This window comes from Neofelis nebulosa, chromosome 17 (genome assembly GCF_028018385.1).
Source record: "Neofelis nebulosa isolate mNeoNeb1 chromosome 17, mNeoNeb1.pri, whole genome shotgun sequence".
In the NCBI taxonomy this organism is placed as follows: Eukaryota; Metazoa; Chordata; class Mammalia; order Carnivora; family Felidae; genus Neofelis; species Neofelis nebulosa.
In genome coordinates, this window is record NC_080798.1 from 47,807,118 (window position 1) to 48,095,475 (window position 288,358).

A 288,358-nucleotide genomic window follows, 5' to 3' on the forward strand; every position below is an offset into this window, starting at 1 on the left:
AAAAAAAAAAAAAGTAATCTCTACACCCAACATGGAACTAGAACTTAAGAGTCCCATACTCTATCAACTGAGCCAGCCACACACTCCATTCTGCATATCTTTTCCTGTCAATACATATAGATCCATCTTTAACAATGGAAGCAGGTACACCATTATTTAGCCAATCATCTCTTATTGATACTTAGGCTGATTCCAGTAATGTTCTGTAATGTACTATAATGAATATTGTTCTAAATATATATATGAATACTTTCAGACTATTTTTCCTCAGACTATTTATTCAAGACAGATTCCCATAAGTGGTAATGCTAGGTCAAAGGGTATGCATATTTAAATTTTTGATGCCCACGTTATGGGCTGAACTGTGTCCCCACCCCCCTCCAAATTCGTATGTTGAGATACTAACCCCCAGTATCTCAGAATGTGACCTTACTTGGAGACTGGGTCTTTACAGAGGTAGTCAAATTAAAATGAGGTCCTTAGAGACAGCCCTACTCCAATATGACTTGTGTCCCATAAAAAGGTGAAATTTGGAGATAGACACACATGCAGGAAGAACACCAAGTGAAGATGAAGGCAAAAGCAAAGCATCTACAAACTGAGAAACACCAAAGATTGCCAACAAACCACCAGAAGCTTTCAGGAGAGGCCTGGAACCAATTCTTCCTAATAGCTCTCAGAAGGAACTAACCCTATTAATACCTTGATGTAGAACTTCTAGCCTCCAGAATCATGAGACAATAAATTCCTGTTGTTTAAGCCACCCAGTTTGTGGGACTTTGTTAAAGCAGCCCTAGCAAACTAGTACAACCTGTTACCAGACAGTTCTCCCAGAAGGTTCTATAATTTTATCCTCCTAGTAATAGTATATGTGCATGCCCATTTCCTCATACTCCCCAACTGTGGGCATTGTCAATCTTTCTAATCTTTTTGAAACTAATAAATTATTTTAATTTGCATATCTTTGAACATTAGTAAGATTGACTAGCTTGTAAATAGTGTGCTCATTATAGGTTTTGCCCATTTTCCTAATGGTGCAAATAAACTTTTAAAATAAATTTTTTTACGGTAATGCATAAACAGCAATACACACACACACACACACACACACACACACACACACACACACACACACAGCTGAAAAAGATTTACAGTAAACACTAAGTCTCCGTCCTTTGCCCCTTAGTCTTTTAGTCCCTCACTCTAGAAATAGAAGAACTGGGGCGCCTGGGTGGCGCAGTCGGTTAAGCGTCCGACTTCAGCCAGGTCACGATCTCGCGGTCCATGAGTTCGAGCCCCGCGTCAGGCTCTGGGCTGATGGCTCGGAGCCTGGAGCCTGTTTCCGATCCTGTGTCTCCCTTTCTCTCTGCCCCTCCCCGGTTCATGCTTTGTCTCTCTCTGTCCCAAAAATAAATAAAAAAAAAAAAAAAAAAAAAAAAAAAAACGTTTAGAAATAGAAGAACTGTTGTTACCAGATTCTGGTGGCTTAGAGCAAGTTACTTAATCTCTCTGTGCCTCAGTTTCCTCATCTGTAAAATGGGAATACCACCACCTACCTTAATAAAATTGTTTTAAATGTGCTAATTACAAAAAGCCCTTAGAACGGTGTATTAAACAGATAATGTTTAATGCTTTCAAAATCCTTCCAGTGATATGGGCACATAAAACTATATAAATATATATGCCTTTCTTCTACACATGTACTACTAGCATACTATTTATGGTAACCTATAACTTGTACTGCAACATACATTAAGATATACATCTTGGAGGCACACCTGGGTGGCTCAGTCAGTTAAGCGTTTGACTTCAGCTCAGGTCATGATCTTGAGGTTTGTGAGTTAGAGCCCTGCATCGGGCTCTGTGCTGACAGCTCGGAGCCTGGAGCCTGCTTCCAATTCTGTGTCTCCCTCTCTCTCTGTGCCCCTCTCCACCTACACTCTGTCTCTCTCTCTCTCTCTCTCTCTCTCTCTCAAAAATAAATAAAAATAAAGAGAAATTTTAAGATCTATATCTTGGAGATTGTTCCATATCAGCAGTTTTCAATAATTCTCATTCTTTTAAAGGGCTGAATAATATTCCAATATATACGTATACTATAATTTTTTAACACTGTTCTATTGATGTGAATTTAGATTATTTCCAATATTTTGCCTCTGTAAACAATGCTGCAATGACTAGATATTGGCCTGCATGGATTGTATTTATTAGGTAAATTCCCGGAAGCAGAACTGGATCAAGGGTAGGTATATTTTTAATGTTAATAGATATTGCCAAATCACCCTTGAAAGAGGTAGTTCAATTTACATTGCCACCAATGTATGAGAGTTTCTATTTCCCCATGCCCTCAGTAGCATAGCGTGTTTGGAAAACTTTCGGAATAGTTGACATTATTGCAACTTTGTTCAAAACATGAAAGTAAAGATCTGTGGAAAGTGTCATTGAGCCCATGTCTTGCTAAAACCTTCTCCAAATGGTCAATAATAAGCATGTATAAGAAGGTGGTCAACATCTTTAGCCATCAGGGAAAGGTAAATCAAAACCACAATGAGATATTACTTCATACCCCTACAATGGCTATAGTGAAAAAGAAAAATAGTAACAAGTATAGTCTAGGATGTGGATAAATTGGAACCCACCTACATTGCTGGTAGGAATATAAAATGATGCAGGCACTTTGGGAAACAATTTGGCAGCTCCTCAAAAAAGTTAAACATAGAGTTACCATATGACCCCGCAATTTCACTCCTAGGTATATACCTAAGAGAATTGAAAACGTATGTTCATACAAAAATTATACACAAATGTTCACAGCAACATTTTTAAAAATAGCCTGAAAGTGGAAACAACACAAATATCCATCAACTGGTAAATGAAAATAAAATGTACTATATCCATACACTGTCATATTATTTGGCCATAAAAAGAAATAAAGTATTGGGGCATCTGGCTGGCTCAGTTTGTAGAGCATGTGACCCTTGATCATGGTTATGAGTTAGACCCCAAATGTCATGAGTTAGAACCCATATTAGGGGTAGAATTTACTCAAAAAATTTTTAAAAAATAAAAAAAGGAATGAAGTACTGACACATACTATAACATGAATGAACCTTGAAAACATTCTGCTAAGGGAAAGGAACAGACACAAAAGGCCCCATATTGTATGATTCCATTTATGTGAAACATCCAGAATAGGCAAATCCACAGAGACAGAAAGTAGATGAGTGGTTGCCAAGGGATATGGGGGAGGGGCGGAGGAAAAGTGGGAATGACTACTAATGAGTATGGAGTTTCTTTTTGGGGCAATGAAAATGTTTTGGAATTAGATAATGGTGATGTTGCACAACCTTGTGAATATACTAAAAACCAGTGAAATACACACTCTAAACGTGTGCAGTTCAGGGAGTCCTGCCTGCCTCAGCTGGTAGAGCAGACTTTTTGATCTCAGGGTTGTAAGTTTGAGCCCCATGTTGGGTGAGGGATTACTTAAAAATAAAATCTTTACTCCCTCTCAAAGAGTGTGAATTTCATGGTATGTGAATTATATCTTAGTAAAATTTTCCATCTTAATAAGTTTTTAAATGAATTTTTAAAATTATCTTACCAACACAGTTGTAATGTAAAGCCCTAACAAGGTCATTGTAGAAGCCCGTAAATATAAAACAGATTAGGAAGCTATTTCAAGGAAAAGTTTATAGGGTTGAAATGGCAAAAGAATAGCACAGCTCTGTGAGTTGATTGGGAAAGTAGAAATAAAAAATGAAGCCGAAAATGATCAATGAAAAAGTCTTCTAGATACACAAATTTAGGTGAGAACAGAGGAAAAAGAAACTAATTCCTTATTTAGTAATTTTTCCCTTATTTGATTGTAACCCTGAGTCACACCACATCGGAGACACAGGGGGTTATAAGAATAGCATTATGATCCTATTTTATTTGCAGCTCAAGGAATCAGAACAAGCGCCCAGCTTCACATACTAACTTAATGATGAGGCCAAGAAATTTCACTGGAGACTTTCTCCTAATGTTTTATCTCCTTGCTTTTTTCATGTTGAAAACATCATCTACGTTGTGGCACCTGGGTGGCTCAGTGGGTTAAGCTTCCGACTCTTGATTTCAGCTCAGGTCATGAGCTCACATCCATGGGATTGACCCCTGCATTGAGGAGCTATCAGCATAGAGCCTGCTTGGGATTCTCTCTCTCTATGCCCCTCCCTGCTCTCTCTCTCTCACTTTCACTCAAAATAAATATTTTTAAAGTTTATTATATTTATTTTGAGAGAGAGCGAGAGAGAGAGAGCACAAGTCAGGGAGGAGCGGAGAGAAAGAGGGACAGAGAAGGAGAATCACAAGCAGACTTTGCATTGTCAGTGTGGAGCCCCATGTAGGGGGCTCAAACTCACAACTGCAAGGTCATGACCTGAAGCAAAGTCAGGTGCTTAACCAACTGAGCCACCCAGGTACCCCAATAAGCATTTTATTAAAAACCATTTTTTAATAAACATTTTTTAAAAGAAAATATCATCTATGTCAACTTTAGAGTGACATAATAAAGCTATATTTGCATCTCTCAGTCTCAGCTCATTAGGAATTACTGTTAAGTATAAAAGCCAGTGTATATTCCAGCTTGCATTCTTTTTTCCTCAAGTTTTTATTTAAATTCTAATTAGTGCACATGTTAGTTTCAGGTGTAGAATTTAGTGCTTCAACACTTACATACAACATCTGGTGCTCATCACAAGTGCCCTCCTTAATACCCATCACCTATTTCACCTATCCCTTCACCCACCTCTCCTCCAGTAACCATCAGTTTCTTCTCTACATAGTTAAGAGTCTGTTTTATGCTTTGTCTCTCTCCTCCCCATGTTTATTTGTTTTGTTTCTTAAATTCTACATGAGAATGAAATCATATGGTATTTGTCTTTCTCTGACTTATTTCACTTACCCTAATACTCTCTAGCTCCATCAATGTCATTGCAAATGGCAAGATTTCATTATTTTTTGATGGCTGAGTAATATTCCATTGTGTGTGTGTGTGTGTGTGTGTGTGTGTATATATATATATATATATATATATATATATATATATATACACTATATCTTCTTTATCCATTCATTAGTCAATGGTCATTTGGGCTCTTTCCATAGTTTGGCCATTGTTGATAATGCTCCTAAAAACATTGGGATGCATATATTTCTTTGAATTAATATTTTTGTAACCCTTGGGTAAATACCTAGTAGTGCAATTTATTCCAGTTTGCACTTTTTTTTTTTTTTTTTTGAGAGAGAGAGAAGGAGGGGAGGGGCAAAGAGAGAATCTCAAGCAGGTTCTGTGCTGTCAGCTCAGAGTCCAATGCAGGGCTTGAACTCATGAACGGTGAGATCATGACCTGAGCTGAAATTAGGAGTCAGATGCTTGACCAACTGAGCCACCCAGGCATTCCTTCAGCTTGCATTCTGATATGAAACTGTCTAAAAACCTTCTAGTTAGATGAGAATATTCCATTTTCTGGCTACTTAGGAATTAAAATGTCTCCTTAAATGAAATTAAAGAATAATTTCTACTTAAATATCCCAGCCACAATAAATGAATGAATGAAACTATTTACTACACACTTGTGAAGTACGAAGTTCTTTCAATACAGCCATTCTCTCACATTAAACACAAGATGCAGACAATGATATCATCTCACTGGAGATTTATGGGAAGAACATTTTGCAAGAGTCCTTTATGCAAATACCAGGCCTTGTTGCTTTAAAAACATTAGCTCTGCTGCCTTCCTGGGGCCAGGAAGCACAAGAACTACTTACACAATACTTTCATATCTTCATTTTACTTAATCCTATGATTACAACAACCCTATGAGAATAGAGGTTAGGAATTATTACCTTATTATCCATTTTACATTTCAGGAAGCAGAGGTTCAGAATAGGGACTTGTCCAAAGCCACCAGGCTGGTCAGTGGCAGAGCTGGGACTCCAGGCTAGATCTGCTCTTACCAGATCCCATATGCTTTTCACCGCATTCCCTACTTCAAGTAAGCTCTGTCAGAGGCAAGCTTAGGCGTTCTACAAGAAGACAGAATAAGAGGAAGGAAACAAAGTAGTGAAGAAGCAGGGATGATGACAAGGGAAGGAGGTGTCTTATTAGGAAGTGAATCTAACCACTTTCTATTGCCTCAAATGCCCCTTAAGTGGTAACAGTGCCAAAGTTACTCTATTCTATATCCTGTGCTATTCTATATCCTATGCCCCTAGGTCTACAGCTACTGTTATTTTACTAGTTAAGAAGCATGTTGGAGACTTAAATGCCTAAAATAAATCTAAAGATTTTCCTGAAGTCTAAAGATTTTTCTCCTCTGAAGTTCGGACAGCAGAACGTGGCCCCCCCCTACAAAGGCCTGTGGCCCCTAGGTCTGGGTACACATTAAATGTCTAGGCGGACGAAGAAACCGTGAAGCGTCGGGGAAAGCAAGAGAAGAGGGTTTGGGTTGGGGGAGAGACTAAGGTTGGGCTAAGCAGAGGGGGAGCCTGCGGTGGAGCTGTGGTTGGGGGATGTGGGTTTTGTGGCTGAACTCAAAGGTGAGGTAAGAAACCAGGATCGGAGCTGACTGTCAGGGTGGAGTTCACGGGTCCAGGAAAGGTTAGGTTGCTGGGGGGTGCTGACGGGGCTGAAGAAAGACCAAAGAGGGGGCGAGGCTGGGTGGTCTCCGGGGCGCGAGGATGGAGGCGAGGCCCCCCTCCAAAGTCTGTGATTGGATGCTCCTTTAGTCCCGCCTCTCCAGACCCCCCCCTCTCCTCAAGCCCCGCCCACACCGCCGGGCGCGCGCCTGGGGAGCGGGGAGGGGGACCAAGCCGGAGAAGGGGGGAGGGAGAGAGGAGAGGCTCGTGCACGCGCCCCACTCACTGCGGGTGCGCGAGCAGCGCGCTCCCGCCGCCCGCGTCGCCATCTTTTCCCCCTCCGTCTGTCTGTCTGCCGTTGGCTTTGTCCGTCTGCAGCGCCACCCCTCCGCTCCACGCCACCGGCTCGGCCCGAAACCACCCTCCGCCTGCCGGGGCTCAGTCCCGGAGAGCCCCGGCCCGGCCGGCCCGAGCTGCGGCCCGGGGCCCATTGTCCGGCGGTCCGTCTGTCCGGAGGCGGGGCCCAGGGACGCGGCGCGCCGCGGTGCGCCGAGGCTCCGGGTAAAAAGACCCCCGTCTCCTTTCCTCCGGGGCTAGGCTGAGGATGCAGGGGCTCCCCGCTCTCTCCCTTGTTCGCCCGCTGTCGGTCCTTTTGTCTGTGTCTGGGGAGGGGGCTCGTGCTCGCTCTGGCCGGAGGGCGGGGGTAGCCCAGGCTCCGACGGTCCCCCTGCGCCGGGTTCCCCAGACGAGGCCGGACCCGGCTGGCTCCCCACGGGCCGTTCCTCTTTCAGTCCCTCTGGCGGTCTCGGGCGCGGGAGGGGCGTCCGCGCCGCCGCCCTCCCGCGGTGGGCCCAGGTCGGGCTGGGCAGGGCACTACCGGGGCGGCCCCGGCGTCTGACAGGCTGGGGTGGAGCCGGGGGAGGAGGAGGATGGGCGTGGGAGTGCAGACCCGGGTGTCAGTCCCGCGTCGCGGTCTCGCAGAACGGCTTCTAAATTTAGATTTCTGAGAAGACTGTGTCGTCTGAGGGTTTGTCTGAGCCGCCTCGGAAGACCTCTGGCTTTTGTCGGTAATTCCTGGGTATCTACCTGTGCTCAGAAGATCGAAGCCAGAGGGACCATCTCGGCTGATTGTACACCTTCTCCAGACCAAAGAAAGTGGGAACAGGGTGAACAGTGAGGCAGCTACGTGACCAGCTTTCTCGTCCTCTCCTTTTTGGCAGATACAAATCACTGGGATTCGGGCGAGTTTACTTTGCTCCGTGGGAACTGCACCAGAGCTGGAGGTGGGAGTGCACCCTCTTTTCTTAAAGCTTGGATTTCACCTGCTCTTTTTGTTTTGTTCCCCCATGCTAAAGTCTGTGGTGTGTCCTGAAAGCTGCAACCTAACACCTGTGGGAGAGCAGGGACAGTGTTAAGGGGCGATGTTGGCCTCCCTCCAAAGGACTCTTAACCTCGTTGTAAAGGCAAAGCTTCCTTCCTTTTTACGTAGAATCCCTTGTAAACCTGAATCTCACCGTTTACTTTCTTCCCATTCCGTTTTTTCTTCCAGATGGTGGTGATGTTCAGGCGGCTCTCCATTTACATTGTTGTGTTAGTTTCAGATTCAGTCTTGGGAACTGAGGCAGTGTTAAAAGAAGAACTGAATGCATGATCTTTAGGGCAACGCGTCTATGAATTTTATTACCTTTTATGGCCCATAAAACGGTCGTCTAACCTCTGAGATCTTGCTATGTAGTCAAGAATGCACTTATATTGCCATTTATGTATGTATGTATCTATGTATGTATGTATGTCTTTTCTTATTTATTTCCTTATTGAGTCCACGACCCACTGACTTTTTTTTTTTTTGAGGTAGAGGAGGGTATTTGCTTATCCCCCCCCCCCCCCCCCCCACGTAATCCCTCAGGTGTGAAGTCCCATTGGGTACCATCTGGTCAGTTCCCCATTTGGCCGCTAGGAGGATTGTGAGATGCAGTGGATACTGCCTATTTCAATATGCAGATGCTCATCTCTGTTTCTGACTTGTAGCTTCAGTATTGAACTGTTGCCTCACCAAGATGATCTGAATTGAGCATGTCTCAAGTTATTTGGCCTTCCCTCAGAAGGATCTTCATTACCTTTATCACACAGTTTCAATTTCTGATCTTGATTAGGAGAAAATTTAAAGATTAGTTAATATTTCATTTTTCTTTATATAATAGAGAGGTGTAGCTCTACAGATGTTGGGAGAAAATGATAATGTGCATTTCATTCAACTTTCCATTTTATGATTCCACAGGAAAAGACCCAAAGTGAATATTCCTTCACTGCTTATGCTAATAACTACTTGATTGGAAAGAAATGATCTATGCAAACAAAACTTAGAACAGAGAATACATACCATTAGCATTAGCTCACAGAAAGTGCCCTCTAACTAGTTAAAATTGATTTTACTGTATACATTTGAAGCTGGTTTTTTTTTGTTGTTGTTGTTGTTTTAATTAAAGGTCTGAAAAAGAACTGTGTTTGATATGCAGATATGATAGAAGACTGCCTGAAAGCTGCTTCCTTTGCCACTTCCTGTGGAGGCCTGTCTTTGCCATTTGCGGTTTCTTTCTTTTGGTAAGGGGAGGCAGGATCTGATTACAGGTCTGAGATCCTTTCTAGCTACATGGAGGAGTTAGTTGGCATAACAGGAGATGAGTCTTCACTAACTGGAGTGCAGAGTATAGCTAGTAGTAGCCTCTCAGAATGCCTCTTAAGGCATTAAACTACTTGCTTATTCAGTATAAGTACAATTTGAAAGGGCAGGAAGTGAAAGAAAACTTAGAGGGTGACCAAATCCATATTCTTGTCCTTGGTAGGGAAGAGAATCTCTTTTTTTAATCTGTTTATTCACTGTGCCTTTCTTTTTATTTTTATTTTTTTATTTTATTTTTTTTCAATATATGAAATTTATTGTCAAATTGGTTTCCATACAACTTCACTGTGCCTTTCATAGAAAATTTCAGTTTTCACTACTAATCCATTTCAGACTCTTTAACAACACTTACTGCTGGGAAAGTCTTTCTTAGAAACTAACCAGGAACCTCCAACCTTATGTATCTGTTCCCTCCAGTTTCAGGGAAGCAGATGCAGGTCTCTGCAGCACGTTTCCTTTGGGGAGCTTTTCTCTTTGTTCTCTTTGGGGAGCTGATCTCTTTGCTACACAGAGGCCGGATTAAAAAGAGGCACTAAAGTTATTAACTTTGCCACTCCAGAGCATGTGAGTAGGGCCAGGTTGATATTCCACACTGGAATGTTGAATTAATACTCAACAGTGTGGATAGCATCTGGCTCTTCTGGTGAGAGCTCATCTTCAACATTGGAAGCCTGATTTGATTCAGTGCCCTGTCATCCACAGTGCCTAGTACTGTGCCTACCTCGCTAGGTAGAGGCTCTATTTCCTGTTCTGATTTCATTTATAGATGCCTAAAAGTTTTGAGATGTTTCCTGTCTCGCAGGGATGTGGTGCTTTGTCACATCCAGGCAAGATAACTTCTTGAAAAAACATCTGGAGGTTCCCATTTGTGCAGATTGCAGGGCTTGACTTCCAGTGGGCGTGTAACATGTGAGCTGCCACCCTCTTTAGCTTCCATCTGCTTCCTTTTACATTCATAGGGGTTATCCATTTGAGCCTGCAGTGCTTCTAAAACTGTTACCTAAGTGTTTTGCTTCCTTTTCTATCTGGTGATCTTGATCATGATCACATAACAGTGTTCTGGATTCCACAGATAGATTTAGAGTAGAATTCTCTAAATCCTTTGAAGGAGTCCCTTCCTAAACTTCTTGGGACCTGGATGTTGTGCTAGAAATTTCCTTCTTTCTTTCTCTTTCTTTCTTTCTTTCTTTCTTTCTTTCTTTCTTTCTTTCTTTCTTTCTTTCTTCTTTCAGTTTATTTATTTATTTTGAGTGAGAGAAAAAGCACGAGTGGGGAAGGGGTAGAGAGAGAGGGAGAAAGGAAGAATCCCAAGCAGGCTCCGCATTGTCAGCACACAACCAAATGCGGGGCTTGAACTCACTAACTGTGAGATAATGACTTGAGCCCAAGTTGGATGCTTAACCAACTAAGCCACCCACGTGCCCCCATTTCTTTCTTTCTTTAAGTAGTTCAATTATTTATAACTGGTGAGTTTTATATGCTCAATAACTTTTTTAAAAGTCTTTTTATCTTTAATTTTGTCTAATTTCTGGGAAAAATGGCACGTAGTAACAATATGTTTTTTATTGTAGGTCAGCACCCTGCAAGGAAGTAGTAACATATCCAGTTGTGAAACTGGGAAAGGCCAGAACTTTTGGATCAGGAAAACATGTCCCGTCGGAAACAGACAAATCCAAATAAAGTTCACTGTGAGTATTGGGTTTTGTCTTCTGGAACCTGGGAACATTGAGGGTTGAAATGAAAGAGTAATCTCAATTTAGGTGAGATGCTTACACTAATTTGTGTAGGAAAAAAGGGTTAAAGAGGTTGAACGTGATGGGTTTAAAGTGTGTCTGGTTGCTGGAGGAAGTATTAGAAACCTGTCTTAGGAGTAAGTGCACTTGATTCATCCTTAGTATTCACATTAACAGACATTCATAGGATATCTGTGCAAAGCCTTGTGCTAGATGTCAGGACTGTAAAACAGCATAAGGATATATAAGACTATAGTGGAGCCACAGATACATAAAATAATATCTAAAAACACAAGATAGTATATGCTGAGTGCCATATAGGGATGCTAAGACTGTGTGTACTACAGAACAGGAAGGAGTTCCATAGACTGAAGTAGCAAGGGAATGCTTCATGGAAAAGGCCCTAGACTGTGACCTTAAACTGGGCCTTAGAAGGTAGGAAGTGGATTTTTAAAAAAGGAAGAAGGAAGAGGTAAAATCAGGTAGGGAAAATTATGTGAGCAAAGATAAAAGAAGGAAAGCACATGTTCAGGGGATAAGGAGACTTTGTATGAAGCAGACGTTTTATTTATCCAGATATTCTAGGACATGAATTTGGAGATGTTAAACTCAGGCCAAGTTCATACTTCATACTGTGGACTATAAGGAGCTACTAAGGGTTTTCAGGCAGAGAAGGGGAGGGGCATTTAGAATGCAGTGTGTCAGGACTACTAAGCAGTTTGTGTGATGGATCACATGAGAGAAAGACTAGTAACAGGAAAACTAGGTATGCATTATTGCCTTGCATTGTTTCTCAGCGGTTTTGTATGTATGTATGTTTTATTTCAGTAATTAGACTGTAAAATTCTAGAGGGCAGAGACTATGTCCCATTTGTATTTCCTGCTATTCCTCTTTACTTCTAGCACTGCTTATAAAGGATGTTCAAAGTGCCTTTTAAATTAACATTTAATATGTCTATCTATGCAGATTTTATATAATTGACCTTTTTCCTATGTTCTGGGAAGATAAGCATCCTCACCCAAATGTTTAAAAAAGAGTCACATAGCACCTTTTATTATTGAGGACTGACCAAATAAAGTACAGCAGCATCCGAAGAGAATTCAGTGAAATAATACATAACGGTTATTTTGAAGGAAAACACTCTTCTACATATGAGGGTAGATTTGTCAAAGAGTTAAGATAAGAGGACTAAAGTTCATTAAAAATATCCTGCATACCAGGCACTCTGTACCTTATCTTATTGGGTAATTTCAAGAGTGAGAGAAGAAATAGTAGGAACAGAGGAATTAGGGGGACTTGAATATTTTATAAGTTAATGAGATTAGGGTGGCACACCTTCATTTACAATTAATTCTTCAACTTAACTCCTGGAAAAGTTGTAGAAGAGAACAAGTTGGATGCTTCTAGGAGTATGTTCTGGAATAGGTGGATGTGGAAGTCTGCTTAATATAAAGGTGAGTGAGTGGTTTAGGAAGGGTTTAGAAATTGATGCTACAACAATAAAATGTAGTGGGCCTGAATGTGAAGATTGTCAAGAGAGACATCTCTTGATCCAACACAGAGGTTTAGTAGGGTTGTCTTCTCTTCTCTGATTGAAAACAAATATCAGTAAAAGACATAGATGTGACCCCAAGAAGGCAGGGAAGGAAAGGTATTCTTAGTAGATGGGTTCACAAATAAGGCGGTCATAGGAGTTGGGTGTTTACTTAAAAAAGCCGTCTGTCCAGGGCACCTGGGTGGCTCAGTCAGTTGAGCGTCCGACTTTGTCTCAGGTCATGATCTCACCGTTTGTGGGCTTGAGCACCATGTCGGGCTCTGTGCTGACAGCTCAGAGCCTGGAGCCTGCTTCACATTCTGGGTCTCCCTCACTCTCTGCCCCTCCCCTGCTCATGCTCTGTCTCTCTCTCTCTCTCTCTCTCTCTCTCTCTCTCTTAAAAATAAACATTAAAAAAAAAATTTTTTTTTAAGCCATCTGTCCAAAGAGACTTGGTTAGATTTAAGGAGAGTAGGTGGCAGGGAATGATGGCCTGATTGTGATAAGGCCAAGGGAAGCTAGGCTTGTATGGCCTTGTATGTATGGCTTGTATGGCCTTGTATGTACAAGCTAGGCTTGTATGTATCCATCAGCTGAATCTCCTCCCACCATAGTTGAACCCAGGGTGAGTTGGTATTGGGTCAGAAAACAGATGGACAAACAGGCCATGGAGAAGATAAGAGAGTATTACACATCCACAGCTGCAGAAATGCAGTTTCCAGAGCCGAGTCAATATCATATTGTGGTGGAATGGGTGGGGCTGTGCAGGCTCTGAGGAAGTGACCATTATGAGGGCCATGAACAGAAATGTTCAGCTGCAACTAAAAAGCAGACCCCCAGGGAGGGACTGTTTTCAGAGATGTATTTGGATGGGGAACCATGAAGGCTTCTCAGGTAATAGACTAAGCTTGACTAAAGAAGAAAAGACACTGAGATTTGCTGGTGTCTCAGGACTTTGTGCTTATTTACTGTTTGGGGACTGAAGCGTCTTTTTTTTTTTTTTTTTTTTTTTTTTTTACAACAGCATTTTCTCCTTGCCCATGACAAAAGTGGCAGGCAGAAATAGGTAGTTTCAGTCTTCTGACCGCTTGAGTCTCCTGTTCCCTTGCAGTGAAATGGAACCAATCAAATGTATTGAATTTAATGCTGCTTATCTATTTAAAATAAGTGGAATGGATTCAAGGTCTGGGAGGCAAGAATGTCTGCAGAAGCTTTGCTGAAATGTTAAAGCCAGTCGGCACTTGAGTAATGGCTGAGCTCCATTACATCTGCCTTCTGGGAAGAAGATTGTGTCATGAAACTCAGAGCCCACCTAAAAGAGTATATTAAGAATCCCACTGCTGTAGGGGTGCCTGGGTGGCTCAGTCCGTTAAGCTTTCGACTCTAGATTTCAGTTCAGTTCATGATCTCATGGTTTGTGGGTTCAAGCCCCATGTCAGGCTCTGCAGTGACTTTGTGGACCCTGCTTGGGATTCTCTCTCTCCCTCTCTCTCTGCCCCCCACACCCCAAATAAATAAATAAACGTAAAAAAGGAAGGAAGGAAGGAAGGAAGGAAGGAAGGAAGGAAGGAAGGAAGGAAGGATCCCACTGCTGTAGCCTGGCAGCATTTATCAGATCCACTTGAGAAGTGGCTTTCCTCAGGACTGTCTCTGTATCTGAATTACCATCATGATCTCTCCTTTCCCCAGAAACATCCACATGTACTCTTGTAGTTTGCTCAGTTCATTAATAGATTTGATACAGAGCTTTTGGAATAAAAGCCCAGAATTATTGGTTTCAGAGAAACTGCTGAGGGGTATTAGACCTTCTTCTGCCCCTCCTTCCTCATCTCACCTCCTTCTGAGTACAAGTTTCTGTCAGCTGTTTTCTAGAGAGGTTGAAAATAGAGTCCCTTGTACACTCTCATTTGATGTGTTTATGCCAAGCAAACCACTAAGAAAAGGAGAACTCTTTCTTCAGAGACTTTTGTTTTCAGATTGAAAAGTACATACAAGACTAAAAACTTTGAATTTCAATAAAAGCTTCTCAGCTTTTACAGAGAAGTAGGAAAAAAAGCCTTTAAAGTGCCTTCTCTTCCAAAAAACGCAACTTGTTTTGTCCTCGTTCATTCTGTCAACATCCTTGTGAAGTAAATGGCTATGTTCCCGGCCTGTGGTAGCACCTTGGGTCACAGAGACTGTCAGCTGGAATGGAATCCTAAGCCCCTCACTCCCAAGACTAGCTCATTTTTTCTGCATTTGACTTCTGCTCTGTTGGAATATTTTTCAGCTGCTTTGCTTTCTTTAATTTCAGTCAGCCAGAAATTGCATGTGTTTAATTGCACCAATGACTCAAGAAAGAGAATTGTAAAATCTTTGCCTTTCTAGTAACTTTTATCCCAGGCTTCTCCTCTGTTCTACAGACTTGCTTGGATGGCCTTGTTCTTGTCTAGTCTGGAACACCTTAGCCAAATCAGACAAACAGTATCTTGATTTCATACCAAAAAAAAAAGAAGAGGTAGCACCTTGTTTTTTACTGTAGAGCTTAGATTACTTGTTCTTAACTATTAATAGACAAATAAATACCCATGTTAAATAAGATGGTTGCCCTACATTAATATCTAGAGAACTGAGTGTTTTTTTAACCTATTCCAATAGTTTCAAGATAGAAGGAAATAATAATTCTACATTAGAAAAGCAGACAAATTTCCAATTCTGTGTCTCCCTCTCTCTCTGTCCCTCCCCCACTCATGCTGTATCTCTCAAAAATGAATAAATGTTAAAAAAAAATTTAATAAAAAAAAGAAAAGCAGGCTGTTGTATAACATTTCTCAAGTGCCAGTATTTCTATGGATCACATTATATTTGAGTTACTATGACATACTTTTAGCAGATATCACTACCTTTTTATGAAAGGATAATTCTGGGCAGTCAGATTTACAGCTTAGGTATATAGGGCCTACTGGAAGATCATGATATGCCCAAATCGCTTTTTTAATGGTTTTTATATATTTTGCTTTCTGTCAATGTTTAAGATAAGAATGGCCCTAAGGAATAAAGTTTACCTTAGCCCTTTCCAGGAGTCAGGAATAGAACCAAACTGCCAAAAGGGAATGACAATTAATGTATTCTAACTATCCTAAGTGAGATTGCCAGCAAAAGTCCTAGATAAAGACGTTGTATGGAATTAACTCTTCTCTGTTCCGTGAAGGCCCAAATATTTAGACAATATCAATAGACAAAAACTTTCAGCTCAAGTTGGTGGGTCTAAACTGAATCACTGGTAGATCTTGAGAGGTATTTATCCTTTTAGATGCCCTTCTACTAATGCAATGCAATTACCTATTAAGGGGGGAAAAAGTGTATTCTTCATATGTTATAAACCTAGTTTTTTTCTGGGTAGGTTTCTTTAGAGATGCGAAGTATCACTGATGAGAGTGGTCTACCCTTTGATAATCATATGTTGGTACATGACGTGTTCCTCAGTGCCATTTCTGCCCACGGTTTCCAGGTCCAAAAGCATGCATCTACCCAGAAGAATTCAGTAACTAATCCAGTTGGCCATGGTCTTGTGGTTACAGTGGAACCACCATGAAGAAAAATATTTTACTTCTGCAAAGAAGGATGAGAAGGTGCTATAACACAGAATTTTTTTTTGTTCTTCCTTGCAGTAATTTATGTCCAGTTTATGATCTTGATATTTTGGAAATGGACTTAAGGCAGCTTATTTTTCTTTTACTTGAGTGCTCTGGGGCTAGAAGTTCACTTGAACCCTTGCCACCTCTACTCCCATTCCCAGTAGCAATCAGAGTAGCCACAGTACTAGTTACTCTGGCCCCGGCATGGTAACTCCCCATAGGGTATCAGAACCATCGAAATGATGGGTCCCTTTGTCATTTACTGGCCCTAAGAACATTATTTTGATCTTTGAGGTGTAGCATCAGTTTCTTGTGGTTCGAAGGTAACATTATCACTAGGATCAGAGCCATTCTTCTCACACAGAGACAAGTGTTTGTTTTCAGCAGCACAACTCTGGTGAACTATCTAAACTGCTTACATCAGGGGTGCCTGGGTGGCTCCAGTCGTTTAAGCGGCCGACTTCGGCTCAGGTTATGATCTCGCGGTCAGTGAGTTCAAGCCCCGTGTCGGGCTCTGTGCTGACAGCTCAGAGCCTGGAGCCTGTTTCAGATTCTGTGTCTCCCTCTCTCTGACCCTCCCCTGTTCATGCTGTGTCTGTCTCTGTCTCAAAAATAAATAAACGTTAAAAAAAAAAAAAATTTAAACTGCTTACATCACTGCTAAAAAGCAGTTTCAAAATATGGATATTAAAATTGTACACACCTGGGTTTGAATACTTTGTTCTATAGACTTGAGTTTTCTCTTAAGTAAAATGTGTGTAGGAATACCTACCACATAGAGTTTTGCAGAGAATTCAGATAAAAACTATAAAGCACTGGGTCACCTGGATGGCTCAGTCGGTTAAGTGTCCGACTTCGGCTCAGTTCATGATCTCATTGTTCATGGGTTCGAGCCCCTCATCGGGCTCTCTGCTCTCAGCAAAGAACCTGCTTCAGATCCTCTGTCCCCCTCTCTCTCTGCCCCTCCCCTGCTTATTCTCTCTCTCTCTCTCTCTCTCTCTCTCTCTCTCTCAAAATAAATAAATAAACTTAAAAACAACAACAACTATAAAGCACTTAGCTTAGAGCCTGGAACCAGGATATGCCAAATAGTAGTTATTAGTGTTCAGCACTTAGCATCTAGGTGCTCACTGAATTTCTGCTGAACAAATGCGAAAGTGAATCACATGAAGCCTCCTTTACATCAGCTCTTTCATCGTCCAAGGACTGATAGCACAGGTCAACTGACCATTTCTCCTGCCCCATTGTATCCTGTCTTGGAACCTGAACCTGTTTATGTTCCTTTTTTCTTTTCAGTAAGAAAGTGCCTGGCCTGTTGTCAGACATTTCACTAGGGCTTTTTATTCTCTCTTGGTGGCTGGGAGTGGGAACTGTAGTTTCCACTCTGACTGAGATAATGGAAACCTCAAGAAACCCAATTCTCTTTTCTCCTAATGCCTGGCCTCTTGGAAATAAAAGAGCACTTAAATATTAACTCTTCAATAACCACAAAGATCCTAGGCAGAGTTCATTGCAAATGAATGCATAATCAAGGACGGTCCTGGGCTTTGGATACCCCATATGAAAAAAGAAAAAGGAAAAAATACCTCATTGACCGGGGAGACTAGATAAAATACTATTTCTTGCAAATTAGTTGGTATGTTTCAGGAAGTTTGTTCCTCAGCAAAAATGAGTTCATATATTATCTGTTCTCCATTTAGTCTGTTATTCAACCAGTTGTTGATTTGCTTGTGGCTAATTCTGGTAGACAAAGAAAATCAAGGCAGAACTTCCAAAGTATCTCTCGAAAGGGGAGTGGATGAAAGATGAGATTAGAGAGCTTGTTTTTGGAAGGATTATTTGAAGCACTTGTTTATAGTCAGAGATGAACTCTGAGTCAGGGCCGTAATGTTAGTATGCTAAGATTCAGAGATTGTGCCCACATTTGTTGCTCTATCTGTATTATCCCATCACTTTGCCTCTTCTGCCTCTGTCTCCCCAATCCTGATGGTAAGTTATCCGTGGAATTGATATTCTGACGTTAAATTTGTTAAGTAGCAATTGATTACCTTTTGAAAGGAGTCAGGATTGGGAGGATTTAAGCAAGTGATGCTTTCTAGAGCATCTGGCTCACTGCCCAGGAAGAGTAGCCATGCCGAGAAACTCCAGGAGGCAGCAAGCTAAGAGATGGATGACCCCACAATAGGGTACCTGCCTGTCTCCCAACTTTGAATGGTCTGACTTTCCACCCAGCTTGCCTGGAATATGCTGTCTAGCTGGTGGCCTGACTGTTTTTCCTTGTGACCACCAGGGGATCAAGTATTTGCTGGGCTAGAAGAGCAAGCCCGCCAGGCGATGATGAAAACTGATTTTCCTGGAGACCTTGGCAGTCAGCGACAAGCTATCCAACAACTAAGAGATCAGGACTCCAGTAGCAGTGAGTTCTGCACCTTCTGGTAATGACTCAGGGCAATGGGAGAAGAATTATCAGAGTGTGTGTGCTCTGGGGATTGTGCATGGGGGTTGGGAGGAAGACATGAAGAAAGAGATTTGTGGATCCTCAGTGTTCCCAAAGGTGTTCCAAAGTGTATGAGCATATGCTTATCCAGAGAGAGGACAGGTTTGGCATTATATTTTTTTTTAACTCATGGACTGCAGTACTTGACACAGTGCCATACACAGATAGGTTTGTGATGACTGTGATAGACGGGTATAGAGATCATTTGTACAGGAGCAGTCCCTGGGTTAGGTGAAATGAAAATAATCCCTGTCTCCTAGAATCTATTTACTTAAAGTTAACAAAATACAAGAGTGGCATTAATGAAATTTTTGCTTGAGGACCCAGTTTGAATGTCACACAAGAGGATTTGCTTACTAATGAGATTATGCATCGTATAAAATGCTGAAGTCTGGGTACCTGGGTGGCTCACTCTGCAGGGCATGTGAGTCTTGATCTCAGTCCGAGCCCCACAGTGGGCATAGAGACTACTTTTAAAAGAATAAGTTATTTTTTTTAGAAAAGCAATAAAGTGCTAAAGGCAATGTCTTTCTACACCAAGTCCTAAGTAGATCCCTGGAAGGAGATGGAAAAGACAGTGATGGGTAACTAACTGAGCCTGATGGATCATCTGTTCCATGACCTGCCTGAACAAATACATTTTGAGATATATTTGTTGAAATACAAATTTCCTAGGATGATTTCCATACTTTACTAATCACATCCATCTGATATTGGATATTATTACTGTCAATTCAGAGTGACATTTTTAATTTTTTTCTACATTTGGGATTAAAGAATAACAAAGAGGGAAAGAATTCAGGGGCCTTCTAGGAACTAGTTTTCACTCAAATTAATAATTTAGCAAAAAAAAAAAAAAATTAGCATCTAGTTGCTCAGATACAGAAAAACCCAAAGATTTTTAGAAAACCTATGGGAGCCACCAGTTTGAATAACAGGATAGGAATGGCAACATCTATAAAAGTTTAATAGGTTTCCATTCTGGAAAAGCTGCATCATCCCTCTAGATGGCATACTTATTTTTTTTTAAATCTTTGGAATTCTGTATTTGGATTTTTGATCAGTCACATAGTGTGTTTGATACAGTAGTGTCTTAGACTAAGTTTACAAGTACTCTGGATAAACTGGTGAGAAAATATGGTATGATTTAATCTATTCAAATCCTGCATCGTTGAGATAAATTCCCACAAAAGCTTTGGGCTAGGGAATAAGGCATACATATGATATAGATCTTTCCAGGGCCCAAATCCAGTCCACCAACCAAGCAGAGTATCTAACAGAGACCCACATAACTACTAGCAGATGATTTGGTTAGATTTTCTTATGAAGACAAAGAATGTAACCAGTTTTGCCAGATACTGGTGGATTTAAAAATTACACGAGGGGTGGTAGAGAGAAGACAAGAAGCACTGTAACTAGGAAAGCTGAGTCTCACAGGTGACAGTCTACCCTGTATTTCTCTTGCTCACAGTCAGGCCCAGGAATCCAGAATCTAAGGGTGGTTGGGATAGGGTTGGAGTCTGACAGCTTCCCTAGGCTTGGCTTCCTCTTGTGATCTTCAAGGTACTCGTACTTTTTTTCCCTTTCAGAACAAACTCCCTATTATTATCGTGGTTTTAAAAAAATCTTTTTCTTTTCTATGTATTTTATAATGAGGGAACAAAAATCAACCCACAAAAATTTTGCAGACCCCTAAGCCACAAGTAGACCTCCCCACAGCCACATCCTACCCCCTAAATGAAAATAAACTCAATTCTTACTTTAGTTATAAGAAATTGTATTTCATCCTAAAGAATGTCCTGTTCCCTCCACTTAATTCAGTCAGTTATCTGTCAGATAATCCAAAGGACCAATGTAAACAATGGATTTATTTAGCCTGGAATCCTGAGTTACTAGCAGAGTAAGAACCCACTGAGTCAGGTACCACAACAAATGGCCTGAGGTTGGTTGCTGTGCTGTTTTTTCCACTGGACTGAACAAACTTTTCCCTATAAAGTAGACATTATTTTCAACTAATTGACTACTATCTCCTTTATTGATTAAGAGGAAGGAAAAACTTCCTTGTTTCTCTGTGTGCCTTGGGGTTTTTTGGGAGAGAAGAGATTAGTGGGACACAGAATAGAATAGTGTATGTGATACCATGGAAAAATCATGCAGGGGGTTATGGAGAAAAGTAAGTAATAAAATCAGTGAGAAGTGTGGGTAGGTCAGAGGTGATGTGTTGTGGGAATGAATGAGCATGGTGTGAGGTGCATAGGAGGTATGATTTGAAGTATGAGGTATTTGGGAATCATGTAAGAAGAATTATTTTTATGATAACATACAGGGCCCAATAACCATTGTCTAATGGTTTTGCCTGAGATTTTCTCTTTAGTGTGCAAATGGCATTATAAATAAGAGCTAGCAGCTCTTTCACTTAACATGATTTGTATCCACTATCCAACTAAATAGACTATTCATTGATATAAACTCTGTTGTGGAAGATCTGAAAATGTTTTCAGTATAGCTACAAACTCTAAGGTGGAAAGCAACTCAAGGCCTATTTATGCAAAAATCAGAACTAGTGACCAATTTGTGTGTTCTAGGTGACAGTGAGGGTGATGAAGAGGAGACCACACAAGATGAAGTCTCTTCCCACACATCAGAGGAAGATGGAGGGGTGGTCAAAGTGGAAAAAGAGTTAGAAAATGTGGAGCAGCCTGTTGGTGGGAGTGAAGTGGTAGAGCATGAGGCAAGTGACAAATGGTTCCTGAGTCCAGGAACCCCCCCGACCCTTCTGCTCAGCCCTGATGCCTGATGGTCTCCTGGACCTTCATGTGAAGCCCATCTTCCTCCACAGCTCCATTTACCCAAACCTCAGACACAACTCTCATCACACCAGCTTTCCTGTCCACCCACATGTCACTAACTGAGGTACAGCTCCCCCACTTCTTTCCAGATGGAATATCCACTTTTGCAAGACTGTCGGCTGACTTCCTGAAGTGTACTCTCGAACATGCTTGCAAATTTAAGTCAGAGTGTTACCTGAGGTGCCATCTTCTCACTAAATTGTTTCCTGAGGATTCCTGCAAGAAGGACAGCCGGAAGGAAGCTAATCCGAGAGAGTTAACCTTAGGGGAAAAAACAGAGAAGCTGTCCCTGGGGCAGCCTATGTCCTCATGGCAGGAAGCCTTGGAGGAAATAAAGATAGGAGCAAATTTTATTCCCTTGCCCTATTACTTTTTCTTTCAGTCCATAGTGGAAACCTAAGAATAACATGTGATACCAGGTTGTGTTCTTTTTAACAGGATACCCTGTTAAAAGAAGTAGGGTCAGGGAAAAGAGTGGTAAACAGTCTTAATGAATTGCCTACTTGTTGAATTGCAGGTCACGGGGAACTTGAATTCTGACCCCTTACTTGGACTCTGCCAGTGTCCCCTCTGCCAGCTAGACTGTGGGAGCCGCGAGCAGCTGATTGCTCATGTGTACCAGGTATGGGCTGGGGAGCCACTTGCTCCGGAACACGAGCGTCAGCAGCTTGTTTATTGGTTAGCCTTTGCCTCCAGCTCCCAGAGGAACCTTGGGCTGGTGCTTCCAATAAGAGTCCACTCCAGGCCCCAGAACATTTTAGAGACTAAGTGGGATATGTTGGGTAAAACCGTTGTCGGTTCCCAGGCAGACACCCTATGAAAACTTAAGTATAATTTTTTTTCCCAAATTACTTAATGCATATTTAAATAGTTAAATCGAAACTAAGATCCATTAATAATGAGGGCTTTGTTTTAAAGAGGAAAAAAATGAGTTCACATAAATGTTTCTGTTATACTAGAGAAAGTGTAAATGAAGGGATCGGAAGAACACAAGCTTTTGTGCTCTTTTTTCCATGATCCAATCACAGAGCACCTTTGCCTTGTGATCTATATTAGAAAGGCATCAGCACACATGGCAGCCTGAGCTTTACCATAAAGGTAGTTGGTTAACAAACAGACACATTTCTTTAGAAGATTGTTTTGAAAAGATTGAAGAAAAGGCAGGACAAAATCTCTTTTGGATACCAGTCTTTCTAGCTAGTTTCTACACTTGGCCTTCATTGCCTCCTTACCGTGCATTTGTGTCTGCACAGTGTGAGGCAAGCAGATAGAAATTATCCCAAGCATGAGTTCTTTGCAGGTTTTGAAGAGGGCTCTTGCTCTGGAGCCCTGTTGTTCATCAGGCCAGCTGCACGTTCCAGAACATAGTCAAAACTCAAGCTAATGAAATCTGAACAATAATCGGCATGGCCTGGCCCTTCTAAAGGCCTGTTAACACAAGACTCTTACTTTTCCAGGTGCTTAATGGAGAGAATTGTTGCAAATCCCTTGTTCTTAGACTAAGGAAAGGGGACATTTTTTAGAAAGCAGCTTCTAAGTGGGTATGACTTATCTTAAAGGTTGCATGAGTTGACAGATTAAGGCTCTGTTTTGCAGCACACTGCAGCAGTGGTGAGCGCCAAGAGCTATATGTGTCCTGTCTGTGGCCGGGCCCTAAGTTCCCCAGGGTCCTTGGGTCGTCACCTCCTAATCCACTCGGAGGACCAGAGGTCTAACTGTGCTGTGTGTGGAGCCCGTTTTACCAGCCATGCCACGTTTAACAGGTTAGCTGGCCACCTAAACCTCTCGGTCCGGGAACAAATTACTGGGTGTGGGTTCTGCTTTCCCAAATCAAAACAAAGGCTAGAGATAGGTAATGCAAAGGCAACTGACCCTTGACTCCTTGGAAATAAAAGTAATGAACCTAGTAAATATGCCCATTCCATTAGATATCCCCAAAGAGAAATGAATTCCCATTTCTTTCCTCTATCAGGATAATATTTTCATAAGAGATAGGGGTGGGGGAGCAGTCCAAGAACATTCATAATAAAGTTCACTGGAATAAGTGCTAAGAGGTCCCTGATATGAGGACACAGTCTCCACTGTGTCCGAGGAAGACTGGAACTATGTGAATTGTGTCCTAGTTCCATTTGCCAAGGGTACAATGCAGAGTCGTCCAAGGCAGGAGGGGCTGAGCCAGTGGACTCCCCTAAAGGCAGCTTCTACTTCAAGGACTGCTGCTTCCACAGGAGCACTACCCTGCCTGGCTCTTAGGAACACCACCAGCCAGCTGGAATGAAAACTGCATATTTGTGGGGGTCCAGCTGACACCTGGCCATTGGCTTTGTGTCCAACTCCAGGTGGGCTTTATAACTTGATAGACCCCCTAGCCCAGAGAAGTTGGGGAGTCGGAGAGCTAGAAGAGGTCTCCCAAGTACTCAAACTGACTCCTAGTTGTGAACTTGGAGCAACTGGTCTAGTAGGACAAGAGTAAGTCAGAGCTAGATACCTGAGCTAGACTAGAAGGAGACACTAACGATCCAAAATTTTTGTATTCCAGTGAGAAACTTCCTGAAGTACTTAATATGGAATCCCTACCCCCAGCCCATAGTGAGGGCCCCTCCAGTGCTGAGGGGAAGGACATTGCCTTCAGTCCTCCAGTGTACCCTGCTGGAATTCTGCTTGTGTGCAACAATTGTGCTGCCTACCGTAAGCTCCTGGAAGCACAGACCCCCAGTGTTCGCAAGTGGGCCCTACGTCGACAGAATGAGCCTCTGGAAGTAAGGCTGCAGCGGCTGGAACGAGAGCGCACGGCCAAGAAAAGCCGGCGGGACAATGAGACCCCGGAGGAGCGGGAAGTAAGGCGCATGAGGGACCGTGAAGCCAAGCGCCTGCAGCGCATGCAGGAGACTGATGAGCAGCGGGCACGCAGGCTGCAGCGGGATAGGGAAGCCATGAGGCTGAAGCGGGCCAATGAAACCCCAGAGAAGAGGCAGGCCAGGCTCATCCGGGAGCGGGAAGCCAAGCGGCTCAAGAGGAGGCTGGAGAAAATGGACATGATGTTGCGAGCTCAGTTTGGCCAGGACCCTTCTGCCATGGCAGCCTTAGCAGCCGAAATGAACTTCTTCCAGCTACCTGTGAGTGGGGTGGAGTTGGACAGCCAGCTCCTGGGCAAGATGGCCTTTGAAGAGCAGAACAGCAGCTCTCTGCACTGAACCCCTCCTGCCCTCTCACTCACCCAGGTCCCCAGGGATCAATGTGGTAGCCACCCAAAGGGCCCTGTCCTTACTGCCAGAGACAGGCCTGGGTTGGCTGCAGGTGGACCTGCGTACCTTTGCATGTGGGAGCGGGATGCTGGGATCAGCCAGAAGCCGACTTAACACGGCTCCGGACAAGGGAGTAGGCAGGCACTCCAGAGAACTGGACTCCCCAGCCCACTGCTGCAGGGCATGCTTCTAGGACTGCAGGGCCTGGTGCGGCCCACAGAAATGTGAGGGCAAATAAATTAATTTTATCTTTACTGGCCTTTTTCTGCTTTTCTCTCCATTTCATTCTAGCAAATGAAGTGATGTAGGAGAGACCTGGGTGGAAGTTTTCGGCAGGGACTTCTGGCAGATTGTCTTCTGAAGGGAGGGCGCTCCTCAATTTAGGTGGCCCAGAGATCCCTTGTTTGGGCCTTTACAAGCTGATAAGGCATACCTATGACAAGAAAGAACCATTGCTGACTTTGTGAGAGTCCATTCCCAACAGCCTAACAAAGATCTTCTATAGTCCCAAAGGCCATTTAAACCTAGCTTACTTTTTCCAAACTCAGAAGTAGACACCTTTCCTCATAACTGGCATTTTCTAAAGAGATGCAGTATATATTTAGGCTATGGGCTGGCTACTTTTCCCAGCAGAATTCAATTTGTCAAACTTTAAAAATCCTATCCTAGCGGCACCTGGGTGACTCAGTCGGTTAAACGTCCAACTCTTGGTTTTGGCTCAGGTCATGACCTCACATTTCAAGGGATTGAGCCCAGTGTCAGGCTCTGCACAGGCTAGTGCAGAGCCTGTTTGGGATTCTAGGTCTCCCTCTCTGCCTCTCCTCCACTCACGCTGTCTCTCTCTCTCTCTCTCAAACTTAAAAAAGATTTAAAAAAAATTTTTTAATGTTTATTTATTTTTGAGAGAGAGAAAGAGCATGAGCAGGGGAGGGGCAGAGAGAGAGGGAGACAAAGAATCTGAAGCAGGCACCAGGCCCTGAGCTGTCAGCAGAGCCCAACATGGGGCTTGAACTCACAAATCAGATCATGACCTGAGCCAAAGTCGGGCGCTTAACCAACTGAGCCACCCAGGTGCCCCATAAACTTAAAAAAAAATTTTAATCCTATCCTAGACAGCAGTCAGCTTCATTGAGGAATATGTTCACAGAAGTAGCTCTAATATTGGAGCAACTGAATGGCTCATTTGGTTAAGCATCCAACTCTATTTGTAATTAAAAAAAATTTTTTTTTTAGTTTATTTATTTTGAGAGACCACGAGCTGGGGAGAAGGGCAGAGAAAGCGAGAGAGAGAGAGAGAGAGAGAGAGAGAGAGAGAGAGAATTCCAGCAGGCTCCGTGCTGCCAGTATTGCGCCCAATGTGGGTCTCGATCTTACAAACCATGAAATCATGATCTGAGCCCAAGTCAAGAGTCGCTCAACCAACTGAGCCACCCAGGAGCCCCCAGTGTCCAACTCTTGATTTCAGCTCAGGTCATGATCTCACTGTTTGTGAGATCCACCCCCCATGTTGGGCTCTTGTGCTGACAATGTGGAGCCTGCTTGGGATTCTCTCTCTCGGCCCCTCCCCTGCTCGTGCAAGCACTCTCTGTCTCTCTCACTCTCAAAATAAATATTTAAGAAAATCTAAAATTTCAAAAAAATTAAATAGCTCCAATATTAAGATCTATAGTACCAAGGAACTCTTGTTTGAGAGAAGTGATCCATCTTCTTATTTATTCCCCAGAGCCAAGGTAGGAGAATAAAACCCATTGAGAAAAATCCAGAATTAAAGTGAGAAGAGAGTTGAAGTTGACAGTGGTCAAAGCCCAAGCAAAATGACCATTTTGTAGGTCTGCCAAGCCGAGGAGACCAGAGCTGAGGTCATTTCTTAAAAGTGTCTGTGATGGTACAGAACAAGTACAGAACTTTCCTCAGCCTGCACCAAAGGTTGTGTACACTTTAGATAATTATAGATCTTGAGGTCCAGAAGGAAGTGCCCTAGTTAAGTTGTAGCCAGAAAAATAACTATGCCAGGAATGTGGACCTCTTCCAATATCATAACAAGGAAACTTGGACTCCTCTCTGACCTCCATAGGTTTAAGACTATTAGTGTTAACTGACAGCCCCCGCCCCCCCCCAACCACCACCACCAAACAGGTTAATTCCTACCAGACAGGCTGAGATAGTTCTGTTCGGGGAACACAAAAATTTTAATAAACTTATTTCAAAGTACTGGACTTTTAAAAGAAAATACTTAATGAGCCAAGTGCCTGTCTCACAAAGATCCATATTGAACTTTTACTTGGGATGCTTCAAAATGGTTGAGTAGTCACTCTGTGTCAAAGATTATTCTGAGCATTTTATACAGATTATCTCTGCTAAGTATCACAACAAACTAGTGGTTAATACAAACTCAGGAATCTCATGCCTGGATTTAAAATTCTGCACTGCCCTTTAAAATCTAACTTTTGGGGTGCCTGGGTGGCTCAGTCAGTTAAGCGTCCAACTTTGGCTCAGGTCATGATTTTGCAGTTCATGAGTTCAAGCCCCACATTGGGCTCTGTGCTGATAGCTCAGAGCCTGGAGCCTGCTTCAGATTCTGTCTTCCTCCCTCTCTGCCCCTCTCCCACTGGCCTCTCTCAAAAATAAACATTAAAAAATTAAAAACTATAACTTTTATTAAGACAAACTATAACTTTGGGGGGAAGTTACTTAACTTTAGTCTTCGTTTCCCCAAACACAAAATAAAAATACTAGCAACAAGTGACTATTAATAAATAGCTAATATATATTACTATAATAAATGTAACTTAGGATAGTTTGTGGCACCTAGTAAGTGCTCAATAAACTGATCTGAGTCACAATCATGTGTGTTTCACCTCCTACTACTGGCAAGCTTTCTAATTTAGAAGTAGTAGTTATGATTGCTGCTGATGTATTCCAGCAATTTCTGGCAATATTCCCGAGGAAAGGAAAGAATTGGAGAAAAGGCCAGCAGTGAGGATATCTACAAGTCCTTGTGATTGATCATGCTAACATCTAAGTGTATAGGTAGACTTCTGGATCATTGAAATACATACCAAAAGAACGTGCAGCCATGCTTCAGGACTAGCTTGCACAATCTGCCCAGAGTCCACCACATAAAGATGGGAACAATTTGGTATATTACAAGCTCTCCCACAAGCTATCCCCCACCCAGCAGCCACCATCTACGGCTGGGATAAGAAGAAGGCGCAAACACCAGAAGGAAAAGCTAGTAGTTTATATAGATAGATATATAGATATATAGATATTGATATATATTGTGTTTACATAGTCCACAAGTTAAATGCAGGTATCCATAAGAAGAGCATTAACAATAAAAATACAATCTGTGTGTAGCCAAGTACAGAGACTTAAAATGGTAAAACAGCAAAAAGGATCTCACAAAAGTACAAATATACAGTACAAATTGATTTATTTAAAACAGTTACAAAAAAGCACAACAAAATAGAGATTATCCTTAGAATTATTAATGCTTTGTTAAAGATCAGGTAGGATTAGAGGGTAAGAAATGGTACTGGGTGGGGGGAGCACCTGACTAGTTCTAAGGCTTTAGATACAATGCAGTTGATTACATATTAATTCAGCCATTACATACTGGGGATAGTAGTTGGGGGATCAGTAATTTATCTACAGGGAACTCCTACACAAATCAGATCCATCCAGACCTCCCCAGTGCCATCCTTCTTTACTCCTCAGGACCCTAAAGCCACCTGGATGACAACATTCCTGCTTTCCTATCTCCACCCCATTCCCTATCCATATATTCTTCCCTCCCCTAAGGTGCTGTGCAAGCTGAGAGCAGTCTGCTCTCTGCAGCTGGAACATATACTGTTTTGGCTACAGGGATCCTGTGTGTGACTAGGAAGGTTGTAGGGGACAGCCTTATTTTAATACTTCAAGTTTGCCACGAGTACAGTCAGTCTCTTCCCAACACAATCTATATTCTCTTGAGTGTATCAAGCAAATGAGGGATGCACCCTGCCTTCAGCAATACTAGCAATGCACTAACCACTCACAGCTCACAACCACGTGCAAACTCCCTGTCTAGGGAGTGGGTGTAAAACCACTGTGTCACCAGCTCCCTCTCTCTGAAGAACCTCAGTCCCCGTGACAGTCATAAAAACAGAAATAAATGCTTGCAAGTTTGACAATAGGTAAAGGCACATGGGCTGCTGCCATACACACTGCAGACAGGAACCCAATTTGAGGCCATCTTCACTGCTGGGCATCTGCAGTAGAATGGCTTTGGGATCACACAGACTGAGTTTGCAATCTACCAGGGGAGGATCTAGGCTTAACAGGAGAACTAATAAAGAAACCTTAGTGTGAAAAGTGCATTTATTACTACTGTTCCTGCTGGGGAGGCTCAGCAGGGCAAACCGCACCAGCTCTCCTCCTTCCACCCCAGGCACTGTGCATAGTCTGCAGGTAAGGAGAGAGTGCAGTCAACTCTAGCATCGAGGGCTGGTGTCATCCCAGGCCCAGACCAGGTTTCTGGCCCAAAGATGGACCCTAGAGTTGAAAGAGCAACTGATAGCTGCAAAGACCCAGATGCTTATTTTATTATTGCATAATGTGGGAGGCCTTCCCTAGCCCAGGGAAGCTGGATGGTGAAGGCTTCCCAGCAAAGGGCTAATAGGTTCCTGGTCAACATCCACCTTACACGGTCCAGCTCTTCAACTGTAGTGTACACTTTTTCTCATCTGGAAAGTATTGTAACTTCGGTGTGGTTTATTAAACTTAGCCCTAGGAGGCCAGGAAGTCTCCCTAAAACTTGACCTCTACCCTTTGCTCTTATGACTGTGACCTAATCTCCATGGCCAGTTCAGTTAATCAGGTATCTTTACTCCAGTGGACCCAGGCCCTTTCCCAGTCAACCCACATCCACCCTTCATCTCCAGTGTGATCATTCACCTCTCCAATGTGCCTGCTTGTTGCAGGTCTAAATCATATCACCACCCTGTTTATCTCCTATGATGTCCACTAGTAAAAATAAAACTAAACCCACAGAGGGGCTATGTCAGTCAAAGTTTAAATGCTCTCCAGTCCCAGAATCCACTTAACTGGAGCCAGATGAACCTCCCTAGGATGCTGACACAGGCCCTAACCTGGTTCCTCATCATTTATTTTAAAAACAGGATACAAGATACCACAAAGGAAAGCGATTAATACATAGAAAACACCCACTAATAAGACCTGCTTGCTTCTCCCTCAAGACAGTCAGATTTTGGAGCCAAAGGGCTCCCAGCAAGCACTGAAGCCATATCCCTTTGGATTCACCAGCCCACCAGCAGCATTTCATACTATCCCTATTCAATAGGACTTTGCTATAAAGTAACACTTGCACAGGTAAGAGTGGACAGGATGCCTGGATTTCCCCTCTATGCTCAGACATGGAAGGACAGGGAGCTATAAAGGGTAGCAGGCAGGACAGTGAGCAGACAGCAGCAGTGGCAAAGCAGCACAGACCAAAGCCCTTGGTGTTACAACTGACTGGGACCAAAAATGTAGAAGGGTCAGTCCAGATCTGCTAGGGGCCCTCCCCTTGGGTACAAGCATTCAGCTCTGAATTCCCTTCCCCCACACCACCACCCTCCATGCCCCCCACCCCTCCCCACGTACACTAATCTTGATAGGAATGATGATCCAAGACTTGGGCATATTACTCATCCTTTACCTAGTCACTCTACTCCCAAATCAGTACAAAGCCACTCCTGTTCAGTGCCAGAGTTAGCAGGCCTCCTTTCTACTCCTTGACTGTGGGAATCTCCTACTACTGACAAGGGAGTGGCTCTGGCCTGCTTCAACTGCCCATTTCCCAAAAAGCTGACAGCTTCCACTAAAATGCTCACTATCCCCAAACTGCTCTTAGGTCTCTTACAGACGTATGAAATTCCTTTAAGGAAGAACAGAAACACCACAGGCTCCTTTTATTTCTCATGCCTGGAAGAAAAGACTGAACCAGAAGGAAAAGGCAAGCAGAATGCCACAGCTCTGACCAAGATTTAGAGCACAGAGCCTCTGATCCTGGGAGCCCATACTTGACAAAACACACCTCCGCAGCTTTGCAAAACCGAGTATTAATAAATTACATACACATGGCATGGTACTAGAAGAGCTGCTGATATTCCTTCACCAGCAAGAGACAGAAGAGAACAGCAGCAGAAAGGTCAGGGCCCAACTTGTGCACAAGATTTTCTCTTTCCAGGATTCAGTGGAAATTACCAGGCTGGGAAGTGGAGCGTTACTCGATTTAAACTACTGTATCTGGTTGGACATAGGTTTGCTCCCACAAGAGGAAGCTCAATTGGTGTCCTCGGGGAACACTTCTTGAGTGTCTACTGTGTGAATGCCACTGTATTCAGTTGGTGAGCCTTCCTATGAGGAAGGATGTTTCTGAGAAACCCGTGCAAACAATAATCCCTAGGAATGAGTTGACCACGGAACAGTCAGAGATGAGGCCTTCTCCTGGGGCTGTCATCCGAGAGGATTCCTCAAGACTTATTCCCACAGGCCTCCTCTGTAGGAAACAAGCCAGAGAAAGCAGCATTCAGAGAAAATGGGGGACAGAGAAGGGAAAGGCGATGATCCCACATGCATACAAGGTTGAGTGTTTACCACACACAGTTGGTGTTTGGTTCTGAGGTGACCTGGAGACTTAAGTACTCACAGTCAGGTCAGCAGCTTCCTTTGGATGGGCCCCTAAAACCTGACCAGGTAATTGCTCTCTAGGAATGAAACAGTGGCATGTAGGGCTTGGAGCAAACAAGCCGGTCTCAGTCACTTAGTTCCCCCCGGAGAACAACCTTTAGCACCAGAACACTAAGAATGACTCCATTCTCAGAACTCCCCCTCCCCCCAGGAGGTAGGTAAGATTATTAATCCCCATTTGGCAGCTGGGGAGGAAGTGAAAGAGCGAGAGGTCACAAGACTTGCCTGAAGTCCTTGACAGAGCAGAGATCAGACCTCAGAGGTTTGGGACTCCTGATGGCAGGCAAGGCCTCGGCCAGTCCAAGTACATTTCTAAAGAAAATGCCAGGATCATATTATGGGAGAAGCCTCACCAGAGAGCTGGGTGGACAATACCCTGAGTTGCTTCAAGAGTCTGAAGACCCCTGAAAAACAAACAAAAAACCCACCCACCCACCTGAAAGCTGGTGGGGGAGCCTAATTCTCAATACCCAGTGGAAACCCACAGTCCAAGCTGATGCTAAAAGTTGTGAAGAAAACATGGGCTTAAGACACAAGGGGACAAATGCAACTAAGATTAAGAATGCTCTTTGCAGAGGAATTCTCCACCACGAAATGAAATCTAGAAGACTTCAGGTACTGGAAACTTATCAAGACCCTTATCCCAGAACCTCAGAGCTGGCTGTGGGAGGGGATGGCTCGGAGAAGCCTGATTGCTGACAGGAAGTGGAATAAGATGGGAGGGGCTATGTAAAAACGCCAGGATGGGCACTGCCCAGCCAGGTGTATTTGCCCTGACCCAGGGCACAGTTCCCTTCTTGTTTCTCTACCAAGCTGTTCAGCTGCAGAAGAGGAGGGGACATGATTCTTTATGAGTTTTTAAAAATAGGAAATATAACTAAAAAGGAAATCAAAGAGACCCCTACACACCAAAAACAAGAGGTCTTGGTCAGAGGAGACAAAAACAATTGTGCAGAAGGGGAAAGGCAGTGCAGCTACAAATCAGGCCCAGGTCAAGACACCATGCAGAGGTTAGGGCAGCAGAAGGGTGGGGACAGCGCAGGCACTTAGGCACAACATAGACAGAGGAGAGTAGGGGACTGGGTAAAAAGGTCCACTGGTTCTTTCAAAAGTCACCATTACCAACTAGAAATTCAGTACAATTTCGAAGTAGGTCTGGCATGCTGGGTAGGAGGAGCTTTGTTACATCAGCTACCTTTCCAGAAGCCCTGCCTAGAACCCGGTCAACTGGCCATCAGGTCTTTCTCCTTAAGTCCCCTGACTGGGTCCCTGCCAAAGCAGTACTTCACTCTGAACCCTGGAGGGGTTTCTCTCTCTCCTGGTGCTAGAAGCCTTGTGGGAGGAATGGTGGGGAGATGGGAAAGGGCTGAAGCACAGAATCAAGCAGAGTCCTGTAGATGAGTGCTCCTCCCCCACAAACCCACAGACATCTGTAACAAAATCACCCTTTAAAGTGCACAGCTCTCAAAAGAAGAGTTCTGGGTGGGAACCCTCTTAATCCCAATCATGGGGCTTCCTGCCCTCCCACCACAAAAAAGAAAGGAAAAAAACTTCAGACAGTTGAACTGCTACTATAAGCTGTGGATCATCATTTTTGGCTCTTTCTTTGCTCCCTCCCTCTGCCACCTGCCCCCAAAGCCCAACTTTCCCCTTGCAGGAGCTAGGGATGGGGAGGAAAGAACAGGGAGGCCCTGATATTTGGAATGTTTCTTATCTTGTGTGCACCCCCATCCTTCCTTGGCTCAAGCCTGCTGCTCTCCATCGCAGCACCCTCTGGGGCTGTCCTGAAAGGCTGCCATGGGGTAATGAGCAACAGACCCTGCCTTGGGAGGCTGCCTTCATGCCTCCTCTTTCCCCCCAATCTCACTGCCAAGAGAGCCATTCCCTGCTCGGCATGTGCAAATCCTCTGCCTGCTCACGGTGAGGCCCAGCTCTGGGGTGAAGCCCCAGTCCTGGTCTGGGAGAGAGGTTCATTTTCCTGCATTGGAACGCCCTTCGATGGACAGCTTTACCTCCTGTGAAATGAAAGAGGGACGGAGCAGTGCAGCCCGTGCCTCCTCCCCTTGCATGCTGTATCTTTGGAAGCTTGGGGCTGGCCAGCAGGCCTGAGCACCAGGCTCCGGCTGCGAGGGCTCTACCATTTGGGAGCCCTCGCCTGGCGGCTGGCTCTTCCCCTCACTGTCACATTGCTCTCTGGGTCCCAAGACTGTCCTCTCAGGCCTTTCTCGGGGGGGACCCAGCTGGCCTGGGGGAGCACAGCTAGCCTGAGAAACTGAGTTACTGTTCAAGCTCTGTAAACTGATAGAGATGCAGACATCTCCCACCTGCAGCCGATGGCAGGGCAAAGAGAAGAGCTGTGCAGTCCTCCCGGGGCTGCAGGAGGACCAGCCCTGGCCATATACAAAGAAGGGGTGCTCAGGGGGCACCTCGATGCTCACTTTGCTCTGCTGCTCACCAACCACGAAATGCAGCATGACAAATCCAGGCCACTGGCTCTCCTGAATGTCCACGACCGTGCTAGAGTCAATCTTCAGCCCCCCGCTCACTTCGGCACTGCGCACAAAGTCCTGGGTCTGGAGGTCCTCCACCCGCTTCAGCTCCCCTGTAGCCAGCTGGATGATGGCGCCTTTCATGAAATGAGAGGGCACGTGGGAGGAGGTAATGGGGGGTGGCGTTGGCTCCTTATCTGGGAAGGTGGCTCTGGCCTGCATGTCCAAACTTGATGCCACCAGGATCTCTGAGCCCATGGGCAGCAGACCTGGGTCAGTTCCAGTGGGGACCAGGTTGCCATTGGCTACAACCATTGCTTTGGGTAAAGGTCTGTGTTTCACCGGTTCCTGATGGGATTGAGGGTAGAACCCTCGGGCCTGATTTTTCTCGGCCATCTCTGCTGGGTTCCTGGCTGACCCTCGCCCCTCACCCTGATGGTCGGGTGTATGATGGGACAGGTTGAGAGGGCTGGGCTCATCCTTCCTCTGAGCTGTCACCACACGATAGTCCTGAGAAGCTAAAGCGCCAACCACCCGCTGGACCTCAAGGTCGGTGTCTGGGGTCCCTCGGTGTGCTGGCACTGCCACCTCCACCCGTGCAGTCTGAGAACCTGAAAACAACTGTCCATCCACCACACATTCTACCACTGGCACCAGTGCCTGGCCTTCACTCTTGCTGTTGGGGGAGTCGAGGGCTTCGCTTTCCCGTCTTACTAAGTTTCGTTCTCGCTGTCTCTGTCCATTGGCAGCGGCTGCTTCCAGAGCAGACTGGCCCTCCTGAGGGGTAAGAACTGGGCTGGCACCTGCTGGAGGGGTTTCATGCAAAGTGTACCCAGCAGGTAGCCTGGACATCTGATAATAAATGGGCATCCGGCCTGGAGCAAGGTCCAGCGGCTGAGTACTCGAGTGATGTGGCAACTGCCCAGGTGGGGAGGTGGCAGAAGGGACTTTGTTGAATGAGTGGGCTGGGGAGGAAGCCTGGGGGGGAGGAGTGGCTCCTTCTGCCAGGAGTGAGGCATATGGCACAAAGTGAGGAAGGTGAGAGGTGGCGAGGTTGGCAGAAGGAGAAAGGAGGGGACTTGGTAGGAAATTAGGTGGCACAGCATAGGGAAGGCTATAAGGAGACCCGATAAACTGCAGAGAGGTGGACGGGAGTTGAGCATAGTGGATTGGGGGATAGTGGATTCCTGGATGTTGAATCAGTGAAGACGCTACATTAAATGTGGGGGGCAAGGGGCTCATGTTCACCACAGATGGGAGGCCAGTTGGGGAGAAGGTAGCAGGTGGCACAGCCACCTTATACAGCATACCATACTGGTCCACTGTCAGACCAGTGATGGCCTCAGCTCCATCACCCCCCAGGCTGACTCTGGCTCCTGCCTGGCTCTGCCCGGCCACCACAACCCCTCGGGACCATTCAGAGGCATCACTGGAGGGTGTGTGGTTAGTTGAGCAGCTGGTAGTTCTCCCCATATCCTCGCTGGTCACGGGGAGGTCTCGTTTCTTTGGTGGAAGGCATTCCTGACTCCTCTCATGAACAGGTTTCATATTGCTTTGTGGTGTTCCTTGAGCCTGGAAGGGGTCGGCTTGCTCCTTGGGGCATCAGAAGGGGCTTCTCTGTGGCTCCCCTGCACCCCTCTCTGCTGCTGGCTGGGGCGCCCACATCTGCTAGGGAACAAATCAGAAGCAAAGAAAAGTAACCTAGGGGTGAACCAAGTCAAAGGAAGTAGCAGAAACCATGCCTATGGAGGAAGATGTTATAAAGGGTGCTGCCAGGGGAATAATGTATGAGAAAGAGGCAAACAAGGATGCCACTCCCCTATCCATCCAGCCCAGGATATGAAAGAAATAGGGAAACCACAGACAGCTACAAGAATAAACACTCAATGATACGTAAATAACCTGTGGGCTCTACAACCCCAGAGAGACCGCCATCTTCCTGATTAGTTGTGCCTTGACAGGGACCTTGACTCTTCCCAGCCTTCTTCCCTAAGAGAAGATTTGACCACATGGTCTTTGCTGCTGGTTCTTTTTCCTAAGCTTCTCCTTTTGTCACCAAAGACTACTGTGCTATCTTCTTTCCTGAACATATGACCTCATCCTTGCTTCCTTTCCCCAGCCTAATTTGGGTTATGATCTCACCTTTTCCCATCCCCCCACCCCCACCCCCACCCCAGACCTGGTTATACTCTCATCCTCCTTTGCCTCATATCACCACTATCTCAAAGACCCAGGTGCCAATGAAAAATAGTATCTTCATTGCCCCATGAAATACTACATTCAAATTTGGGCCCTTTGGGGAGAATGATTGTACTAGTGTGTTCCATAATTTATCTGTTTCTCCTCCTCCCTAAAGAGCAACAAAACTCTTCTGACCTCAAATAGACTTTTTATCCCTAGTCTGGAAAGACTTCTTTTCTTCTCATTGGCCATCTTCAATGTACTTTCTTCATTCGTTCTCTTTCTATTGTCCTGTGTATTTTCTTTTGCCAATGGCTCCTTTTCCATTGTAGGTCTGCTCTAGGAACAACTTCCTAAAATTCTGGCTCCATTCCTTCAAACTGCTTATTACTATCATAGGCCTATATGATTCATAAGAAAGTTCTCTCTCCCCTTTTTGTCACCTTTCATACCTGCTTTTGTCCATTGTCATAAAGTATCCTTTTGTTCTGAACATTTCAATGCATATAAACTTTGTCACCTATTTCTTCCAATCAAGGCTCCAGTTCTTTAGATCTGCGTATCACACTGTGTTCTGTTTTTCCACTCTTGAATCCCAGATGCTTTTTCTGCAAGAAGGTGTCCAAAGCTCCTGTTATTACCTGAGCTTCCAGTGGTGCCTCTGAGCAGCTGTAGTAAGAAGCAGTGTCCTCCCCACTGCCTTGGGAGCCTAGAAAAAGAAATAGGGATAAAGTAAGCAGGAGCCTAGACTCTCACTTTCCCCTGAGTCATCCAGAAAGGTAATTCTAAAGCCACAAAAACATTAAAGTCCATGAGTCCCTGCCTCATCCTCTGCTCCTGAGGTAACAGTACATTTATCCAGAGTGTGTAGGCATTTGAATAGAGAAAAGTCTATGTCTTAAGCTCTAATTTGTAGAAAGACATCCCTGAAGAAAAATTTTCAAGCTTCGTTGTTTTCCTTAATGTCACATTCTTCATTCTCTACCTGTATCCATTCCCAAAGGTTAAATTTACTTCCAATCCCAATTTCAGGTAAATGCACAACCAAAAATGGAAGACTCAACATTTATTCCCATGTGACCAATGGGAAGCTGGAAAAATCAACTGTATTGATTTCACCTTTATTCAGGGATGATGAAAACAGATGTGGAGGTTATTTAAATGACAAAAGTGGCACTAGAGAAAAAGAACAATTATTTATGTTTCTGGGGCAGAAAAAGAGGTCAAGGGGGAGTCACTCAAGGGGAAGCCTTATTAACGGATTTTCAGGGTAAAAAAAAAAAAAAAGGATCCTTTGTGTGTGTCTGGGTAAAATGTTCTGAATGACAGCTTCGTACCAAGTGCTGAATCAGGTGTGACAGAAAATGAAAACACTGCCTTGGTCCTCATGTAGCTAACAATGGGGAAACAAAACCCACATTAAACTATCAATATCTTAATCTACACATGCCATTAACATCAAGCACTCAAGAAAGGAACCTTAATCTCTCAAAACAGCTAAAGTAATATTGACCAGTACTCCGAGAAACTACCCACTGTCCTGTCGAAGTCCTACAGAACTGCAAGCCTCTAATCAAACTGAAGGCAACATTTATCTCTTTAATCGAGTGGCAAGGTGTGTATGTACAGGAAAAGGTGATGAGATAGGAAAACCTGGGGGAAAGAAAAATTCTCAGTTTCATAAATACAAATTACACGGTGGGCACAAGTCCTGCGTCCCTTCTTTGGCAGCTTCAGTTCCAGCTGAAAAGCAATTAGCTTTCTCCCTCACTGGCAACAGAAATTGGGGTCACATCTCCAATCCCTGAACGATCTTTGCTTCCTGCAACTAAAACCTTAAGGAAAACCTGCCTCTGGGTTAGCCAAACACAGCCTAATAAAAGAATTAAAAGAGGCAAAAGGTGAGGGAATGACAACAAAGAGTCAAGCCTGTGCATCAGGTTCCCACAACGGAAAACACATTTCTGAATCCGAAACCTCGGCTTCAGGAGGGGCTCAAAGAGGACTTCTCAGGGTGTAGACGCGGCTTGTGACCCTGACCGAGCTAACGGGGATGGGGGTCCGTCCTGGAGAGCTGCCAACGTTGCCAGAGTCCAGAATCAAGAGATTGAGCCCAAAATTCGGTGAGGTGCGCCCGCCAGAAAAGAGTGGAGCTTGGAAGAGACTACGTGTTATGGCTTCTCGTGATCCTTCAATCCTTGCTTCCACAAGGGTAGGGCCCGAAATTAGAAATTCAACGTTTAGGGGTGGGGGGGGTCGACCCTTCAAACAGAGGGGCAGAGGCAAGGCCCTGCAGACGATGCTTCCTTGTTCGGGGGCCCCTTCCCGCACCAAAGACTGGGACACCCCGGCCCTCGGGGACACAGCCGCGGGGGCTCCAGGGCCTGAGGCCGCCTTCTGGGCCAGGCCGGAGAAAAGCGCGCGGGACTCTAGGCGCGGCCTCTTTCGCTCCCCGGGTTCGCGGTTCTTGGGCCCCGGTCCGGCGGGGCAATGGGTTCCAGGAGGCCACTTCCTCCAGAGCTTAGAGCCCAGGCCTGCGTGACCTCAGTGAGGCAGGCCCAACGGCCCGCACTGCCGGCGACACTCACCGGCCCATCTCACGGCGCTCCTCGGGCTCCTCCCGCTCGTCCCGGAGCCACCGCGACCGCGGCCGCCGCCATCCCCGGCCCCGGAGCCGCCCCACACCCAGCGCCCCCCCCCAAGCCGGGCGCCCGGAGATGGCGTCAAGTGCGTTCCGCCCCCGTCGCAGGCAGATGGCGTCAGGGCCCGAGCCCAGGAGCAACGCCCAGGAGTACCCGTGAAGGGAGGGAGCCGGCCCCTGTCGCCCCTCACCCCTCGCCCCCAGCGCCCCCTCTGGTGGGAAAAACGAACTCCTCCCCTGGGGAAACAGGGTCACGTGAAGAAGGCTGGGCCGGCCCTCTCACCCTGACCCCACCATGACCCCTGCAGTCTCTGTACTCCTGTAAATTCTGGGGGTTCCCAAACAGAGCCTGGGGCGTGGCCAATAGCGACTCTCACGTCCTGGATCTCCCAGGCCTAACTCGTGAAGCCTCTTCTTGGGAACCTCGGGGAACTCCGAGGAGACCCCTGCCCTGGAGAGTAGTAAGGTGATCTCCCTGGAGACCCAGGGTAGAGATGGGAGCTCTTTGAGTTGAGAAATGGCTTTCAGGGGCATGAGAATGGACCGGACCTAGGATTTAGGGGAAGATGAAACAGTGGTGAGAATTTGCGGGATGAGAGGAAGGGGGTTGGTTCATACAGTGGAAAGGAGCTTGATTTAGTAGGAAGAGGTTTTGACTACTTGATTATATATTAAGTCACCATTCATTGCCAATTAACTAGCCATCTTCATAGTAACATAAACATCTGATTAACAAAAAGTGAAAGCCAGTCGAATTTGTACTCTGATTACAACTGTGTAAAAAAGTAGTTCTGTATACAAAACAAACCAGAGGGAAAAAATAAGTTTAACTATTGGAGAGACTGGATTCTGAGTGGATTTTCCCCCTTTCAGTTTCTGCAAACTCTTTTCACCAAATAACGAATGATTTCTGTTTGATTTTAAAAGTACTGGCTGGGCTCTGGTCCCTACTCTGTAGCTATCTGACCTTAGGAGAAAGTCATTTTACTACTTTAGGCTTAGGTTTCCACTTCTGGAAAATGAGGAGCTTAAATTAGATGAAAGGGTGGTAGTAAAATGTAGATAAAAGAGCTCTCTATAAACATTGTAAGTGAAAATGTAAGCAAATATGTACAATGTGATATCCTGCATTTAATGTGAAACATAACATATATAAAGTCATCTTTATGTATTTATACAGAAAAGGAATGGAAGGATATGTAACAACTAGTTAACATTGGTTATCTTGGGAGAGAAAAGTGGCACTGGGTGGTAATCAAAAGATACAAAAGGGACTTATTTGGATTTTTTATGAGAATGTTATCTTAGAAATATTAAGATGAGTAAGTTAAAATACAAATAGAGTATATGGTCTCTTCTAAGATTCTTTCTAGGGAATCAGTAGACCTCAGTTTTGGTATTTTCTGACCTGGAAAGTCACAAAGGATTATCAAAATCATTGAATCCCGCCCCACCACTGCACACACATACCTTGCACCAGCGGGTGAAACACTGAAGCTACTCATCTGTAGCCATCTAAATCAGCAGAGGGCTGTGCTTCGAGGATATTAGTATTATTCATGACAGTTGTCTTCTCTCTCAATTTGGCCAAGAAGGAAGTCCTGTGGTCACTCAGTGACTCCGTTTTAGCACTAACTGGCATTCTGGTTTCTAGTTCATTGCTTAGCTCACTAAATTGGCATTAAAACTGCCAAGATAAACAAATAAATAAGCCTATACTCTTTTTTACATGAAAATGATACACGTACTGCTGTCTTTGCCATTTTTTTCCATATCAATAAATTCAAATCAGTATTTTAAAAAATAGGCCAAGATAGAGACCCTTGGATCATCCAGGTGTATTCAAGGATAGCCATTTTCTCCCAGATCAAGACACATTCTCAGAGAGCCAGTGTTTCAGACAAAATTGAAAGAGCAGACACAGGTAGATGCAAGCAAAAAGAATTTTTTGGCTACCAGCCATTAACATGATTACATAGTACAAAGGCGAGTCTAGTTTTTAAAAAAACACAGCATGTTCTGATCGGTGAGACACAGGTGATTTCCTGGTTTGATGCTGCAGTCCCAAAAGAGTGGGTCATATCTCTGCTGTATCCTCTTCTAGAACTCCAAGCAATCTTCATTTCTCTGGTTGTACATATTGACGGTAGGAAGCTCCATAGAGACAGTTTTACAGGAATGTTAGTGATAAGTAAACTAACATAGTTTTTGGATTTAAGACACTAAAATAACCAAAAGTTACCTCATTTCTCCAGAAATCTGTATTATTGTCTGGAATCTGTATCATTCTCTATGTAAGTTATTTATAGTAAGTAAACCCAGGGTCTTATTCACTGTAGCTGGCTCAAAAAATAATTCTTGAATGAAATTTCAAAAAGATATCTCGAGGGGCGCCTGGGTGGCGCAGTCGGTTAAGCGTCCGACTTCAGCCAGGTCACGATCTCGCGGTCCGTGAGTTCGAGCCCCGCGTCAGGCTCTGGGCTGATGGCTCGGAGCCTGGAGCCTATTTCCGATTCTGTGTCTCCCTCTCTCTCTGCCCCTCCCCCGTTCGTGCTCTGTCTCTCTCTGTCCCAAAAATAAATAAAAAACGTTGAAAAAAAAAATTAAAAAAAAAAAAAAAAAAAAAGATATCTCGAACTGGGAGACTCTCCTTGCTAATATTTTTGCTCTCAATTCCTCATTTCTACTCCAGTTTTACCTATTTATTACCTGTTTTCAGTCTCTCTCATCTGAAAGTCCTTCATTTTCTTTTACCAAGTTTGTTTGTTTAATTTCCATGGGGTTTTAAGAAGTGATGAAGTGAAAGGATTTTTTTTTTCATTAAAAAAATTTCTTTCCTGCCCCATGAAAGGAAAAATTTTAAAGTAGTTGAGACATTTGGGAACTGAAAAGTTATACTTCAGTCTGTTTTGTCTACCTCTTCTCTTTCCTTGGATTCCCATTGAATTTATTTGATGGGTGTAGATTGAATTTGTGTGATGGGAGAGTTTGAGCTACTCTTTGGAAGGAAAACAAGTGACCACAAAACCCTGCTAAGCTAGTTATTCTTCTCCCTAAGCAGGCAGGAGTTTCAAACCAGCTCTGTCTGTGTTGCTTAGTTCCTCATTGTTGATTTTTCTAGACCTATAGTATGGCGGGGGAAGTTTAGACAACTATCCCAACTCTTTTTTTACATTAAGGGATCAAACCAGAGAGAAGTGCTGGCAGTTGAGGAGACCGCGTGTGTCATCACAAGAAAAATAGATGGTTTTCATACTGTCCTTTTTGCTTGTATGGCTCAGCATGCAAGGGTGCCATTTTGGGAAAGAACTTTATCTTTGGATGCCAATGGCAGAAACAACAATTCATCTCAAGTATATGTTGAAATTATAGAAATACTTAGCAGATTTAGCTTTCCCTAGAAATGTGTTGGTGCCTGGTATTATATTATTTTTCAAAAGTTTTCTAGATGTCCAAATGTAGAAATGTGCAGTTTTCAAGGTTCCGTTTTATCTATTTCTCTGAACAATTCTGTGTCCTTATTTCTACATGCTTTTATTTTTATTTCTTTTTAATTTTTTTAATGTTTATTTATTTTTGAGAGAGAAACAGACAGCACGAGCAGGGACAGGGCAGAGACAGAGGGAGACACAGAATCCGAAGCAGGCTCCAGGCTCTGAGGTGTCAGCACGGAGTCTGACACTGGGCTTGACAAACCCACAAACCGTGAGATCATGACCTGAACTGAAGTCGGACACTTAACTGACTGGGCCACCCAGGCGCCCCTCCATATGATTTTCATGTTATGTGCTCTCTCCTGATTCCAATGGGGGATCCCCCTTTCATATTCATTAATATTTTATTTTCAAGGAGGTCTTGGAATTTCTCCATAAGTGACTAATATATCCTTTGGGGAGGGGAATCTTGATCTGTTGTCTACTTCCTCAGACACTTGCCAAAGGCTTTCCTTTTTGTCAGAAACTTCCTGAAGAACTCTGAAAAGTTGCAGTCAGAACATAGATTGGAATAAACTGAAGGAAACCTAACTAACCCTTACTTGAATTGCAAGAATCGTATCTGGGGAATTGGACCACAGAGAAGCAAGTACATTTAGGCCACTGCCAAACAGCCAGAAATTCCTTACAGGGGCCTATTGAATGCATAAAGTAAATGTGGAAAAACTAATGCCCCCATGACATTGATAACTCTTTCTCTGCAAAACTGGCTCAGCAAGGTGATTTGCGAGCTGCCTGCAGTGCCTCCTGGTGAAATCATGTTCATCTCTGCCTTCAAAGCTGATCGCCTTCAGGTCAACTTGCAACTGGTTGTCAATTGCCTAAAACTCCTGGAAAAAAAGAAAGGTGAGTAAATACTCTAGACAGCACAGTAAGCGGCCTGTCATCACTGAGCACTACCTTCCCACACCCCATATATCTCCTAAGACATTACTTAGCAATTTTAGAATTCAAAGGAATGTTTCTGACTTGTGGAAATGATTATTATAGTGCTCAAATCATTTAAAAGTTTGGGGCACCTAGATGGCCCAGTTGGTTAAGTGTCCTGACTCTTGGTTTTGGCTCAGGTCATGATCTCTCTCTCAAGCCCCACATCAGGCTCTGCGCTAATGGCACTGAACCTGCTTGAGATTCTCTCCTTCTCTCTCTGCCCCTCCCCCACTCATGCTCCCATTCTTTCTCTCAAAATAAATAAACTTTAAAAAAATCACTTAAGGGGTGCCTGGGTGGCTCAGTTGGTTAAGCGACCAACTTCAGCTCAGGTCATGATCTCAATCTGAGTTAGAGCTCTATGTCGGGCTCTGTGCTGACAGCTCCGAGTCTGGAGCCTGCTTGGAATTCTGTGTCTCCCTCTCTCTCTGCCCCTCCCCTGCTCATGCTCTGTCTCTCTCTCTCTCAAAAATAAACACTTAAAAAAATTTAAATCATGTAAAAGTTTCCAAAGACTATTCTGTATCTTGATTGTATCAATATCAGTATCTTGGGGGGTGCCTGCATGGCTCAGTTGGTTAAGGGACCAACTTCAGTTCAGGTCATGATCTCACAGTCTGTGGGTTCAAGCCCCACGTCGGGCTCTGTGCCGACCGCGCAGAGCCTGGAGCCTGCTTCAGATTCTGTGTCTCCCTCTCTATCTGCCCCTCCCCAGCTCGTGCTCTATAATAATAATAAATAATAAATGAATAATAAATGAACATTAAAAAAAATTTTTTTTAAATATCAGTATTTTGGTTGTGCAAAATGTTATCACCACCAGAAACAGAGTAAAAATTACTCTGGATCTCTCTGTATTGCTTCTTACAAACTGCATATGAATCTACAATTATCCCAAAATAAGAAGTATAATTTAAAAAGAAGTTTCCAAAGATTTAAAATGTAAAACAATGTCCAGATTACTGGACTTTTCTTCACCATAGCAGAGAACTTTATCTAGTCAAGCCTCTTCAAATGTGCAATAGCTATTAAGTCTGAGCTGCTGGACACATTTTTCTGGAAGGGCTTCCTTACCTTTTTTTAAACACACCGAAAAGAAAAGAAAAGAAAAGAAAAGAAAAGAAAAGAAAAGAAAAGAAAAGAAAAGAGAAAAGAAAAGAAAAGAAAAGAAAAGAAAAGAAAAGAAAAGAAAAGAAAAGAGCTATTTCTTCTGTCAGGTGACGACTCAAGTAGAATTACACCCATGAGTGGAGGTAGTAGCTGACAAGTTTTGTCTTCTTTCTTTTTTTTTTTTTTTTTTGTCTTTTTTTTTTTTGTCTTCTTTCTTTAAATCCAACTTTTCTGTTGCCTTTTGCTCTTTCCTCATTTCAGTGAGTCACATGAGCCATTAACCCCTCAATAAACTGAAAAACCAATGATCTCTGATTATGAGGGGGATTCAGGTAAATAAGTATTGTGTGTGCATACAGTTTTCTGAGTGCTCCATAAATAGCACTACTTACTCGAATTACTATAATCTATTGGTGGAGAGGCAGCTGTTACTCAAACTTCCAGATAGATTTTTGGGCATTCATTAGATAACAGGGGCCTAAGAAAAATGCACAAATGAAATTTAGGCAAACTCAATGGTACCCATCATTTTTACCATGAAAATGACGATGATTGATGGTTTACACAGAACTTGTGAATTTTATTTATTTTTTTAAATGTTTTTTTTAATTTTTAAATTTATTTATTTATTTTGAGGGAGAGAGAGAGAGAAAGAGGGAAAGAGAAACCCAAGCAGGTTCTGTATTGTCAGCCCAGAACCCAATGTGGGGCTCAGTCCCAGGAACCATCATATCATGACCTGAGCTGAAATCAAGAGTCACATACTTAGCTGGCTGAGCCACTCAGGCACCCCATGTAATTACACTTTCTTTTTAATTTTTATTTATTTTTAAAATTTACATTCAAGGTAGTTAGCATTTAGTGCAACAGTGATTTCAGGAGTAGATTCCTTAATGCCCTTACCCATTTAGCCCACTCCCCCTCCCACATCTGCTCTAGTAACCCTCTGTTTGTTCTCCATATTTAAGAGTCTCTTATGTTTTGTCCCCCTCCCTGTTATATTATTTTTGCTTCCCTTCCCTTATGTTCATCTGTTCTGTGTCTTAAAGTCCTCGTATGATATTTGTCTTTCTCTAATTTTGCTTCGCATAATGCCCTCTAGTTCCATCCATGTAGTTGCAAATGGCAAGATTTCATTATTTTTGATTATCGAGTAATACTCCATTGTATATTATAGCACATCTTCTTTATCCATTCATCCATCAACGGACATTTGGGCTGTTTCCATACTTTGGCTATCGTTGATAGCGCTGCTATAAACATTGGGGTGCATGTGCCCCTTCAAAACAGCATACCTGTATCCCTTGGATAAATACCTAGTAGTGCAATTGCTGGGTCATAGGGTAGTTTTATTTTTAATTTTTTTGAGGAACCTCCATACTGTTTTCCAGAGTGGCTGCACCAGCTTGCATTCCCACCAGCAATGCAAAAGAGATCCTCTCTCTCTGCATCCTCGCCAACATCTGTGGTTGCCTGAGTTGTTAACGTTAGCCATTCTGACAGGTGTGAGGTGGTATCTCGTGGTGGTTTTGATTTGTATTTCCCTGATGATGAGAGATGTTGAGCATTGATTCATGTGTCGGTTGGCCATCTGGATGTCTTCTTTGGAGAAGTGTCTGTTCATGTCTTTTGCCCATTTCTTCACTGGATTATTTGTTTTAGGTGTTGAGTTTGGTAAGTTCTTTATAGATTTTGGATACTAACCCTGGCCATCTGGATGTTTTCTTTAGAGAAGTGTCTATTCATGTATTTTGCCCATTTATTCACTGGATTATTTGTTTTTTTAGGTGTTGAGTTTGGTAAGTTCTTTATAGATTTTGGATCTTTATGTGATAAGTCATTTGCAAATATCTTCTCCCATTCTGTTGGTTGCCTTTTAGTTTTGCTGATTGTTTCCTTTGCTGTGCAGAAGATTTTATTTTGATGAGGTCCCAATAGTTCATTTTTACTTTTGTCTCCCTTGCCTCGGGAAACATGTTGAGTAAGAAGTTGCTGTGGCCAAGGTCAAAGAGGTTTTTGCCTGCCTTCTCCTCGAGGATTTTGATGGCTTCCTGTCTTACATTTAGGTTTTTCATCCATTTTGAATTTATTTTTTGTGTATGGTGTAAGAAAGTGGTCCAGGTTCAATTTTCTGCATGTCACTGTCAAGTTTTCCCAGCACTACTTGCTGAAGAGACTGTCTTTATTCCATTGAATATTGTTTCCTGCTTTGTCAAAGATTAGTTGGGCATATGTTTGTGGGTCCATTTCTGGGTTCTCTATTCTGTTCCATCTATCTGAGTGTCTGTTCTTGTGCCACCACCATACTGTCTTGATGATTACAGCTTTGTAATACAGCTTGAAGTTTGTATTTTTAAAAATTTGTTCTTATGTTTATTTATTTTTGAGAAAGAGACAGAGCACAAGTGGAGGAGGGCCACAGAGAGACAGACACACAGAATCCGAAGCAGGATCCAGGCTCTGAGCTGTCAGCACAGAGCCCACTGTGGGGTTTGAACTCATGAACTTTAAGATCATGACCTGAGCCAAAGTCAGATGCTCAACCGACTGAGCCATCCAGGCACCCTGAGCTTGTGAATTTTAAACTGCATGCTCACATGTCCTTTTATTAGATCCTGGCAATCCAGTGACACATATTATTATCCAGATAAATTATATCTTCTTTTAACAAATTTAATTTAAACTTGGAGTGCCTGAGTGATTTGAGGTATATAAAGCAAATTAGCCCTCCTTAACTAAACTTATTCCTCTTTAAAGGGAGATAATGATCTTGGTTTTCTATCATTCCAGGGATCTATTTGTAACACAAACTATAACCTGGGCACACAATAAATGTTTGCTAATATTAGTAATGGTGTAACAGCAGTTCAGTATTTATCTGAAACAAGTCCAATTCCACTATAACTTCTTTTCCCTGTGATGTCTAGAACAGAGAACATTTTCCTCCTTTGTACTTGGCTAAGCAACCTTTCAAGCACTGAGATTTGTGTTTATTTCAGATTTAAATGTAGTCTCATGTCAAGATTTGCTTGCAGAGAATAACTCTGTCTTTTCGTGATTAGGAGGTGAGTATAACTCAGTGAACAGACAGGTTACATAATTTAGGGGCTCAGGTTTTCCTGACTTGTGAAAAGTCTGTTTCCCCAGGCTCAGTCATCAGTTGATAATACAAAGTGGTAAGACTTACCTTGGTGGATTGGTCTGGGACAGGCTACATTTGTTACGTCCCCAGCATTACTCTACTTGTTCATTTTATTGGCATAATATGGTGAGAAAGCATAGGAGCTTACAGTCTGAAGATTTGGCCATGTTCTAATTCAACCAGTTACTCTTAATCGTGTGACCATGGGCAAGCCATTTAACCTCTTAGAATCTCAATTTTCTCAACTGTAAAATGCAAATAACACCTCACACAGGTGTTATAGGATAAAATGAAACACCCACACCCACAGGTGGTGGGGGGGAGGGAGAGAGACAGAGAGAGGGAGGAAGAATATTAAGCAGGCTTCATGCCCAGTATGAAGCCTGACATGGCACTTGATCTCACAACCTTGAGATCACAACCTGAGCCAAGAATCTGACGCTTAACCAACTGAGCCACCCAGGCACCCCTGAGAACAGTTTTTGTCTTAATATTTTATTTATTTTGGAGAGAAAGAGAGTCAGCAGGAGAGGGGCGGAGAGGGGGACGGAGGATCCCAAGCAGGCTGGGATCCTCTGTCAGTGCAGAGTCCAATGCACGGCTCAAACTCCCAAACTGTGAGATCATGACCTAAGCCAAAATCATGAGTCCATTGCTTAACCGACTGAACCACCCAGACGCCTCAAGAACAGTTTTCTAAATGTAGAGCACTTCATGCATTCTTCTTTATTTTCTTATTTTTATTTTTTAAGCTTATTTATTTTGAGGGGGAGGAGGGGTAGAAAGAGGGGGAGCAAGAGAATCTCAAGCAGGCTTTGTGCTGTCAGTGTCAGGCTACAGGGCTCCATCCCACGAACCGTGAGATCATGACCTGGGCCAAATCAACAGTCAGATGCTCAACTGGCTGAGCTACCCAGGATCCCCTATTCTTCTTTTTTAAATAATATTTTTATTACAAATATAAGAAATGTTCACTATGGGACATTTTAGAAAAGCAAGGTTAGCTGAAAGGATAAAACAAAGAGCACCTGACAGAACACCCCCTAGAGCAATTCTTAACCTTCAACAGGTGTCAAAATTGGAGGGCTTGTTCAAACACAGATTTTTGGGTTCACTTTCAGAGTTTCTGATTCAGTGGGCTCCAAGAATCTGCATTTCTAACAGAATCTCAGGTGATACTGGCGTTGCTGATCTGGGGATGACACTTTGAGAACCACAGCTTAGTGCAAAACATTGATAACTTCATATGTGCACATATGGTACATATTTTTTATTGTTTTTATATACACTTTATTTTTTTTTTTTAATTTTTTCAACGTTTTTTTTATTTTTTTATTTTTTTTATTTTTGGGACAGAGAGAGACAGAGCATGAACGGGGGAGGGGCAGAGAGAGAGGGAGACACAGAATCGGAAACAGGCTCCAGGCTCCGAGCCATCAGCCCAGAGCCTGACGCGGGGCTCGAACTCACGGACCGCGAGATCTTGACCTGGCTGAAGTCGGACGCTTAACCGACTGCGCCACCCAGGCGCCCCTTTTATTGTTTTTATAAAAACAGTTTCACACTATCATGTCACCTGCCTTTTTTATTCAATAAACTCCTCTTTGTACATGCACTTTTCTTTTTTTAATTTTCTTTTTTTTTAATTTTTGTCAATGTTTTATTTTTTTGAGAGAGACAGAGCACGAGCAGGGGAGGGGTAGAGAGAGAGAGAGGGAGACACAGAAGCCAAAGCAGGCTCCAGGCTTTGAGCTGTCAGCACACAGTCTGACGCAGGGCTCAAACCCAAGAACCGGGACATCGCAGTCTGAGCTGAAGCCGGAGGCTCAACTAACTGAGCCATCCAGAAGCCCCCGTACATGCACTTTCCTATACGTGTGCTTTGTGCTGAAGCTGAGCAGGCCCAGAGAGCCAGGAAAGAGATTGCTGACTGTCTGGCTAATGGGAAAGATGAACGAGCTCGGATCCAAGTGGAACATGTTATCTGAGAAGACTACCACAGAGGATCCATGGAGATCCTGGAGCTGTATTGTGACCTTTTGCTGGCTTGGTTCAGCTTGATCCAGGCCACAAAGAAGACCTACTGAACCTGCACATTTTTCAGGCTCAAAGGAGTGAGAAGGCATCCCCGCACTTAGTGAGGGGGGAGAGTGCACTCTAACTTGCTGGTACTATGCCAAAGAACTTTGTCTCTAATTTTTATAGGAGGAAGTAGGGCTGTTTGAAGAGAATATGTTAGTCCAAGGAGCCATGTTTAGAACCATATGGTTGTTGGGGAACCTAGCAGGCTCAGTGGGAACAGCATACAACTCTTGAGCTTGGGGTCTTAAATTTGTTAGGTGTAGAGATGCCTTAAATAAATAAAGTTGTTCTTAAAAAAGAACCATATAGTTATCTTTTTTCTGAGTTTGTAGAGGAGTGGTGAAATACAGACAAAAAAAGAATCCATAATCACCAAATCTAGAGCGAAGAATTTTGGTACATTTCTTTCAGTCTATATATGTATTTATTTATCTGTGTATAAACACATACGTGTGTGTGGGTATATATATAGTTATATATACCTATGTGTATATACTGTAATTGTATATATTGGTATATATTGTAATTTCACTTAAAAAAATTATTTAACATTAGCGGTGCCTGGGTGGCTCAGTCGGTTGAGCATCTGACTCTTGATTTTGGCTCAGATCATAATCTTGGAGTTTGTGGAATTGAGCCCCATGTCAGCCTCCATGCTGACGGTGAGGAGCCTGCTTGGGATTCTCTCTCTCTCCCTCTCTCCCTGCCCCTCCCCTATTTGCGCTTTGTCTCTCTCAAAATAAATCAACTTAAAAAAAGAATTATTTGATAATATATTTCGAATATTGTCAATGGACTATCTTTGAAGTAGGGAAAAGATGGAAACATAAAGCTCTGTGTTGCATAACTTTGTGTTCTTCTTAGGGAACTGGATTCTGGTCTGACCTAATCTGTATCTACACTAATCTGGGCAGCTCCTCGCCTCCAGTCAGAGGTGCCTGAGTTGAAGATAGTAAGTTTGATAAGTTTTCACTGCCTGTGCCATAACTGTAGGTGAGAGTATCACTCTTGCTACTTGTTTAGAATTGTAGGATTACTTAGAGGAATCCTTTTTTCTCTTAAAGGACAACCATAGAAGTATTTTCTGCTGTTAGTGTGTAAGTGAAAAAATACTTTTTAAAAAAATGGCGGGGCGCCTGGGTGGCTCAGTCGGTTAAGCGTCCGACTTCGCTCAGGTCATGATCTCACGGTCCGTGAGTTCGAGCCACGCGTCGGGCTCTGTGCTGACAGCTCAGAGCCTGGAGCCTGTTTCAGATTCTGTGTCTCCCTCTCTGTCTGACCCTCCCCCGTTCATGCTCTGTCTCTCTCTGTCTCAAAAATAAATAAACATTAAAACAAAATTTAAAAAAAATGGCAATGGTAGAGGGGCACCTGGGTAGCTCAGCTGGTTAAGTGTCCAACTTTAGCTAAGGTCATGATCTCACAGTTCGTGGGTTCAAGCCCCACGTCAGGGTCTGTGCTGACAGCTCAGAGCCTGGAGTCTGCTTCAGATTCTGTGTCTTCCTCTCTCTCTGACCCTCCCCTGCTCACATTCTGTCTCTCAAAAATAAATGAACATTAAAAAAAATTTTTTTTAAATGGCAATGATAGAAAAAAAATAATAAACCTTACCTAAAAAAATAAAGCAAAATTTGACAGTGGATTTCTTTCGTGCGGAGACAGGAGTCATAATTTATAAGGTATTTAGAATTAGAAGTTTTAAGTTTCACATTTATCAGATACTTAAGAACAAAACACTTGTTCTGTTGCTATTGCTGTTGTTTTGATGCTAATAGAATGTAATTCCAATGAGATAAGATGAAAGTGATTTTTGCTCTTTTCGTAGTTCTTCATCTTCAAATTTGTCATAACTTGATGGATTTCACCTTTATTTTTTTCTTGGTGATGGTTTGCTTCAGGTATCTAATCAGCTGTGTGCAAAGTACAGCCAAGAATATGGTCAACTGTGTCGAACCAATGAGATCGGAACTGTCACCTCTCAGGTAGACACATTTCCAGAGACACACATTTTTCTAAGCCAAGAAATAGAGGAAAAGCAAATATAAACAAACTCAGAATGCATAATTTTGTGCAGACTGAAAGATGTTTAGAAATAAGTCTTGGGGCACCTGGGAGGCTTAGTCAGTTAAGCGTCCAACTCTTGGTTTCAGCTCAGGTGATGATCTCACAGTTTCCTGGGGTTGAGCCCTGTGTCAGGCTCTGAGCTGGCAGCGCAGAGCCTGTTTGGGATTCTCTCTCTCTCTCTCTCTCTCTCTCTCTCTCTGTCTCTCTCTCTGTCTGTCTCTCTCTCTCCTCTGCCCCTCCCCCACTTGCACTGTCTCTGTGTCTCTAAAAAATAAACATTAAAACTTTTAAAAAATGTTTATTTATTTTTGAGAGAGAGAGACAGAGAGGGAGAGAGAACAAGCAGGGGAGGGTCAGAGAGAGAGGGAAAAAGAGAATCCCACACTGACAGTGTGGAGCCTAATGTGGGGCTCAAACCCACAAACCATGAGATCATAACCCAAGCTGAAACCAAAAGTCAGACACTTAACCAACTGAGCCACCCAAACACGTTGGAGGCAGAATAACCTGTTTAAAGATTTTGGACTAGGGAACTCAGAACTTTATAAAAAAGCTAGTGTCAAGCAATCTGAGATTATTTCTTTACAAAGAAAGCATACATTTTCCTAAATGTAACTGGCCTAGTAATATGAAGGAAGTTTATAAATTTAGAAGCTTCAAGTTTTGAACATCTTACATCATGACCACACAGTATAATTCAGGACTGACATTCAGCTGAGACACAGAGATCTAGCCGCAGTGTTGTTTCAGGCTGGTGGTGTTTCAGAGTTGTTTCAGGGTGTCCATTCTGACTGGATGGTGCCTTGCTGTACTGTAGGTTGCTGAGTGTGTTGAATATCGCCTTTGACATAATTCAAATACTTCCAAAATCAGAACTTTCAATTTAAAGTTTTTTTTCTTAGGTTTATTTTCTTCCTCTTATTTTCAGAGATTGAGATTCTTTCTCCCCAGGATTGGGCTATCTTTATGATATAAGCAGGGCACCTCCTAAATTTAAAAAAAAGTTTTTAATTGTACTTTTACAGAACAGATACTAGAAAAATAAAGGACAGTGATTTAGAGGTGAAAGACCACCTCAACTTTTTTTGTTTCTGAGTTTGTGGATATGTGTGTGACCAAATTCTGTTATGTTCTTTATCTTGCAGCTAATCTGTAAAATTAAATGTGACTACTCTACCCCAGGTTGTAGTAGAATAGTACCTGACAGAAATTGCTAAGAACTATAATGTGCTATATAAATCCACGGCAACCATTACAGTGAATACTTTCAAGAACAAAGAATGGACTTAAAGCTGAGATTTTTATTGTGCACCAGAAGATCTGTTTTCTACTTAGGAATGTGGCTTCCAGAGTAGCTCTGCCAGGATTGTAAAGCAGGTGACATTTGCACCTTTTCTCCACCCACATACTTTTCCTAACAGAGCTTGACTTCTGCTGCCACATGACCCTTATAAGTTGGTAACAATAGGGTAGAAAACAAGGATGAAGATACCTTAAGTATTATACTTACAAGTGTGTTAAAAACAAACACCCATGGCACAAAAACAGACACACAGACCAATGGAATAGAATAGAAACCCCAGAACTAGACCCACAAACGTATGGCCAACTAATCTTTGACAAAGCAGGAAAGAACATCCAGTGGAAAAAAGACAGTCTCTTTAACAAATGGTGCTGGGAGAACTGGACAGCAACATGCAGAAGGTTGAAACTAGACCACTTTCTCACACCATTCACAAAAATAAACTCAAAATGGATAAAGGACCTGAATGTGAGACAGGAAACCATTAAAAACCTAGAGGAGAAAGCAGGAAAAGACCTCTCTGACCTCAGCCATAGCAATTTCTTACTTGATACATCCCCAAAGGCAAGGGAATTAAAAGCAAAAATGAACTACTGAGACCTTATGAAGATAAAAAGCTTCTGCACAGCAAAGGAAACAACCAACAAAACTAAAAGACAACCAACAGAATGGGAAAAGATATTTGCAAGTGACATATCGGACAAAGGGCTAGTATCCAAAATCTATAAAGAGCTCACCAAACTCCACACCCGAAAAACAAATAACCCAGTGAAGAAATGGGCAGAAAACATGAATAGACACTTCTCTAAAGAAGACATCCAGATGGCCAACAGGCACATGAAAAGATGCTCAACGTCGCTCCTCATCAGGGAAATACAAATCAAAACCACACTCAGATATCACCTCACGCCAGTCAGAGTGGCCAAAGTGAACAAATCAGGAGACTATAGATGCTGGAGAGGATATGGAGAAATGGGAACCCTCTTGCACTGTTGGTGGGAATGCAAATTGGTGCAGCCACTCTGGAAAACAGTGTGGAGGTTCCTCAGAAAATTAAAAATAGACCTACCCTATGACCCAGCAATAGCACTGCTAGGAATTTACCCAAGGGATACAGGAGTACTGATGGATAGGGGCACTTGTACCCCAATGTTTACAGCAGCACTCTCAACAATAGCCAAATTATGGAAAGAGCCTAAATGTCCATCAACTGATGAATGGATAAAGAAATTGTGGTTTATATACACAATGGAGTACTACGTGGCAATGAGAAAGAATGAAATATGGCCTTTCGTAGCAACGTGGATGGAACTGGAGAGTGTGATGCTAAGTGAAATAAGCCATATGGAGAAAGACAGATACCATATGTTTTCATTCTTATGTGGATCCTGAGAAACTTAACAGAAACCCATGGGGGAGGGGAAGGAAAAAAAAAAAAAAGAGGTTATAGTGGGAGACAGCCAAAGCATAAGAGACTCTTAAAACCTGAGAACAAACTGAGGGTTGATGGGGGGGTGGGAGGGCGGGGAGGGTGGGTGATGGGTATTGAGGAAGGCACCTTTTGGGATGAGCACTGGCTGTTGTATGGAAACCAATTTGACAATAAATTTCATATATTGGAAAAAAAAAACACCCAAACACATGTGCGCACGCACATACACACGGAAGTGTGTAAAGCTTTTTTACTTCTTAAGATCTCAATTTTATAGTGTAGTATAAGGCACTATATTTTGGTGTTAAGAGTATGAGTTCAGTAGTGAAATGACCCATATTCACATCCTAGATTCACCATTTATTAACCATGAGACCTCAGGCAAGTGACTCACCCTTTCAAAGACTCAGTTGTCTGGACTTTAAGAAGGGGGATAATAAGAGTTAATCGTTATTACCAAATCTCATAATTTGTTGAGATGATTAAACATGCTAATATGAATAAAGAAGTTAAATGCAATGCCTGGCACTTAGCCAATGTAATCAAGTTTTGCTTTCTATCACCATCATCATCATCATCATCATCAACATCACTCAAGGTGGTCTAAGCTTCTAAAAGGTGGTCATGGAGGGTTTTAGGACAAGAGGGATTTCCCCCTAATGCCTTTGAATTGCTGAAGAGGCATGCACCAAGTTGGGTAGTGTTAAGGGGCACACTTTTCTGAGGTTTTGCTGATTGTTTCCTGCTAGAACTTATACTCCTTTTTTTTCCCCTCTTCCAAAGAGTTACATGGTTTGTTGAAAAAGGACACATTGTAAAAACTTAGACAATACAGAAAGGAACTTTGAAGAAGTAAAAGCCACATGAAATACCACTAGAGATGTGCCCAAGGGCTCAGTCTCTAGACTTTTTCCCTTTCTTCTCTATTCTTTAGGTGATTTCATCCTACGTCATGGTTTTCAATCCCATGTTTATGGTGAAGACTTCCATATCTCCATCACTAGCTAAGAGCTCTAGGTTGATACGAACTCGACTGATATATCCATCCGCTTTCTTGACATCTTCACGTGGATGTTTCAGAGGCATCTCAAACTTACCATGTCCAAAAGTGCTCTCATCCCTTTCATGGACCTACTCCTTCTTACAGTTCATGGCAATTCTATGCTAGGGCAAAATCTTGATATCTTCCTTGACTCTACCCCTTCTCTCAACCCCTACCTAGCCCCCAACCAATTTTCAGCAAATCTTGGTCACTCTACCTTCTAAATATATCCAGAATTCTGCCACTTCTCACCACCTCCATTGACGGTACTTTGATCTAACCTAATCTCTTGCCTGAATGACTGCAATAGCCTCTTAACTGGTTTTCCTGCTTCTACTCCTCTTCCCCATTAATTGATCCAATATAACAGTCAGAGATCTGGTTAATACCTAAGTCAGATCATGTTACTCCTCTTCTTTTAAACCCTTACAATGTCTTTTTAATTCACTTATGAGTAACAGGCAGCAACTTTCCTGTGATGAAGGAGGAAATGCACTCTCACCTCTTCTGTCTGGCCTCATTGTCTCTACTTTTCCCCTTATTTACTCTGCCTCAGCCACACTGGCCTCTTTGTGCTTCTTCAAATACACATGCTGGTTCCCACCTCAGAACCTTTGTACTTCCAGTACTCTGTGTTCTTTAGCTATCTTCCCCGTCCTTCCCTCACTTCCTTCAGGTCTGTACTTGTGTGTTCTCTGTGAGTCACTTCTCAGCTATTGTCTCCAAAATGTCAACCTCTTCCCTCTTCTCTGCTTTATGTTTTTTCTCTATTGCTCTTAACTCTAACATACAATATAGTTCACTTAGTGATTTTGTTTATTATCTATTTCTTCCACTGGAATATCAGTTGTATGAGGACAGGGACTTTTATCTGTTTCGTCCACTGTAGCATCCCTAGCACTGTCAATAGATTTTTGTCAAATAAATGAATAAATTCAGAGTTTACCACTGCTCAAGTTTGATAAACGTTCTTGTAGACCTACCTATGCATGTTTATGTGCAGTTCTTAATCATTGATGTACTACAATGTCTGACCGCATAGGCCCTCAAAATATAGTCTTTGAAAGAGAGAGAAAAAAGGTGGTATGGGCCAGAAGCTTGAAGGTTGCTTTATCTGTCATTGACTTAACTTACATTAAAGTATGAACTTCATGAGGGCAGGAACCATGTCTCCTTGCTCACCGTTTCCTCCCCTGTGCTTCTAAGAATGTTTGGCATCTAGTAGGTACGTGATAAACAAATGTGTGATAAGTTGAGAACACAATGTGACTCTTACCCTCTTGCCTTAGGTGGAAGCCCTGGCAGACCTGGTCAGTATTGGATTTACTGAGGATGTTAAGAAAGGTGCTGTTGACAGAGCAGGTGGAACTTTAGCAGGAACTGGTGATCCACTTGAGGCATCACCAATATCTGCACTGGGACCCTTTCCTGTGAGACCTCCAGCCTCTTGTTTTTTATCCCTTCCTCCTGAAAGACAGGTCAGTACAGAGAGGAAACTGATTCTGGGATGGGACTACCAGTAGTGTTAAAATATATTTCTACATGGGCCTTTTGAATGGTAGAATAATCTTAGTGATGTTTTTTTTAATTTTTTTTTTCAACGTTTTTTATTTATTTTTGGGACAGAGAGAGACAGAGCATGAACGGGGGAGGGGCAGAGAGAGAGGGAGACACAGAATCGGAAACAGGCTCCAGGCTCCGAGCCATCAGCCCAGAGCCCGACGCGGGGCTCGAACTCACGGACCGCGAGATCGTGACCTGGCTGAAGTCGGACGCTTAACCGACTGCGCCACCCAGGCGCCCCTAGTGATGTTTTTTAAGGCTAGGGAGCATATTTGCAGTCATTTAGCGGACATTTGATTTTTTTTTTTTTTTTTTTTACATTTTTTATTTATTTTTGGGACAGAGAGAGACAGAGCATGAACGGGGGAGGGGCAGAGAGAGAGGGAGACACAGAATCGGAAACAGGCTCCAGGCTCCGAGCCATCAGCCCAGAGCCTGACGCGGGGCTCGAACTCACGGACCGCGAGATCGTGACCTGGCTGAAGTCGGACGCTTAACCGACTGCGCCACCCAGGCGCCCCGCGGACATTTGATTTTTAATGTTTATTTACTTTTGAGAGAGAGAGAGAGAGAGACCGAGCATGAGCAGGGGGGGGGCAGAGAGAGAGAGTGAGACACAGAATCTGAAGCAGGCTCCAGGCTCTGAGCTGTGAGCACACAGCCCAATGTAGGGCTCAAACTCACGAATTATGAGATCATGACCTCAGCCAAAGTCGGACGCTTAAGAGGTTTAAGAGACTGAGCCACGCAGGCTCCCCATTTGATGTGTTTTTATGCTGAACTCATGAGAAAATAGGCCTGTAGTCTTTTGTCAATCTCTTGACAATACCACAATATGGACTGCAAGGAACATTTTTATGAGCTGGACAAATTGGAAAGTCTTTCATGTACAGTGATTTAGACATATATTTCAATATTTAATTTATATGTAGGGGAAACAGTTGTCTTCTCTTGTTGAAAATAGTATAAAGATCTCAAAACTTTGTAGACATAAATCTAGAGAAGTCAAATAAGTAAAAGCTAAAGAGCCATAGACATTAATTCTCTTTACTCTGTTCCTTCAGTATGAATAAAGAGAAATGGTCTTATTCTTTTAAACTTGCAAGGTATTTCTGACCCCATGAAACTCTTTTTAAAATTTTTAATGTTTATTTATTTTTGAGAGAGAGAGAGAGAGAGAGAGAGAGAGAGAGTGTGTGTGTGTACAAGTGGGGGAGGGGCAGAGAGAGAGAGAAAGAGACAGAATCCAAAGCAGGCTCCAGGTTCTGAGCTGTCAGCGCAGAGCCCGAAGCGGGGCTCGAACCCACAAGCTGTGAGATCATGACCTGAGCTGAAGTTGGACACTCAATCAACTGAGCCACCCAGGTGCCCCTATGAAACTCTTTTTAAATTTTTTTTTTCAACGTTTTTTATTTATTTTTGGGACAGAGAGAGACAGAGCATGAACGGGGGAGGGGCAGAGAGAGAGGGAGACACAGAATCGGAAACAGGCTCCAGGCTCCGAGCCATCAGCCCAGAGCCTGACGCGGGGCTCGAACTCACGGACCGCGAGATCGTGACCTGGCTGAAGTCGGACGCTCAATCGACTGCGCCACCCAGGCGCCCCTGAAACTCTTTTTTTAAGATTTTATATTTCAGACATAATTTAACTCTGATTTTCTTTGTTGAAATTATTTATCTGAATGACACCTTGTGAATTGCTCAGCTTCCAGTCTTGGAATGCAAGTCCTCTGATTTAAAATAAGAAAGAATTGAGGTGCCTGGGTGGCCCACTCAGTTAAGCATCTCACTCTTGATTTTAGCTCAGGTCATGATCCCAAGGTTTGTGGGATTGAGACGCATGTCGGGCTCCACATTGACAGCACAAAGCCTACTTGGGATTCTTTTTCTCCCTATCTTTCTCTGTCCCACCCCTGCTCGTGCGCATGTACTCTTAAATAAATAAACTTAAAAAAAAGAAAAAAAGAAGGAAACAGACTCTTAAATATAGAGAAAAAAACTGATGGTTACCAGAGGGGAGGGAGGTGCGGTATGGGTTAAATAGATGATGGGGGTTAAGGAGTGCACTTGTCGTGATGAGTATCTGGTGATATATGGACTTGATGAATCACTACATTGTACACCTGAAACTAATATATCACTGTATATTAACTGGAATTAAAATAAAAACTTAAAAAAATAAAACAAAGAAAACTTTATTATGGAAACTTTAAACATATAGAAAATTAGAGGTAATAATATAATGAACTTCCATGTACCCATCACATGGTTTTAACAGTTATCAACTTTCTGCTTCTCTTCTTTTCTCTCTTCCTGACACTTTTATTTGGCGGGGGAGAAGGAATTTATCTTTTATTTTTATTTTTTAAAAGTTTATTTATTTATTTTGAGAGAGACAAAGAGAGCACAAGTGGAGAAGGGGCAGAGAGAGGGAGAGACAGAGAATCCCAAGCAGGCTCCACACTGATAGCACGGAGCCCTGGAGCCCCCGACTAAGGGCTAAGGGCTTGAACTCACAAAACCATGAGATCATGACCTGAGCTGAAACCAAGAGTCAGACGCTTAACCAATTGTGCCACCCAGGCACCCCTGTGGGGAAAGAGGAATTTAGAGCAAATCTCAGACATCATATAATTTCACCTGTAAATATTTCTGTAAATATCTCTAACACATACCTTTTGTTTTTATAATATAAAAAAATGCCATGCCATTATGATGCTCAATACAATGAAAAATAATTTCTTACTATAATATAATACTCAATCCACATTAGATTTTGCTAATTGCTAGGGTGCCTGAGCGGCTCAGTCGGTTAAATGTCCAACTTTGGCTCAGGTCATAATCTCACGTTCTTGAGTTCAGGCCCCACATTGGGCTCTCTGCTGTCAGCACAGAGCCTGCTTCCAATCCTCTGTCCTCCCTCTCTCTCTCTGCCCCTCCCCCACTGGTTGTCTCTCTAAATAAATAAACTTTGAAAAATTTTGCTGATTATCTCAAAAATGCATTTTATAGTTATTTTATTGAAATCAGGACCAAAGATCTACACATTGTATTTGGTTGATATATCTCCTAAACCTTCTCATCTCTAACACTTCCTTCTTCCTGCCTGTTGTTTTCTCCTTGCCATTTATTTCTTGAAGAGTCCTCAGACTTTATTAAACTGAATCATCTTTCACAAGTAGCATCTCCAGGCTTTAAGATAAAAGATTTCCTGTTTCTTGTATGTGACCACAGGTGACAAAAGCAGCAAAACTCATAGTTGCTCCTAAGGCTAATTTCCAGAAGGCATAAATAGAAACTTCACCTTCACAAGAAGGAAGCTGGACTATGAGAAGTTAATTTTATGAAATATTTATTGAAGGCTTACTGTGAACAAAATATGTGTTTGGCGCTCAGACCAATCACAACCCAGCGGTCTTTTTTCTTTCAGAATGACTCCTATAAGAAGAGCGATTTGTGTCCTTCACTGTTTCCTAGTAAGTATAGGGAATGCTGGTAGAAGCTGGAACTGCTTACTAATCACTGAAGATTTTTCAATTCTTCAAAATTTTTTTTTACATTTTATTTATTTTTGATAGAGAGAGACAGAGCACAAGTGGGGATGGGACAGAGAGAGATGGAGACACAGAATCCGAAGCAGGCTCCGGGCTCTGAGCTGTCAGCACAGAGCCCGACGCGGGGCTCGAACTCACGAACCGCAAGATCATGACCTGAGCCGAAGTCAGACGCTTAACCAACTGAGCCACCCAGGCACCCCAAGATTTTTCAATTCTTATAAGACTATTCCTCCATAGGTGACAGAAGGTTATTAGTGACTTACCAGGAGTACAGTGGGTTCCTTTATAGTAGCTAACAGTTTTCAAAGTGGATATAGATCTCAGAGAGATCTTTAACACAGAAAAAGTTTTGAAACAACCATCACACTAGATAACTATGGCACATAGTTTGAAAAACTGTGCCTTTTTTAGAAATCCAGATTGCCTTTGAAGCAAGGGCCAACAAAATGTCACCACTACCACCATTTGCATGATGGGGGAGTTGTCTAGTTTTCCAGCCAGATTATATGCTGCCCTTTCAAAAGTAATAATAGTCTACTGCCTTTGAGGCTGGGATTTCTTTCTGGAAGGCTGTATTATTGTGACTTTTAATTATATTTATTGAAATGAACAGGTACAGGATTCAACCTCCCAACTTCTCCAAAGCCAGAATCAAGATCCAAGATGGGTTTTGATAACTTTATGCCTCCTGATTTGCCTGATGTAAAACCTCAAGTAAGCCTATCCATTGACCCTTGTGGTTCTGAGGAAGTTGATTTTGAAGATCTTAACCGGAGACTTGAAATTCTCAAGAAAACCACAAAATTCCTTGGTCTTGGATTGAGTAATTAATTGCCTGGGAATCAGGGCTCTTCAGCACAAATGTTAATGTGGCTACTTGTGTGTGAGTCTGAAGTGTTCTCATTTACAACCTCTTCCATCCCTTAAAGTCTCTGGTTCTCTGTCTGTAATAATGTATATGTGTGTCCATGCATACACATATAATTATTCCTGTCTCTGAAACTTCTATAATTCTTAGATGAAGATTCCTGACCTAAATAATTTTATTAATTATAGTCAATAAACTCTTGTTTTCTCTTGGATCCTTACTTCTCTCATAATGATCACTTTTTCTAGGGAGACAGAATGGTGTGTATTTAAATCCTATCCACTTACTAGCTATAAGACTTTTGGTAAATGGTACCTTCTGTCAGATGTGCATGAAAGTGCAAAGAAACTAGAGGAATATGTGTCTTTTTAAAAATGAGTATTTTAGGAGCACCTGGGTGGGTCAGTTGGTTAAATGTCCTATTCTTTTTTTTTTTAAGTTTATTTATTTATTTTGAGAGAGAGAGAGAGACAAAGCACAAGTGGGGGAAGGGCAAAGAGAGAGGGAGAGAGAGAGACTCCCACACAGGCTCCATGCAATCAGCACAGAGCCCAACACAGGGATTGAACCCATGAATCACGAGATCATGACCTAAGCCAAAATCCAGAGTCTCAATCAACTGAGCTGCACAGGAGCCCATGAGTATTTTACTCTTGATCTCAGCTCAGGTCTTGATCTCAGGGTCATGGGTTCAAGCCCTATTTTGGACTTCATGCTGGGCATGAAGCCTACTTTTTAAAAAAAGAGTATTTTAAAGAATTGGGTGCCTGTATGGCTCAGTTGGTTAAGTGTTCAACTTCGGCTCAGGTCATGATGTTGTGGTTCATAAGTTTGAGCCCCACATTGGGTTCTGTGCTGACAGCTCAGAGCCTGAAGCCTGTTTTGCATTCTGTGTCTCCCTCTCTCTCTGCCCCTCCCCTGCTTGCTCTTTCTCAAAAATAAATAAACATTAAAAAATAAAATAAAAAAAGTATTTTAAAGAAAGAATGCAACACAGAGTGAAGAAAAGGCATTGTTAGGAAATCAGTGGAATCCTGTATGTCTGAGTTCTGCCACTTACTAGCTGTGAGCCTCCTTTTTCTCCTCTATAAAATGGGGACAATAATGAAAATTAAAAGAATTTATTTAAAGCCCTTTAGCACTTATTAGGTGCTCAATAAATATTAGTTTCCTTTTCAGTTTCTATTTGCTGAGTTCTAGTGGACTAAATATTAGTGATTCTATGGGATAAAGGAGAGGCCGAGAAAACAAGATGGTCAGATTATTGTTTCTTGTACAACTGGCATTTTGTTTGTTTTTCTTTTTAATAACCTTTATGTTTTAGAGCAGTTTTTGGTTCACAGCAAAATGTCAAATTAATTTTAATTACTTTTTAACTATATATGTGTGTGTGTGTGTGTGTTCGTATATTTATTTTTTTTAATTTTTTTTAACGTTTATTTATTTTTGAGACAGAGAGAGACAGAGCATGAATGGGGGAGGGTCAGAGAGAGGGAGACACAGAACCCCAAACAGGCTCCAGGCTCTGAGCTGTCAGCCCAGAGCCCGACACGGGGCTTGAACTCACAGACCGCGAGATCATGACCCGAGCCGAAGTCGGTCGCTTAACCGACTGAGCCACCCAGGCGCCCCTCGTATATTTATTTTTGAGAGAGAGAGAGCACAAGCACGGAGGGACACAGAGAGAGGAGACACAGAACCCGAAGCGGGCTCTAGGCTCTGAGCTGTCAGCACACAGCCTGATGTGGGGCTCGAACTAATGAACTATGAGATCATGACCTGAGCTGAAGAAGGACTGACTGAGCCACCCAGGTGCCCCAAGGCTAACTTTAAAGCAAACTGCAGAACTGCCTGATTTTAGAGGAGTAAGGATGGGGCTAGGCACATAAAACAAAACCTTGTTTGTTCAAACAAAACCTTCCTTACCATGGAAACTTCTAGGCAAATGATGGTGCTTGTATAAAGGAAATAGAATTACTTGAGTAGGAAATGAGCCAGAAGCCCTGCTGACTTTCTGGATGCTGCATCCTTCTCTGGTGGCCACAGTTTTGTCTTCCCTAGACTAGAGAATGGCACCACTTCCTCAAGTTGGGGTTTGAGTTGGTTGCAACCTCATATCTGGTAAGAGTTTTTACTCTAAAAGTGCCAACATAATATAGAATGATTTACAAAACAAGGATGACATAAAACATCTCCATTGGCAAACTCTGGACTGCCTTTTTTCCCCCTTTCAATTTGTATTTATTTATTTTAGGAGAGAGAGAGAAAAAGTGCAAGTGGGGAAGGGGCAGAGAGAGAGGACAGAATGAGAATCCCAAGCAGGCTCTGAGCTGCCAGCACAGAGCCCAACGTGGGGCTTGAACTCACAAACCCTAAGATCATGACCTGAGTCAAAGTCAGACGTTTAACCCACTGAGCCACCCAGGCACCCAGGACTGCCTCTTTAAAACAAATTTTTTTTTAATATTTATTTTTGAGAGAGAGAGAGAGAGAGTGAGTGTAAGTGGGGGATGGGCACAGAGAGAGAGAGAGAGAGAGAGAGAGAGAGAGGGAACACAGAATCTGAAGCAGGCTCCAGGCTCTGAGCAATCAGCATAGAGCCAGGTGTGGGGCTTGAACCCACAAACCATTAGATCATGACCTGAGCTGAATTCGGACACCTAACCAACTGAGCCACGCAGATACCCCAGGACTGCCTCTTTTAAATCTCTAAATCAAAGAAGGAGCTGGGCTGAACCTTGTATCCTATGTGCTTTGATCTTTAGTTTCAAGGGGCATATAGATTTCCTAATGGTCTTGGTACGAGGCCAAAGGGTGTATGGAGTTGGCTATTAGAATTTCAATTTTACATCACTTCTAGCTCTTTTGCCACAACTGAAAGATTAATTCCTAAACTTTTCTCAAGCCAGGATAAATTGTGATTAGGCACCATGCCTAAAAGAACTGTAAAAATGCTTTTTGTGAAAACATTACATAAACAACAGAGGGACTAATTTCTTTCTGACTCTCAGGCTTATTTATAGACTCAGGTGATTCAAACAAGTGGAGCCACCTCCTTGACACATGTCACTGTTTCCGACAGGGTTGGATCTCCTTCACTCTCCTTTCTCAGCTGAGATCTCTGGCATGTGGAGAAGCAGGAAGAATTCCTTGTGAAAGACACTGACCACATTTCTGTAGGGAGAGTTTTCCCTATCTGCTGTAAAGGTCTTATGGCTTCAGCTGCTGATACTGTCATTTAAGAACCCCACTGCAACTAAGCCTCCAAAAGAGGGTTCCCTCTGATACCACGATTCCAGTTGATATGCCATGTCTTCCAAAAGACTTCTTTCTCAGCTCTGGCGCCCAATGACCTCTCATTTTTCTGCTTCTTTTGGAACTATCATTTATCTCCTGAGTGGTAATATTGATATTTTTATGTATTGGAGGATTTTTTAAAAATCTAGTTTTCCTTAATGAAATAAAGAGGGTAGGGCAGTCTCTATTGAAATGACAATAACAAGGGTGCCTGGGTGGCTCTGTCAGTTAAACTTCTGACTTCAGCTCAGGTCATGATCTCGTGGTCTGTGAGTTCAAGCCACAAGTCAGGCTCTGTGGTGACAGCTTAGAGCCTGGAGCCTGCTTCGGATTCTTTGTCTCCCTCTCTCTCTGCTGCTCCCCTGATCATGTTCTGTCTGTCTCTCTCTCTGGAAAATAAATAAACATGAAAAAAAAAAGAAACGTCTATAACAGATTCTGTGCACCCAGGACAGTGTGGTGTAGTAGACTCAGGCAATACATTTATTAAATGACTATTATATAGGCTAAAAGATATATAGTTACCCCTCACTTTTCAAAAGTTCACATTAGGCCACTTCGATTTTATGAATGACCTACATTAGTACCCGTTTTGGCCAACCAAAGGGAATTTGAAAAAAATGTTCACTTCTACCAAAAAAAAAAAAAAAAAAAAGTAGAGGTGCGTGGGTGGCTCAGTCAGTTAAGTGTCCGACTTCAGCTCAGGTCATGATCTTACAAGTTCGTGAGTTTGAGCCCTGCGTTGGGCTCTGTGCTGACAGCTCAGAGCCTGGAGTCTGCTTCAGATTCTATATCTCCCTCTCTCTCTGCCCCTCCCCAGCTTGTATGCTTTCTCTTTGTCTCTTTGTCTCTCTCTCTCTCTCAAAAAATAAATAAACACTAAAAAAAATAAATAAATAAGGGGCACCTGGGTGGCTCAGTCGGTTAAGCGTCCGACTTCGGCTCGGGTCATGATCTCACAGTTCGTGGGTTTGAGCCCCATATTAGGGTCTGTGCTAAGAGCACAGAGCCTGGAGCCTGCTTCGGATTCTGTCTCCGTCTCTCTCTGCCCCTCCCCCATTTGTGCTCTGTCTCTATCAAAAATTAAATGAACATTTAAAAAAATTTTAAAAATTAAACACACACAAACACACACAAAAGTAAAAAGTGAAAAAAGCATTCAGCACTTGTTCTGCAGTAAGCTTTTACAGAGGCAGTATGCACACAGAGCAGTGATAGTGGCCAAGTTTCTTACCTGGAAACTATGCTAAAAGTAAGATAATATTTATCCTAAAGACATCTCCTATTTATTGAGCCCTTACCACGTGCCTGCCACTGTTCTAAGTACTTTAAGTGTATCGGCTCATTTGATTATTATACCAGCCTTAAGGTGCCAATGCTACTACTATCATTAACTCCATTTTATAGACAGGCACACTGAGGTTCAGAAATCCCCAGAGATGTTTACTAATTTTCTACAGGTCATACAATAAAGGAAGAGCAGTATTTAAAAATTTTTTAAAAACTTGATTTATTTTAAGAGAGAGAGAGCGAGCACATTCGAGCGGGGGGGGGGGGGGGCAGAGAGAGATGGAGGGAGAGAGACAGAATCTCAAGTAAGCTCTGAGCTATCAGCACAGAGCCTGATGCAGGGCTCAATTTCAGGCACCAGAAGACCAGGCTTGAGCCAAAATCAAGTTGGACATTCAACTGACTAAGCCACCCAGGCACCCAAGGAAGAGCAGCATTTTATTTTTATTTTTTTTTTTCAACGTTTTTAATTTATTTTTGGGACAGAGAGAGACAGAGCATGAACGGGGGAGGGTCAGAGAGAGAGGGAGACACAGAATCGGAAGCAGGCTCCAGGCTCCGAGCCATCGGCCCAGAGCCTGACGCGGGGCTCGAACTCACGGACCGCGAGATCGTGACCTGGCTGAAGTCGGACGCTTAAACGACTGCGCCACCCAGGCGCTCCGGAAGAGCAGCATTTTAAAAATTTTTTTTTTTTTTTCAACTTTTTTTTATTTATTTATTTTTGGGACAGGGAGACAGAGCATGAACGGGGGAGGGGCAGAGAGAGAGGGAGACACAGAATCGGAAACAGGCTCCAGGCTCCGAGCCATCAGCCCAGAGCCCGACGCGGGGCTCGAACTCACGGACCGCGAGATCGTGACCTGGCTGAAGTCGGACGCTTAACCGACTGCGCCACCCAGGCGCCAAGAGCAGCATTTTAAACCCAGGCAGTCTGGGGGCGCCTGGGTGGCTCAGTCGGTTGAGCGCCGACTTCGGCTCAGGTCACGATCTTGCGGTCCGTGAGTTCGAGCCCCGCATCGGGCCCCTGTGCTGACAGCTCAGAGCCCGGAGCCTGTTTCAATTCTGTGTCTCCCTCTCTCTGACCCTCCCCATTCATGCTCTGTCTCTCTCTGTCTCAAAAATAAATAAACGTTAAAAAAAAAAAAAAAATTTAAACCCAGGCAGTCTAGCACAAAAAACCAACACTTTTAACTATTATGCTATAATGCCTGCATGGTTTACAAGCTCATGACAGGTGAGGAGCAAATGAATAACTGTATATAAAAACACTTTTGTAAATTGTAAGACACAATGCACTACTGTTACTAGGTAGTGGACAATCAAGAAATGGTTGAGATGAATTGTATGGTGGCATAAAAACTGTTTTATACTTATGTTTGCAAAATCCTTCATAGTTTTCAAAGTGTTTTCACACATTTGATCCCTCTGGATATTAAGCCACTGTAAATCCATTTTGGAATAAGTCTAGTCATAAAGAAAGCATTCATGGGGGCGCCTGGGTGGCGCAGTCGGTTGAGCGTCCGACTTCAGCCAGGTCACGATCTCGCGATCCGTGAGTTCGAGCCCCGCGTCAGGCTCCGGGCTGATGGCTCAGAGCCTGGAACCTGCTTCCGATTCTGTGTCTCCCTCTCTCTCTGCCCCTCCCCCGTTCATGCTCTGTCTCTCTCTGTCCCAAAAATAAAAAAATTAAAAAAAAAAAAAAAAAGAAAGAAAGCATTCATAATATTTATATATTAAATAATGTATGTTAATATTTATAAAGTATTTATTCTCAAATAAATACTTCAGGGCCAGCTGAAGTAACAGGCCCAGAGATGTTAAATACCCTGATTACAGCACAAAGTTAGTAACCCAGCCAGGACTGGCATCCGAATGTCTGACTCCTGGCTGATGCATCTTTAGTTTTGTTTTTTGTTGTTGTTATTATTTGTGAAATTGAAGCATATGAGTTTTTCAATAATAAACAAAACTATAAAAATAATGATCTTTTCTCCCAGCCATTCTCTCTTCCTAAAAGTTTAGTTAATTTTTGGGATGTTGCCGTTTTAAAAACAAAAATCTCCTGGGGTGCTTGGCTGGTTCAGTCAGAAGACGAGCATGTAACTCTTGATCTCAGGGTCATGAGTTTGAGCCCCACACTGAGTGTAGAGTTTACCAAAACTATAAATAAACGTTAAAATAAAGAAATAAAAACAAAGATCTCCTTTAACATTTGGATCTATAAAACTGCATTATTTTGTAAAAACTTTTTTTTCAAAGTGTAAGTCTTTTTTTCCCAAAATGTACATTATGCTCATTGCAAAAACAAAACATCATAACATACAAACCCTATATAATCCCACCATCCAAAAATAACCATTTTCGCATTTTAGTTTTATCCTTCAACTTTTTTCTATGTATATATACGCTTTTTTTGCAATATTATTATAAAACCATTTTGTAATGTTCAAAAACACCTGTCATACCATGATAATAAAGATAGAGCTATAGCTTCATTTTTATTAGCAGCATAGTACTCCATTTTATTGATGTGCTGTAACCTACCTGAAACTAGAGATTATGCTTGATTAGATAGGAAGTAAGTCTTCCCAAACTTTTTTTTTCAAAAAATTTTTTAACACTTATTCATTTTTGAAAGGCAGAGAGAGACAGAGCATGAATGGGGGAGGGGCAGAAAGAGAGGGAGACACAGAAACAGACTCCAGGCTCTGAGCTGTCAGGACAGAGCCCGACGCGGAGCTCGAACTCACGGACTGCAAGATCACGACCTGAGCTGAAGTCGGCCGCTTAACTGACTGAGCCACCCAGGCGCCCCAGTCTTCTTAACCTTTAAATGCTAACCACGGAAACCAAGCCACTTAGGATAATGATGTCCACACTATATATTAAGTCAATTGCTTTTATTGAATTAAAAATTTTTTTTTAAATGTTTATTTATTTTTGAGACAGAGACAGAATGTGAGTGGGTTAGGGGCAGAGAGAGAGGGAGACACAGAATCCGAAGCAGGCTCCAGGCTCTGATCTGTCAGCACAGAGCCCGATGCAGGGCTCAAACTCAAACTGTGAAATCATGACCTGAGCTGAAGTCGGACGCTTAACCAACTGAGCCACCCAGGCGCCCCTATTTTTTAGTTTCATTGGAGGAGGAGTTTGGTAATTATAAAGGTAATAAAAGTAAAAAAGAAACATAGAGGGGGTTTACATCTCATAGTGTCTGCCGTATTCTCTTTAATGCTCTGCCATTTGGCATGGTACTAAAAAAGTTCCTTCCTCTTTCTTAAGAATAGTTTAATTTTTCTTTTGTGGTTTGCAGCAGTATAAACACTTAAATTCAACCTCTAAACAAATATTTGTGATGTTGCAAACAAAATACTTTAATTGCTTTGTGACCTGCAAATTCCTTACTTTTAAGGGAGTCCAAAACTGTTCTTTAGCATGTGTTCATGTCTAGCTATACTTCAGAGGAATATGCCTTGCAACATCATTATGTTCTAGTTTTATGCTACTACCTACAAGCTGTGTGATCCAAGGTTGCACTGCACAGTAGTGCATTGAGGGGGAGATGAGGCAACTGAATTCCATGAGGTTTCTGCTCCCCAGACCATTTGGGTTGATTCCACCCTGAGTGTGGGAGTCGGTGTGTGTGTGTGTATACTCTTTTCTAATTCAGGAAGTGGCACCATATAGCTGAATCAGAGTGGGGGAGGGGGGAGGGAGGGTTTCTATATTAATAGTTTCTCTGAGCCTCAGTCTCCTTATTTGTAAAACTAAGTTACTTATCCTTGACTAATCTGATTTAGGAGGTTGGTAGGAGGGTCACACTGGGTTACACATAGGAAGATGCTTTTATAAACAATGTGATATCAATGTTTAATAATAGTAAATGATAATTACTTTATCATGCCCCCTGGCCTTTGTCACTTGTTAAACCCGAATAGTTCAAGAGCAAAATTGTGCTCCTGAATTCAATTTTTGTAAAATGTTTTGAAATCTCTGCAAAAAAGTGGCTGTCTGAGGAAAAAAGAGCAACCTCCTATGACAGGTCCTAAACTTAAGATTTGGTTAGTTCAGTTCTGTTTGGCATCCAGCCAGGTGCTGTGCTTTATTCACTTTCAGGACTTCTTTGCCGCCAATCTACGTGAAGGATTTTAGTTTAGGTGGGTCACCTTTCCTTTAAATGAGCCAAAATATCACGCCTCTTTTCACCGTTCACGTGGAAAATATTTGTGTCAGGTGTTCATAATTATTTATCAAGCCAGGTAATGTCTGGGTAGACTGTCTTTGGCTCAGGTTATTGGTTATGGAGACACAGCCCACTCTTTAAAGAGTTTTAGCGTTCACTAGTCCAAATCCTTTGTTTTTACATACGAGGAAACTGAGGCCCTGAGAGTTTAAATGATTATCCAAAGCAGGACGTTGAGCGGTTGTACTGCGTTTGAAATATATTCTTCTGTATCATCCTCTAACTCTAAAAAACACCTTGCAAAGATACCATAAAACTGTAGACTCCAAGACCGCTTGGAGCATGTTCCTGAAGTTAGCCTAGAGAAAGCTAAAGTTTCAAACACGACTGGAAACAGCTCGAGATTTTTCTGTATTAATTCCCAGCCCCCACCTGCCTCGCCTCACCCACTTCTTTCTATACCTTGATAGCTCGGCTCTCTTCAGGTGGCCCCGCGGTTTCCTGGTAGCTCAGCCTCCTCCTCCCCCGCAAGCGGAACCAAAGTTCGTAGGCTTCCAGGGTCGGCCGGCTCTTTCTCTCTCAGACTCTTCGCAGCGGTGACTCGGCAGCAGCGTCTCGCGTCATCAGTGACCGCCCCGTACCTTGCTACGCTGTGCGTCGCTCTGCTAGGGGCAGTCACCTCCTCCTTGGCAAATAGTCCTCGGTGGGGTCCGAGTTTTCGGGTAGTAGGAGAGCGGAGGCACAAAAAGTTACGTCTAGGGAAGACGGCATCGACTAGGAGAGGGAGATAGAGGCCAAAGTTTTTGAGATAGTATTTGAAGTTAGTTAAAAACTCCCTCCTTCCTAAAAGGATCCTTCCGCCTGCAGTAGCGGTGGTGAGGCCGAGGGAGCCGCCATTTTGGATGTTCGGTTCCTGCTGCCACTGCTGCCGCCGCCCCCGGAGCTGCTGGTTTCATTCGAGGTTTCGGGCCGGTGAGTGTCACTCGCGGCGCTAAGGACATATTGCTCCTTTTGCCCCGCGCCTGCCGGGAGCGCTCGGCCGGAAGCTTCCTGTCAATCTCATGAGTCCGGTTCTAGGCTTTTGGGGGTGAGAAGAGAGGACAGAGGCTGGCCCAGGAGGGGCCCGGAGCCCCAGGGGCTGCTCCGACTTTCTTGAGGGCCGACCCGAGGCCTCAGACCAGGAGGCTCTGCACGCTTCTGCGTTCTGTGCTGTGGCGTTGCCCGGCCGGTGCGGGCCTCCTTTGGACCCATTGACTTTCTCGGGCTTCGATTCTCTTTTGAGGGTTCATTCAGGGAGCAGGGTTAGCGGGGCGGGCCCCACCCCCGCGTGTCGTCTTTGAGCGGTATATCAGCGTTCTTGTATCTTGTACTCGGGTCAGGTCTTTCGTAGAACTCTCTTTAGCTCTTCTAAATGCTTAATTAATCGTTGTCTGCCCTGCAGTGGCGTCCTCTCCGAACCGGACATCGGCCTTGCCTCTCTCTAACCTTCCGACCAACTTCGTTTCCGATTTTCAGGGTTTCCTCCCTCCCCCCCCCCCCCCCCAACTCACCTGCGAGTACACTGCTTACCTTTCTCTCAAACTCCTGATCCTGCGGACGTCAGTTTCTAATAATTCTCCGAATCATCTTGACTGTCTGAAAGAGTCCGGACGATTGGTTATGTTTCCTAGTTAGGGTTTGGTGAAGGAGACCCATCGAACCACTCGCTCAGAGTATACTTCAGCAGTAAATGTTTGTGAAGCTAATGAAATGGCTTTTTGGGGGGAGGGTACGGAGGAAGGTGTCATGTTTTTTCATTGGTGAATTCCTTTCGTGTGCTGAACACTTAGTTATTTGGTGCTTATTGACAACTTATGTATTTGTATTGGTGATATTTAACCCTGGGCATGGAAATTGCCTGAGAAGGATCTTAATTTGACGTAGGTAGAAAGGGAAGTAACTTTTTTGGCGACTGAAAGGATTAGTTAACAGAAGAGAGGAGCGAGTGAAGGAGTTAGTGATCTTAACTTGCAGGTGTTTTGAACGGTAATGATACTTGTTACCTGATTCTAAAAAATACGGAGATTGACTTCATGTGTTAGAATTTTCTGGGGTAGTTGAATTTTAAATATTCATTTCCACCGTTCCTGTAATACTTGTCAGACTATACACGTTAACTTTTGGTTTAAAAATAGAGATTTTCCAGGTATCCATAATCTCATTACCTTCATGCTGTTATTAAAGTATGTTTGCAAAATAGCATGTTTTAATAAAAAGCATTTCACAGAAATTTACTGATTACTTCCCACATTTCAGGTTAGGCGAGTGTGATTGAATCGCCTCTGTTTCATCTCAGCCTGGATTTTTTAATCTGCGAAAGAAATAATTTGTGATTACAGTTTAGTGACTGCTGAAATTTAAATTTGTAACTTGATGGACTCATTGCAGAGGGACGAAGAGAAAAGTGAAATAAAATTGTAACTTGAACTTGGATCAAATCTTTTAATACTTCTAATCCGTGTCTAAGTGCATTATTCTTATCAGGTAGATAAATTCCTGTACTGGTCATATGATGTCTCCATAGAAGATTGACTGTTTTCATTGTAAATAGTGTTCTTGTTATTTATTTTAAGGAGACTTAAAAAATGTTAGTATTTGTGTATTTACTGTCAAGATAGGGAGTTTCTCTTTTGGTTTAAAGGAACTGTCAACCCCCTGAAATCTAGGGAATGCTTTTTCATTTACTAAGTACTCCTTTGTAGTTACTGAAATATTCCATTTCTGACTTACCTTTTTAAAACAAAGTTATTAGAAGAGCTATCAAATAGGTGTTACTTAACTCCGTTCATTTTGCGGTATGATGTATTGGTAGTCAAACGTCATTCATTCTTGGGTGGTTTGCATTCAATTGGAGTGTCTTTTTGCCTTACAAATTCTAAGCAAAGTGCTGTTTAATGCACTATTGATTGGTCACATACTGGAATGTCTACTTGGTCTAAGGTTGTGGGATCATACTTGAAATTAACATTATTGTTTAGGGAACTTCAATTTATTTTCTTTTGGGTACAGTTGCTTGTTCTTTGATCTGTTTCACTCTTATCAGTTCTAGATTTGAGACAATTTTATTTATTCATTTTTTAGTACACTCTACACCCAAGTTGGAACTTAAACAAACTCATGACCTTGCCATCAAGAGTTGAATGTTCTATTGACTTAGCCAGCCAGGCACCCCTTGAGAGTAAATTTTAGAGTGAAACTGTAACGTACAAAAATTGTCAGAAATATCTTGGTGATATTTCACCCCCTCTTTATTTTAAAAGTAGTCTTGAAATCAGTGATGTACAAAAACAAAAGTGCAATTTTTTTGTGTGATTTATAAAAACTTTATACATATTGAAAAAGTTGAATGAGTATTTTCCAAAAGATTATTTTTAATTAAAAAAAATCGAATTAGAAAACTAAATACCAAAACAGATTTTCAAAATGCTTAATCTCTTTATTTGCATTTGATGAGGATTAAAAAGTTTTATGTATAAAGCAGGACTTTAATTGATAGCAAAAGTTTAAAACTTTTACTTAGATTTAGTTTCAGAGAATCTAAAACTATTACCTTTTCTGTAAACTGCAACAACTTGTTTAGCTATTTTTGTTGCTTAAAATTCATTCATTTTCAGCTTTATTAATTGTTTTTAGTTCTTAATTTTGGCATTCTTTCATCCCTTTGTTTTATCCAATTTCTTTCATGCAGGATAAGATTTAAAGTAACAATTAATTTTAAAATTAAGAGAACATATGGGTATGTCTAAGCTCTTATGTATCTTGGTTTACAGGTTTTGAAAATTGTATCTTTGTCAAAAAGCATCAGGATTTTTTCATTTGCTTTTTTGTGTAGAAACTTTTATATCAGTGAAGGCACTCATTTCTACCTTGAAAATACATGAAAGGTGGTTTTTTTTTTTTCTTCTTTGAAGGAGCAACACAAAACAGTTAATTTGGCATGTATTTTGGTTGCTAGAAAAACAATCTCTTGTCAAAGTTTGAAGGGTCCGGAAGTAAACAACAACAACACAACCTTGCTCTTGGCTAAACTTGTTGAGTCAGCATTAACTAACAGTTTTGTATAAGAGCAAGATTTAAGATAATATAATGGAAATGAGAAGTGCTTTTTCATTAGGTACTTGGAGGTTTTGCATTTTTTGTTTACTTAGATAATTGGAGAAAATTGACGTTATAAATGTTGTCAGTGTAAAATAGTCTTCAAAGCAAAAAAAAAACGTATTTTAAAAGAGGAAGAAAACATGTGACCTTTGTACTTTATAAATAATGAAAGACATCTTAAAGGCAAGTAGTTTTTACCCCCTTTCTCTGTTACACTGCAATAAGTCACAGTGTAACCTTGATAGGCAGGTGCTTTGCTCACTGTAGCTTTCTTGTAGCTGATTGTAATGTGTTTTACTGAGCATTGTAGGCTTTTCAGCTTGTTTGATTTTGAGATTAACGTTAATGATTTTTGTGAAGAGCAAATATGAGAAAGACATGAACTTAGATCCTTGGAAGTGTAAAATATTTGCACTCCTCTCCTTACAAAACTTTGGGTTAAAAATGAGACTGATCTAGAATAGATGATGTACACTATTGGGTTAAAGGATCTAACTTTAGTAAATGATCATATAGTGGTACAACTCAAAAGAGTTCCATTAGTGTTTTTACAGCTCAGTTTAGTGAAGCTCATTACTCATCCTCACGATTGGGAAATTATTCCGTTTTAAGCTGAAGAAAAGGAAGGGAAGTTAATTTTTTTTTAATCCCTTTTTAAAGTGTGCACAGAAGATTTGGTTTTCTTCCCACTTTTTGAAATTTTTGAAAACTTTTAAAATACGGTGAAAATACTGGTGTCAGGTGAATGGGGAAACTAACTGAAAATACTTAGGTAGCCTGTATCTTGGTAGGTACAAGATTTTGGGTATGATTTATTGACAGTAAGCTGTTGTGAGAAGAGTTTCTTTTTCTTTTTTCTTTTTTTTTTTAAATTTCTGTTGCCTAGTATTTTTCTTTTTCTTTGTATTTTTTTACATTATTTTTGAGAAACAGAGTGAGACAAAGTGTGAGCGGGGGAGGGACAGAGAGAGAAGGAGACACAGAATCTGAAGCAGGCTCCAAGCTCTGAACAAGCAGTCAGCACAGAGACTGATGCGGGGCTCGAACCCACAAACTGTGAGATCATGACTGGAGCCAAAGTCGGACGCTCAACCGACTGAGCCACCCAGGCGCCCCAAGAATGTCTTTTTCTGATAGTACTCAATATGTGTGATGTGTGATGTTTTTTAAATGTGTGTTTGTCTCTACTAGTGAAAGTTGGGCTTTATATTTTCTTTAGAAACATTCCATGATGAAAGCTTCATAAATCGTGTTGATTATTTAGGAAAGTAGAATGAGGAAGCATTTACTAGCATTTGGTTGTGTTATTTTATTTACACACATTGGACTTTATTTAAAATTTTTTAAAAAGTAAACTTTACATGCAGTGTGAGGCTTGATTGAACTCAGTGACCCCAAGATCAAGAGTTGTGTGTTCTATGGACTGAGCTGGCCAGGCACCCCTACACACACTGAACTTTTTACTGTTTCTTCAATACTCAGGTTCGTTCATTTTCATTCTCTTTGTACTTGTTATGCCTATACCTGGAATGTTTTTTTTTCCCTTCCACCTAGTAAACCTGTTCTTTCCTCTCAGCCCCCTGGCAAAGGGGTATAGTATAGTGTTTTCTTTAAAGTACTTGAATTGTCTACCTGTTCTTGAGCTTTCACAGGACAATAACTATATAATTTATGACATCCATAGTACATAGCACAGTGCCTGGCACTTAGTAGCTACTTTGTGGAATAGATGCTATGGATGAAAATAATATGGAAAAATTGTTTGGGTACTCAAATATATGGTGATTGGTTAATGCCAGAGCCAAAAACAGAGCCCTGAGTTATGAGAAGCTACTACAGGTCATTTACTTGTGACTTACAGAATTGATACCAGTGAAGTTTCTTTCAGGTTTAGAAAACAGGGATGCCTGGGTGGCTCAAAAGGTTGAGTGTAGGGCTCTTGTAGGACTACTCTTGTAGGACTCTTTCAGCTCAGGTCATGATCCCAGGGTTGTGGGGTTGAGCCCTGAGCCCGGCTCTGCACTGAGCATGGAACCTGCTTAATTAAGATTCTCTCTCCCTCTGCCCCTTCCCTGCTCACGCGCTCACTCTCTCTCTAAAAGAAAAACAAACAAAAAAGCAAAAACCTGTATAAAACCTTGTGTCTGTACCCTGGAAAATAGCGTTTACATGTTTTAATTCTGAAGTTGACCTTGCTCTTTTCTCTTTGTGATTTAGTCTGATTCTTTTTTGAGAGAGAGCATAGCGCTAGTTGGGTAGAGGCAGAGTGAGAGTCTTAAGCAGGCTCCAAGCCCAGCATGGAGCCAACCTGAGGCTTGATCTCATGACCTGAGATCTTGTGTTTGTTTTTTAAAATTTTTAATGTTTATTTTTGAGAGAGAAAGAGAGAGCATGAGCGGGGGAAGGGGCAGAGAGAGAGTGAGACACAGAATCCGAAGCAGGCATCAGGCTCTGAGTCGTCAGCACAGAGCCGGACACAGGGCTTGAACCCACAAACTGTGAGATCATGACCTGAGCTGAAGTCGAATGCTTAACCAACTGAGCCACCCAGGCACCCCATGACCTGAGATCTTGATCTGACTTAAAATTGAGAGTCAGATGTTTAATGGACAGAGGCATCCAGGAGCTTGCTTCTGCAAAAGTTTCAAGTGGCAGCAAATAAATCTACACTTCCCGCCATCTTCTTTCTTTTGAGTTCTTAATATGGTAACGCATTATACTGAAGAAACTAATTGTAAGTTGAGCATTTCAGGCTTTACTCCCCAAATGGAAATGTGTTGATACAGTTCAGTGATTTGTTGTCTTTCCCCTCTTGTTTGGATAATATACTTTTATAACGCTAAGGTTTTTTTTTTTTTTTTTTTTTTTTTTTTAAATTTATTTTTTGGGACAGAGAGAGACAGAGCATGAACGGGGGAGGGGCAGAGAGAGAGGGAGACACAGAATCGGAAACAGGCTCCAGGCTCTGAGCCATCAGCCCAGAGCCTGACGCGGGGCTCGAACTCACGGACCGCGAGATCGTGACCTGGCTGAAGTCGGACGCTTAACCGACTGCGCCACCCAGGCGCCCCATGGTTTTTTTTTTTTTTAATCTTTTTAATTTATAAAATAATAGGTGTCCATTATGATGAAAAAAATCTAAAAACATATTTAAAGTTATCATTTCATTCGTTCTCTTCAGTGTTTGTCCCCAGCCATTTAACCAGGTTATGGGTATACTTCATTATTTCCCTCCATGCTTGGTCAAGTGCAGTGTATACTAACATAAATGTGCACTTCTATATGGATTCTTTGTATTTATAAAAGGGAGATCATATTTTATATCACTCTGTAACAAACTTTTCTTAATACATCCTGGTCAGTAAATATAATTTGATCTTGTTTTTTTTAAATGTCCCTATTGGGGCGCCTGGGTGGCGCAGTCGGTTAAGCGTCCAACTTCAGTCAGGTCACGATCTCGCGGTCTGTGAGTTCGAGTCCCGCGTCAGGCTCTGGGCTGATGGCTCGGAGCCTGGAGCCTGTTTCCGATTCTGTGTCTCCCTCTCTCTCTGCCCCTCCCCCGTTCATGCTCTGTCTCTCTCTGTCCCAAAAATAAATAAAAAACGTTGAAAAAAAAATTTTTTTAAAAAATTAAATAAATGTCCCTATTATGTCTCATAGTATGAATGTGTACCATACATAACTTATTTGGCTATTTTCTTATGGATATTTAAGTTGTTTCTAGATTTTGTTAATACAAACAGTGATACAATAAAATCCTTGTACATGTCACCTTATTTATTGCCACTTTTAGTTCTACAGACTAGAGTCTTCGAGGTAGGATTTCTGGGTTAAAGGAAATATACTTTAAATGTTTTTATTGCCAGATTATTTTCTAAGTAGGTTGTCATAAGTTCTACCTCCACTAGCCGTGGGCTTTCTATGTCATCACATCATTAGATGTAAATAGTTTTTACTGGTCTGCCAGATGATGACTACTCTCTCTGTTTGTCTTAATTTTAATTTTCCTGGCCATAATTCGAGCTAGCCTCTGCTTTTTTTTTTTTCTATCTGGATTTCCTTTATTTAGAATTTTCATGTCTGGTTCCTTTTTCGCTTTTCTGTGCATTTTCTTGGTTTACTTTTGTTTTTCCTCATCTTCTAGGAACACCTTATGGTATATTAATTCTTTGTTGTATAATACATGTATTTATTCATCTGGAATTAACGTTTATATGAAGCAGGGAGTCTTATATGGTTTTCCTTTATATAGAGAGACAACTACATGAGGACTAAATAAACCATCCTTTCCCCAATGAATTAAATGCTATCTTATAAGTTTCCATGTATGTTTGCTCCACTTTTGGTTCTTTTTTTCTCTTTTCTTTTTATTTTACTTTTTTGAGTATAATATATTTGTAAAAAGTTACACTGTTAAGAAAAGCTCCTCTCTAGGGGTGCCTGAGTGGCTCAGTCGGTTGAGCGTCCAACTTCGGCTCAGGTCATGATCTCACGGTCTGTGAGTTTGAGCCCCATGTCAGGCTCTGTGCTGACAGCTCAGAGCCTGGAGCCTGCTTCGGATTCTGTGTCTCCCTCTCTCTCTGCCTCTTCCCTGCTCATGCTCTGTCTCTCTGACAAAAATAAATACACATTTAAAAAAATTAAAAAAACAAAAGCCCCTCTCTGGGATTCCTGGGTGACTCAGTCAGTTAAGCATCTGACTCTTGGTGTCGGCTCAAGTCATGATCTCACAGTTGGTGAGTTTGAGCCCTGTGTCGGGCTCTGTGCTGACAGTGTGGATCCTGCTTGGGATTCTCTCTCTCTCTACTCCTCCGCTTGCGTGCCTGTGTTCACTTTTTCTTTTTCAAAATAAATAAACTTTTTTTTTTTCAACGTTTTTTTTTTTTTTTTTTTAATTTTTGGGACAGAGAGAGACAGAGCATGAACGGGGGAGGGGCAGAGAGAGAGGGAGACACAGAATCGGAAACAGGCTCCAGGCTCCGAGCCATCAGGCCAGAGCCTGACGCGGGGCTCGAACTCACGGACCGTGAGATCGTGACCTGGCTGAAGTCGGACGCTTAACCGACTGCACCACCCAGGCGCCCCATAAATAAACTTTTTTTTAAAGAAAAGCATTTATCACTGTACTTTTTTATTTTCTTGATTATTCTTGAACATTTATTCTTATCTATTGATTAAAAATAATTCTTTGGGTTCACAAAACCTCAAAAAAGTCTACTGTTCAGAATCGCATTATTCATATATTAATTTTGAGAGGCCTGACATTTTTAATTATGATAATTTTTCCTTGTGACTTTCCATTTGTTTAGATCCTGTTTCAGTTTTAGGTCCTTCAGTAAAGGTTTCATAGATTTAATAGTCTTCTTCATGTAGTTCTTATGCCTTTCTTGCTAAATTTTTTCCTAGATATTTTATAGTTTTTGACACTATCGTCAATGGGACTTTCCCCCTCTATTTCTAATGTCAGCAACATTGGTTAAAAATGGACCTTTAATTTCCTGTGGACCAGATCCCTATCCCCCCCTTTCTTGGTATCCAGAATGAACAGAACTTTGAATTTATGAAGAATATACTAGGGAAGCTTTGTTATCTTAGCGTGAAATCATTTTCTAGTAATTTTCTAGTAAACTTTCTAATGTCATCCTGCAGAAAAGACCTTTAGATAAATGTGACTTTGTCTTTTCAGGATGGATGTTATCTTGTTATTTTGAAAGTTTATAGTTTTGCTTTACTAATCCATCATGATTTTTAGTACTTTGATTTTTCAAAGCACAATTGATTGCTCAAGTAATATATGTTCATTTAAAATACAGCAGAAAATGTACAGAAGTTAAAAAGGCATGTATATTTCTACATGGCACAGAAAAATCTACCTTCCTTAACATACATTATATCCTTTGGGGCATATCTTTTATTATTATTATTATTTTTTTTAAGTTTATTTATTTTGAGAGAGAGCGCGTGCATGTGAGCAAGGGAAGGGACAGAGAGAGAGAATCCCAAGTAGGCTCAGCACTGTCACCATGGAACCCAACATGGGGCTCAATCCCACAAAGATTGTGACCTGAGCCATAGTCAGAGGCTTAACTGTGACTGAGCCACCCAGGTGCCCTGGGGCATATCTTTTAAAAAAAACAAAATTTTTGTTCTGAGAATTTTGTGACAATTTTTGATAAGTGTGGGCTCCTTGGGACACTTTTGCTAATAGTAGGTTGAGAGAGTAAAATTTGCTTTTTATTTTATCAGTGTCAAATTAGATATTGCTTGTGTTTATTGTTTATTTGGCCTTTATTTTCATGCATCTTAATGCAATTGAATTGTTCATTAGGCATATTTGCATTTATATACATCTGTTTTTAAATTCTCATTTTCAGTGAATTTTGGTTATGGATAATTAAAGGGGATGGCTGTAATTATTGTGGCGTTTTAGGGAGAATAGAACTTAAGACTTAGAGGAATGCCAGCTGGCTGCCTAGACAGGGTGTGGTGGTATCTTGATGTGGTCACACATTTCACAGCATTCCCTTAGCCTGGAAGATCGAGAAAGTCCATTTTAGTATTTCATCTAGGGATGATTTAGCCTAATCAAACTCAGTGATGTGTGAATTAGAATAACAATATTGGGGGCGCCTGGGTGGCTCCGTCGGTTAAGCGTCCGACTTCGGCTCAGGTCATGATCTCACAGTTCGTGAGTTCGAGCCCCACGTCGGGCTCTGTGCTGACAGCTCAGAGCCTGGAGCCTGCTTCACATTCTGTGTCTCCCTGTCTCTCTGCCCCTTCCCTGCTCATGCTCTGTCTCAAAAATAAATAAACAATAAAAAAATTTTTAAAAAAAGAATAACAATGTTGTAATTCACAAGGGGCTGTGCTTTCTTCTGGATTTTGTGTCTACTTTCCAGGGCACAAGGAATTTGGGAGACAAGATACTTGAAAAGATTAAGAATCACAAAGTTGCATTATGAGCCTGAAGCCAGAGTGTATAAAGTTGAATGGTCTTGAACGTTTCATCATTCTAGGCCATGGTGAAACCTGATGAAAGAACTATCCCTGTCCCACAATGGTGTTTACATCTGTAGTGACCAAAATACTTACTCCCAGATTTAATCTCCCTTATTCAAACAGTGATGTACTAACACTTCTCTTCCCTTTTCTTCACACTGTAGAACATTTCCCTTCTATGAGCACATTTCTTCATACTTTGGAAATAGACTTGCACTGCCTCCCCTTCCCTGTCGCCTAATACGCAAAAGAAAGAAAACCACAAAAACACAAAGATGGTGAAAACCTAGTTAAGTCAGATGAATGACAGCTGGTATCTGTAAGATATATCGGAAAGTAAAAGCGTGATCAAAGATTAATACTGTTGATCAATTTGGTGAAAGCTTTCTTACTACTTTGGTCATAGTGTTTTGCAAGTTGTAAATGCATTAAAGCAATTCAGATATTCATATGCAATAAAAATCTGAAATAGGGCTTCTGTGTGGAGCATATAAAAATATAAAAATATAGGCCATATGGAGAATGCAGGACAGAAAGCACAGTAACTTCTTTTGGAGGGTTTTGCCTTGTATTAACTTAAGTCCCTGGAGTGTTCTTAGCCATACTTAAGAACTCAGAAAGCGGATGTTACAGGGTAATCACTGGCAAAGTTAATTGAAATCTAATTTCTTGTATCTTATTGTTTAGCAAGAAAGACTTCAAGTACAGTTTTTGTGTTGGATAGAAAAGGAGGTAATTTTAATATTGAACAATTGCTTTTAATTTAAGATTTCTTTTTAGGTTAGAGCTCACATAGGTTCAGGTTTAGGGAAAGAAGGACAATGTAGCAGCAGTAACCCCAGCTTTTTGGTTATATATTCTTAACTGTTGGCTGGTGGTGATTCAGAGTTCACAGCTAGGTAGTGGGAGTTCAGAAACAGTGGGAGTTCAGCTTAGTTAACTCAGCTGGGTAGAATAGAGGACTGGGTTGAGTCCTGGTGCCTATCCCATTGCTGTTGGTAAGTAGCTGGTGCACATTCTTTACTTTGTGTGCTTTGGAAAGGACAAATGCATTTTCTTTATCTAAGATGCTTCTAGCATTTAGAATTTAGTTAAATGCAGTATTTATCAAGTTCCTACTCTTAGGTAATGGGAATACAAGGATAAATAATATCAACAAGATCTGGTCTTTAGGAGCTTATATTTGACTGGGAAAAATAGGCTTTTCAAAGAAAAAAAGGTAATCATGGCCTGGAGTTGGTATTGCAGTAGGATGAAAATCTTTATCAACTAAAGAGGTTTGTGGAGATTTTGGAAAATAACCATTTTCTCCATTTTGGTATAAATTTTAGGAGAATTGGAACATATGCAGTCATTGTTTTATCTTTTCTGTTTCTTTCCTATAGTAAGCATTAATAATTTTGGTTGCTCTTTGGGTATATAAAGTAATTAATTTAAGCTCCAAAACCTCACTTTGTTTACATTATGGGTAGAAACTTAAAAAATGAATTTCACACTTACTTTTTGTTATTTTTCAACATTATGTATTAAAAAACCATTAATGAAATACATTTATCTACAATCTGTTTATCTTAACAAGTCAGACTTTTAATTTTTCTGTGTCCTTTTTCCATCCTTGTCCTAATGAGTATTTGAGAACAAAAGGGACATCTTATTTTTATAAAATGTACAAGCCATGCAAATGTCAAACATATGGACACTTAGGCATTGAATAAAACCATTGAAATACTAAATGTAAATAATATAAAAGGAGAAATGGATATAAACACAATTATAGTGGTAGACTTTGACATATCTTTCTCAGCTTTTTAAGGGTCAAGTAGTTAAATTAATAGGAGCACATAGTATCTGAACTCTATATTTTAGAAATTGTTACTCCTCAGGTACAGTTTTATTATTTTATTCACTCAATTGTCACCTTAGTCTTAAAACACAACTTTATAGGACGCCTGGGTGGCTCATTCAGTTGAGTGACTCTTGGTTTTGGCTCAGGTCATGATCTCTTGGTTGGTGAACTTGAGCCCTGTTTTGGGCTTTGCGCTGGTAGTGCAAAGCCCGCTTGGGATTCGCTCTTTCTCTCTCTCTCTCTGCCCCTCCCCTGCTCATGCACTCTCTCAAAAATAAATAAACTTAAAAAAAAAAAAAAAAAAAAAAACCTTTATATTTCCTACAACCACTCTAAGAAAAAGGAAAAAAAATGACTTTATTGAGGTATACACAATATTTAAAGTCTATAATGGGATTATAAATGTATTATGGATTGGATTATGAATTATATGTAATGTATATAAAAGTCCTAATGCACATATTTACTGTATAGAATTAGATGTTAGGATACAATTTTATATCCAGGTTTTTCCACCTCTGCATTAAATGTTAAATGTTATGTTATTGAACCATTTATTGATAAATCAGGGTCTTGTAAAATAATTATGGTACTCTTTGTAATTTAATACTTTTAAGACTTTAGGGGAGAGTTTAATCCTTTTTGCTAGTACACTAAATAGGCTCAGATTACTGTGCTTTGTGTGTGTGTGTGTGTGTGTGTGTGTGTGTGTGTGTGTATTTAAGATAAGTATTTTAGGGGCGCCTCTGTGGCTCAGTCGGTTAAGCATCTAACGTTGGCTTGGTTCATGATCTCATGGTTCGTGAGTTCAAGCCCCACGTCTGGCTCTGTGCTGACAGCCTGGAGTTTGGTTTGAATTCTGTGTCTCCTTCTCTCTCTGCCCCTCCCCCACTCGTACTCTGCACGTCTCTTTCTCTCTCTCTCAAAAATAAATAAACATTAAATAAACTATGTTAAGGTAAGTATTTTAATTTTGGATTTGTAAAAAATTATAAATTAAGGTAATTACTATGGAACTCAAAGGCAGAGATTTACCAGCGATTTGATCTGTTCCTATTCATTTATTTATTTTTAATGTTTATTTATTTTTGAGAGAGAGAGTGAGACAGAGCATGAGCGGGGGAGGGCTAGAGAGAGGGAGACACAGAATCCGAAACAGTCTCTAGGCTCTGAGCTGTCAGCCCAGAGCCCGACGTGGGGCTTGAACCACTAACTGTGAGAACATGACCTGAGCCTAAGTCAGACGCCTAACCGACTGAGCCACCCGGGCACTCCTGATCTGTTTCTTTTTGATTAATCACTTAAAATTTTTTACAGGGTAAGAATCTGATGTAGGGGCGCCTGGTTGGCTCAGCTGGTTAAGTGTCTGACTTCCCCTCATGTTCTGATCTCAGGGTTCATGAGTTTGAGCCCTGTGTCTGGCTCTGCACTGACAGTGCTGGAACCTGCTTGGAATGCTCACTCTTGGCCCCCCCACCCCTTGCTGTCACTGTCTCTCAAAATGAATGAATAAGCTTAAAAAAAAAAAAAACTTTAAAAAATCCTTTATGTAAAGGGCACAAACTTTTTAGAATTGTGGAAAGAGTACAAGCAGATCTGTCTTGAAATTTTCAGTTGCACAATACAGTATTGTTAACTGTAGGCACAATGTTATATAGCAAATCTGTAGAATTTATTAATCTTGTTACTATGCTGTTTGGATACTTGTTTCTGCTCTATATAGGTTTTATTTTTTTGCTTTGCTGCTGCTGCTGTTTCTTCCCTTACTGTAAGATGACATTTTGTTGACTGTCCATCTTCTTCCCTAAAACAGCTTCTGTCCCCTGGTCTCCAGCCTCCTCTGTTTCCCTTTCAGTTTTCTAATTTGTAAATCAGAACCTACAAATAAAGTGGATGTTTTCGTATGTTGATGTGATGCTGTCTATATTGCTGCATGACGTTATAAAAATAGGTTTCAGATTCTCAGCTATGTTTAGCTAAGTCATCACTATAATCATATTCATACTTTATTTTTTAAAAAAGGATAATTTGTTATTGTTAGCAATAATAGATGCTTAAGTTACTGTATTTTAAGGAATCTTGTGGTTTTCGAGTATTTTGAAAGGCAAGTAAAAACTCTTAAAATAAGGAAATCCTCAACCTTGTAATAAGAGCAAGTAGGTTGTGTTTTCCAGGTTATATATTCTACAGCATTCGCTACATGGATTAGATATATTTGAATTTAGTTTTTTTTTTTTTAAATTTTTTTTTTTCAACGTTTTTTATTTATTTTTGGGACAGAGAGAGACAGAGCATGAACGGGGGAGGGGCAGAGAGAGAGGGAGACACAGAATCGGAAACAGGCTCCAGGCTCCGAGCCATCAGCCCAGAGCCTGACGCGGGGCTCGAACTCACGGACCGCGAGATCGTGACCTGGCTGAAGTCGGACGCTTAACCGACTGCGCCACCCAGGTGCCCCTGAATTTAGTTTTTAATATGAAACATTTCAGACATAAAATATATGAAGAAGAATAATAAGTACTCAATTATCCACTACCTAGTCTCAGAAATAAAGCATCACCAGTATAGCTGAAGCCTTCTGTGTGTTACTCTGTTCCTCATCATATTCCCCTCCCTCCCAGATGTACCACAGTGTTGATCTTTATGCATGTTTCACATGTTCATTTCATGCATATTCTTACTCTCTTACTGCATTTTTGTATCTCTAAAGAATAGGTTCTTTTACACATTTTAAACCTTTATGAATATTAGTACTGTGTTATTCTGCAACTTATTTTTGCTCAAAATTAATTTATTATGGATAGTTTATGTAGGCAACCATTATGGCCAACATTTATTTATTGGATACAATGTGTGTGGCACTGCGCAAGAAGTTTACATGTATTCTCTTTTAATTCTTGTAGCAATCCTTGGAGGTAGGTACTCTTCCTGTCTTACAGATGAGGAAATTGAAGCTCTGGGATGTTGTCATTTGCTCACGGACACATAGCTGATAAGTGGTAGACCTGAGATTCAAATTCAGGTAATTTTACTTCAGGGTCATCATTTTTATTTTATTTTTTTAACGTTTTATTTATTTTTGAGACAGGGAGAGACAGCATGAACAGGGGAGGGTCAGAGAGAGGGAGACACAGAATCTGAAACAGGCTCCAGGCTCTGAGCTGTCAGCACAGAGCCCAATGCGGGGCTCAAACTCACGGACTGTGAGATCATGACCTGAGCTGAAGTCGGCCGCTTAACCGACTGAGCCACCCAGGCGCCCCAGGGTCACCATTTTTAACAGTGCTTAGGGTCATTGGATAAGGGTAAGGCTGCACAGACTTTATCTCAGTTTCTGAAATTAAAAACAAACAAAAATGCCCAGGAGTTCTTCATAATTCTTTTGGTCTTAAAATCTGATTTGACCAGACATGACACTGTAGTAGTTTATTTTTCTCATTTGGTGTGAATATTCATATGTTATTTCAGAAATATTGTTTGGTAATGAAACTGTTGCTCCAGTCATGGTAGGTGAGTTTTGACATAAAAGATATGCACTGTATTACTTTTCTAAAATTCAGAAAATTCTAAGTTTTGCTCTTAATAGCTTTGGAAAACAAATTGTAGGTTGGTACTGTGCTACAGATCTCTTTCTACATGGGATTTAGGAGTTGTTGAGCTGATGCAGAAAGCACTTAATTTTGGAAAAGAAAAAATTTCTAAGTATATTGAGTTAGTTTGGCTGTGAAACAGTTTAGCTTACCCTAAATACAATTTTCTGTTCTGTCATTGGTCAGTAGTTTTTGCTGTTATTTTATATGGCTGGAATTGTAAAAATCTGTTTTCCTCACTAGACTTTTGAGTTCTTAAGGGTAGAGATTACAACGTTGGAAGTCGTCAGCACCTTTTGCAATGCCTGACATAGAGAAGGCTCAGCAAATATTTGTTGAATGAGTGATTGGCACTTTTTGGTATAACATGTTTCCCTGTTACTTAGGTCATCTATGGGATAGTATGACTAATTGAATTGGATAATGCATGCATGACGATAACTTCTAATTCCGTAGTTTTTATTCTCCTTTCCCCCTTTGAAATAGATATAAATGATGCTTATGTCGATATTATTTATGGTACTATTTACTCTGTAGTCTAATAGGCCCTGAACTGTTAAACTTTTTTTTTTCATTTTTTTTGATTAAAGACCTTGCAGTTTTCTGAATTCAAGATTCTCAAACTTAATGTCCAATTTTAAAAACTGCGTTTAAGTGCTATGTTTTGAGAGTTCCTTTTTATAGTCTAGTTACAAGTCCTTGTCAGATATGTGATTTGCAGATATCTCACTCTGTAACTTGTCTTTTCATTTTCTTAACAGTGTTTTTCATAGTGCAAAAGTTTATAATTTTTATGAAATCCAGTTTTAACATTTTTCTCTTACGGGTGTGCCTTTGATGTAATGTCCAAGAACTCTTTGCCTAACCCCAGTCAAGAAGGTTTTCTCCATCATCTTCTAATGGTTTTATATCTAGGTCTATGCTTCATTTTGAGTTAATCTTTGTATAAGCTGTGAGATTTAGGTAGAGGTTCAGTTTTTTGGCATATGGATGTCCAGTTGTGATATTCATTGAATTGTTCATAGTATCACCTAATTATCCTTTTAGTGTTTGTGATAATAGTCCCTTTCGTTACTGATACTAGTGATTTGTGTTCTTTCTCTTTATCATCTAGCCAGAGGTTTATCAATTTTATTGGTCTTCTCAAAGAACTGGCTTTTGATTTCATTGACTTGACCTTTTCCTGTTTTTTTCCTTCTGTTTTTTAATTTCATTGATTTCTATTTGTCATTATTTGCTTTTTCCTACTTGGATTTATATTTCTCTTTTTCTAGTTTCTTAAATAGAACCTTAGATTGAGATGTTTCTTCTGTTCTTACACAAACATTTAATGCTATACATTTCCCATTAAGCACTACTTTAGTTGTACTACAGATTTTAATAAATGGGTTTATGTTTTTGTTCAGTTCCATATATTTGCTAAATTCCCTTGATATTTCCTCTTCACCCATGGATTATTTGGGAGTGTATTGTTTAATTTCCAGGGCCATCGCAAGTTTTCCCGTTAGCTTTCTGTTACTGATTTCTAGTTTTAATTCTGTTATGGCCAGAGACTGTACTTTATTTTATATGATTTCCATTAATTTAATTTATTAACTTTTTATTTAAAAAAATTTTTTTTAATGTTTATTTATTTTTGAGACAGAGAGAGACAGAGCACGAACAGGGGAGGGTCAGAGAGAGAGGGAGACAACAGAATCGGAAGCAGGCTCCAGGCTCTGAGCTGTCAGCACAGAGCCCGATGCGGGGCTCGAACCCACAGACCGTGAGATCATGACCTGAGCTGACGTCGGACGCTTAACTGACTGAGCCACCCAGGCACTCCTATTAACTTTTTAAAAAAATGACCAGGACATGGCCCATTTTGTGTATGTTCTGTATGCAATTGAGAAGAATGTAATTCTGTTGTTGGTTGAGGTGTTCCATAAATGTTGGTTAGATCCAGTCAATTGAAGATGGCATTCAGGTCTTTTATATCTGTGCTGATACTCCGTAGTTTTATCATTTACTTAGGTGGCATGTTTAAGTCTCTGTAGTTGGGGGGTTTGTTTATTTTTCCTTTGATAACTGTCAGTTTTTGCCTCATGTATTTTTTAAACTATATTGTTACATACGTGTGCAGTTAGGATTGTTGTATTTTCTTGGTGAATTCAGTCTTTTATCTTGCAGTGGGAGAATAGAGAGTGACTTACTCCATGCTCTTAGGATCACAGCTCCTCTGGTCAGAGAGAATTCCCCTTCCCTAATTTTTATATGGCTGCCTATTACTGCCATTGCTGTTATGGCACAGCCACTGCCATTGCAGTGTTGCCTAGAGGCAGTGGTGGAGGGAAGGAAAATATAGAAAGCCAAAAGAGAGAATTTCTCCCATTGTCCTTCTTTTCCTGCTTCCTGGATCAGAGAGAGAGGGTTTTTCTTAGAGCTCCTTGTCTGTACTCCCTGAGCACTTTTGGGTTTGGGGCTGTCATTGGGTCCAGGCTGGGCAGTACTGGAGGAAGAATGATAACCTCTTGCCATTTTGATGGAACTTCAGATTCTCCTCTTTCTGGAATCTGCTTGCTGTCATTTACTTTTTAGCATCCTTGGGTAGCTGTGGCATGCATTTTATCCAGGATTTATAGTTATGGTCAGAGGGAGAGACAGGAGCCTCCATGGAGTATGTTTATTCCATCTTCCCTGGAACTGGAATTTTTTGTTTAGTTTCTAACTTAGAATGTATTCTGAAATATACTAAACTCTTTATTATGTAAATTTTGTTTTTCATTCATGCCTACTAAGACATTTTTTTTTCTTTTTTTTAAGTCTATTTATTTTTGAGAGAGACAGAGTCAGCCTGAGCAGTGGAGGGGCAGAGAGAGAGAGAGGGAGGAAGAATCCCAAGAGGGCTCCATGCTGTCAGCACAGAGCCCGACACGGGGCTTGAACCCACAAAATCGTGAGATCATGACCTGAGACGAAGTCGGACACTCAACCGAGTCACCCAGGCACCCCTTACTCTTAAATTTTTTATCCTAAAGTCATTTGTATTTGTAGTCATTGTGAAAGTAGTTCTTCAAGTAGATCTCTAGTTTAGCTACGAAGATTTTAAAAAATTATTTATAAAAAATTTTAAGGATTTAAATGCTTTGTTTTTGGAAGCTTTTTATTTTTAAAAAGCTTCTGATGGGGTGTTTGAGTGGCTCAGTCGGTTAAGAGTCCAACTTCAGCTCAGGTCATGATCTTGCAGTTGGTGGGTTTGGGCCCTGTGTCAGGCTTGATGCTGACTGCTCAGGGCCTGGAGCCTGCTTTGGATTCTGTGTCTCCCTCTCTCTCTACCCCTTGCCTGCTCACGCTGTCTGTCTTTCTGTCTCGCTCAAAAAGGAATATTAAAAACAAATAAAAAAATTAAAAAGCTTTTGATTATTAAAATTTTCTAATATATATGAAAATAGAGAATAATACAGTATAATTTAACATGCTCATATCCCTTCAGAGTGATCAACATTTTGCCCATTTTGTTTCTTTTTTTCCTTCCTTAATACTTTTTTCCTCTAGAGTATTTTGAAACATCCTAGCAGTCATAAAATTTTATCTGTAAAGATAATGTTCATTTTTGAAATATTAAGAAGAACTCTAGCCCTGGAGTTCTAAGACATGGTTTGTGTGCTGGCTCTGACACTTACACCTTTGTAATCTTAAGCAAGTTGCATAATTGATTTGAAACGAACTTTCTTCATAGGCAAAGCAGGTATAATGATTTCTGCCCTTCATAAGGGTCTGGAACAGGGATACCTAGGTGACTTAGTTAAGTGTCCCACTCTTGATCTCAGGGTGGTGAGTGTAAGTCCCACATTGGGCCCACAAATGGTCTGGAACAAGTGAAATAATGAAGATAGTGAGTATAAGAATGTTCAAACACTAGGCCCTCAGTATTTCTATTAAAAAATAACAGAATAACAGTATACACGTAGTTTTATATAGTTTAGTACACGTGATCTTAAGAGGGCTAACGGAGGAACACAACCAATACCTAGAGAACTTGGTAAATTCCTAATGTACTATCCCTACCTTGAGGAGTGATGCCATAGTGAACAAAGCCTCCTGGTTTGTGCGATTAGAACATTGAGAATTAATGGTTTAAGGGTTCTACAGCTTGTATGTACTGAAGATGATGGTAATGGTATCTAATTTTATCATTTTTTTTAACTTACTGAGGTACAAGATACCAATAAAATGCACTTGTTTTCTTTTTAATGTTTATCTTTTTATTTTTTGAGAGATACGGAATGTGCGTGTGCCCAGGGGAGGAGCTAAGAGAGAGGTAGAGAGAGAATCCCAAGCAGGCTCTGTGCTGTCAGTGCAGAGCCCAGTGTGGGTCTTGATCTCACGAAATGTAAGATCATGACCTGAGCCTAAATCAAGAGTCAGATGCTTAATCGACTGAGCAACCCAGGCACGTGTAAAATGCACTTGTTTTAAGTGTGCATTTCCGTGAATTTTGAGAGAGATCTATGCAACCATCATAAACATTTCTATCACATCAGAAGGTTTCCTTGCATCCTAGTTGATCACCATCCCTACCCTCAACCCCAGGCAGTCATTGATCTCTTTAGCATCACTATAGATTAGCCTGGTCTTTCCTAGAGTTTCATATAAGTAAAATCATAAAGTATGTATTTTCTTGTTTCTTTTTTTTTTTTTTTTTTGCTCATCATAATGTTTTTGAGATTCTTCCATGTTGTGTTGGTTCTGTTTCATTCCGGGAAGTATTCGTTTATTATTATTCACCTATTTATGGATGTTTGAGTTGTTTCCAGTTTTTAGTAATTATAAATGAAGATTCTATAAAGATTTGTGTACAAATCTTGGTGAGAACATATGTTTTCATTGCTTTTGGGTAAATACCGAGTGGATTTCCTGAATCCTATGCTAAGTATATGTTTAATTTTACAAAAAATGCCAAACTATTTTCCAAAGTAGTCGAACCATTTTGTATTCCCATGAGTGGCTTGTGAGAGTTCATTTGTTTTATATCCTTGCCAGCACTTGGTATGGCCAGTCTTTTAAATTTTAGCCATTCTAATACTGTAGGGTGGTATCTCTCTCTCTCTCTCTCTCTTTTTTTTTTTTTGTTAATTTTTGTGAGGGACAGAGAGCGAGCACAAGCAGGGGAAGGACAGAGAGAGAGAGGTGGGAAGGTAGGGAGACAAAGGTTCCCAAAGATTTCCTCCTATGTTTTCTTATGGAAGATTTTTAGTTTTGGCTTTAATGTTTAGGTCTATGACCCATTTTGAGTTAATTTTTGTATATTATGTGAGGTTAGGGTTCAAGGTTAATTGGTTCTTTATATAGATATGTAGTTGTGCCAGCACCATTTGTTGAAGGAATACCCTTTCTCCTATTGAATAACCTTGGCCTCTCTGTTGAAAATCAGTTAAGCTTATTTGTGTGGGTCTATTTCTAAACTTTCTATTTTGCATCATGATCCTGAGTCTGCCCTTAAATTCAGTTCCACATTGTCCTGATTACTGTAGCTTTGTAGTATTTCTTGAAATTAGGTGGTGCAGATTCTCCAACTTTGTTCTTTTTTCCCCTTAATTTTGGCTATTATAGGTTTATCATTATTATTTAAAAATTTTTCGTGAGAATATGATTCTAATAGTCTTATTCTCTGAGATTGGTTTATTATTTTTTTCCTCATAACAATTTTCAAAGAGTACCCAGTGTACCAAGATGATTACTGTTTCTTGGAAGTGTTTAATTCTGATAATTGGTCTTCTCCTGATCTCTCATTTTGTTGAGTTGAGCTTTTTTTTTTTTTAATTTTTTTTAACGTTTATTTATTTTTGAGAGAGAGAGAGACAAAGTGCAAGTGAGTGAGGGGCAGAGAGAGGGGGAGACACAGAATCCAAAGCAGGCTCCAAGCTCCGAGCTGTCAGCACAGAGCCTGATGTGGGGCTCGAACTCACAAACTGCTAGATCATGACCGGAGCCCAAGTCGGATGACTGAGCCACCCAGGCGCCCCAGTTGAGTTGAGCTTTGATTGTGATCATATTCAGTATTCATCTGATAATTTATTGAGCTCTGTTAACAGTTCAGCAGAAAATAATCTGTCTTCTCTAAGGTTAGGCATAGAAAATATGTCTTTTCTCTTTCTTGAGTAAATATTTGGGTTGAGTTAGTTCTTAACATAGTTTGATACTAATGATGGATTTTACATACTGATGTATTCTGTGTCTTATCTTGCTTAATACTTAACATTTTTGTTTATATTTTTTCCAGAAATTTACCGAATTAATGGGTTTGTATGTAATAGCTTTGCTGAAGCTTTATATTGTTGGACTGAGCAAGTCTTGAATTCTTAAAAATTGGAAATTTATGTGAGAAGTTGTGTGAATGCTTTTGGTAGTGAAAAATGTGAACATTTTTATTTAATGTCTTTCTATAAACAGAGGATGCCAGCCCCCATCAGATTGCGGGAGCTGATCCGGACCATCCGGACAGCCCGAACCCAAGCCGAAGAACGGGAAATGATCCAGAAAGAATGTGCTGCAATCCGATCATCTTTTAGAGAAGAAGACAATACTTACCGGTGTCGGAATGTGGCAAAATTACTATATATGCACATGCTGGGCTACCCTGCTCACTTTGGACAGGTAGGCTGGGCTGAGACCACATCTAGCAAGGCTATTCTTGTTGGAATGACAGCTCAAGGAGGGCAAATGTTTCCCCCTCAGTGAGGACAGAATATTCTTGATAGTCTTGTAATCTGATCATTGTGGAACTGAGGGTAGAAGTGAGAAAGTTGCAGACCTGGAAACCCATGATACTGCTGTCAGTTGTGCTTTCCATTGAGAATCTCTCATTATATGGATTAGACTAAGTTTTGATGGTGGCAGTTAGCTTACTTAAAGACTGACCAGGATAACCAGTAGATTGTGATTGGTCTGTTAGAGCGGCTGGACTATAATGAATATTTAAGAAATGTTTGCTAAATGTTTCCTTAATTATATTCTGTGTGCACGATGATACAAGGAGGAACACTCCAAATAGATGTTTTTAAGTAAAATAAGTTGCCACATCATGGCATTTATGGATTTTGTCCTAATTACTTTGTTACTGGGTTGCTAGAGTGACTGTGCCTCCTGATTTTCTACTACACACAAATGCATATTATGAGCTATAGCCAATCTAGGTTTTGAGCATGGTATTTGGTATTCAAGCAAGACGTGCTTTCTTCTATGTTTATACATATGGGGATGGAGTCACAGAGAAGGGTTTAGTGGGTTTTTAAATTCTTATTAATGCCATTAAATTTTATCTTAGATAATTTAAGAATTGTATTACATACTAAATAGTGTTCTTAAGGAAATGATTGCAAAATTGAAAGAATGTGCAACATTAGGTAGAAGGAGAAAAATACCATCCATGTTTCCATTATTCACAGATAGCTTTTGTTAATGTTTAATTTATCCAGGAAAATGGCCACATTTATCTTTTATTCAGCTCAGTAACTCCAGTGAAAGGAGATCACCCCACCTCCGAGTTAAAACAGTAATGGGATTGAATCTTATCAGACTGACTTGGGTTAGTTTTATGCTTATCTTTTGCCTGGGAGTGAGATCACCCTCACTAGAAATACATGATTGAGAGTGGAAGACCATTAATTTCCCAAAGGAAGATTCAGGTGTTAGTATCAGAGGAACGGACCAGGTACTAGGTAGACAAAAACAACAGCTATCTACTCTGAATAAACATGTTATATGTTTTTACCACATCAAAAAGTGATCCAGGTGGTTATACATTTAATGCATATCATAGTATAAAGCAAATAGATACTCATACGTTTTTGTTGGTTGATTTTAAGTAGACCCATTTGGTTAGATTTATAGAAATCTGATATGTTGAGCTGTAAAAGATAGTCAAGGATGGCAAGGCGTGGGGAATCTCTTAAGCCCTCCACTCGAGATAACCACTGTTAACATCATGGAGTTAAAGGAGTTCTTTTAAGACCACTTGTTGAATTTAAAATAATAGGATAGATTTAAGACTGATGATATTTCATCTGTGAAAGAGCAATCTCTATATTTCTAAGAGTCATTTCTATACTGTATGTAAATAAAATATGCTTTCCAGCTTTACTAGATGGCTTTTTGGGGGGCATTCTGGAATTTAATTATTTGATAAGACATTTAATTCTTAGGTGGAAAGTGTTAATACTCAAGGAAACTGTACTAAAATTGTACCCCCCCCCCCCCCCACAAAAAAAAAGGTTTTTCTGAGTGAATCCCACTTTTAAGTCCCTTAATCTATTTCCTCTTGGAGTAAATCCTGGCCCTATCCAATCTTGCCCATCAGAATTTTTTTTATAACATATCCATAAAAAGATTCATATCTCGGTTCTCTCACCTGCATGTATGAATCACAGTACTATTTTCACTTAACTATGTGTAAAAACAGCTACCATTTATTGCATTTTATTTGTTTATTTTATTTGCACTTGTACTGTTCATTATGATAGCTAGTAGTTGTATAGCCACTGGTCTTTTGAAATGTGGCTTGTTCAACTGAGGCGAATATTAAAGGAAAATAAATTTGGGGGGATATTGATGCAGTTACTGGAAAACTTAAATGTTTTAGACAACTTGAGTATGTGAATCTACTTTATCAATTGTACATTTAATGAAGTCTAAATACAGTTAAAATATTTTTGATGGATATATAGTGTACATATTGAGATGTGCTGTAAGTGTAAAATATATACTGTATTTAGAAGCCTTAGTACAAAAGAAAGCTGTAAAATATCTAATAATTTTTATGTGGATTATATGTTGAAATGGTATTTTAGATATATTGGGTTAAATAAAATATATTATTAAAACTAATTTCACCTGTTTCTTTTTACTTTTTACTGCAGTATCTAGCATGATGCTGTTCAATAGAAATAAAAATATGAGCCAGATATGTAATTTAAAATTTCCTACTAGCCACATTTGAAAAGTGTTTTAAACTTTACAATAATACCCACAAGGTGGGTAATTCTCATATTGCAGATGAGAAAACTGAAATTCAGAGATTGACTTGTTTAAATTCACACAGCTAGTAAATATTAGGGAGAGGATTAGAACTCAACTTTGTATAACGCTAAAACCTGTTCATTCTTTGGGTATAGTTTAAATATGTTTCTTAACTATTTATTTAATTACTTTAGTCCTGACTTGCTGTACAGAAGATTTGAGGTAACATACATGACCAGCGTCTGTTTAAAAAACAAAACAAAAGGATGGTAGAAAATAAGAATTGGGAAAAGGAAGAATGCAGAACCCAAAGCCACTGTACTTGGTGATGGTGAGGCAGCTAAGGCAAGAAAAAAAATCCAGTTACATGGTTGTTATAACCAGAATTTAAAAGCACAGCTACAGGAACCAGACTGCCTGGATGTGAATTATGGCTTTGTTACTTTACTATCTTTGATTTTTTTTTAATGTTTATTTTGAGGGGGGGAAGGGCAGAGAGAGGGTACGAGAGAGTCCCACGAACCATGACCTGAGCCAAAATCAAGAGTCGGATGCTTAACTGACTGAGCCATCCAGGCTCCCCTCCTGTTGGTGATTTTGAGCAAGATCTTTAACCTTTCTTGTCTCAGTTTCCTCATTTGTAAAATGGAGACAATTTTCATACTCTTTTATAGGATTATTATTATGAAGATTAATAAATTACTAAATGTTAAACATTTAAGTTTTCTACATAAATAATTCAAGTATTACTGATTTTACTATTCCCTCAAGGACAGCAAAAAAATTTCTTTGAAAAGTCACTGGATTCTGGGGCACCTTGGTGGCTCATTCTAGTGTCTGACTTCAGCCCAGGTCATGATCTCACAGTTTGTGGGTTTGAGCCCCTTGTTTGGGCTCTGTGCCGACAGCTCAGAGCCTGGAACCTGCTTTGGATTCTGGGTCTCCCTCTCTCTCTGCCCTCCCACCCTCTCAAAAATAAATATTAAAAATTTTTAAAAGAAAGTCACTGAATTCTAAAATAGATTTTTATTTATTTATGTATATATGTTTGTATATAATCTCTGCACCCGTGTGGGGTTCAAACTCATGACCTCAAGATTAAGAGTTTCATGCTCTTCCAACTGAGCCAGCTAATTGCCCCTAAAATAGATTTTCTTATGTGAGTCTTTTATCTAGGAGCCTCTTGATAATATAAAACAGTGTATCTTCAACATTTTTACAACAAAAGCCATGATAGATTTGCTGTATGGTTTGTAACCTTTCATGTATTTGGCTTAAACACAACCTAGAAATAAAGTTGAGTTAAGAGGTGGGAGTAAATGTATGGGAGTAAAAAAATGGCGGCTTGGGGGCCAAATTCTTCCACAGATGTGTTTTGTATTGCAGAGTACATTAAATTGTTTTGAATTTGCTGCCAATGTAAAAATCAAGGAACTTATCATAGAAATCTGGATTTCTGGTTCCTCTTAGAAATTAGAGGATTTTACAACACTGGATGAACATTTTCCCAGAGCTCTAATAGGCTGGTGACCTTCTCTAGGTGGGGCTTAAATTCTCTATTTCTTCCCATTTCCAGCCTGGCCTGCTATACCCAATTATCTGTCTACAATAGTCTTCCCTTCCATCAATAGAGTATTTATAGTACTCCACTTCCTTATGTTTTTTAAAGTTTTACAGTGTTCTCCATAAGGTCTTACACACTTTTGGTGAAATTTATAGGTTCCTTGGAGCTCTTCTTCCGATTGCAAATAGCAGTCTTAAAAGTTGAATAATTAGGTTTTAGTTATACAGAAATATATCATTGATTTTTGCGTATTTCTCTCCCTAGCAACATTATTGCACTTCTAAGAGTCCCTGTGGACTTCATTGTTTCCATATAGTCAGTGCTGTTGTCTGTAAATAATGTCAGTTCCCTAAGTTTCCATCCTTATCCACATTTTTAATTTCTTTACCACACTGTACTTGTAGTATAATGGTGATAGTAGGCATCTTTGTGTTGAGCACCCATAAGCCCAGATTGTGGTCTCCAAATACCCATTTTACTCTAAAAGGGCCAGGACCCATTAGAAAGATGGCTGATCCGAAATCTGGAGCAGGAGATACACAAATTAAGTCTGAACTGTCTTACTGTGCCAGAGAACAAGAAAAATTACAGAGGTCGTGTTAAAAGGATTTAGTAGCCACCAAAAGTGGCTTTTTGTTGTGCCCCCAAATGAGAAAATTTGAGCATTAATAAGGATAATAATAGTAGTTGGAATATACCAAGTAAGTTTATATCAGTGAGTTTATATCAGTGACTTAATAATTATTAAACAAATTATAAAAAAAAACTCCATTGGTCATCTTTGGAGGATACTAGGTACTCATTTTGAAAACTGACATTTATCCTGCCTTTGCTAAACTTTCTGAAGGAACTATTGTTAACCCAGTGGTACATATAGAGAAGTTGCTCCTTAGAGGAAAAGTTTAATAAGTAAATAAAGAATAAAATAATTAGAATATTACCATTTTGCAATCCTTGATGATCTTCAATGCTAATATCACAAATGAGAGACAACCACCAGGAATAATTATATATTTCCTGATGAAAGTTTATACCACCACCTATGAAGTGTATTTGCTAAATGGAAACAAAATAAAAACTTAAAAACCTGAATCTGATCAAGAATCCTTGTCTATTTAACAAGGGACATTTATAAGAGTGTTCATTGCAGCATTGTTTCTAATATGAAAATATTGGGAACAATCTGTGTCCACAAAAAATAGGTAAGTTGTGGTATATTCACATGTGGGATACTGTATTAGCAATTAGTATAACTGAATTAGAGTTTCTTGTTTGGATATGAGTAATACTCAAAGATCTTGAGTGAAAAGAGGAATATGGTATGATACTTAATATAAACCGTAAAACATTCAAAAACAACCAACATGTGTAGTAAGGACATACGGCATGGCAATTTAATGATGAACAGCAGTTTTGAGTTTTGGTTACTCGTGGGATGGAGAGAAGGAAATGGAATTGAGGCAGAGTGTATAGAGGGCTTCCATTGAATTTGTTATATGAAAAAATGTAAAAGTAAGGGTAAAATGTTAAAAGTTGATAAAGCTGGTTGGTGTGGGTTAGGAGTGTTACATGATTTTTGTGTATTTTGGAGTGAAATATTTCATAATTTTCTGAAGAAGAGAAATGGAATGCAATAGCACTGTGTTAAATGTTTTATTTTTCCCCCCTCTGCTGGAAGAATGAAATAGACTGGTCTCAAATACGGATTTTTATGTTGCCAGACTACATAGTGGTAAAGCAGTTACAGGGTCAACTTTTAAATGTGTGTGTGTTTGTGTATAAACTAGAAAGTTTTTTCTGAATATTGAAATAAAGGTAGCTTTTTAAAATACCTAACCAATCAGTTGCAGATCCATTAATGTTTATGTGTATCTTTTTATCAAGGTGATTGTTTACATCATAAAGCTCAAATGTTAAATTTAAAAGCAAATGTACATGTGCATTTGACCTTGTGGGAAATTGTTCTGAAGGCTAACAAAATAGGTGCAGCTTTTTTCTTAAAGGGCAACTAGATTAAATGTTGATAAAGGGCAGTATTTGTACTTGTAGAAAAAATGTAACAAGGCCAGAAACCTTTTTAAAGAAAGTGCTTTGAAATTTGGAGAAAATTGAAACACTGAGTTATCTGCAAAATGTTTATAAAAATCAAATTGTCAGGCTTTACCTGAAACCTATTCCATCAGGATGTTTTTGGGGGTGACCTACCTATTTCAAAACTTTCCCAGGTGCTTTTGATCAGTCATGTTTGGAAACCACTTTCTTAAGGCATTGTATTTATTCCAGAGGGAGCTGGTAACTTCACTTTTTTAGGCTTGTTGCTAATGGCTGCCTGGAATGTTTCTGCTGAGAAAAATTCTTAGGCCACTTTAAGGATCAGCTGTAGAGAATTAGTGACTACTGTATTTGCCTTGAAAGCAGGGTGTGGAGGGCAGTGTTAGGGTGGTCTTTCATGACATGGCCTGATTATCTTAGTGATGAGGAAACTGAGGCCCAGGTTGTTGAAATAACTTTAGTTCTCTTAAACTAAACCCAGGATTATGACTCTAAATCAAATTGCTTCTTTCTGTTCCACTATGTGTTACATAAAGAGAGTGGAATCTTTCTCTGATGTTTTTTTTTTACTGTTTCTAACCTGAATGAGTGCCCTTCCTAATTTGTTTTCATAGTAGCTTGTGCATAATTGTCACAAATATTTATGTAAATAAAATACATAAGTATATAAATATTCATATATATATATATGTTTCATAGGATAAGTATATGTGTATCACACTTATGATATATATCCAAATGTTGGTTTCCTTTTGTGTGCCTTTCTAACTGGGTATCTGTAAGAATGTCTGATACATTGGTACTAGTTTCGTAAGCTAGTAATTTACGAAATTAAAGCAAAACCATAGCATCTCAAAAACAATTGGAAAGTAAATCCTGTATAAAGAAAATCAGTGAATAGCTGAGAGTTACCACAATGAGACCTTTGGGGTGGAAGGTGGGGGGGAGAGTGAGAAGGTTGCTGTTGAAAAGCCAGTGGTAGTTAAGAGTGTTGTTGACAAGAAAGACACTGATAGTTAGTGAAAAATACAAAATAACTGCCAGCGGAAAAAAACATAGCCATCATGGGGATTAGAGATAAGGAATGGACATACTTCTTAAGGTCCTGCAGCATTACAGGAATAATAGCATAGCACAGTAATCCTTCATCATAAATTTAAGTTATTTAAAACTGATTCTTCCCATTTATTGAGTTGTATTTTCATAAGATTTTGGTCTTAAATTTTCAAAGTCGTTTTCATAAAACAATTCCAAGACTCAAGTGCTTTGTTGTTAGTTTTTCAAATTACATATTATTCAATTTTGGAGAGGGAATAATTTCCCTAGGTTGTTTTTTCTTTTTAATTATAGCATTAATTTTTCTAACCATAGTTGAAAGTTCCCTTCATCCTGCAGTTTTAAACTTTTTCCTCTAGTCCAATATTATATTGTGAATAGATAATGGCAGTTCATTGATGCAAAATTTAAAAGATACAAAAGAATAGATAATGGGGGCGCCTGGGTGGCTCAGTCAGTTTAGTGTCCAACTCTTGATTTCGGCTCAGGTCATGGGCCATGGGATCGAGCCCCTTGTTGGGCTATGTGCTGAGTGTGGAGCCTGCTTGAGATTCTCTCTCTCTTTCTCTCTCTCTCTGTCATACCCCCCCCCCCGCCTCTAAAAAAATAAATAAAAAATAGAAACAAAGAAAGAATATAAGATGAAAACTCCACTTTCTGTCCTCTTCCAGTCACTTAGTTTCCTTTTTATAGGCAACCATCTCTTGTCTATCCCTCAGATATTTTATACATCTCCAGGCAATGGAAATGTCCCCTCCACTGTAAAATATATATTGCAGCACACTGTTGCACTATCTGCTTATTAATCTGTTTTGAAGATTAGCTCATATCAATATAAAAAAGCTTCCTCTGTATTTCCAGCTCTTTGGACATACTGATGGTAGTGTATCCAGAATTGTATTCTGTGATGTTTATGAATCATAATTTATTAAGCTGATGCCTTATTAATAGACATTTATTTCCAGTCTTACTGTTTTTTTTTTAATTTTTTAAGTTAAAATTTTTTTTCTAATGTTTATTTTTGGGAGAGACAGCACGAGTGGGGGAAGGGCAAAAAGAGAGAGAGGGAGAGGGAGACACAGAATCAGAAGCAGGCTCCAGGCTCTGAGCTGTCAGCACAGATCCGGATGCGGGTCTCAAACCCACACTTTGAGATCATGACCTGAGCCGGATGCTCAACCGACTTAGCTGCCCAGGCACCCCTTAAATTTTTTATTTTAGGTTGACTCCACACCCATTGTGGGGCTTGAACTCACAACCCTGAGATGAAGAGTCTCATGCTCTACCAACTGAGCCAGCCAGGTGCCCCTCCAGTCTTACTGTTTAAAGTAATACTACAATTAAATAATACCCATTATTTTGCACATGTGTGAATGTAAGTGTGTAAGTTCCTAAATGTGGAATGGTCAAGTCAAATGATATGTGTATTTGTAATTTAGATAGGCTAGAACTTTCTCACTATAGCTTGTGCCAGTTTATGTCCAATCACTAATGCCCTCACACTGTTATAACTGTGAAGCTTTGTTAATAAAATAGGTTAAAAAGTAGCATCTCACTATGGTTTCAGTTTGCATGTCTTTTCTAATAACTTCACTGAGGCATATTTTGTATCTCATATAATTTGTCTTTTTCAAGTGTACAGTTCAGTGATTTTTTTAAAAAGTAAATTTACCTAGTTGGGTTTGCATTTGTTTTATGAGATTGAACTCCATTTCATGTTTGAATTATTTTTGTTTTCTTTGAACTGTCCATATTTTTTGTCCATTTTTGTACTGAGTTGTTGGTCTTTTTAAAAATCAATTTGTCTTTTAAAAAATCAATTAGGATTCTTTTATATAGGATTTCATATCTGTGAAATGGGTTGCAAATATTTTTTCCAATTTTGTCATTTGTCTTTTGACTTTGCTTACGGAGTTTGGTGTAAAAAAGCAAAAGTTATTTTTTATCTCTGTGGTTGTATGAATATAAAAGTTAAACTCTTTACTGTGGTCTTAAAGCATATGCTAGATTTGTGAGTTAGCAGTGTTTAGGTGAGATTTTTCAGGTAGCTTTCAGTGATTAGTAGTACTGAATTTGAGGTTGTTACCTAAGAGGCAGAAGCATTTAATTGATTTTACTATTTTTCTTCTGTAACTCACATGAGAATTGTGGTTTTAGTGGTTGCTGCTCAAAAATGGATGCCCTTCCCTCATATTTACCCCAAACCCCATTGTACACTCCTCCGTCCTTTTTCTTTTTCAACATCTGAAAACTTAGATACTATTCTTAAAGATGAACCATGGGGGGCGCCTGGGTGGCGCAGTCGGTTAAGCGTCCGACTTCAGCCAGGTCACGATCTCGCGGTCCGTGAGTTTGAGCCCCGCGTCAGGCTCTGGGCTGATGGCTCGGAGCCTGGGGCCTGTTTACGATTCTGTGTCTCCCTCTCTCTCTGCCCCTCCCCCGTTCATGCTCTGTCTCTCTCTGTCCCAAAAATAAATAAAAAACGTTGAAAAAAAAAAAAAATTAAAAAAAAAAAAAAGATGAACCATGGTACTTTCCCAGCACTATTGCTGGCCGCTGATGCCTAAGTGTAGATATGATCAGAGTTAATCCTTCATTGGAGCATGTTTTTAAAATGCCATTTCCAGTCTGTAATCTTATATTTCCTCTCAAATTTGCCATCTTCATAAAGTAAATGCTTATTCTTGGTGCAAAGTTACTGTACCAATGGGGAATATTAAAAAGAATTAATTATGTGTTTGTCCCTTTAAATTGTAGTTTTTGTTTTCACTGTTTAATTTTTAGATAAGTTTTAAACAAATGCTGGGGCGCCTGGGTGGCTCAGTCAATTAAGCGTCCTACTTTCAGGTCATGATCAGGTTTGTGAGTTCGAGCCCCGCATCGGGTTCTGTGCTGACAGCTCGGAGCCTGGAGCCTTCTTCGGATTCTGTGTCTCTCTCTGTCTCTGGCCCTTACCCTCTCTCTCTGTGTCTCTGTCTCTCTCTCTCTCTCTCTCTCTCAAAAGTAAAATAAACATTAAAAAATTTTTAAAAAAAGAAACAAGTGTTACAAAAAGCAACAACTGTACTCACTAGTCACTGATGACTTTTACTGTGACTGTTTTAAAACTTGGTCCTAAAAAAATACAAAGTAGTATTAATATATAAGAGTAAAGTCTGTCTTCCTCATTAGTTCATCTTAATACAGAATTTTTAGATAATTTATTTGAAGCATGATTCAATAAGGATGATAAAAATTTTAGTGATACCTGATTATTAGAACTTTTCTTCACTGCTAAAATATTCATTTGTAGGATTATTGAATGGGAAGGTTAAAAAAGCCTTCTATTTGAAAAAGTAAGGTGTTCTGATAATACTTAGCTTCTAATTTTCTCATTCACCTCAGCAGTAATTTTTCTGCTGACATTGTGAAAATGACTTTTGTCTTCTATTTCATAAATTGTTTTTTAAAATTTAAATTGAATGCATAGAAGGAAATGAAGGGTTGTTATATAATCTTTGTCAGTTTCAGAAGGCATTTCAGTTTCCCTTTTGGATCCTGGTTCTTCTTGGAGACTTCTTTCATTTGTTCATGGTGGTATAGCCATTCTGCTAACTTTAGGTGCTTATTCTTTTTTTTTTTTTTTAATGTTTATTTTGAGAGAGAGCGGAAGGGGCAGAGAGAGAGAGAGAGAGAGAGAGAGAGAGAGAGAGAGAGCAAGCGAGAGGGAGAGTCCCAAGCAGGCTCCATGCTGTCAGTGCAGAGCCTAACGTGGAACTCAGTCTCATGAGTTGTGAGGTCCTAACTTGAGTCAAAATCAAGAGCTGGATGCCTAACCGACTGAGCCACCCCAGGTGCCTCAACTTTAGGTGTTTCTAACGCAGATACATTGAGAGAGCAATTTTTAAATAGCTTGAAACAGTTCTGTGAATTTTTTTCATTACTCAATTTCGCTTTTGAACTTAGAGGCAAATTCAGATGGGGAGTAGTGTCACATGATTTTAGACTGTCGTACGCAGGTCTGCATTTGGGCCCCTTTCCTTGGGATGAAATGATTCTAAATGGGAACATAGTTCACAAAACTCCTCTTGGAGAGCCTAACTTATGTACACCTTTGGAAACCATTGCTATAGAAGGAATGTTTGGCCTTTTCCATGTTAGTTGATAGTTCGATAAATTATATCGAAGTAGTTGTGACATTCAAGAAAAGCTAAGTAGAGAGACAAACTGTTTAACTACAAAGACTCTTAAGCTCTGAGGATTTTTAATAGTTATGTAAAGAAGAAATCGCGTTGGGGCGCCTGGGTGGCGCAGTCGGTTAAGCGTCCGACTTCATCCAGGTCACGATCTCGCGGTCTGTGAGTTCGAGCCCCGCGTCAGGCTCTGGGCTGATGGCTCGGAGCCTGGAGCCTGCTTCCGATTCTGTGTCTCCCTCTCTCTCTGCCCCTCCCCCGTTCATGCTCTGTCTCTCTCTGTCCCAAAAATAAATGAAAAACGTTGAAAAAAAAAATTAAAAAAAAAAAAAAAAAAAAAAAAAAAGAAGAAATCGCGTAAGACATATTAGGTTAATTCCACTCCAGAGAGTTCCTCTGGGTTTTTTTTCCCCTCTATATTTTTATTACTCATATCCTACTAAACTCTCACTTCTCCCTACTACATGGCTCAAGCCCTAAATGTAGCACTTTCCCCATTATATTAAAGTTCGTTGTTCTTTCTTGTTGTATATTCCTGATTTTTTTTTAAGTTTATTTATTTTGAGAGTGCACACATGTACGTTTGTTGGGGACAGCAGAGAGGGAGGGAAGGAGAGAGGGAGAATCCCAAGCAGGCTCCATGCTGTCAGTGCAAAGCTCCATGCCGGGCTCCATTTCATGAACCATGAGGTAGTGGCCTGAACCAAGATCAACAGTCGGATGCTTAACCCACTGAGCCACCCAGGCACCCCTATTCCTGATATTTAAGGTAGTGTTTGGCAATTTGATGTATTTCCATTTACTGCGTTTTTTGATATTCAAAATGCGAAACAGACCTTAAATATACACATAAGTTGAGTGCTCATTTAGTACAACTTGGGGATTAAATTAGGAATTGGGTTTATTAATATTTTATTGTAATATTTTACTAGTTAGTATTTATTTAAATCTGTGGAACTAAGGTAAATCTCACAGATTATTTGGATAGCAAATATCATAGGACCTTGCTGAGATCTATTCTAAAACTTGGTAGCTATTATCGAGATTTCCAAAGATGTTAGTATTTCCCTTTTATTAAGGCAGTTTGGTATCTATCTATTTTAGCTATCCACTGACTCTGGGTTAAAAACATTGCTTTCCTGATTGTGGTAGCAATTTCTTAATTTCTTTCTCTTTTCTTTTTTTTTAAATTTGCAGTTGGAGTGCCTGAAGCTTATCGCCTCTCAAAAATTCACAGACAAACGCATTGGCTATTTAGGGGCAATGCTGCTGTTAGATGAAAGACAAGATGTCCATCTTCTCATGACCAACTGTATCAAGAAGTAAGTCTTACCTTTCCTTCTTTTAAGGACCTCTTTGTGCTTTTAGGTTTTTCTTATAATACCAAGAGCTTCTGTTTATTGATTTTATTTATCATCTAGAATATGTTTGGGGCACCTGGGTGGCTCAGTGAGTTAAGCATCTGTCTCTTGATCTCAGCTTAGGTCTTGATCTCAGGGTCATGAGTTCAAGCTTTGCGTTAGGCTCCATGCTGGGCATGAAGCCTACTTTAAAAAGAAAAAAGTATGTTTGAATTGCTCTTGTAGTTTATATGTAAAGAGGCTAAGCAAAGGTTTAAACCTTCCATAGGGGACAATTAAATGAAGGTGTTGCTGTACATCTTTAGGCATAGGAACACAGTTTAGCAATGAGACAAGAATTTAGGCCTTCATAGAATAGAAAAAGCATTGGTAAATCACAGCTTTCTTATATTTCCAGGACCTTGAATACCAAGAGTAATGAAATGTTACAATAATTAATTACCAGTGTATGTTCTGAGTAAATACTATTTAAATGTAAAAATAGAGGTCTTGCATGTCAGTGGTCTAATCCAAGATTTCAGTTGCATGAGGTTATATTTAGTCCTGTGAATTTTTGTGAATGTCTTTTTTTCTCTAATGGATGCTTGGCTAGTCCAATTATGTTTGTTCAACTTACAAATTGAGGAATGCTTACTGTTTGGAGGAATTAGAGTACCCAAGCAGGGAATTAGTAGTTTTTCCCAGCATCCTTCTTACAGCAAATATCTGTTAGAACCTTATAAAAGTTCTGAGGGCCTTACTGGCTAACGGTACTTTTTGGTTTGTTTTAGTTTGATTTTGGTGTGTCAATTCATAGTTATTCTCCTTTTGTAGATTGCTTTTTCATTTGCAGTATTTATTTGGTAGAAAGTAGAAGCAGGGGGGTATCGGTGATCAAATTTATAGATACTGAACTCTTATACTTTTCTGTGGTCAGTAATGTCCTACTTTAAAATTTCCCAGTGAATAATGGAAAATTCCAAAATGAGAATTATGATTTGGTTGTAAATACAGTGTGTATTATGTAAATACATTGAGTCTGTAAACTTAATTTTGGGAGAATCTTGTTTTTTGGCCTTGAAATAAACATTGCTGATGAAAATACCAAGTTGATTCATTTATTCAACAAATATGTATTGTATACCTTTTGCATGCCAGGAGCTGCTATAAACTCTGGGAAGGGAGAATGAAAAAAAAAAAAATGGACCGAGATCCTTGGTGTCATAGAGGTTACACTCTATACAAATCTTGCATACATTTTCTCTGGAGAGGTCTCTGAGAGTTTCTTTAATTTTTGTTCTTGCATGCTCTGTTGACCTTATTACTTAAGCCTTCAATCACATGCTAATGATTTGGCAGTTCTATTTAGCAGCAAGTTCATATTAAAGAGTTAATGTCAAACTCAAGTATAGGTTTATAGCTTGATAAAAGTTGAAGATTGAGGCACATAGGTAAAGAAGAAACCTTTCTTTTAATGAAACCTAGACAAGCTCCAAGTGAATGTGAGAGAGAATTAATTGTTGGGAATTGATCTGGCTGGCACTCAGTCTAAGCTCAAGTTAAAGGACTTTGGATCATTTATTTTTGTTTTTTTAAAACATTTGTTAATGGTTTTTTTTTGTTTTATGTTGGGTTTTTAAAAATTTTGTTTTTTGTTTGTATTATAGGGCATCATAATGTACCAGCAGTTTTTATGTTTAATAATGAATGTTTCCTTCATTGTTCATTGGCATAGAAAAGCTCTAAGACATTAAAGATCTTGGAATCTTTAAAAAATGGGTATGATAGGGGCACCTGGGTGGGTCAGTTGGTTAAACATCATCCGACTCATGATTTTGGTTCAGGTCATGATTTCATGGTTCATGAGATTGAGCCTGCATCATGCTTTGCACTGTTAGAGCAGAGCCTGCTTGGGATTCTCTCTCTCCCTCTCTCCCTGCTCCTCCCCAACTCATGCTCTCTGTCTCTCTAAAAATAAATAAACATTTAAAAAATTGGATATGATATTTTAAAAGTTTGCAGTATGCAAAGATTCTTAACCATTGAAAAATGAAAAGTTGCCTAAATATTTTTGGGAACTGGGAAACTAAATGGTAAAGTCATAGTTAATCCTTAAACATTATTTTACCAGTAATTTTTATCTTAAATACTCAAATTGTTAAAGAGTAGCAAACCTGGCTAATTTATACTTTACTTTCTTTTCCTTTCTTTGTTCAGGGAAGATTAAAACCATTTGTTAGTTCATTTAAAATTACTAGTAATAGTGTTGTTTACAGAGACCCATTTTAGACCTGAAGACACCTTCAGATTGAAAGTAGGGGGATGGAGAACCATCTATCATGCTAATGGTTGCCAAAAGAAAGCTGGAGTAGCCATACTTATATGAGACAAACTAGATTTTAAAATAAAGACTGTAACGAGATGAAGAAGGGCATTATATCATAATTAAGGGGACTATCCACCAAGGTCTAACAATTGTAAATATTTATGACCCCAGCGTGGGAGCAGCCAGATACATAAATCAGTTAATCACAAACATAAAGAAACTAATTGATAATATTACTAATAGTAGGGGACTTCAACACCCCACTTATAGCAATGGGCAGATCATCTAAGCAGAAAATCAACAAGTAAACAGTGGCTTTGAATGGCACCTGGACTGGATGCATTTAACATATATATTCGGAACATTTCATCCTAAGGCAGTGGAATACACATTCTTCTTGAGTGCACATGGAACATTCTCCAGAGTAGATCACATACTGGGATACTTGCTCTTAGCAAGTAGAAAAAGATCGAGATCATACCGTGCCTGTTTTCAGATCACAACGCTATAAAACTCAAAATAAACCACAAGAAAAGATTTGGAAAGACCACAAATACTTGAAGAATAAAGAACACCCTCCTAAGAATGAATGGATTAGCCAAGAAATTAAAGAGGAAATTAAAAAGTACAAGAAAGCCAATGAAAATAATAACATGACATCCCCAAACCTCTGGGATACAGCAAAGGAGGTCATAAGAGCAAAGTATATAGCAATCCAGGCCTTCCTAAAGAAGGAAAAAGGTCTCAGATACACAAGCTAACGTTACACCTTAAAGAGTTGAAAAAGAACAGCAATTGAAGCCCCAAAATAGCAGAAGATAGGAAATAATAAAGATTAGAGAAGAAATCAATGATACCAAAATTAAAAAACAAATAGTAGAACAGATCAATGAAATCAGGAAAGAATTAACAAAATTGATAAACTCCTAGCCAGAATGAACAAAAAGGAAAAAGGAAAGGACCCAAATAAATAAAATCAAGAATGAAAGAGGACAAATCATAACTAACACTGCAGAAATACAAACAGTAATAAGAGAATATTATGAGCAATTACATGTCAATAAATTGGGCAATCTAGAAGAAATGGAGAAATTTCTAGAAATATATAAACTACCAAAATTGAAACATGAAGAAATAGAAAATTTGGGCAGACCCACAACCAGTAAAGAAATTGAATTAGTAATCAAAAATGTCCCAAAAAACAAGACTCCAGGGCGGGATGGCTTTCCAGGGGAATTCTACCAAACATTGAAAGAGTTAACACCTATTCTTTTCAAGCTGTTCCAAACTCATTCTATGAGGCCAGCATTACTTTGATTCCAAAACCAGACAAGACAAAGACCCCACTAAAAAGGAGAACTACAGACCCAATTTCCTTGATGAACATAGATGTAAAAATTCTCAACAAGATACTAGCCAACCAGATCCAACAACACATTAAAAGAATTACTCACAATGATCAGGTGGGATTTATACCTGGGATGTAGGGCTGGTTCAATATCTACAAATCAATCAGTATGATACATCATGTTAATAAAAGTATAAGAACCACATGATCCTCTCAATAGATGCAGAGAAAGCATTTGACAAAATACAGCATCCTTTCTTGATAAAAACCCTCCAGAAAGTAGGGATAGAAGGATCATACCTCAAGATCATAAAAGCCATATATGAAAAAGACCCACTGCTGATACCATCCTCAATGGGGAAAGAATGAGAGCTTTTCCCCTAAGGTCAGGAACACAACAGGGATGTCCACTCTCACCACTGTTATTCACCATAGTGTTGGAAGTCCTAGCCTCAGCAGTCAGACAACACAAAGAAATAAAAGGCATCCAAATCAGTAAGGAGGAAGTCAAACTCTGTTTGCAGACGATGTGCTACTCTATATGGAAAACCCAAAAGATTCCACCAAAAAACTACTAGAACTGATCCATGAATTCAGCAAAGTCGCAGGATATAAAATCAATGCACAGAAATCGGTTGCATTTCTGTATACTAATAATGAAGCAGAAGAAAGAGCAATCAAGGAATTGATCCCATTTACAATTGCACCAAAACCCATAAAATACCTAGGAATAAACCTAACCTAAGAAATACCTAGGAATAACCTAGGTGAAAAATTTCTGCACTGAAAACTATAGAAAGCTTATGAAAGAAATTGAAGAAGATACACAAAAAGGAAAAATATTCCATGCTTATGGATTAGAAGAACAGATATTGTTAAGATGTCGATACTACCCAACACAATCTATACATTCAATGCAATCCCTCTCAAAATAACACCAGTATTCTTCACAGAGCTAGAACAAACCATCCTAAACTTTGTACAGAACCAGAAAAGACCCTGAATAGCCAAAGCAATCCTGAAAAAGAAAACCAAAGCTGGAGGTATCACAATTCTGGACTTTAAGCTGTATTACAAAGCTGTAATCATCAAGACAGTTTGATACTGGCACAAAAACAGACACATAGATCAATGGAACAGAAAAGAGAACCCAGAAATAGACTCACAAACGTATGCCCAACTAATCTTTGACAAAGCGGGAAAGAATATCCAATAAAATAAAGACAGTCTCTTCAAATGGTGCTGGGAAAACTGGACAGCGACATGCAGAAGAATGAACTTGGACCACTTTCTTACACCATACACAAAACTGAACTCAAAATGGATGAAGCACCTAAACGTAAAATAGGAAGCCATCAAAATCCTAGAGGAGGAAGCAGGCAAAAACCTCTTTGACCTCGGCCGCAGCAGCTTCTTACTCAGCATGTCTCCGGAGACAAGGGAAACAAAAGCAAAAATAAACTATCGAGACCTCATCAAGATAAAAAGCTTCTGCACAGTGAAGGAAACAATCAGAAAAATTAAAAGGCAACCAAGGGAATGGGAGAAGATATTTGCAAGTGACTTATCAGATAAAGGTTTAGTGTCCAAAATCTATAAAGAACTTACCAAACTCAACACCCAAAAAACAAATAATCCAGTGAAGAAATGGACAAAGTGAATGAATAGACACTTTTCCAAAGATATCCAGATGGCTAACAGACACATGAAAAAAATGCTTAACATCAGTCATCATTAGGGAAATACCAATCAAAACCACCATGAGATACCACCTCACACCTGTCAGAATGGATAATGTTAACAACTCAGGGAACAACAGATGTTGGCGAGGACGTGGAGGAAGAGGAACCGTTTTGTACTGCTGGTGGGAATGCTAACTGGTGTAACCATTCTGGAAAACAGTATGGAGGTTCCTCAAAAAATTAAAAATAGAACTACCCTACAACCCAGCAATTGCACTATTAGGTATTTATCCAAAGTAATCAGGTATGCTGTATCAAAGGAGCACCTGCACCCCAATGTTTATAGTAGCGCTATTGACAATAGCCAAAGTATGGAAAGAGCCCAAATTTCCATCAACAGATGAATGGATAAAGAAGATGCGGTATATATACACACAATGGAATATTACTCGGCGGTGAAAAAGAACAAAATCTTGCTATTTGCAATAACACGGATGGAACTAGAGTGTTTTATGCAAAGCAGAATTGTCAGAGAAAGACAAATATCATATGACTTCACTTGTATCTGAAATTTAAGCTACAAAACAGATGAACATAAGGGAAGCAAAAATAATATAAAAACAGGCAGGGAGACAACATAAGAGATTCTTAAATACAGAGAACAAACAGGGTTGCTGGAAGGGTTGTGGGTGGGGGGAAGGGCTAAACAGGCAAGGGGCATTAAAAAGGAGGACACTTGTTGGAATGAACACTGGGTGTTCTATGTAGGGGATGAATCACTGGATTCTATTCCTGAAATCATTATTGTACTATATGCTAACTAACTTGTGTGTAAATTAAAAAAAAAAAATCAATCAATAAAATTACCAGTAATGAACTCCTTAAATGTTAACAAAGATAACGTTTTTTAATGAAAAATAAACTAGTTTGCAAGACAAAAACAAATAAGAAAAATAGCATTGTTTCACATTTCTGTAAATCTTTTTAATTTCTGGCCTAATGGAAGACAGCTAGACGTCGTATTTGCTTCTGCATACAATATCTTGTGTTCTGTTTTGATTGAAGTATATGAAGAAGATCCAGCCTTTCACAGATAATATAGTTAGAAAAAGGAAGCCGTCAAATAACCTTTCTAATAACTGGATATTCTTGTTTGATACTATACCAAAACTCCCTAAGGGTAATTTCTTAAGGATTAGTTACCTTGTGGAATTTGAAACAGTGAAGTTTGGTACTTTGTTATATTAAACCCATTGGTCTTTCTTGCACTTTGAATCTTGTATTAATGTATGCGTTTGTAACACCATGCCTCAGTCATTCGAAAAAATTGCTCTCTCAGTTAAAGTATTGGTAGACTGTGAAGTTCATTGTGGCAGTACAGATTTTCCAAAATTCTGAATCTCACTTCAAGCTTAGATTTTATCGTTGGCAACCAGCACTGTCAGTTGTTGCTCTTGAAGTGATAGGGTTAGTTGGCTCTTTTTCCAGAAAATGTCTGTCAAATACCCAAATCTTAATAACTATAGTTGTCAGTTATTTTTCAAATAAAAAAAATCATGTACATTTGAAAAGTTCATAGTTTAGTTTACAAGTGCCCAGGTGCTTTTCTCTGAGATTACCACTTCACTATGTAGTTCTTTTTGCATACTTCCTATTTCATCACATGATAGCAGTGTGTACTCACGTCATGATTTAATAAAACGAGTCTTTTTTTACTGCTTTGTCCCAAGCGGGCTTAAGTGAAACAAACTCCCTTCCTCCCTCTGTGTGGTATTGAATACAATGACTACTAGTCATTGGTGCCACTACTCTGACTTGTAATGTGCCAGTAGTTTTCTCCACCACTGCTTTTGCATCCTTAGTGTATATGTCAGTACAGTTGGCAAATAATGAGTTAGTATTGTGAAAATAGTTGGGTGCTCACAGACCCCCTGAGACAGGCTTGGGGGCTTCCAGAGATCTGTTAACCACTGAAATCCTTGAGAACCACCTTACTAAAGGATAGTAAAATGGTCATAGAGCTGGTTGAAGTAGCATAACTCATACAATAATTCAGTTTCTGAATAGTAAGCATTGATTATAATATACAGATGAGTTACTGATTCAAGTTTTAATATTTCAGCTTTTCTGAAGGTACACTTCCTGGCTGGTTTGTAAATAGTTTTGTACAGTAATCAATGTCTGCTAGAAACAGGATTTTGTCTATCTGTATCACTAGATACTGGCCTCACTGTAAATATCCAGCTTAGTTTGTTAAAGGTGGCTTAATTTAGCTAATTTTTTTAGTTACTATTTTTTCTTTTGAATACATAAAATAAAAACAAAAGTTAACCTGACATCAAGGTTAATACTATACCATAAGGTTAAAGGTTTCAACGTATTTCTGTTTAAGTCATCTTAAATGCTTTAGTAGTGGGGACTCTTTTCTGGTTTTTTAAAAAAGGTTTTGGTTTATGTAAATATCCTAGTTTTTTTGGTAGTTAGTGGTAGAGGATATTAAAAATCTTTTAGGGGTGCCTGTGACTCATTTGATTAAGCATCTGACTCGACCTCACCTCAGGTCTTGATCTCAGGGTTGTCAGTTTGAGCCCCACATTGAGGCCCGAGCTGGATGTGGACCCTACTTAAAAAAAAAAAATGGGGCGCCTGGGTGGCGCAGTCGGTTAAGCGTCCGACTTCAGCCAGGTCACGATCTCGCGGTCCGTGAGTTCGAGCCCCGCGTCAGGCTCTGGGCCGATGGCTCGGAGCCTGGAGCCTGTTTCCGATTCTGTGTCTCCCTCTCTCTCTGCCCCTCCCCCGTTCATGCTCTGTCTCTCTCTGTCCCAAAAATAAATAAAAAATGTTGAAAAAAAAAAAAAAAAAAAAGGAGAAAAAAAATAAAAATCTTTTAAAGATACAGGTGTGCTTCATGTTTCTGTTTTTGTCAGTTTTCATTTTTAGTGGTTTGCTAAGTTTTCTAAAGCAGTTTGTCTTTGACAGATAACCCGTCAGAGTTCTATTACTTTGGTATTTGGAGACATGGAATTATAAGTATGTAGGAGACACCGTCAATCAGTTTACTCTATTGGTAGTCTAATAAAGTTAAAGGAAACATTTTTTGCAATAAATAATTCTATTAATTACTTTCCTTATTGTAGTAATTATGAGTCATTCAGAGGCACCTCATTAGATTGTGAACGTGAACCTTCTTTATGGGGAGCACCGGGCAAAGCATATTCATTTCTACCTCTTTCTTTTGCAGTGATCTTAATCATAGCACGCAGTATGTACAGGGGCTAGCACTTTGTACCCTCGGCTGCATGGGCTCTTCAGAGATGTGCAGAGATCTTGCAGGAGAGGTAGAGAAACTCCTGAAAACCTCCAATTCTTACTTAAGAAAAAAGGTAACTTTAATGAAGCCAAATGTTTGCGTTTGGATTAGGGAATATTATAGAGATGAGAAGGCAAATTATTTTTGAGAGCTCTGATGATAATCTGTTTCTCTGCAGTCAATGTATTTTAAATGATTATATATGAATCAAGTGTTTATAAATCAAAATTTATTTTTATACTAATTTTGGAGGTGGTGTTTTTAATTGCTAATTACCTCTAGTTGATAAGTGTGAAGACTTTACTTAATTCTCTTAATTCCTCTTTTTTCAAGGAAATGATTTATAAACAAACATGTTACTGGGTATCCTAGAAACCTAATTACTTCCTAATTTACTGGATTCTAAACAGTATTAAACAAAGTGAATAATGAACAGAACTTTAAGAATTTACTTTTATTCTAATAATTAGTGCCTGTGTCTTTGCATTAGTGCCTTTGAATCTCTGGAAGTGCAGTTCCATTGGGACCTAGAGAATTATAGAGAATCATGCTCTAGAACACACTTTCTAAATTGGTGTGTCTAAATGGAATAGTATTGGAAGACAATGATCTCATTTTCTTAACTTGCTTTTTATATGTTGATATAAACATTTTATGTTTTTTAAAATTGTGCTTGAACTCTATAACCTTCATAAACAAAGGATGTAAAATTTAGAACTCCCAAGAAGTGAACACTTAATATTGCGTCCATTTTAATGGTGTGAGGCAAGATGTTGCAAGGACCACGCTGTTTTCCAGGATCATACACTGTTAATGATAACTGCAAACCAAAGCCAGTGCTTTCTCTTAAAGAATGTGTGGCTGCTCTTGTTCAGAAAATACATTATTTCATTAAATAAAACATTCCTCTGGACTGGTAAAAATCTTTTTCTCCCAAATATAACTTGGGAAGAATTAGCTGAAATCTTTTCTAGTTAATATATCTAAACTTGTATGGTATTTAACTCCAACAAATAGTAGTTATGGTTACTTTTGGTGGGCAGAATCAAAGTCAGTCTTTGTATATTTCTTTCCAGTGAACAAGCCAAGACCATCTTTTCTTCAGTAGAGACTAGCTAATTATTGTTCAAATGGTTTTCTTGATATCAGCAGAGAGTGAATTGGGGAAGGTATAGATATTATTAATAGTAACAGCAGTAGTGTATCTTTCAGTTGCATTGTGTTTTTTTATAAAACCTTTTGGTATCTTACTCAGAAGAATGGTTATCACAGATGGAAGTCTCTGCAAAACTTTGTAAAATCCCACATAAGTTATATTTGTCTGATAAGTTCATGTTAACCATGTTCTAGGAAGTTTTTGTCCACTTATTTAGTAATGTATGAACTAAGGAACAGGTGAGCTAGAAGTTCTCATTAATGAAATAGTATAAATTGGAAAGCCCTAATCAGTTAATATATAATACATCTGATATCTGACTTCTTTCTTCTTTCTTGTTTTAGTAGGTGAACTAGTTGATATGGTTTTTTGTTGGTGGTTTGTTTGGTTTTTTTGGTTTTTTTGTTTTTTTTTTGTAAGATTGGTTGCCCTGACTTAATTGAAATAAATCTTTTGTCCTTTTTATTTTTTTTATAGGCAGCACTATGTGCTGTTCATGTCATCAGGAAGGTTCCTGAACTTATGGAGATGTTTTTACCAGCAACAAAAAATTTATTGAATGAAAAGAACCATGGTAATGTGATTTGGATGTACTTGTAAAGTACTGAGGGAAAAGAGGAATGAGAAAAGGCTTCAGGCAGTGTTGGCCTTCTGTTTCAGTGCAGTGGAGTTGTCTTTCTTCTGTGCATAGATACTTTTCCAGGAAGGGCTGATTGATCAGATCTCTTTCTGCTCTCATAACCCGCTTTTATAATTAGAGATTGGTGCCTTCATAGTTAACTTGTTTTTCATTTTTGGTCTACTTTTACTATATTAAAAGTACTATGTTTAGTTACTAATATTTAGCATAATGTACAAAATATCCTAGCCTTGATTTTCATATGTAAAACACCTTGATTTCCTGGCTATATTATAATAGGAGAAAAAGTTACTTTTTTATTGTCTTGTGATAGGAATGTAAGATTTATGAAAATACTTTAGGTTACTTGTAATAGGAATTTATAATAAGTACTTAGATACCTTCATATTAAATGAGAGAGAAATTAAATGGAACATGGGTATTCTTTCCCAGACATTTTATTCTTATTTTGAAGTCAGTGAAACAGGTTCTGAGTAAAGAAAATTCATGTGTCCTACTAAATGCTAAGAGAAAAAATGGTAAGGTATATTTAGTTTGGATTAATTAATTAATCCAAAGGATTAATTCAGTCCTGTGCCCAGAAGGCTCAGAATATACTTGTTGAACAAATTAATGGTTAGGGTACTTATTTATTATTAGTGGGAACTGTTGTGAGATCCTTTTTATTGTCTGTGGAACAAGCATGTTCACTTTGTCATCCATAATTACCTGGAGTTGTGATATATTTTATTTGGAAATTTACAGTCTTAATAAGATTTCTGCTTCTAGAATTATCAGAACTCAGCTAACAGCTTATAAAGTATGGAGCAGATGATACCTAGCTTATATTGACTGTGAGCATGTCCTTATGGATATTCCCGGATGGAGAGACACATGTGTTGGTTGTCATTTTTTAGCAATTATCTTGGTAACATAATTGTTTAAAATATTCTGATTTGACTGCCTTGGCCAGTATTAAACCAGGCATCTATTAAACACTTCCTTTGTATTCACCTCAATGCTTAGCTTCTTTGGGAGAGTAAAAAATAAAAGTAGCAACTATCCTTTTGGAATTGACCTTCAGAACTCAAAGCCCTGTTCTATGAAGCTGAATATAGAGCCTCATTTTTAGTTTTTGTTTGCTCTTTTATTTCAGGTGTCCTTCACACATCTGTAGTCCTCCTCACAGAAATGTGTGAACGAAGCCCAGACATGCTTGCACATTTCAGAAAGGTAGGCACCATTCTATATGCCTAAGCCTTTCTTGATTGAAAAATGATTTTCGTGAAAAACACATGGTTTTCTCAGTTATGAATTTTCTTTTGAAAGGAAGCTATTGAACTGAATAAAGGACTTGACCAGCCCTGCTGCGTGGTAGGGCTGGGAGCCAGATTTAGGCATATAAGAACTGGCAGTAGTACAGTGTTTTCTCTTTCATAATAGAAGTCTTCTCTCATTGTTGGCAGACATACCAGTCTCTCATGTGCTTTATCTGCTGTTTTCACATTGAAGTCAGGAAATGTAACCTGAGGTCAGATTACAAACAGGAATTGTGTGTGTGTGTAAGTGGCGCCGTGTGTGTGTGTGTGTGTGTGTGTGTGTGTGTGTGTGTGTGTGTGTTAAAGACAGGTAATTTTTTTTTTTTAAGGTGAAAACTACAGAGTGGAATTTGACATTATTTTTATGTAACACAGGGTCACCTTCTGTTCATTTTAGGCTGTTGACTGGTGGTGGAAGTCTAGCTTTCTTAAGTCCCTCCCTTCCTTTCTTACAGCATTCTAAAGTGGAAATTTTTGTTTTCTCCACTTTCTTTTAGAAGACAGTAGTAAGGACTTGAAAGCTATACTTTGGGTAGTTACATGCGTTTAATTCCTTTTATAAGGTGTTGATCACTCAATAAATGGGGCCTACTTTGTATTTTAGTTATCATGAGGCTCTAATAGCAGTTCTTTTTTTTTTTTTTTTTTTTTTGGCCTTTTTTTTTTCCTTAGATGTTCATGTCTTGATTAAATAATTGTAAATAGTATGAGGCCCGTATCTGTCCCTAATGCTTGCTTTGTATGTTTTGTTCCTGTTGTCTGTTTGGAATCCTGCTGTATGTTAGAATGAAAAGGTAAGAATTAACCCTCTTTTAGATGGTGCATGCTGGCATTAGGTCCTTAGTAGCTTTTGTGCATCCATCCACAAATGTGGCTTTTAAAAATACACTAACACTGCAGCTGTGCTTAATACTATGAGTTACTTGTTCTTGCAGTTTTGGCTAACTCCCTAGTCCAGTTTTTGTCTTGTCGTTTAAACTCCCAACTCCAAAATCAGCCTTGGATTTCAGTTGCAGCCTTTCCTGAATTCTAAACCTCCTTCTTTGCCATTTCTTCATCTTCACTTGAGAAACTTTGAACGGTTTCCCAGTGGCTTTGATGATGGCAATTCCAGATCAGTTTGGAGACTTGGCACAAAACACTGCTTCTTTTTGAAGTAGATATTTTGAAGCCATGTGTGGGTAACCTCATACTTTAAAAAGCTCTGTATGTATTTCTGAGCTCTCAGTTCAGACCTAGAGCCTTTATTTCCCCCTTACCTGCACTTAATCTTTTCTGGAAGTTTTGGAATATGAAAAGCATTTTGAGGTAGAGTGGGTGGGCATCGACTGATTTTCATGGCTGCAGCCCTTCCCTTTGTCATCTTATTTTTGTCATCAGTTTTAACAACTTACATTTTCATCTGAAAAATAAAGCTGGGTTCCAAGAATCTGTATGTTGAACACTTAGACATTTGTGCTTTTTGCCCCAAGGCAGTTTTAGGTGGTGTGCTGGTTTTTTGTCAGTGAGCAAAACAATTTCTGAATTTAGTAGCCCAAGGAAAAAAGATTTCTCCAAGAAATCAGATTAAACAAATAATTAGGGATATGTGTAGTACAAAAAAGTAGGCCATTGGAAAGTATGCAAGGCGAGCTGCTTTTTGTGCAGAGCTTGGTAACTGGATGATTCCAGCTTAATCACATTTTAAAGCAGTTTATAAATTTATATTATTTTTACCTTTAATATAAATCTGCCTATGGATGACACATTTAATGAGGATTCTGTTTAGAATTTACAGGTCACCATAGTTTAGTTTGTTTTAATTTTGGAGTTGTCCAAGTTAGAATTTTGTTTAAATGACTTAAGGGTCACTTAATTCTGAAGTGTTATGGCCACACTTCTTTAAATTCATGTAGATTATGTTCTCTTACATTTAGAAGTGGGATTTACATGTTGGGAGTGCATACATTGGGCATAGCTTGGCTTTTGTTTTGATCTTGATCTCCTTTTGGAGTTGGGGAATAAGGAGGGAGCAGAGCCAGAACAGTAATTGAGAAAAGTAATTGAGCTGCAACAAAATTGGGGCTGTTCTGATTGCCTCTAAAAGAGATGTGATTCACTTCACTTTGGACACTTGTTTTCTTAATTTTATGTGCTTAGAGTTGTTTATGTAGCTAAATTGAGTTTTTAGTTGGAGCCTGGAAAAATTCCTGTTGTGGCAAATGTTTTGGAATTGGGTTTAATATTAAGTGCTCAATCAACAGAATGAAATGAATGTTAATATTTAAAGCATTTTAAAGTTCAGCTTGGCCGTAGACTTGCCTCTACTATGTGTTACGACTCTAATGGACAAAGTAAAGGAAGGACAAGAAAGGAATTCTGACCATAAGGAATGTATATTAATATAATAAGACAAGAAAGCAGGCAACCAATCAGTCTGTATAATTAAATGCTAAAGTAAAATTTTACCAAAAATTGTATCTTGGGAGTTGAGAATAGGGAAAGGAAATTATTCATGGCCTTGGTGTCTTCTTGAGGTGAAAATAAATTTTTTCATGTGTCTTTTCCCCTTGGTCAGTGCTGAAGGCGTTTGTATTCCTGTTGTTTGTTGGAAAAGACTATAACTAGCCTATCCTAAGAGCAGAGAATTTTTTTTCCTCTGTTTAAGATAGTACATTTTAAAACTATAATTTTAATAAGATCACCAGTATTTTTGGTGATCACATTTTATATCCAAATGTTTGAATGGATAAAAACTGAACATGCATGTGTTACCTAGGTATGTCAAGTTCTATAGAAGTAAAAATGTAGTATGCCCCGTAGGCATCTGTTTGACTTTTTTCCCATAGGCTTTCTGATGTACTGTTATTTGTAGTATCATTGTATATATAACTCTGGAGTAAATAAGTCATTTGTTTTTAATTCACATAAAAATACATATTCCTTCTTGAGTTCTTGGCCTAAATACTCCTAAGTTATATTCATCAAGTGTCAGCAGTATTATATCAGCATATTGTATCAGTAGAATTTTTTTGGATTCAGACCCTTGCACCCTGTTCTTAAGCCAAATCCCCTGCCTGTTCATGAGAAATTCTTTGATGTGCACTGTTTTTTGATGCATCTTTCTTCTCTGCAGCTTGTGCCCCAATTAGTTCGTATTCTAAAGAACCTCATCATGTCGGGATATTCACCAGAACATGATGTTTCTGGTATCAGTGACCCCTTTTTGCAGGTGAGGTTGAAAGAGAATTTTGGAGAAATTAATACTTTTGGAATAGATTGTTTCTTTGCTCTTAAGTTTTTGTCGGTAGAAATTTGGTAATTGATTAAACTAATTACATTAATAAGTGAATAGTGACACAGTTCTGTGCTAAATTAACAGGATAAAATTATAGTTGTAATAGTCAAAATTATGTATTGCATAGAGACTTGACTTGCCAATGTAGTAGATCCCTGCAGGTGGTGGTATCCTTTAGCTGTAAAGTGATGAAGTGTGCCTTGTCTCATTACTTCATTAGGGCATAGAAGCATACATTACTTCTCTAAAGATCATGTTTAAAATTCTTCTGTTTGAATTTTGGCCATTTGTAATGGGATCTAAGACTTCATTTAAGTAATTTGAGTTTCATATCAAGTAAGTTCCTTTGTGTCAGACATTATTTATTGACACTTCTCGTATTTTGCACATTAGGTACGAATTTTGCGGTTATTAAGAATTTTAGGACGAAATGATGATGACTCAAGTGAAGCTATGAATGATATATTAGCACAGGTGAGTAGACTCAATCTGCATTATAATGAATCTTCATTTTAGTAGAGCAGGGACCCGAGTGATTGATGGTGGTTAGATGAGCAGTATTTATTTATGTTTCCTCATCAGTGGCTGTAATTAGTCACAAAATGCCTCCTGTTACCTCTGGATATTTTTCGGAAGTGTTGTTTTATCACTTATGTACTGACCTCTTGTGACTTTTCAGGTTGCCACAAATACGGAGACTAGTAAAAATGTAGGAAATGCTATTCTTTATGAAACGGTTTTGACTATCATGGATATAAAGTCAGAGAGTGGACTGCGAGTAAGTCTTTTTAAATCTTCCCTCCCCCCCCCCCCCACATGCATTCCAATTAGAATAATTAGACTTCAGTACTTTGGAAATTAATTGCATTTGGAAATTAACTTTAGGAAAGAGATACAGAATATATAATGCTGTGTTTTGGTATCTAAAGTATCACTCCCTCCATTGAAGGTTTTTGGTATAGATTATAATAAAGTTTGGATGATCTTAGGTATAGGTAGATATATAGATGCTGTTGAGTGAAGGAGACATTTTCAAAAAAGTTTTTACTAGGGCTGTGATTTGAGTCGTTTCCATCACTTCGAACGAGACATCATATTTGAGTTAATCTGTTTTTCTTAAATATTTGTGTGTTTTTTTTTTAAAGAAATAAACACTTAAAAAAAAACTGAAACAGTACAAAAGGTGTGCAGGGAGGAAAATGTCTGTGGGTAGCTTTCACATTCTTCTAGTGGGGAATGTGGTATCCTTTTGTAACATGTTTTTTTCAGAAATTTTTATATTTAAATTGTGTACATGTGTATTTCTTCTCTTACCCACTTTTTGAAACCTTTTTTTGGTACTTTAGACTTACAGAAAAGTTGCAAAAATTGGTTCTGAGTTCCCATATACCCTTCACTCAGTTTCCCCTAATGTTAACATCATGCATAACTATAGATGATTACTGAAACTAAGAAGTTAATACTGGTACCATACTGTTAACTAAATTACAGAATTTATTCAAATTTCACCAATTTTTCTACTTCTGTCCTTTTTCTTCAGGATCCAATCCTTGATCCCACATTGCATTTAATTGTCATGTCTCCTTAGTGTCCTCCAATCTGTGGCACTTCCTCCGTCTTTCCTTGTTCTTTCATGACTGACATTTTTGAAGAGTATTGATCAGTTACTTTGTAGAATGCCCCTCAAATTGGCTCTCTCTGATATTTCTCATAATTAGATTGAGGTTATGCTTTTTTTGGCAAGACCACCACAGAAATGATGTACCCTTCTCAGTATCATATCAGGATGCTATCTACTTGTCTCATTACTGGTGATATTAACCTTGATCATTTGGTTAAAGTGGTGTCTGTTGTGTCTCTCCACTGTAAAGTTATTTTTTTCCCTTGTAATTGAAAATACTTTGAAGGAGACACTTTGAGGCTATGCAAATACCTTGTTCTTAGATTTTTTGCCCACCAATTTTAGTATCCATCAGAGAATCTTGTCTGCTGTAGTTATTTAGGATGGTGTTCCAATCATACTTTTCTCTTTTCCTCATTTTTTCCTCATTAAATAATTGGAATTCTCCTGTAAGGAGAGTTCTCCCTCATGAATTTATTCATTCTTTCAATCACTTAATGATAAAAGAATTGGTAGCTCATAGCCTTATGAGAAACAGATTACTAGATACAGTCCAGTATTTGTATATGGTTCTTTTTGTCTTTAACATTCCAGTAAACAGATAACTTAAAGTAACTTAGGTTAGTTCTCTTCTTCTCCCTACCTTTCGAGCAAAATGGTAACATATATATATTGTCCTGTACCTTACTCTTTTCACCTAATGTTATCTTGGAGCTAGTCCATATTCATGTAGATAAACTATATTCATGTATAGAGACCATTCCCATTAAAAAATAATTATGGTGGAATATACATAATATAAAAGTTACCATTTTAACTGTAGTTTAGTGGCATTAAATACATTCACATTGCTTTGCTACCAGCACTACCATTTATCTTCTGAACTCCTTTGTTTTCCCAAACTGAAACTATGTACCCATTAAACAATAACTTTCCATTATTCTCTACCTCCGATGCCAGACAACCATCATTCTACTTACTGTCTTTGTGAATTTGACTATTGTAGATACCTCATATAAGTGGAATCATAGTATTGTCCTTTTGTAGCTGGCTTATTTCACTTAGTATAATGTCTTCAGGGTTCATCCATGTCGTAGCATGAATGAATTCATTCATGAATGAATCCACTTTTTTTTTCTTTTAAGTTTATTTTATTTATTTTGAAAAAGAGAGAATTCCAGGCAGGCTCCACACTGTTAGTAGGGAGCCTGATGCAGGGCTTGAACTCACAAACCATGAGATCATGATCTGAGCTGAAATATGTGCATATGTACAAGTGTGTTTGTCAGGTAATTCTTAGAAGAATTGTTGAGGCAGAAGTAATATTAAAAAAAAAAAGAATGTGTATATATATATATATATATGTAGCCAGATTTTTCACCAGTGAGGCTGTACCAATATTATTCTCCCACTAACAATATAATTTTAAAATATAATCTTTCAGCAATTACTGTTGAAATAGAATATGATTTTAAGAGTTTGCCTTCAGATTTTTGTTTTGTTTTTGTGTTTTGCTAGCAATCTGTAGAAATACCAACTACCACCTTTAAATTGCTTGCATCATCAGAGGCCAGGAGATGATCCTTAAATGATACAAATATTTTGTTTTCTTCCATTTTTAACCAGTGCTGTTTCTCTGTAGGTCCTAGCCATAAACATCCTGGGTCGTTTCTTATTGAACAATGATAAGAATATTAGGTAAGTCAACTGAAGAATATCTTGTACTTTGGTTTTATAAACTCAGTGTTTTCAAGAGTGACTTTGCTCAAAATTGCACATGGATTGAATGACTTATCTAGAACTTCAACTCAGGATTTTTATTTTTAGCCTGATCTTAAGACTACTGTTTTGTAAAGAATATGAGGATTTACCTCATGACTAAATTTACTTTTGTTTACACTGTTAGCATTAGAAGTCGGCAGACTTTCTGTGAAGGAGCAGATGGTCAATATTTTAGGCTCTGTGGGCCTTAGAGTCTCTGTGGCAGCTACTCAACTCTGCCTCTTGGTATGAAAGCGCACAGACTATGTAAATGATGAGTGTGGCTATATTCCATTAAAAATTCATTTATAAAATCACACAGCAGAAGGCTAGAGTCTTGTAGGTAGAGGCTGTGATTTGCTGACCTCTACTCCAAATTAAGAAGAAAAATAACATTTTGTGTAGCAAACCTGGAATATGTGAACTCTAGCTCATTTTTTTAGGTAGATCAATTTATTGGTATTTTATTTTGTTATATTCCTTTGTGTAGTGTATCCTGCTTGCCCTTTTTCCTGTTTTAATCAGGAAAAAAAATTTCTTATGTTGAGCATTTAAAAATATGTAAATAACACCTGAATTATCTCCTCCTTCCAAAAGAATTTTTATTTATTTATTTATTTTTTCAAGTGTTCATTTATTTATTTTGAAAGAGAGAGAGAGATCACAAGCAGGAGCAGGGGCAGACAGAGAGGAGAGAGAATCCCAAGCAGGCTCCCTGCTGTCAGCACGGAGCCCAGTGGTAGGGCTCTGTCCCACAAACTGTGAAATCATGACCTGAGCCAAAATGAAGAGTTGGATGCTTAACCAACTGAGCCACCCAGGCACCCCCCCAAAAGAATTTTCAAATACTTGAATAGTTTTTTTAAAAAAGTTTATTTATTTATTTATTTATTTATTTATTTATTTATTTATTTATTTAGTGTGCGCACACAAGTTGGGGAGGGGCAGAGAGAAGGAGAGACAGAATCCCAAGCAGGCTCCGCAACATCAGCACAGCACCTAATGTGGAGCTCAAACCTACAAACTGTGAGGTCATGACTTGAGCCAACACCAAGAGTCGGACGCTTAACCGACTGCGCCACCCAGGCACCCCTCAGATACTTAAACCTTAAAAGTGAAGGCTTTATAGGGGCAGTTTTGGTACCAGTATCAAAAGCAAGAAAATATAAATGGTAAATTGAAATAATATCCTCTTGCATTTTGGGTCTAAGGAAAGGCATAATATATGCTTATTTTGTTGTACTATTTGGAAGAATTAAAAGGATGGAATTAGTCACTTTTAGAAGTTTAAATGGACTTGACCATGAATGCAAGTCTGAATTTTCCTGGTTACCACTACTTAAGATTATAGTGTCTTTTACACCTTTAAAATAATACCATTATACTCACTAACTCTGTCTTGTCTTTTAAATATTTAAAAATATTTAGTCATTAGATGTCTTCTTTGTCATTATTTTAGAGAAGAACTATCCCGACTTTTACATTTTAATTTGTCTTCTGCAACTTTGTTTCATACAGATACGTAGCTTTGACATCTTTGTTGAAGACTGTGCAGACAGATCATAATGCAGTACAGAGGCACAGAAGCACAATTGTGGACTGTTTAAAAGATTTGGATGTCTCAATAAAACGGTAATAGATTGTTGATGGTTCTCTGCCCCAGCCCCCACTTGATAACTTTGTAATGGTTTTGAGAGTGAGAATGTTGACATTTGCTTATTTACTCCTTATTTGCACAGATGAACTCCCTGCTGAGTAAATCCTTTTTAAGAAAGGATTGGTAGGGAGAAGGTTAGGTCAGTGAAGGAGGCCAATAAGGAATACTAATGTGCACACTAAAGTTGTCCTTGGTTCTTTGATAAATAAACAGGTACAGGTAAGCTGGACGAAAGTCTGCTTAACAGAGGTACTGCGCTCTGTGTGCTGGAGGATGAAAATACGGAGTGATCCATCGGCTAAGTGATTTATCACAATGCTGAAACTCATATTGCTGACAGCACACATTTTCTCACAGTACTTCTGCCCCAAGATACTAGAGGCAGCTGTGTTTTTTAGAACAGCACATCTAGGAATGACTGTTAGGCAGCAGATAGCACTTTGCAAAGGCATCAATTCTTTTCCTCGACAGACTGACTCTACTGATTGTCCTATTGTAAGAAGTGAAGATGTTTGTAAAATCTAATTTTAGTTGGCCTCAGTGAACTTTTGTTTGTATGTTCAAAATCAGAATAAATGAGATTTGAAATGATCTCTGAAACCATTCATTTAACAAATATCTATTCATACTGAGTTCCTTTATTTGCAGAGAGCATATGCTAAGTACATGGGCAATCTAAAGATACAACCTAAACTCAGCAACAATAACTCACCTAGTGCTTTGCACAGGATTTTTTTTAATTAAAAAAATTAAAAAAATTTTTTTTAATTAAAAAAATTAAAAAATTAAAAAAAAATTTTAATTAAAATTAAAAAATGGTGTTTTTTACATTTATTCGTTTTTGAGAGACATAGAGACACAGAGTATAAGCGGGGGAGGGGCAGAGAAAGGGGGAGCTGTCAGCATAGAGCCCGATGCAGGGCTGTAACTCACAAACCGTGAAATCATGACCTGAGCTAAAGTCGGACACTTAACCGACTGAGCCACCCGGGCACCCCTAAAAAAAAAATTTTTTTTTTAAAGATTTTGTTTTTAAGTAATCTCTTCATCCAATGTAGGGCTCAAACCTACAACCCTGAGATCAAGAGTTGTATGTTCTACCACCTGAGCCAGCCAGGTGCCCCAGGATTTTTTATTTTATTTTATTTTTTCAACGTTTTTTTTTTTTTTTTTTTTTTTTTTTTATTTTTGGAACAGAGAGAGACAGAGCATGAACGGGGGAGGGGCAGAGAGAGAGGGAGACACAGAATTGGAAACAGGCTCCAGGCTCCGAGCCATCAGCCCAGAGCCTGACGCGGGGCTCGAACTCACAGACTGCGAGATCGTGACCTGGCTGAAGTCGGACGCTTAACCGACTGCGCCACCCAGGCGCCCCTATTTTATTTTATTTTTATTTTTTTGAATGTTTATTTGCTTCTTAGTGAGAGAGACAGAGCGTGAGCAGAGGAGGGGCAGAGGGAAAGGGAGACACACAATCTGAAGCAGGCTCCAGGCTCCGAGCTGTCAGCACAGAGCCCGACATGGGGCTCGAACCCACGAACCATGAGATCATGACTTGGGTCAAAGACAGACCCGTAACCAACTGAGCTACTCAGGTTCCCCAACCCAGGATTTTTTTTATGCGTGTGCTTTCCACAGAATGTATAAGCACCCTCTCAGTTGGTTCTCAGAGTGAGCCAGTGAGACAGACTAGACAATTAACTTCTATCCCCAGTTAACAGATTAGTTAAAATACAGTCCCAAAAGAATCAAATGATTTCCTCTAAACCTATGTGTTGGACAGGGCAGACCTGGGAATAGAAATCAGACCTTCTGACTCCTATTGTGTTATTTCTCTATTACTCATGACAGGGCTTTGCATATCAAACGTAAAATCCCTGTCTCTTTGACAGGGTATTTAACAGTAGAAGTTCAGACTCTGAAGCCTGAATGCCTCATTTAAAATCCTGACTATGTTCTTATTAAACTTGATGGTAGTTATTTAAACTTTCTCTGCCTCAGTTGTCCCATATGTAAAATGCAAATACAAGAGCACCCACTACAAAGGTTATGCAGGACTAATTGGATTATTATATGTAAAGGACTTAAGCACCATCTAAGAATTAACTATTAGTGGATTTCTGTAAAGATTGAACGTTGTTTATAGATTGGCCAAGATAAAAGTATTTTATACTTATTAAATTGGTATTTTAAAAGTCAAATCATATACTATGTTTGAAATTATTGACCAAATACGAAAAGATTCATGCAGTAATCTATGTTAAACATTTTGGTTTTCCTTTGATTGCTAAATTTGATAACGCAGTTCCAGAAACTCTTATTGCTCTCATGGTACGCGCCCTTTTTTCCTTTTCATGGCCCTCATTGTTTCATTTTCCCTGCCCAGCTTTATTGAGATAAAATTAATATAAACATTGTGTAAGTGTAAGGTGCATTGAATTAGTATACTTATGTGTTGTAAAATAGTTACCCCTGGAGCTTAGTTAACATACTTACCTTTTCTTTTTTGTGATAAGAATATTTAAGATCTACTCTCTTAGCAACTTTCAATTATATAATACGCTCTTATTATTAACTGTAGTCATCATGCTGCACATTAGATCTCCAGAACTTACTCATTTTATAATTGAGGTTTGTATCCTTTGACCAACATCTCCATCCTTTCCCCCCACCCTCGAGACCCTGGTAACCACTATTCTAGTCTGTTTCTATGCTTTTGGCTTTTTTACCTTCCAGATGGAAGTGATACCATACAATATTTGTCTTTCTCTGACTTATCTCACTTACCATAATGTCCTATGGTGTGTTTTTATTCTAATTTTCTTATATATCTTTTGATGTAAACTGTTACATCATTTTTGGACAGAAGTGGATGTAATAAAGAGAATATGGTGACTTTATCACATTTTTAAGAAATAATGCAAAGAGGTATTCTCATTGGGTAATCATTTTGTTACTTCTCTTGTTTAGCCTTTTGAGTGTTCAAAATTTCAGATGCATAGAATAGACTTTGGAACCCAAACTGCATTTTTGGTGACAAGTAGTGTGTCTCTTGGAGCTTTGTAAAGAAAAGTGTTGAATGAAAATTCAGAATGTTAAAAGTAACTTTGATAACTTTGGCTATCATGTATGTATGAAGATTGGGATCACAAAATCGTGCAAGGGCATAGAACCCATCTGCCAGTGTTCAGAAACAACACATCTGGGTTTTTGTTTCATTCCCACTATAAATATCATAACTTTTTTTCCCCCCCCTCTGCAAGGCGTGCAATGGAATTGAGTTTTGCCCTGGTAAATGGGAATAATATCCGAGGCATGATGAAGGAATTACTTTATTTTCTGGATTCATGTGAGCCAGAATTTAAAGCAGACTGTGCATCTGGAATCTTTCTTGCTGCAGAAAAGTAAGACTTAATTTTTACATTTATTGGTAAAAGATGCTTGGAACTTTTTGAAAGCATCTTTAAAACATGGAAAAAATATTGTAAACCTGTTTAAAACATAAGATGTTTATTTCAGGCTCCCAATTATAAATTTGCTTCATTTAAAAAATAAAGAAACGAAAGAAATTTGCTTCGTTAGAAGGCCATTCTAACCAGTATTTAAGTATGCTAAGACCAAAAAGAATCCTACTTTTATAAAATCTCTTTGTATATCTATTTTTTAACTTCTCGTCTGTGAAGAAGAGAATACAAAAGTGTTTGGATTTTTTTTGGTAGAGAATAGAAAAATTACAGCATTGAATTGTTCTGTGTAAAACTCTTAGGAAGAAGTACCTCAGTTTTGGTAGTATGGTTATTTCTCCTCTCTGCACTGTGATTTTAAGGGAATGAGTTTCTAGTCCTGGTGTTGCCTGGGTCTGGGAACAGTCCCTTTTCTTCTTTTTCTTTGTCTTCCTGCTTTGTCTTTATGATTTGTTTTCTGAAAAACTGAGTTGGAGTCCCATTTCTCAGTTCAGCAACTCCTATTGCAATTATTATGTGAAACATCTAAATTTGACTTTGCCCCATTTCATTACCCTTTGAAATGGAGGTAGCTGCTAGATTTGAAGATGAAATATGTCAAAAATAATCACTTCACCAGTAAGCCTAAAAAGTCTGTAGCACAGGATTTTTGAAAGTCACCGAGCACAGTATACTTCACAGGTTCCAATGTTTTTATCTGGTGCCATTATTTTCTCAGGTATGCACCTTCCAAACGGTGGCATATAGACACAATTATGCGTGTTCTGACAACGGTAAGTAGCTTTTGTTTTTGTTTTTTTTTTTTTAGTCAACATATACTAAGTGCTGGATGAGGCAGACAAAGCCTTTGTTCTCACAAAGCTTACATTTTAGTTCTAGTGGGGGAGATAGGAACTCCGTGGAGAAATATGTACTATCCAGTTAGGCAGGAAAAACTACTACGAACAATAGTGAAGCTGACTGAAGCAGCGTGAAGGACTCCAGCGACAGCAGCGAAGAATGGAAGGTGGGGCAAAGGGCCAAGTCTTTTAGGTAGAGTAGTCCACACAGGTCGCTCACAGGAGGTAACAGTTGAGGAGAGAGCTTGATGAAATGAGGAGCCGTGCAAAGATTTGGGGGAACAGCAAGTGTTGCAAAGCCCTTAAGTAGCAACAAGTGTGGCCTGCTTGGAGAGCAACAAGAAGGCAAGTGAAGCCAGTAGGTAGCATGAGAGGCAGAGAATGGTAGGATTGATACAGGGGCTCCATTATATAGGGCCTCATAGGAGTTGGGAATTTTTGTTTTTAATATGATAGGAAGCCATTGGAAGCTTTTGCATGACTATAAATTTATTATGGATTTAAAAGTATGGTTTTATAAGATATTCTTTTTTAACAGTCAAAATGGAAGTGTAGTGGTGTATAAAGAAAACACAAGTATCTATGTCTAATTATTGTCACTGAAGTAGATACCATTAAGGGAAACTTTTACACATTTTGTCCCATCAAAATTTGAAACTTTCATAGCAAAAGGGAAAAGAATCTACAAAGCTGAAACAAATGACAACTAGGGGAAAAACACTATACCATATGACAGCATGGTAATATCTTTATAAATAATTTACAGTTAATAGGAAAAATCAAATACTGTAATGGAGAAATTGGCATTTGAACAGATATTTCACAAAAGAAGAAAGAAATGGTTAGTTAACATTGAAAAATACCATTGTTAATAAAGAAATAGTAAGTAAAATTACAAGTGGGGTATCATTTTTCACTTGTCATACTTTTTAACCTACTTCCTAGTGTTAGGAAAGAGAAATAGGTGGTGTAGTCTCCACTTCATATTGGATATAAAATGGTGCTTTCTGGAGTAAACTTCGGTAGCCTATAGCAAAAGTCTTAGTTTGTACCTTTTAACTCATTAATTCTTTTCTTAAGAATTTATCTTGGAAAAATAAAAGGGCAAGTATACAGAAATGTATATACAAAGGTGTTCATCCCAATCTTGTTTATAATGGGGGAATGTTGGAAATAAGTACAAGTCTCCAAATAGGCATTGGTTAAGGAAATTATGAAACATCTGTAGGAAGGAATGATATCATTAAAATTGTGATGTGTGTATGTGTATTTGTTGTTGTGGAATTCTGTCTGTGACACAGTAGTTTTCTAGTTTACTTGCAATGAATTAACTTTGTAAAAGGTTAATACATGAACTTAATAACAGGGGAATTATATATATATTTTTTTAATTTTTTTTTTAACGTTTATTTATTTTTGAGACAGAGAGAGACAGAGCGTGAACGGGGGAGGGTCAGAGAGAGAGGGAGACACAGAATCTGAAACAGGCTCTAGGCTCTGAGCAGTCAGCACAGAGCCCAACGTGGGGCTTGAACCCACAGACCGCGAGATCATGACCTGAGCTGAAGTCCGACGCTTAACTGACCGAGCCACCCAGGCGCCCCAGGGGAATTATATTTTAACAAAAGATACAAATCAGGATGCATTTTGGGTTTTTTTATAAGGATCAAAAGAAGAGAAAAAAGAGCTTCTGAGGAAAAATGTTGTCAAAATCAAAGCCATTCTTTTTAATGCTCCTACTTTTCATTTTTCCAGTTATATAATCTTATTGTGTCCTACAGTTTTTCTTCTTTAACCTGTTGATGTGCTGGATTACATTAATTGATTTTTGAATGTTGAACTAACCTTCCATACCTGGAATAAATCCCACACAGTCGTGGTGTATAGTTCTTTTTATACATTGTTCTATTTGATTTGCTAATACACTTTTTAGGATTTTTGCATCTATATTCATAGAGATAGTGGTCTATAGTTTTCTTTGATCTATGTGTTATTTAATTTAATTTCTGAATATTTGGGGATTTCTTATCTGTTACTGATTTCTAGTTAAATCCTGTATGATTTTAGTTCTTTTAGATTTGAGATGTTTTTTATGGCCCAGAATGTGGTTTGTCTTGATGAATGTTCCATTTGACCTTGAGAAGAATGTGTATTTTGCTGTTGGATAAAGTGGGCTGTAAATGTCATTTAGATCATGTTGATGCTTTCTGTTATTTAAAACACTCTGCTTTCTGGTGCCTGGGTGGCTCAGTCAGTTAAGCGTCTGACTCTTGTCCTTAGCTCAGGTCTTGATCACAGGGTCATGAGTTCAAGCCCCTCATTGGTCTCCACACTGGGTTTGAAAACTATTTAAAATAATAATAATTAAATAAATAAACAACACTCTGCTTTCTCCCATTTGGGAAGAATGAAACAAATTACCTGTTCTTTAGCTTCTGTCTTTAGCATTTTGACCTTTTTCCCAAACTTCTCTCTGAGTCTTTGTGTTTTTTAACAAGAGTGAGGGGTATCCCAATCACCTGGGTTTGTTTCCTTTTCTTTCTTTCTTTCTTTCTTTCTTTCTTTCTTTCTTTCTTTCTTTCTTTCTTTCTTTCTTTCTTTCTTTGTTTCCTTTTCCTGGTCTCACTCTTGAAAAGCTCCCTCTTTCTTTCTCTCTTTCCCTCTGTTTCCTTTTCCTGGTCTCACTCGTAAATCAGATCTGCTGCTCTGTCTAGTAATGGGAGCTTGATCAAGGTGGGCTGATAGGCACAGGTTCCACTGTTTTTATGTCCTGTACAGCCTTGTTATAATGCTCTGACAAGGATGAGATTTAGCTTCCTTGTTGGTGTTAAATAGCTTTACTTTGTTTCATGGTTGCAAATACTATTTCAGATTCCACTAGTCAAGAGAATATTAAAGAGACCAGGTTTATTTTTGTTTTTAAAGTGTGGATGGTTAAGTACAAAATACTTCCCATTTGTGTGACTGATGGTTCTATAATGTTTATAAATTCTAGTTTTTAAAGGACAGTGTGATGTTTTAAATCGAAGTTTTAAAAAGAATACTATTTATTTAATTCTTATTTCACATGCTGCCCTTTTGGACCTCTGATATACACCCCCGTCTCCTTCCCCCAGAGTGATGTGGCTGCTATAGGTAGCCTGTGTGATTTTAACTGTACTGGGGAGTTGTGAGAAGGCAGAGGTGGTTGTAATTAAGTTTGCAGTGAATATTCTACTTAAATTTTTGAAATCTTAGGCTTAATCTGTTTTGAGTAGAAAAGGTCTTTCTTGAAATTTTAATCCTTTATATTTTACTTTTCCTTTGACAAAGGACATTTTGTTTTATTTTTTGTAAAATTGAAAAACTTAGAATATTCATTTAAATAAGAAGTAAGCAATTTGAATAAGTAAGACTTTGAAGTTTGAGCTGCTTATGAATCTGAGAATTGGAACCAACTTTATCGTGGAGGGTGTTTTGTAGTAGTCTCCTTTGAATAGAAGCAGTAGCCAACACTTCTTATCATTATGATGTGTTTCTAGGGATAACTGTTTGCATTTCCTTTTAGGCAGGAAGCTATGTTCGTGATGACGCAGTCCCTAACTTGATCCAGCTAATAACCAATAGTGTGGAGATGCATGCCTATACTGTCCAGCGCTTGTACAAAGCAATTCTTGGTGATTATTCTCAAGTAGGTACTTTCTACTTTGGTGGGGAAATTACCCATTAGTTCCTGGTGTGTTCTTACTACTAACACTCTAGATGTGCCTTGGTTTCATCTTTTATGATTAGATGATCTGCATTAATCCTTGCAAGGATTGAAAGCCTTTGACAAATGGTGACTTTCTTTTGACAGCAACCTTTGGTACAAGTCGCTGCATGGTGTATAGGTGAATATGGAGATCTTCTTGTATCAGGCCAGTGTGAAGAGGAAGAGCCTATTCAGGTACTCCTTGTCACTCTTTAAGGAGGGAGGAAAATAGTGTTTTGGTTTATAAAAGGTTAGTGTTTAATGAGGAGTTGAGGTTGATTCCTTGAAAACCTTTTAAAGAAGTAATCCCAGAATTATATTGGGAAACTTGCCAGTTTTTGAGATGGAATTTAGCTGCCCTGATGAGATTTAAAACCATCTGCAGATCTACTTTTCACCCTTTGGCTTGATAACAAATAGACCTATCCATGTCTGCATTTGCTTATCAAAGAACTGGCTTTAGGAGAAATTGTGGCAACAACACTTGAACTCTGTTTATCTTGTTATTTTCTTTACTTCTACCTTTTGAAGCTGTATATGTCTCTCAGTACCCACTGGGTGTTTTCCTTTTTTTTTTTTTTTTTTTAAACCTCCTTCCTACGTGCTTCTGATTGATGATGGATCAGTTTTTACAGTTACTCTGGCAAAGCACAGTTAGTGTTAAAGTTTTGGTAATGATGGTGGCATCCTGTGACTTGGTATCTGATTTAGATCTTTACTGTTAGGATTCATCCTGCATTTTTTTGTTTTGTTTTGTTTTGTTTTTGTTGTTTGTTTGTTTGTTTTGTTTTTCTCTCCAGGTAACAGAAGATGAAGTGTTGGATATTTTAGAAAGTGTCCTCATCTCTAATATGTCCACCTCTGTGACACGAGGTTATGCCCTCACTGCCATTATGAAGCTTTCTACTAGATTCACCTGTACTGTAAAGTGAGTATGGAGAAAAAGTAGGATGAACATGTTATTTTGTAATTTTTTTTTTAAATTTTTTTTTTTAACGTTTATTTATTTTTGAGACAGAGAGAGACACAGCATGAACGGGGCAGGGGCAGAGAGAGAGGGAAACACAGAACCTGAAACAGGCTCCAGGGTCCGAGCTGTCAGCACAGAGCCCGACGCGGGGCTCGAACTCACGGACTGCGAGATCATGACCTGAGCCAAAGTCGGACGCTTAACCGACTGATCCACCCAGGCGCCCCATTATTTTGTAATTTTTAAAAACTTTTTGTTATGTAAAATTTCAAGCAGGGGCAAAAATAGGAAAATAGGATAGTAAAATGAGTTGTATACACCTGTCAATCCACAGTAATAATTATTAATTTGTAGTTCATCCTTATTTTATCTATACTCTGCTTTGCTTTAGTCCCACACCCCACCATTTATTATTTTGAAGGTGAAAAGTTATGTTTTCAAAATCTGACTTCTAATGCCTTTTCTCTTTTTTTAAAGTAAGAAGTTACTTTCCCCATATAAGGGTTTATTATAATATTTTGAGATGTCTGAATAGGAAGAAAATTATGAAGGTTTTGGTGGTTAAATTTTTAAATTCTGCTCTTCACTATTTTAAATAAAATCAGTTGGACTAGTTTTCCAGCCAAGCATTTTTAAGGCAAACTTAGTTCTCTTAGATCTTGTGTAAGGTCCTGTGAAGAAATGATATATATTTTTTTACTAACTCTTTAAATTGTGAGCTAGAAGAATTTGGTGTCAGGTAATAACCCTTTATTGATAAAAGTCTGATGCTGTGACCCTTTTGTTGATAAAACCTTTTTATTTTAAAGTTATTAAAGAAGAGAATGAACATTACACACTTCTTTTGTAGCAAATTAATAATGGGTATTTTTTCCTGCAGATTTCAGGGTATGGGATATTTAACAGACAAAATCTAGCATTACGGTTAGAATAAGTACAGTGGTAAGTGATGATGTTGAGGTGTGTTTTGGATAAAGAAGATAAAGGAGAGGTGTTTTGTTTTTGAAAAGATGCGTGAATTAAGGAAATACGAGTATTTCAGATTTTTAACCAGAAAACTCTGGTTTGTTTATTCACTCTACTTGTTTATGAACTTTCTTTTGGGTATTTGAATTTGTTTGTCATTTTATCCCAAAGCCGAATTAAGAAAGTGGTTTCCATCTATGGAAGCAGCATTGATGTGGAACTCCAGCAGAGGGCAGTAGAATATAATGCACTTTTTAAGAAATATGATCATATGAGGTGAGTGAAAGAAACCAAGCAATGCATGTGGCTGTTAGCATCCTGAGCAAATTGTCATGATAATCCACAAAGGAGACTCATTCCTCAGGCTTTGTTAACTGGGCTTCACAAGTCTGTTTAGTCCTAATTGCTTGACTGCTTCCATTTGTCCATTTTCTGTTCTGCCTACCTGTAAACACTTAAGTTAACCATGTTCTATCATTCCCTTTCTCTTCTTTTGGTATGAGATGTTTGCTTCATTTTCCATTTTATTTGGTTAAGAAGTGGCAGTTGTGTTTTTTCAAGAGAATCTCATATATTTAACTTTGTGTTGCGTGATTATTTCCCCCCTCTGTTATGCAGTATCTTTGTGATTGGAGATTGTTAATACCTACTTATTTACCTTTCTTTTGTTCCAATTTCTCTACCACTGAGAAATCCCAGTCTCTTGGGATGTAGGTGGACAGTTTGTCTATTCAAGGTTTCTTGCCTGCCCTTAATCCAGCTAGGAATTTAGGTCATGTATTCTTGTAATCCACCTTCTATTTTAGTGTGTGTGTTACAGGGTGGGGAGGGGAGATGGCTGTCCATGTTTGACTCCAATATAGTAACAGTGATTTTCTTGGGTAGGGAATCTAGGTTAACTGCCTAGAATTTAACCACTTCAGATTCTTCTAGGTCTGCCCTGCTTGAGAGAATGCCTGTCATGGAAAAAGTGACCACAAATGGCCCTACTGAGATTGTGCAGACAAATGGAGAGACAGAACCAGCTCCACTAGAGACCAAACCACCACCCTCTGGGCCACAGCCCACCAGCCAGGTAGTTTTTCACTTGCTTATCTGGGAATCCTCATGATATTATAGTTAGTTCTTTATGACCTATCTCTTAGCTGATTCCCTTCAGTGTTCCTAGATTGATTGATGGTTCTCTTCCTTATTTTTAAGTCTTGAAAGAGCTTTGCCTTAGATACAGATTAGACAAATGATTCATGAATTGAGATACTATTTCTTTGTTTAGGCCAATGATTTATTGGATTTGTTGGGAGGAAATGACATAACACCTGTTATTCCAACTGCACCTACAAGCAAACCAGCTTCTGCTGGTGGAGAACTTCTCGATTTGCTAGGAGACATCAACCTTACAGGTGAGAGCAGACTGTAGTTATTTAATGCTTGGCTGGGGATAAAGGCCTTCAGGAAAAACTGCACTGAACATAGACTTTCTGGCACATGAATCGATTAAAGATGGGAGAGGCTAAGTAAGAAGTAGGAATAGAATCTTCAGAATATCTGGGATATAAGCTACCATGCTAATGTTCTAGAGGTAATTCATAGGAATTCCTTAAAATCCAGTTATTAATTTTGGGAGGATAAATTGCTCCCATTGTATTTAAGATAGAAAGGACTTTCTTTTTAAGTTTTTGTTTTTATTATTTGAGAGACCGTGAGTAGGGGAGAGGCAATGAGAGAGGGGGAAAGAGAATCCCAAGCAGGCTCTGTGCTGTCAGTGCAGAGCCTAAAGTGGGGCTCTAACCCATGAACCTGGGATCATGACCTGAGCTAAAATCAAGAGTCGGATGCTTAACCGACTGAGCCACCCAGGCACCCCTAAGATAGAAAGGACTTTCTTTTTCAGGCTACAAAAGAAATAGATCCCAAGTCACTTCTGCTTTTAGTTATTGTTGTAATACATCACTTTTCCTACACTTCTTTCTACTCCTGATTAGTTTTCAGTGACTAAGGAGAGTGGAGAGATGTTAACCTATTTTCCTCTCTCTCTTAATAAAGCAGTGGATGGAGAAAATTGTCCATAATTATAATACTCAAACTTAACTTTTTATTTGGGAATGTTTTTTTCTTACGTTTGTTTATATATAGTAGACATTAGTAATTGCTGATGTATTTGGTGATATTATGAACCTCTGAGTACAAGAGTATCACTATAGCATGTAATTCCTGTCTTTTTTGTTGTTGTTGTTAAGTTTTATTTGAAAGAGAGAGAACAAGAGAGAGGAAGGACACAAGCCAGGGAAGGGCAGAGAGAGAGAAGGAGACACAGAATCAGAAGCAGCCTCTAGGCTCTGAGCTGTCAGCAGAGAACCCAATGTGGGGCTCAAACACGTGAACTGCAACACGAGATCATGACTTGAGCCAAAGTCAGATGCTTAATCTACTGAGCCACCCAGGCGCCCCACATATAATTGCTGTCTCAAGTATAATGACGTGGTACTGCATACATGGCCTCAAATAGAAAATAGCCATAGAATAAAGATTTTGGATGGTCATCTAGACTGGCTAAATGGTTTTTCCTAACAGCATCCTCCCAGAGCTTATGGTTTATATTTTATGTCTTAACAAAATTTCAAAGTGTTACTTGTCATATACTTTTGAGTCATTCACAAGTAATTCCAAATCCTCAGATACCATAGCTCTATTGGTTATATGGAAAAAACAACCCCTTAGTTAAAACACAATGTATAGGGGCGCCTGGGTGGTTCAGTCGGTTGAGTGTCCGACTTCGGCTCAGGTCATGATCTCGCGGTCTGTGAGTTCGAGCCCCGCATCGGGCTCTGTGCTGATGGCTCAGAGCCTGGAGCCTGCTTCGGATTCTGTGTCTCCCTCTCTCTCTGACCCTCCCCTGCTCATGCTCTGTCTCTCTCTCTCTCTCTCTCTGTCAAAAATAAATAAAACATTGAAAAAAAAAAACCCACAATGTATAGATGATACACTTTACTTATTGACATACTAGCATTTCCATGTTAGTACATAATCTTCACAGTTATAGTTTTAAATGGTTTTCTAACATTGTATTAAAAAGTTTGCTTCAGGGGCGCCTGGGTGGCGCAGTTGGTTGAGCGTCCGACTTGAGCCAGGTCACGATCTCGCGGTCCGTGAGTTCGAGCCCCGCGTCAGGCTCTAAGCTGATGGCTCGGAGCTTGGAGCCTGTTTCCGATTCTGTGTCTCCCTCTCTCTCTGCCCCTCCCCCATTCATGCTCTGTCTCTCTCTGTCCGAAAAATAAAAAAAAATTAAAAAAAAAAAGTTTGCTTCATGGGGCACCTGGGTGGCTCAGTCGGTTAAGCTTAAGTCTGACTCTTGATTTTTGGCTCAGGTCATGATCTCATGGTTCATGGTTTTGAGCCCCTCCTGTTAGTGCTTGTCTGCACACACTTTCTCAAATAATAAGTTAAAAAACAAAAAGATTCTAGCCTTCTTTTACTTCACTTTGTTAATCCTTTTTGAAAAGGTATATATATATATGCAGTTAATTTCATAAGTAGTTTGAAATCTATTTACACCTAAAAGGCACTCTTTTTTTTGCTGTGTTTTCTTATGCGTCTTCTTGTATTCCTGATTTCTCTCAGTTCATGGTCATTACTATCATTTGCATGATCCTCAACTTGTTCTTGTTTGGAAGGATCAAATAAAAATGGTAATTTGGTGACTTTCTTCACCCATTTTATACCACACCTCCCAGGGTTTGTGTGTATGTGTGTGTTAAAATTCTAACATTTATAAAATTTAGGGTCACCTGGGTGACTCAAATCATGATCTCACAGTTCATGAGTTCGAACCCTGCGTTGGGCTCTCTGCTCTCATTGCAGAGCTCGCTTCCCTTTGGATCCTCTGCCTCCCTCTCTCTCTGCCCCTCCTCCACTGATACACACACACTCTCAAAAAAAAAAAAAAAAAAGAATTAAAAATAAAAAATAATAAAATTTAATAAATGTCTTGATCTACTTAGCTTGTAAAATAAAAATATTATTAAATTATTATGATGGTGAAAATACTGTTTTGCCCATCAGGGGTTGGCAGTGTCTAGAGATATTTTTTTTTTTTTTTTAATTTTTTTTTTTTTTCTAGAGATATTTTTGATGGTCACAACTGGGAGGATGCTACTGTCATTTAATGGGTAGAAGTCAGGGGCGCTGGTAAATATCCTACAAGGCACAAAGCCCCCACAGCAAACAATTAGCCTAAAATTTCAATAGTTTTGAGGTCAAAGAACTTAATTTTTAAAAATTTTTAAAATTTATTTATTCTTGAGAGAGAGAGTACTAGCGTGTGAGTAGGGGAGGGGCAGAGAGAGAGGGGCAGAGAACCCCAAGCAGATGCTGTGCTGTCCATGTAGAGCCTGATGCTGGGTTTGAACCCATGAACTGTGAGATCATGACCTGAGCTGCAACTAAGAGCCAGATGCTTAACCAACTGAACCACCCAGGTACCCTGATGTTGAGGAAATTTAGAGGTATAATCATGTTCAGCTCTCCTGTTGCCAAATTGTTCTCCAGTTTGTACCGGTTTACATCTCTATGGCAGAGATTAGAAGTCCCCATTGCTCCTTATTCTTACCAGTATCTGGTATTATCAGACACTGAAATTTTCACCATTCTGTTGGATGTGAAATAGTATCTCATTGTGGTTTTAAACTTTGTATTCCTCATTACTGGTAATGTTGAGTATCTCTTTACATATGATTCTCTTTTCATTCAGGTTCCCTCTTCTGCAAATTGCTTGTTTATATCTCTTAACCACTCTTTTTTAAAATTTCATTTTAGAGTGTGAGCAGGGGAGAAGGGGTAGAGGGGCATGGCAGGGAGAGAGAGGCAGAGAGACAGAATATGCATCTTAAGCAGGCTCCACGCTCAGTGCGGACAGGGCTCATCCCCACAACCCTGGGATCATGACCTGGGCCGTAATCAAGAGTTAGATGTTCACCCGACTGAGCCACCCAGACGTCCTGTATAGGTGCTTACCACTTTTAAATTGAGTTACCTTGTTTTCTTACCAATTTGTAGAAAATCCTTATAGTTCTGTATACACATCCATTTGCTGTTTTGTAGCAAACATTTTTCTCCTGCCTGTGGTCTCTCTATTTTATTTTAGTATTTTTAAATAAGAGTTACTCTTTTTAAAGTATTTGAATGTTTAGTTCTTTCTTCTTATGGTTTATGCTTTTTGCATCTTGTTTAAAAAGAATCCTTCTCGGGGCGCCTGGGTGGCGCAGTCGGTTAAGCGTCCGACTTCAGCCAGGTCACGATCTCGTGGTCCGTGAGTTCGAGCCCCGCGTCAGGCTCCGGGCTGATGGCTCGGAGCCTGGAGCCTGTTTCCGATTCTGTGTCTCCCTCTCTCTCTGCCCCTCCCCCGTTCATGCTCTGTCTCTCTCTGTCCCAAAAATAAAATAAAAAACGTTGAAAAAAAAAAAAAATTAAAAAGAATCCTTCTCTTAATCTGAGATCCAATAATTTTCTCCTGTATTTTTTTGGTGAGCTTTGTCATGCTGGCTAAGATTGACTTACCATTGGAACGCTTCATTTAGGTGCTCCGGCTGCTACTCCTGCTCCTGCCTCAGTCCCACAGATATCCCAGCCTCCTTTCTTATTGGATGGGCTTTCATCACAGCCTCTCTTCAATGACATCACTACAGGTATGGTTACTGGTATCACCATCAGTGAGAGGTGGTTCTTGAAGAAGAAAATAATTCTGCAAGCCTTAAGCTGACTGCAGTTAGACTGATCTTCCCGTGCTTTCCAGGCATCCCCTCCATCACAGCATACAGTAAGAATGGCTTGAAGATAGAATTCACCTTTGAACGGTCAAATACCAACCCTAGTGTCACAGTGATAACGATACAGGCCTCCAACAGCACAGAGCTGGACATGACAGACTTTGTTTTCCAAGCTGCAGTACCAAAGGTACTACAATGTTGTCTTTGTCTTTTTCCTTTGATTAAAGATTGATTTTTTGTCACACATTTGTTGAGGGATATATTTTAAGCTTTAGAGGTTAAATCAAATTTGCAGGTTTAATCCAAATTAACAGTACTGTAACTATTATGGTTCATTAAAGCATGTTTATTTTTGAGAGAGAGAGAGAGACAGAGTGTGAGTGCGGGAGGGGCAGAGAGAAAGGGAGACACAGAATCCCAAGCAGGCTCCAGGCTCAAAGCTGTCAGCACAGAGCCTGACATGGGGCTTGAACTCACAAACTGATCATGACCTGAGCTGAAGTCGGATGCTCAACCGACTGAGCCACCCAGGTGCCCCAAAGTATGTCATTTTTAATGAATACTTTTTACTTTAAATATTACTTTAAATACTTTAAATATTTTTACAGTTATTCCTGAAGGATAAAGGACATTCTGATTATAGCTAATGAGATTCACAGCAGAATTCTGTGAGGTGGTCTACTAATGCTCAGGGGCATGTAGGGTAGGTTGGAGTTCAGAAATACAGTGGTAAAAACCTGAAAAACACAAATACTAACATGGAATTAAAGTTCATTAAGATGAAGGACTTTATTTGGTATTCTCTTCTAGTCACTGGATCAGAATTGACAGTTTTCATCTCAGTATTTGAGTGAAAGAAACAGTCAGGAGGCTTCATTAATACCTAGTTTACTATTGATACAATGACTGCTTAGTTTTATTTATACCAGATCTTAGTTTAAGGAATATTTATGCCCCATCTTTGAATAATGAAAAGTTCAGTGTATAGAAACATTGAGAATGAAGAATAGGCAAAATTTTCCTGTAAAGGATAGGATAGTAAGTATTTTAGGCTATATGATTTCTGTTGCATCTACTCATTTCTGCTGTTATAGTGAAAAAAAGGGAGGTGCCTATGTGGTTGAGTGACCAACTCTTGATTTTGGCTCAGGTCATGATTCCATTGTCATGGGATTGAGCCCTGGGTCAGGCTCCTTGCTGAGTGTTGAGCCCACTTAAGATTTTCTCCCTCCCTCCCTCTTTCTCTCCCTCCCCTGCTAGAGCACTCTCGAGCCTGCTCTCTCTCTCTCTCTCAAAACAAAAAAGCCATAATCACCATGTAAATGAAGGAGTGTGGCTTTGTTCCACAGTAAATGTTCCAGTAAAACATTATTTACAGAAAAGATGTCAGGTCATTTTTGGCCCATGGGTCATAGTCTGCCAGCCCTTGGTTTAAAAAAAAAATTTTTTTTTTAACATTTATTTATTTTTGAGACAGAGAGCATGAACAGGGGAGGGTCAGAGAAAGAGGGAGACATAGAATCTGAAACAGGCTCCAGGCTCTGAGCTGTCAGCACAGAGCCCGACACGGGGCTCGAACCCACGGACCGTGAGATCATGACCTGAGCTGAAGTCGGACGCTTAACCAACTGAGCCACCCAAGCACCCCTGCCAGCCCTTGGTTTAGACTAAGCTAACCTTATCTTTGCAGTGACATGTGAAGTGTGACATTCAAACCACACATTTTTGAAAACTGAAGACATTTTATTTGTGGTTACTGTTGATTTTGCAAAAGCCTCCTTTAATTGCATTTTTTAGGAACTAGAGTAATGTAGATGTTTTAGGAGAATGGAGTGGTTTCAGTACTAATTGTGTGACATTCAGCAAGTTCCTTAAACTGTGTGCCTCAGTTTCTTCCTTTACAAAGAGGGGATGGTGATAATGATGTCTATTTCCTAGAGTTCCTTTGAGGATTAGATGAGTTTTATGTGCTGTGTACTGTTTTAAGCACTTTTCATGTGTTCATTGCTCAGTAAATGTTAGCTGCTACAACTTAGGGTTTTACACTTGTTACTTGAGGCTGTGTACTAGCAACATATCACCTCTGCCATTAAAGCATAGCCTTATTTTTGGTGTTGTACTCTACAATACCTCCTTGCATGTCATGATGTATCTTGAACTTCAAAATACCATATTTCATAGGTTCTATTACTGTTTTCACTTTTTATTATCTCTGAAATTGAGATGCATTTTAAAATTAATACTTTGTCATAGTTTAATTGGTAACCTGTTATCTTTCTCAGGGGTACATAAAATGGTGTGAATTACAATTAATGGCATTTTACATTTGATGAAATAATGTAAATAAATAAAGAATATTTTAGCTTACATCATCCATCTTGACAATAGAATTATGATAAGACCCAACGTGATAAGTCTGTGAGTTGATACTAAATCTCTTTAGTCTTACAGTAAAGTTTTGGTCCTTACAGATGGCTAGACTTCCCTCCTCTCATTCTCTGCCAGCCCCATCTCTTCCCATCTCTTTCTGTGTCTCTCCCCCTTCCCTTCTCTCTCTCTCACTCTCCCCCTCTTCTCTCCTTCTCTCTTCTTTCCTCTTCCTCTTTTTCCTCTCTTCCTTTTTTCTCCTCTCTAATATTTTTTCTTTTTTTCCTTAATTTTAATTTATTTTTTAATTTACACCCAAGTTAGTTAACATGTAGTACAGTAATGATTTCAGCAGTAGAATCCAGTGATTCATCCCCAACGTGTAACACCCAAGTGCTCATCCCAACAAGTGTCCTCCTTAATGCCCCTTTCCCATTTAACCCTTCCCCCCACCCACAAACCCTCCAGCAACCCTCAGTTCTCTGTATTTAAGAGTCTCTTAGGGTGCCTGAGTGGTTCAGTCGGTTAAGCATCCAACTTTGGCTCAGCTCATGATCTTGAAGTTCGTGAGTTCGAGCCCCACATCAGGCTCTGTGCTGACAGCTCAGAGCCTGGATCCTGCTTTGGATTCTGTGCCTCCCTCTCTCTCTGCCCCTCCCCTGCTTGAGCTCGCTTTCTCTCTCTCTCTCTCTTTCTCTTTCTCAAAATAAATATTAAAAAAATTTTTTAGAAGAGTCTCTTATGTTTTGTTCCACTCCTTGCTTTTATATTCTTTTTTCTTCCCTTCCCTTATGTTCATGTTTTGTATCTTAGAATTCCACGTATGAGTGAAGCCACATGATACTTGTCTTTCTCTAATTTTCCTTGGCATAATACACTCTGGTTCCATCCACTTTGTTGCAAATGGCAGGATTTCATTCTTTTTGATTGCCGAGTAATACTCCTATCACCTATACATACATACATACATACACACACACATACACACACACACATACATACTACATCTTCTTTATCCATTCATCTATTGATGGACATTTGGGCTCTTTCCATACTTCGGCTATTGTTGATAGCGCTGCTATAAACATTGGGGTGCATGTGCCCCTTTGAAACAGCACACCTGTATCCTTTGGATAAATACCTAGTAGTGCAGTTGCTGGGTTGTACGGTAGTTCTATTTTTAATTTTTTGAGGAACCTCCATACTGTTTTCCGGAGTGGCTGTATCAGTTTACATTCCCACCAGCACTGCAAAAGGGTTCCTCTTTCTCCACATCCTTGCTGACATCTCTCGTCGTTGCCTGAGTTGTTAATTTTAGCCATTCTGACAGGTGTGAGATGGTATCTCATTGTGGTTTTAATTTGTGTTTCCCTGATGATGATCACTCTCTAATATTTTAGAAGACTACACTATTCAGGAAAGATTTTAACAATCCTAATGTATAGGGGCACCTGGATGGCTCAGTCGGTTAATCGTCTGCCTTCAGCTCAGGTCATGACCTCACAGTTCATGAGTTCCAGCTCCATGTCGGGCAGTGCGCTGACAGTGCAGGGTCTGCTTGGGATTCTCTCTCTCCCCTCTCTCTTTGCCCCTACCTTGCTTGTGCTGTCTCTCTGAAAATAAATAAACTTGAATTAAAAAAAAAAAAATCCTAGTATGTAGAATCACTACATATATATACTATATTGTGCTAACAATTATCGTTGACCTATCTTACAGCACTTTTATCTCTTCTCTGTGAACAAACACATGAAACTTACTAACACTAAAAATTGTGGCATTTGGCTTTTCCAGGTCTTTTGCTGTATAGGCTAGTTCTGCACGTAATTTTTCTCTTAATCCCTGTGTCACTAATGGAGAGATCCTGGTGTATTCCACATACATATTAACATCTGGGCTCTTTCCAGCTTTTCCTTTACCTCTGTCATGTAGCCTTTGACACATTCCAGATTATGTAGACTTTAGAAAACAAAAGGTCAACTCTCCTGATCCCACTCACACCAAAGCATAAAGGGCTGTAGTTGGTGAATGGTATGCTGGTTTGTTATTTCTAGAAAGTTTTTTTTCTTTTTTTCTAGCTTTCTTTAGCCACAGACACCCATTTTTTACCTGCGTAGTTGATCAGTTACTATTAAGTGAGGTTGCCAAAACAAGAATTGGTTACCTTTTGAAAAGTGGTAGGCTAAAGTTCCTTTTGCTTGTAAAGAGGAGAGTGGCTCATTGCTAGTTTTCATGATCAAAGACCTAACGGTGGCTTTTTTTTTTTTTTTTTTTTAAACAACATGAAGGTTATAGTCAGCCCACATACTATGAATTGCTGGTATCTGGAAAACAAATAGAGCATAGTAATAGGTAAATCTGTTACTTGAATAATCATTTTAGTGTCTTGACATTTTTATTTGTTGACATCTCTGACACAGTATTGACTGTATTATTTTTTCTGAAGAGTGCCCTTTGTTCCCCACAGACATTCCAGCTGCAGCTTCTGTCTCCTAGTAGCAGCATTGTCCCAGCATTTAATACGGGGACCATCACACAAGTCATTAAAGTTCTGAACCCACAGAAGGTGAGTAGCACATTTGAAGGCAATATCTGAGTGAAGTATAAGCATATTTCCTGAAATAAAATTTTGCTTTGGTTCTCTAGGTTTTTTTTGACTCATATTCATAGAAGAAATCTGGGAAAGGTCTACTCTAACCTCTTTATTCTTTTGTAGATTAGATAATAAATGCAGCTCAGACACATGAAATGGTTTAGTGGCAACTTATTAAAATGCAGCTTTAAAGAATTATCTATTTGGAGGCTTACAGGTTTAATTTCTTTGTAGAAGAGCAGAAGGTTAGACATTTTAATCTTTACACAAGTTGCAGTCTAGGGTAAGAGTATCTGTACAACCCCATATATCCACATTTACTACTGTAGTAAGTATTCACAGCAAAAGTGGAAGCATTTTTAATGAACCAGCCAAATGAAAAGTAGCTTTAGAAACTGAAATTAAGCAATATTTTCATTACATCTTCTCAAAGAAGTAAATTGACTCTTTAATAGTCATCATTTGACTCGTTTTCAAACAGGTTTTGAAAATGGTTAAAAGATTTCTAGCAGTGTCTAATAACCCCGATATTTCCTTCTCACAAAACATTTTGCCTTTCCTCTGCTATGCAGTGTATTTTGGAGTATCTGCCTATAGCATAGCATAGATTCCTTTGATGATCTGATACATAAGAGTACAAATTTTCTTAGTGCATTAATATTTGAAATCTGCCACAGAAAGTCAAAAGGATTTATAATTGAGCTGTCTTATAATGACTTCTGTTACCATAAGTTAACTCTTTTTTTTCTGTCCTGGGAACAAAAAAGTTTATGTTCACATTTACTATTGGTTTTACAGAGAACATCAGTATCTCTGAATGTAGAGCATAAGATGACTATGTTTACCTCATTTTTCTAGAAGCTTGGATCCAAAGGTTGAATGTTTTTGAAAAGCACTCAGCCAGTGTGACTATGAAATGCTCCCAAGTGGTTCTGTCCCGTTAATGCAGTTCTAGGATTGGAGCTGATGATGTGTTTTGGAGATGCATTTTCTCTACTCGACTGCATGATGTTGGCCAGAGTACTAGGCAGTAGGGATGGTGGTGGTTTGCCTGTATCATTTTTAAGAGACAGCTTTGCTGTAAAATAATTTGTTTCCTTTGAGATTAAAAGTCTATTTTGTAGGGCTGCCTGGGTGGCTCATTTGGTTAAGTGTCTGACTCTTGATTTTGGCTCAGGTCATGATCCCAGGGTTGGAGATTGAGCCCTCTGTTGGGCTTGGAGCCTGCTTAAGATTCTCCCTGCCCTCCCCCAAACCCCCCCGCCGTCTCTGCCCCTCCCCAACTTGCACATGTGCTCTCCGTCAAAAAAAAAAAAAAAAAAAAAAAAAAAAGTCTATTTGTGGCCCACATAGATTCTAGAGATTTCCTTTCAGTGTATAATTTGTAATTCTCTGTTCTTCCACAGCAACAGCTGCGAATGCGGATCAAGCTCACATATAACCACAAGGGCTCAGCAATGCAAGATCTAGCAGAGGTGAACAACTTTCCCCCTCAGTCCTGGCAATGAGGGCCTGGGCACCATTCTCATTCTTGTCCCACTCAATCAAAGGAACTCTGGGAAGGAGGTTGTGATCGCTGGCAAGTCCCCCCCAACTGTACCATGGGCATGAGGAGCTGAAGAGAACTGTTGAGGAGGATTTTCCTGAAGTTATCGCTGACCTTGAAGCATTGTCAAAGACGAATCTCCTCTCCTCCACTGTTGAGGCTGGCTGCTTCTGGAGGCTACTTTGCACTCTTCCTCCTCTTCTCCTTTGTCCGCACTTCTCCACCCGTCCCACATTTACAGCCAGAATCAACATTCCCTGGGCCCCTGAGGAAATAAGCAGCTGGTCTGGAGGAGAGGACTAGAATCCATGGCAAGAAAACACTCACTCTGTCTGTGCAGCAAAGAGTTGCCCCTTCTTTCTACTGTGTTTTTCTGTGGACTGGGCGAGGTGGGGTTTTCATTCCTCACTAGCTGGGTTACTATCTTCAGGCGCTTTTTACATCAGGCATTCAGAACGGAAATGTAAAAATGGACTTTAGGGAGCCCTGCCTTTTTCTACTGGTTCCCCCAATGTTTGAAAGAGGCATTAGGCTCCTGGTAGCCTTTTCTGTGCATTGCTGTATACACACAGACACACACATGTATGTATGTTTGTTACCAAGAACTGGGTAGACCTGGAGAGGTTATTTTAAACACTGGACAGATGCAGTTAAAAAGAGCTTTTGTTGAGATTTGGCATGAAGGATATGGTGCTCTATTTGTAATAGAAACTCCCAAGGCTCTTCCAGCTCCCCCTTCTCTCCATTCTTTAGCTGTAGTCATGAATATTCTCCATGATTTTCAGAATTGATTCCCCTGAAAGTGCAAAGTGAACAATTTCTAAAGGATATATTAATAGTTATTAATGCCCCTGTTCCCACCACAAATTTTAAAAGTTTCTCCTAAGCCCATAACTTGCCTGTTGAACTATGGTAAATGGGTGGAAAGAGGAGTTAGCTTTTTAAGATCAGACTCCTTTAAAAAAGCACCTTTACCCATAGGAAGAGTGAGTATCAGACTCATCCTAGAGCATATTGGAGTCATCTTCTCCATGATTCCAAACCTTCCTTTTTATTTCCTGAGCCTGGCTTGGACCTTGGCATTCCGTTTGAATTCCTTCTTCTAACTGGAACATTTGTGTTGTATCTGTAACACTGGCACTGAAATAAAGACCACGCGGTTAAAGAAATCTTTCCTATATTGTACTTTATGGTGTTGGAATGAAGCCATGTAGCTTCCTTGCCCCTGTATGAGAGGAGGTCTTATGGACACCATAGGGTAGGCATATCCTTTCCTGAGTCTGAGAAGTTGGTGTCTTGAGAGTAGCCAATCTCATGAATATCTGCATCAAAGACCTGAGGTCTGGAGCTTTTTAAACTAGTGAGAGTGCCGAGTGCTTTTTAGAAAGGACCCTTGTGTTATCAAACCTTAACACTTAGTTGCTGGAGTGAGGTAAGGTGACTCCTGTGGCACATATTGAATGTACCGTGTACGTTCAGGTGCACAGGTGCCATGTCTGATACACTAAAAGAAGAAAGAAAAAGTCAGGCCCACCTTGCTCTTATAATGTTTGCAATCATTACTGTATTGATTACAGTATAATGACTACTTTGGCTCTGGTCTTAAACCTGGGTACAAATATCTTTTTTTCCCCCTTCACTTCCCCAAGCTTTACTTAAAATTTTCAGTGTCTTGTCAAATCTAGCTCTGTATCAGATGCTAGATTATTCCTAACATTTGACAAATGGGGGTTGAACTAAAAGGCTCCAAAGGGGAAGATTTCTGGTCTTATATAAGAGCAAGATTTGCTAAAATTTACTCTACTGGGTAAATGGTTGATTGAGTCAAGAACAGGATATTACCTTGTGCATAGTTTTCAGTAAAGGCAAGTGTGGACTAGTGTATATTTCCAACAGCTGCTCTGCCTGTGCGATGAAAAATACAGCCTTTTAAGCTTTCTTTTGCAGACTGATTTCCTTGGATGGATACTTAATGCTGTGAAACATGATAGGGTTAACATAATATTGGTGGATTTCTTGAATAGAATTTATCTAACATTCCTCTTTGTGTTAGAGGCTTTATTTTCTCTCACGTTTATAGTTGACCAGTTCAAGTTTCTTTAGTTGGACTGAGTTGGATCTCAGAAACCTGCTGAAGACCATGCTAGAAGACAATGCTAGCTAATGGAGCTGGAAGGGGTCTACTCTAGTAACAAATGTCCATGGGTGATTATAGTTTCGAGGTAGAGTTATAGGATTATTCATAGCTTTGTCTAGATAAAGGGATAAAAATCATGGCCTTAACACAAGGGGTGCTGCCTAGAATATGAAGTGGTTTTGGAAAGTGAAACTGAGCACCACACTGAAGAACTAGTGGCCAAAAAACTGCCTAGGATACTGATGGTTGTGAAGACTGTTCCAAGTAATTGGATCTTTGAAAGCTTCAGCGTGCCTTAGTTTCTAGGATCAGAATAAGTTCTCCTCGTACTTGGCCTTGCTGCTAAAAGGAGAAATCTCTTAATTTTTATGAATACTTACACATTTCAGTAATTTCTTTCCCTGGTATGACCATTCGAGGGGGAGCAAATTTGAATAGATTTACAACTTCAGAGCCATTGTGAGGAAAGAGTGATTTCCATGGCTGTTTTAATAACTCCAGGGTGATAAGCAGTGAGCCTACACATACTTGGACAATTTCACATGCACTTTTACCTCATTTTCCCCCTCTTTCCTGTCACTCCTACCCCCAGCCCCAAAGTAATCCTAAGGGAGAATTAATCTAAGTAATCTCAAAAAACTGTAGGAAGGGTGCTCTACCCGAGAAGCTTCTCCCACAATGCTCTGGTGCTGTTACCTTGAGGTGATTTGGACAGTCATGGAATGTTTTATGCTGTGTGTAGTGATCATTTGTTCCTTTTAAGGTCTTTCTCATTTAAAGAAACATTCCTCAGTGTAACAGTTGGGAGGGGATTCTTTCCTCTTACTAGGTTAAAGATGTATTTCATTCATATAAGAGAGTAGACATTTAAAACTGTTCAGCACTAATGGTTTGAGTATTTCCATCTACTGTATAAACATGCTTTCCATTTTTACATTCTTCTAGAAGAGATTGGAAGGGGATACTGTTTGAGGTTCAACTTGATTATTTTCTGCATTGGAAAATATTTGGGCCACAAGAACTAGGGGGAAGAAAGAGTTTGAATGTGTATATTTTTTTCTAGTGAATGTATTTTATCCACACAGTCCTAAACCAAGTGAGAGCTAGAGAGCAAAAAGTGGATATTCACAAATTTGTGGTTGGTGGAGAGGTGGTTCATGACTGTGTGTTTATGCGTTTGGGAGTGGAGAGGGTCACTGAAGAGGAAAAGACCTGAAGTTTGAAACACTTTGACCAGCTTTGGCTCAGGAAGGTGGGGCTGCTTGTAGAAGTGGAAGGTGAATCACTCTTTTTCAAGCAATAGTAGTGAGGGGGCTCCATCTGCAGGGTTCCAGGACCCGGACACTTAAACAGAAGGACGTGCTGAAGCAGCTTGCACGGTTGCTTCGTGAACTTCCATGAGGCTGATTCTGGCTTCAGGATGGAGCATTGGAGATTTTTCGTTTTTGTTTTTGGAACCTGCTGTTGCGCTTTGTGTGTTTTGTTTTTGTTTTCTATCTGGGGGGGGGAGGGGCTCATGGGAAAGAGCTTCTGAACTCTTTCCTTTGTGAACTCCCACTGTGTCCCTGTAAAGTCCTTTTCTTTCATAATTGTTGTAAGTTACATTTTCATTAAGCCCCATCACATCTTCTTTACTGTAAAAATATTAAAGGCTGTTTCTAAGTGGGACGGCTAATTCTAATTATTGCAGACATATTTTTGAGATGTAAAAAAAATTTAAAATTAAATGATAAGTCTTAGAGGTGAGTGAGGAATAAAATGGATGTAAACATTTACATGGGATGCATTAGAATTCTGTGTGTATTGTCTTTTGGTTGAAACAAATTATGAACAGTGACTAATAATAAAAAGTCAATACTCAAATGATTTAAAATTTGCTTCCTTGCTTCTTACAAGTAGATTAGAGAAGGCTTGAATGAATTCTTATTCCAGAGCTTTGAGCTAAACTTACTGACCTGTTAATGTTTCTTTTACAGAAATCTCACCTAGAGGAATTTGAATGACTTAAATCTGTAGTTTATAGACAGTCAATAGTGCAATTGGAAATTTTTAACTAATGATTATTAACTAATGCTTACTTATCCACATGGGGGAATTCTCAAACAAGGCAAAGCATGTCAGGGTGAAATGTGTATTAGGGGCCAGGATGGGGTTTTAGTTATAAGCTTCTCTTTGTAAATTGTTTAAGTGTATCTGTGACTGAGAAGAGGAAAGATTGACCAGCCAAAATGAATTGTTTCATGATCTATTTTATATGAATTCTTCCATAGAAGAATGGTTGGAAGTTGGAAGCTGTAGGTTTTCTATTACTCAGGTGTTCCCTTATAGTCCCTTGATTGAGAAGTGGGAGAGTGTGACAGCCCCCTAAGTGAGGAGGAGAATAGAGCCTGTGGCCTTTATCTAGTTTATGCAGAAGTGCCCTTTGGCACTGTTTGATAACTGACATTTCTGTGATCTTTCCTTATATATGGATTAGTTAAAATTCATCTTTGTTTCTAATACTAAATTTGGTTAACACTTTCATCTCCATATAATTTCATGTAGAAGAAAATCTAAAAGCTACATTAGAGAAGTTTACCCAGTAATAATAAGAGTTCAGACATTTACTTAACAATACAATGAATAGTGCTTAGATTTGAACTTTAGTCCAGAAGGACCGAATTAATTTTTATCACTTATAAGGGTTTTCCATGCTGTTTCCTCCCCTAGTTTATTTGTTCCTTTATTTTGGAAATAATGAAAACATTCACAGAAAAAAACATTCCTTCAAATCCTGAAGCCAGGTAAATACTACCTGTTTCTTTGGAACTAAAATAAAGAAAATCTGCTCAACCTGTGTTAGAAATAAGAGATTTAGGCCTAAAGATGACTTTGTGATGATCATTAACGGAGTGGGAACCAGCTATAAATAAGTGAATGTAGTAAGATCTTATGGCTCTTCTACCAGTTTGACAGACTTCTCTTCTCCAGACTTTGTATTTTGTAGTGAGGATTAGGGAAAGCTCCTAGGATAAATTTGTGTGTGTGTGTGTGTGTGTGTGTGTGTGTGTGTGTGTGTCCTTCCCAGGTGAAGAGAGAGAGGTATGTACTTATAAAACCATACAGAGAGGAAGCAGTAATGACTTGTCTGTCTCTTGGCTTGATCTAAACAGTGATTTCTGTAATGATGAACCTGCAGTGAGGGCAGATGGATTTTTGCACAGAAATTCCCAGAGGAATTTATTTTTAGGGTTAGTCTCAGCTGTTTACCATTTCCAGAAACCATAGTTACATAACCCTTGGCATACATAATGCACATTGCCTTGAACTGGGGAAGAACATGAATATGTGACCTTTGAAACAGTATAAAATGTTAATGGTAGTACATGATTTGAAAAAGGAGAATCAATTGCTTGACTGCTAAATTGGATCTTAAAACATGGAGACCTTTAAAGAGCTGCATCATAAATGATTCCCTGCAACATCTGGGCTGGAAATTCTTTTGTTGTTGTTTGTTTTCCTTATGAAAGGGGTACTACTGTTGTTGATGAAAAAATAGTAAATACATAAATTTTAGCATATGCTTGTATTCTGAATTGATGCTTTAGCCTTTATTCCATTGATTTAAAAAAAACCAAAAAGCAATCTACCACTGCTGTTCCCCAGCATTAACTCAAAATGCTGATCCTGGGATAGGATCCTTTGCCCTTGTTCAAGGGATCAATCAATAAAGAGTTTTTCATGAGATCTGGAAAAGGCAATGTATAAAACCTCAAGAAACAAGCTTTTAGAAATCCTAATTCTGAACCACATTTTGGTCTTTCCACTGCCCATCTGCCCTTGGTTAAAGTTCACTTCTCTCTCTATATGGGTGCCTATAACCTTCATACCAGTGTTCTTGCTGGAATGTTACCCAGTAAGCATTGAAATGGGAATTCAACGACTTTTTTTTTTAAATAATTTTTTTAAGTTTGAGAGGAAGAGAGCAGGGGAGAGGTTGAGAGAGAATCCCAAGCAGGCCCTGCACCATCAGCATGGAGCCTGATGTGGGGCTCAAACCCGTGAAACTATGAGATCATGACATGAGCCGAAACCAAGAATCAGGTGTTTAACCAACTGAGCCACCAAGGCACCCCAGGATTCAACTACTTTGAGTAGCTTTCATGAAAGTAGTTTCAAGGTGGAAGGAAGACCCAGGAGGTAGTCAACCTAAGACCTTTTTTCACTTTATATCAGACTTGCCAAAGTTATTTTTAATTTATTAAAATAAGACAAATGAAGATTACTGGAGATCGAATTTTGGCATATGCAAAGTAGCTCATATGAAGGGAGAAAGTAGTTTCCAAACTTTTACAGAATAAATCATTTGTACAGAGAGTTTTTACAAGAGTCAAATTTTATCTTAGAATTTAAAAGATCTCCGAATGCATATATATCTCACAGTAGAGAAGGGGGCACAGACTATGCTGTTAGATCTCAAAACTCTTGTACTAAGCCTACAATTAAAATATTTTATTTTTTTTTTTTAGTGTTTATTATTTTTTTGAGGAGGGGGTTGGACAGAGGGGCAGAGAGAGAGGGAGACACAATCTGAAGCAGGCTTCAGGCTTTGAGCTGTCACTACAGAGCCCAGGGAGGTGGGGGGGGGGGGTGTGTTCAAACTCACGAACCCTGAAATCATGACCTGAGCTGAAGTTGGATGCTTAATCAACTGAGCCACCCAAGCACCCCTCAATTAAAATATTTTAGACATACAGTTAGTCTGGGCTAGGCAAGTTGGAGCAGTGGATAATGGGGAGATAACTTTTCACCAATTATTCAAACCTCCCGGGGGCGCCTGGGTGGCGCAGTCGGTTAAGCGTCCGACTTCAGCCAGGTCACGATCTCGCGGTCCCTGAGTTCGAGCCCTGCGTCAGGCTCTGGGCTGATGGCTCGGAGCCTGGAGCCTGTTTCCAATTCTGTGTCTCCCTCTCTCTCTGCCCCTCCCCGTTCATGCTCTGTCTCTCTCTGTCCCAAAAAAAAAAAAAAAAAAAAAGTTGAAAAAAAAAAACCTCCGGAAGTTACTGATTTTGCTGCTTAATTCCCTACATGTTGCTTGAAGATTCACTAACACCTGTGTAAGAGGAAAACCCTAAAATCCAGAAGTCTAAAAGGTTTCCTAGGAAAATTTAGAGCAGAATTAAGAGGAGAGGTCTGAGGAACTGAGTAAGTCTTAAATTTGGAAAATCAGAATTATAAATGGTTACTGTGAATTCCTACTAAGCACTTTCTCAAGAAATGAATCACTGGGTTTTACTCCTGAAGCCAAGACTACACTGTATATTAACTGGAGAATATAAATAAATGAATGAATGAATAAAATGTAAGCCCTTAAAAATCTTGATAATAACTTAGATATGAATGTCTGTTTCACAGCTAAGAAACAAAAGCTCAAATCAAGTAAACTGCACAAGGGTATAGATGTAATAAGAGGCACAGCTCAGATTTGGAATTAGGCTGACTCCAAATCTGGCCCACTGGCTAGTCACAAAACTACCGTCCCTTCAGGAATTAAAATAATAAATTAACTTCTAAAGATTTTCTAAATTAGCCTTACAAATAATAAAATGGTCTTAGACCATATTATGACTTCAGGCAGGGAAGTGACATTTTGTACGCGAGGTTGGGTTGAATTTGCTAAAGAACGTCGTGAGCATCTTTAGGAAGAGAAAGGGCCTTGTTAAGGTGAATATTCTCGACAATCCGTTCAGTGGCTCCGCATGTGAGGGTGACAGGCCAGTTTTGAAGCAGAAAGAGGAAACGTCTGGGAGAGGTAAGTTACAACAGCCACCCTCTGCGGAGGGCAGCGTCCGGTCCCTACTGACAGGTGCAGACCCCACCAGCCCCTAGTCCAGCCGGTACCTCGGAGGCGGTGATAGCAGGATAACCCTCAGTCCTCCAAACAGAGGGCAGCGGGGGACTCAGGCCCAGCCTTTCGGTAGCGCCCGGCCCCACCCGTGGGCTCCGCACCACCAGCCAGCCAGGATTCGGCTCGCCGTAGCCGCGCGGGGCCCGCAGCTACGCAGGTCCCGCTGGGCTGCGGGAGGGGCGGGGCCCGGGGCGGGGCCCGCGGTCGCGGGGGGCGGGGCCAGGGGGCTGCTCGCGCGCGCCGCCGAGGCTTCGCGCGCCGTAGCGCTGGCCCGGCGTCCCTGTGCAGCCTCCGCGGCCGATGGGGGAGGTGGAGCCGGGGCCCGCGGGCCCGCTGGAGCCCCCGGAGCCGCCCGAAGCGCCCGCGAGCCGCCGGCCGGGCGGGATCCGGGTCCTGAAGGTGAGGTGGGAGTGCTGGGGAGGGAGCAAGGAAGGAGAGAGGCCGCCCCTGCCCCGCGCGGTGGCCGAGGCAGGCGGCGACCCCCGCGCCGCGTCAGTCCGCTTCGCCGCCCCGCTGCCCCGCAGTCTGGCTAGGGGCGCCGCGGACCCCGCAGAGGCCTCCGCGACTGGCCCCCGCCGAGGCCTCGGTCGCCTCTGTCTCCCCTCGACTGCCCATCCCTGGCCGCGCGCCACCCGCCTCGCAGGCCCACGCCTTCGGTCAGGCGTCCGCCCAGCCGCCGCCGCCCACCCGGCTCCTTCAGGACCCGGGGGCCCGCCTCGGCCTCCCTCGGCCTCGCTGGGGGCCGGGGGCCGGTCGCCCGTGGCCCGAGAGCAGGGCTGTAAGTACGCAGGGCTTTCTCCCCGGACACCTGAAGACATCACCCCAGCGGGAGGATGGCGGCGGTGATTGGCCGGGCGCTGCGGTGTGCTCCGGGCTGTGCTGGGTGGAGAGGGCTGACTCTGCCCCCGGGGCTCACCGCCGAAGTTAGGACCCGGCTCGCGCTCCGAGGCGCAGGCCTACACGCTCGACCTGCCTGCCTGGAGAGAGAATCCCCGGAGGATCTTAATCTCCGGGAATCTCTGGTCTCGTTGCAGCGGGGAGGAGGGGTTTGGCAGAACGGGCATTCCTGTTTTGGGAGTGGGGCTAACAATCCAGGGAGACGGCGATGGGGGAGCAGTTATGCAACAGGCATCTAGCAGGATTTTGGGGCAGGAATTGAGGGGAGTAGGAGGAAAATGAAAGCAGATGCAAGCAAGGCGGAGAGTGGAGACTTGAAGGGGATGACAAGAAGTTTAAATGCACAAGAGATGTAAGGTCGGGAGGCAACAGTAAAGATGGTTTAAAGGAGGGGTTGTGGGAAATTAACTGGATGGAGTTTTCTACTGGCCTCTGAAATAGTTGGAGAGAAATTTTTCTGTAGGTCAAATATATAAGCTAGATGTCCTTCTGGAGGTGGAATAGAATTCTTTCTAGAGTTCTAGAAGAGGAAATCAGTAGAATTTAAAACTTGCCAGCGAGATGGGAGAGAAAAGAAAATTTAGAGGATTTGATGTCTTTAAAAATACTGTGCAAAACAGTGAAAATACACAAAGTTAAAAATGCATTAATAGTTGTTAATTGGGATTAAGGGTGAGCATTGTATTATTGAGATTTTTTTTGTAGGACATTACAAAGGTGAGAACAATGAAAAAAATAATAGACGTAAAGTATCTGGTGAATCCATCCATGAAACAACATAAAATAGAACTCTGTAGAATATGAAACACTTTTCTGCTACTACCTCCCAGTCTTAGTGCAGTGACTTAAATAACTTTTCATAGTTTACCTTTACTTCTGCATAAACCTTGTACGTACTATTTTAACTTACTTAACCTTAAGTCTTAAGTATAATTACTTTAAGGCATTTATTTACTTTAAGGCATTTAAGGCATAATTACTTTTAGACATTTATTTAAAACTATAAGGTCACCAAGTGTAAATTGTGAATGAAGAAAAGTTCTGCCCTGGCTTATCAGGAAATGGCAGGTCTGAGAGATAGGTAATGCCCTCTGGCCTAGAAGATAAACAACCTTGGCTTTTTTTATAGCAACTTTTTGATGGGGAGGGAGTGAATTATGAGAGGGGAGGAATTGAGAAAGGAGGCTCTTGATTCAAGGGTCCTACCTTCCTGCACTTCCAGGAAGTGATCCTCTTTACCACTGGTTCCCTGGGGTTCCAGTCTGGGGACCATTAGAAAGATTCCAGAAATTGATTTTGATTATAGTACTGAGTTGGTGGGAGGCTGACAGTGTCTAATGCTCTTGCATCTCTTGCTTTATTGCATACGGTCAACATTTTAAATAATCCTTGCAAATTAATGGGATCATCAATGGTGAATAGGTGCTGTGTGTTCTGCATACAGAAGTTTCTTGAAGTAGCTGAGTAGTTGAATTTTGTGTCAAGTGAAACTGGACAAGAATCTATAGGTAGAAGAAAGTCATAGTCTCCTACCTGTTCTTCTCTAAAGAACCTTTGGAAAAGGCTTATTATTCTTTTTTTTGTAATGCCTTTATTATACTTAATACCTAATTGTGAGCATCATTATTGTCTAATATAGATCTTCATAAAAAAGGCTAGTATAGCTAAGCTAGTATAATTTAGCCAGGTTAGATCTAGGTCCGTCTGTATGGGATATTGGAAAGTTTGATTCAAAACTCTTCTCCCAGATTTATTTAGCAAATTGCTAATTAGAATGTACCTGTTTACTGCTGTTGGAATATAAATATGATACTGGTAATTGGTAATACTCGTAAGATTATTGGGAGTACCTTTGAAGCATCATTTTCCAGATGTTTCCTACAACTTTGGGATTATTGTTTTACTCAGACTGTACAAGATAAGAAGTTAGAACTGGACAGTGAGTGCCATGAGATCCGTTTTTGTCAGAACTAGCTTCAAGTTTTTATCCAAATAATGTGTGTATGTGGTTCTTAAAAATCCGTGAATACCAAAATGAGTTTAATGAACTGAAATATTCTTCCTATCCTTATCTCATCCCACCCTTTCCAAAATATTCCTTAACATATATATTCCTGGAGATGAGGCTATATTGTTTTAAAGTTTTGAACCAGGGAGTATATCTCCTACCTTACAGAATTTCACATTCTAATAGAACTCAGTGCATAGGGAGAGTTACCTGACCAGACTCTTGTTTTTACCATGCATATATTAGAGCTAATTGTATGTGGGCATTTAATATTTTATCACCTTTGAACTGATTACAGCCCTCATAGGTTATTTTCCTTTTTAGAGAGTTAAAAGCTTAAAGTAGGTACTTAATTCATGGCTTATTCTAAAGACTTGTGCTTTCTAGGGGCGCCTGGGTGGCGCAGTCGGTTAAGCGTCCGACTTCAGCCAGGTCACGATCTCACAGTCCGTGAGTTCGAGCCCCGCGTCAGGCTCTGGGCTCATGGCTCGGAGCCTGGAGCCTGTTTCAGATTCTGCGTCTCCCTCTCTCTCTGCCCCTCCCCTGTTCATGCTCTGTCTCTCTCTGTCCCAAAAATAAATTAAAAAAAACGTTGAAAAAAAATTTAAAAAAAAAAAAAAAGACTTGTGCTTTCTAGAAATACATTTAAATCTTAAATGTGCTCTTTTATACTTGTTTGATGTGAGAGGTAATTATAGTTCTGTTTCCTTTTAGAAAAGTTTGTCAACAGTTTTTATTTAAGAATCAGGAAAGCAATAGAATGTTCTTAATCTAGCAATTTCAGTGGAAAAGTGATTCTAAAAGCTGAAAATGTGTCAGAGGACAGTACTGGCCTTCAGCAGTTATCTGATGCTTTACACAGTGGAGAAGAAAGCACAGGTAATTCAGCAATAGCTAATAACAGCTGAACAGTCCATCTAGATTTGTTGCTAGAAGGCTATGCTTGTTTGGTATCTAGGCCTTTTAAATGCCCATTGAGCAGGTTTAAGAGAATGATATCTACTCAAGTTCTAATTCAGCAGTTTATAGGGTGTAATATGTCATATATGTAGGAGACACATTCTTTGACCAACAACACATGTGTTCAGTAAAGTTCTTAAAGAATGTAGTCTTTTTTTTTTTTTTTTTTTTTTTTTTTTTGGTACAAAAAGGTGTTTTTATTAAAGCACAGGGACATGACCCCTGGGCAAAAGGAGCTGCCAGGAATTTATAGTCTTGATACAAATATATAAACATTTAAAAATGTCTAAAAATCCTCACAGAAGAAAAATCATGGATGAACTAAAATAATAACTTCCTGGGGTTTCTCTTGACTTTTTTAAGATTGATGAGATCATTGGGCCTTATTTGACCTTAAAAAGTGTTTTTAAAAGAAGCTTTTTGGTGGTTGTGTGGAATAGTATCCACTTGCTCTCTCCAGTGAGCTAAATTTCTCTCCACTTGGTGCAGAACACAGAGCTTCCTTGTAAAGATGTTACTGTACCATATAGAATACTATTTTTTTTTTTTAAATCACCTTGATTTGTTTTAATGTTTGTATTTTATTTTGCGGGGGGAGGGGCAGAGAGAGAGAGGGAGACACAGAATCCAAAGCAGGCTCTGGGCTCTGAACTGTCAGCACAGAGCCTGAACTCATGGACTGTGAGATCATCACCTGAGCCAAAGTGGGATGCTTAACCGACTGAGCCACCCAGATGCCCCTAGAATGCTGTTTTCATTTTAGTTTTTTATTTAAAAAAAAATTTTTTTTAACGTTTATTTATTTTTGAGACAGAGAGAGACAGAGCATGAACGGGGGAGGGGCAGAGAGAGAGGGAGACAAAGAACCAGAAGCAGGCCCCAGGCTCTGAGCCATCAGCCCAGAGCGCGACGAGGAGCTCGAACTCACGGTCCGCGAGATCGTGACCCTAGCTGAAGTCGGATGCCCAACCGACTGAGCCACCCAGGTGCCCCCTAGAATGCTGGTTTTTTGTTTTTTTTTTTAATTTTTTTTTTTTAACGTTTATTTATTTTTGAGACAGAGAGAGACACAGCATGAACGGGGGAGGGGCAGAGAGAGAGGGAGACACAGAATCGGAAGCAAGCTCCAGGCTCTGAGCCATCAAACCAGAGCCCGACGCGGGGCTCGAACTCGCGGACCGCGAGATTGTGACCTGAGCCGAAGTCGGACGCTTAACCGACTGAGCCACCCAGGCGCCCCTAGAATGCTGTTTTTAGATGGACCAGTTGTTAATCTTTCCCAGAGACTAAAAAATAAGGAATATTTGGAATTAATCAGTGGTTAAAATTACTTGGTGATACAAGTATGATGGCCTTTGTCTTTGTAAAATAAGTACTTGAAAGCCCTTTGTTAATTCTGAGATGTTCAGCTTTGAGAAAATGCTCTTGTTGAGAAGAGAGAGACCTAGTTCCCACTTGTAGCAGGGGTTTATCCTACTTATCTAAAGTTAGAATCAGTAATAATCCTCATGGTCTTAAATAGCTATATTCAAATCCTTAATATCTGTAAAACAGTTGATTTACTTGTCATCCTTGAACAATGAAGAAATTCTCATATTTTTCTTTCTTCCTCCCTGGGAATACCTTTTTGCTTCTCCTTCCATTTATTTATTTGTTTGTTTGTTTGTTTGTTGATTGATTGAAGGAGAGAGAGAACGCTTACACACGTGTTGGTGAGGGAAAGGGAGGTAGAGAATCCCAAGCAGGCTGTGTGCTGTCAGCACGGAGCCTGACATGGGGCTCATTCTCATGAACCTTGAGATCATGACCTGAGCTGAAATTGAGAGTCCATCGCTTAACCGACTGAGCCATTCAAGTGCCCATCCTTTATCAGCTTTAGAAATTGAACCTTAGGTGCCACATTTGTCCTCAAATATTTAATCTTGGTAATTACAAAAATAATATTTGCTTTATTTATAGGTATTTCTGATTTCCAATGAGGAATAGTAACAAAAGTGTTTTATTTACTTTTTGGTTGGCAAAAAGATTTTAGTTCTCTGTAAAAAAGGAGATGTTCCCCCCTCCGCCCCAAGCTTATTCAACTTCTTGCCAGAGCAAATTGGGCTAAAGTATAGACTGGCAATACTTTTCTGTGATGTCAGTTAAGTTCTGAATGCATCAGTTTGCCACTCAGGTATTAAGGCACCGTAATAGATTCTCAGTATAGAAGGGAGGAAGAAATATCAAATACATTATTAAAACCCATTGTGATCCCCATAGTAATAGATGCATATTCAAGGTGAAGAGGTTCTGCTATGGAGAGAGTAGAGTCGCTAATTTTAGGTATGCAGAGAGAATGGGGATGGGAAAATAGAAGGCTCCGTAGAGAACACAGGGTGACAAATGAGTAGAGTTTTCAAGCCTATCTCATCAGAGGGACAAGGTGAAGGACCTTTCAGACAAGTCACACAATTAAGGAATCGTGAGATGTTTGGGAGTTATAGGTAGCTGGATATGACTGAAACAGTAACAGGTAATGGAGACTGACACTAGAGAGGTATGGCAGTGTAAGCGTTAGTGGAAATGCCTTTATATTAAAAGGAATAGAAATGGCCCATCATAAAAAAGAATAGGTAAATACTGATCTTTAGAGCCTTGTCATATTATTGCTGTAGCAGTTGTTTTTGCTTTGAGGTAACCACAATGTGTGTGAATTTCACATACCTAAATTATCAAATGCAACAGTAATTTTTTTGGGAACATGATTAGAATATAAAAACCATTTGTACAGTATTCTATACTTATTTAGGATGTGAGGCAGAGGGTCAGGACCCTAGAGAAGCTCTCAATTTGCATTATAGAGACATGTCCAAAAACATCTAATGCAGGATTGTTTATAACAGTGAGAAATTAGAAACAAACTAAATGCCATCAACAGGAGAATGGATATATTGCAATGTATTCATATAATGGGATATATTCAAATGAATGAGCTGGGTGTATTAGCATGACCAATATTGACACCTCCCCCCCCCCCCCCCCCGCAAAAATGGCAGGGTAAAACATAAGTATGTTAGCATTTACAGTTCTAAATCATGTAAAATAAAATTTCATTTATAGATACATACATATATGGCAGACAGAAAAATGCATGGAATGGTGAATACCAAATACAGTAGAGTGTTTCTGCGGAGAGAGGGAAGGAAATGGAATTGATGGGGTATCAGGTAGCTTCAGCAGTGTATGTAAGAATATGTTGTATGTATGTTCTTTAGAATAAGGATCTGAAATAAATATGACAAAATGTTAAATTTTATGAAAGGTGGGTAATAGGTGCACAGATAATTCTTGACATTTTTCTGAAAACATAAGAAAAAGAAAGGGTCAGAGAAACTAATGGACAGAGTCCTGAACAGCTAGCAGGAGAGAAAACCATTTTCCAGCTTAGGAATGGGCATGGTGGATGTGGAAGGCCCCAAGAGAGGTGTTTGGTGAATGTAGAGTGGAAGGGTGGGGTGAAGACTGAATGTGTCTAACTCAGCCAGACATTATAGCTAATGATTTCTTTCTCTTGATGTTTTTTAGAGAAATATGAAACGCAATGGGAGCAGAACTTGTTTGAATAGGAGAAGTAGGTTTGGTTCTCGAGAAAGAGACTGGCTGAGAGAAGATGTGAAGAGAGGTTGTGTTTACCTTTATGGAGCAGACACGACCACTGCCTCTACAACCGCATCTGCCTCCTCTGACTTACATCTCGTCCTGTGTACAGTGGAGACCCCCGCGTCGGAAATCTGTGCTGGAGAGGGAAGGGAAAGTCTGTATCTACAGCTTCATGGGGACCTAGTCAGGTATGGTCTGAGTTTTACCACTCTGATGTAAGTCATTACTCTTTGTGATGGGAAGTGGGCTCTAGGATTTTCATTGTGTTTAGAACTGATGTTGATTGTGGGGTCACTAGGCTTGAAATAAGATTTGTCCTTGGAATGCAATCAGGGAAGGAAAATGTGATGGTTACTTCATTTGGATTACACCATGGATCAGATATCTAAATAAAAAATAAATATTTTAAAGTTATTTAAAAAAATAATAAATGTAAATAGAATGAAATTGAAATGTGTAGAAAGAAATAGAGAAGTATATATGCTCATGCATAAATATGTGTCTCTCTGTATAAATTTTATTTTATAATTATTTTTTTTAAAAATTTTAAGTAATCTCTACACCCAACATCGGGCTCGAATTCATACCTCTTAGATCAAGAGTTGCATGCTCTACCGACTGAGCCAGCCAGGCACCCCTGTATATAAATTTTAAAACTGATGGTGCTATATCCAGCACACTACTGACTGGAAATCTCTTATAGATCTTTCTGTATTAATATTTATATAATTTACATTTATTTAATGGGTGTATAATAGTCCATTTTATGAGTCTACCATCATTTTAGCCAATCTTTTTTTTTTTTTTTTTTTTTTAATTTTAAGTAGTCTTCACACCCAACGTGGGGCTTGAACTCACCACCCTGAGATCAAGAGTGGCATACTCTACCAACTGAGCCACAAAGGTGCCCCAGCCAGTCTCCTATTAATGGACATTCAGATAGTTACTACTTTTTACTTCTACAAGCAGTGTTGCAGTAAATATTCTTTTACCTATGATATTTCTCCCATGTGGAGGTAATCTGTATGATAAACTCCTGGAAGTGGAATTGCTGGGCCAAAGGATATATGCATTTACTGTTTTTTTGTTTTGCTTTTTTGTATGTAGACTTTGTGCCCAGCACAGAACCCAATGCAGGGCTTGAACTCATGACCCTGAGATTGAGATCAAGGGTCGGATGCTTAACTGACTGAGCCACCCAGGTGCCCCTTTGCATTTATAATTTTGATATATATTGTCAGATATCTCTTCATAGAAGTTAAACTTTGACAAATAATATAAAAATATGCCTATTTTCCCCTTTCTCCAGATCATGTTAGGATTAAATTTTATATGTAAATATAAATACATACTCAAGCATGTGAGTACATACTTGCTTGTGAATAGACCTGATTGTCAACAGTTTTTAAATTAGAGAATCATAAAGTCAGCATTCCAAGGACAAATCTGTTTTCAAGCCTAATGACTTAGATTTTTGCAAATCTGGTAGGAATTTTGTTATTTTGTCATTTTAATTTTCATTTATCTTAATGAGTGAAGTTGAGCATATTTTTATAGATTCAAATGCCATTTGTGTTCTTTAGAATTTTTTATATAAATGTGAAAAAGTATTCTCATAGTAGTCTTATACTGTGTTTATGAACTCTTTGCTTCAATTAAAAAAAACAAATGACTGCTTCTTTGACTTAGACATCAAATAAAAGCTTAAATGCCTGACCATTCTCCTTCTCTCCTCCCTCCCTGTAACAAATGTCTTGAAACAGAAGTTAGAGCTGTAGATTTAGAGTGAGTGGCTCGTGAAAGTGAGAAAGGAAGCTCCCACTTACTCCTCAACATGTGGTAATAATAGTAACACCTTTAGTTGAGCTAAAAATTGATGTCACTTAAAAAGTCTAAACTGAAGTTTACTCTGTGCTTCTTTTAGGGTTTGGACTAATTCCTGAAAAAGTAGATTAGCATTTGAATGTTTTCCTTGTTCACCAGTTAACTAAATTTCCTAAATCCATTTGCAAAACGTAAGGATCAGACTGGGTGATCCTTAGGCTTTTCTAAATCTTAACACCGATTCCGATCTAATTATATCAGGTGCAAAGCCTTGACCTACATTATAGCTGGTAGTGATTGATGGAGTTCATGTATTTAAGCATAAGACTTACTCATTTGTATACTAATGTGTATGTGTGCAGAGCTACAGAAAAGTGGAGAAACTCTGAATTGGCTTGCTGCTACTAGCTGTGTAGTTAAGAATCCAAATGTGAAATAATTTGTGAATCTAAACTACTTAAAATGGAAAGTTTGTCTTTTTTTTTTTTTAAGCCCTGTGGCCTTGATAATTTTGTAATGAAATAGCTCTTCGTAGATCTAATTGATTAGAAAATAATGAAAACACCATTGAATTGCCATTTGAAAAGAATGAATATATTTCAATTCCTGGAGTAGGAGCTCGAAAAGTTTAATTCAGCCAGAGAATGATGATGGTGGTGATGATGGTGGATTTTTGCTAACATTGACTGCTTGTTTTGCCAGTCACTGTGCTTAGTGCTTAACGCTCCTATTCTCATTAAATCCTCACAGTAACTCCAAGGGAAGTAGCATCCTTTCTTTCAGATGAGGAAGAGTGAGGCTTTGCCGGAGGTTCTAGAACCTGTTCAAAGTCAGGTACTGCCAGGCAGTTGGAATGCCTCAGTCATTCAAAGTAGGTGGTGGACTTCGTTCTTCACCCAGTCCCTCCTGGAGGGGAACTGGTGCAGCGTCCCTTACTCAGTTTTACTATATAAGCATACTTACTTAAAGATTTTTTTTAGATCTCTTATTCAACTGTTAATTGCTTGAATTCAGTCTTGTGTTATCTAATCACACAAATAGGTACTTTCTTTGTAATAGCCTGTAAGATAGTTGACAATCTAAGGCATTATTTTTATTTTTTTTTATTTTTGCTATTGACTGGTGTAACACAGTCATTGTAGAAATTTAGGAAAATGAAAAAGTATAAAGAGAAATAATAATATTCAATGCTTATGCTTTTTGTAGATTACCTCATTTAATTTTCACAATGATCTTGTGAGGTAAATGTTATATTCATTTGGGAAAATGAGGCTTAAGGTTAAGAATCTCACCTAAGATCACTTGTGGAGTATTTCAGTCAGATGGGGGTTCTCCAAATGTGGGCTGCTCCATTTGAATGGAGGCCAGCTGTGCATGCGGTGAAAGAATTCACCCAAAGCAGAGCAAGGGAGAGAAGTTTCTAGACTCAATGTAAGGTAGCAGAGGGCAGAACAGCAAAGGAGAGATGGCCTGACATGAGGTGATGGTGAGGGGCTATAGTTATAGGGTGGAATGAGGGAATACAGGGACAAATGGAATTTTCCCTTTTTTGGTAATCTTAATAACTGCCTGGTTGTAAGTAGCCCGTTGGTCGGTTAGAGCCTATGGCTTAATGAGCCTGTTGGAGTCCAGTGCGGTGGTTCCTGTGGGCCCTTTTACCTTGCTCAGGTTTCCAGTGCTTAAGACTGTTGCCTAAAAGCCGCCTCTACATAACTGAGCTAATAAGAGGAGCTGGAATTTGAACTCCAGCATTCTGACACCAGGTCCCGTATTTTGACTTCCCACACCAACATTTTTCTTCAGGTCTTTTTCAAAGTAAATGTGTGCGTAATTTTTAAAAATTATTTATTTGGGCCCATACCATATATTCAGTTTTGTTTACTGCATTCTTCAGTTAATTTCCTGTGTCATTAAAAATTCCTTAGACATCAGTTTTAATTGCTACAGAAGATTCCATTTTCTGGAAATACTATAACTTGTTTAAAAATTGAGTAATAACAGGCAATAATGATTTAGAGTTTTGATTCTAGAACAGGAGTGTGTGCGTTCAAATCCTGGCTCTGACCGTCACTATGCAAGTTATATAATGCTCTATGCCTTAGTTTACTAATGTATAAAATGGAGAATGATTATATTTACACTATAGAGTGGTCATGATGAAAATTACACGTTATAAAGATCAAGTGAATTAATACTTGCAAAGTAGTGCTTTTTAAAGTCTAATGTTCACGGCGGGGAGCTTGTTAAAATACAGATTCTAGTGCTCGCTTCAGCAGCACATATCCTAAAATAAAGATTCTGATTCAGAAGGTTGGGTGGGGCCTGAGATTCTGCATGAAGCTCCTAAGAGATGTGCTTCACTTGGAGTGTGAAGAAGTAAAGTGCTTACCTTGATGTCTGGCACCCAGTAAGTCCGCAGTGTTACCTATTTGGGTTGTTTCAAATCACTCAACTCTTCAAAGTGGTGTTGTGATGACTGAATCTTAGCTCATGAATCGCTATATTGTTGCTCTCCCTGGGCTCCGTGCTAGAAATGGGATTACTGGGACGAAAATTACCTCATGTTTTTTCTAAGTCACCCATGACTTTTTCTTTCCGTACTCTTTTTCAGTCATGGACTTGTCACTTCAGTGAGACTGAGGATTATTTATTTATAGAATTGTAGTACTTTAAGGAAACTGAAAGGGATCATCTACTAGGGAAACACAGTTTTCCAAACTTAATGACCCCATGCCCTTTCCATTGGGGCAGGGTTTGCTGGTTGTCACATCCAATAGAGAGAGTTACCAGCATGTAGGGGGCAAGGGCCAGAGAGGCTTAATGTCCTTGATGTGTGGGATAGACTTGTACACCAAAAAATGGCCTTGCCCAAAAGGCCAGTAACTTGCCAGTGGGAATAACCGAGACCATTTCTCTTTGTTTCATAAATGTGAAACAGAGGCCTGGAGAGGGTCAGTTGATAGCACATTCCCACCACCACCTGGTGTCCCAGTCCATTGCTCTCTATTACATTATAATGTTTGGTTTGTCTTTTAAAAAAATTATTTATTAATTTATTTTTTTAAAGTTTATTTATTTTGAGAGAGAGAATGCACATGTGCGCAAGGCAGGAGAGGGGCAGAGAGGAGAGTCAGAATCCCAAGCAGCCTCTGTACCATCAACGCTGAGCCCAATGTGGGGCTTGCACCCACGAACTGCGAGATTATAACCTGAGCTGAGATTAGGAGCTTGACTGACTGAACCACCCAGGTGCCCTTATTTATTTGTTTGTTTGTTTGTTTTGAGAGAGCACACATGATTTGGGGAGGGTCAGATGGAGGGGGAGAGAGAGAATCCCATGCTGACAGTGTGGAATCCGACGTGGAGATCCCACAAACAGTGAGATCATGACCTGAGCTGCCAAAATCAAGAGTTGGACACTCAACCAGCTGAGCCACCCAGGCGCCCTGGTTTGTCTTTTTTCAATTGAACTGTTTAAGTGATAACTGACTCACTAGTGAAGTTTAGTGTAATCATTGCCTTCTGCCTGAAAAGTTGTAACAAGACATCATACGTGACAAAGTGAAGTGCCCCTTGGCTCATGGTCATATATTTACTTTTATTCTTAGTCATCAAAATGAGTAAGATTTCTGTGTTTGATAGACTATCTCTTAAGATAAGCTTGGAGGCAGTAAGGTGTTTATAACAGAAAATACCCTTGGGTTTTGGGATACTGCATTCTGATTACCTTTCTGTCATTGACTTGCTGAGTGACTTCATGCAGGTCACTAAAATCTTTACCATATTTTGATGTTATAAAAGTAGAGTGAACAATCCTGTTTTAGGATGCATACTGAACTGATTACCATTGAGGAAGGAAAAAGAGAATAATTTTGTTTTGTGCTTCATATTTCTGTGCTATTTTAAAACTTAAAAATAATGTATTATACACTAAGTAAAAAGTTTGTTTTTGTTAATTTTGTTTTTACATGTTTCTTTAATGTTTATTTTCAAGAGAAAGAGTGCAAGCGGGGGAGGGGCAGAGAGAGAGTGGGGCAGAGGATCTGAAGTGGGCTTTGTTGTGACAGCAGCGAGACCGATGCCAGGCTTGAACTCACTAACCGCGAGATCATGACCGGAGTTGAAGTCAGACGCTCAACCGAGCCACCCAGCCACCCCTGTTTTTTACATCTTAGTACTTCTGAAATCAGCTTGTATTTTATGGTTGTTGATGGGTTGTGGTTTAATTGGCAGTTTGTTTTTTGTTTCTTAATGGTTATTGCAATACCATCTGGTTTTCTGAAATACAATTCTGATACTAACTACCCAGACTTTTCACAGACTACACAAGTTAAAGGGCATGGTCCCCAACAAGACTGCCCTTCAGATTCTAGCTACACTTCTGACCAGGTTGGATACAAATTTGGGGGTTCCCATGATCCTTTTAGGTTCACTAATTCACTAGAATGACTCAGACTCAAGAACTGTACTTATGATTAGTTTTAGTCTAAAGGATACAAATTAAGACTAACCAAATGAGGCGATACATAGGGTGAGGTCTGAGTGGGTCATGAATGTAGAACTTCCATGCCCTCTCCCCGTGTCACCCTCTCAGTACATGAGTGTGTTCACCCACCAGGAAGGTCCATGGAACTTCGGTACAGATTATATTGGCATTTCTTGGGTAGGCTTGATTGATTCATTGACCACATGCTTGGCATTCAGTCTCTAGCCCTCTCTTCCTTCCCCATAGTCAGGCTGGCTCCAAACCCCAACCTTTTCTTCACTTGGTTGGTCTTTACCGTGACCAGCCCCCATCTTGAGTCATCTCATCTGTTAGAGGTGATGCCAGGGGCTCATGAATGACAAGACACTTCTATTATTCAGGAAATTCCAAGGCTTTAGAATCTCCCCTAGGAATCAGAGACAAAGACTAGTGTAAGATTCTGTATTATATAACGATTCACACAAAATAGTGTATCTTTCAAATGATGGTGGATTAGACTGATAGAATACAATTATTTTCAAACATAACTTTTTAAGTTTTTTGTATATATTAACATATGAAGTGTTTTGAGCTCTCTTCTGCATAAGTTATTTTAACTATATAAAATAGTGTGGTTTACTGAAAAAAAAGCTAGGCTTTGTAATGTGTTAGCTTTGTAAAATGTTAAACACTTTCAGCATGGTGTCAGGCATGGAGTAGACATTCAGGCAAGTATTGTTGTTGTTTGTATTATCTGTATTGTTGATCTTAACATTTACAGATTTTACCTTTATAGGTGGCCAGAGATTGAGTTTTAATCTCAATTTGAGGTAGAGAATGCTGCTGTGCTTTGTTAAGGTTTTTGATAAAATGTTTTATTCCCTGTATTATATTTTAATAATGTGTACTTTTGCCTCCTACTATTAACTAGAATCCTTGTGAAATGATTGATACATGGAATGAAGTGTTCTCTTCTCTTACATGTGTCTTACCTATGGGCACCATTTAGAATAACTGTTGGCTGCTACTCCTGGCTAAGAGCTGTAAATGTCTGTTGATAGCATTGTGGTATTGGTTGGGTGGTTTGGAGAGAAATAATCACATATATTCAGATTTACAAGAACCATAGTAGCTCCTAGAGCCTTAGAAGCAAACTAAAACTTAGTCTTACTGTCTTTCCTTAAAGCAGAAGCAGAGTATTTCAAATGCTGAACAGAACCTTTCACTGCCAATATTACTCTCTCCTACACCTGATTTAGCAGTATATAATTTTCCTTTGATTTGTGAGAGATTTAACAAATAGCTAAGTACCAACCTGTTAAAGTTTTGGAACTTTGAAACACAAAATTGATCAGTAAGCATATTACACATTTCCCTCCTATCATACTCTCTACTTTCTTAAGCAGATGAGTTTAATGAGTAAATGGAATTAGTCCCTCATTTTAGTTGTTTTTGCAGTTCTTAAAATACTTCTTGTTTACTCATTTATGCTAAGTTAATAAGAGCAGATGTTGAGATTCTCTTGATTTTTTTTCCCTCCTACCAAGGAAAATACTTTCCTCAGGTGGAAATGTATATAGAGGGTTTAAAAATCTACAGAGCCTTTTTAGGAAGGAAATTTGATCGTGTAAAATATGTCAGAATTAGGGTGTTACCATTTCTCTTGGTTTTCTAGACAGAAATTGAAAAATTGAGCTAGTAGATTTAACCTGAACATATTATTTCTTGGTCCTGGCTATGCGATCATTATATGGAATTATGATACTTAAGTACATTGAGCTCTGTATCTGGAAATAATAGCAGGATTCAGGTAGAATTTGCATTTTATTAGGAAGGTGTCTTGGTACCTCACAGACTCTTGGGTTCTAAAAGACTCAAAAGATCATCTGGCCCCACTTGATTCTTTTAGGAGACTCTTATCTAAATTATCTGTGACAGATGGCTCTGTAGCTCTCCATGAGCTATTTTGAGAGGCAGTCTGTTTCATTATTGGTATCTCTAATTATTAAAGTTCTTCCTCATTTTTGATCCTGGCTTACCTGTGTAACTTCTCCTTGTTCCTAGTCCTATTCTTTGGAGTGATCCAGAGTAAATCTAATCCTTCTTGACACTGGAAGATAGAGATAACTTGTTATACCCTTGTTATGCCCAAGTTAATCCTTTAGTGTTCAGATTACATGGCTAGTTAACCCCTCCAGGATATAGCTAATTAGAAGTCCCTCTTAAAATACATCCTCCTTAGAAGAATTCTACCATTATACTGGGAAAATGGCTAATATTGCCATACCCCTTTGTGAATTTTTATTTTGACTGGAGATTAGTTGTAACTGACGTTTTTATTCTGAAAAGCTTATGTTCTATTTCTCTTAAATTCAGTATTTAGTTATCATTGAGGGTTTTAGTTCTTTGGTCATTCCTCCTGTAGTAGTTCTGAGTTTATGGATAAAAGTCTGCACTGTGCAGTCAGGAGGGGCCAGGTGGTTTTATTTTTGTGTTTTTGTGTTCATCAGGATGATTTCCATTCCTAAATTATTGTTTTTGTGGAATGTTCCAATTGGATGGGGTTGGATGAGGGCCAGAGGTACCGGCGGTGAAAGAATTCACCAAAGGCAAAACAAAAGAGGTAAAAGTTCGTTGACTACACTGTAAGGGAGCAGCGGTCAGGACAGCAAAGGAAAAACTGTCTGCCACGAGGGAGTGGTGAGGGGCTATAGTTACAGGGTGGAATGAGGGAATACAGGGACATATGGAATTTTCCCTTTTTTGGTAATCTTAAGAACTGTGCCTGGTTGTAAGTAGCCCGTTGGTTGGTTAGGGTGTATGGCTTAATGAGCCTTTTTGCATCAGTTCTGTGTCCGTAGTTACCTGGGGCCCTAAAGCCTTGCTCAAGTTTCTGTTGCTCAAGCCTGTTAACTAAAAGCAGCCTCTACAATTCTGGTTGTTGTTTACATTCAGCTTGGTAGTATTAGTATTTTATGTTATTTTTACCTAAATCTTACTCCCAACAGTATTTTCTACTTCTTTAACCATAAAACATAGATGTCCTTTGTATCTTTTTGCAGTGATGGGAGTGTATCATGTTTCTTCTAATTAATACAATTCTTTTTTTTTTTTTAATTTTTTTTTTAACGTTTATTTACTTTTGAGACAGAGAGAGACAGAAGATGAACGGGGGAGGGTCAGAGAGAGAGAGGGAGACACAGAATCTGAAACAGGCTCCAGGCTCTGAGCTGTCAGCACAGAGCCCGATGTGGGGGTCGAACTCACGAGCCATGAGATCATGACCTGAGCCGAAGTCAGACGCTTAACTGACTGAGCCACCCAGGCGCCCCAATTAATACAATTCTTAAGTTTTCTTTTCTTTTTCTTTTTTTTTAAAGATTTTATTTTTAAGTAGTCTCTACACCCAACACGGGGCTTGAATTTACAACCCCGAGATCAAGAGTTGCATGCTCTACTGACTGAGCCACTCAGGTGCCCTTAACTTTTCTAAATAGAATCCTTTTAAGACATAAAGACTAATGCTCCTCATGACCTTTGAACACACACATGCTTTCCTATACTTGTTTTTTGGTTGTTGTTTCAGACAGGGGAGATAATTCTGTTTTTATTCTAATTAAAAATTGAATCCAATCCTAAGAATTGTTGTCAATATGTTATTGAACATTAATGTGAGCTATTTTGCTAAACACTTTCCTTACTATATAATATCTTGTAAGTAAATAAATTTAGGAACAACTATGTGAGGTAGGTAATACTGTAATTCCCATTATATATGATGAGGAATTTAAGACTGAGGTTAACTAAATTTGTCCAAGAGCAAAACTGAGACTCAAACCCAGTCAGTCTGACTTTGGGATCTTAGGCTATTAGTCACTGTATTTATAACTGTTTTCTTCCTTCCTTCCTTCCTTCCTTCCTTCCTTCCTTCCTTCCTTCCTTCCTTCCTTCCTAAGTTCTAAGTGTATTTATTTACTTTGAGAGAGAGAGAGAGCGCGCGTGTGCGAACATGAGTGGGGGAAGGGCAGAGGGAGAGAGAGAGAGAATCCCAAGCAGGCTCTGCACAGTCAGCACAGAGTCCAGATAGACCCAGGGCTCAGTCTGATGAACCATGAGATCATGACCTGAGCTGAAACCAAGAGTCAGATGCTCAACTGACCGAGCCACACAGGTGCCTCTATAACTGCTTTCTAATGAAACAATTGTAAAAGGACTCTCTTGTTGTTATTACTGATGTAGCCCTTTCTATCAAAATTCACATTGAACATTTTGGTTTTTAAATATTTTGAAGTGCTTTAGGTCTGTATGATCTAAAATATGCAGTGTCACCAGAGGCCACAAATAATTACTAGACATTCTGACTTTACTTTAGCGTTCAGTTGGGACCACATAGTAGAATGATTTCTGGGGAATTATTGGGCTGTTGACTTCTAATTCTTGTGGAAGAAATCATCTCTGAAGCCAGTGGAAATACATAGTACCTGAGACATAGTAGGCAACTCAAAGACTATGTCTCTGACTATGTGTGTAATTTATATGAAATCACTTATGGCCAAGTGTGATCTTTTATATCTCATAATTTCACTACCTTTTGGGCCACAGGTTCTCAAAGCACCCTGTAGGAGTCCCTGAGACTCTTTGAGGAAGTACATGATGTCACAACTATTTCAAATCATAACAAGTTAATAATATTCTTTTTTACTCACAGTCTCTCATGAGTTATAGTGAGGTTTTCTAGAGGCTACACAGCATGTTATTACAACAGATTAAATGTAGAAGCAGATCTGAGAATCTAGCTGTCCATTGAAATTGCCATTCTCATCACTAAATTTGTTTGATTTTGGAAAATATATTTTTTAAGAAGTTTTACTTACATTATCATATAATGGGTTTATTACTTTTAAAAATGAATAAATATTTAGAAACTTTTCAGCTTCTAATTCAGTAAATATCAATAGATATACCCCATGTAAAAAGAAGCTCTTTGGGGTCCTCAAGACCTTAGAAGGCTTCTGAGTCAAAACCTTTGAGCACCTCTTGTTTCGATTAGTTGTATCATATGATATTAAAGAAAATCTTGATACAGAAGTAAAACAAAATTTAAAACATTAAAAGATTTTTAAAATTAAAAGAAGCATTTTTATTTCTTACTAAATACTTTTGTTTTGAATTGTGTGAGCAGGAGACTGGAACCTACTGAACGACCTCTTCAGATTGTTTATGATTACTTAGCCAGGCTGGGATTTGACGACCCTGCGCGCATACAGGAGGAGGCAACAGATCCTGACCTTGGCTGTATGCTTCGATTTTATGGTGGTAAGAAGTTTTTTTTTAATGTTTATTTATTTATTTTGAGCAAGAGAGTGGGGAGAGAATCCCAAGCAGGCTCCATGCTGTCAGTGCAGAGGCCGATGTGGGGCTCTAACCCATGAACCGTGAGATCATGACTTGAACTGAAATCAAGAGTTGGATGCTCAATCGACTGAGCCACCCTCAGGCGCCCCTATGGTGGTAAGAATTTATCATTGGCTTTGTGAGTGTGTTAACTACTTTTAGGTTGGTCATTTGTGCCTCTCTTGTCTTCAGCTTTTCAAAAGTATTTTTGTAAAAGGTGTGTTTAAGTTAATTAACTAATGTGGTTACAAAAAACAACAAAAACAAGAAAGCGGGGTGTAGTTAAGGGAAGACTTCAAAGTATTAGCCAAAATATCTTTCCTTTTTTATTTTTGCTCTTTTTGTTCTAGTTTTTTTGCTGACTTACTAGAATTATTTTATGCCTTTGCAGAATCTTCATCACATCATGCTTTTTAGTATCAATTGTATTTTCAAGTTTCTTATAAAAATCATGAACTTCTGGATAGCTCAAGAATGTTGAGAGCTAGATGGTCATTATTATATATGACTTAACATTTGATGACTCCATCTGTCAAAGCTGTATATTGTTAAATTTAGTGGGCTTGAAATCTAGGATTTTTTACTTTGTCTTTTGGTGCATTCCCCCCCTCCCCACCCCCATCAACTTTTTCACCTGGTCACTTCAATAATAAAGTTAGACTTATTAAAATTAAATACTTTTTGAATATTACTTTCCAAATATATATAATCTACTACTAATACTAATGGTACTACCATTGATTGAGTGCTTACTGTGTGCTTTTATGCTTGTGAATTACCCACTTTATTCATTAGAAACACCTTATGCTATAGGAACTGTCATCTTATTTAACAAATGAGAAAGCTGAGACAGAGAAGTTAAACTACTCGTTCAAGATCATACAACTAGTGACGGAGTCTTTTAACACCTAACAATTTTTAATTAATATGACACACTTATCAAACAGTTGAAATAATAACTAAATGATTTGTGTCTATAGGCAGAATTGTTTACTAAAATCCCGTGCTCTCATTCCTCAAATTACTGATTAAATTTCTATATACTTCTTTTTTCTTTTTTGTTGTTGTATTTACTTATTTTTAAGTAATCTCTGCCTCCAACATGGGGCTCAGATTCACCACCCTGGTACCAAGAGTTGCACGTTCTTCCAGAAAGCCAGCCAGGCGCCCCTCTATATACTTCTTCATATAACTCTTGTAACATAATAAAGTTGTCACAAGCCAACTTTATTAAATGCACTTCACCAAAGATTTTATGTATAATTTTTCATCACAACACTATTTTGTGATATGTTTTTCCTTAAAAGTTGGTATTATTTTATTTCCATTAATTTCTCTTCTTTGCTAGTTCATGGAAGAAAAATAGTTGCTAGGTTGAAAGTAAGTACTAAAATCCTTTAAGGTTAATTTGAGGAACACAACCCGTTTAAACCTATAAAACTTGGTTTAAAAAAAAAAAAAAGAGCAACTTGGAGCAGTAACATTCTTGTTTTGTGATTGTGGTTGAAAGTGAATTCTTCATTATATGTTTTATTCTGGAGTGAAAGTTGAGCCTTAAAGTGCCAGCGGGCTCCTGAGCCATGGAGATTGCATTTGCACAGCTGTTGGCATCCACACATTAATTTTCTACCACCACCTGATAAACTACAGCATGCCCAGGGTCTGCATATACCCTCAGGAGGATATTTTTAGTAGAGTCCAAAAGAATACCAGTTTTTAGTGCTTACTCTGTTTTTTTTTTTAATTTTTTAATGTTTATTTCTTAAAAAAATTTTTTTTAACGTTTATTTATTTTTGAGAGAAAGAGAAAGAGCGTGAGGGGGAGAGGGACAGAGAGAGAGGGAGACAAAGAATTGGAAGCAGGCTCCAGGCTCTGAGCTGTCAGCACAGAGCCTGATGTAGGGCCTGAACCCACAAACCGAGAGATCATGACCTGAGCTGAAGTCGGACACTCAACTAACTGAGCCACCCAGGCAACCCCGTACTTACTCTGTTTTTAAGGGGAGGGGGAGTCTTTAACAAAGAACATTTCCAAAAGTGACCTCTGTTAATTTAGAGAAGCTAGTATATTTTGAGTGAGAAAATTATGTTTGGGAAAGAGGTGTTTAAAGCTAACTATATTTGAAATTAGGCAGTATATATATATGGCACAAAATACAAAAGTAAATATATATATATTTATATCAGTAAGTGTATTGATTATCTATTGTCTATGTAATGATTTATCTCAAAACTTAGTAACCTCTCAGGCACCTGGCTGGCTCAGTCGGTAAAGCATGTAACTCTTAAATGTTTTGTTTTGTTTTTTAAAGTTTATTCATTTATTATTTCTGAGAGACAGAGAGATGGACAGGAGAGAACACATGTGGGGGAGGGGCAGAGAGAGCCAGAGACACAGAATCTGAAACAGGCTGCAGACTCTGAGCTGTCAGCGCAAAGCCCGATGCAGGGTTCAAACTCATGAACTGTGATATCATGACCTGAGCTGAAGTTGGACACTTAACGGACTGAGCCACTCAGGTGCCCTAGTAAAGCATGGAACTCTTGATCTTGGAGTTGTGAATTCAAGCCCCACATTGAGTGTAGAGATTACTAAAAAACAAAAATAGATAAATAAACTTACGAAACAAAAACAAAAACAAAAAAACAGTGACGGGATGGGGCACTTGGCTGGCTTAGTCAGAAGAGTGTGTGTGACTCTTGATCTTGGAGTCATGAGTTCAAGCTCCACGTTGGGTGTAGAGATTACTTAAAAAATAAAATAAATAATGCCTTTCTCCAATTCTATTTTTAAAAAACTTGATGATTTAAAATGAATAAATATTTATTATCTCATATAGTTTCTGTGGGTCAGAAATCCAGGAGTACTTTAGTTCTGGTTGGGGTTGCATGAGATTGTAGTCACTCTGTTGGTTAAAGATGTAGTCATCCAGAAGCTTGACTGAGGCTTGAAGCATCACTTCCAGCCTGGCTCATTCAAATGGCTGTTGGTAGGTCTCGGTTCCTCACCAGCTTTTGGCAGGAGATCTCAGTTCTTTGCTTTGTAGACCTCTGTATAGGGCTGCCTGAGTATCTTCATGCCATAGCAGCTAGCTTCCCTCAGTGATGAGACAGATGGACGGACAGACACAGACACACATACACACACACGCGTGCACCTATACACACACAGGGAGGCCTCAGTGTTTTTTATGACCCAGCCTCATAAGTCACAGACATTTTCGTCACCTTCTGTTTAGTAAAAGTGAGTCACCAAATACAGCCCACCCTATAGAGAGGGAAATTAGGCCCCAACTTCTGGAGTGAGGACTATCAAAGAATTTGTGGACATATCTTAAAACCATCACAAAAAACATGCTTCCCTTTCACCATGTTCCTTTAACGACTCCCATTCCTGAATCCAGAGACAACCACTGTTAAGGAAAGATATGTGTGAAATATATCTTAAAGCAAATATATCTTATATTTGCTCTTAAAGCAAATAGCTTAGTAGTCATCTTTAAATATTTTGTGTGTAGAGTCTTTGATGAGTAAGCTTAGTTAGAATACAGTGTTATATGAGGCCAGGGTCATAAGGGCCAAAGTTCAAACCAGTTAATGTTGCTGTGCTTGCTGGGTCTAAAAGGTACCCAGTTCGCCATTATGCAGCCATTATGCAGATGTCCATTACCAGTCTTGCTGGAAAGGGAATTCTGGGGAAAAGTGAGTTAGTGGAATGACTGGCTCAGTGCAAATCATGATAAAAGCTGTGGAAATCATACAGTTGACTAAAGATGAGTAGGTAGCATGAACAATCACAGAAATTAAGAGAGCATGTTAATGAACTCTGTGTATGAGGAAAGGGAGTCTACAAGATGTGATTTGCTAGTGAAGTGGTAGTTTGGGGACTCTGTGGCTCAGCATGAGTCCCAGCCTGAGCATTTCTTTCTGTACCATATTCTGTGCACACATTGTTTAAGACCATTTTTTCCAAAGAGCATAAGCACAAACAAATGAAGCCAGATACAAAAGAATCACATGGTATGTTTCCATTCATTTAAAGTTCAAAAACAGCTAAAACTGAGCCATGTTGTTTAGAGATGTGTGGCAGAACTACTGTCTGTCCATCAAAATCTGTTCTTTTCTTCCATAATAAGAGAATTAGAGTTGGGCACATTGCTGCCCAGCTATACCTCATTTCCCTGCCTTTCTTGCAGCTAGGTGTGCACATGTGACACACTTTGCTTCAGTGGTATGGAGTGGAATTGTTGTGCCACTTCAACACACCATTCCTAAAACTTCCCGCGCTCGCTTCTCAGTGTCCTTCTGCTCTCCCATAGGCTGGGATGGCAGTCATCAGAGCAATATTGGAAGTCATGTGTTGAAAGTGATAGATCTTCCCTCAGCCTGAGTTTCTTGACAGAGGTGACCCCTGGAAACCCACAGTGTCTACTCTAACAGAGAGTTAAATTTCTCTTGTGCTTGAGCCATTATGTGCTGTTTGTTATAGTAGTTTATAACCTGCTATAACTAGTATAGGATACATACATAAGTGGCAGAAATATAAGGAAAGCAAGGACATTATTATTATAAAAGTTAGGAGAGTGGCTGACCTCTAGGGTGGGGGAAGGAGGACATGATTCCTACAAGTAGAATTTTTGAGTCAATACATATATATATTTAAAATTGTGACTATTCCTAAATTGCACAGGCGATACTGATGGATGCTTTCATCAGTAGTGTTTGAGAGTACTCATTTCCTTGTCCCTTTGCCAATATCAGGTATTATTGTTAAAATTATTCTTTGTCCTAAATTGTAAAAAATACTGTCTCATGTTAATTTGCATATTTTAAACTTTATTGTTAAACTATAGGAGTAATATATTAAAAAACATTTCATCATCCTTATACAATTACATTTATTATGGTACATTTCCTAGTCATATTTTATATACATATTTCACATTTATAATCATTGTGCCCATATATTTTTCCTTTGTAAAAAATTTAATTACACAAGTAAAATGTGGATATAGTTTGATTATCTAAGTGTTACAATGTCTTGTAATCATTATCTATAGTGTTTCAATCTCTTATACACCTCCCAGGTCAATTGACTGCTTAATAGATAACCACTGCTATCAACTTGGTGTATATGTATTCAGAGTTTTCTAACTTATATTCTTATCTAATAGGTATTTGTAGAAATATATTTTGTTTACATAAACGGTATTATTTGATACTGGTCTTCATGCTTTTTCACCCAACCATATGTTTTGGATCTTTCCTTAGCTGTCTTCTTCTTCTTCTTTTTTTTTTCCTTTAAGTTTATTTATTTTGAGAGAGAGAGAGAGAGCAAGCAGGGGAGGGTCAGAAGAGAGGGAGAGAGAGAGAATCCCAGGATCCACAGGATCCATGCAAAGCCTGACGTGAGGCTCAGACGCACAAAACTGTGAGATCGTGACCTGAGCTGAAATCAAGAGTCGGATGCTTAACCGACTGAGCCATCCAGGTGCCCCTCTTTAGCTGTCTTCTATATACATTTCTCTAAGTTGCATAGCACTGAATATCATGTGTGTATTATAGTTTATGTCGCCATTTCGCTGGTGATAGATGCTTACCGTATTTCCAGTTTTGACTATTGCAAACAGCATTATAATAAAATTGCCTCTTTGTGCCCTTTTCTTCAGAGGAGATCTGTAAACATGAAATTAATGGGTCATTGGATATTTGTGTTTAAAGTAATAATACTATTGCGGAACACCGTATATCCCATCAGTATACCAGAGTACCACTTTGCCCACAATATCACCTTTTAATATTGTTAGCATTTAAAATTTTTACTAATCTGATAGATAAAATGATGGTCTCCTTGTTTGAATTTTTCTTTCCCTGATTACTAATGTGGTTGAATATTGCTTGATATTTTCATTGGTTCTTTAGATTTCTTTGAATAACCCATTGATATTTCTGTGCAAATTTGTGTTTGTCTTTTTATCATATTGATCTAAAGGATGTTTATATTCTAAGTATACATCATTTGGATACTGTATTTGTGGCAAAACTTTTTTCCGGCCTGTAACTTGTCCTTAAGTTTTATTGTTTTTTATTCTGCAGAAGTTTTAGTCAGATTTTTTGAGTCTTTTTCTTTAATGTATTTATATTCCTTCCTTATTCTAGCTCATAAATGTATTCTATATTTTCAGTACTTTTATAATTTTAAAATCTGCATAAGATAGGGATGTAACTTTACTTTTTCTCAATGGGTAGGTAGCCATTTGTCCCAACAACATTTATGGAAGAGTTCATCCTTTTCCTACTGACTTGAAATATTATCTTTATTATTTTTAAGCTCCTATACAGGCAGGGGTCTATTTTTAGACTCTATCCTATCAGATTGATCAATTTGTACTGTGCTAATACCAAAAATTATTTTAGTTAATATATCTCTATGATATATTTTGATAGCTGATAGGGAAGCTACCTTACGACTGTTCTCTGAAAAAGGGAGATCTCTTGAATCAGGGAAGCCTTTATGAAGAAGTAGTATTTGAGTTGGTTCTTTAAAAATTGACAGAATTTCATTAAGCCGAAAGGAAAAGGAGGACCTGGGTTGGGAGATTAGACACTTCAGTGTTCTGTGAATCACAGATAATTTGAGTCCAGATTGTTCTGGGCATTGAGTTCAGTATCAGGAGCTTAGTCTTTGTTTGGCAGATGATAGCAGGAAGTGAGAGCATCCAAGTGAGCCAGAGAAGGTGAAGCTGGGACCAGTGTGGACAGTAATTCAGATGTGAATTAATAGGGGTCTGAAATGGGGAATGGGAAGGAATTGTTCCTGTGAGAGACTTTTTGAAGGGATCATCAGTAAGAGTTGATGGCTGATTAAAAAGGGGAATTGAGGAAGGGAACCTAAGAGTTGGAGCTGAAACTGAGTTTTTGAGCCTGGCTGACTTCAGGACAATATCAGGACTTGAGTTATGAAAAGGAGTTGTTCATGGGGATGGTGATGACTTGGTTTTAGGAATATTTCATTTTAAGTGGTGACGAGTATCCTGTTGGAGGTGTCTGGCAGGTAGTTGGAAATGTGGAACCAGAGTGTAGGAAGTACAGATCTGAGAGTCGGGTACATGGGGATGTTAAAGCTGTGTAAGTTGTTAAGATACCTTTTTTTTTTTTTAAGTTTATTTATTTATTTTGAGAGAGAGAGCACCTTTGAGCAGGGGAGGGGCAGAGAGAGAGATTGAGAGAGAGAGATACCCAAGGAGGCTCCACAGTGACAGTGCAGAGCCTCATGTGGGGCACGAACTCATGAACTGTGAGATCATGTCCTGAGCTGAAATCAAGAGTCAAGTGCTTAACCAACTGAGCCACCCAGGTGTCCCGGAAGATTAAGTTATCTTGAAAAGAATCCTTGTATGTAGGAAGAGAAGGAGGCTTAAGGCAGGCAAAACTTTCATTATAATAACTAGCATTTGTTTAATTCCCCTCCTCTATGCTGAATGCTTTATCAAGTGCTGAGCGCTCTGTTTCCTTGCTTCATGTAATCCTTATAGTCCCATATGGAGATGTTACTATTCCAGAGGGGCTATAACTTGCCCCAAATAACAGAGCCAGGAAGCAGATAAATCTGTTTGCTTTTAAATCTCACCCTTTTAACTTCTAAGATACTCCACCATTTAGTTTTTGGAGAGAGAGTTTAGAAGAGTATGAGGAATCCATAAAATGAGACCTGGGAAGGGTTAGGAGTCATCTCATCCAACTCCTTCGTCTTAATCTCAGGAAACTAAGGTCTGAAGATGTAAGAGGATTTGTTGGGGATCATGAAACCCAAGGGTGGAATTGCTTTAGCCACCACTGCTTTGCCAAGTTTTCTAGTGGAGTACTTCAAGTAGTTTTCTGTGTTGTATGGGAGCCTACTGCAAGTTTGAAATTTGTTCTGAGCTTTCCTATTTTGTTCTTTAAATGGAAGTAAATATTTTATTTTTACCTACCAACCTGTTAACCAGTGTTTATTTGTTTAACTTTTTATTTGGAGCTAACTTTAGATTTTCAGAGCAGTTGGAGGGATAGCACAGGGACCTCCTGCACATCCTTCATGCAGTCATTTGAATTGTTCCCATATAAATAGTGCTTCCATTTTCTCTGGCTTCTCTCAAGACTTTTTCTTTGTCTTTAATTTTCAGCAGTTTGATGATGTAGTGTCTGGGCTTGAATGTCTTTGGGTTTGGGGTTCACTAGACTTCTTGAATCTATAAGTTTGTATTTCACTTGAGGAGTTTTCCCCTATTTTTTCAAATAATTTTTTAGCATTGCACTCTTCTCTCCCTTTGGCTCTCTATCCCTCCGTTGAATTTTCATTTTTGGCATGCTGCTTGGGAACACATCCCATTTGTATACCTCAAGGGTGAGCCCAGGGGTTCATAGGGAACTTTATGGGGTCATTTTCCAGAGCTCCAATCTCTTTGTGATTTCCTGGGACTTTATTTAACCTGCCCTCTTGGGCATTTCCTACAACTGCATCCACACGGTCCGGCCCCCAGTGAGACCAAAAATTCAACAGGTTTTCCGTCCGCTGTTTTGGGACTGCAGATCTTCCAATCACAGAAGGAAGTTCACACACCTCAAAGTTATAGGTGCCTGTGTCCCCCACTGTTGCAGCCACTCCTGGAGGCTGGGACTTGAGAAAATGAAGAAAAGGTGGGGGAAGGGAAAATGAGGGATTTCTCCCACTCTCTCTGAGTGTTCGCAGACCCTTTTAACACTCCTCAAGGCAGAGCTTTCCACACCAATGCCTACTTCTGGATCTTGGGCTTTCTCAAGTCCTGAGCTGGGAGATGTCAGAGATGGAAAAATGATAAACTTACTACACTACTGCTTAACTTACTACTGCTTAGGTTGTATTTGTAATTATGTTATTTTTCCCTAATCTGCCTGCTACTGTTTACTTTTTGGGGTCCTCATATAGCGGCTCCGTGCATTCTGTCCAGGTTTTATAGGTGTATTTAGTGGGAAAGACAGGGCTGGGGTGTGCTTTCTCCATCTTACTCAGACTCTGTATGATTTCTTTTTTAATAATTTTTTTGTCTGAGTATCATTGTGATCTCATGGGCTTGTGTATATTTGTTGTGACTCATTTTGGCCATTACTGGTTGTGGTTTTTTTTTTTGCTCAATTTCTCCCTCGTGGGAGCTTTTCACATTGGCTTTTGTCCTTCCAACATGACCCCAGTTTTTGATACACCCTGGATTTTCCATTAAGTTCTGGGACAGCAAGATGTCCTAAGTTCATCTTTTCATTGTCTGAATCAGCCCAGGAATAGACTTTTTCTAAGGACTCCTGGTTCATATTAATGAAAAATGATATTGAGAGATTATACTCTGGGCAGTAGAAGAACTCACTGCTACAGGGTTGCCCTTGATCGTTTTTTTTTTTAGCAACTTTTTAAAATTATAAAAACAATCTACTTTCTTTATAGAACATTTGGAAGTATACATACATGAGGAAATGAAAATTATCCCTAATTTTCCACTTAGAATCTTGGCTTTTGAGATTGTAAAACAATTTTTTAATTAGAACTGTTACACATTTCTGAATACTTATTAGAACTTTCTCGTTCTGTTTTTTGTCACCTTTCAGAAGATCAGAGACTGGAGGCACTTTGGATGTCTAGCAAATACTCCAAAATTAATAATAAAACAGAATGTTGTTTCGTGTATAAATAACTTATCCAAAACAAAATTTAATGTTTCCTTCTGAGAGTGGTGGTGTATAGATTCAGGAGTTTTCTCTGTAATAAGATAGAACTAAGGCAAAGAAAGAAGAGACTCAGAATTATCTATCAATTGTTAAAACATCTGTTTCATGTAAACTTGTAAAAAGGTCATTAGGCAATTTGGAAGCCTGTTAAACTATTATAAAGTCCCATTTTTACATAATTTAGCCAACTTTGTAGTAGGTGATGCTGTTAACCAAGATGGGGAATCTAAAATCAATTAGCATTTTGGGGCAAATCATGAGATTTAAAAAACAAAAACAGTTTTATTGAGATATAATTCACATACCATAAAATTCACCCTTTAAAAGTGCTTTTTAGTATATTCAGTGCTTTTTAGTATATATAGAGAGTTATGCAGCCATCACCACAGTCTAATTTTAGAATGTTTTATATCACTGTAAAATGAGACCCCATATCCATTAGCAGTTATTCTCCATTCCCACTTCCAGTGCACCCGGCATCCACGAATCTACTTTCTGTCTTTGTGGATTTGCCTATTCTAAACAATTCATATAAGTGGAAATAATATATACTTGACTTTTTGTGACTGGCATCTTTTACTAAGCATAATGTTTTCAGTTCTCACCCATGTTGTAGTATGTATCAGTACTTCGTTTCTTTTTATGGCCAAACAGTATTCCATTGTATAGATGATGCCACATTTTGTTTATGCATTCATCAGTTGATGACATTTTGGTCATTTCTACTTTTGGGCTATTTTTGTGAACAAACATTTGGGTATAACTATTTGTGTAGACGTATGTTTTCACTTCTCTTGGATAAAGCCGTAGGAGCGGAATTGCTGGATCTTATGGTGACTCCATGTTTCAGCTTTTGAGGAACTACCAGACTGTTTTCCAAAGTGGCTGCACCATTTTATCATCAGCCCAGCAATGTTTGTTTACATCCTTGCCAACACTTATCCAGTGTTTGTTTTTTTCGATGAACTCGTATCTTCTTGTGGTTTCGATTTGCATTTATCTAGTAACTAATGAGATTGAGCATCTTTTTATGCGCTTGTTGGCCTTTTATATATCTTCTCTGAAGTAACACCTATTCAGATTCTTTGCCCATTTTTTAATTGTGCTACTTGTCTTTATTGCGGAATTGTAACAGTTCTTTGTTCTGGGTACAGGTCTCTTATTTGGTATACGATTGGCAAATGTTCTTTCCTGTTTTGTGAGTCATCTTTTTAATTTCTTGATGGTGTTTGTAGAAGCACAACGGTTTTTTGTTTTGTTTTTGTTTTTGGATGAAGTCCGTTTATCTATATTTTCATTTTTGTCATTTATACTTTGTTTTAAATCTTTTTTTAAAGTTTATTCTGAGAGAGAGTGTGTGGAGGGGCAGATTGAGAGAGAGGGAGAGAGGGAGAGAGAGAGAGAGAGAGAGAGAGAGAGAGAGAGAATGAATCCCAACCAGGCTCTGCACTGTCAGAGTCCGATGTGGGGCTTGAACCCACAAATCTCGAGATTGTGACCTGAACCGAAATCAAGAGTCGGACGCTTAATCAGCTGAGCCACCCAGGTGCCCCTGTCACTTATACTTTTGTGTTGATACTTAAGAAACCTTTGCCTGGGGCACCTGGAGTGGCTCAGTTGGTTAAGCGTCTGACTTCAGCTCAGGTCATGATCTCGCGGTCTGTTAGTTTGAGCCCCATATCAGGCTCTGTGCTGACAGTTCAAAGTCTGGAGCCTGCTTCAGATTCTGTGTCTCCCCCTCTCTCTGCCCCTCCCATGCTCATGCTCTGTCTCTCTCTGTCTCTCAATAATAAATAAACATTAAAAAAAAAGAAAGAAAGAAACCTTTGCCTAATCTAAGGTCACAAAATTTATTCCAGTGTTTTAGTTTTAGTTCTTATGTTTAGGTCTACAATCCATTTTGAATTAATTTTTGTGCATGGTGTGAGGTTAGGGATCTGACTTTATTCTTTTGCCTGTGGTTATCCAGTTCCAGCACCATTTGTTGACAAGATTGTTTTTTTCCTACTGAGTTATCTTGGCACCCTGCTCAAAAATCAGTTGTCCATAAGTGTAGGTGTTTATTTGTGAATCCTATTACAATGCTGTATGTCTATCTTTATGTCAGTACTGTATTTTTTTTTTTTAAGTAATCTCTGTACCCAACATGGGGCTCAAACTCATGACCCCGAGAATGAGAGTTGGATGCTCTTACCAACTGAACCAGCCAGGCACCCCGAGTACTATACTTCCAATTTTGTTCTTTTTCAAGATTGTTTTGGCTATTCTGAGTCCACTGTATTTCTATGTGAATTTTAGGATCAGTTTGTCAGTTTCTTCCATGAAAGCAGCTGGAATTTTAATAGGGATTACATTGCTGTAAATCAGTTTGGGGAGTTTTGCCATCTTAACAATATTTAAGTCTTCCAGCTCATGAATATTGGACGTCTTCCATTTATTTAGGTTTCTTTTCATTTCCTTCAACTATATTATTTAGTTTCACTGTACAAGTTATGCACTATTCTTTTTGATGCAGTTAGTTTCTTTTTATTTATTTACTTTTATTTTATAGAGAGAGTGCACAAGCAGGGAAGAAGGGCAGAGGGAGGGAGGGAGGGAGAGAGAACCTTTAGCAGGCTCCATGTTCAGCACAGAGCCTGACACAGGGCTTGAACTCATGATCCTGAGCTCATGATCTAAGCTGAGATCAAGAGTTGGATGCTTAACCGACTGAGCCACCCCGGTACCCCAGATGCAATTCGTTTCTTAATTTTACTTTTGAATTGTTTATTCCTTGTGCATAGAAATACAATTTATTTTTGTAAAAATTTTTTATCCTGCAACCTTGCTGAAATCATTTGTTGGTTATAATTGTCTTTTTAGTGGCACACTTAGGAATTTCTGTATACAAGATCATATCATATGCAAATAAAGATAGTTTTATTTCTTTCTTTCCAGTCTGATCCTGGAAATTTGAGGTAAATGGGAACATCTGTTGGACATGACCAGCAGACAGTTTGATATGTGAGATTAGAACCAAGGGAAGGGAAGATTGGGACAGGAGATAGAAATTTGAGGGCCATTATCATCATATGAATAGTACAATTTGGAGGCTGGAAGCAAAATTGAAGTAAATTGAGTAAATAGGAGGTGAGGTAACAGAGATAGCTAATAAAGAGGCACAAATGAGAAGAAAAGAGCCTCAACAAGGTAAACTTAGAGTTTGTCAAAATATATTTTGTGGACCATCTGCATTTAAACTACTTGGAATAGATGTTAAAAAATACATTTTCCTGGGGCGCCTGAGTGGCTCATTCAGTTTAGTGTGACTCTTGATTTCAGTTCAAGTCATGATCCCAAGGTCTTGGGATTGAGCCCTGTGTTGGGCTCCACACTGAGCCTGAAGCCTGCTTGATTCTCTCTCTCTCCCCCTCTGCTCTTCTCCCCAGCTTGTGGTCTGTCTCAAAAACAAAACCAAAAAGACATTTTCCTTTGTTACATCCTAGGCCGTACAAATTAGACACTCTGTGAATGGGTCTCAGCGTCCTTCAGTTTAAACTGTTGTCACATAATAACTCTTGGGCACACAGAAATGGGAGAATCGCTGAACTGAAGGAATTCTACAGTTGAGACTGAGAGGGTATGGGAGAAAACTTGAATGCTTTTGTAGCTTTGAAAAGAACAATAGGGAGGGTGGAGTTGAAGACTGAGAAGAGAGAAGAGACAAATTCTCGGAGAAAGGTGGGGTTTAGAATATAGATGAAAGGCCTGGCCTCACATAGAAGGAGAAATGGCTCTCGGGTAGGGCTAGTGTTAGCATACAAAGTTTGAGACCTTTTTTTTTTAAATGTTTTTATTTATTTTTAAGAGAGACAGAGACAGAGCACAAGCTGGGGAGGGGCAGAGAGAGAGGGAGACACAGAATCCGAAGCAAGCTCCAGGCTGTGAGCTGTCAACACAGAGCCCGTCACAGGGCTGGAACCCATGAACTGCAAGATCGTGACCTCAGATTGACCTCAGGCCCCATTTCCTCAGATTATATGTGGGGAACACATAGTTAGAGGGGCATGATACACAGGTTCCATAATCAATTGTGTAATAATATCAGGTATGGTCTAATTTTCTCTATTCCCACTTTATTGCTCTTTGCAGTATCTCATAATAGTGCTGCTCCTGTTCGTTCCTTTGTAGAGTTACTTGTCTGTTTTTAGCTGTGCTTTAATCAACAACCTGTCTGCTTTCATAATGTGCTGTTTTGTGCACTATATCTCAGTCTTAGGAAGATTTCTGTTGGGGAGGGAGCATACTAAAAAAGAAAGATCTTGTATGATATGAGCTTCTGCTACCGTCATTGGGATAGTTGACTGAAATATCAGCCCTAAGCTTTTCTGCACAAGAAGCAGGAAAATGGAGCAATGTGTACAGAAGTAGAGTGCTTCCATAGTTACTTATTTCTTCCTTCTAGAATAGACTCGTCTCAACAGTAGTGGCTGTCATTTACTCAGTACTTCTTTTGTTACCTAAAACTATGCTCTGTACTTTAAATTAATTATCTTAATTTTTTCATAATGAAATTCTAAAGATAAGTAGTATTAAGATCCAAACTGTATAAATGAGGAAAGTTAATCTCAGTGAAATTAAGTAGTTCAAAGAAACAAAAGTAAGTGGCAGAACGAGGATTTGAACTCAGGTTTACGTGTCTGGCCCCCAGGTCTATGATCTTAGTCACTTTGCCATTTTGCTTTTCTCTGTGTTCATGGGAAATAGGACTGTGTTAGAAGAATAAATAATGGCATCCAAAATAAAATCTTGTTCTTAGCCCCAAATTCACAGTACTCCCATTGTATAACTTCAGTGATGGGTAACATTTTATGACTGAGATCTTATTTTGTAATACTTATATTGCTTGCACTTAAATCTGTAAACAAGGTTGCTGTGTATTGACACACAATACTTTCTTTTTCCCTTATAGTAGTCTTATACTAGTTTAATTGTGACTTCTGAATTTTTTTCTTCTCTTTTGTTTTCTTTTCAGAAAAACCATGCCAGATGGATCATCTGGATCGAATCCTTCTGTCTGGTATCTATAATGTACGCAAGGGAAAGACCCAGCTGCATAAGTGGGCTGAACGCCTAGTTGTTCTCTGTGGTACCTGCCTCATCGTTTCCTCAGTAAAAGATTGTCAAACTGGAAAGATGCACATTTTGCCTTTGGTTGGGGGAAAGGTAAGACTCATAAAAATGGAATTATTCTTTTGTTTGATCTTCTTCATTAAAATCACATATGCTTTTCAGCACTTTTCTCACATCTTTTTATTTTTTTATTTTTATTTTATTTTTTTTGAAGATTTATTTATTTAGCTAATTTCCACACCCAACATGGGGCTTGAACTCATGACCCCAAGATCAAGAGTTGCATGCTCTTCTAACTGAGCCAACCAAGCGCCCCTCCCCACATCATTTTAAAGAAGCAAGTACGAGCATGTGTAAAGATTACACTGTAGAGGCATCTGGGTGGCTCAGTTGGTTGAGCGTCTGACTCTTGACTTCAGCTCAGGTTACTATCTCATGGTTCATGAGTTCAAGTCCTGCATCTGGCTCTGTGCTGACAGTGTGGAGCCTGTTTAGGATGCTCTCTCTTCCTAAACGGTCCGTGAGTTCGAGCCCCGCATCGGGCTCTGTGCTGACAGCTCAGAGCCTGGAGCCTGTTTCGGATTCTGTGTCTCCCTCTCTCTCTGCCCCTCCCCCGTTCATGCTCTGTCTCTCTCTCTCCCAAAAATAAATTAAAAAAAAAAAAAAAAAAAAAAAAAGATTGCATTACAACGTTGTTTTTTAGAGTTGTTAGGTCCGGAAGAAGCCTACTCAGCCTAATTTAAACATAAAACTGGTTTATTTACATCACAGATTCTCTGGGAGGTCAAAAGGTATCCATACCACAAATTTCTTTTCTTCTTTTCTTTTCTTTTCTTTTCTTTTCTTTTCTTTTCTTTTCTTTTCTTTTCTCTTCTCTTCTCTTCTCAAAATATTTATTTATTTATTTATTTTTGAGAGAGCACAAGCAGGGGAGGGCAGAGAGAGAGAGAAGGAGACACAGAATATGAAGCACACTCCACGCCCTGACCTGTCAGCACAGAGCCCAACGTGGGGCTTGAACTCAAGAACTGTGAGATCATGAACTGAGCTGAAGTCAGACGCTCAACTGACTTAGCCACACAGGTGCCCCCATACCCCAAATTCTGCTGCAGAACCCATTTGTTGATGATACCTCTGCCTCCACTGCTAGCCACTGGATGCTGCCATCGGTAACACCTGGGTAGATCGAGGATGCTGCCCTGCCAGCTTCCCGCCAGCATCCATTCCTTAAACAGATTGTCTCCAGCTTCTCCTTTTCCCTCATTTATACTAAAATTCAGAGTCTGGGATGGTCACAAGCCCCTCTCCAGCAGCCAGGGAAGCACACTATTTCTTGTCTGTACTAGAGAATTCCCCACCCTGGGCAAGGAGTTCAGCTGCAAGTCCATCAGACTGACAGATGACTGGAAACAGATATATTAACATTTATATGAAGCTATACCTCATTTTGTTTCTTTTATTTTTGATTTTGAATATCATAAAACAGTCTGAATTTGAGAGAGCTTCCAGACAAAACTTAGTGAATTCATGCGTTGAAACACCCAATCTGCTCCAGGTACACAATACATCATCTATATATAGGTAAAATATATATATTCAAAAGGTAAATATACAGTTTTAAATATACAATATTCAAAAGGCACAGTTGGGCTTAGGAATGTAGAATAGAAGTGCATGTGGTGAAATGGTCTGAATCTGAGGGCCTGCTGGGTTCTGGGCCTGAAAGGTTGTGGTAGCCCAAATGTGTAGCTCCTCTTAAGTATTTGGGTTTAAAAGTCCTCTACTTATGAGGGGAACCTGGCCCAGGCTTAAGTAAGAGATGAGTGGTATTCTGCCCCTGAAGGACTGCTGGAAAAAACAAAAACAAAACAGCCCAAAACTGCTGTTAACCACTGACTGGAACCAAGTCTTGTTGTCGCTATTGTCCTAGAGAGGTGGAAGGACCCATTTATGTGGCCCATAACCAGGAAATGAATAAGCTGCCACTAAATGAATGTGTATACTTCAGTATCAACCAGGAGGCAGAAACCTACCACTTAGCAATATAAGACCTGGTTCTGGTCTTGGGGGCTGAAGGACAGAATGAAGAAAATAGGTTAAAAAAAAATGCCCCCCGCCCACCAGAAAGGAAGAGAGAGAGAGAGAGAGAGAGAGAAAGAAAGGAAGGAAGAGAAAGAAAGAGAGAAGGAGGGAGGGTGGGAGGAAGGAAGGAAAGAAGGAAGAAGGAAGGAAGAAGGAGGAAAGATGGAAGGAAGAAAGAAAAAAGAATACAACAAGGGAAAGTAAATTCAAAGGGAAGTTTTAAGAAATAAGAAACAATGATGAGTGCAGACACTGATAAAATGTGGTGGTAAAGTTAATATTAATTGTAAGAAGTTTAAACTTTTTTTATATTTTAAATATAAATTTAAACTACTAAAGCTCAAACTACCCTGAGTGATATTTAAGATGTGGTGGTATGTTTAATAAGTAACATGTGATATAGTCTTGGAATAAGCGGATAGAAACACCAAATAACGTTCAACTTCATTAGAAAAAAAAGTGTGAATTAAAAAATTTTAAGGACAGCCACTAAAAAAAGTAGAGTGGGAAAGGGGCCTCTGGGTGGCTCAGTCAGTTAAGCATCGAACATAGGCTCAGGTCATGAACTCACAGTTCGTGGGTTCAAGCCCTGCATCGGGCTCTGTGCTGACAGCTCAGAGCCTGGAGCCTGCTTCAGATCTGTGTCTCCCTCTGTCTCTGTTCCTCCCCCACTTGTACTCTGTCTCTCTTTCTCACTCTTTCTCTCAAAAATAAAGGTTAAAAAAAAAAGAGTGGAAAAAGAGAATATAAAAAGTTCTTTGATGCCGGGCACCTAGGTGGCTCAGTCAGTTAAGCATCTGACTTCATTTCAGGTCATTATCTCACAGTTTGTGAGTTTGAGCCCCACATTGGGCTCTGCATTGACAGCTCAGAGCCTGGAGCCTACTTCAGATTCTATTTCCCTCTCTCTCTGCCTCTCCCCTGCTCGTGTTCTCTCTTTCTCAAAAACAAATATTAAAAAAAAAAAAAAATTCTGTAATGCTAAAAGAAGACAGAAAAAGAGTGGAGAAAAAGGAACACAATGATTAGCATGGTAAATTATCACAAATTATAGTGATAGAGGGGTACCTGGGTGGCTAAGTTGGTTGAGTCCAACTTTGGCTCAGGTCATGATCTCACGGTTCATGGGTTTGAACCCCGCATTGGGCTTTGTGCTGATAGCTCAGAGCCTGAAGCCTGCTTCAGATTCTTTGTCTTCTTTTCTCTCTGCTTCTCCCCCACTCATGCTCTGTCTCTCTCAAAAATAAATATTTTTAAAAAACCCACAAATTTTAGTGATAGAAACATATCTAAATCTATCAATATTCATAATAATTGTGATTGTTAGATTCTTATTTAAAATCTTAGTGACCACGAGATCATGACCTGAGCCGAAGTCAGATGCTTAACCGACTGAGCCACCCAGGCGCCCCTCCTTTGCTTTTTTTAAACAGCTTGATTGAGATTTAATTCATGTACCATATAATTCACCCATATAAAGTGTACAGTTCAGTGGCTTTTAGTGTATTCACTGTTTTGTGACCATCACCACATCACCCTGAAAAGAAACCCTGCACTACTTAGCCATCATCTCCCCATTTCTTCCCTAGTTGTGGGCACCTACTAATCTACTTTCTGTCTGTACAGATTTGCTGATTCTGAAGACTTCATATAAATGGAATCATACAGTATATGGTTGTGACTTTCACTTCACATAATCTTTTCAAGGTTCATATAGTGTGCAGCAATATCTTCTGTTTATGGCTAAGTAATATTCCACTGAAATATACCACATTCAGTGTTTTTACGCATACCTGTTGATGGATGGACATTTAGGTTGTTTCTCCTTTTGGGCTATTATGAATAGTGCTGCTCTAATTCATGTGTAAGTTTTTGTATAAATGTATGTTTTGAGTTTTCTTGAGTGTATATGTAGGAGTGGAATTGCTGGGCCACATGGTAACTCTATGTTCAACCTTTTGCGGAATTGCCAGACTGTTCCAGAGTGGCTGAACCATTTTACATTCCCACTGCAGTGTATGAGGGATCCAGAACCTGCTAATACTTGTTATCCAACATTTGTTATTTTCTATTTTTAACTTTAGCCCTCCTAGTGTATGTGATGTGGTGTCTTTCAATTTTGATTTGCATTTATCTAATAAGTAATGATGTTGAACATTTCATGTTATTACTGGTCATTTCTCAAGTCTTCTTTGGAGAAGCATCTGATCAGATCTTTTGCCCCGTTAAAAAAATTTTTTTTTAATGTTTATTTTTTGAGAAGAAACAGAATGTGAGCAGGGGAGGGGCAGAGAGAGAGGGAGACACAGAATCTGAATCAGAATCTCAGAGCAGGTTCCAGGCTCTGAGCTGTCAACACAGAGCCCAATGTGGGGCTCGAACTCACGAGCTGTGAGATCATGACCCGAGCTGAAGTCAGACGCTTAACCGACTGAGCCACCCAGGCGCCTCTCTTTTGCCCCATTTTAAAAAATTGACTTATTTTTCTTGTTACTGTCCTTTGCTCTCTGACTAGGATTTTTTTTGTCTTGGTCCTGGTTTTCTTGTCTCCTCCTCCTCAGGTGGAAGAAGTGAAGCGACGGCAGCACTCCCTTGCATTCAGCTCAGCGGGAGCCCAGGCTCAGACCTATCATGTCAGCTTTGAGACATTGGCTGAGTGCCAGAGATGGCAGCGACAAGCGTCCAAGGTGATAAGCTGTCAAATGTCCTGATGTGGTGATAAGAATGTAAAAGCCCAACAGAAATGTATCTTAAAGCTGAACTCACTCCAAAGAGAGTGAATTGTAATTCTTAGGTATCTTCCTTTAGGCTCCTCTAAGTTTATAATGAATGAAATAATAGAATTCCACCCAGTCCTTAACTTATTATTTATGTTTGCATAGTACAAAATGTATTCAAACATGTTTTCAGGTGCATTTTACCTTTATACCATCTCTCTGAGAAGAATTGAGACACAATAAGATTCAAATCACTTTCCCTCCACCACTGTGGTCAGGGATAGATGGAGCCATTCCCTAATTCCTAGACTAGTTCTTCTTGGTCTGAATATATTTAGTACAGCTGTGATGAACCACTTTAAATTTGAACTTATTATGGGACATGACCTGTGATCCTGTTACAAACTGTTGTTCCGCTATGCTGAGGATAATTAGCTTTTCAGCATAATTTCTGCTTTTTAATCTTTAAAGATGCAGTGCTCTAAAATTATATTGCAGTTTCCAAATTTTCTTGTTCTCCCAGCTATCTTTGCAGAATTTTAGCATTTTTCTTTGTGGAACTAAATAGTTGCATAAAGTATTGTTTTAGTATAATGAGATGCCATAAAACATGAATAACTTTTCTAGTGATTTTGTTTGGTTTTTAGACCAATTTTCACAACCTATCTTTTATTAGCAGACTATTATAGAAATAAAAACTTGTTTTGGTTTTATTGAATTTTATGTACTTCTATTGTAGTGGTAATGAAATCTGTTCTGAATAAACTAATCTCAGTTTTAAATAGCTGTTCCATTCTTTTGACCTTATAAGAGAAGTTAATATTTTTTGAGCACCTTTTGCATACTAAGCAGTGTGCTGTGTGCTGAATTTATTTTATCCTCACAACAGAGGAAGAAACTGCACTAGTAAGTAGCAGAGCCTGTGGGTACAAAAGGCCATGGCTTTCAATATCACACAGTCTGCCAAAGTTTTGTATAGTTATTTTGAATCATCTTAACTTCTTGCATGAAATGTTAACTTTTCCCCTTTATGATTTTTTTTTTCCTTTTACTTACAAACACTTTACAGCTTACACCATTGTGTGTTTCAAGCAGCTTAATGGTTTTAGGAAAAAGGAAAAATGAACTGGTTTTTATAAATGAGTAATTGGATCTCATTACCTTTTTTCTTTCCCATTGTTAAAATTAGCACTTTTTTTATAAATGGCATTCCTTCCTTTGCTGGGTGAGAGACATTTGTTCTGCTGCTCTAGCTGAGATGGCTCTTCTCCTTGACCCTATTCAGGTGGTGTCCCAGCGAATCAGTACCGTCGACCTCTCGTGTTACAGCCTTGAGGAGGTTCCTGAGCATCTCTTCTACAGTCAAGATATCACCTACCTCAACTTGCGACACAACTTCATGCAGCTGGAAAGACCAGGGGGCCTTGACACTCTCTACAGGTATGTGGAGAATAGGTTTCCAGAATAACTTACTCAAACCAAATCGTGATCACTGTCTTAGTTGTACCTGAAGGTGAGCATGCTTATCATCATACACATATTTGAAAATTTTCTCTATTTTGAAAAGGAGTAGAATTTTTATTTATGCTTTATTTATGCTGTTTTCTTTTTTTTTTTTTAAGTTTATTTATTTTGAGCGAGAGAGAGAGCGTGTGCGCACAAATGAGGAAGGGGCATGGAGAGAGAATGTCAAGCAGGCTCCACACTGTCAGTGCAGAGCCTGACACAGGGCTTGAACTTACAAGCTGTGAGATCATGACCTGAGCCAAAATCAAGAGTCAGTCGCTTAACCTACTGAGTCACCCAGGCGCCCCTATTTATGCAGTTTTCTTACTCCCCCTTTCCCTCCATAAGACAGGAGATAGATGCAAATATTCTGTTACAGAGGCCACAGTGTGCTGCCATTGAGCTAGACAATCTTGTTACATAATTCACTGATAGTGACGCCTGATCTGAAGCCAGGGTAAATTGAGAGATTGAGTGTATGGCAAGTTTTTGAATCCTAAGTATCAAACTTAAATAACTTAAAGGAAATAGGCCTAATTTCAAGAATTCCACTCCCAGTGTGGGACTTTTATCTTTGCTGTGTGCCTATTAACACTAGCTTCTAAGCCTTAGACAACTATGAAACTTCTCCCCTCTGATAAAGGAACCATTCCACTCCTTAGGGACTATGGCCCATATATTTTCCATCTTTGTTAGAATATATTCCCCATTCCCTCCCTCCACCCACGTTACCACCTTCCTCCCTTTGAAAATGGATGGAAGAGGATTGCTTGGGTGAGTTGGTTGAGTGTCTGACATCAGCTCAGGTCATGATTTCACAGTTTGTGAGTTTGAGCCCCACATCAGGCTTGCTACTCTCAGTGCAGAGCCTACTTTAGATCTTGTTTCCCCTCTCTTTCTGTCCCTCCCCCACTTTTGCTCTCACTCTCATAAATAAATAAAACATTAAAAAAATTTTTTTTAAGTAAATATTTGGTATAACTAATTGTCTGGGCTTGTGAGCAAGGGAGAAATTGGACATTAAAGAATTCAGATTACATGGTGATTAGAAAGATAATACACATTGAAAGTACGTATTTTAGGGATACCTGAATGGCTCAGTCAGTTACATATCTGACTCTTGATCTTGACTTGGGTCTTGATCTCACAGTCGTGGGTTTGGGCCCTGTGTTGGGCTCCGTGCTGGGTATGAGGCCTACTTAAAAAAAAAAAAAAAAAAAAGTACATATTTTACTTAATAATAATATTTCTAAAATAATTTTTTTTTAATTTTTTTTTACGTTTATTTATTTTTGAGACAGAGAGAGAGCATGAACGGGGGAGGGTCAGAGAGAGAGGGAGACACAGAATCTGAAACAGGCTCCAGGCTCTCAGTTGTCAGCACAGAGCCCTATGCGGGGCTCGAACTCACAGACTGCGAGATCATGACCTGAGCCGAAGTCGGTCGCCCAACCGACTGAGCCACCCAGGCACCCCATTTCTAAAATAATTTTGAGAAAGCACTGTATTTTTATCTCATCTGATGTGTTTTACAAAGTTTTTTAGATTTAAACCTATATTTAGTAATGAGATAATACTTTTAATTATATTGTTATGTGAAAACAATACAAGCTATCATTTTAAGTGAGTTTCTAGCATTTACTAGTGTTTTCTTCTGAGTTGCTGTGAAAATAGGGTTTTATCTAATTTGAGGGCTGTATTAGGAATTCTGATGTCAAGGCACCAAGCCAAAGGAACAGTCAGTACTCAAGGTCAGGACAATTGGAAATCAAAAGTTGAAAATTTGGAAGAGGAGAGCGTTAGAGTGAGGTACCAGTGACTCAAATCTAGGAGCAGGTGATACGGATCGGTATCATGGAAAACACCACCTCAGCCTTACCTTCTTGCACTAGTATAATCATAAGTATAATATTCCTAAGTAGAATTAGCAGAGTGATTCCTTTAGATCCAGTTTATGATGATATTATCTCTAGTTAAGATGGCATAGATACTTTTATTTCTAGGAACAAAACAGAAGCATTAAAAATTACTATTTCATGTTCTATGTTAGATCCTATTACAGTAAAACTCCATTAATACATACATACTTTAAAGCTCTAAGTGGCCCATTCATTTCAAGTGATATTTGAGCCAATATAAAATTCAATATGTAAAAAGAAGTTGCTTATAATGGGATTTGATGTACATATTTGTTAGCTATTCCTGTGTGCGTTGATGAATTGTTACAAAATTTTATATATTGCATGTAGAAATTTCATAAAGGAAGAGGTTTTAAGCATATCAATAGGACTTTGATATGAGATTTTCTTTAAAATTTTCTCCGTTTCGGGGCGCCTGGGTGGCGCAGTCGGTTAAGCGTCCGACTTCAGCCAGGTCACGATCTCGCGCTCCGTGAGTTCGAGCCCCGCGTCGGGCTCTGGGCCGATGGCTCGGAGCCTGGAGCCTGCTTCCGATTCTGCGTCTCCCTCTCTCTCTGCCCCTCCCCCGTTCATGCTCTGTCTCTCTCTGTCCCAAAAATAAATAAAAAACATTAAAAAAAATTTAAAAAAAAAAAGTCTTTAAAATTTTCTCCGTTTTTAAGGAGAAGAGAGAAGAACTCCCATTGCACTAGACCTGATTTCCCTCATTGTATGGTCCCAGTGTTAGGCATCTTAGTGTCTGTGCTGTACTCAATGTTTGGCAGGTAGTGAGTGCTCAACACATATTTGTGGAACAAATTCTGCAGTGGACATCTAAAATGATGGCTAGGGTGCCTGGGTGGCTCAGTCGGTTAAGTGTCTGAGTTTGGCTCAGGTCATGATCTCACGGTCCATGAGTTCGAGCCCTGAATCAGGCTTTGTGCTGACAGCTCAGAGCCTGGATCCTATTTCAGATTCTGTGTCTCCCTCCCTCTATGCCCCTCCCCCACTCACACTGTCTCTCAAAAATAAATAAACATTAAAAAAAAATTTTTTTTAATAGATGGCTTTTTCATTCAGCAGTATAATTTGTACCTTTGCTTTTTAGATTTTCTCAGCTGAAGGGCCTGAACTTGTCCCACAATAAACTTGGGTTGTTTCCTGTATTGTTATGTGAGATTTCTACCCTGACTGAGCTCAACCTCTCCTGTAATGGATTTCATGACCTACCAAGTCAGATTGGCAATCTGCTAAAGTAAGTATCTGACTTTTGCTAGACTCATTTTTTACTTGCAGAGTAAGGAGCTTGTCTGGCATTTGGAATGAAGGTAGTCCCATGAGCTCTTGCAGTGAAATTAATCATGTTAAGTCTGAGGATTCTAGTCAGCAGCAGTTACTTGCAGCAGTAACTAGTTATTAGTCCCTCAGTTTCAATAGCAGAGGTTCTGACTATTTTTGATTATGGAGGGACCATCCATGTCAGTTATGTGTATTTCATTGAGTCTCTATAGATAGGGTATTTTATTATTATTGGATTCATAATAAATTAGTGATGTATGTCAGAATCCGTATTTCTAGTTCTTTTCATTCCAATTAAAACCTTTCATAAAGTCTTGTTTTGTTTTCTTCCTACAGTCTTCAAACCCTCTGTGTTGATGGCAACTTTCTGACAACTTTACCTGAGGAATTGGGAAATCTGCAACAGCTTTCTTCCCTGGGAATTTCCTTCAACAACTTTAGTCATATTCCTGAGGTTTATGAGAAACTCACTATGTTAGATAAAGTAGTTATGGCAGGAAATCACCTGGAAGTCCTAAACCTTGGAGTGCTGAATAGGATGAGCCATATCAAACATGTGGATTTAAGGTGAGGCCATTTTTCACCATGCCTTCTTCTGGGTGGACCTCTGATGTCCTTTTACGTTTTCTCTTTATAAAGACTTCTCTAAAACATTTTCCAAGCTGTAGTAAAGCTTCAGTTTTCACTCAGTAGCAGAGAGATTATGAGTGAGGTAGGTATACCATGTGATAGACACTTTTACATTACCTTTGACAAAGGTGGTTCTGAGTTACCCTCCCAGCAACATTTTGTAAGAATTCCCATTTCTACACATCCTTGTCAATGTTGGATCTTAGCAGTCTTTTTCTTTATTGTCAGTGTAGTGGGAGAAAATAATACTTCATTGTTTTAATCAGTATTTATTTACTTATGAGTGGGGTTGAGCATCTTTAACAAAAAAATTTTTTTAATGTTTATTGTTGAGAGAGAGACAGAATGTAAGTGGGGGAGGGGCAGAGAGAGAGAGAGGGAGACACAGGATCAGAAGCATGTTCCAGGCTCTGAGCTGTCAGCACAGAGCCCAACACAAATGGGCCTTGAACTCATGAACCATGAGATCATGTCCTGAGCTGAAGTTGGGTGCTTAACCGACTGAGCCACCCAGATGTCCCCGAGCATCGTTTTAATATGCTTATTGGTAATTTGTATTTTTCTTAAACTTGACCATTTTTTATTGAATCATTGGGTTTCTTCTTGATACCCATTATATTAGATTTTAAATGTTAATGGTTTTCCTATGAATTTTTTATGAGTTTTATTTTCTAGTTATAATATTTTCCTAAAGAAAGCTGATAAAAGACACATACACATAAAAGACACACATACACATAGTGTAAATGTCTATCATTTACACTAAGCCATTGATGTCCCTTGTAAAGAAATAGTGACAGAGGGGCGTCTGGGTGGCTCAGTCAGTTGAGCATCCGACTTTGGTTCAGGTCATGATCTTACGGTTCATGGGTTCGAGCCCTGCGTCCAGCTTTGTGCTGACAGCTTGGAGCCTGGAGCCTGCTTCGGATTCTGTGTCTCCCTCTCTTTCTGCCCCTCCCCCACTCATGTCTGTGTCTCTCTCTCAATAAATAAACATTAAAAAAAAATAGTTAACAGAAAAGTGTATTGAAATACAAGAAAATGAGAACATGGCTATGTGCACTAAATCCTATACTTGGGTAGAAGAGAACCAAGAAGCCATTTTCTATAATTTGCCCTTGAACTACTCCATATAGATACAGATTATTTTCCTCTCTATTAATTAATGAAATGTGAATCTTAGCATAAGAGAGAGTAGGCAGAGCAACGGGAGAAAGTATGGCTGCTTCCTCTTGCTCTCTACATGGTGCACTATGACTGCTTTGCTGCTCATTAACCCAGAAGATTATGTTCATCTTATTGTTCATTTGGTGTGCTTCTTCGTGCCTACTTAACTTTATTATGTCTTTGGATGTAAGTTTTTAAGTAATTGTTTGTAGGCATGATCCCTCTTCCCTCTCTATTTAATTTGTATATGTATTTGCAAGTCTGGATTGCCTAACTTAGTTCATAAAGAAAGAACTCAAGGTACAGCTCTTCAGGGTTATTAATACCTTGCAAGCCAAAGCAAGTAGTGAAATTTTTTAGTTGTTTAGAAAAGAAAGAAAGAGATCATACCTCTTTTCTTTTGATAAGCACATTTAGTAGAATTTATTTCTAATGATTTCCTTATTTCTCTATTAAGGATGAACCATTTGAAAACTGTAGTTACTGAAAATCTGGAGGGAAATAAATACATCACCCACATGGATTTGCGGGACAATCAACTGGCTGACTTAGATCTCAACTCCTTATGTAGCTTGGAGCAGCTGCATTGTGAGCGGAACCAACTGAGAGAGCTGACACTCAGTGGCTTCTCCCTTCGAACTCTGTACGCCAGTTCGAACAGTGAGTTCTCCATCCAGCCTCCTATTTTTTTCTCTTGTAGCTCGCAGTCAAGAGCTTTCTAAGAACAGTGGCATCTGTGATGTTCCTCAGCCAGTCTGCAAAGTGTGGTTTGAGGTTCATGGAGACCAGCTTTGTCTTTTAAGTTTGTTTTTAAGTTGGCTGAGATAAGCATGAAAAGGCATTGCAGACTACTTTAAGATTCCCTAAGTGAGTATAATCAGAGGCATTTTGCAAAATAACAAGGTAGGAGGGTGGGCAAGCATGTTCAAAACAGAATATCAGGAATAGCCTAAAACAAAGGTTGGCAAACTACAGCCCAAGGGCTAAATCTGGCCCAGCACCTGTTTTTATATGGCCCATGGGGAATGAGTTTTCACATTTTTTAAGTAAATTTTAAAAAAAATCAAAAGAAGAATAATTTCGACTTGGGAAAGTTATATGAAATTCAAATATCAGTGATACATCAATAAATAAAATTTGATTGGAAGATACCCACATTCATTTGTTTACATATCACTGCATAGTTGAGTAGTTGTAAGAGACATGGTATGGCCTGCAAAGCCTAAAGCATTTATTAAATATTTAGCCCTTTACAGAAAAAGTTTGCCCATCTCTAGTCCAAAACTTTGTACTGCCTCAGTTCTAGAATGAGAAGCCCCTTATTTCAATAGTGATTTGCTCCAGGAATATTGTTCATTGTAAAAGACCTTGTATTTGTCGTATTATTTTTATGGAAAGTTCTTTTTTTTTTTTTTTTTTAAGTTTACTTATTTATTTTGAGAGCAAGAGAGCACACACAATGCGGGGAGGGACAGAGAGAGGGAGAAAGGGAATCCTAAACAGGCTCCACGCTGACAGCACAAAGCATGACACGGGGCTCGAACTCATGAGCTGTCAAATAATGACCTGAGCCTCAATGAAGAGTCAGATGCTTAACAAACTGAGCCACCCAGGTGCCCCAGAGTTCTTTACCAAGGAAATTATAATTAGCATTTCCTGTGTTTCAGGAAGGATGGGAAAAGATGTTCAGTATCACTAAGTGCCAGAGAAATGCAAATTTTGATAATTCCATTTTACGCTCATCAAATTAAAAATTCCCACTAAGCGCTATTGAAGATATGGAGAAGCAGCAGCTCTCCTGCACTGCCAGTGAGAGGGTCATTTGCTAAAGCCATTTTGCAGAGCACTATAACAGTGTTCAGAGAAGTCAAAGATACATGTAGTGCATATTCTGCCAGGTGCTCTGCTTGGAATATCTCCCAGAGACACCCGCATGTGCCCAGGAGATGTGTACTGGAGTGTTTCTCACGGCGTTGTTTGTTACGGTGGAAAAAAAAAAAAATATATGACTCTTGATAGGAAAATGTATACACTAAACAGTGACATGTTTATACAATAGAATACTGCACAGCAATGGAAATGAATGTCCTAAAGCTTTGTGTATTAATATGGATAAATCTTAAGAAACATTGTTTTAGCAAAAAAAAAAAAATGCATAAGTATATGTACACCAAGATAGTTGTATCAAATTTCAGACACACAGAAAAGTTGTTTCCTTAGCTCTGTGTTTACCAGAGAATATAAAAGATCCATGGGAATGATAAAATATTCAGGATGATGTTTACCTCTTGGTATGTGCAGTGTTTTAATTCTTGAAAAAGTCTGAAGCTTATAGACAGAATTTGAAGATTTGTTAAAAGTTAGATGATGGGTGAAAGAGTGTTCATTATTATATTCTTTTTTCTGTATCTCTAAAATACATTATTAAAATAAAAGATAGTTATAGACTTCTCTTTTCATTGCCTTTTATCATGTTAGAGAAATTTCAACTTGTAGCGTAGATTAATTGCTTGGGTCAAAACAGTGTCAAAGCTGATGAGTATCGACTTGGGCAAGTTCTAGATATTCTTGTGAGATGGTAGTCGGTCTTTTGTTGTGGAAATGTTTACTATTAGCCCTATTCTGTGTTCTAAATGTATCTAGAGAATGAATGAGTGGCCCTGCTAGAAAAGACCTCATAGACATAAATGCTGTCTTCGGTAACTGGGATTCTGTCACAGAGCTGTACCAAACGGGGCTTGTTTGAAGTTAGCTGCTCTGTTTACAGAAAGAATCCTTAAGTTCTTAACCTGGAAAAATTCACACCAACACTTGCAGTTCTGATGTCCCAAAAGTAAAGAACTCAGCTTCACAAAAGAATTATCCAAGTGATCAGTTAGTATAGGAAAAGGCACTTGACCCCACTGATCATCGGCGATGTGCACATTGAAACCCCGGTGTGACACCACTACACACCTATCAGAATGACTAGAATAGTCCTTGAAAATCACTGAAAATACTAGTTGTAGATTGGTCAACCACTCTGGAAAACTGTGTGGAATTATCTACTAAAGCTGAACGTGTACTCAGTAACCCCAAAGTGGAAGAGACTTAAATGCCCACCAGCTCTAAAATGGGTACATAAATTGTGGTATAATTACATAAAGAATTTTATATGGCCATGAGAATGTATGAACTACAGCCCTAGGCAGTACTAGGAACAAATGTCACAGGCACAATGTGGAGTAAATAAAGCCAGAGAAAGCATTATGCAGACTGTGCATGTGTATTTATGTGGATAGGCAAAAGCCATCTGTGGTATTGGGAGTTGGGGGTAGGGAGGGAGGTTGCCCTGGTGGGCAGTGACCAAAACAGGGAAACGGGAGTGAATTTCAGGGCAGCGGGTAATATGCTGTTTCTTGATCTGGGTACTGGTTACCCTATTGTGTTCTGTTTGTAAAAATCAATTGATCTATACACTTAAGCTTGTTGTACTTTTCTCTATGTATGTTTTTTACTTTAATTAAAAGATACTGCCCCTAAAAATCCAGTTATTAAAATTTTTTTTTTAAGTTAGAAAGCTAAGTAGTCACAGTTAACATTTAGCAACTTCCTGTGCTGTCTGAGTCCAGACCAGTACACAAGATCCTTTAATCAGTTGTTTCATTTGGTTTTCAAATCAGGTAAAGTTAGTCAGTGTCAGTTACCCAGCTTTTTGTCTTTAGTTCATCTCAGGAGATGACATCAGTTTTTTCTCTGGTGATTTCACTAAACCACTTTGCTGTTGTTTACTCTCTCAGTTACTTTCTTCTTTGGAGAGTATCACTAACACCTGTTTGTTTTTTGATTAGGGCTGACAGCAGTGAATGTCTATCCAGTACCCAGTCAACTCACTTCTCTAGAACTTTCCCGGTGAGTGTGTCTCATGAGAGTGGTGCTTGTTTGATTCTTAATATTTAAGAGATGGATGTGGATACTTTGGTGGTTTCGAGGTGTAAGACATCTATAAATACATGAAAATATTTGGATAGCCTGGAGAAGGGAGAAAGAATGAGTGGAGAAATACTTTTAATGGCTGTACCATCTATTTAAAGGGAAAGTCCTGGGGCGCCTGGGTGGCGCAGTCGGTTAAGCGTCCGACTTCAGCCAGGTCACGATCTTGCGGTCCGTGAGTTCGAGCCCCGCGTCAGGCTCTGGGCTGATGGCTCGGAGCCTGGAGCCTGTTTCCGATTCTGTGTCTCCCTCTCTCTCTGCCCCTCCCCCGTTCATGCTCTGTCTCTCTCTGTCCCAAAAATAAATAAAAAACGTTGAAAAAAAAATTTTTAAAGGGAAAGTCCTCTTGAAACAGAAAGATGCCTGTGAAATATTCTTAAAAAGTCTGCAGATTTAGAATGAGATGCAAACAAAGGAAACCTTTTATCCCCTTCATGGCAGTGATTTCCTTTTTGCTGTCTGGAATCAGAGAACTCGTCTTGGTTTTTAGTAACTTATGTTTACAATTTTATTCTCTTTTTTGATATTCTTATGACCCATGTTGGTCTTATGTTCAGAGAGATATTATATTCAGGATCTTATTACTTCCATTTGTGGACAAGAACAGATATAACTGAGGTTTTGCTTTCTTTCCTTCATTTTTAACACTGTTCATTCAGGAATCAGTGGCTGAGTTTTAGGGCCTAGTGGAGAGTGTGACAGTCAAGCCAGCAGTGACAGGGCAGCATCGTAAGTGTGTGATTATAGATGACAGAGCAGGTAGAAGGGGCAGTGGACGGGGCCCAATACATATGGCCAGGATTGTTGTAAAGATTAAATGAGGTAATAAATGCAAAATGTTACCATGGTGCCTGGCATAAAATAGTCTTTCGGGGGAATATTAGCTGCTATATAACCAGGTTTCTTTTTGTTGTTTTTTTTATTATCATTATTATTAAGCTGTTGTTTTAGATTCCCTCCCATCCATTTCTTTCTTTCATACCTTTACAGCAAAACCCCAGCATGGATCAACACTAAGATTTACCTTCTCCTCTGAGTTTCATCATTACCAAAGAAAATCATAAGGACACCACTGTAAATTCACAGCTTCCAACCTCATCAGTGCCCTGGGCATTGGTTCCACATTGTCCAACTTCCCTCACCCTCACCTGCACTAGCCCCAACTCCTTCACTCTAGAGCTTAGCTTCCCACTTGATCGAGAAAGTAGACCGTCTTGGGTGATCTCCCTGAGCGTCCTATCACCTTTCTTAAATTCATGTAATTCATATCCATTCTCAGTTTCTTCCTCTATTCAAGGCCAGTCCATCCTCTGGGCCTGGGATGGCGTCCGCTCTGCTGCTCTGGACCTTGCTCTGTAGTCACCACTTCCTTACCTCTTGTGTGTGTTCACTGTCTTTTTTTTTCTCAGTCTGTACACACACTCAATCTCCTCTGTCTTAACAGAGTCTGCTCTATCTTGCAGCCCTTCTAGATGCTATCTATTTCTTCTCATCTCCTTTTTGTCCAAATTTCTCAGTAAGTATTTTCATTTGTTGGCTGGGTTTCCTTGGTTCTCATTTGTTTATCCCACCACAGCTTGCTTTGGACCTTCTCCTATGGAACTTTCCTATGTTGACACTGTTAATCTTGCTCTTTTCTTCAAACATCCTTCCTCAGTTGGCTCACATGATCTCATTTTTTTCATGCCACTTCGACCACTCCTGTCCCTTGCGTACTTTTCTTCCTCAGCTAGCCTTTTACAGGTCACTTATTCCAGGTCTGTCCTCACTTCCTACTTTCTTATTTGACGGTCTTATCTATTCCAGTGATTTCGGCTACACTTCGGTATCAGCGTCACCTGGATTGCCAGCCCACACCTCTTCTTCCAGCCTCAGACCCATGTATCCAGTTTTACGTTAGACATTTTTTTTTATTTAATTTTTTTTTTTTTAACGTTTATTTATTTTTGAGACAGAGAGAGAGCATGAATGGGGGAGGGACAGAAAGAGAGGGAGACACAGAATCGGAAGCAGGCTCCAGGCTCTGAGCCATCAGCCCAGAGCCCGACGCGGGGCTCGAACTCACGGACCGTGAGATCGTGACCTGAGCCGAAGTCGGACGCTTAACCGACTGAGCCACCCAGGTGCCCCACATTAGACATTTTTGACCTACCTGTCTCCAACTACCTCAAATATGTGCAAAATGAAACTCTGTATCCACTCCTCCAGCCCTGCCTTAGCTTGTCTTGTGTCTGTTTCAGCTTTTGGCATTATTGTAAGATAGTCCTTTCAGATGGACACCACTCGAGACTCACATATCCAGCCTTATTTGGAGCCTACCACTCCTTTCTCTGGATATGATTTTCTCCCTGGCAGTCTAGATGAGAAGCCTGAAAGTCATTTTTTATTCTTCCCTCTGCTCTACTCCCATGTCTAATTCATCTCCAAGTTGTTTTGATTTTTGCCTCCTAAGTATTTTTGGAATCCCTCCCCTCCCTTCCGTATGTATCACCACCCAGTTAGGCCCGTGTCATTTCTTGTCTGGAATTCTGTAACGGCTTCCTGATTGTTCTTCCTTTTACTGATATAAGCACCTCAGTCAGACCTCTGTGTATACACAGAGTAAACTCTTTAAAGTACAGCACTGGGGTGCCTGGGTGGCTCAGTCAGTTAAGCTTCTGACTCTTGATTTTGGCTCAGGTCATGATCTCACAGTTCGTGGGTTTGAGCCCCGTGTTGGGCTCTGCGCTGACAGCATGGAGCCTGCTTGGGATCCTCTCTCTCCCCCTTTCTCTCTCCCCTTCCCCACTCATGTGTACATGCTCTCTCTCTCTCTCTCTCTCTCTCTCAAAATAAATAAATAAAGTACAAGACTGTGTTCCCCACTGCTTACAAACCCTTCAGTGATTCCCCTGTACCTGCAGGATAAAGTCACAAACTTCTAGACATGATTTAGGTCTTTCCGGCTTTGTTTCTTACCATTTGGCTCTGTATTTGCTGCTCTGGGATCACCAGGCTGCTTATTATTCCCCACGTACATCATGCCATTTCCTTTCTTGTTTCTGCTCTAGTTCATGTTGTCACCTCTTGCTTGGTTTGTCCTCCTCATCTCGGGTCATTGTACAACATTCTTCAAATTCCAACCCAGATGTCATATTTCTTGGGGAGTTTGCCCTGATCCATGTCAAGCAAAGTGCTCCCTTCACTTAGCCGTCGTAACAGTATCTGAGTTTCTCCTACAGTGCCAACTTCTTTCTGCCTTGAGTTGATCTATCAATCAGTAGGTACTTTGAGCCTTACTGAAGCTAAGTAGCATCTGAAAATGGAGTTCCTTTTACTGAGTATCTGCCTGGTGCTCTACTAAATGCTTGAGTTCAAATTCTAAATGATTTGCAGCCTTCCCCCACCACTTGTCTTTTGTCCCTACTTCCTTACTTCTATTCATTTGGTTCATTTTCTCCAGAATTTCTTTCTCTTCTCCTTCATTCATTCATTACCTGTGGAAATCCTTCTCATCTTGAAAGTTTGTTTAAAATGCCACTCCTTTCATTGTCTTTCCTCATCTCTCATCTCACTACTTGTGTGCTTTCCTACTGCTCATAGCCTTTGTGTCTTCTTTGAGGAGGTAAAATAATTGATCCAATAAAATGCATGTTTCTGTCTTTGTCTGTCTTTCTGTCAACAGCATTCATTGAGCACTTAGTATCATATTCCAGGTAATGCACTAGGAATGCCTTGGGGCCCGTGCTCCTGCCCGCAAGGAGCTCAAGGGCTGGTTAACAGATACATTACAGACTAGTGAAAAGAGTTCCACACATCATCAGCAGCAATGCCTTTAATTATTTTCTGTAGAAACCTGTTGGAGTGTGTCCCTGATTGGGCCTGTGAAGCAAAGAAGATGGAGATACTAGATGTGAGCTGTAATCTTCTGACGGAGGTTCCCATTAGGTATGTGTGTGTTAACATATGTATGCATTAATATATATATGTCCGTATGTATGTATAATTATTTTCCTAGATTTGTGTTGCCTTTCAAAGGTACTTTCATCTGTTTGTTCGGTAGGTATTGAGTACCTGTCTAGTGCAGGGCAGTGTGAACTGCTGTAAAGCTAATACATTTTAGCCTTACATATTACTTACAAAATAGTAATGGCTAATGCACAGTCTTGGCCTGCATGGAACTTGGTAAGTGGATAGTTGGGGTAAACTTGTGCACAGATAACTGTGATAAAATGTAACAAGGGCTACTGGCATAGATCAGCGATCTGATTGTGCTAATAGATCATTTGTATTGGATAAGTTTTATGAACTGGGTAATGTTCTAAGAACTTCACATTTATTATTTAATCCTTTAACCACCTTATTAGATAGACGCTGTTATTCTCATCTTACAAATGAGAAAACGAAGGCTTTTTGTGGTTAGGTAACTTGTCCAAGGCCACACTTAACTAGGAAATGATGGGAGCCGACATTTGAATGTAGTCGTTCTTATTCCAAAGTCTTCACTCTTCGTCATTACACTGTATAAATATAATGCATTGAGGAGGGCACCTTTTGGGATGAGCACTGGGTGTTGTATGGAAACCAATTTGACAATAAGTTTCATATTTAAAAAATAAATAAAATGCTTTAGAAATTAACAACTTTGAACAGTTAGAGAATGCTTCATGAGAGAATTGCGTATTTGAGTTGACCTTTACAAGATGGTGAGATTTCTGTATGTGGAGGGGGAGAGAGGGAAATGCTGGGGCTGAGGGGATGATATATTCAATAGCACTGAGATGTAAAATGTGTGCTTATCACCTAGTGGAGTCTTTAAAGTAAACTGGAGGCTTACAACATGGTAGGTGTGAATGCAGCCTTTGGAATCAGACCTTCGTTCAAGTCCTGATGTTCCTGTAAATGGACCCATGCAGTTCATATCCATGAATTAATAATTGAAGTGGCCTAGCACGTTTTAAGTGATAGTAGTAGTTTTTGTTATAATAAATTTTGTTGATTATAATCAGTTACAGTTGATCCTTGAACAATGGCGTGTCCTGACCCTTGCACAGTTGAAAATCCATGTGTAACTTTTGACTTCTCCCAGAACTTAACTACTAAGAGCCTACTGTATACTGGAAACTTTACTGATAACATAACATCATATTTTGTGTGTTGTATGTATTAGATACTATATTCTTAAAATGAGAAAAGAAAAATCTCATTAAGAAAATCCTAAGGAGGGGGCACCTGGGTGGTTCAGTCAGTTGTGCGTCTGACTTTGGCTCAGGTCATGATCTCACGGCTTGTGAGTTCGAGTCCTGCATTGGGCTCTATGCTGACACCTCAGAGCCTGGAGCCTGCTTTGGATTCTGTGTCTCCCTCTCTTCTGCCCCTCCCCCGCTCGGGCAGTGTCTCTCTCTCCCCTTCAAAAGTAAACATTGAAAAAAAATGGAAAAAAAGAAAAGAAAATCCTGAGGAACAGCAGGTATACTGTTCTGCATACACACACGCGCGCGCGTGTGTGTATAAAACCTGCATGTAAATGGACCCATGCAGTTCATATCCATGTTGTTCAAGGATAAACTGTGTATTAATAAACTGAATTTTTGGTGCTGTCTAAACTTAAAATGTAAGTCAATTTATTCTAGAGATTGCTTTTTTTGTTTAGGTCTATTCTGTGCTGTTTGCTTTCATTAAGTCACCTTTTCCCAGAATGGCCTTAATGACTTCCTGGTGGGAGGTGGGTAAGCATATGGTCATGGCTGCTTTGTTGGCTCAAGTGCCTACTGGTGATTAAACCGTCTAGAAAAATATGTTTCTATTAGTTTACTGATTTCAGTGAAATAGCCAAGGGCAGACTCGGAAAAAATGATTTAAGTGAGTTTTTTATTTGTTTCTTTGTACTGTTCCCCTTAGAATTCTTAGTAGCTTGAGTCTTAGAAAACTGATGCTGGGGCACAACCAGGTACAGAGCCTGCCAGCCCTGGTGGACCACATCCCTCTTGAGGTGCTGGATATTCAGCATAACTTACTCACCAGGCTGCCAGATACTCTCTTCTCCAAGGCCTTAAAGTAAGTACTGTAAGGTTTATTTAGAAGAGCAGAATCGTTGGCTCAACAAACTGCATTGACTTGTCATTGGAGTGACCTTTGGAACTATATTTACAGTGTTTATCTCACAGTCTAACTGTAGGTAGAGATTTATTTATTTGTAATTTATAAGAAATAAAATCTGACACTGTTGTATGACGTAGTAATCTTCAACTCAAAGGTTGAAATAACCATCAAATACTTAAGTTTTAGTGTTGTAAACAATTTCAAACAGGTTGGGAAATTTCAAACAGATTTTCATTTCAGAAAATGAATACATTTATGACCTTTTAAAGAAAAATCACAGTACTCTGATAGAGCTTTCTTGGGAAGTGTTCAGCTTTTGCATTGGGATAAAAGGACATATGACTGAAATTAATTTAGGTTTTGCTTCTTGCTTTATCGATCTATCCTCAAGTTACATTCTTTATGTGCACTGCTTTTTTACTGCCTACTTTGAAAATTGTGCATTTAAAGGTAAAATTGTTCCAAAAGGTATTATTTGCTTTCTCATTATAAGTTAACAGATAGTATATCTTCCAATTACTTCCTGTAATCAGGTTTATCTGTCTAATACCTATGTCACCATTAAGGGAAAACTAGTTTTAATTATAGTCTTCTGCAGTAGGGAGAAAGCAATATTGTCTTCAGTTTGGAAGTGGAGAAAATGGAGATGAGCAGTAGTGCTTTAAATAAGGCTACAGGATATATACAAAAAGCATTTAGCTCACAAGTGTCTGGCTTGTTCTTTGGCAGATTATACATCTCTCTTTTTTTTTTTTTTTCATTTTTTAAAGGCTTATTATTTATTTATTTTTAATTTATCATCAAGTTAGCTAACATACAGTGTAGTCTTGGCTTCAGGAGTAGGTTCCCATGATATATCACTTACATACAACACCCAGTGCTCATCCCAACAAGTCCCATCCTCAATGCCCATCACCCATTTTCCCCAACCCTCTGTCTGCATCAACTCTCAGTTTATTCTCTGTATTTAAGAGTCTCCCTCTCTCTAAATTATTTTTCCTTCCCTTCCCCTATGGTCCGTCTTCTGTTAAGTTTCTTGAGTTTCACATATGAGTGAAATCATATGGTAACTATCTTTCTCTGACTGACTTACTTCACTTAGCATAGTACTCTCCAGTTCCATCCCTGTTGTTGCAAATGACAAGATATCATTCCTTTTCATTGCCAAATAGTATTCCATTGTACATATATACCACATCTTCTTTATCCATTCATCAGTTGATGGACATTTGGTCTCTTTACATAATTTGGCTATTGTTGATAGCACTGCTATAAACATTGGGGCACATGTGCCCCAATGAATCAGCACTCCTGTATCCTTTGGAAAAATTCTTAGCAGTGCTATTACTGGGTCATAGGATAGATCTATTTTTAATTTTTTGAGGAACATCCACACTGTTTCACAAAGTGGCTGCACCAGTTTGCATTCCCACCAACAGTGCAAGGGGGTTCCTCTTTCTCTGCATCCTTGCCAACATCTGTTGTTGCTTCAGCTGTTAATTTTAGCCATTCTGACCAGTGTGAGGTAGTATCTCAATGTAGTTTGGATTTATAGCTTATACATTTCTTTTTTTTTTTTTTTTTTTTTTTCAACGTTTTTTTATTTATTTTTGGGACAGAGAGAGACAGAGCATGAACGGGGGAGGGGCAGAGAGAGAGGGAGACACAGAATCGGAAACAGGCTCCAGGCTCCGAGCCATCGGCCCAGAGCCTGACGCGGGGCTCGAACTCACGGGCCGCGAGATCGTGACCTGGCTGAAGTCGGACGCTTAACCGACTGCGCCACCCAGGCGCCCCTAGCTTATACATTTCTTAATGTATAATATACTTGGTTGGATTTTCCTAAAAGTAAAATCTTTGGAAATTCTAGAAAATATTTGAGGGCAGTTTTCTTTATGGAATGTTTCTATATGGGATCTTAATGCAGTGAAATTTAACTTGTTAATTAACAGATATTTGTTAGTAATGCATAACATTGCATTTAGTCTTTTTTTTTTTTTTAGTATTTATTTTTTGGGGGGAGAGTGTGAGGGAGAGGCAGAGGGAGGGAGACCGAGGATCTGAAGCAGGCTCCATGCTGCCACGCTCACAGCAGCGAGCCTAATGTGGGGCTTGAACCCACAAACCACAAGTTCATGACCTGAGGTGAAGTTGGACGCTCAACTGACTGAGTCACCCAGGTACACCTCCACTGCATTTAGTTCTAATGACAGTTTGAATAAAATTAGTTTACAACCTTAGGATTTGTAGTAAGGAAGTTACTGAGTAGCTGTAGCAAACCTTTGATGACATTTATTTAATACTGACTGCACAGAGCACTTTTGGGACCTACAAAGACACACATACAAACAGTACCCTCAACACCTAAAGAGCTAATTAGGAATATGGATCACATAATATGAAGAAGACTTAAGAACACACAACAAGGTTAATAATATTAGCTACCTTTTGTTTGAGCATGTTCTATAAGTATGAAACGCCATGCTAGGCAAATTTTAAACATCATACCTTGTTTTACCTATGAGATTGGCAGAGATTAAAGTGAATTATACTCAGTGTTAACAAAGGATTGAGCAAACAGACATTCTTAAATCCTTCTTGTGGGAGGTATAATTTGGTATAGCCTTTCTGTGGTTCAGTTTGACAGTATGTGTATACAAATCTTAAAGATACATGTATCTTTTGACCCTACATATTCTGCTTCTGATAATATAGTCTAAAGAAACAATTAGAAAAGGACACAGAGGGGCGCCTGGGTGGCGCAGTCGGTTAAGCGTCCGACTTCAGCCAGGTCACGATCTCGCAGTCCGTGAGTTTGAGCCCCGCGTCAGGCTCTGGGCTGATGGCTCGGAGCCTGGAGCCTGTTTCCGATTCTGTGTCTCCCTCTCTCTCTGCCCCTCCCCCGTTCATGCTCTGTCTCTCTCTGTCCCAAAAATAAATAAAAAAATAAAAAACGTTGAAAAAAAAAAAAATTAAAAAAAAAAAAAAAAAAAAAAAAAGAAAAGGACACAGAGTTGCTCATTATGATGTCTGTAATAGCAAACAGTTGTGAACAGCCTACATGCCCATTATAGGAGACTAAAAAGGGGATTGGCTAAATAAATATGACCTGTTAAAATCAAAAACTTTTCTGAAGGATGTCTTCATAGTTGAGATATTCATGAACATGACATTCAACAACACCTTTTTCATAACAACAGACAGTAAAAGATGAAGCTAGGTTAGAATCAGGCCACCCAGAAGCCCAGGAAGCACAACCAAGCCTGAATTCTTTTCTCTCTGCTTGGCTTGCAGGAGTTGAATAAAAGGAACTTTGGCTGGGTAGGTAAAATCAATTAGAGAAAACCCTGGAGAAAATTACTTGTGTTACAGGTTGGGGAGCATGAAACGACAGCATTCCATACCGAGATGGTGTGATGGTAACAAATAACCATAAAGTAAATGATGATTTGTGTGTGTTCCATCAGTCTCAGATACTTGAATGCATCTGCAAACAGTTTGGAATCTTTGCCATCTGCTGGGGCTGGAGAGGAGAGTCTGAGTGCTCTGCAGCTGCTTTATCTGACGAACAACCTCCTGACAGACCAGTGTGTGCCCGTTCTGGTGGGGCATCCACACCTGCGAATCTTGCATCTTGCAAACAACCAGCTACAGACCTTTCCTGCAAGGTAAGCAGATGCAGACTTCAGTCATTTCAGACACATAGTGTGAAATCTGCATTTGCCAGTCTACGTTACAGCTATCTTACTGGGTACTCGTGCTTTATGTTGCGCAACTTACTAGTTCTATGATTCTACTAGTTGAATGGAAAAATCTGTACCCACTTGTTAAGTATCCGTAACCAGAAGTCGTGGCTGAAATCCATTTAATTTTTTGTTGTAATTACTTAAATAATAGTCTGAGAATTTTCAGCCTAGACAAGTACAAGCTTATGAAATACATTCTGAAAACAAGTTTTTTCTTTTTTTGTCAAAACTGTTTTATAATATACTGTTGAGTCCATAATTTATTTGTTTTATATATATCTTGAATGCCTTCTGTATCTCAAGTACAGCATAAGTACTGGGGAAACAGTGGTGATTAGGTTACAGTCTCTGTCTTCAAGTAACTTACAGTCAAATTAGGGAAATAGACAATAGGTAATTGCAACGCAGTTTAATAAATGCAGGATTTGGGGGTGCCTGGCTGGCTCAGTCGGTAGAGCGTGTTACTCTTGATCTTGGGGTTGTGGGTTCAAGCCCCACATAAGGGTGTAGTGATTACTTAAAAATAAAATCTGGGGGCGCTTGGGTGGCTCAGTCTGTTGAATCCGACTTCAGCTCATGTTATGATCTCATGGTTTGTTTCTTCCATCCTGCCTTGGGCTCTGTACTGACAGCTCAGAGCCTGGAGCCTGCTTTGGATTCTGTGTCTCTTCCTCTCTCTGCCCCTTCCCCACTCACACTCTGCCTCAAATAAACATTTTAAAAAATTTAAAAAATAAAATCTGAATGAGTGAGTGAATGAATGAATGAATGCAGGATGTTAAAAATATGCATAGGTAGCTAACTGCACCATACAGTACCTGGGGGTGGGGTTGGCCTTCCTGGAGGAAGAGGTGATATACCCAGGCTATACCTATAAGAAAAAAGAAGCGAGATATTTAATGCTGTCAAAGTTTTAAACAGTGTTCGTGGAGAAATAAATATCTTCCAAAATACATTTGATAAAAAAAAAATTGGGGAAGATTTGATGCCAGAAAAATCCATCTATACCATGAAAGTACTCATTAAAAATCATGTTTTCAAAAATGAAGACCATATGAAAATGACATTTGATATAATTTGAATGAAATTATATATATCATGTAAAATTATATCATTTGTACTATAATTTGAAATTATATGTTTGATGTAATTGGAAAACAAAGCTATTTTGATTCTGATGATATTTTACACATTTTCTTAGAAATGTGATAAACTTAGAAAAATTCATGGAGATTTTTTTTTTTTTTTTTTTTTTTTGAGAGAGCAAGGAGAGCATGAGCAGGGGAGAAGCAGAGAGAGAGTCTCAAGTGGGTCCCATACCCAGCAAGGAACCTGCCTCGGGGCTCTATCTCATGACCATAAGGTCACGACCTGAGGTGAAATCAAGAGTACTACACTGTATCTGAGCCATCCAGGCACCCTTAGAGATTATAATTTGTGTGAATGTTTATGAAATGAGGTATTTGGAGCTTATAGAAGACAAGCAAGGACAAGATTACTTCCTTCAAAGAATTTGAACAATGGCTTTTAAAGTGAATGCAGAATCTTAATCCTGTCAGATTAATTCCGTTGGCCTCAGATATGTTCCTGTAAAGTGAAAACAGACCATTGACAAGTCATATTGGCTTATGAAGCTATTGGGAGATACCAGATATAATACTCTGAAGCTAATGAATTTCTCCTAATCTGATGACACTCTTATTGTTGGAAGTCAAAAGCAGGCTGATACAAAACTTAAAACTCATTAAAGATTATGAAAATAGGTTAGAAGTAAAGATAAGAATTAAGAAGAGATCACACAAAATTAAAGTACTCTACAGATAATAAAACTAAATGGAATTTAGGAGCGGTATATTAAAATGTATGTTCTATACTGAATAATAAGTCCACTGTCAAATCATCTCCTGAACAGTGTTTAATTACACAGGCATAGTCCAAATCTTCTGTTTCTTTTTTTTTTTTCTTTAATTTTATTTTGAGAGAGAGCACGTGCATGTGAGGGGGGTAGGAGCAGAGAGAGAGAGCATAGCCCCACTCAGAACTTGATCTCACCAAGTGTGAGATCCTGACCTGAGCCTGAATCAAGAATTGGACGCTTAACCCACTGAGCCACCCAGGTGCCCCCGAATCTTGTTTATTTTGGACTACTTTGAGAATCTAGTGTAGTTCTGGGTGCTCAGTAAGAAACTGGCTGAGATAGGGATCCTGCATTTCTTCTTACAAGTTAGATCCAAGCAGGGAGTAGTATAAGAGAAAAAACAGGAGATTTGGACAGGAGAACACTTTAAAAATGTATTGTTAAGTAAAATTTAAAAAGAAAATTTAAAAAGAGTGGGGTTATTAATATATATAACATTTTTTAATTTGAAAAATGTAGTTTATTGCATTAAAAAGGACAAGAATACGTTCCACCAAACTATTATAAGAGATTATCTTTGGTAGTAGGATTAAAAGAATTTTTTTCGGGGCGCCTGGGTGGCGCAGTCGGTTAAGCGTCCGACTTCGGCCAGGTCACGATCTCGCGGTCCGTGAGTTCGAGCCCCGCGTCGGGCTCTGGGCTGATGGCCCAGAGCCTGGAGCCTGCTTCCGATTCTGTGTCTCCCTCTCTCTCTGCTCCTCCCCCGTTCATGCTCTATCTCTCTCTCTGTCTCAAAAATAAATAAACGTTAAAAAAAAAAAAAAAAAAAAAAAAAAAGAATTTTTTTCTGTTCATCTTTATTTTTCAGGTTTTTTTTTTTTTTTTTTGAGTATACATTACTTTTGTAATCAGAAAGAAAACAATTTTAGTTTACTGAGTTTGGTTACTAAAAAGTATTTATGAATTTTCTATCAGTAGACATTTATGATATATGGAGGGGCTCCTGGGTGGCTCAGTTGGTTAAGCCTCCAGCTATTGATTTCATTTCAGGTCATGATCTCACAGTTCATGAGCTCAAGCCCCATGTCAGGCTCTGCGCTGATTGTGTGGAACCTGCTTGAGATTCTCTTTCCCTCTCTTTCTCTTCCCCTCCCCTGCTCATGCTCTCTCTCTCTCTCTCTCTCTCTCTCTCTCTCTCTGTCTCTCTCTCTCTCTCTGTCTCTCAAAATAAATAAACTTTAAAAAAAGAAATTGTTTATGATATGTAGAAAGGGAAGGATATAAATTTTATGTAAAATAAATACACATATAAAAATTTTGGTAGGACATAAATTTTATATAAAACACATATGCATATGAAAATTCTAAATATGAATCTCATTTAGCAAAATGAGAAAAGTAATTTCAGATTGGTGGTATTGTTGATTTATTTTCCAAACTTTCTCCACATTATGGCAGTTTATTATTTTTATAATTTTTAAATCAATAAATTATAAATAAATCAGAGCAGTTTGTAATAATCTAGATAAAGATGTTCGGCTGTCTGAAGACATTTTGCTTGTTGTGTAGAAAGCTTTGCTTAGTCCCGTAGAACAATGTGATTTGCTTATATCACAGTTTGTGGTACATGGCTATACATATAGTAAGCACTCCTTAAATGTCTACTAAAGATGGATTATGTTATTAATAGGTAACTGTAGAAATTTAACACTGAATGGAATCTTAGTCATGATTTAGTACTGTATAGCTGAGGATATTGATATCCACTGACATTAAATATCACAGTATTTTGCAACTAGTCAGTGGCCAAGCAAGTACCATAATAATCTTCCAACAGTGGGCTAGTGCTGATTCAGCCACTTCCCATAAGTCAGATAATGTTCATACCCACAAGATCTAGCAGCTATAAGAGAATCAAGGAAAGCTTTAGTCCTTGAAACACAGTGAGAAGCAGATGAGGCTGAGATTCAGCAGGAACAGTCACCTTGAGGAGCCGTTCCCTTTGTTGGTGTCTGGCTGTTTCACTCTGACCAGTCCTCTGGCAGCAGACCAGGTCGCCGCTGCACTCTGTGTGTGGCTGCTATAAAACTGGCTTGGCATCTTCTCATTTTGAGTGCATTGTGCTATGTTGTTATTTGTTTTTCAGCAAACTGAATAAATTGGAGCAGTTGGAAGAACTGAACCTAAGTGGCAACAAGCTTAAAACCATTCCCACGACCATAGCTAACTGCAGAAGGCTTCACACCCTTGTCGCACACTCCAACAACATCAGCATTTTCCCAGAAATTCTGCAGTTGCCTCAGATCCAGGTACTTTTATGTGATGGAATGGTGTCCTGCTGGAGAAATGGCAGGGTGTTCTCTTCTCATAAAGGGGAAGCAAGCAGCAGTTTGGGATCACAATAGATTTTATTGATTCCTGGGAAGAAATGAAGTTTCCTTTGGGGATACACTAGGGGGCTGAGAGTTAGGGAGTTAAGAATTCACTCTCTGTGATGTATTTTCTTTTGATTTCTCCATTTTCCTCTCAGTTTGTAGACCTAAGTTGCAATGACTTGACAGAGATCTTGATTCCGGAGGCTCTGCCTGCTACTTTACAAGACCTTGACCTGACCGGAAATACAAATCTGGTTCTGGAACACAAGACGCTGGACACATTTAGGTAGGAAAAATTTTGAAGTTGAATCCACATGTCTCTTAGTTCTACCAGCCATGTGTGGATCTCCTAAAGCTCTGTAGAGATCTTGATTAAAGGAATAGAATGAATTAGGCCATAAAGCCCCTCAGTCTCTCGTTTAATTCAGTTATGGATGGATAGTGTATCCAGTAGACAGCCCATTTATATCAGAACTCAGTGTCATGGCTACTGCTCAGCCACACCCACACACTGAATATTTTCACGTAGACATCTTAGGTGACACTGATTACATTATATTACGTCATCGAAGAAATGATGCAGGCTCATTCATTGCACCAAGACTTTGTTGTATCAGAATATTTAAGTAGACAGTTGGCTAAAACTTTGAAATCTGTTGTGCTTCGTTTTTCATTGAAATGAACAGTATCAGCTGTAGCAATATTTGGCCCCTGTTTCTTCCTCCTACCTACCCCTTTCCTTTCTCCTCCTTCTTGGCCAGTAGATCAGTACACTACTTTCATGCAGTCTCTCTGTAAATGAATCTTGGTCTGTCAACAGATGATTTTATAAAAACACATGTTCTTGCTGGGATAGTTTTTGTAAAACACAGAAGGATATGTGGTTTAACCTTCCCTTCCTGCACTTCCCACAGCCATATCACAACCCTGAAAATTGATCAGAAACCTTTGCCAACCACCGACTCTACAGTTACATCAACCTTCTGGAGCCATGGACTGGCTGAGATGGCAGGGCAGAGAAATAAGTGAGTATCTTGGCCATGGAGAGAAATGAAAAAGGCAGCCCCTGACATCTGATCTGATGCTGAAAGCTAGGCCATGTTGTTCTCCTCTGGGACATAAACAGATCATAGAATGCCAGCCTCAGAAGGTCCCCCTGAGACTGTGATGCAGTGTGACAAACACAAGATGAATGTACAGTCCACAAAATACCAAACAGCCCCTCTCAAGGCTAAAATGGTGACTGCTACTTTCTTTACCAATTACAGCTTTATCCTCCTGCTAATCTTCTTTCCCTATAGTTAAGATTTACTGAGATAGCCAACCACAGAATGGCCCCATGTTCTGATAGCACCCAGTCTTGGATGGTCCCCTATTTCATTAGACCGTCCCCAAAATGACCCAACAAAAGCCCAAATCCTATAGTAGATTTTCTCCAACACGCTCTTAACCTATTCACCCCAGAGTTCCATGGTACACATTCTCTATTTCTGCAAAGCATAATAAACCCAACTTGTCCAACCGTCATTGTGCTTCTCGGGATCTTTGGCTGAAGGATGTTGGCCATACTAGTCATTAATCATTGCTAAAGGAAAACATTTCCAGCCTCTGGCAGCATTGCAAAGCTAGTATGTACTGCTCCTGAGTGGGGCTGAATTCCCCCACTTCTTATGACATCACCTCTTTCAGATGCTACTTAATTATCTAATACTTATTTCATGTGTAGATTAGAATTTACTACTGTTCTTTCCACCCTCAACTAATACTTTTCAAAGAAGGTTCCCTGGAGAATAACGCTTTTACCATAACTTTCTTTGATCTTTGTTTCTTTCATATTTGTGTTACAGGCTGTGTGTATCTGCCCTAGCTGTGGATAACTTTGCAGAGGGGGTGGGAGCCGTGTATGGCATGTTTGACGGGGACCGTAATGAGGAGCTCCCTCGCCTACTCCAGTGCACCATGGCAGATGTGCTTTTGGAAGAAGTACAGCAGTCAACAAATGACACTGTTTTCATGGCTAACACCTTCTTGGTGTCTCACAGGTAAGCAGGTGGGTTGAATATTCTCTAACTCAGTTCTGCTTTTGGAAAACTAAATCTCACTAAGCCAGAAGGTCAGTGTCTAAATTACAGGTATAGGATCAAGGTGAGATCTTGCTCCTCCTGCTGTGGCTGTTCTTTATATATCAGCACCGAGTAGTGTGGGGACTTTGGTCCTTTCACCAGCCTGGGGAGCCATCTGTTTTCTCTGTTGAACCCAGAGGCCACTGAGGATCTGGGAAGCCCAGAAATTGGGAGCAGAAGGTTGTGTGTGTACAATGTAGTTTGTACATTTAGGGGAAGGAAGATGGCATAAGCTTTTGTAAGAGTCTTTGCAAAGAGTCAGCGACCTACAAAGGGTTAAAGTACTGCTCAGATTTGTGTATTTAGAATACTTATTGAGGATTGGCCAATTAATCTTTTTTTTAAATTTTATTTATTTTTTTAAGTTTACATCCAAATTAGTTAGCATATAGTACAACAGTGATTTCAGGAGTAGATTCCTTAGTGCCCCTTACCCATTTAGCCCACCCCCCCCTCACACAATCCCTCCAGCAACCCTCAGTTTGTTCTCCATATTTATGAGTCTCTTCTGTTTTGTCCCCCTCCCTGTTTGTATATTATTTTTGCTTCCCTTCCCTTACGTTCATCTGTTTTGTCTCTTAAAGTCCTCACGAGTGAAGTCATATGATTTTTGTCTTTCTCTAATTTCACTTAGCATAATACCCTCCAGTTCCATCCACTTAGTTGCAAATGGCAAGATTTCATTCTTTTTGATTGCCTAGTAATACTCCATTGTGTGTGTGTGTGTGTGTGTGTGTGTGTGTGTGTGTGTGTGTGTATATATATATATATATATATATATAATACCACATCTTCTTTATCCATTCATCCATTGATGGACATTTGGGCTCTTTCCATACTTTGGCTGTTGTTGATAGTGCTGCTATAAACATGGGGGTGCATGTGTCCCTTCAAAACAGCACACCTGTATCCCTTGGATAAATGCCTAGTAGTGCAATTGCTGGGTCATAGGGTAGTTCTATTTTTAGTTTTCTGAGGAACCTCCATCCTGTTTTCCACAGTGGCTGCACCAGCTTGCATTGCCACCAACAATGCAAAAGAGATCCTCTTTTTCTGCATCCTCGCCAACATCTGTGGTTGCCTGAGTTGTTAATGTTAGCCATTCTGACAGGTGTAAGGTGGTATCTCATTATGGTTTTGATGTGTATTTCCCTGATGATGAGTCATGTTGAGCATTTTTTCATGTGTTGGTTGGCCATCTGGATGTCTTCTTTGAAGAAGTGTCTATTCATGTCTTTTGCCCATTTCTTCACTGGATTATTTGTTTTTTGGGTGTTGAGTTTGATAAGTTCTTTATAGATTTTTGGGTACTTAACCCTTTATCTGATATGTCACTTGCAAATATCTTCTCCCATTCCATCAGTTGCCTTTTAGTTTTGCTTATTGTTCCCTTTGCTGTGCAGAAGCTTTTTATCTTGATGAGGTCCCAGTAGTTCATTTTTGCTTTTGTTTCCCTTTACTCTGGGACGTGTTGAGTAAGAAGTTGCTGCGGCCAAGATCAGAGAGTTTTTGCCTGCTTTCTCCTTGAGGATTTTGATGGCTTCCTGTCTTACATTGAGGTCTTTCATCCATTTTGAGTTTATTTTTGTGTATGGTGTAAGAAAGTTAACCATTTAATCTTCTAAGCCACTTAAGGGCAAAAACTCTACATAACCAAACTAGTGAAGATCTGTTAGTAGCTAATATTACATCTTGTGTATCAGGTGGGCTCTGTGAAGGACACGCACAGCTGAGCAGTGGTGACCTTGTCTCGCTGAGGTTGAGATGGAATAGCCTGGAGCCCAAACCAGTTTTGTCTCTCATTATAACATAAAGCAAAGATGCTGGGAAAGGAGTCTATTTTTCAGTAATAGAATTGAGCTAGGAGCTTGGTGAAATAAAGAGTTTAGGAAAGAGAACTTGGTTTATGAAGCACCTCCCAGAGCCAGCCAGAAGACCAAGTCTTCCTCATACCATATCTTTAATTTTCCAAACAAATGAAAGAGGTAGGTATTTCATCAGGCAAGTTTCTCAGAGAAATATCTTGCTGAGGATCTGCAATGAGCACATGTCAGAGCTGGAATTTGCAACCAGATCTTTCTCCTAGCACCTGCCCTGTGGTTAGCATTGTGTGCCATGTGCTAGGGAATGGATGCCATGTGTATGGGAGATCTAGAAGGAACAGTGTGGCCCTCCTTTCAAGGAACTTGAAGACTGAGTGAGGGGTTGTTCCAGGAGCCGCACCTTCAGCACGACCAGAAACTTGTTAGACTTGCAGATTATTGGGCCAGCCCTTTACCCACCCAATCAGAACCTCTGGGGGTGGGGCCCAGCAGCCTGTTCTAAAGAGCCCTCCAGGTGATTCTGATGTGCTGAAGTTGCAAGTGACTTGAATGAGGTCACTGCAGTCTAGGATCAGACCCAAACAGAAGCAGTAGAGAAAGATGTATGTTCACTGTCTCCCCTAACCCCAACCTTTTTGTAAAATTTCTTTCCTCAGTCCACTGAGCATGGAAGGCAGAACTCTTCACCATCATCTGTAGCAAGAGACTGCCTTTAGGTGGATACAGGTGAGGCTGGTTCACAGTCATGTGGCAGAGAAACAAGGAAATCACGGACATGAAGGACTGCCGCTTCTAAAACTAGCTACCATGTCTTTGCTTTCTTTTCTTTTCTTTCTTTTTTTTAAAGTTTACTTATTTTTGAGAGAGAGAGAGAAAGAGAGGGAAGGGCAGAGAGAGGAAGAGAGAGAATCCCGAGCAGTCTCTGTGCTGTCAGCTCGATGCAGGGCTCAAATTCATGAATTGTGAGATCATGACCTGAGCGTAACCAACTGAGCCACCCAGGTGCCCCTGTTTTCTTTTCCTTCTTAACAGAAAATTGGGAATGGCTGGACAGAAGCTGGGCTCCTCCGCTCTCCTTTGTTATATCCGCCCTGACACTGCTGACCCAACAAGTAGTTTCAGTCTGACTGTGGCCAACGTCGGCACGTGCCAAGCAGTCCTGTGCCGTGGTGGAAAGCCAGTGCCACTCTCGAAAGTCTTCAGCCTGGAACAGGACCCGGAGGAGGCTCAAAGGGTGAAGGACCAGAAAGCCATCATAACAGAGGTGAATTTCACTCATTGCCAGTTACTTCTCCCCAGATCTAGTGAATGCTGTTCTACATACAGGCAGTGAAGTTCCATTTTCTTCCCATCAAGCCGTGTAAATTGTATCCAATCCAGATAATAGTATTAGAAGAAAACCTAAAGAGCAGTTAATGACTAGCAAAAAGAAAAGGCAAATTAGAAATGAAAAGTCTTAGTTTGCAATCCTTCAGATTGATAGCTGGCATGTAAAATAAATGTAAATGTCTCCCTTGGTTAATTTTTAATTCCTCTGGTTTGTTACTCTAAACAGAAAAAGAGAGAATTCTACAGTTTGACATCCCTGTTGTGAAATGCAAAGTTTCAAAATATTTTTCCTGTGTATACTGTGTATGGCTTAGTATGCTCTGGTGGGTTTTTTTAATTTGTTTTTTTGTTTGTAATGAAGTATCAATATCTGTGCTATTTTATAGCTTCTCTCCTTTTTTAGTAGAGTAACATTTTTGCTTTCAAAGAGACTTTAGCAATTGCATGTGAACACTGTTTACTACAAAGCAGAATTCTCAGATGCTTTGCCCATTTTTGATTGTTTCTTTATTGTTGAGTTTTAAGAGTTCTTTGTATATTTTGGATACAAGTCCTTATCAAATATCTGTTCTGCAAATATTTTCTTAGAGTCTTTTTTTAACAGTACGTTTTGCAAAACAGAAGCTTTTAGTTTTAAAGAAGGCCCACTTACAGTTTTTTTCTTTGATGGATCATGCTTTTTGGTGTTTACAAACTCATTAGCAAACCCAAGGTCACCTAGATTTTCTTCTGTGTCATCTTCCAGAAGTCTCATGTTTTAATTTAGGTCTGTGACCTGTTTTTAATTAATTTCTGTGAAAGATGTAAACTCTGGGTCTAGATTCCTTTTCCCTTTTTTGCATGTGGCTGTCCAGTTGTTTCTGCGGCAGTCATTGAACAGACTGTCCTTTCTCCATTAAGAAACTGCTTTTGCTCCTTTGGCAAAGATCAGGGGACCTTATTTGTGTGGGCCCATTTCTGGGCTGTCTGTCAGAATTCTGTGGATGGGTTACGCAGATTTGACTCCACCCAAGGAACACAAAACTAAAAAAAAGTACCCTTATAATGTGGGTTGATACAAAGAAGATTCTGGAAAGCTGAGGTGTTGCTCTTAGAAAGGTCTTTCAGTCAAAACAAACAAAAGATAACTTTATGGTTAATTTGTTTTTTCAGAATTTAGGTAATTTTTCTTGGGGTGTCCTAGGCAAGCAGGAATTATTCTTATAAATGTTAGTTTAACCACAGACATTTATTATTTGCTAAGCACTTTACTCCTATTATTTTATTTAATTTTCAGAATAATCCCCATGAAAGAAGTGTTTTTATTTCTATTTTACAGATGAGGAAATTAAAATACAGAGTTTATGACAAATTCTGGTAAATGAGAGAGCCAGGATTGTTACCCAGAGAGTCACTGCAGCTGTGAAACAGATATATTGATGGCTTCAGAGGCTTTGTTTGATTTTTATCTTTTTTTTTTTTTTTTTTTTTTAATGTTTATTTTAGAGAGAGACTGAGACCGAGTAAGAGCAGTGCAGGTGCAGAGAGGCAGGGAGACACAGAATCTGAAGCAGGCTCTGACTGAGCACCCAGGCACCCCTGATTTTTCTCTTGAAAAGAAATCACCTGCATCTAGGATTATTCCTTTTCCTCTACATTTAGAATTCTATCAGTTGTGACTTGATATGCTATTCTTTCTTCATACGATCCTTACAGTAGGTAAATTATGCTATGGAATTCAGATTTTACTTTTCTAAGCTAAATAGCTTTAGAGATTATTTAATGCTTTAGCTACGAAGATTCTCTTAGCCATTTAATATCTTCCTTAATCTTTTCAGTCCCAACTGTGCCTTTAATGAGAAATCATTAAAAAAAATTTTTTGTAATGTTTATTTTTTATTTTTGAGAGAGAGAGCATGAGCAGGGGAGGGGCAGAGAGAGAGTGAGACCCAGAATCTGAAGCAGGCTCCAGGCTCTGAGCTCTCAGCACAGAGGCGGACATGGGGCTCAAACTCGCGAACCGTGAGATCATGACCTGAGCAGAAGTTGGACACTTAACTGACTGAACCACCCAGGTGCCCCAATGAGAAATCATTTTTAATGACCCACCTGAGTTTTGGCCTCTGTGAGAATACTAGTGATGGAGAATTAATGATTGTTCTACTTATTGTTTTTCTTTTCTTTTTTTTTTTTTAATGTTTATTTTATTTTATTTTTATTTTTTTTTTTTTTAATGTTTATTTTTGAGAGAGAGAGAGAGAGAGCAGGGGAGGAGCAGAGAGAGAGGGAGACACAGAATCTAAAGCAGGCTCTAGTCTCTGAGCTGTCAGCACAGAGTCCCACATAGGGCTCAAACTCACAAACTGTGAGATCATGACCTGAGCTGAAGTCAGCAGCTTAACCGAGTCACCCAGGTGCCCCTCTACTTCTTGTTTTTCTGACAGATCATCCTCTATTTAAGGACATGCCGAGGCCTGTGCTTCATTGAGAGCAAATCTCTCTCTTTTTTTTTTTTTTTAAAGTTTATTTATTTATTTTGAGAGAGTGTGGAAGGAGTAGAGAGAGAAGAAGAGAGAGAATCCCAAGCAGGCTCCCACACTGTCAGCACAGAGCCTGACTTCAAGAGTCAGATGCTTAACTGAACCACCCAGGTGCCCCGAGAGCAAATACCTTTTGAGATGCAGGTGCCTTCTAGCCACTTAATTTTAATTAGTTTTAACTTCAGTCTTGTGAACTATTTGGTATAACGACCACAGGATACTTTGTCCTTTGAGAATTCTGTACATTTATTTTTGTAAGTCCATTTAAATTATAGAAATCCTCGGAAAAACCGTACAATATGTCCGTTCTCTTTTACTGTATTGCCCTAGGCACTATGATCTAGAAAGATAAAAAAATTATACGTCATTATTGCTTGTTTCTCAGAATTTGCATTCTGCTTGTCTCCAGGACAACAAAGTGAATGGGGTAACCTGCTGTACCCGGATGCTGGGCTGTACATACCTCTACCCTTGGATCCTCCCCAAGCCCCACATATCTGCCACTCCACTTACCATTCAAGATGAGTTGCTGATTCTGGGAAACAAAGCATTGTGGGAACACTTGTCATATACAGAAGCTGTCAACGCGGTACGCCACGTGCAGGACCCATTAGCAGCTGCCAAGAAGCTGTGCACATTAGCCCAGAGCTATGGTTGTCAGGACAATGTGGGGGCAATGGTGGTTTATTTGAACATTGGTGAGGAAGGGTGCACGTGTGAAATGAATGGGCTCACCCTCCCAGGTCCTGTGGGGTTTGCTTCAACCACCATTATCAAAGACCCCCCCAAACCAACCACTCCTTCCTCCAGTAGTGGTATTGCCTCTGAGTTTGGCAGTGAGATGTCCACTTCAGAGGTGAGCAGTGAGGTGGGGTCCACTGCTTCTGATGAACACAACACTGTTGGCCTGGATGCTGGCTTGCTTCCAAGGCCAGAAAGGCGCTGCAGCCTTCATCCAACACCCACCTCTGGGGTTTTTCAGCGCCAGCCTTCTTGTGCGACTTTCTCAAGTAACCAGTCTGACAATGGCCTGGACAGTGATGACGACCAGCCTGTGGAAGGAGTCATAACAAATGGCAGTAAGGTAGAAGTAGAAGTAGATATCCACTGCTGTAGGGGAAGGGATCTTGAGAACTCCCCCACTCTTACAGAGAATTCTCCTACCCCGTGTCCCAAAGAACATGCTAGAGGATCATTTTTTGGGATCCGAAGACAGAACAGTGTGAACAGTGGCATACTTCTGCCAGTGAGCAAGGACAAGATGGAGTTGCAGAAGTCCCCCTCTACTTCCTGCCTGTATGGAAAGAAACTCTCCAACGGCTCTATTGTGCCCCTAGAAGATAGCCTGAACCTCATTGAGGTAGCCACAGAAGCACCCAAGAAGAAGACTGGCTATTTTGCTGCCCCGACACAGCTGGAGCCAGAGGATCAGTTTGTTGTTCCTCGTGACCTGGAAGAAGAAGTGAAGGAGCAGATGAAACAGCACCAGGAAGGCAGGCCGGAGCCTGAGCCCAGCGAAGAGGATCGGACCGAGCTCCCGGAGGAGTTTGACACAGCACTGTAATCCTCCCCCAGGAGCTGTGGTATCAGGGAAGGCTGTGTAGTGTCGGGGCAGAGATCCTTCCAGAGGCATTTTGCCTCTGCATTTCTAAACCATAGCTTAGGGGGTTAGAACTTGGAGCCAAAAATGGTGGGAGCTATCAGGGTCTTGCTCCGGATAAGCTAGGAAACACCATCAGTGTTAAGTTTCACATTTAACCTGCGTTGGAATTCCCAGAGTCACTGGGAAGAGAGCAGATGTTCTTCTGTATCAATCCTACCACCTGCCATTAACCCTTTCTCTCCTAGGATCATTTGAGAATTTGCCTGCCTGGGCAGGAAAGGGGCTATTTCTGTGGAGGAAATAACTGAAGATTGATTCTCTTCACTAATTGCTGCTGATGGATCTCTGTGACAGAGAAATCACCTTATATCTCAACCTAACTGATGGGATGTGATGTGACTAGTCACATGGCTTTTCATTCTTCTCTACGAGAATACAGCCTTTCGAAATGATGTTTATTGGAAATGTAGAACCAATCAAACAGATAATTTATGTATGTAATGTAATGAGAGCACTTTTCATTGACTGTGAACTTTTTATTTTTGAATCTGCACTCGAGCCAGTCTTCTTAGAGGCAGCCCGGCACCTCTGTCTGTAGACACAGTGATCATCGGGCGTTGGCACATTCTGTGAGGGGGACTAGGAAGGGCCTTGGGAAATCATTGAACTGTTGGATGTCCAACTGGGGAGAGTAGCATCCTTGGGGACGAAGATGGGGAAGGAGAAAGGACTAAAACGACTTCCCCCCCAAATCAGAAAAAAGAGATTAACTCCTTGACAAATGTGGCTCCTGTGAGGAATCGCCCAGCAGATCTCCAGAGAAGTATTTGGGGATTGGCCTCTTCCCACAACACGTGATGGAGTTGGCCACCAGCCTTCTCATATGTTGGGCCAAGGCTGATGCTGTTGGCGTCCAAGTAACCTTGCGTGTAGCAGGGGACTCTGCACAGACTGAGGTTGAATGCGAACAGATGGATGGATGGAGCTCATGGGTTAGACATGCCCCTTCTCTTAATCTAGAGTAGAGGGACAGTTTTCTAAAGTGTCGGAAATGAGTTGAGTTCACCTCTTTAATGTTTAACAGAGTACTCTTCTGAACACTGCTTATCCACCTCACATGGTTTCAGAGTACTGGGCTCAATTACTAATATAAGAAAGACTTAATTGAGAAAATCCTAAGCTTACAGAAAACCTGGTTTACTGTATTTTTTGCACATTCCACATAACCCTAGCAAAATGTAGTTCCTATTTCTGTTCTGTTGCCTTTTCCACTAGAAGATTTACTTAGGAAAACTAATTCCTACTTACTCCTACAAAATTTTGACATTGCTTGATTTTACCCAATGGGGAATGTGCTTTGAATTTTTTAGAATACTTTCACAATTAAAAAGAAATAGTGTGGGACCATTACTTTGCTTTATGAGAAACAAAATGTTAAAGATAGATTTGAGATATATATAGATGTGTCTATATCTTTTGGGGTGTTTTGGAAGTTTTTGTTAAAGCAATAGTAGAAAACCAGATGATCTTTCCACAAATGGTTATGTATCCTCATCTTCTCCAAGGCCCCAGAGCTGTGTGTGCATCAGTGGGGTACATTCTTGGGGGACTCCATACCACTCCAAGTAGCCGTCTAGAGTTCAACCCCTCAAAAATCTGAGTTTGAGTCCCCACATTGCCAGGAAAATGTCTGTGTATCAAACTACTGGTCAGCTAGTAAAAAGTTTTAGATCTCAGGTCTTGATTTGAAGTGGGGCATATAATGGTTCCTATAAAGTTGAGGTGCCGCTGGAAAAAGGGGAACAAAGAGTGTGTTGCTGCCCTATTTTTATATGGGAAAATGGGGGGAAAAATGAAGGAGAAACGAAAATGAAGAAAAAGCTCAAGATAATAGTGATGGGTGATGTAAAAACATCTTCTTACCCAGACAGCAGAACTTTTGAGTTACAGAATAGTGATGCTGTCTAAAAAAGAAAGTTACTTTGGGAATATACCACTTTCTTAGTATAGTTTCTTAAAAATAGTCCTTTATCTCTGTGAACCCTTTTCTTGTCTTTGTTTCCCACCCTACTTATCGGGAACACCCCATTCTGAAGTGATTTCACCAAAAGTAAATGCATTTGTTTTTTCATCAGAAGAACTGTAAAATTCCAAATGTTCTTTTATGTGGTAGGTTTATTTTCAGGAAACATTAGGTTGCATTGAAAATCTTTAATATAGGCTGTACCAAACTAACTACTCTTTCCTGTAACTGCCTTTCATTCATTTCCCTCTATAATTGCTCTGTATTAAAATAGAGGGTAAAAAGGCCATCGCCTGTTACCAAAAATATACAGAACTCTTGACCTATGAGGTCATTTACAGTCGTGTGAGTTGATTAGGTTGTCAGGTGGTAAAATCCAGTAATCTGTCTCCAGGTGAATGTAATCTACTTCCCAGGACTTTACCCAGAGGATGTGTTCCCCAGGTGGGCAGAGTACGGTTGATCTCTAGCCCAGAGATTCGGGCCTCTGCATGATTCTCAGGTCTCTGTGTGTATCTCCCATTTAATAGAGAACTTTAAGAGAAGTTGTGAAAGGGTATCACTCCTGCTTCTGGAGCAGTTCAGGAGTCCCATGGAAGAAGGAAAAACACATGAGTCTTGGCAGCCACGGTATTTTTATCCAAAAGGATTGGAAATATATTTGAAAATCTGAATGCTAGTATGTCATAAAGAGTCTGCCATAGAGTCATTGAATTGGCACTCCTGATACAAGCGAGGGCTTTATTATAATACTACTGTAGAGTGTGTGCAATAAGTTGATGAATTCATTTCCTTGGTGTATAGAAGAGCCAACACAAGCAGCTTGGTAATCACTGGGTGCTAATATAGTTGTTTGTAGCGAGTGCTATTTTCCGGGAGATGGAGCCAGTTAGGTTTGGTTTGTCTACTGAATATCAAACGATGCTCTTCTTTCCCTGTAGACCTTCAGCAAAAGCAGGTACTTGCAAGCCACAGGCTCACCTTCTCTATCTACTCAATAATTATTAATGAAGAGACCTCCATAAGGGAGCATTTGGCTGTTATCGATAAATGTACCAATTATTAAATAATTAGTCTCCAAGCCATTCAGTGATGTCTGCAGCATCACTATAGAACTGTGTTGCATCACTTTTTACTTCCCTCTGGGTGGGGTCTTTTCAGACTCCCCCAACCACGGAGGCAAGTTAATCTTTCTCTCCAGTTAGTGACTTTTGCCCCATAGTTGGGTAAGCACTTCCTAGATTGAGAAAATCAGCTACAGTAAATCCTGCTGTTTCCTTCATTTGATGATCATTCAATCACACATAAGCTCCTTGTATTCTAAATTTCATGCACTTCTCCCAGATGCTATAGGGTTTTCTCTCACTGTTGCCAGTTGATGTCATCCGGACAGTGAGTTCATATCTTATGGTTTTGTGCAATCATTGTTGTAGTCCTAAGACTCATGATAGTGTATTTTTGATATTTTTGAAATGTGTTAAATTTTTTAATTCAATAATATGAGCCAGAGCATGTTGCAGCAAATCTATTGTTTGTAAAAAATAACAATAACGATAATAAATAAAATAAAATGGAGTATCTTTTTCATGGCTTCGTTTTAAAATGGAATACCTATTGTTTTATAAATATTTTATTTTGGCATGAAACTGTAATTTTCTCTAATTTGTATGTAGAATTAGTTTCTTAAACAGAATTTTTTTGCCTTTTTTTTTTTTTTTTTTTTTGCTTTAGAGGAAGATAACAGATGAAACCACATTCCATGGCACTCTATGAAGCTGTGAGTTAAGGCAAGAATATTTTTGGTCACCTCTTAAGCTGAAATAGCAATAAAGGTTTTTTACATTAAGAAACCTATTCTGACTTGATTTATATGTTTAAAGAAATCCCAAAGACAGGAAACAGTCCTTGTTCACATGCAGATTGTTAGCTGACTAGAGGTAACTCAGTTTTTAAGTAATTTACAGTTCTTAAATCGTACAGCTGATGATAACACAGAAGAGCCAGTTGGATAATCCAGCTGTCTGTCTGACGTGTTTGTCCTAATGTAATGGTTTCGGTGTCAGAACTTCAGACATAGTGGTGGTTTTGACTCACAAAATACTTACAATCCAGTTAAGCCTCTAAATTGTCCTCCCACCTTCCCCCGCTGCTCGTCTCACATAATCTGGACTTCCAGGCAAGATGAGGTTCCTTTCCAAGTAACAGCCAAATTGAAATCATTTTGCAGGTTTCCTCCTTATCTAGCCGAATGAATACTTTAAAACCTGGGCTCATTACCTGTTCACTGAACACCTTCAATGTGCTGGGCCCAAGGGCACCATCTGTATACGCTTTAATGCCTGAGTTTCTTGAGACACACAGCTCCCTATTCCGGGGTGGCAGAAGTCAAATCTTCCTTCTCTGCTTTGTGTGATATGAATTCGCTGGTACACCAAAGGCCACGAGAGTACCTTAGTCTCTCAGAATATGTTCTGAACATATTGGGTTAGTTTTGTGTCTACTACTTAAAAAATTTGACTTGAGGCAAGTTAAATAGCCTTTCCAAGACTCCATTTTCCTCAGTTGTTAAATGGAAATAACACCATCTCTCCCATCAGTTAGTTGTGAGCTTGAATGAGATCGTGTGAACAAATGCTGCCTCAGCCCAGTACTGGGCCTGGTATATTGTGAGCACTCAACAAAAGGTCAGCTGTTAGGTAAGCCACTTAACCTCGAACCTTCATCTCACCTGTAGCAAGTGAACAGTAAGTCCTGATTTGCCTATCAGACAAGTAGTAGAAAATAAGATGAGGTTTGCTAAAGCCTTTGGACGTTATGAAACTCCACACGTGGAAGGTTGTGATTTACAGTGACAGATGGACTCCGATCCCTCAGAAGGAGGGGAATCTCAGGAGCAGTATTGCAGCTGCCCTGGGCACAGTGCTGGGGTCTAGATGGGTCAGAGTCCCCATTTCACGGGGAAAGCTGTAAGAGGAACATGTCTCGGGAGATAATGCGGGGCCGGGGGCAGTGCAGGAAGGCTTTTCTGGGGTGTGTGTGAGGAACGGGTTCTTTGATTTTTGCTGCTGTTAAACTTCCTGTCTACCACTCAGTTAAAAGCTGTGGGACTCTGGCCACCGCCTTGAGGCCAAGGGTGACAGTGGAAGAAGCAGCTTTCTGCGGCACAATGTTTTTATGTTAACCTAGTAATGCAGATTTTCAGTTGATTATTTTCCTCCAAGCTTTACTTTTTGTAGAAGTATAATTAGATATTTTCTCATTTCTGTATGAGGTTTTGTTTTGATCCTTCACCTTCAATAGGTTCTATCAGAAATAGCTGTTGAAAGGACAGGAGAGGAAAGGTAATATGTTCCAGGGAGGAGAGCAGTTGGGGGGGTAAGGAAGGGGAAAATGACATTGACTTAGTTTTCTTTCATTGCCATTTTCACATCTGTTGAAAGAGGCTTATGTTTGCTGATTTCTTACTAACTGTAAATTAGAGAATCTGAGATTTATGTCAAAATTGCATTGTGGAAATAGATTGTTTTTAGAAATGTACTAAGAATTTGAACTTATTAATAGTTTAACCTCATTTATAATATGGAAGTAAAACTGGTATTACAGAAAAAAACAATTAGCTATTGAAAAGCAAGAGAGCAATTAGGGAAAAAAACTGTCATAAGAATGCATGTATTTCTAGGTGCATTTAACAACTGAAAATCTGAGACTAGTAAAGTATAAGAACAGCTATAAAACTTTAGATTAAAATAAGTGAAAAACTTTATTTTTAATATTCAGTGTTAATGATCTATTACATTCTGAAAACAATCCAGGGTCCTGAGTGATTACAATCTACCTTTGAAGGGCTCCTCTAGAGGGGACTGTCAGGGGATGGAGAAATGAAGAAGCCTCCAGTAAGCCTTTCTAGTCTAATAAAATTCACTACATTTTACTTTTGATATCAGTTGAATAACACATTTAAGAAGTTTACGAATTTTGTTTCCATCTGGAAGCCTCATATTTAAGAAAATTATAAGATATTTTAGGAAAGTGAAATCCAATTGAATGACTTGCAACAAAAAAGTAACTTGGACGCTGGCAGAAAAACCCTTTTTTCTCAGCCCTAATGCAGGAATCCTGAGGAGGAACATGCATTCTCAAAGCGTCTCCCTTCATGCATCAGGAATCCTGGCTCCCATCTGTAAGGGAGGAACGCTCCGTTGGACCCAGGCAGTCAGGGCACACTGCTGTACCAACAGAGTGGCTTCCTTCTAAGAGAGTCAGAATGTAATTACTCATTTAGAACTCCATCATCCAACTGCTTTAAAATCATTCCCCTGGGACCAAATACGGGGGGCAATGGCACGTCTCTTTTGATGACCTTAAGTAGTTATGACGGGAAGATATTTCTACTGTAACACTGGACCTGCTACCCCGGATGTGTAATTCTCATCTCTCAGAATTTTTCTGGCTATGTAGCTATTATCATGATTACCTTACCATCTGGTAAGAGAGCCACACCACAAAGGCATCCCCAGACTTGCAAAGTTGCTCTTTGTTGCAAAGGTGGAGACATCTTTTTCAAGCTCTCAGCCAACAAAGACTTACTGATTTAAAAAATGAAATGATCATCTAGCTTTGCACTGGTACCAGAGGGAACATTTGTAAAATCAAGTATGTGAAGACCATAGTTGTGTAACGTGCCACTTTAAGGGACACATCTTTTTGAGAGAAACAAGGGAGGTGGGTTGCCATTTAGGTTCCAGAAGAAGTCTCAGAGCGTTCCTGACCACAGGTATTCAGGCGCGTCATTGTAACTTCTGTTCTGTGCTTGGCTGTCTTTGTAGTGCTTCTGTTCCCGGTAGCTCCGCAGGGCCAGCACTACGCTGGCACCGTACGTAACCACCAGAAGACAAGCAAAGGTGGCTGCGGCTCCATCAGTGCCTGCCAGCTGGCAGTTCATCCAGGTGAGACCCTTGCGGGCATAGAGCCGCGCTCTGGCTCTGCAAGTGTCTGTGGCATTGATCCGCAAGGCTACGTGGAGGTAAGTGCCAATGCCTACGCTGTAGCTCACTGCCGCCAGGAGGCTGAAGGCGGCCTCCAGCAGGAGCCACTTCGCCGACAGTTTGGTTAGACTTTTGGCTCCCTGGAGTAAAACGCCCATAGTAAGGACACCCAGCCCCAGAGAAACAGCCACACCGCCATATATCAGGGGTGCCCGGAGGACTGTGTACTGCTGGTCCAGCTGCCGAACCTGCTCCAGCTCGGTGCCCTCAAATGGTGAGTAATAGTTGTTCCCAAAGCCGCCGCCACTGGTGAAGCTGGCACTGAATCCAGCAAGGACAAAGTAGGAGGCCACGATACACATGAGAACCATCCCATTCAGTATCACCTCCACTATCTGTACCACACCTAGGAGGAGAGAGATTCGGGATTTAACACTGACATCACTCACACCCAGGAAAACTGTAGGTCAGATCAGAGAAGTACCACTGGGGCCCTGATTTGAAGGACACGGTCGGATTTAACATTAACATCCGTGGTTTTTGTTTTTTTAATACTCATATGTTCGAAAAACAAAATGCCACTCTGGGAAAAAAATTTTGTCAGTTTCTTAAGAAACGAAAACATACTTACCATGTGACCCTACGACTGTACTCTGGGAGCACTCATCCTCAAGCAACAAAAACTTCAAAGTCCACACAAAACCGTGTACACGAAAGCTCACAGTAGCTTTGTTTGTAATAGCCTAGTGTCAGAAACCCAAATGTCCCTCGGTAGCGAGTGGTTAATCAGGTACATCCATACTGTGGAAAACTACTCAGCAATTAAAAGAGAAGGAGCCGTTGATACATGCAACAACTTGGGTGGATCTCAAGGGAATTACGATGAGAAAAAAGCCAGTCTCAAAGGTCACACACTGTATGATTCCATTTATGTAACAGTCTCAAAATGACAAAATTAGGGAGACAGAGCACACAGTTCCATGGTTGTCAGGGGATGGGGACGAGTGGGGAGGGGTTGCATTGTAACTATAAGGGGGGGAAGCCCTGGGGATGCCTGATGATGGAACAGTTCTGTAGTTGATGGTAGTGGTGGCCACATGAATGTAACACATGACAAAACCACACAGACGGGAGTGCTTGTAAAACTGGTGAAGTTTAAATACGCTCAAGAGACTGTCAGTGTCCCGGATACAGTATCACACTATGGTTATGCAAGATGCGGCCATTGTGGAAAACTGGGTTAAGGGTATTCAAGTTCTCTGTACTGCTTTTGTAACATTTTGCGAATCTATAATTATTTCAAATCTTCAAGTTTTTTTTTAAACTAAAAATGACATGAAAAGGTATAAACTGAGGGAAAAAAGTCACTCATGTCCCTGTCCACCCTGCTCTCTACCCCCAACCACTTTCATTATTTCCTGATGTAATTTTCCAGTGTTCTTTATGCAAATAAAAGCACACTCAAATCAGCATTTCATCACCCCTGCCCTGCTTTTTTCACCAGGAAGCCTTCCGCACACATTGCTCTGAGTCTTGTTTTGTTCATTTAACTATTCCTGGAGATGTTTTCAGATCAGCTCCGACAGTGTCCACATACTTTGTTAAGTAGCTTCCAAAGTCACTGTGTGGATGGCCCAGTCTATTCAACTGATGGACACATGGGCTGTTCACTTGGGGGTTTCTTTTGAGTTTAAGGAATTCACAAATGCCGCAAGGCAGGAGGAATCAACAGGCGAATGGAGACTGAATATCTTCTTGTCCAAGGTCAGCTTTCATTCATCATGGACAGAGGCCATAGCCTCTGCTTAGGTGTACTTGTGGGAGAATGTCTCCTGTCATTCTCCAGGGTTCAGAGATGAGAACTAAGAGGAATGCACATGACCCCTCCAGTGGGAACACCAGGTTCACGTCCCCACACTTCACTGCTGGTGATCTTACCCCAGTCACTGACTCGAAGCCTCACACACTTCATCTGACGAATGAAGAGAACTGCCTGTCTTATCCCACAGGGTGGGGTGAGACTTGATGAAAGCAAGTACATGAAAATACTTGGAAAATCATAAAATGTTACACAAGTGGATGGTATTGGAAGGGGCTTAGTGAGAGATTTAAGAAATTGGACAAGTGTGGTTTCCCAGAAATCAGGAAACCTCTCTAATACATTAGACAGTACCACAGCGTATAAAAACTGGGCAGCTGGAGATGCTTGGGTGGCTCAGTCAGTTAAACATCTGGCTCTTTAAAGTTTATTTATTCTGAGAGAGAGAGAGAGGGAGAGAGAGAATGAATCCCAAGCAGGCTCCACACTGTCAGCACAGAGCCGGACATGGGGCTCAAACTTACAAACTGTGAGATCATGGTCTGAGCAGAAACCAAGAGTCAGACTCTTAATGACTGAGCCACTCAGGCACCCTATTATCCGATTCTTGATTTTCGCTCAGGTCATGATCTCAGGGTTCTTGAGATCAAGCCCTGCATCGGGCTCTGCACTGACAGTGCAATGCCTGCTCTGTGTCCCTCTCTCTCTCTGCCCCTCCCCTGCTTGCTCTCTCTGTCTCTCAAAACAAACAAAAACCTGGGCAGCTAAATACCAGTTTCTCTAACATACTGGCTTTGCTGATCCTAACTCCTGCAAGGCCCACACAAATTCCTAGGAGGTCCATGGGACACAGCAGCCAAAGGCTTTAACGGTTGAGGAGCTACATTCCTCTTATTTAAATTTGAAGATAACATCAGATCAGAACTGCCCACTCTCCACCCAAGCACCATAAACTACCGGCCACTTGCTCCCTCCAGCAGAGCAAGTGAATTGGCCCAAATATCATTCTAATTCAGGGGGAGTAGTTATCCTCTACATAGAACACCTCTCTCTGCCTTGGTTTTCCTTGTGTACGTGTGTTAACATCTCTCCCCCTGAAGGGAAGCAGGAACACCATCCTTCTACCAGATGGGGAAAGCTGTCCCTTCTGGGACAGATTCTGCCCAAACAGTGGAGTCATGATCCACACAGCATGTATCTGCTAGGATGACATGAAATAAATCTAGATCTTGTCAACTACCCCCCCGGGCTACAACAGTTGAGAGGAATAATGGTCTGTTGCTGGGTCCAGTGATGTGGGATCTGTTGAAGGAATATAGCCACTGAATATTATCACAGTACCAGCCAGGCCTGGCCTGGCTTAGCTATTAATATCAAACAGGCTCACCTATTTCCAACCTTGCTGTTAGTGCAGAAAGATTCACAGCCATTAGAAGAGGAAAAAAATGCTGACTGCCAGAGCTAGGAGTTTATCTCTATGGTGGGATGGGTCAAGTCTCCAGAAAGAGCAGAAGGCTCTGTAGAAGGAAGTGGAGACTGAAACAGACATGAGATTTTTGTTATAAATGGGGTCTTTCTTGGTGAGGCTGGTTTTGTGGCTGAACATGTAATATTCTGCTTAATTATACATCTATTTCTGGCCAACCGACACATGAAAAAAATGCTCAGCATCACTCATCATCAGGGAAATACACATCAAAACCACAATGAGATACTACCTCACACCTGTCAGAATGGCTAACATTTACAACTCAGGCAAACAGATGTTGGCGAGGATGCAGAGAAAGAGGATCTCTTTTGCATTGTTGGTGGGAATGCAAGCTGGTGCAGCCACTCTGGAAAACAGTATGCAGGTTCCTCAAAAAACTAAAAATAGAACTACCCTATGACCCAGCAATTGCACTACTAGGCATTTATCCACGGGATACAGGAGTGCTATTTCGAAGGGATACATGCACCCCAACGTTTATAGCAGCACTATCTACAATAGCCAAAGTATGGAAAGAGCCCAAATGTCCATCGATGGATGGATGGATAACGAAGATGTGGTATATGTACACAATGGAGTATTACTCAGCAATCAAAAAGAAGGAAATCTTGCCATTTGCAACTACATGGATGGAACTAGAGGGTATTATGCTAAGTGAAATTAGAGAAATACAAATAAAGGATTTCACTCATATGAGGACTTTAAGATGCAAAACAGGTGAACATAAGGGAAGGGAAGCAAAAATAATACAAAAACAGGGAGAGGAACAAAACATAAGAGACTCTTAAATATGGAGAATAAAGAGAGGGTTACTGGGGGGGGGGGTTGTGGGAGGGGGGATGGGCTAAAGGGTAAGGGGCATTAAGGAATCTACTCCTGAAATCATTGTTGCACTATATGCTTAGATGTAAATTAAAAATAATAAACAAAAATTAAATATATATATATATTGTAAATGTGAAAAAACTGGAGAGCAAATCAAATTTTTTTATTTATCTAAAATAAAACAAACATGTGCAGTCAAGCCAGGCATAAAATGAAAAATAAAATCTCCTTCTCTCCAGAAGCAAATATTCCTAAAGCCTTCTTATGTACATTCTTGAAGAAATTTTCTTTTTTTAAAAAATGTTTATTTATTTTTCAGAGAGAGCACACACGAGTGGGGAAGAGGCAGACAGAGAGAAGGAGACAGAGAATCCGAAGCAGGCTTCACTACTGTCAGCACAGAGCCCAGCGCTGGGCTTGAACCCACAAATTATGAGATCATGACCTGAGCCAAAGTTAGATACTTAACCGGGTGAGCCACCCAGGTGCCCCTCTTCAAGAAATTTTCTAATCATATACAAGCATATATTTCACTTTCTAAACCCAAATGGAAGTCACTTTTTAATTTGTTTGTTTGTTTTTGAGACAGAGAGCATGTGCACATGGGCGAGGGAAGGGCAGAGGGAGAGGGAGAGAGAGAATCTCAAGCAGACATCACCTCCAAGTTAAAATTTTTCTTTGGATTTTTATTTGGCTCATGTAATGCAAAGAACATATTCATTTGTACCAAGAATATATTGTAATGTTCCAGAAGCCATAATTTAACATGTAATAGGACCCATTAAATTGTCTGGCCAAAAGTGGCATTCTACTGTTGGGAAAGATTTTACATTCTTTTATTCTGGATGGCTCCTGCCTCCCAGATGTTGGGTTGAATTCTTCATACAATGGCACATTTACAAGAGGTACAAAACACTTATTGAGCTTTCAAGGCCACTCTAAGCAGCTTGTTGGAGTAGCTTCTTTGCATCTCATTGGATTAATCGTATTCCTCTTTGTTCAGCCCACGACTACCTCCAACTTAAATTTTACAGGCGGTGTCTCCCCAGCATCCATCCCTACACCCTGCACCCAGAGCATTAAGGACGTGTAGGATCGGAGATCTCAGTGTGGAAGAACTTCGGGGCTCATCTGCTTAAGACAGTTGTGTTTAGAAAAGTTCAGGCTGAAATGCTTGTCTCCTGGTAGATGGCTTTTCAGGGACTTTAAAGATAAGGTTCTTCAGATTCACTTGGTCACCTCTCTCTAGTTAATCAAAAGTGCCTTGTCCTACAGCACATGCCTCTTCCTTGTGGGTCTCGACCTCCAGTTTTGTTCTGTTTCAATAATTGTGGGTCATCGCTCACCAAGAAAGGACTCTAGAACCCTAGTGTGGTACATCAGAGAACACTGCTCTGTGTAACCCAGAGCTTCATGCAGGATACCAAAGTCGGCCCATCAGTCTTCAAGGGCTGGCAAGTCCCACAGTGAAGTATTCCAGTATTCCAGTCGTTCAGAGTAACTACCATCACTTATATTGGGCAGGACGGTTTTTTGCAAAGCCTAAAACTCCAACATCTCTGCAGGCTTCTCTTTCAGCTTCCTGACCTTTCGGTAACCCCTGATGGCCAGCACAGCCCCTAGAGCAAAGACCCCAATGGCTAGCGTAGCAAAGATTCCAACTCCTATGTCTCCCCCATGGAAACTGCAGCCGAAGCCGCTGTAGCCTTTGCTTTGGTACAGCACCTCCCTCTCTTTGCACACTGGAGAGGCGTAGGCAGCAGAGAGGTGGTGGAAATAGAAGTACAGAGCTGGGATGTAGGCCCCAGCAATGAGTACGTCCAGCAAGCCTTCGATCACCAGCCACAGGGGGCAGTGCCATGGGACCCGTAGGACACCCAGAACAACCAGGAGACAGCAGAAGGCCATGAGGGCTCCACCACAGGCCATGGCCACCGTGACGGTGGGCAGCTTCAGCTGGTAGAACTGGACATCCAGCTGCTGCGCTTTCTCCCCATCAGCACCATTGAAACCACTGTAAGCCCCTCCAAACTGGTAGTAGTAAATGCCCCCCAGGCTGGTGATGCCTGTGTAGCCCCCTGTGGAACTGTAAGACACAGAACTGCAGGCCAGGATCAACAAGTTCAGGAGAACCTCCAGCATCTGACAGCAGGCTGCAAAAGAAGGGCGTGTTACCATTTTCACAGGTGCTGTTTCAGACTTGGAGACTTCCACCTTGCTGCTCATCTTCCCTGCAGTAGCCAGCACCACAGCAGTCTCTCTATTCCACGCACACACACCCCCTACCACCACCATGGGGAGGCCCCGATCAGCCAAAGCCGCCTGATGAGCATTAGATGCTAGCGTGCAACTGTGGGCTCTGGAAATGATGCTGGAAGTACTCTAGGCTAGAAAGAGTAACTCTCAAAACAGCTTGCCCCTCATGGGGTGCAGGAAGAGGGTGAGAGAAATCAGACCAGTTACCAACCAGAAAGAAAGGCATCCTTGATAGAAGGCAAGAACATTCTCAGCCCCAGCCCATCCATGCCAAGAAGACTAAAAAATAGTTATCTTCTCTTTAGATACGTTTTGTGGCTTTCTTCAGTTTGAAAGAGGAAACCTCTCCAAGTTTGAAGGAAATAACGCAGAGCTTAAAAAAATACAATGAAGTCAGAAAATAGTATAGAAGTTATACATCAAAATGTCAACTGTGGTTCACATATATTAGAAACAGGAAAGATTAGGTCAATTAAATCCACAAGGCTTCCTGAATTAAAGAAATGTAATGGGTTTCATTGTTCTTAGATTTCAACTCAGTAAGTATGTTCTAAAGTTTAACTTTGTTTTCTTTAGTTTCCCTAAAAAGCAAATTTGGGCTGTGGTTTTTTTCTCAGGGCTAGATTCTCTCAGGGCCCTTGGTTTCTTTGTCTTGAACAAGGAAAGAGCTCCAGCTTTTCCGCCAAAGTTGGCTGCTTTCCTTAAGACCCACTTCATTGAGATATAACTGACATGGAAGAAAATGACCCACATTGAATGTACAGCTTGTTGAGGTGTTTTTTTAATTTTTTTTTTTTAACGTTTATTTATTTTTGAGACAGAGAGAGACAGAGCATGAAGGGGGGAGGGGCAGAGAGAGAAGGAGACACAGAATCGGAAGCAGGCTCCAGGCTCTGAGCCATCAGCCCAGAGCCTGACGCGGGGCTCGAACTCACGGACCGCGAGATCGTGACCTGAGCTGAAGTCGGACGCTTAACCGACTGCGCCACCCAGGCGCCCCAAGCTTGTTGAGTTTTGACAAACACACATGCCATGCAATCTGAGTCAAGATTCAGAATGTTTTCATCTTCCCAGAAAGTTCCTAAGAGACTGTTTGTGGTCAGTCTTTCACCCTCCTCCTCAGACAACCAGTGATCTGCTCTCTGCCATTAGGAATGAGTAGGTTGAGCTTTCTAGAATTTTTTTTAAGTTTATTTATTTTGAGATAAAGAGAGGGAACGAGCGGGGAAGGGACAGAGAGAGGGAGAGAGAGAATCCCAAGTAGGCTGTTCGCTGGCAGTGCAGAGCACAACGTGGGGCTCAATCCCACAAACCATGAGATCATGACCTGAGCCAAAATCAAGAGTTGGACGCTCAACCAACTGAGTCACTCAGGCATCCCTTTAGAATTTCATATAAATGGAATCATATCGTTGTGTGTGTGTGGCTTCTTTTTCTCAGGATTCTATAAGGCTGGGCGCTTCTGAGCTTGATATTATATATCCTCAATGGTTGCAAGAGGTCAGCTGACTCGGGGTAGACTCCCAGCAGCTCCCAGGGGTTTAGAGAACCAGATTTTGTGCCTAGGTCCAGCTGGTGATGCCTGTGTGCTGTATGAAGCTGTGTTACATCTACATGTTCTGTAACTGGAATGATTCACTCTCATGTATTATCTTAACACTCTTCAATTTCCCCCCCAAATGCAGATAGCATTATTTTCTTTAATTATAAAAGTAATACATACTTACTGTAAAAAAATATATATATAGACAGAAACATATAATGTAAAGGTATCTAAATCCCAACCAATTAAAAAAATAACCACTGTGACCATTACTTTTTCTTCTGGACTTTTCTGTCATATATGCATAATTTTTCTATTGTTTATTTGCTTTTAGGTGAAAAATGGGGACCTACTCTACTATTATTTAACCTATTTTTTTCAGTTAAGAATATAGTGTGAACATTTTTTTCCATCTCAGCAAATATAAATCAATATACTTCATATTTTTAAAGGATGTATAGAATACCACAAGTTTAAATAATTCCAATGTAAAGAACATTTAGGGTTTTCCCAATGTCTTTGATGTATGGGAACAAATATGTATATTTCTTAATACAGTGTGGGGAGAGCAGAGACCCTACAAGCCCCTTATTCCTATTTTATAGGTTTTATTTTTTATTTTTATTTTTATTTTTATTTTGAGAAAGAGAAAGAGAACAAGCACAGGCTGGGAAGAGGGGCAGAGGGAGAGAATTTTTTTTAAATTTTAATTTATTTTGGGGCACGTGGGTAGCTCAGTTGGTTAGGTGTCCGACTTTGGGTCAGGTCATGATATTGTGGTCCATGGGTTCAAGCCCTACGTCGGGCTCTGTGCTGACAGCTCAGAGCCTGGAGCCTGCTTCAGATTCTGTGTCTCCCTCTCTCTGACCCTCCCCTGCTCACATTCTCTTTCTGACTCTCTCAAAAATGATTAAATATTTTAAAAATTATTTATTTTGAAAGAGAGAGAGAGAGCATGAGCAGGGGAGGGGCAGAGAGAGAGGGAAGAGAGAATCCCAAGCAGGCTCTGAACTATCAGCACAAAGCCTGATGTGGGGCCTGAACCCATGACCCCTGAGATCATGATCTGAGTGGAAAGGAAGTCAGGTGTTTAACCGACTGAGCCACCCAGGTGCCCCAGAGAGACAGAATCTTAAGCAGGCTCCATGCTTAGTGCAGGGCCTGAGAAGGGGCTTGATCCCACGACCTGAAAATCATGACCTGAACCAAAATCAAGAGTCAGACACTCAACCAACTGAGCCACCCAGGCACCCTTCCTTATTCTTATTTTAAATTTTATAGAACCAGAAAAGAATAAGCAGGGCTGAGGGAGATGCGCAATTAACCTGAATGCAAATGTCATGATTTGAGCACTACTGGTCGAAGGGGAGAGAGAAAGAGCAAAGGCAAAACGAAACTGCTCCAAATAAATCAGGGAGCCAAGAAGGAGAGCAGGAAATGCACCCAGGGAACTTGCAACTCCTCACCTGTCCCTCCAGACAATAAATGAGTACCACCTGTACATGCACATGCACTGGTGATCTGAGATACAAACGGGGACATTTGTACCTGCTTTTTGTCTCATCTTTAGTCTCAGCCCCTGAAGATTTTAGTATCTGAGGGGACTTGCTCATAAGTGAATGTGGGACCCCGCTCGTTGTGTCAGTGTCCTGACTGTTCCACTGAACTCTTCCAAAGCATGGCTCAAAGCCCCAACTTCTAGGTCTCCCTAGGAAGTCAGAGAGGGACACAGCTTCCTCCCTTCTCCACCAGTTTGCTGGAAGAGGACATGATTTCACCAAAGAGGAAGTCACAAAAGATCTACTCTAAGACAGGGCTGAAAATCTTTAGGTGGCCTTTATCCAGGCATGCATTTCCTGCTGGAGACAAGTTCCTATGTTTAATGGCTGTTTCAACACAACACCAAGTATTGTGTACTGATGTGGGTTTCTGAACATCCAGAATCCTTAAAAAGCCTTCAATGGTTAGCTTGGGACTAGTGAACTATACTTTCACTATCTTGACTCAGAAATGACCTCTAGGCCCAAAGCCAAATAGCCAGGAGCAGACAAAGCTAAATCAAGGTGCATTTGGGTCAGGAACTTCAAGTCCTGCCCTCTCCTCTTGGTAAAATAATCACAGAGGAAAACATACTTCTACTGAGAAACCTGTTAATCAGCCTCTGGCTTATTCCTCTTATTTTTATCAGCAAGAAAAAAAGAAAGGTCAAGTGAGTAAACCACTTTAGGTCTTGGAGTTACTCTAAGTTTGCATTCCAGCTCTTCCACTTAACACCTGAGCTTAGATACCTCTCTGAGCCTCCGGAGTTACTAAGTGAATTAGAAGCAATGAGGTTGTGCCAGTATATGTGAACTAGAGTGCAGATTCTTGTATCTGGATTGCCTAGAGCTTTTTCACGAAAGTTCCATAGAATCTCATAATCATGTGCATCATTGGAATGATCCTACAGTACATTTTCAGGGACAAGTTCCTTGATTTCTCACCCTTAGGCTGAGAAGTTTTCCCCCTTAGTCATATGCAGGTTAGAAAAACTTCTCACCAAATCATGTGATTTGGGCTCACCCTGGCAAACCAGATTTTCTTCATAGCTGGCAAGGCCAAACACTCAGGTTTGGATGGGAACTCTGGGAACCACATTTGGAGCTGATGCATGATATCATTTAAGTGTTTTTGCTAACTGTGTGTTCTAGTAACTGTGTTTTTTTTTTTTCTTTATGTTTGTTCTCAATGAAACAGTACAACAGGGGCATCTGGGTGGCTAGAAAAGTCAGTTAAAGCGTCCTACTTTAGCTCAGGTCATGATCCCGTGGTTTGTGGGTTTGAGCCCTGCATTGCACTCGGTGCTGACAGCTCAGAGCCTGGAGCCTGCTTCGGACTCTATGTCTCCCTCTCTCTCTCTCTGCCCCACCCTCACTCATGCTTTCTCTCTCTCTCAAAAATAAGTAAACTTAAAAAAAAAAAAAAAAAGAACCAGTACAATAGAAATTACCCATGTACTTGGTATATAATAAGGTAAGTATGGTTTCACAACATCTGTATGTGTGTGAACTTGGTTTTAATGTACAATAGATTTCTTACTATGGATCTCAGTCAACAAGTATTAACTGTAACATGAAATGCTACTAGGCTGCCCCCTCCAGGTGGCTCTAACTCAGCCCTCCCACAGCTGACAGCTCATAGCTGGTTCTGCCTGCCATTCTTCCACCTCTGAGGCCTGAAACCTGCCAGCATTGCTGCTTGCCTCGCCAGACCCCAGGGCACATCTGAAGAGAAGCACCGGAAATCTAGCTGTACCTTTCAGACATTCCTACTCTTTTGGGGAGGCGGGGGGAAGGCGGGGTGGGGGGAATGAGAACCTCATTGCAATTATGGAAATGAAAATGCTAGGGACCCAAAAGGGAAATCTACTTGAATTTTTGCTTCGCCAGCTCAGATCCCTTTGAGAACCATCAGCAAACAGTAAATGGTCAAAATGGCTCACCTCTCCCAGTGCACAAGTATTTGCATTTATGGCATTCCAGGAGTCCTTCAGCCTCTGACTGGTAATATTCCACTCCCTCTTGTCCAGACCTGGGGTTCGAGGGCAGGTATCTCCCTGAAGTAGGTTCACTATAACCAAAAACATATATGGTCATTAGGGGCTTCAAATTCAAGAGCTTGTTCAGTATTAGAACACTGAACATCTCGAACTGGGCCCAGACATTAAAGAGATGGGCAGAACAGAAACAACATTTGCCGTAGTACTTCATATTCCAGAGATTTCCCTGGTTTAGTGGCCCCACAGAGTATCCAAATACTTAGCCCAACATTGTTAAGCTACCACATCACATATCTCTACAATTCTGAACACTGATTTGATGCTAGTCTGTCCACCTGCAGCTAACTAGGTAGCCAGGAGCCACCTTTGTGAGCCTAGGTTTTCAGTCATCACAGACCCGGCTTTCTTTAAAACTAGTTTGCATTCAAGGAGACTGGGTGGCTCAGTCGGTTAAGGATCTGACTTCAGGGGCGCCTGGGTGGCTCAGTAGGTTGGGCGACTGACTTCACCTCGGGTCGTGATCTCACGGTTTGTGGGTTCGAGCCCCACATCGGGTTCTGTGCTGACAGCTCAGAGCCTGGAACCTGCTTCCAGTTCTGTGTCTCCCTCTCTCTGCACCTCCCCTGCTAGTGCTCTTTCTGTCTCTGACTCTCAAAATGCAAATAAATGTTAATTTAAAAAGAAAAATTTTTTTTAAAAGTATCTGACTTCAGCTCAGGTTATGATCTGATGGCTTGTGAGTTCAAGCCCTGCATCTGGATCTGTGCTGACAGCTCGGAGCCTGGAGCCTGCTTTGGATTCTGTATCTCCCTCTCTCTGTCCCTCACACTCTGTCTCTCTTTCTCTCTCTCTCTCAAAAATAAACATTAAAAAAAACAAAAACAAATTAGTTTGCACTCACAAGACTCTGATGCCCAGGCTGGCATTCTCTTCATTCTCTTGTTACTTTAGAAAGATCTTAGTCTGCAATAACTCTCTAGGCCTATGGGTAGTACAGACAACTTTGGAAGTCATCTCTCTTCCTCTGCTAGTTCTAGCACTTTTTTTCTTTCCCCCTTTAGCCAGCATATCCTGAGCTTTGTCCGAGAAGCAATGGTGGGGTCTGCATTCCACCTACTCGGCTCCAGGGATCCTTCTAATGTTCTCATTATGGATCTCTTGGGTTTGAAATCCTTAAACTCTTATGGCCTTGGATAAAGTCCAAACTTTTAGCACAACACAGGAGAGCCCTTGCTCTTCTCTCTTCACTCACAACCTCATACTCACAGACCCATCCATAATAAACTTCCTTTCTCCACCCCCAACCCCCCACTCCCACCTCCCAAAAAGATGACAGCATTCCCATGCTCTAGGTCACTATGGAAGCTATTTCTCTGCTTGGAACCCCTTTTATCTTCCTCTCCCAGTCTTCCCATTCTTGCCCCTTTTCCAGAACTCAGCTTTGTGGGCATTGTGCTCCAAGAAATCTTCCAGATCTTAGGCAGGGGATCTGTTCTCTTCAAATTGGCTTCCCCTGAAGTGGCACATTTCACACTGTGCTGCAACCAGCCCGTTTACTTGTCTGTCTCCTACCAGACTGTGGACACTGCCAGGATATCTCACCCATTAAGTAATGGAGCTCTGGGTCCTACATCCTGCTGATTAAATAAAAGCTTATTGTGTAGTGGAAACGTGGAAATAGATTGTCCTTTGGTTTCAAACCACCAACTGTCTGTGAGCCAAAAACACAAAAGTATTCCCTTCACTCGTTTGGGGCTGGGGTGGTGGACTGGGACACTGACTTAGAAGGAAATCCAAAATGTAGCTCTGAAGAGCTACCAAAGCAATTTGGCTTTGGTCAGGGATGAACAATAACTAGTGCCTGTGACTATATCTGGGCACACCCTTTTTCATAGTTTGGCTAGTTGGTTTTAGATAATGTAACATAAGCTCAAGATAACAGCTTTCCCCGCTCTGTGGACACAACAGGGAGGGAGGCCAAGCTTAAGCCTCCAAATCCTATAGCAGAGAGGAACCTGACTCCTCCGTAGAGAAGAGGGCAGGGGTCAACCAGAAAGCAGCCATCACTCTAGTACTTTTCTCCTTGTTGGCCTGGCACATAATCTAATGTGGGCATTCAGTAATATTTGTGGAGTTGGATGGAATGTTTGAGGGAAAAAAGACCAACGCCCTAGAAGGAGGTGTGGGGTCTAGGACTGCCTCCTCTCCTGCCTTCCATCCTTACCCTCTCTCAGCGTACTAAGTCCTGCAGAACAGCAAGAGGCTTTCACCTCACAAGGCCCATAAGGGAATTCTCTGTGCTCTACCGGGCAAGGATGGCACACTGTGTTCATTCAGCGGGGTGGGATCTGAAACAATCATGGGATTTGAATGAGGCTGCCCGGAAAGACTTCAGTGACAAAGGTAGGGAAATCTCTGCCCTTCGGTGGGAGTTTTAGGTGCATTTAGTTCTTTGGCGAAACCGGTAGCCTCTCCCAGCTGTCTGTTTTGAAACGCATATACCCCTAGAAGAAGTTGCAGATTCAACTATTAACCCTTCACTGGGCGGCTTTTAATTAGCCCTTGGCACTGGGACTTGGAGGTGGGCTGGTTTGGGAACACTGGACAAAGGTCTCAGGGTCTGAAGCCCCAAGGGGCAGTCGTGTGGGAGGAGCCTCAAGTTAACACCACCTACTTAATCTCCTTCCCACAGCTTCCCTTTCCTGTCCTGAAGTCCTCTCTTCCGCCTTACCTGGTCCCTGGCCCTGCCACTGCTAACAGGAGTGGTTTCTACTTTGTTAATCAGGTTCGGATCAAGAAGTGGGGGCACCGTAAGGTTTTCTTTCCCTCCCAGGTCACCTCCAAGAGCGCAAAAGGGAGGAATGGCACTGCCTTTCTTTAAGCCGGCCTCTTAGGCCACGAAGCCGGGGGCGTGGGAGCAGCGCAGACAGGCCGCAGACCCAGGCTTCCTGGGTGCCCAGGTCTCAGGGCGCCCCTTAACCCCACCTCACCTTGTTGGGTCACGGTGCCCGAAGCGCTCCTTCCTCGGGAGCGACGGCTCCGTGGTTTCCCAAGGCGCGGGCCAGGGGGGCGAGGCTGAGTCCCACGTCGGCTTGCGGGGTCCGTCCCGTGTCCGGCTCTGGCGGGACTTTTCCCAAACTCTTTGTTCACCTGCGCGAAGGTCTTCGACCCTGTGTCTGTCGTGGCGGGGGTCCCGGTCCCTCCCCCTGTCCCGGTCCCCGTCCCTGCGCTCGCCCCCGTTTCTCTCCCTGCGCCGGTTCCCGTGTCTGTCCCGCTGTCGCTCGGGGTGGAGGTCTCGGTCCGGACGGGAGTGCCGGTCTGGGTCCCGCTCTCTCGGTCGGGCACGGGGCTCGCGAGCCCCCGACGTATCTTCCATGGCCCAGTTCCGCGTCCCCACCCCGGAGCGACCCGAGGGCAACAATCCACAAGTTTCCCGGGCAGGTGGCCAAGCCCGGGGGCGGGGCGGGACGCTCACCTGCGCGCACGCGCACTAGCGGCACGGCGGGGTCGGGGAGCGCTTACCTAAGCGCGCTGCCGGCAGGGGGCGCGGCTGGGCGCTCGAGAAGCGAGAAGCGCGTGCTGGGCTAGGGCTTGGGGGTGTGGCTCGCTGCTCTGCGCGCAGCGGAGCTGACGACCTCCCGTCCACACCTCGTCTTCTTTGGCGTATCCTCTCAGTGACCCCGAAAGGTGGGTGGTAAAGGGAAGTGAGTTCTCGACTTTCTTAGCCCCGTGGGTGTGCGTTCCCGGAGCGTGCCCATCCGTTCGCTCACCCATTTTTATGGCCCTCCAGCCACCCAGTCACCCAGCCGGCTTCCCCTCCACTGGCCCTGTCTTCCTCCCTCTTCTGCTGTCCTTACAACTGTGTTGTTCAGGGGTGCTTGTGGCCAGTTCGTCTACTGCAATAGCCCTGGGCTTATGAACGTTTTTTAAATTTTTTTTTTCCAACGTTTTTTATTTATTTTTGGGACAGAGAGAGACAGAGCATGAACGGGGGAGGGGCAGAGAGAGAGGGAGACACAGAATCGGAAACAGGCTCCAGGCTCCGAGCCATCGGCCCAGAGCCTGACGCGGGGCTCGAACTCACGGACCGCGAGATCGTGACCTGGCTGAAGTCGGACGCTTAACCGACTGCGCCACCCACGCGCCCCTGTTTTCTCTTTTTAAATAGTGCTTCACCCTTTGCTTTCTCTTCTCCCTTCACAGACACCATCACTCCGAGCACCAAGTCCGCTAAGGGCAGGGTCTCTAAGAGTCATCTGCAAATGCTTCCTATTATGTGCTCAGTCAGGATTTGCTGAGTAGACAGGTGGGTAGATGCATTTGCCTTTTTATTCTCGTTAGGATGCTTTGTGGAACAAGGAGGACACGGATATGTCTTTGTGGGAGGCCGTGGAGGAAAGTCTTTCCGATCTCCAGGTTATGTGCCTTAACTTCTCCACAAACTGTCTGTGGCAGATTGCCTTTTCTAAAAAAGACCACACCAGTATTTCCAGCCCCACATACTCTTCCAAAACTTTGGCACTGCCGCCTCAAGATGGGGAGTCTCAATTCCCACCCTGTGAGCCTGGTAGGACATTATGTTTGCTGGACAAAGAGATTCAGTGCTGGCTACATAATTTGTGGGGCCCAGTGCAAAATAAAAATGTGGGGCCCTTTGTTTAAATATTATTGGGAATTTTAAGATGGTGACAACAGAGTGGTAAACCAAGTGTGGGTCTCTTCTAAGTACGGAGCCCTGGGTGACTGCACAGGTCACATTCTGTGAAGTTGGCCCTGAATAGAAATGGCTTCTAAGTCCTGTCATAAAAGGCAGTGCAGGGGCGCCTGGGTGGCTCAGTCGGTTAAGCGGCTGACTTCGGCTTAGGTCATGATCTCGCGGTCCGTGAATTTGAGCCCCGCGTTGGGCTCTGTGCTGACAGCTCGGAGCCTGGAGCCTTTTTCGGATTCTGTGTCTCCCTCTCTCTGACCCTCCCCTGTTCATGCTCTGTCTCTTCCTGTCTCAAAAATAAATAAAACGTTAAAAAAAAAAAAAAAAAAAAAAAAAAAAGGCAGTGCAGCTTCCTTCTGGCTCTCTCTGAGAATGCTCCATCTTGGACCCCAGTCAAGTAATGTGAGGAATCTCAGGCTACATGAAAAAGCCACGTTTGGGTGTTATGGCTGTTAGTCCCAGCTGACAACCACTGTCACCTGCAAGATATTGGTGAATAAAATATAAATATAAAATCTTTTGATTCTTTTACCTTCTTCCAGGAACTGGTGGACAGACATTATGCATATAGTAGAAGACTACAAGGACAGGAGCCCTCTTGTGAAGGTTGAATGTTCAACCAAAGCAAAGAGCACCAGTAGCAGATGGCCAAAGACTATAGAAAAGGAAAGTACTCGCCCGTGGTGTGTTAAAGAGAAATTTCCTGAAAAGGTAAGATCACAACTCTCATTCAGATATACAACAGACGCATGCTAAACCTTTTATTTAACTCAGTAGTCATGGGGGGAAATCAGGCAGATGTTACCACAGGTTCAAAAGAAAATCTGAAGAATACACCCAGTATAGATCAGGAATCATGAAACAGGTGTACAAAGGAGGGAAAACCAATTGTTTGCAAAGAGCAAAAGGAAAATCAGTTGAACCTCTACCAGACAAGATAGAATTTGTATGTCCAAAGGTAAAATTTTACTTTTTTTGATTGCTATTGATTATCTACATTTTAGAGTTGTAAAATAACGCCGTTTTCTGCTGAAGCACAAATAGAAAGGCATTGCCTTTACTTAAACTGGAAAAGTGGGATGCTACATGGTCTTAGAGATTTCGAGTTTGGGAAAATGTAGCAGGAGGCTAGCTCTGAGGAAAAATAGTATACACTGCTGGTTCTTTTTTTTTTTTTTTTCATGTTTATTTATTTATTGGGAGAGGGAGAGAGAGCAAGGGAGGGACAAAGAGAGAGAGAGGGAGAGAGAGAATCCCAAGCAGGCTCCGCGCTGTCAGCACAGAGCCCAACTTGGGGCTCAAATTCACAAACAGTGAGATCTGACCTAAGCCCAAATCAGGAGTCAGACGCTTAACTGACAGAGCCCCCCAGGTGCCCCTACACTGCTGGTTATGACTTAGCATGCTTGGAATGAAGCCTGGGCATCTGCAGTTTTTAATAGTCCCATAAAGCACCCCATTTGAGAACGAATCTGTTAATATAAATTAGCATTCACTTTTCCACCAGAAGGGAGAGCCTAATGTGAGAATAATCCAAATCCTCACCTAAATTTTTTCTTAAAAAATAAACATTTCTGTTGGTTTGGGATATGTTCTATGGCACTTGGGGGTGGAGGGTTGACTTTCCCACTTGTGTTCTTAACTCTGAGTGGTTTCATTAGCCATCCCTATCAGGGAAACATTCCTTCAGGTGTGTGGATCAAGAGGAAATTCCTGCATATTCCCTGCATCTCCTGGCTCCCTCTCTCTTTCGGAATATCCTGTGCTGGTCCCCAGACTCCAGGCTCTAGCTCTGGTGACAGAGAGGACTTCTGACCTTGTTTAGCCTGCAGCAAGGGAAGAGCTGGCCAGCAGGGGGCAGCGCAGGCTCAGGCTGGGGTGTCCTCGCCATACTCCCCTTTCCTCAGCCTGAGCATTTCCTTGCCCAACTGGCCTGGGTGACTCTATTTCTCTCATCGGAGGTGTGATAGAAAAAGCACACAGTTCAGTTTAGTTCAATCTTTCCTGAACTTTGCATACTACATAAATGACCTTAGGAAGTTCGTGTTTGCAGAATAGGGATAATTGTATCCATCTCCTAGGATTAAATCAAGTAAATATGTGTAAAACACTTGAAGCAGTGGTTGGCAAAGTTAATACTATAAAAGTATTCACTGTTCTTACTGTCTCCGTTATTGTTTATCAGGCACTGTTGACTCCTAAGTGAACGAGACTGTCTTTTAAAGTTCACAGCCTTGATGCAGGGCAAAGAAAAAGATGTGCATGGGTGTACACAGGGTATGGAGGGGGCAGAAGTAACCAAAAAACAGCTTCCCAGAGGACAGAGTGCTTTTAGGAATATGTAAGACAAAGGGGCTTGGGAGTTGGGGAGCAAAAGCAGGGGGCAGCATTCTAAACAAAGGGGGCGGCCAATGGAAAGGCAGGTTTGGGGAGCTTCAAGTTCAAATCCTTCTGCTTGAGCCAGCCCTGGGAGCAAGGAAGGATGTGAAGGGAAAGGAGACAGAGATGGGTAGGGGCCAGATCATGACTAGACTTGAAAGTCAGGGGTGCCTCTGTATCTCAGTTGGTTGAGTGTCTGACATTGGCTCAGGTCATGGTCTCACAGTTTGTGGGGTTGAGCCCCACATTGGGTTTGTTGCTCTCAGTGCAGAGCCCGCTTCAGATCTTCTGTTCCCCTCTCTCTCGGTCTCTCCCCTGCTCACACTCTCACACTCAGAGATAAATAAAACATTAAAAAAAATTTTTTTTTAAAGAAAAAGGAAAAAAGAAAGTCAGCCATATGGACATGGACTTCCTGCTGCAGGTCTGTGGACTCCAAGCAAGGGCACACAACCTCCACTGTGGGGAGGGAAAAAATATTAGTGCTTTAATTTGTAAATGCTATCTTGTTGGGAATTTCTGTTTCTTTCTTTCTTTTTTGCGTTTATTTATTTTTTAAGGGGATACATATATTTTTAAGTTTATTTATTTATTTTGAGAGAGAAAAAAAGAGAGAGAGAGAATCCCAAGCAGGCTCCACGCTGTCAGCACAGAGCCCCACACAGGGCTCGATCTCACAACTGTGAGATCATGACCTGAGCTGAAATCAAGAGTCAGACGCTTAACCAACGAAGCCATCCAGGTACCTCATGAATTTCTTTTTCTGTACCTGATTTTCTAATATGTGAATACAATGGTACACATATGTAATTTATAAATAAATACAGTTGGCCCTTGAATGACACAAGGGTTAGGGGCACCAAGCCCCTGTGCAGTCGAAAATCTGTGTGTAACTTTTGACTCCCCCAAAACTTAATGGTAACATAACAGTCAACTAATGCATGTTTTGTATGTTATACATGTTACATATTATATTTTTATAATAAAGTAGGCTAGAGGGAAAAATGCTATTAAAATCACTAGGAAGAGAAAATACATTTACAGTGATGTACTATACTTATTGAAAACCATCCACATGTAAGTGGACCCATGCAGTTCAGACTCATGTTGTTCAAGGGTTAACTGTATTTGTCTATTGGGATGCATGCTAGGTTTATGACTACAGGTCATGCAGAACCACCAGAAATGGCTGGCTTTTAACCAGGAAAATGACAGAAATAGCATCTCAGGGGCACCTGAGTGGCTCAGTCTGTTAAGCGTCCAACTCTTGAGCTCAGGGTCGAGCTTGCAGGGAGACCTGGCCCAAGTTGAGGCGTTGGCATTGGGGATGGCAAAGATGTGGACTTGAGTGATATCAAGGAGGTATTTAGTTCCATCAACAGGAAGTAGTAATCTCTAAGTGGCCAGGTAGCCAAGAGCATGGGGAATAAAATATCAAATGCTCAATGAAAACAAACACTCAAAGAACATCAGGTACCCAATGATTGTCAGGTGTTGGTAGCTATAAATTTTTATTACAGAGAATATAAGTCCAAGGTTGGAAACTGTCACTTGTATTTGGACTGTAAAGGTGACCTTAACTGAGTCATGAGAGAATGATGATTCCTTCTTGCTAGGAAGGAGTCAGACTACACTCTTGAGTGAGAATGGTAGGAGGCAGGACCATTGCAGGGAGGAAGGGGAGGCTACGTTTCTGGAAAGAAGGGACTTAAGCATATCTATAGACTCAAAAGAGAGGGGATCAATGAAGGGATGAAAAACAGAAACAGCTGCTCCAGTAGAATCCCCAGGGCCTGGTCTCCTGGCAGAGTATCATTCCACTTCTCACCAGAGAAACCCCTTCTCTTATCAAAGTGCTCATTTAAAATGGTTAAACAGAATGACTCTTACACAATTATAAAGTGTGTATCAATGATTTATTTAGCTTTACTTATTTATTTAGATTTTTTATTACTAATGACAGACTGGCAGTATGAGAAAATTGGTTCAAAGGCCTATGGGAGAGACCAAAGTATTTCTAGACAATGCAAGACAACACACCAAAAGAAGATGGTCAAGTCAGCTCCCAAACTGGCTAGTGTCTTACTGGCTGGATGAGTTGAATGAGCAACAGCCCCAGTTTGCCCAGGACACTCCTGCTTTTATCACTAAAAGTTCTTTGTCTTGGGAAGTCCCTCAGTCCCAAAGCAAATGGGAACAGTTGGTCATCTTACCTAAAGGACCATAAGCTATAAGCTTTGAAGTTATTCTTTCTACTAGACAGGAAGTCACTTCAATCTTTACTTTCCAAAAAGCACTTGCAATTGACCAATCCAAAAGAGGATCCAGCTTTACAGAACCTGACCCTGAATCAAGACAAGTGATATGTCAAATAAAAGTACGCTACCCCCTAGAGAATCAGTAATTTTGGTGTGGGCCTGCTCCACAGCACTCCATATAGCATTGAAGACATGCAGTTATCTCTTGCCTCATTTCTAACTGTTGAATAATTTTTGATACTCTACAAAATAAAACAAAAAATAATTTCTGTACCTCATCCACATTTCTGTAGAGGAAAGAAAAATTATCAAGGGCAGGCTCAGTCCTCAGAGCTGGGGGGACTCCTCTCAGTATAAGCCATGCACTTGCATAATTAAGAATTGCCCCTCTTACAAAAAACATTAAAAAAAAAATTTAAAAAGAAAAAGGGGTGCCTGGGTGGCTCAGTTGGTTAAGCGTCCAACTTCAGCTCAGGTCATGATGTCACAGTCCGTGAGTTTGAGCCCCGTGTCGGACTCTGTGCCGACAGCTCAGAACCTGGAGCCTGCTTTGGATTCTGTGTCTCCCTCTCTCTCTGCCCCTCCCCTGCTCATGCTCTGTCTCTCTCTGTCTCAAAAATAAATAAAAACATTTAAAAATTTTTAAAAAAAGAAGAATTATCCCTCTTACAGTAGCTATCATTTTGAAAGGTTGCAAAAGGTTTAGATCCCTGGCAGGTCAGAGTTCAGTCTCCAGGGACTAGACCCACCCAGATAATCCAGGATAATTTCCCTGCTATAGGATTCTTAATCATATCTGATAAGTTGCTTTGGCCATGTGAGGTGACATATTCGGTTTCCGGGGAGTAGGCTGTGGAAATCTTGGGGAGTAGGCTGTGGACATCTCGGAGGGGGACATTCTTCTCTTTACTGTACTGTGGGTCAGTTTCAGGAGTGCTTCGACTGGGTCATTTGTAGGTCTCCCATGAGGCTGTAGCCAAGAGTTTAGTTAGGACTGTAGTCATCTAGGCTTTAATGCGCCCAGAGGATCTGCTCCAAAGGTCATCCAGTCACGTGGTGGACAAGTTAATGCAGCTACTCTCAGGGGGCCTCGATTCCTCTTCACAGGGGGTGTCCATAGGATTGCTTGGGTATCAAGGCATAAGGCTGGCTTCTCCCAGAGCAAGAGATCAAAGAGACCAAAATGGAAGCTGCAGTGAATGCTTTTTTTTTTTTTTTAATTTTTAATTTTTAAATTTTAAAATATTTATTCATTTTTAAGAGACATAGAGGGGCGCCTGGGTGGCGCAGTCGGTTAAGCGTCCGACTTCAGCCAGGTCACGATCTCACGGTCCGTGAGTTCGAGCCCCGCGTCAGGCTCTGGGCTGATGGCTCGGAGCCTGGAGCCTGTTTCCGATTCTGTGTCTCCCTCTCTCTCTGCCCCTCCCCCGTTCATGCTCTGTCTCTCTCTGTCCCAAAAATAAATTAAAAAAAATGTTAAAAAAAAAAAAAAAAAAAAAAAAGAGAGACATAGAGTGTCAGCGAGGGAGGGGCAGAGAGAGAGGGAGACACAGAATCTGAAGCAGGCTCCAGGCTCTGCACTGTCAGCACAGAGCCTAACACAGGTCCAGAACTCATTGACCGTGAGATGGTGACCTGAGACGAAGTCAGACACTTAACCGTTGGAGCCACCCAGGCGCTCCTGCTTTTCTTTTCTTTTTTTTTTTTTTTTTTTGGCCTTAGAAGTCACATACTGTCACCTCTTCCATGGAATCATTAGTCATGCAAGTCAGCCCTTACTGCACGTGAAAGGACCATATTAGGGCGTGACTATCAGAAGGCAAGGATAACTGGGGCCCTCCGTGGAGGCCAGCAATCCCAAATGTTTATTATTACTTATTTTTTGATGTACGGTATCATTAAAAAATTTCTCAGATTGTGGAAACGTTTTCAAAGCATCATTTTTAGAAAAAGTCTATGAGTGCATGTGAATGTATTAATTGTAAAAGTAATGTAACATCGGGGCACCTGGGTGGCTTAGTAGGTTGAGTGTTCACTCTTGATTTCAGCTCAGGTTATCTCACGGTTTGTGAGGTCGAGTCCTGCACTGACCGTCAGCTGTCAGCACAGAGCCTTCTTGGGATTCTCTCTCTCCCTCTCTGCCCTTCCCCTGCTTGTGTTCCCTCTCCCCATATAAATAAATAAACTTAAAAACATTAAAAACCAGGAATGTAACATAAAAAGTAACCTCTCCTAATTATAAACTGCTTTCATTTTTGCATATTCTATTAAGACTTTGTCTGCAAGGGTGTCTGGGTGGCTCGGTCAAGTTAAGCATCCGACTTTGACTCAGGTCATGATCTCACGGTTTGTGAGTTTCAGCCCTGCATGGGGCTTACTGCTGTCAGCTTGGAGTCCGCTTCAGATCCTCTGTCCTCCCCCCACGACCCCACGCAACTCTTCCCCTTCCCTGCTCATGCTGTCTCTCTCTCTCTCTCTCTCTCTCTCTCTCTCTCTCTTTCTCTCTCTCAAAATAAAAAAATAAAAAAACTTGGCAAAAAAAATTTATTTTACATATTTTCATACTGTTGTAAACATAACACATGAAATTTTGCAGTATGATGAGGAGGTTAAATGTTTGGTCTGTGAAGCCTAGATTTCCTGGGTTCAAAGCCTGATTCCACCACTTACTAGCTATATGACCTTGAGAAAACAACTTAAATTTGGTATGCCTCAATTTCCTTATTGGCAACATGAGGATACTAATGCCTCATAGGGGTGCTGTGAGGATTGAATGCGTTAACACATTTAAAAGTGTTTATAACCCTATCTGATACGTAGAAAGTGCGAAATGAGAGTTTGCTGCTGTTTTTATTTCTTTTAGCATTATCTTGTAAAATACTTATGTCATAAAACACTGTCATGTCTTTCTGTAAAAGACAAAAAAAAAAAAAAAGAATATATGGAAGTCCTCTGGTACCTCAGACTGTGACCTTATTTGGAGATACTGTCTTTATAGAGGTAATCGAATTAAATGATGTCATTAGGATGGGTTCCTAAACCAATATGACTGGTGTCCTTATAAAAAGGGGAAACTTGAAGACAGAGATAGACATGCATAGAGGGAAGACAATGTGAAGGGACAGGGAGAGGATGGCCGTTGACAAGCCCAAGAGAGAGGCCTGGAGCAGACTCTTCCCTCACAGCCCTTAGAAGGAGCCAATCCTACTAACACCTTGATCTTGAACTTCTGGCTTCCGGAACTGTGAGACAATACATTTCTGTTGTGTAAACCACTCGGTTTGTGGCACTTTGTAGTAGCAGCCCTAGCAAGCTAGTACAAACACTTTCCTATGATGGAATATGTATCTTTACAATTGTGATTATGCTAATTACTATGATGTATACTCATTATATGAATGATGTTATCACACTTTGTTTAGCTGTTCCCCAATAGTAACACTTAGGATGTTTTCAGTGCTTCAGTATCAAAGCTAATCCAGAAATAAACAATTTTTTCAGGATGAATTCTCAGGGGTGGGATTTCTGGGGTCAGGGAATATGGATATTTTTGTCTTGATGTGTCTTACCACTTTGTTTTCTCAAAGGGCCACTCTGATAATCCATGTCTGAAACATGGTGATGGCAAATCAAAGTCCTGTGTAATTATCTGTCTCTATTCTGGGCCCCTGTAGGGCTTCATGCATTTTGGAGTGCCCTTTGAGCATCAGTTTCCATTGTAGTGCTCAGTGAAAAAGTCCACAAGTCACTAGTAAAAACTAGCATTTCTCTACATCTTAGGACATCAGTAATATGTGTGCAATAACCAAAAACAAGTTCCTTTAGCCTATTCATCTCACCAAATGTGCAGCGTGTTGCCTTCAAAGGTGACTCAGAGAGAATCCACTGCCCTGCCAAGGAACAGCACCTGCATCGACTAATAAGTATGGGCCCTGTTGGCTTTCTGCATACTGACGTCAGCAGAATGCCCTATCCTGTTCTTAGCGCCACCTTGACCAGCACCACTCAGGTGTGGGTGATTCCCAGCTCAGGTTTCACAATGTCCCCTGGGAGGCAGTTGAGTACAAGAGGCAGCTTGGGACCAGGGAGAGTGGAGCTCTGACTTCAAGAGCTAGCTGCCAGTGAAATCTGGACACAGACAAAGAGCTTTGCTCACCGCCTTCACACTTCTCCATTCAGCATCATTTCCTTCTTTGTGGGCACATGTTACCCTCAGAGGGCTGCAGTCTCTCCCCTTGTATCACCTACCCCCAAAAATCTGCTCAAAGTAAACTTTTACACACAGGAACAAGCAATCTGTGCCCAATAATATCACTCCTTATCCAAACGGAAGCTCCACAGGAGCTGTTTTTTTTTACTGCTGTGACAGTGCCTGGCATGTAGTAAGTGCTCAATAAACAAGTGTTGACTAGAGGAATAAACTTCATCTTTTAAGGTCATTATTATTATTATTTCAGATTTAAAAAAATTTTTAATGTTTATTTTTTGAGAGAAAGAGAGAGAGAGAGAGACAGAGCATGAGCAGGGAAGGGGCAGAGACAGACGGAGACACAAAATCTGAAGCTAGGCTTCAGGCTCTGAGCTATCAGCACAGAGCCCCACACAGGGCATGAACCCACAAGCCGTGAGATCATAACCTGAGCCGAAGTCAGATGCTCAACCAACTGAGCCACCCAGGTGCCCCTATTATTTTGCATTAGTAACAGCACTTACTATAGTCGAAATATTTGAAAAGAAAGAAAAATGTAGAGAAAAAATTGAAGTCACCCATAAAAAATCATCCATAAATCCATAGCTACCTTATTCCAAATATTTTAATGTTTTATATATATTTTCCAGTAACTTTGACATCCAAATTTATATGCTGGCTATTGTAAAAGTGCTTCAAAATAGTGTAAGTATAAGGTAGTATTAAAAAATACTAATTTAAAGGGGTGCCTGGGTGGCTCAGTTGGTTAAGCGTCTGACTTTGGCTTGGATCATGATCTCACAGTTCGTGGGTTCGAGCCCTGTGTCAGGCTCTGTGCTGACAGCTCAGAGCCCGGAGCCTGCTTCAGATTCTGTGTCTCCCACTCTCTCTGCCCCTCCCCCGCTCACACTCTGTCTCTCAAAAATAAATAAAAATGTTAACAAAATACTAATTTATAATTTCCTAAAAATGGTCTTTTGGGTAGTCCTAAGTATTATCTCCTCCAGCCATTTCTGTGCCCAGTGGCCATCTGTTTTGTTGATATTCTTGACAAAGGGGATAGAGTTATCTTGGGTATGATAAAATGTGCAAGACCTAATTAATTTTTAAAAGTAAGTCCATGTTTGGCAGTTCCTTTGTCTGGGGCCGGGAGAGAGGGAACTTGCGGGGAGGTGGAGAATAACGGGCAGTGTCACAAAATCAAATAAACAACTGTAACATGTTGGGTGTTGCAACTCTGAAAAGTTGGGAATGATCATGGCCCGAAGGCAGTGGTCCTCTGGCACCTTGTGGGTGTGAGGGCAGCTTTTGTTGCAAACCAGTCCCAGGGACCCTGCCCTTGTGTGTTGGGCCTCTTCATACCACATTCCTCTCAAAAGGTCTCTCTTTTGAGTTGATGGCTTGCTTAAAATCCAACATCTTATTTAAACCTCTATGTTTTGGGGTGCCTGTGGGGGGCTCAGTCGGTTAAGTGCCCTACTCTTGATTTCGGTACAGGTCATGATCTCAGTTTGTGAGTTCAAGCCCCACATCGGGCTCTGTGCTGACAGCGTGGAGCCTGCTTGCAATTCTTTCTCTCCCTCTGTCTTTGCCCCTCCCCTGTTTGCTCTCTCTCTCTCTCTCTCTCTCTCTCAAAATGAATAAATAAAACATTTAAAAAATAAAATAAAACTTTATGTTTTCAGTCTTCTCACACCAGTACTATTTCAAGAACAAGACCAGAAAATGGTATCATTTATAGGATCTCCCTTGTTTGCCAAGTTTGTTCAAGGTCACCAACACATTGTTGACACGTTAAGACTGGAATCCAAATTCTGGGATGCCCTTCCATTTTGTCACACCCACACTCCTGTTTGTTCCTTGTTCTGGGTTGAATTATGTTCCCTCTAAATTCATATATTAAAGCCCTAACTCACCAGTATCACAGAATGTGATGTTATTTGGAAATAAGGTCATTGCAGATGTAATTAGTTGCTGAAGTAGAGTGGGCCTCTAATCCAGTATGATGCATGTTCTTATTAAAAGGGAGAGTGATGTGTTAAGATGAAGGCAGAGAGCAAGAGGATGCCTCTATGGGTCAAGGAGTGCCAAAGATTGTCAGTTAACCACCCTTAGCTGGGGAGAGGCATGGAAGAGATTCTCCCTCCCAGGCCTCCCTCCAACCCTGTGGACACCTTGATCTCAGACTTCTGGCCTCTGGAAGTCTGAGACAATATATTTCTGTTGTTTAAGCCATGTAGTTTTTGGTACTTTGTATCACGGCCCTAGTAAACTAATATGCTCTCCCTAGTATGACTGAGATGTCATTGAATCTTGGGAAATTAATGTTCTCCATAGGGGTTGGAGTCTCTTTGGTGATTCTGGCTTCCTTTTTCCTCATTTTGGAAAGTGGTAGTGCTCAGGCAGAGGTAAAGTTTTCTGATATGTTCCATATTCCAGTATGTCAATAGTTTGAATTATTAAAGTCATGAATGTGCAGGGTAAAGTAAAATATGAAAATGTGTGATAAAAAACTTGGTGCATAGAGTATACCATCAGATTATATCTATGGAAATTATATCTGTATATTCAATGGACCTTACACAAATTATATCTATTGTTTGTGTACACACACATACACACACACACACACACACACACACAGATTGTATTTATGCTCATGTACAAAGAAAGAGATTAAGAATATAATGGGCATCTATAAACTACTTCATCCAGTGTGCAGAGTGCACATTCCTCTCATGCTTACATGGAACATTCACTGAGATAGACTGATCTAAAAATCAATGATCTAAGCTTCCACTCTAGAAAACTAGAAATGGAAGAGCAAATCTAAAGCAAGCAGAAGAAAAGAAATAAAAATTCGAGGGGTGCCTGGGTGGCTCAGTTGGTTAAGCGTCCAACTTTTGATTTTGGTTCAGGTCATGATCTCACAGTTGGTGAGATCGAGCCCTGTGTCAGGCTCCAAGCTGCCAGTGTGGGATTCTCTCTCTCTCCCACTCCCTCTGCCTCTCTCCCCCCCCCCATTCTCTCTCTCTCTCTCACTCTCTCTCTCTCTCAAAGTAAATAAATAAACTTTAAAAAATTAGAGTAGAAATCAGTGAAATATGAAACAGGAAATCAATAGAGAAAATCACAAAACTGAAAGATGATTCTTTGAAAAGATAAATCAGATGATTTAACTCTAGGCATGATAAGAAAGTAAGAGAGATGACCCAAATTACTATTATCAGGAATTGAAGAGAGGATATCATTGCAGATTCCATGGATGTTAAAAAGATGTTAAAGGGATATTATGAACAACTCTCTGCTCACAGATTTGATAACCTAAGTGAAATGGACCAATTCCTTGAAAGACACAACCTGCCAAAATTCACACAACAAGAGATAGATAATCTGAATGGACCTTTAGCCACTAAAGAAATCAACTCAACAATATATACCCTTCCAAAACAGAAAGTACCAGGCCCAGATGGGTTCACTGGTGAATTCTACCAAACATTTAAGGAAGAAAAGTATATCAATTCTCTCTAATCTCTTTCAGAAGATAGAACCAGGGGTATAGTTCCTAATTCATTCTGTGAGTCCAGCATTACCCCAATACCCAAACCTGATAAACTACACACCAATGTTTCTCATTAATACAAATGTAAAAATTCTCAACAAAATATTAGCAAATTGAATATAATAATGTATAAAAAGAACTATACACCATGACCAAATGGGATTTATCTAAGATACACACGACTGATTCAACATTTGAAAATTAATTAATCTATCACATCAACTGACTAATGAAGAGAAGGCACATGGTCATATCCATAGATACAGAAAAAGCATTTGATAAACTTGAGCATCTATTCATGATAGAAACTCTCAGTAGGGACTCCTGGGTGTCTCAGTTAATTAAATGTCTGACTGTTGATTTCACCTCAGGTCATGATCTCACAGTTCATTAAATCTAGCCTGCTTTGGGCTCTGCCCTGCCAGCACAGAACCTGCTTGGGGTTCTCTCTGCCACTCTCCTGCTCATGCACATTCTCTAACTCTCTCTCTCTCAATATAAATAACCATTTAAAACAAAACAAACAAACAAACAAAAACCTCTCAGTAAACCTGGAAAAGAGGGGAGCTTTCTCAACTTGATGAAGAGTATCTATAAAAGAATGTACAGCTTATATCATACTTAATGGTGAGAACTCAAAAGCTTTCTCACAAGGGTAGGAACAAGGCAAGGATGTTCCTCTCATCACTGCTTTTAAACGTCATACTTGGAATTCTACCTAATGCAATAAGACAAGGAAAGGAAATAAAAGGTATACAGATTTGGAAGAAAGAAAGAAAACTGTCTTTGTTAACAGATGACATGATCATTTATGTAGAAAATCCAGAAAAACTCAACCCAAAAGGCTCCTAGAACAAATAAGCAATTATGGCAAGGTCACAGAATACAAGGTTATGATATAATAATCAACCACTTTCCTACATATATATATATATATATATATACACCACCAATGAACAAGTGAAATTTGAAATTAAAAAACATAATACCATTCACATTAGTACTGCAAGAAAAATGAAATAGGCACAAAACTACTGAATAGGGCTAATCTAGCTACCCGGTAGGATAACATAGAAATGCTAGAGGGTGGCCTCTGAGGCTAGATCAAAAAAGACACCAGGCTTCTGCCCTGTTCTCTCTCTTCACTCACTCACTCTGGGAGAATCCAACTGCCATATTGTCGAGACACTCAAGCATCCCTCTGGAGAGGTCTACTTGGAAAAGGACTCACGTCTTCAGCCAGCACCCAAGAAATTGAAACTTTCTGTCAACGGCCATGTGAGTGAACCACCTTCAAAGTGGATGACTGTAGTTCCAGATACATCTTACTGAAACTTTGTGAGAGACTCTGAGCATACTCCCCAAACTAAGCTCCTCCTGAATTCCTAACCTGTAGAATTCCTAACCTGCAGAAACTGTGAGAGAAAATAACTTTTTGTTGTTGTTTTAAGCCTTTAACTTCTGAGACAATTTGTTTTGCATAATAGATAACTAACCTAAATGGGGATATTATCCACTGAGTAAGTGAATCCTGAAGGAGAACTAAGTTTCAGGGGATAGTATAATAGATATGGGGCCATACAATTCGCTCTTGCCAATAGAGTTTAAAAGGAAATGATATGTGTCACTTCCCGTTTGAAACCATTAAGAATGGTTCTGCCTTTTCTACATTCACTCCCTCTTCTCTACCTCCATTTCCCCCAAACCAGGGCATCACTGAGGCTATGTGGTGAAAAATGTCAGAACCACAGGATGGAATGAGCCTGGATCCTGGAATCACTCCTGAAAGAAAGCTTCCTATGAGAAATCCCAACCATGAACACCTGCTTTGAACTTTATGTGATTGATAAATAAACATTAATTGTATTAAGCCACTGAGACTGGAGATCATTATAGCAATTAGTGCTGATTGGTCTGGATAATAGATACACATTAAGTTTAAGTTATATCTGAGGTATCAAATATGGAGGAGGCAGTTGTAAGTACTAGATGCTTGGAAAAAGCTGGAGAAATAGTTTGTGTATCATCTGAGGTCCCCAGGCTTTCGGGAGTCTCCATTCTTAACTATCATGTTACCAAAATGCACATGACATATGCACTAACACATCTGATAACTTAAAGTAAGTTTTTAAAAAAATATTTTTATTTTTAAGTAATCTCTACCCAGCATGGGGCTTGAACTCACAACTCCCAGATCAAGAGTCACACACGCTCCACTGACTGAGCCAACCAGCACCCCAAAGTAAGTTTTCTTTTTTTTTTTTTTTCAACGTTTTTAATTTATTTTTGGGACAGAGAGAGACAGAGCATGAATGGGGGAGGGGCAGAGAGAGAGGGAGACACAGAATCGGAAACAGGCTCCAGGCTCCGAGCCATCAGCCCAGAGCCTGACGCGGGGCTCGAACTCACAGACCGCAAGATCGTGACCTGGCTGAAGTCGGACGCTTAACCGACTGCGCCACCCAGGCGCCCCCCAAAGTAAGTTTTCAATATTTTGGAATTTTCGTTGAAAATTTTCCTTTTCAGTCTGTAGTCTTGTTGTGGTGTTCAAGAAGTTTTCATAGTTGGGGCACCTGGGTGGCTCAGTTGGTTGAGCGTCCAACTTCGGCTCAGGTCATGATCTTGCCATCTGTGAGCCCTGAGTCCAGCTCTGTGCTGACAGCTCAGAGCCTGGAGCCTGCTTCGGATCCTCTGTCTCCCTCTCTCTCTGCCCCTCCCCCATTCATGCTCTGTCTCTCTCTCTCTCTCTCTGTCAAAAATAAAAATAAACATTAAAAAATTTTTTAAAAGAAGTTTTCATAGTTAACTGTACCACTTACTAGGCATCCAGTTCAAAGTCACTCATGATAAAGATAAAGGTGACTGGCATATTCTTGAAGTAGTCCTTTCTGGTCATTGATTAGTGGTTTAGATTAATCTGGGCGCCAGACTACCTGGGTTTGAATCCAGATCCACCACCTGATAGATCTGTGAACTTGAGCAAGATACTTAATCTTTCTGGACCTAAGTTTCCTTCAATTTCATTTCAATGAAATGAAAAAGTTTTCCTCCATTGAAAGTGATCATAGTAACAGAACTGAACTCATAGGGTTGTTGTAAGAATTAAATGAGTTAATATATATAAAACACCTAGAATTCAGACTGACATATAATAAGTTCTAGGTAAGTGTTAGCTACCATTTTTATTTTCTCTTATATACCTTTACACCTGAACCTTCCCATATTTTGCACAAGAGGGAAACCACAACCATGAAAAAAAAATCTATTTTTTTAAAGAGAGGGAAAAATCATGATAGACATGACTTAAAGATGCATGGAGAAGAACAGTTGGAGGTTGAAGCTCTACTACTCTGTTGGAATTTCCTCCTGACCCTGCTTACATCAGACCCAAGTCAATATCCCCAGGTGAGAACTGTCACTCAATATTGACAAGCTAAAATATATGAGTTTGCCCAAATTATCATTTTTGGTAGGATGCATATTTTGGTTTGATTTATTTGGCACTTGTAAATTGTATTTCTTTTATGAATTTTTAAGAATTGAGATGTGTAGGTGTGGCGTCTTGGTGGCAAAGTTGGCGTCCAACTTTGGCTCGGTCACGATCTCACGGTTCGTGGGTTTGAGTCCTGTGTCAGGCTCTGTGCTGACAGCTCAGAGCCTGGAGCCTGTTTGGGATTCTGTGTGTCCCTCTCTCTCTCTTTCTGCCCCTCCCCTGCTCACACTCTGTCTCTGCCTCAAAAAAAATAAACGTTAAATTTTTTTTAAAAAATTGATATGTGTAAATGTGCTCACATATTAATCCCTTCTTAGAAATAAGCATCCACTTCTTTTTTTTTTTTAATTTTTTTTTTCAACGTTTTTTATTTATTTTTGGGACAGAGAGAGACAGAGCATGAACGGGGGAGGGGCAGAGAGAGGGAGACACAGAATCGGAAACAGGCTCCAGGCTCCGAGCCATCAGCCCAGAGCCTGACGCGGGGCTCGAACTCACGGACCGCGAGATCGTGACCTGGCTGAAGTCGGACGCTTAACCGACTGCGCCACCCAGGCGCCCCATCCACTTCTTAATTAAATTGAATTAAGGGCTCCCTTGTGCATGGAACTAACACTGTATAACACTATATAAAACAAGTTTGAACAAGTTTCTGCCCTCAGAAATGCATAAACATGAAAAGAAATCAAGATATATACACTTTCCCAGAGTCCGCACTTTGGCCAAAGCATAAGCCAGGAACAGATCAATCAAGTATTCACAAGACACATAAGCATTGCAGTTAATAATTTTCATGTTAGGGTTCATTGACATCTAAGTGGGAACTTAATGGTAATTAAAAAAAATCAATAGAGCAGTAAAAATCAGTAACTTGTAAGCAAATTTATTTGTCACTTTGATAGATTGGCCATATATAAAATCTCTTAAGAAAACACTGATGTATGTTCATGTGTGTGCTTATAACTATTATTTTATTTATTTTTTAAGAAAGGAGACAGGGGTTCCTGGGAGATCGCAGAACAGTTGACATTCACCTGCCTTCTAGTTATGAATTATTGATTATTGATCTGATGTCAGGTGATATTATATCACCATGTCTGCACTCCCCGTGCCCGGGGGTGCAGGAAACTTTGCAGGATCAATCTCTGGTCACTCTTTTTCTGTTCTTCCCTCGCTCTCTGCATTCCTCCACAGCCCCTAGTTATTCCCCACTCTGGTTTACCAGGACTTTTCTCAGCCTTGGCCACCTGATTCTCATTTGCGAGGTCGGGACAAGGGAATAGATCCATCCTGTGGCACACGCAATAGAGCGCAACACTGAAGTCACTGAGCCAGACATTTCTCAATATTTGCTCTGGCAGAGATAGGGAACCAGAGCTGCTGTCATGTTCTAGGGAACTGAAAATAATTTTGTAAAGAGAGGGGAAGGAATCCACCCGGCCTCAGGTCCAGAAGGCAGGAGGTTTGCAAGGTAGGGAGAAGAGCCTTCCTTTGCTCATGCACTTGGCAAATGGAATCCTTCACGTTTCAACTCAGGGGTCAGCAAAGTCCCCTCTGTTCCACTGGGGGCATTCTGAATCTTCTACAGGCTTCCATGGTGGCAGTCATCTGTCTACCAGCCTCTCTTAGCTACCTGTCCCCAGTGCCTAACACAGTGCTTGTCATCTCAAGGGCACTCAACAAATGTCAATAGAACAAAAGCCAACCAGAGCTTTTGAGCAGGTTGGCTCTGCCTTCCTTTTGCCATTTGATAATTGTCCAGAAAACCAAATGGCCTAATTAACCAGGAGTTGGGGGAGTCACTTTGGTCACAAAAGTTAGTGATTTTTTTTCCTTTATTGATTTTTTTTTAACTGTCACTTAAGTACCGTCAACACAGGACAGGATGTTTTAGTGGCTCTGTGGCAGTGTAGGCTGGTGGGTAAAATTCTGATCCTAGAATAGGCTGCCTTGGCCTAAGTTTTGGCTTTGCCATTTAGTCACTGTGTGACCTTTGGCAAGTTCCTTAACTTTTCTGTGTCTGGGCTTCCTCATTTGTAAAACAGGGCTTAGAATAGCACCTGCCTCCTGTTGTAGTTGTGAGAATTAGATGAATTAACATTTGTAAGGTATTTAGAACTTGCAAGTGCCAAGACTAGAGAGGGGCTCAATTAATATTGGTTGATGAATAAAATTTTTATTTTTATATTTTCAGTTTATTGTTAAAGAAGATACTTAGACACTCTCTTTTTCTTTCAGTTGCTTAATTTTATATTCTGGTTAGGCAAGGTATTGAAAAGTATTGAAAATTAGCTGTTGTTAATTTGTGATAAATCCCCATTCTGATCAAACATCCATCACAATCAGAAGAGTTAATACAAGTAAAGAGCTTTGAATGGTGCTTGGCACAAGTGCTGAATAAATATTGTCTGGCAATTATAGTATTATTCATTTGTTCATTTAACAAATACTTTTGGGGCACCATGTGCTAGACACCAGGGATCCATTGAATATAGAACAAAAATCCTGCTATCATGGAATCAACATTCTGATGAAGCAAATAGATGATAAATAGAGCATGGAAAATGCATATCATATTTTATAGATTTTAAGACACAACTTTTCATGTGTTAATATCTCAGAAATTGGTATACATCTTACAACTGATAGCATTTTACAATTGTAATTGCTGGCATTTTTTCTTTTGTACCTAAAATGATGATACATGTTTCAGTCAATGGCATCTCATATCTGATGTAATGTGAGAGCACGTTAGATGTGATCAGTGATAAGGAAAAAAAATAAAGCAGGAAGGAAGAGAGAGAAGGAAGTTTTGCAACTTAAATATAGTATAATTTTGCAATTTAAATATACCTCTGTAACTTTACATTCACATATTTTAGAGGTCAAAGGCCACATTATTTAATATAATAATAATTTAGAACATTATTAGTGCTAAATACAATGTGGTATCCTGGATGGGATCCTTGAAGAGAAATAAGACATTAGTGGAGAAAGGGGTGAAATACAAATGAAATCTGTAGTATAGGTAGGTGGTGAACCTATATTAATTTCTTAGTTTTGATAATTGTACTGTGTTTATGGAAGATATTAACATTAGTAGAAGCTGGGTGAACGGTATATAGAAAATATCTGTACTATCTTACCAACTTTTCTGTAAATCTAATATTATCTCCAAGGAAAAAGTTTAACAAACAAACAATTAGTGTACTTGAAACCACTCTGTTTACCAAGGAATAACTGACTTGTTTGGACACAGTTTCTCTGTAAGATATTTTACCCAGTAGACATGCTCATGCATGCAAACAACTCTGGATTACAAGAACAAAGGGTACAAAAGATGAGAGCTTCCAGAACCAGAAATAATGACAGCTAACATTTATTGACAGGCTCTGTGCTGTCAGCATAGATGATGTGGGGCTCAAACCCATGAACCGTGAGATGACCTGAGCCAAAATCAAGAGTTGGACGCTTAACCAGCTGAACCACTCAGACATCCCTCCAATCAGGAGACTTTTACTGGTAAAACCACTCTAAACCCATGTGCTCCTGATGTTGGATATGTTTTTGGTTTTGTTTATTTTCTACTAAGACTAAATTTATTCAATACCCTAGTAGCATTTATTGAACATTTACAACATGTCCAGCTTTGTTTAAAGTGCTTTATATGTGTTAATTTCCCAAATATCACCACAACCCTATGACATTGGTACTGTTATTATTCTCATTTTTACCAATGAGGAAACTGATGAACAAGGATTAAGTATTTTTCCCAATTTATGTAGTTGGGAAGGAGTGAAATTGTGATCCAAATCTATCTGGGTCAGTGGTCTTCAAGTGGGGTTGAGTTTGGCTTGTTCAAGGACCCAAAAGGCCAGTATGGCCAAGCTTGGAGAGTGAGGGTCATGTGGTAGGACGTGATGTTGAAGTGCTTGGTGGGGGCCAGGTCATGTGGGGTCTTATGAAAAGTTGGGATTTTCTTCCAAGTACAATGAGAAGCCATCTAAAGGTTTGGAAGAGGAGTGTGAAGTCTGAAATCTCTCTGGCTGTGAGACACAGATGATAGATTCCAGGGGCTAGCAATTCAGCTAGGGTTTGCTGGTTACTGTGCAATGGCAATGAGGACAAGGCTAAGTCTGTTCCATGCTGCTTGCAAATGTACTCCAATCAGGGGACTCATTTTTTAAAAATGTTTATTTATTTATTTTGAGAGAGAGAGAGAGAAAGCGTGAGCAAGAGGGGGAGGGGCAGAGAGAGAGGGAGAAAGAATCCCAAGCAGGCTCTGCGCTGTGAGTGAAGAGCCCTATGTGGGATTTGATCTCAAGAACCATGAGATCATGACTGACTGAGCCACCCAGGCGCCCCTCCAATCAGGAAATTCTCAGTGGTAAAACCACTCTAAGTCCATGTCCTTCTGATACTGGATATGTTTTTGTTTTTGTTTATTTTCTAGTAAGACTGAATTTATACAATACCCTAGTGAAAGTTTTGATTAAAAAGTACACAGATCTATAAATTTCTAATATATTAGTACAAAGTACATGACTACATACAGTACATCCTACAGGCAAAGAAGTAGAAAGTGAAAAAGAAGACTGTGATTGAGGTCTAGTAATAAATGAATACAGGAGTAGAGATGATCCGTATTATAGTATATTCTACCACCAATACTGCAGCCAAAATGTACAAAAAATATGTTTTGTTTGCAAAACACGCTTCCACTTTCTGAAAGGAGCAAAAGCCACTCTCCAGTTGATATCCCACCTGTTTCTGCAAAATTACTTTGAAAGATGAGCTGTGGGACCGAGATTCAGTGTCACCCTTCGCAGCACAGGTATTTTGGGTTTGGTCTGGGGTTTTTTGTGGGTTTTTTTGTTTGTTTTTTGAGATAACCTGTTATTTTTCCTTTTTTAAATAAATGAGGTATAACTCATAAACAGTAAATTTCACTCTTTTTGTGTGGAGTTCTGCAGTCTTTGTCAAATGCATGCAGTCACATAACCAGCACCACAATCAAGATGTAGAATGGTTCCTCCATCCTCCAAAATTCCCACATGCAATCATTCTGTCCCCTATTCCCAGCCTCTGGGAAACTATCGATCTGTTTTCTATCCTTTTAATTCTACCTTTGCCAGAGTATCCTGTAAACGAAATCATACTGTATATAGCCTTTTGAGTCTGGCTTCCTTCACTTAGCCTAATGCATTTGAGATTGATTCATGTTGATGTGTGTGTTGGTATTTCCTTCCTTTTTATTGCTGAATAGCCCTTCCATTAAATGAATGTCCCACAATTTGTTTATTCATTCCTAATTGAAGGACATTTAGGCTAGTTCCAGTTTTTGGTAATTATGAATAAAGCCACTATAAGCATTCACATACAGGTTTTTATGTGGATATAAGTTTTTCTTTCTCTTCCTAGGCATGGAATGTCTTTTCTTAGGGTTGTATGGTAAGTGCATGTAGTTTTATAAAAAAAACTGTTTTCCAATCCAGAAGACTCAGTTCAAAAGAACATCAGACACAGGTGTTATTTTTTTGGTAGTCTCAAGAAGTGGTCACTCGTATCATAAAAATAAGCATATTATTATTAATATTTAATATTGAAGGCCACATATTATATGATTCCATTTATAGGAAATACTCAGAATAGGCAAATTCAGAGATAAAAGTAGATTACTGGTTGTCAGGCAGGGGCAGCAATAGGAGGGATGAATTGGGCAGAGACTGCTAATTGGTATGGGGTTTCTTTTCGGAGTGATGGCAATGTTTTGTAATTAAATAGTGTTGATGATTGTACAACCTAGTGAATATACTAAAAACCAGTGAATTGTACACTTAGAAAGGATGAATTTTGTGGTATATGAATTACGTTTCAACTTTTAAAAACACATCAAGTAATGTAGTATTACCCCCCCAAAATTTAGTAATTGTAGAAAGGCTGAAGAATTGGAGCATGGCTTAAACTCTAGATTATTCTGAACATCAGAATGATAAGAACACACATTATTTCCTAAGAATCTGGGCTTATTTGCTTAGTGGCTCTCTCTGTAAGTACAAATGACATTCTTCCTAAGAATGCCAAGAATTGGAGTGTGATTGAGGTTTTAGCCACCCACAAATGAAAGAACACCAAGTTCTCATAAAAGAAAAGTGACTGGGTTAATAGGGCATAGCTTAATGGTTATGCAAAGAACAAAACAAAATGGGATATTATTTGCTACGCTCTATTAAAAAAAAATGGCCAACAGGCATTTCAATCAGCAAACAGAGTAAAGTTTTATTTCCTTTTAACCTTTAAAGCCCTTAACATTGAAAGCTCAACTGGTCTTCCCTTCTAATCATAAGAAAAATATCAGACAGACCCAAACTGAGGAATGTTCTATGTGCCAAGTTCATGAAAAATAAGGAAAGTCTGAGAAACTGTCACAGAGTAGATTAGATTCAGGAGACATGACCACTAGTGTAATGTGGTATCCTGGATGGGATCCTGGAACAGAAAAAGGATATTAGTGGGAAAACTTGTGAAATCCAAATAAAATATGGAGTTTTGTTAATTTAATGGACAAATGTTTATTTCTTACTTGTGACTAAGAATGTATCATGGTAACATAGGATGTTAAAAATAAGGGAAACTGGGGCCCTGGGCTGGCTCAGTCAGTTAAGTGTCTGACTTTGGCTCAGGTCATGATCACATGGTTTGTAGGTTCAAGCCCTGCGCTGGGATCCACGCTTTCAGTGGGGAACCTGCTTGGGATTCTCTCTCTGCCTCTCTGTCTGCCCCTCCCCCACTTGCACATGCTCATTCTCTCTGTCTCAAAATAAATAGACTTTTTTAAAACATAGGGAAAACTGGGTGAAGGGTATAGGGAACTCTCTGTACTATCTTCAGAACTTTCTGTACATCTAAAATTATACTAAAATAAAAGGTTTAATTAAAATTTTAAAAGCTCATCCAGGTTTGCCTCTCTTTTGGCGCCTTCTTTCTGTCTAGCTTACAGGTTTGTAGGGGTTTTTGGGTAAATATTGCATGAGATAATGAATGTGGGAACAAAACCCAAAGTTCTCTTTGTAAACGTAAGGTGACATTATAAATTATCAAAGTCCAACATAGCTACCTAATCCCTCCTAAATTCATCACTCCACCTTCCATAACTATGCAGAGACTTTGGTTTTCCCCTCCTTTACTATTCCTTTTACCATTTCGTTCCCTCTGATTTATGAACTATTCATTGCCAACTGGTGAGCAAGTATCAAGCATGACTCATATAAAGCTTCATGCCAGATTGACAGAGGACATGGAAAAGTAGAAGGAATGTTCTTCATCTTGTACTTCTTCACAGGAATTAAAATATATGCCTCTTCTCTACCCAGTAGATGAGTGATCATTGATAATGGTTCAAGATGGAAAGATACATAGTAACTAGTAAGGAAATAAGCAATAAGAGGTAAGTGAGGGGTGCCTGGGTGGCTCAGTTGATTAAAGGTCTGACTCTTGATTTCGGTTCAGATAATGATCTCATGGTTGTGAGATCGAGCCCCACGTTGGGCTCTGTTCTGGGCATGGAGTCTGCTTAAGATTCTCTCTCTCCTGCCCCTACCCCACTCTCTCTTTCTCTCTCAAAAAAAAAAAAATTTAAGAAAAATTGTTAATGGTTTTAAATATTTATTTATTTATTTATTTTGAGAGAGAGAGAGAGAGAGAGAGAGAGGAGGGGAAGAGAGAGAGGAGAGAGAGAATCCCAAGTAGGCTCTGTGCTGTCAGTGCAGAGCCAGATGTGGGGCTTGATCCCATGAACTGTGAGATCATGACCTGAGCCAAAATCAAGAGTTGGATGCTTAACCGACTGAGCCACTCAGGTGCTCCATTAAAAAAATATTTTTAAGGTAGTTGAGAGGTGCCTGGGTGGCACAGTTGGTTGAACATGCAAATTCGGCTCAGGTTGTGATTTCATGTTCATGGGTTTGAGCCCCGCATTGGGCTCTGTGCTGACAGCTCAGAGCCTGGAGCCTGCTTTGGATTCTGTGTCTCCCTCTCTCTCTGCCCCTCCCCTGCTTGTGCTTTGTCTCTCTCTGTTTCTCAGAAAATAAAATGTTAAAAAAAATTTTGGGGTGCCTGGGTGGCTCAGTCTTTTGAGTGTCCAACTTGGGCTCAAGTCATGATCTCACAGTTCGTGGGTTCGAGCCCCACATCAGGGTCTGTGCTGACAGCTTGGAGCCCAGAGCCTGCTTCGGATTCTGTGTCTCCCTCTCTCTCTCTGCCCTTCCCCAGCTCACACTCCGTCTCTGTCTCTCAAAAATAAATAAACGTTTAAAAAAATTATTTTTTAAATTTAAAAGGTAAGTGAATAGTCAATGCTTAATCCACATAGTTAATCCATTATTTTCTTAAAATTAACTCCCCCTGGGTTTTTGTTCATTTTCATTTTTTTTCTATTTTAATTTTTTTCTATTTAGGGAAGAAAGGACTATAGTTTTCAACTCACTTTGTCATCTAAAGAGAGGCAGACTTGTGTAGTGAGGTCTGGAGCCACATGGCAACAGTGGAAGTCCAAATCACCACTTGCTACTGTGTGACCTTGTTTTTATCTGTTAGGTGGGGATAAAATAGGCCCTATTCCTAGGACTGATGTGAGGATGACGAGTTAATTGAGGGAGAGTGTTGGTAGGGGCCAGATGCCAAGTCGGCATGAGGTTTATGCCACTCTGCATGGGTAGAGAAAAGAAGGGTATGGGAAAAGGTGTATAAAAATAAAGGGCCTGAGATTTTAGGCAATCGTTATAAAGCAAGTTTACAAAATGTTTTATAGTCTTAGGAAAATGTTCACAATATCATGTAAAAGGAGACTCACAGAATGCAAAACTCTGTTACATGAAGCCTATTGGATGTATACCAAGAAAATATGTATATATTTCAAAATGTTAAATGTGGATAAAATGGATAATAGTTATCTCTGGGTAGTGAAACTACTTAAAAATATTTTTCTGTCAGAAAGTGGAAAGGTCAGAAGTAGAAAGGTGGTTGCCAAAGGCTGAGGAGAGGGGAGAGAATTAGTGTTTGACAGTTAAACACTGTTACAGAGTTATAGAGTTTCAGTTTTGCAAGATGAAAAAGTTCTAGACATCTGTTGCACAACAGTGTGAATATAGTTAATACTAAGCTGTACACTTGAAAATGATTAAGATGGTAAACTTAATGTTATTATTATTATTTTTTTTTTTTACCACAGTTAAAAAAAAAGCCTTTTCTATGGCAAACACAAAGTTTTATACTTAAGAAAAAAATGAAGGCTGCCTGGGTGGCTCAGTTGGTTAGGTGTCTGACTCTTGGTTTCAGCCCAGGTTATGAATTCCCAGTTCGTGAGTTTGAGCCCTGCATCGGGCTCTGCTCTGACAGCATGGAGCCTGCTTGGGATTTTCTCTCCCTCTCTTTCTGCCCCACCCTGGCTCGCTCTCTCTCTCTCTCTCTTTCCCTCCCCCCGTCCCTCAACATAATAAAGAAAAAGAAAAAAATGAGTAAAAGTTGTTGTTTGATTTTTAAATGAAAATCACTATGGCTGGTTGGTGTAGCTTTTTGTGAGTGTTTCTACAGTTTATTGGACCTTAACTGCCCAGTAAGGTTTCCTAAGTAGACTTGGGTGCTCTGATTTGTTTTCCCCCTCAGGTTTCTATTGAGAGAAAACATGAGCTACAGAAGAGGGGTGTTACCAAAACTTGTTTGCTTTGGCTGTTTTTCTTTCTGATCTAGGTTCAGTTGTCAGCTACTAAAGAGGGTGTGCCCACGTGGATGACCTGATACAGCAGCCCCTGCCCCCTTCACACCCCCTTAACCCTGCACATTCTGCGTCAGCTGCATTATTTGCAGGACCACCCACCAAAATCCTGTGCTTCTGGCTGTTCTTTGATCTGTAAACCTGAGCCTGAGCCAGCCGGGTTGAGACAGAGGAGACTGGGCAGGTGATCTCAGAGCAGCTGTTTCATTGCCCCAAAGTCACTTCCTAGGTCTAGGTCTCACCTAGAAAAAGATGAGTCCCCCTATAAGATATGTGATGGACGTGAGCAGGTAGTTCACAAAACACCAAGAGCTGAAAAAATATATATGAGAAGTGACCACCCTTATCAAAGTTAGAAGGGACAGAAATAACAGCAATACCTTAATACCATTCCCCTCCCCCTGACAATCAATTTGGCAAAGATTTCTTTAGAAAATAATTCCCAGGGTTTGCAAACAATTACTGATAGGAAGGAAACTGGCCCTTCTGAAAGCAAGCTGGCAATGCTCATCAAGAACTCTAAAAATGTTTGTTCTAGAATAGAATATTCCATAAAAGGTTCAGAAAGATATAGGAATTTAGTATAAGATGAAGGTGACATCTCAAATTAACAAGGAGAGAGACTTTGATATCTGGCAATATTGAGGTCAGAATGACCTAGAGAATTTTCAGGTAGAAAAATATCTAGGACTTGTGGAATCACTATGTTGTACACCTAAAATTAACATAACATTGTGTGCCAACTGTACTTCAATTTAAAAACAAATCTAGAACCCTACTTAAATCGATGGATAGGTCATCCGGCAAAAAACCAATAAACAATGTTTTTGAATGACATATTGGACCAGATAGACTTAACAGACATATATAAAACATTCCGTCTAAAAACAATAGAATATACATTCTTTTCCAGTACACATGAAATATTCTTCAGAATAGATCACATGAAAAGACCACAAAACAAGTCTCAATAAATTTAAGGTGATTGAAACCAGAGCAAGCATCTTTTCTGACACATGGTATGATACTAGAAATCAATTACAAGAAAAGAACTGGAAAAAACACAAATATTTGGAAAATAAATGAGATGCTCCTAAACAGCCAGTGAGTCAAAAAAAAAAAAAAACAACAAAAAACAAAGGGTAAATTAAAAAATTCATGGAGACAAATGAAAATGAAAACAAGGGGTGCCTGGGTGGCTCAGTCAGTTGAGCGTCCGACTTCGGCTCAGGTCATGATCTCACAGTCTGTGAGTTCGAGCCTTGTGTCGGGCTCTGTGCTGACAGCTCAGAGCCTGGAGCCTGTTTCGGATTCTGTGTCTCCCTCTCTCTCTGCCCCTCCCCCGCTCATGCTCGCTCGCTCTCTCTCTCTCTCTCTCTCTCTGTCAAAAATAAATAAAACATTAAAAAAAATTGAAAACAAAATGGTCCAACATCTTTGCATGTAGTGAAAACAGTTCTAAGAGGGAAATTTATAGAGCTACAGGCTTACCCCAAGGAACAACAACAACAAAAGTTTAAATAAACAATCTAACCTTACACCTAAAAAAAGCTACAAAAAGAAGAAAAAAACCTTTAGCCAGACTCACCAAGGAAAAAAGAGAGGACACAAATAAAGAGAATCTGAAATGAAAGAGGAGAACTAATAACCAATACCACAGAAATGCCAAGTATTATAAGAGACTACTATGAAAAATTATATGCCAATAAATTTGATTAGTTAGAAGAAATGAGTAAATGCCTAGAAATACACAATTTTCCAAAACTGAATCAGGAATAAATAGAAAATCTGAACAGAACATTCCTCATAATGAAATTAAATTGATAATCAAAAAACTCCCAGAAACAGAATCTATCTATCCATCCATCCAGCCAGCCAGCCATCCCTTCATCTATTCAGTCTAACAAAAATTTAAAGAAGAGTTAATACCTATTCTTCTCAAATTATTCCAAAAAATATGAGTGGGAGAAAAGCTTCCAAATATATTCTGTGAAGCCAGAATTACTCTAATACCAAAACCAGACAAAGACACTGCAAAAAAACACCCCTAAACAAACAAACAAACAAACAAACAAAAAACCTATAGGCCAATATCCCTGGTGAGCATAGATGCAAAAATCCTCAACAAAGTATTGTAAACCACATTCAACAATACATTAAAAAGATCATTCACCATGATCAAGTGGGATTTATTCTGGGGATGCAAGGATGGCTCAATATCCATAAATCAATGTGATAAGCCACATTAACAAAATGAAGAATAAAAATCAAATGATCATCTCAATAGAAGCAGAAAAAGCAGTTGACAAAATTTAACATTCATTCATGATAAAAACTTTCAACAAAGTGGGTTTAGAGGGAACATTGCTCAGCATAATAAAGGCAATATGTGGAAAGCCCACAGCTAACATCGTCAATGGTGAAAAACTGAGAGCTTTTGCTATAAGCTCAGGAACAAGACAATGATGTTCATTCTCACTACTTTTATTCAACACAGTACTTGAAGTCCTAGCCACAGCAGTCAGACAAGAAAAAGATATGAAAGGCATCCAAATGGGTAAGGAAGAAGTTAAACTGTCACTATTTGCAGATGACATGATACTATACATAAAAAATCCAGAAGATTCCACATACACAAAAAGCTATTCGAAGCAATAAATAAATTCAGTAAAGTTGTAAGATAAAAAATATTAAGAAATCTGTTGCATTTCTATACATGAATAATGAAATAGCAGAAAGAGAAGAAAACAATTCCATTTACAATTTTACAAAGAATAAAATACTTAGGATTAACCTAACGAAGGAGATGAAAAACCTAAACTCTGGAAACTAAAACATTTATGAAAGAAATTGAAATGATACAAACAAATGAAAAGATATACCATACTCATGGATTAGAAAAATTCAGATTATGAAAATGTCCATACTACGCAAAGCAATTTATAAATTCATTTCAAACTCTATCAAAATATCAATGGTATTTTTCATAGAACTAGAACAAATAATTCTAAAATTTGTGTGGAACCACAGAAGACCCTGAATAACCAAAGCAATCTTAAGAAAGAAGAACAAAACTGGAGGTATCACAATCTCAGATTTCAAGATATACTACAAAGCTATAATAATCAAAATAATATGATACTGGCACGGAAATAGACACATAGATCACTAGAACAGAGTAGAGAGCCCAGAAATAAACCCACTTATATGGTTAATCTATGACAAAGGAGGCAAGAATATGCAATAGGGCTAAGACATACTCTTTAATAAATGGTGCTGGGGAAACTGAACAGCTACATGTAAAAGAATGAAACTGGACCACTTTCTTACATTACACACAGAAATAAACTAAAAATGGATTAGAGACCTAAATGTGAGACCCAAAACAATAAAACTCCTAGAAGAATACATAGGCAGTAATCTCTTTGACATCAGCTGTAGAAACATATTTCTAGTTTTCAGGCAAGGGAAACAAAAGCAAAAATAAACTATTGGGACTACACTGGAAAAAAAAGGTTTTGCACATTGAAGGAAACCATCAAGAAAATGAAAACATACCTACTAAATGCGAGAAGATATTTGCAAATGATACATCTGATAAGGGGTTAATATACAATATATAAAGAACTTATACAGCTCAATATTGAAAGAACCCCCAAATCATCCAACTAAAAAAGGGCGGGGGCACCTGGGTGGCTCAGTCGGTTAAGCATATGGCTTTGGCTTAAGTCATGATCTCGTGATTCATGAGGTCAAGCCCTGCATCAGGTTCTGTGCTGACAATGGGAAGCCTGCTTGGGATTCTTTCTCTCTCTCTCTCTGCCCCTCCTACACTCACACTTTGTCTCTCTCTCTCTCTCAAGACAAAAAGGAAAATAGTGGAGAGATGACCTCAATAGACGTTTTTCCAAAGAGACATGTGGATGACCAACAGGCACATGAAAAGATGTTCAACCATTAATCAGGGAAATGCAAATCAAAAACTACAATGAGATATTGCCTTAACACTTGTCAGAATGGCTAGTATAAAAAAACCAAAACACAAGAAATAACAAGTGTTGGCAAGGATGTGGAGAAAATTTATATGCATGCACCATGCACTGTTGGTGGGACTATAAGTTGGTGTGGCCCCTGTGGAAAACAGTATGGAAATTTCTCAAAAAATTAGAAATATTATATAGTAATTCCACTACTGGGTATTTACCCCACCCCCCAAAGTGAAAACACTAATTCAAAAAGATATGTACCCGTGTTTATTGCATCGTTATTTACAACAGTCAGGATATGGAAGCCACCCATGTCCAACTGACAGAAAAATGGATAAAGAAGGTATGATACACGCAGACAACACATACACAGTGGAATATTACTTAGCCATAAAAAATGAGATCTTGCCATTTGGGACAACATGGGTAGATCTAGAGGGTATTATGCTAAGTGACTAAGTCACACTGAGAAAGACAAATACCATTGATTTCACTTATAAGTGAATCTAAGAAACAAACAAATGAACAAACAAAAAAATCAGAATCAGATGTATAAACACAGAGGAAAAACTGATGGTTGCCAGAAGAGAAGAAAGTAGGAAAATGGGCAAAATGAGTGAACGCGGGTGGGAGGTAAAGACTTCCAGTTATGGAATGAATAAGTCATGGGGATTAAAGGTACAACATAGAATACATATAGTCAGTGATATTGTAATAGTATTGTATGGTGACAGATGGTAGCTACACTTGTGTGACATAGCGTAACATAGTACAGTGTAACATACACTTGTCCGATCGCTGTGTTGTATACCTGAAACTAAAGTAACATTGTGTGTCAACTACAGTTCAATTTAAAAATACTCAGCTCTGGTTGTGATCTCACAGTTCGTGAGATTGAGCCGCATGTTGGGCTCTGGGCTGAGCATGGAGCCTACTTGGGATTCTCTCTCTGCTCTGTTGCTGCCCCTACCCCCTCTCAAAGAAGCATTAAAAAAAAATTTTTTTTTTACTAGTTTTCTTTAGTTTTGAGAGGCAGAGAGAGACAGGGCGCGTGTGGGGGAAGGGCAGAGAGAGAGGGAGATACAGAATCGGAAGCAGGCTCCAGGCTCAGCTGTCAGCACAGAGCCTGATGCGGGGCCCAAACTCATGAACCATGAGATCATGACCTGAGCCGAAGTCGGACGCTTAACCGACTGAACCACCCAGGCGCCCCTCACGTAAGCATTTTTTAAAATAAAAAATAATAAAAGTACGTATCTAGGAATGTTGGATAAAATAAGGCAAAACGCCTGACTGAGCTCCAAAGATACAAAAGGAAATGCCCAATGGGCCAAAGAGGAAAAGGAACTGAAAACCTGAGACATAGGTGGGCTGACTTTACTCCTACCCTCGAGGGGATTATCTGAATAATATAAGGCTCCTGTGTTAACTTCCAGATGAGGACAGGACACCAAGTCCACAGGCTGTTGTGGGAGGGGGAGTTGAATCTGAGTCTTATGTGTAGCTGTGATCCTTAAAAGTCTGAATCTAGGGACGCCTGTGTGGCTTGGTCGGTTAAGCATCAGACCTCAGCTCAGGTCATGATCTCACAGTTCGTGGGTTCGAGCCCCACATTGGGCTCTGTGCTGACAGTGCAGAACCTGGAGCCCGCTTTGGATTCTGGGTCTCTGCCTCTCCCCTGCTCACGCTCTCCCTCTCTCTCTCTCTCTCTCTCTCAAAAAAAAAAAAAAAAAAAGTGTAAACATTGAGTGACAGAAATCAGCTTCTAACTTTTAAAAAAGTCCCATCTTTGCTTGACTCTTGCAAAGGCCAATATTAAGAAAAAGAATCTTAGGGGTGCCTGGGTGGCTCAGTCGGTTGGGCGTCTGACTTCGGCTGCGGTCATGATCTCACGGTCTGTGAGTTCGAGCCCGGTGTCGGGCTCTGTGCTGACAGCTCAGAGCCTGGAGCCTGTTTCGGATTCTGTGTCTCCCTCTCTTTCTGACCTTCCCCCATTCATGCTCTGTCTCTCTCTGTCTCAAAAAATGAATAAACGTTAAAAAAAAAGTTTAAAAAAAAAAAGGAAAGAAAAAGAATCTTAACCTCTGAGATTCTGATCACCTAGAGAACCCTTGCTGTAAAACTCAGTTGATTCCCTTTGTCAGCCCTTAAGCAGGATATGTAGTTGTGATAGGTAGTCTGAACTCGAAGAGGTTGTCAAAATAAGACATATTGTATTGTCTCTTCTTCCTATAGTCTATCAGTTGATCAATTTGGCAGGTCTTTCGGTATGTGAAATGTGATTCTACCTCTAGGAAGCTATCCTACAAATTATAGGATACTTATAAAATAATTTTCAATTATCAGTAATGAGTGTGTTCAATGTTTTATTTGTAAGAGAAAAAAATAGAAGCTGCCCTATGTCCAACAAGAATAAAATGGTTAAATGGACAGTATATAGCCATTAAAAAGAATGAAATTGATCTCCATGTATGAAAATGGAAAGGATATCAAGACAATGTGTTAAGATTTTTTAAAAGGCAAGCTGTAAAACAGCATTATTCAATAGAAACAGAATGCAAAGCACACAGGAATTGCAAACTTTCTAGTAGAAGTATTTTAAAATGTAAAAGAAGTAGGTGAAATTAGTGATTTGACCCAATATATCCAAAATATTATTTAAGCATGTAATCAATATAAAATTATTGATGAGATATTTTACATTATTTTCATATAAGTCTTCAAAACCTGATGTGTGTTTTACACCAACACCACATCTCACTTTAGACAAACCACATTTCACGTACTCAATAGCTGCTTTTGACTAGTGGCTGTAATAATGGACAGTGCAGCTATATAGAACAAATTTGTAGTATCTATGTTTTCAAACAACTTTAAAACCAGCTATGGAAGTATTAAGTGTTGTATAGAAACAGAAAACACTTGAAAAGATATACAAGAAATGGCTAAAGCAACCATCTGTATGGAGTGGAGTTGTGGGGAAAGGTGTTCAGAGTTTAGTTTACAAACATCAGTATTTCAGTTTACTATATGAGGATTTTAATTACTAAAACAGTAAGAGTAAAAGAAAATGTGTTGGCATTAAATGGTGGTGATTGTTGCACAATATTGTGAGTGTATTAAAAATCATTGAATCTTATACTCTGAAAAGATGAAATTGTGAATATTTTGTTATGTGAATTTTATCTCAATTTGAAAAATATATGTAAAGAACAAGAGATCTATGTTGTGGGGGAGAAATAAGCGTAATGTGTTAGAGTGGTGGTAGAATTATAAATGCTTTTAGTTTGTTCTGATTTTCTCCAGTACACATGTATTATATTTCAAATGGGGGTGGTGATGGAATAAAAGCATTTAGGAAAGAAATGTCTTCTTTCTTGACAAAATCTGTGTGCTTTGGAAACAATACCCTGTTCTCATTGTGTTGGCAGCTATGCAAAAGTATACATCCGTCTATACAATGTTTAACTACCATTAAGTAAAACAAAGAAGCCATGTGCCTTTTGCCATGGGGTGCCAAATAGCAGAACTGATGCAACTCTTTCTTCCTTCTCTGTGCCTTTGCATGTTGTAGACAAGGCTGTGTACTTGCATTTTGCAACAGAGCAGCCCTGAATATCTAGCTCAGGGTGCAGGGCTTCCAGCTTTCGAATTTGAAATTCGCTATGACCTGGCTGGTTTCCTGCCCTTGCCTTGTGCTTCTGCTGCTCCGCCCTAAGATGAGGTGGTGAACACTTACTTGCTTCACTGGGGTGGGAAAGGGAATGTGTTAGATAAGTTCTTCAAAGCACTAAGAGATGAAAGGTCCAGAAGAATAAAAGGTAATTCACCCCCCACTGGAGACTCCAATCACCTAAAAGTAAATGGAGAAGAAAGAACTTATGTAACAACTCTTTGTCTTCCAATAAATAAACAGATAGGATCTGAGCAGATGGAGTCCCAGAGGCTTCTTTTAACCCTTGAGTGGATGGTCTTTTTTTATAGGCTCACCCGAATGCTGAGGTTTCTGCTGTGCTTGCTTAGCAAGGTTGTTTGTTTAGACTTCACCTGACATATTATTCTCCCCACAACTTCCTAGCAGGTAAATGAAGGAGAATTCACAGTACAGGATAACGTTCCACAGGTTTTAGTTGCCTTGAAGACGCTACTACTATCTTTTAAGGTATTTGTTGAGTGAAACTTAATTTGTTTCAACTGCCCATTTGTTGTGACTGAAGAAGAACCTTGTGAACAAGGAAAGGAGTGCAGGATGCAGGAAGTAAATAAACATGTTGCATAACAAATTGTGCAACTATTCCTTCAGTGAATAGTGAATTCCTTCACTAATTCCTTCAGTGTTTTGAAAATCTATAAAATGATGTACCTATGTATCTATCTTGTATCCATCTATGTATCTATCCTCTATCTACCTACCTATTAATCTGTCTTGGTGAATGGATAGAAATGGCCAAATCATTATGTAACACTGCCTACCCCTGGGGAGAGTGTATGGACTCTGGGGATAGTGAAAATGAAGTGTGTAGATAGCAAGGTGCAAGGAAGGACTCTTCACTTTTTACTTTACACATGTCTGTACTGTTAACATTTTAATAGGTTATTTGTATCAAAAGAGATTTAATAAAAATTGCCAACTGTAATCCTAACAAGCCCTCTGACAGTCCTCTCAATTGTCTCACAAAGTGCCCAGAAAGAGTTAACACAGAGAATTCCAGAGGTTTGAAGTGAGGACAAACTCCTGGTATGGTGGGGGGGGGGGGGCGGGGGTGGTGGTGGAGGAAGAGTTAGAGGTGAGAAGCAGCAAGTGAGGAAGGGGAGGGAAAGGAGGGCTGGCCACCCAGTTCTCACCCTAGCCAATAGCAGGAAAGTTCCAGGCCCAACGCCCATTTGTGCAAACTATTTCAGGAGTTAAGAATTGCATCTGAGGCCATTGTCACTGTGACCTGTCAAAGAAGGACTAAGAGCTTCCAGGTTTGGCTACTGGGAGGGCAGTTTCTCCTGTAGTTGGAAGGTAAAATCTCAAGCCTCAGCTAATGTGGTGGTAATTGGGATGTGTGCTTTCTTCTTTATGGTGTATTGACTTCTTTTTTCTACAGGATACTAAGGTGCTCGTGGATAGGGCTTTATTTTTACTAATGACAAAATATTAACACTAAATTTCTAACAGTGTGGAATGGTCCTTCCTGGTTCTTGCAGAGGGCAAGACAGTCTATTGAAGCATTAGGGAGACACTTGGATAGGCTTTGCATGGAAAAGAGGCAACACATAGATATGCTTTGTTTCATGATTTTCATGTCAGTTCCCCTCAGTCTCACTGAGAGCAGTTAAACTTTCAATGACATTATGGTTGCATGTAGTCTCACAGTAGATAAGTATTCAGTGCATGGTCTTTGCTAACATTATAAAATGGGTTCTTGCTTTATATTCCATCTCAGCAAAAAGTCTTAAAACTCCCCTTATTCGCAAAGCCTGAAAAATGTGGCCAAACAAAGCAGTTTGGAAAGACATCTAACAAAATCACGCTTATGTTTAGGTTCAAATATAGGCCGCCAAGATGCTGCTCTGTTCTTAGTGTCACAAGGACCTCCTTTTCCCCATAGGCTTTACTAGTGATGGACCCATATGTGATTCAGATGAACAGCAACAGCAACCTTCCCTCAGTTCTGGATGTGCACGTCAACCTTGGTGGGAGAAGCTCCGTGCCGGGAAAAATCAAAGGCAGGAAGGCCAGATGGTCCGTGAGGCCCTCAGACATGTCCAACAAAACTTTCAATCCCATCCGGGCCATTGTGGACAGCATGAAGGTGAAGCCTAATCCAAACAAAACCATGATTGCTCTGTCAATTGGTGAGTTGGGGACTCTCAGGTGAGGGGCAGATCTCATCGCTGTTAGCCCCATCCTCACAACTGCTTGGAGAAGATGGGAGTAGAGAGGGAGTCTGAGCACTGGGCATGGAAGAGTAACCTCTTGGGGCTCTTTTTTTCTCTTCCATGAAAAGGGGACCCTACTGTGTTTGGAAACCTGCCTACAGACCCTGAAGTCACCCAAGCAATGAAAGATGCTCTAGACTCGGGAAAGTATAATGGCTATGCCCCCTCCATTGGTAAGCTTCTCCTGAGACTCTGTCTGGTGGCGTCCAAATTGTTAGTACTTTTCTATTAGGAGTAAGTTTCCAGCAGTTCTCTTTGCTTCCCTGATTCATAGATCCTAAGGAGAGGCTAAGATAAAATAGCCATTTGGATTTGGGGACGAGGATCTCAGAATGCTTGAACACAGCCAGCAGGGTTCAGCTCCTTTCCTGGCTTCCTCTGGCCCACTGGCTCTGCCTCTTTTGTTCTGTTCACGTACTTATTTCTCAACCAACATTGCTAATTTTCATATGAAGGCCTTGGATTTTGCAGGTGCCTGTTTACTTAGCCTCTAGGTCCTACATTAATTTACTTATTTGCACTATGTAGATAGCTTCTTGGCTTCATTTCTTTTTCTCTACACATTCA

At 40.1% G+C, this 288,358-nt stretch overlaps 6 protein-coding genes, 3 long non-coding RNA genes and 1 other non-coding gene across 22 annotated transcripts in view; 6 read left to right on the forward strand and 4 right to left on the reverse strand.

Moving 5' to 3' along the window:
- The first annotated feature begins 6,898 nt into the window (after positions 1-6,898).
- On the forward strand, positions 6,899-25,031 carry ZNF821 (zinc finger protein 821). 7 transcript variants are annotated; one of them, XM_058707361.1, is made up of 10 exons: positions 6,899-7,182; positions 7,842-7,904; positions 9,138-9,222; positions 10,873-10,989; positions 16,060-16,180; positions 18,477-18,602; positions 21,269-21,414; positions 22,050-22,154; positions 23,129-23,295; positions 24,072-25,031. In XM_058707361.1, the coding sequence occupies exons 6-10, from the start codon at positions 18,521-18,523 to the stop codon at positions 24,724-24,726; spliced, it is 1,155 nt and encodes a 384-aa protein (XP_058563344.1). In that variant the 5' UTR covers positions 6,899-7,182; positions 7,842-7,904; positions 9,138-9,222; positions 10,873-10,989; positions 16,060-16,180; positions 18,477-18,520; the 3' UTR covers positions 24,727-25,031. The 7 variants fall into 7 exon arrangements, with proteins under 7 accessions (XP_058563344.1, XP_058563342.1, XP_058563341.1 ...); XM_058707359.1 differs by lacking the exon at positions 16,060-16,180 and having other exon boundaries at positions 9,108-9,222; XM_058707358.1 differs by lacking the exon at positions 16,060-16,180.
- Positions 25,032-28,003: 2,972 nt separating this feature from the next.
- ATXN1L (ataxin 1 like) lies at positions 28,004-38,902 on the reverse strand. Of its 2 annotated transcripts, none has more exons than XM_058707356.1 (3): positions 38,771-38,902; positions 36,824-36,891; positions 28,004-35,666 (listed from the first exon to the last, which is right to left on the reverse strand). In XM_058707356.1, the coding sequence occupies exon 3, from the start codon at positions 35,547-35,549 to the stop codon at positions 33,483-33,485; it is 2,067 nt and encodes a 688-aa protein (XP_058563339.1). In that variant the 5' UTR covers positions 35,550-35,666; positions 36,824-36,891; positions 38,771-38,902; the 3' UTR covers positions 28,004-33,482. The 2 variants fall into 2 exon arrangements, with proteins under 2 accessions (XP_058563339.1, XP_058563340.1); XM_058707357.1 differs by having other exon boundaries at positions 28,004-35,669.
- A 2,678-nt stretch (positions 38,903-41,580) lies between these two features.
- LOC131499693 (uncharacterized) lies at positions 41,581-70,766 on the reverse strand. Its single transcript, XR_009256016.1, has 3 exons — positions 70,646-70,766; positions 52,322-52,632; positions 41,581-43,147 (listed from the first exon to the last, which is right to left on the reverse strand). It is a non-coding gene; the product is annotated as an uncharacterized LOC131499693 (long non-coding RNA).
- A 249-nt stretch (positions 70,767-71,015) lies between these two features.
- On the forward strand, positions 71,016-152,259 carry AP1G1 (adaptor related protein complex 1 subunit gamma 1). The gene is made up of 23 exons (XM_058707862.1): positions 71,016-71,155; positions 93,188-93,391; positions 105,794-105,918; positions 114,534-114,675; positions 116,236-116,332; positions 117,534-117,610; positions 120,812-120,907; positions 121,367-121,447; positions 121,653-121,751; positions 124,237-124,292; positions 125,874-125,987; positions 129,276-129,416; positions 130,195-130,249; positions 133,863-133,985; positions 134,151-134,240; positions 134,846-134,973; positions 136,153-136,257; positions 136,915-137,056; positions 137,255-137,381; positions 141,555-141,662; positions 141,770-141,930; positions 146,578-146,676; positions 148,110-152,259. The coding sequence occupies exons 2-23, from the start codon at positions 93,191-93,193 to the stop codon at positions 148,209-148,211; spliced, it is 2,469 nt and encodes an 822-aa protein (XP_058563845.1). The 5' UTR covers positions 71,016-71,155; positions 93,188-93,190; the 3' UTR covers positions 148,212-152,259.
- On the forward strand, positions 126,273-126,358 carry LOC131500513 (small nucleolar RNA SNORD71). The gene has a single exon (XR_009256328.1). It is a non-coding gene; the product is annotated as a small nucleolar RNA SNORD71 (small nucleolar RNA).
- Positions 152,260-154,603: 2,344 nt separating the features above from the next.
- On the reverse strand, positions 154,604-156,389 carry LOC131499694 (uncharacterized). Its single transcript, XR_009256017.1, has 2 exons — positions 155,417-156,389; positions 154,604-155,189 (listed from the first exon to the last, which is right to left on the reverse strand). It is a non-coding gene; the product is annotated as an uncharacterized LOC131499694 (long non-coding RNA).
- A 129-nt stretch (positions 156,390-156,518) lies between these two features.
- On the forward strand, positions 156,519-232,644 carry PHLPP2 (PH domain and leucine rich repeat protein phosphatase 2). Of its 4 annotated transcripts, none has more exons than XM_058708828.1 (19): positions 156,519-156,672; positions 163,703-163,965; positions 175,249-175,382; positions 190,213-190,403; positions 194,954-195,079; positions 196,395-196,549; positions 199,622-199,768; positions 200,149-200,379; positions 202,067-202,269; positions 205,440-205,500; positions 209,413-209,508; positions 211,462-211,617; positions 215,130-215,330; positions 219,413-219,575; positions 219,797-219,927; positions 220,556-220,666; positions 221,489-221,683; positions 224,620-224,851; positions 227,845-232,644. In XM_058708828.1, exons 1-19 carry the CDS (start codon positions 156,574-156,576, stop codon positions 228,997-228,999), a joined length of 4,050 nt encoding a protein of 1,349 aa, XP_058564811.1. In that variant the 5' UTR covers positions 156,519-156,573; the 3' UTR covers positions 229,000-232,644. The 4 variants fall into 4 exon arrangements, with proteins under 4 accessions (XP_058564811.1, XP_058564812.1, XP_058564813.1 ...); XM_058708829.1 differs by lacking the exon at positions 156,519-156,672 and adding an exon at positions 157,386-157,527; XM_058708830.1 differs by lacking the exon at positions 156,519-156,672 and adding an exon at positions 166,352-166,435 and having other exon boundaries at positions 163,869-163,965.
- Positions 232,645-234,802: 2,158 nt separating this feature from the next.
- MARVELD3 (MARVEL domain containing 3) lies at positions 234,803-250,979 on the reverse strand. Of its 2 annotated transcripts, none has more exons than XM_058708833.1 (3): positions 250,507-250,979; positions 247,460-247,587; positions 234,803-236,452 (listed from the first exon to the last, which is right to left on the reverse strand). In XM_058708833.1, the coding sequence occupies exons 1-3, from the start codon at positions 250,890-250,892 to the stop codon at positions 235,815-235,817; spliced, it is 1,152 nt and encodes a 383-aa protein (XP_058564816.1). In that variant the 5' UTR covers positions 250,893-250,979; the 3' UTR covers positions 234,803-235,814. The 2 variants fall into 2 exon arrangements, with proteins under 2 accessions (XP_058564816.1, XP_058564817.1); XM_058708834.1 differs by lacking the exon at positions 234,803-236,452 and adding an exon at positions 240,845-242,332.
- LOC131500094 (uncharacterized) lies at positions 250,212-266,486 on the forward strand. 2 transcript variants are annotated; one of them, XR_009256162.1, is made up of 4 exons: positions 250,212-250,301; positions 251,720-251,822; positions 252,767-252,935; positions 266,322-266,486. It is a non-coding gene; the product is annotated as an uncharacterized LOC131500094 (long non-coding RNA). The 2 variants fall into 2 exon arrangements; XR_009256161.1 differs by lacking the exon at positions 250,212-250,301 and adding an exon at positions 251,078-251,203.
- A 20,253-nt stretch (positions 266,487-286,739) lies between these two features.
- TAT (tyrosine aminotransferase) overlaps positions 286,740-288,358 on the forward strand; it is a 10,613-nt gene continuing 8,994 nt past the window's right edge. Inside the window, exons 1-3 of the mRNA XM_058708832.1 lie at positions 286,740-286,871; positions 287,461-287,707; positions 287,860-287,964. Of these exons, the coding sequence (XP_058564815.1) occupies positions 287,473-287,707; positions 287,860-287,964 (340 nt within the window). The 5' untranslated portion in view covers positions 286,740-286,871; positions 287,461-287,472. The remainder of the gene's footprint in view (positions 286,872-287,460; positions 287,708-287,859; positions 287,965-288,358) is intronic.

Coding starts and splice junctions, on each gene's coding strand:
- ZNF821 (XM_058707359.1), top strand. CDS start 10,950: ATGTCCCGTCGGAAACAGACAAATCCAAATAAAGTTCACT. Junction 10,990..18,476: donor AAATCCAAATAAAGTTCACT/GTGAGTATTGGG, acceptor TGTGACCACCAG/GGGATCAAGTATTTGCTGGG. Junction 23,296..24,071: donor AGCCATGCCACGTTTAACAG/GTTAGCTGGCCA, acceptor TTTGTATTCCAG/TGAGAAACTTCCTGAAGTAC.
- PHLPP2 (XM_058708828.1), top strand. CDS start 156,574: ATGGGGGAGGTGGAGCCGGGGCCCGCGGGCCCGCTGGAGCCCCCGGAG. Junction 175,383..190,212: donor TATGCTTCGATTTTATGGTG/GTAAGAAGTTTT, acceptor TTTTCTTTTCAG/AAAAACCATGCCAGATGGAT. Junction 205,501..209,412: donor ACTTCTCTAGAACTTTCCCG/GTGAGTGTGTCT, acceptor TATTTTCTGTAG/AAACCTGTTGGAGTGTGTCC.
- ATXN1L (XM_058707356.1), bottom strand. CDS start 35,549: ATGAAACCTGTTCATGAGAGGAGTCAGGAATGCCTTCCACCAAAGAAA.
- AP1G1 (XM_058707862.1), top strand. CDS start 93,191: ATGCCAGCCCCCATCAGATTGCGGGAGCTGATCCGGACCATCCGGACA. Junction 125,988..129,275: donor TTGGATGTCTCAATAAAACG/GTAATAGATTGT, acceptor CCCCTCTGCAAG/GCGTGCAATGGAATTGAGTT. Junction 130,250..133,862: donor TTATGCGTGTTCTGACAACG/GTAAGTAGCTTT, acceptor ATTTCCTTTTAG/GCAGGAAGCTATGTTCGTGA.
- MARVELD3 (XM_058708833.1), bottom strand. CDS start 250,892: ATGGAAGATACGTCGGGGGCTCGCGAGCCCCGTGCCCGACCGAGAGAG. Junction 247,588..250,506: donor GGGCACCGTGACCCAACAAG/GTGAGGTGGGGT, acceptor TTTTGGTTATAG/TGAACCTACTTCAGGGAGAT. Junction 236,453..247,459: donor ATACTTGTGCACTGGGAGAG/GTGAGCCATTTT, acceptor CTCTCCTCCTAG/GTGTGGTACAGATAGTGGAG.